This window comes from Carassius auratus, unplaced genomic scaffold (assembly GCF_003368295.1).
Source record: "Carassius auratus strain Wakin unplaced genomic scaffold, ASM336829v1 scaf_tig00017026, whole genome shotgun sequence".
In the NCBI taxonomy this organism is placed as follows: domain Eukaryota; kingdom Metazoa; phylum Chordata; class Actinopteri; order Cypriniformes; family Cyprinidae; genus Carassius; species Carassius auratus.
The window spans coordinates 806,035-1,094,392 of NW_020524730.1; the positions used below are offsets into that span (position 1 = coordinate 806,035).

The window sequence follows — 288,358 nt, forward strand, 5'->3', positions numbered from 1 at the left end:
TTCATTATTCAGTAAATATCCAGAACATTCCATTAATTCAGGTATGTTTTGGAATGTACCATATTTTACTGCATATTTAGATGGACAAAGATTATGATCTTTCCACAGTAAAAACAAATAAAAAAAAATAAAAAGGAAAAACTATCTTTATCTATTATCTTTAAAAGCCATGGGATAGAGATTATTTTTGTTTGAAATGAGTCACTGGTCTATGGCGCACTTGTACTACCAGATTTAATTTTCAATCTGAGATATGCGATGAAAGCAGAAGAAACAGAAGAAAGAGAAGAATAATAAAGAGAGAGGAGATGGAAAAAAAGGGTATTCTGATCTATCTGAAGTTCCCATTCCCTCATCCCTCTCTTGCTCTCTTTCCTCTCTTTTCTCCATCTCCAACTTGAGTGTAGTGCAGTCCTCAGAGTATTAAACAAACATTACCAGAGAATGGACTTCAGAAGTTGAGAGGCTGATAGCAGAGGTGATAGAGCAGATTGGGAGAGACCAGAATGACAAGAGGGCAGGAGTCAGACCAGGGAAAAGAACATAATTCTAAGCCAATTTTGGAAAGGGGAGGTTATAAATATAATTCTTACTTGTCTATTGAAGCCGTTCTCTGATTGGTGAAAAAAATGGGATCAGATATTTGAAAAAAAAACAATTTTTCTCAGAAAATTACTCATTGGCTGGATAACACATGATTGGAATGACACATGATTGCCCACCCACTCTCCTTTTATGCTGTATTCAGTACATATAGCAACAGTAGTGTGCAACACTTTGGTTGAAAAAACTAAACATTGATATCTTATGAGACTGATGCATATGATTGGTTTTCCTTCATCAAGACAGCTCAGTTATCGCATGTGCTTGCTAAATTCCACCACTACTGAACTAAATTTAATTTAATGAGATACTGATTACATGGACCAGGTGTGCTTGTGAAGAAATTTAGATTGAACTTTTAAACTGTAAAAAAAATACTTCAGTAAATATATTTATGCCTGTATGCAGACAAAATGAATAAATAAAAAATAAACTTGCGTACTCTATATGGTCAACATTGATGGATTAGTAAATGTTGTTCAATGAAAACAGATTTTGATTCATGACTGATGATTGTACACTTCTGCTTTTGTTCCTCTGCATGGTTACTTCTTTTTGGAAAACTGGTAAATAAAGAATTTGTATGCCAGTGTACATTATGAGAGGGGTTGTTTGTGCAATGCATGCTAGAATATACATCTTTCTTCTCTCACCTCCAAAGGAGTGTCTGTCATCAAAAGTGTCTTACAAGTTAAAACTGAATAAGGCAATAAAAAGAAGCATGCGCAACCTAAATTTCAGATTTCACAGTAAAAAATAAATATATATATATATATATATATATATATATATATATATATATATATATATATATATATATATATATATATATATATATGGACAGGGTTCTCTAATTAAATTAACTTGTAAAACGTCACAGAAAGTCTTTTGACATAAACCAAGGAATTAAAAGTACAGAAGGTTAAGGCAAGAGAAGAAATCACTATCAGAAGTACTAAAGTAGTATTAAAAGTACTGAAACCATAATATTTGACTTTGAGAAACATTTTATGCTCACTAAGTGAACAGGGCTGCAAGGATATGAGAAAGTACACATTTTGCATCTATTAATTGTTTGCTAATCATTGGCATGGTTCTTAAATGTTCTGGCAGAGAAATCTCTTAGCCTGCTTATTTACTGATGTGAGATGATGTGCCCTTTTGACTAACACTGTCAGCACCCACCCAATCCAATTGCAGTCAGGCAGGTGACATTTTAGCAACCCTATTTGACTCTCAGATGCTTACCTCTGGCAAATAATGAAAGGAGAGCAGCTCCTGAAAAATTCAGTTCCTGGAATGATCTGGCAGAAAGATCTGAATCTGGAGTGCTTCGAAGTGGAATACTAATTCTGGACTAACAGGTAAGAGGAATTCAAATGAGAAATTGCTTTTTTGAAGGCTCAAGCCACACCAATAATACTGTAACAGAGATAGAGGCTCTTCAAGAATCCATCAAGTTTGGAATGCTATCTACAATCTGATGTGAAGACCAATAGATAAAAAAAAAAAAAAAAACACACCATGACATACATTTCTCAGTGATAAAAGCATGCAGTTACAAAACTTTTATGAAGCTGAATGTTGCTACATATGCTCTCCACTAAAGTCAATTATCAGGGTCTAATCCTTCTATCTTTCCATTCTTACTTGGTCCAACTCCCTTATCATTCCTGAATTGCATATTTGACCTTCTTTTATGCACCTCCGCAGGTTACAGATACAATCACGGCAAGTTTTCATACTTTTGTTTGGAGTATTTTTTCTTCTCAAAATTGGTCTGGATTGTCTTTTATTTTGCCTCCAAAGTAATCACTGAAGGTCTTGCTTTACAGCATGCCTAACCTTACCCTAGAAGATTGAAATTGATGACTTTCTTATTTGCATTTAGTGATCTTTGGTGTTAATGAGGTTCAAGTATCTAAAGAAGAAAGGTGATGAGGCTTGTCTTTCACATGTTGGATACAACGAGGCCCGTAATACTTGGGGTGGGGGGAATAGCATATAATGAAATGCATATAAAAGCATATAAAATGTTTCAATGTGCAACAGAACGTAAGCCAATCATCTGAGCTAATCCCCTTTAAAAAAAAAAAAAAAAAAAACTCTTACAAATATAAGTTCCAATAAAGAGGTTTGCAATGGTGCCATAGAAGAACCATTCAGTTCTTAAATATTTTTTTTCTTTGAATGAAGAACATATGATCTAAAGAACCTTTCTCAAGAAAAAAGAAATAATATTTTGTGCATTGAAAAGGTTGTCTGGATGTTAATGGTTTTAGATTGAGCCACAGATGCCAATACATAACATTTATTTTTAAAAGTTTAAATAAAAATATAGGTAAATTGCCTATTAAAACATGATAAAATGGTGATGTCCTCATAGTTACTCTATATTCACCAGCACAAGCTAACTATGCTATGACCAAACCTTGACCTGCTGGTGGGGATATCCTTCAGGACTCAAATCATGTGACTTAATGGTCTATTAAATGTTTAATATTCTTTCTCCCACTCTTCCAAGATCAGACACCTGGCAAGGAGATCCTGCAATGCTGGCAGGTCTCCCTTCAGCTGCTGAAATTGTGAAAGCCCTCGACTCCATTTAGTTTTCTGGGTCACCACCAAAGCAAACAAAAAAAACACCTTTTAATCTGACCTGCAATCAATCTCTAATCAGTATACTGCTGAGAAGAGAAGCAACAGAGAATCAGCAGAAGAAGAAAAATAAACATATTAGTGGCAAGTTGTAATGAAAGCAATTTTCTGGAACAGGTGGTAGAATCCCATAATTGATTTCTGATGAAAATGGAATTGAAAGTTTAGAAAGCGATATAACGTTTAAAACTGATCACTTTTCTAAAGTCTAATTACCCTCACAAAAAAATTAGGCTTAGTAGCAGTGAAAACTAGCTTTGCAACTTTGTTACTTTGAGTTGAGCTGAAACCAGAGCTAGCTTCAGGACAGAGAAGCAGAAACCATCACTCTTAGTACTTCCAGGGCAGCAGCTAGCAGAAACTGGCAATACAATATACAATATCACCAGTTTCATTCCAGTATGTATATTTAAAATGTTTTTTTTTTTTTCTGAAGACGTTGTAGAAATATTTAAGTGACAGAGCCACTCACCGGAACCTGTTTTGGATCTCTAATGAGCAGCAGCAGTCAGCCATTGCTCTTTTAGTACAGTGCAAACAGCATGTGCTCTTATGCCTTTCATGCAACTCGTTCTGTATAAAGAATTTTTAAAAGGGATGTGGTATCAGACTGCCAAGCCTGTTAAAATATTGAAGGCGAGAAAAAGAACATATTTGAGAAGGTTAATAGAAAGTAAGACTAAACGGTGAATGCGTCTCAATAAACAAGCATTTATCATTCCTGTTATATCATGTTTACACTATACAGTACTTGGTTTAGCCTCACAGGTCAACTCCACAGGCAGCCCACATCAGTTCACTTATCATTTGATTCATACTGCACACAAAACCAGCAAGAGCTGCCATAAATCATACGATTTCATGTTCAGGGAACCAGGATGTAACAGTATTTTGAAAAAAAAATAAAAATAATAATTGTTGGATTAGCCAACGTTTGCAAGGTTAATGATACCAAATCTAATCAAAGGTATTTAGGAAACTGAATTGCGCCACTGACTGTGTCGTTTATTTGCACATGCTGTCTGTTTGCTTTAGCATCTGATTTACTAAAGGAATTATGCAAATCAGGTAACAGTGTTAACAAGACCCAAAATTAGTGCTGAGCACAGTTTGCATAGCACAATTCCTCACATTGTTTGATATATGTCCAATTACAATATTCTTCTGTATTTTTTGGTGATGCAAAAATAAGACAATTATACTACAATTATTATTATTATTATTATTATTATTATTATTATTATTATTATTAAATATAGGATACTGGCCAAGTATCCAATGTATCTAAGTACTTTTAGTTTTGACAGGTATTAGCTAGAGCAATGATAAATCACAAATACCAGGACATTAAAACACTCTTTTTTTTAAAATAAGCTCTTCCATTGTGTTGAATGATGATTATCATGTGAGAAGACCTGTTAATTAATTAAATTAAGAAATGGACAATTAACCTTCAGAATGGAACCTTTGAACCCCTTATGAAATCCAAAAAATCGTTTAGTTTCTGAATATTAATTTATGAATTTAAATACTTTTGGGATACATTAATTTGGTACACAAAACCATTATATCGTCTGTGATATCATTATCTCATTGCTCATATCATTGCTCATACAGTATATGTGTTCATGCATTATATATCCACTCTATGAGTCATGTAATGCAGCTCTTAAAAGTATAAGCAATGTGGCTAAAATCAACAAACTGTGTTTAAGAGCCAGTGGTACCATGAGGTTACACAGAAAACTTGTCAGAAGGTTTTACAGCACTACCAGTGGAAGCAATTAAAATATTGCCCATAGCACACGTTTTGTAAGTGAAAGCGCCCTTCAACACTTCAGTCACTTAAGATATGTTTTTCTTGAGATCCAAAATAAATAAATAAATAAACAAATTAGCATCACAATTACTGTAACCACTAAAATAACAGAATAAAAAGCAAAACACATACTTATGCAATATAATGCTCTTACTCTGTCTCTGAATATTGATGTTGGGATACTCTTTTTTTTTTTTTTTTTTTTGCATTCTGTTGCTATATCAGGAAATCATATGTATCAACTGAATGGTTCTGTAATTTTAAATAAGTGTGTGTTATGCATGCAACACAACTTTGCATGACGGGGTGAAATACTTATGCAGGAACATGGAGCATTTTCAGTGGACCATCATTCCTTTGCATTATTTCTTGTAGTTGTTGACTGCAAAAGACCAAGAATAACTGGAATTGTTATCTCAAAATCAGAAAATGATACTATAAGAGATTTTAAATAATAGCACACAAAGCTGCCAGTTATTATTATTATTTTTTTTTTTTTTTTAAGGTATCTGCTTTATTTCCCATTGATTGATCTTGGCCCCAATTTAAATAAAAAGTGTTCCACGCTATGATCTTTATACTTTCAAGCAAACTATAATGGTCTACAGGACAAGAAAAAGCTGGCTAAAAAAAGCCAATGCTATATAATGCTTTTACAAAATGCTTTTAGCTGCAAAGATCACAGTTTCTGTTTGGAAGAAATTGCCTAAATTTCTTCATGCTAATGTTTTTATGCCTGAGGCCATGTTAAAAGCATGGAGAAGGTTTCTCAACATTCTCAAAAATCATGAGATACTGTCTAAAGCCAACTTGTTAGTTATACAGCTTTTCTTCTAAACATTGTTAATATATCCTTTGTAACATGTCCCTCGTCCATGAGCAAAGATTTATTAAGGTTGAAATTAATACATAACAACTGAATGGGAAACCTCTGCATTAAGGAAACAAAATGCTTTTAAAAAGAATAACAAGTCAATCTGAAGTCAAACGATTTGGAAGGTTACAGAGAAGAACTCTTTGAGTTCGTGGAAACAAAACAAACAAAAAGTGATGCAATTTGGAATGTATTTGAGTATGAAATGAGGAGACAAATGACACAAGCACATGGATTAGTGCACGTAATAATTAATCAAGTACAAGTGTTCTCACTTCTGTTCTGTTTCCAATTACCCACACTTGAGGTCTTTGTCACTTGAGAGCATGTGTATGTGACAGTACATGCACAAGACTGTCACCGGTCTTAATAATGCCAAAGCGCAGCGTCCTTAACACACACTAAACCTCTCCAATACTGCTCCGGAGCGCTATACAACGCTTAGTGTATCCCATCATGCATCATGCTTTGGAATTAATCGTGAGACTTTTTGCAGAGATCTCACAAGAGGTCACGCAAACCTTTCCAATGTATCTGAAATATTAATAATAATAATTAGATATTGAGAATAATTTAGTAGTAAAACAAAGTGTTGCACGTTTTCTTGGTGCACAGAAAAGTATATTTATTTTGTACATCATTTGCAACTGCTTTTTATCACTTAATTAGAAGCACCACAAATTAAATTGTCATCTTTAATAGGGACTATTGAAAAGACATTTAGAAGTTTATTTTAAAATGCAAAGTTGAATCAAACTTTGTCATGTTAAGATCGACACACACTTGTGATCTTCATGCTCACTTGGGCCAAACAAAGAAAATGTGCCAAGATGGCAAGTGTGGGTATTTGGACTTTACAACAGTTTAAGAAACAACAAATGCTGTGCAAATGATAACAGCAGGAATGTTTGATAAAAGGGACAAACTATCACAGACCAACCTGCCTCTGCAGCTTTCTGTCTTCTCCATTTCTGAAGGAATACCTCTCCACAAACACGACTGGGGTGACTGCTTCCTTTACGTCTTTTCAGCTAAAAAATACATACAAGGGGAAAGAAAATAAAACAGAATTATTTACAGAATGTTAATAGTGATCTGTGAGCAAAATATTTAAGATATAAACTAATATGGATGAACTGCAAGATGGGATTTTTTTACATTACATTAAAAAGGTATTACAAGCATGGTGCAGTAAATGTGATAACTGTGAAATATGTCATATCAAAGCACATTAAAACACTACCATTACAGTGGTACAACTATAGTTAATTTGGTGATCATTGTGCTATTACTATACCATAGTAAAACTACAGTTACTGTGGTAAAAAACATGGTAAATGTCTTGTTTACTGGGTTTTACCTACTATTGTAGGTGTCATGGTTACCATTATTTTACTACAAATACAACTTACACCTTTGAACCTGAAATTAATATTGAAGGGATCCCAGGTCTATGGCATGTCACGTGACAGATAGAGTTTAATCACCCATGTTAGCAGCTGTGTTCATTTAGTTAAACACAATGAAACTCAAAGACAGCCTTGGATGACCGATATAATACAGAGAGTAAACATAAGGCGCTCATCTGATTAATAAAGAAGACAGAATACATTTTATAACAGGCATTAAACGAGAATATTTACTACTACTCACCCAACCTGCGGCTCTTGTAAACTGACGGCAAGTATCGCGATGTGTGCTGAATGAGACTTCTTGAACGTGATTTCATAGCGATAAACATCTCATGTCAGTGAGAGACTGCAGAGCAAAAGTGGGCGTTTATCAACATATGGGTGTTTTTAAACTGCTGGGTGTTTCTGAATCATGCAATCTAAATTATCCCCCTTACCCAACCCCACCCCTAAACCTAACGTCACTATTACATCAACTAATCAGGTATCATGGTGTAAAAACACCTTGATCTCGTAACTCCCATTACTATCCTGCAGAGACCTATACTTGGTCAGTGACGCTAGAGGCGCTTCACTGTGCTTCAGTTTTGGACACTTTGGGAGTGAGAATGGGTGGACGCACTGCGCGTGGTGGGAGCGGCTGTGCTGTATATTAATTATGTAGTATTATTATTATTTAGGTTATTATTTCGAAGCTGTTTATTGTATTTTTTTTAAACTATAACGCTACATCTATCAACATTTATTTAGATGTTATCATTGTATTAATTCATTTCTTTATTTTAATTAAGCCTATATTATTTCGGTCACAGAATCTGACAGCGATCAGCGGCTCATCAACGACAGTATGGCTATCCCATTTTTAAGGAGCCTCTACAATAACATTATTAAAAACTTTTAACTTTAGAGTCTTTCTAAAAAAAAAAAAAAAAAAAAAAAAAAGATCTGTTAGTTTATTTATTTACTTTTTGGGATCTTTTTATTTAAACTATATTGTTTCTAAATGTGAAAATGTGTTACAGTTATGTGTCAAGGACTTGATATTGAATTCTTTACAAAAAAAAAAAAAAATCTAGGCCTACATAAAAAAAAAGCAATAAAAAAAGTAAAAAAAAAAAAGAACCATTGCGCATTTTACAGCAAAACAAGTTTTAATATGTGTTTTTGTCACCAGCAATACAGTATGTTGCTCAGTTTTGTTACAGTAAGTTAAGCTCCGATTTTTTTTTTTTTTTTTTTTTTTTTTTTTTTTTTTTTTTGTTTCAGTGAATTTCTTCTGTTGTCCTGTGGAAAAAATAAATAATAATAATTAATGAATCAGAAAGTATTGTGCCGATGCACGAAAGATGCATCCAATTGAAATGCATTAGTTTAAAAAACGTGCTGCAATCACGAAAATAACGAAATAAACGTGTCCCTGCCATGAATAAATAGATTAAATTACGTGACCAAATCAGGAACTGCTGGGATAATGTGGGCGTGTGCCTTCAATCTTACTTCTTTCCTCCTTCTTCCTCTCATTCTGAGCAACAACAATGCAATCAATGGATTAAAAAGAGCTATGAACCTAAAGTTTTCAGGTTAAGTAAGTTTTAATTCCGGTGAAAAATACTACAGAAATTAAGGTAATCAGGTGTAAATTTTTATTAAAGGTAATTTCTGTAGTCTACATTGTAAAAATAATATAGATCAGGGGTGGTAAGCGCAAAACCTGCAGGAATTACTAAAATAATGAGCAATAGAAGCACTTTTAAACCAGAGTGAATGAGACGTGTGTGAGAGAGAAGGGGATGTAGGCGATCATGAGGAAAATCTTCCGATTCCGATTCCTGGCCGATCATTCAGTGCAGCTCTAATAATTCCCTCTCTTTCTTGTAGCAAACAAAAATAAAATGGCTGTTCTATAAATGTAAAAAATGTAGACCTTCAAAATAATAATAATATTTAAAAAAAGTTTTGTGAATATTACATTGCATAAAGTTTTGCAAATAAATTTTACTGATTTAAGTTTATTTTTTTATTTTTTTATTAATAATATTAATATTTATTGATTTTTATTCATACATTTTAGTGTATTAAATTATATTTTTGTGTGATTTTATAAATCTTTTCTTATTTAACAATTTTTATAATACAATAAACCTTCACGCCAAAGATTCACGCCATTGGTTAAGCCAGTGCTTCTATGAAAAAATCAATACTGAAGCCACCAGTGTATGAAACTCAGGGAAATCAAGTTATGGTCTCTGCTGGTATATAATTGTTTTAACATTGGAAAAATTACAAATAATGTGTTTAAAGTCACAACTTATTATTTACTGACATGATTTCAAACTACATTATGTACATACACATATGCACTACACATATACTGTGTGAAAGAAGAGCACAGTATTTCTTCCTTCAATATGGCTCGTGGTTCAAGGGTACAGTCATTATCACTGAAGCAGGGTGGTAACAGCATAGTTACAAACTGAAATCCCAGAGAAACTTGGGAGTGGTGGTTCCAGGGTTTTAATAGAAACCAGGGGAATATAAAAACACAGATATATTCCATGTGCATTAGTTTTTAACATATATTTTGACAGCAGCCAACTAACACTGCAACAAGGGAGAACAGTGCAATGATCAATGATTCCCTCTTGGGAAAACAGTCAGTGTGAGGCTTAGTTAGTTCTTAAGAGTGTCAAGAAGATTGTACGCTACTGTATAGCGGGGAACTCATTTATTTCGAAATTCCAGCCACAGTAGATCAATATAACATCATGCATCCCTCTGCTCTTGCATGAGTGTCTCTGGGCTTTCATTAATGCACAATAATCACAGCTGAGTATAATGGTTTCTTGGTTTCTCCCTCTCTCTGTCTCTCTCTCTTCCCACTCTCCCTCCAGGCAATGCATCTCATGCACGAGATGTGTCACGCTAAGCAGAATGAATGGCCATACTTTGAAAACACAAATTGCAAAGTAAACAGATTAGGTTTGTAAACTACTCCTCCATCTCCTTACCCGCCTCCTTCTTCCCGCTCATTTCTTCCACTCATCTCCCTCTGGACCAACAGGATGGGATTGATGAAAAAGGGACTCTCTCAAGCTGGTCGGTCAACTAGTCTGATCTCTACCAGTTTAACCTGACATCAATATTCATTTCCCCTCGTATGACTAAAATAACTCTGGGCTTGGAATCTGTCCCACTGGCTCAAAGTAGGAGCATCTAGGGCATGCACCACCACCACCAGCAGACACTAAATTGTGATAAAAGGATTCATATTGTGAGCACATTCTTCCACTATAAAGCAGAAACAGAGAGAGTGATAAAAAATGAGAGATTGTAAGGTTTCTATTTATGTTTGTTCACAGTATTTTATCTTGCTCTACTTGGAGCAAAACAAAAGGAGTTACCGTCCAATGAAATAACATTTGTTCATTCCTCTGAGGCAGAGAATATAGGAAATTACATTTGGAAGTCTATTCTTCTCCACAAGAAACATTACGACACTGCTGACCTTATTTTGCTCTCCTTGGCCCCAGTTCTGCAAGAACATCTCTGGTTATGCATGTAACCATGGTTCCTCGAAGGAACGAGACACTGCATCAAATGCTATTGGGAACACCTTTATCGTGAGTGACTCTAAATATCTTGTGCAATCTATCCAATGGAAAGGCGTGACACCATGGGTAGGGTTACGTAAGCGACCAGGAAGCTATAAAAGCACATGCCACACAGCTGGCATCAGCTTTGAGGAGAGAAGCAAGCGCTGGCAGGGCAGCTGGGAGTATGGCATCGAGATGCAGCATCTCATTTCTTCAAGAAACCATGGTTACATGCATAACCTGAGACGTTCCTCTTAGGGACGTCGAGATGCCTCGAACGCTATGGGGAATGAGGTGCCCAAGCCACCAGACTTCCACATCCCTACCTAGTGTGTATCCAAAGAGCACAGCTAAGGCAAGAGAGCAAAAAAAAAAAAAAAAAAGCACGAAGTGGCTCGCATATCAAGGTCATAGAACCTCACAAAGGTTGAGGGCGTGGACCATCCCGCAGTGTTGCAGATGTCCTGCATCAATACATCTTCTAAGAAGGCCTTATAGGGTGCCATACCCCATGTGGAGTGAGCCCTGACTCCCAATGGCGAGGGGAGATCAGAGGACTTATAGGCCAAGTTGATAGCCTCAACTATCCAATGGCTAAAGGGCTGCTTAGTTGCAGGAAGAACCCATTTTGGGAGGACCATAGTACACAAGCAGTTGGGACCGTCTTTCTACAGAGGGCAGCTCTGTGGATGTACTGTATGTGTCCATCGTTAGAACTGGACATATGCAGTTAAGCTTCTTCCCCAGAAGGGAGGAGGACAGAAGGCCTACAGCTCTATTGGTTATGGTGTGACAGAGGGACTGTGAATTTTCATACCCTGGACCTGTGAGAGTAGATCTTTCCGGTGAGGGACGCATCCGTCACTAGCACTACATGGTGACAAAGAGCTCCCAGCACCGGGCCCTGATTCAAGAACAAAGGTTTCTTCCACATGTCTAAGGCACGGAGACATCGTCACTTGAAGTGGATTCCCTAGTGAAATCCCTTGCCACCACTGTAGGGGTCTCATGTACAGCAGGCAAAAGGTATCATGTTGGACGCAGCTGCCATTAAACCTAGTAATCTCTGAAACTGTTTTATAGTGAGTGACTGGCCTTCTCTGACTCTCTTGACTGACATAAGGATCGACTTTGTTCCTTCTCAAACCCAGCTCCTCAATATTGGTGTGCTTTGTCCCCAAAAGCAAACCTCAGAAACTTCCTGTGTTGGAGAATACCCTAGGACCAGCAACCGATCTAACTGTTCCAGAGACCCCCGAAGTGGTAGTGAGCGGGAAGGGGTAGCAAGTCTCTTAGGCTCTCTATGCTCTGGGCAGAAGAAACCGAGAGCAGCTCGAAGCCACTGCACCCTGGAGTTTTGGCAGGTTCCTGGTGGCTTATGTCACACCGCCCATGTCATCACACCCTTACATTGGATAGATTGCCCACGATATTCAGAGTCGCTCACACTAAAGGCATTCCCCATAGCGTTCGACGCAGCTCGAGTTCCTGAAGAGGAACAAATCCTACAAGATTATTACAATATATTAGTTCAAACACTTTTTTAATTCCCAATGTAATACTATATGGAGCTTTTAAGAGTCCCCGTTTTATAGCACATCCAAAGCAGTGATTACTTTCACCAGTAGAGGGTGCTGCAAGCTATACTGATTACTAGTCATGCACGGTTAAAGTAACCACGAAGAATGTGTCAGATTTTGCATGTTAGCATGGTTCCCAGGAAAGGGCAACGAGATGCTGCATCCGTTAGAGGGGGCTATGGGGAATGGTTCCATCATGACCAGTGTCTGAAGTGACAAATAAAAGTGACTTGTCTGAAAGAGACATGCATGAATTACTGAAGCATACCCCAGAGGGCACTATGGGGAATGGTATATCCATGCTGCCATGCTAAAGGGATGAGTTACTTATTGGCTGAACTAAGTCAAAGACTCAAAGGAGTCCTCAGCCCTGCACCAGTCACTCGCCGATTACTGGAGCTTCTCAAGAACAGATGCCTCAACAGGAGATATCAAGCCTAACTACATTCTTATTGAGGCCAGCATCCAAGAAGGCCTAGCTCTAGGAGTGGATGTCTCAGCATGACAACTCTCTAAAACAAGAGGAGGCCTAATTATGCCCTAAACTCAAGACATCCTGTAAGTAGGCTCACAGAGACCCTACAACTCACAGATGCTGTCCTAGCAGAGCTTTGGGGAGCGGAGGCCTCAATAAAATAACTCTGTATAGCGAGAGGACACCTGATGATACTTGCAGTAGCCAAGGAGGCTCAAATAGACCCTTACAATTTAAGCTGCCTAGCTGAGGTCTAGTAGCAGATGTCTCAGCATAACAGTTCTCTAAATTGAGAAGATACCTAACTACCTAACTCTGGGACCCTAGACCGCTCAGAAAGATTACACTGGACCGATCACTGCAGCACTTTGTTTTGTAGCAAGTAGAGCTAAATCTGTGGAATGGCACAGCTCCTACACCACCTCCGGGGGGAGTCGCATAGAGTTCCCATTCAAAAGCAAACTTAAACGAGAGCAGAGCTTTATTATCATCAATTATCAGTCACCTTTATTTATATAGCACTTTAAACAAAATACATTGCATCAAAGCAACTGAACAATATTCATTAGGAAAACAGTATGTCAATAATGCAAAATGACAGTTAAAGGCAGTTCATCATTGAATTCAGTGATGTCATCTCTGTTCAGTTTAAATAGTGTCTTTGCATTTATTTTCAATCAAGTCAACGATATTGCTGTAGATGAAGTGACCACAACTAAGCAAGCCAGAGGCGACAGCGACAAGGAACCAAAACTCCATCGGTGACAGAATGGAGAAAAAAAAACCTTGGGAGAAACCAGGCTCAGTTGGGGGGCCAGTTCTCCTCTGACCAGATGAAACCAGTAGTTCAATTCCAGGCTGCAGCAAAGTCAGACTGTGCAGAAGAATCATCTGTTTCCTGTGGTCTTGTCCTGGTGGTCATCTGAGACAAGGTCTTTAATCAAAAGAGGTACAGTTCCTGGTTTTAGTATAGTCATACACTAAGTGTGTATGTTAAAACAAAGTAAAACTCTGTGCACATTATTACAAGGCATAATAAGTTTGTGGGATTGCTTTGCACACATGGTCTCCATTTGTCTCCTGAAACTCTACGAATAATATAAATATTTATATATATATATATATATATATATATATATATATATATATATATATATATATATATATATATATATATATATATTAAACTAAACAATTACACTTGCAGTAAGCGAGTGTAAAATCATAAGCCTGATTAGGGATAGCAAATATCCATTTCCAAAAGCATAAAAATAAAATAACTTGGAAAAATTCATCACAGATTTGAGGTTCTTCTCAATTTGAGAACTAGTCTCCCATCACGCAAGCTGAAAGCATCATGTAGCAGCTCCATCATAAATAAGGATTACAAAAATCATCTGTAATATGGCCAAAAGTGTCAACCAATCAGGTTTAGCAATTTTATTTATTTATTTAATTATTATTATTTGTATTAATTTTTTTGCGCTGTGAATGATTATGAGTCAACAATAAAATGTAGATACACACAAAGAATTCAAAGCTTAGCATGCCATTGTTTTAAGGCCTCGACCCTAACCATCCGCCCACCCTGACTCCAGTTAAGAGGCTTAAGTCTGAGGCAATACTTTAATGAATCCAATGTTGTGAATTTTCAATGTACGGTTCACACTCAACTAGTTATCCTGAACAGTTGGAGAGGCCCACTGCTGGCCACAGTACAGCAAGACTGGGCTGCCAAACATTTATAATAATGGCCATTCACTAGCACAATGTGGGATTAGCACCGCAATGAACTTGGAAAGTGTCCACCACAGTTCTCACTCCATCTCTCTTCCTCATCCATCCCTTGTGAAAAGGTATGTACAAAATAAGCTTTACAAAACCAAAACATTATGCAGTATATGAATATTGTCATGATCAGTTTTGCTTCTCAAATAGATTCATCATGCTTAAAGAACATTTTAACCAGAAAAAAAAAGAAAAGAAAAAAAAAAGGACATACTAATTAAGACTATTTTAGTCGTGTTTGAAATACATGCAGGTTTCGATGTTTATATTTGCATATCATTTTAAAATGACTTCATAAAGACCTCCGTTGACAAGTTGTCATTTTGTGCACATCTGATCATACTTCTGATGTGGATCTGTGTGTACGTTGTGCATCTGTGTTTTGTTGAGTCGTCTTTGAGGGTTGCTGCCATATTCTCTCAGTATTTTCTCATTTCAGAAGGTGATTGGTATTTGGATGGATTTGTCTATCAGACTCAGAGAGTGATGGCTAGAGCTTTTAACAGGTTAATTTTCTAGTCCAGAATCCCTGTGATTGCTGGGAGACAGCACAATCCTGGGAGAATTAAGTCTTGCTATCTCCAGTGCTGCATTGTATTGGAGCCCTGCAAACCGCTCTGCTCCAAAGAAAGAGATTTAGTTGTTGTGTCATTGAGTGATAAAGCCCTCTATCCATACACATTCGGAGAGAGAGAGAGAGAGAGAGAGAGAGAGAGAGAGAGATCAACATCCATTGGGAAATAAATACCTAAATGCATGTTAACTCTTTAAAGTTCACTGTATCATATTGAAACAGACATGTCTAAAGCCTCTAAATGATCAGTTTAATCAAAACCTTTGCTGAAAAAAACACTGTCATATATGATTGATGGTTTATACATTTTAGTAAAAGGCCTTTACGTATCATTGACACAGTACATGTGTCATTTTTGCTGTTAAATATTTAATTATTTTTATAAAGTAAATTTAAGAATAACTTTCATATTTAGTAATATTTTAAAGATGAGCATGCTGAAGTGAAGCAGCTCACTGTAGGTCTACTTGATTTTTTGGTCCCACTTTATATTAAGTGGCCTTAACAACTATGTACTTACATGGCAAATTAAGCATTTGATACAATGTACTTATGATGTACTTACCTGTATTTACATTGTACTTACATTTTAAGTACCTGCTTGATTTATTTGTAGTTACTGTAGTGTAGTTGCATTTGTAAGTACACTTTTGTAAGTACACACCATAATTGCATATTGTAACTACAATTGTAACTACGCTACAGTTTCTGTTAATTTTTGGGGGGGCGGTGTTTTTACACATATAAAGCTTATATGTTCATATATTGTTCATGCCTACTTGTGTGTGGATACTTATTATTCAAACCATTTAACAGTCATGTGTTTGCCAAGTGCAATGTGTAAAGGCTTCATAATAGCACGCACTTGCCCTGCTCACACTAAAGTCCCAACTTCAAGGGCTTCGTCCTTCCAAGGGAATAGGGCATAGGGATGATCACTTCCATTTGGAATTTGCCCATGACCCGTTCAGTACGAATAGACATACCGTTACACCCCTATTTGTACTGCATGTATTAATCTCAGTAGATGTTAGTTAAAATGTTCTCTTTCATGTTTATTCACAGAACATTAACCAAGGTTGTCAGATGCAACAATTGATCTTAAACATGTATTAATAAATGCTGAGATTAACATTAACTAAGCTTAATAAATGCTGTGGAATATTGTTAACGAATGAAAACTTATTGTAAAGTCTTACCAGAAAGGATCCGAAACCTGCGTTGGTACCCTGGAACTAATGTGTAGTTACACTGAAAATACACAAAAACTGACCACTTAAAATAAGTGTGGAACCTGCGTTGGTACCCGGGAACTAATGTGTAGTTACACTGAAAATACACAAAAACTGACCACTTAAAATAAAGTGTGGAACCTGCGTTGGTACCCGGGAACTAATGTGTAGTTACACTGAAAATACACAAAAACTGACCACTTAAAATAAAGTGTGGAACCTGCGTTGGTACCCGGGAACTAATGTGTAGTTACACTGAAAATACACAAAAACTGAACCACTTCAAATAAAGCGTAGAACCTTTGTTGGTACCCGGGAACTAATGTGTAGTTACACTGAAAATACACAAAAACTGACCACTTAAAATAAAGTGTGGAACCTTGTTGGTACCCGGGAAGTAATGTGTAGTTACACTGAAAATACACAAAAACTGACCACTTAAAATAAAGCGTAGAACCTTTGTTGGTACCCGGGAACTAATGTGTAGTTACACTGAAAATACACAAAAACTGACCACTTAAAATAAAGTGTGGAACCTGCGTTGGTACCCGGGAACTAATGTGTAGTTACACTGAAAATACACAAAAACTGACCACTTAAAATAAAGTGTGGAACCTGCGTTGGTACCCGGGAACTAATGTGTAGTTACACTGAAAATACACAAAAACTGAACCACTTCAAATAAAGCGTAGAACCTTTGTTGGTACCCGGGAACTAATGTGTAGTTACACTGAAAATACACAAAAACTGAACCACTTCAAATAAAGCGTAGAACCTTTGTTGGTACCCGGGAACTAATGTGTAGTTACACTGAAAATACACAAAAACTGACCACTTAAAATAAAGCGTAGAACCTTTGTTGGTACCCGGGAACTAATGTGTAGTTACACTGAAAATACACAAAAACTGACCACTTAAAATAAAGTGTGGAACCTGCGTTGGTACCCGGGAACTAATGTGTAGTTACACTGAAAATACACAAAAACTGACCACTTAAAATAAAGTGTGGAACCTGCGTTGGTACCCGGGAACTAATGTGTAGTTACATTGAAAATACACAAAAACTGTATACTTAAAATAAAGTGTAGAGCCCGTGTTGGTACCCCCGGAACTAATTTGTAGCTACACTGAAAATACACAAAAACTGACCACTTAAAATAAAGTGTGGAACCTATGTTGGTACCCAAGAACTAAAGTGTGGAACCTGCGTTGGTACCCGGGAACTAATGTGTAGTTACATTGAAAATACACAAAAACTGACCACTTAAAATAAAGTGTGGAACCTGCGTTGGTACCCGGGAACTAATGTGTAGTTACACTGAAAATACACAAAAACTGACCACTTAAAATAAAGTGTGGAACCTGCGTTGGTAGCCGGGAACTAATGTGTAGTTACACTGAAAATACACAAAAACTGACCACTTAAAATAAAGTGTGGAACCTATGTTGGTACCCCAAGAACTAAAGTGTGGAACCTGCGTTGGTACCCGGGAACTAATGTGTAGTTACACTGAAAATACACAAAAACTGACCACTTAAAATAAAGTGTGGAACCTGCGTTGGTACCCGGGAACTAATGTGTAGTTACACTGAAAATACACAAAAACTGACCACTTAAAATAAAGTGTGGAACCTGCGTTGGTACCCAGGAACTAATGTGTACTTACACTGAAAATACACAAAAACTGAACCACTTCAAATAAAGCGTAGAACCTTTGTTGGTACCCGGGAACTAATGTGTAGTTACACTGAAAATACACAAAAACTGACCACTTAAAATAAAGTGTGGAACCTGCGTTGGTACCCGGGAACTAATGTGTAGTTACACTGAAAATACACAAAAACTGAACCACTTAAAATAAAGTGTGGAACCTGCGTTGGTACCCGGGAACTAATGTGTAGTTACACTGAAAATACACAAAAACTGACCACTTAAAATAAAGTGTGGAACCTTGTTGGTACCCGGGAAGTAATGTGTAGTTACACTGAAAATACACAAAAACTGACCACTTAAAATAAAGTGTGGAACCTGCGTTGGTACCCCGGGAACTATTGTGTAGTTACACTGAAAATACACAAAAACTGAACCACTTAAAATAAAGTGTGGAACCTGCGTTGGTACCCGGGAACTAATGTGTAGTTACACTGAAAATACACAAAAACTTGCTATTTAAAACTTGCTTATAATGCAAGTAAATTAAAATAAAAATAGCACATGCAGTTGTTGTTTTTTGTTTGTTTTAGTGAACATCTTTAGATAAAGAGGAACAATGTATTTTTCAAACTTTTACAATACAAAAAAGTTTGCTTTTTAATTTCCAGAAAAATTACCAAAAAAATAAAATAACCTATTCTCAGGTCACAAAAGATTCCACTTATCTTGAATCTTGAAAACGTTTCTTTATATATATTTTAATACAGCAAACTTTTAAATAAAAGGCCTAAAATACCTCATCAAAAAAAAAAAAATCAAACTAAACTAGAAATGAACAATATTTTTAGCGAAACTTGTATTTAATTGGCAGGAGTTTTCCACTCTTTTTTCCTGAGGTAATAGAGGCTTTCATCTCAGTTGTCAAGGCCTCTGAGCACCTCAGGGCAAAATCAAAAAGCTTCTCTTGCTGAGGCTGGAACTGAGGGATGGAGCGAAAAAATTCTGGGCTGATGATTTGAATCTCAGCCACAACTGCAGTGAGGGCAAGGGTGTTTCTGTCCACTCCAACCTTTATGAATGCTCTTGTCATGCTTCCTTCCTTTTTAAATGCACGGAGAACTTTTTTGTATCTCTTGAGAACATCATCTGGACACTTGGCTGTTAAATAAAAAATAAAATAAAAAAATAAGTAAACCGTTTGTGGTGACACTACATTTTAAGGTCTTCTTGTTAGAGCATTATACATTTTAGTACTAAGTAATACTAAATAACAACAAGCACTTTCTTGTTAGAGGGTTAGACTTTGGTTTAGGTTCAGTTGCATGTAATTATCCATAATTCATAGTTATCACTAAAGGTGCTACATTTAATGTCTAACAAGGACACTGAAAGCGATACCCAGTTTGTCAATGCATTACAAATTTTTCAAAACATCCATAGGCAGAGGGTGAACCAACTTTAGGGTAAGGATAGATGTGATTCCTCCTTAAAAACACATTCAAATAGTAGGTCATAAAATGGTTCTGTGTCTCCTATAAACAACCTACACATCCTACATAAACACTCGTTATTAAAGTGGTTATTTTCACAAATCATTATAATTTGAAGCAAGCATATGCATGATTTGGGATGGCGCAAACCCCCCACCCCCCCACATTTTATATGAATCTCTTATCACTTCAGTTGTTTGTTCTTTTTAACCAGAAGTGCCTTGTGAAGAAAATTTTACCATTGTTCCATTTAAAATGCATTAAAGTACGCGAGACGTGAATGTACTTTTTTTTTTTTTTTGTATGAAGGTATTGTATGTTACACTTCACACTTCTCTAGTAATTTTTGTATGTGTGAAGACACTGAATACCATGAATGAAAGTTTTCTGAAATGAAATAAATTTTAATGGATGTCCCATGCTCGGAGAGTAGGGAAAAGTGAACACTAGGGATTACGCAGTTAATCAGAACACAGTTCATGCAAGTGGCTCTCTTCTAACGTGCTGATGATCTGAATAAGATGTGTTAAATAAGAAACATCCATTATGTGCAGAGCACGATGGCAGGGATTGAGAACCACTGGGCTACCCATTGCCTTACCTAATGCAGCAAAAAAAAACAAAAAAACATTTTGAGTGGATTATCATCTAGAAAGTGTACATAAAAGCACTCACTTTATTATCATAAATCTGTCACTCATCTTAATTAATTGCATTCTCACAAAATTATGTTAATCAATTAAGCTGACTGTACAATTCATATTTTATTTAGCCTTAAATTATAGTGGAGAAGGCACGCTCAACTCCCAAGTCGTTTAATGGGTGTGAGTACTAAAAAAGTTATCCAAAGGTAAAAGAGGAAAAACCACACTCTCAAGATATCGTTTCATAAATTTGTGACACACTGATGATGGCTTAGGCCGAAATGCATCTGTGTAAGACATGGTACTAATAAATTCATGGAAAGATATCTTTAGAGTGTGTTTTTTCCTCTTTTACCTTTGGATAACTTCTATATTTATGGTGAGGGTATTCTAACTTAAAGGAGTCAAATGATTTTCATTTTTCTTCAGTGTGTTATGTAACTGTTTCTGCATATATAAGACCTGCTGAGTTACAAAGCTCAAAATCTAAAACCCAAAGAGATTCTTTATATTCTTTATAAACGCTAACGCTCAGCCACGCCTCCTAAAATGAGTTTCATAAGAAAGAGTTTCATAACGCCGCCCAAATGTATACACGAAGAAAGAAGGCATAACTTTTATACTGGCTACAGTGTTGTTGCTGCCAGCATTTTTGCTGTGGTGGAACGAATAAGCCTTCCCCAGCCTTCCTACACACGCTCTGCCTATGAAAACATCAGGCGAAATCATCTTCATCAAGAATAAATTCAAATTAATAAGTGTCTTTTGAATTTACCTCTCACTGCAGAACTAGAGAATGCAGATCTTGACCTGTTCTTTTGGGTTCTCTTCTTTTTGGATTTTTTTTTGCTACATCTTTCATCTTCCAATGAAGATGAAGGGAGGGAGGAAGATGATGAAGAGGACGAAGAGTTTAACTCATCACTCTCACTACTAGTGTCCTTCTTCTTCTTCTTCTTTTTCTTTTCTTTGCCTATAAAAAAGTTTTTCCATTAAATTCATTTGTCTGAGAGGTAGCTGTCACCTTTAATGTTGGCATTGCTTTCGTGGTATACACACGCTCATGTGGTCAAACAGTCCGAACAGTTACAAAAGACCAACTACTCTTCGCTTACTGGTCGCAGATGTAAACATAATGTGCACTAGCCAGATGGTATTTAAACTTTGCCTGCTGAAGACTGGTTTGGTTTGAAAATGAAAAATGTACCAAACACTTTAAGTGTTCAGCTGGTTTTTACTGCTGTTAGAGCAAAAACGAAATCTAATACTCTCCATTTATTCTGTAGTCTCTGAATGCTTTATATGTAAATTGAGCTTATTTTGTCCATTAGAGCTAAAGATCAGAAAAAAAAACTGTACATTTACCACCCATAGAACCTCCCCTTGAAGAAATCAGGACCTAATTGGTTGAAAGTTGGCAAAAGAGGCAGATGCCTTACACTTAAAGGGTTATTTCACCCAAAAATGTAAATTATTCCATGATTTACACACCCTCAAGCCAACCTAGTTGTATATGACTTTCTTCTTTCAGCCAAATACAGAGTTATATTTAAAAATATTCTGGCTCTTCAAGCTTTATAATGTGAGTGAATGACACCTGGAATTTTGAAGCCTAAAAAATGTGCATCCATCCATCATAAAAGTAGTAATCCATATGGCTCTAGGGGTTAATAAAGGCCTTTAGAAGCAAAGTTATGTGTTTTTGTAAGAAAAAATATCTATAATTATAACTTTATAAACCATTATCACTGGTTTCCTGTAATGGCTGTACGCAAGTCTAGTTCCGGCGGGAGAGAGACCTCTCACTTGACGCATAATGTAGAAGTAGTATAAGCTTAGGTGAAAGCAGACTGAATATAGTTTCAGATAGAGTAAAATAGTAATACTGAATAAATGAAAACGATTAAGTATGACTAATTTACTAAACCAGATCGTATAGTACTCACAACAAATGTATTTTTAAAGCATTTTTCAGTAAATGTACTAATCATTACTCACCACAGACGGATGCAAGAGTGTGCCTAAGAAAGTCACGTTCTTGCTCTAATGCTTCTATCCGTTTCAAAAGGTTGTCCACTGGTGATTCATCAACAGATGCCTGGACTCCTTAACATAGGTATCATTGTTTTTTTTTCATCAAAGACTAGGTTTGATATAACAATCACATCAGGATTGTGTAGTGGTTACATAGATCATTAATCATCTCACCTTTTTCACTTTCACAGCTTGCAGCAGGTGCAGTGTCTGGGTATGAGGCATCTGTAAAACAAAATTAATGTAATTCTGGTAACCAATTTTATAGTAAAATTATTATGAGAAAACAAAAAAATCCTGCACACTATCAACTTACAAAACAATAATAAAAATGATGCCTGATGAAGATCATACAATTGAAACATTGCTATTAAAGTTTTTTTTTATTGTTTTGCAAGGTGATAGCGTGATTTTGTTTTCTCATATTTTTACTATATCAGTCTTTTTTCCTACACACCTATCTATGACCTACAGGTTTGCGACACTAATTGATTATAGTAAAATTATTAAAAAAGTGAATTAAATATATTATGTAGGTTACACCTCATAATTAATATAGGTTACATCTAGATAACATTATATTATATTAAGCTAACATCTGCATGTAACTGCATATTAGTGTGTACAAAATACATTTCAGAAGATTGATTTCTAACCTGGGTTACTTTCAGGACCCACAGACTGCTCGGGGACCTCATTCTCTTCATCTGTGAAAATAGTAGTTATGTAGCTAAATGTGTAGCAAAGCAAATAAATTGATAACGTAGTGAATGAAATGATTAATGAGCTAGTATCAAGTCAATACTAACCACAGGATGATCCATATCGTAGAGCACGGGTTTTTCTTGTCTTCCGCCTTCTGAACATTGGAATGTGGAGAATCAAAATCCTGTCTCTGGAATCAATCATGATAGAGGATAAAGATAGGCTTTCTAAATGTTCTTGCTTGTGTCTGGCATTGTATGGTTGATTCAACGCAATATGCCTTAGGGGTGGGTGATATAACCAAAATATTATATCACAATATGAGTATTTGTATCACAATAACAAGTTATTTTTTATTTTATTTTTTATATGGATATATATATATATATATATATTAAGCTTGATAACAAAGTGATGTAGTCAAGAGCAATGAAAGATTTTCTCTTACTGCTGTTTGATCTACATGAACGACAGAGAGGAGCAATACTAGGTAACTTCCCCTTTAAGACCGGAACCAATATACTGTTAACACATGCATTTTTTTTTTCTCAGCAATTGTTCACGTTCACTTAAGAACTAAAATATTGTGTTTATGAAGATACTTTCAAAGACGGGCATTATGACGCATGTAAAGTTAAGTGTGTATTTAATGCCAATAAAGCTGCAAAATTGCTCAGGAGCTCAAGGGGCAGTGGATATGCGGCCTTAAATACAAAAAAATCGAGATAGCGCGCACATATATATCAGTTGTTTTCAAACTACAATGCTTAAAAACTGAAAAAAAAAAAAAAAAAAAAAAAAAAAGTTACGTTTTTGATACCACCTGCACAAACGTGAGCTCGTTAACTGCGATGGAGAAAATAGTACAAAATCTCTATCGTTACTGGTTCACACCTTTTTACCCGTTTAATCTTATCTACCGCTATATCGTCCACCCCTGTCAGGCTCAATTTATTGACTCTTCATATTACAGAATTGTACATACCTTCAACCTGACGTCAGCTGTTGAAATTCAAAATGAAGGGGGAAAAAACCCGCCAGATCCGGCTACTGCACATGCGCGTGACGCGTCTCGGCTCTGTCTATGGCTATCGGGCGGGGCAAATGCAGACATCTGATTGGGTGTTTCGCTCCCGTGTTTCAACTTTGTTATAAAAAAATAATAATAAGAATTACAGAAGACAGAACAAGGGCACGAAAGGTAATTAAGTGATACGTTTGAAATGAATTTATCCGAGCAAATACATCATATTCTCCATCGATGTAGAAGAGGATCTCATCGAAAAATGTTAATAAAATGGTTAATCAAGAAGAGACTTCTTCATAGTGCACCGGTCTGCGGCGTTTGCAGAAAGAAAATGAAACTTACCAATCACAAGTGCAACGATGGCTATATATGGTAAGTAGAGCAATTCAAGTTACTGTATATGCATGCACTGGATACTGTAAGACTAACAAGTTAATGAATGTGTTTCCAAAATCAAGATTTTGATTAAAATTTATATGAATGCATATGGCAACGTCTATTCTGTGTATCTTTGTATAATATATTTCCATTATAATCTTTGTAATTTAACTGAATAAACAATTATCTTACTTATAAAATAAATTGTATAGTAAGAGACAAAGGTAAAATCCAGAATTCAAAGTATATTTCGATGTGAAACATTACAAATACAGATTAGCAAATGTATGTTTAGCAAATTAAGCATATTAAAAGAGACATATATATATATATATATATATATATATATATATATATATATATATATATATATATATATATATATATAGTACAGACCAAAAGTTTGGAAACATTACTATTTTTTATGTTTTGAAAGAAGTTTCTTCTGCTCATCAAGCCTGCATTTATTTGATCAAAAATACAGAGAAAAACTGTAATATTGTGAAATATTATTACAACTTAAAATAATAGTTTTTTATTTGAATATACTTAAAAAGAATAATTTATTCCTGTGATGCAAAGCTGAATTTTCAGCATCATTACTCCATTCTTCAGTGTCACATGTAACATCCAGTCTATCACATGATCATTTAGAAATCATACTAATATTCTGATTTATTATGAGTGTTGGAAACAGTTCTGCTGTCTAATATATTTGATCAATAAAAGGTTAAAAAGAACTGCATTTATAAAAAATAAAAAAATGTAATAATATATATTCTAACAATATATTTTCTTTACTATCACTTTTTATCAATTTAACACATCCTTAATGAATAAAAGTTTGATATTATTTTAAAAAAGAAAAAAAAAATACTGACCGCAAATTACTGTCCAGTAGTGTATATTGTTATTACAAAATATTTATATTTTAAAAACATAGCATCTTTTTTTTTTTTTTTTTTTTTTACTTTTTATTCATCAAAGTATCCTAAAAAAGTATCACATGTTCTAAAAAAATATTAAGCAGCAGAACTGTTTCCAACTTTGATAATGAATCATCATATTAGAATGATTTCTAAAGGATCATGTGATAATGATCCTAAAAATTCAGCTTTGCATCACTGAAATAAATTATAATTTAAAGTATAATAAATTTAAAAACAATTATTTTAAATTGTAATAATATATCACAATATTACTGTTTTTTCTGTATTTTTGATCAAATAAATGCAGGCTTGATGAGCAGAAGAAACTTCTTTCAAAAACATTAAAAATAGTAATGTTTCCAAACTTTTGGTATGTACTATATATATATATATATATATATATATATATATATATATATATATATATAAACTTAATTAGACTTTTGGTTTTCATAAATCTAAATTAATACGAAAGTGTATATGAAGAATTATTAAAGGGATAGTCCGAGTCCTTGATTGTGATTGGCTGAGCCTCTAAGCCATTGTAAAATGCTGTAGATAATCTGTGGTTTACAGTGAATTTATGGTATCTTAGTGGGTTTTAGTCACTAAGCTAAAAACACCCATTAGCTGTTCTAAATTCACTGTAAACCATAACTTCTTGCTTATTGCTTTGTAGCAAAACAGCATGTTAACTATCTATTTACAGTGTTATAATTAATGTTCCTTTATTTTTTTCTGGGTCACATGTAATATAAAATATTTTATTTGCAGTTAGAATGTTAATGCTTCACTTTATTTGTTTTATGTGCAGGATGTTCAGGAGAAAGAGTCATCGCAAAGTCTCATCATCAGTAAGAAAAGGTTCACTTTTCAGCCAAAGTAGAGTAAAACTTGTGAAATGGTTGGAATTTATTCACCGGTGAGTTATTATAAAAAAGATAAAGGCTTATTTATATCTGAACAATGCTTTACAATGATTTACTACAATAATGTTTGTGTAGCCTGTGGAGTAGACAGAGCCAGTACTAGTGGTCTGCTTATTGTCCACAGATTTGCACAAGGTCTCCAACTCAGGCAAATTGACCTGTTAGAGGATCAGATTGCCAGAAGTGCAAGAACTCTGTCGCGAATGACAAATGCACTTAGGAAGGTGAGGTACTTCTTCGTAATGACTACAAAAACAATGCAAATAAACATTGCATGCCATTCATTCATATTTCTATTATGTTATTTAGATATGCATAGATGCAATACAGAGACTGAGAAGAAGAACCGGTCTTACAGTTGGTGGAAACTCAAGACGCAAGTTTGTTTCTATTGATGAGTCAAAGTTTGCACACAAAAGGAAGGTAAACGGGCCATGAACAAATTTAAAAGAAAAAAAAAGACGAAAGTTTTAATCTAAATTTAATTTAAATATCCATATACAAAATTACTGAACCCCCCCAAAAAGTAACATTTTGTAAATATGCTTCCAAAATTTCAAAGGTCTATCCAAATTCCTTTTACCATATTCAAGTAAGCCATTTAGACTCTTTTGGACAAGAGTGGCATTCATCAATGTGTCCAGACATGAAGTCAGTGCTTGCATATACTGTATAGTCTGCACTGTACACTGAAAACCCTAATAAGTTGACTGAACTAAATTGATTGAGTAAACACGTTGCCTCAATTTAATTGAGTAATGAAGTCTCGCAAAACTTACATATTTAAGTTTATTTAACTTGACGGTTTTGTAGACTGTACCTAAATCACTCAGAGGTTTAAATGTTGATACTTGATTCATTTGAAGTCACCATTGTGGTGGAAAGTGTTTGGTTTAGTTGGGATCTTGGTCCAGTTACTTCTTGTGTTAATTTGTCTCTTGCTGCTGTAACAGTGTATTTTAAAACGCTGTTTTTGTGGTGAAAAAAGACAAATTTAAATGAGCTCAGATGTTTTTTGTTGATGAGAAAGTCATCACATAATACGTATTTGAGATCATAAAATAAGTTTTGTTTGATATTTTTAACAGGCACCCAGAGCAAAATACTTGTTTTGAAGATGAACAAAATGTATGTGTTCGAAATATTTCGATTAAAAGTATCAAGTACTCACACACACAGACTTGTAGATTTAGCATATGCATCACAACGACAGTGACAAACAAAAGCGCTTCATAGCACAAACTCATCCTTATTTTCCAGCCTTTTTTGTTCTGATTGTCACCATTGATGTGATGCATATCCAAAATCTTGATGTCTATTTGTGACGACGTGATCTGTTTTCTAAAAGTAAGTACATTATTTTATCTACAAGGTTTCTATCCATAAAAGTAAATCCACAGTTGCAGCAATACATTTAATTTTACTATAATTTGTCACCATTACAAGCAAAATGTGTATGTTTGATCTCAACTCTCTTTGCCACAACAATAGTGTTTTACAACACACAAGTTACAGCAGCAAGAGACAAGCCAACACCAACAAAGAGCTGATAACATCTGAGCTCTTTTAAGTTTTGTCTTTCTTCACCACAAAAACAGCGTTTTAAAATACACTTGTTACAGCAGCAAAAGACAAGCGCAGAAGAAGTATCTGGACCAAGATCCCAGCTAAACCAAACACTTTCCACCACAATGGTGACTTCAAATGAATCAAGTATCAACATTTAAACCTCTGTTAATTGTCAATAAGAGCTTCTCTAGATGTCTGACAGAAATAAAGTCACAGAACCTTGTAAGGAGGATATGTGAACATTAGGGGTGTAACGGTTCACAAAATTCACGGTTCGGTTCGATACGATACACTGATGTCACGGTTCGGTTCGGTTCGGTACGTTTTAGATACAGCAAAATGCAAAAACATCTCAACTTTTCAGAATGCCGCAAGCGCACCGCGGGTCATGTGACAAGAACTAACCAATCAGCTTCATCCTTTCCCGTAACAACGTTGAAAACTCAGCCAAGATGAAGGAACAGCTGATCATAGTTGTATATGGATTGCAATTATTGAAATAAATTTAGTAGCAGAGCTACTGCTAGTGATTTTTAGAGCTGCAAATCCATTTATCATTCGCTGAAATTTCCGCGTCTCATGGAGAGAGCACGTCATTGTTGCTTAGCAAAGACAGACGCCTCATGAGCGCTTCTGCCCGAGCGCTTTGGAAAGGAGAAGAAAGACGCGCCTAGCATTTTCCACGCGTTTTTAGGAGCGATATGTGAACGGCCCCTAAGGCGCTCGCTCACTCTCCACGGGCTGAAGGCTCATTGCAAAATGTCTAATGCATTTAACAGACCAGAAATATAAGATCCTAAAATAACCAACAGGTCTGGTGTTTGGGTGCACTTTGGATTCCCTGTAAGCTATAATACCGGTGTCTAAATGCTGCAGGGATAGTTTGTTGCGTGCATGTTTCTCCTTTTTTTCGTCTTTTCCCAGATACTGACACAATAAGGTGATGTCGGCGTAAATGAGTTGACATGTTTCAAGTATTCCCGCTGGTGTTTTTTTTATTTTTTTTTATTCCCGCTGGTGTACCCTGTCATGTTGCAGATGCGACATACCGTTGTTTTTTTATCCACCACTCTCTTGCCATCACCATTATAGCTTAAAGGGAATCCAAAGTGCACCCAAACACCAGACCTGTTGTTTACTGGAGGATCTTCTTTTTCTAGTCTGTTAAACGCATTGGCTATTTTGCAACGAGCCTTCAGCGCGTACTGAGTGAGCGAGCGCCTGCTGAGTAGCCTAACATAAACATATAAGTTGGTGTTTTTTTCTTCTTCGGGAGTGTCAGGGGCGTTGCCTGTTACGTCGTTTGGGTTATTGGGCTACCTTGTTGAACGCATATCATTATATTTCTCTTTTTTTTTTCAAATATAATTAATTAGTCCAACGAACCGTTCGGTATACATAATGCGTACCGCATACCGAACCGAAAGCATCGTACCGAACGGTTCAATACGAATACGCGTATCGTTACACCCCTAGTGAACATCTATATCGGATGTACAGAAGACATAAAAAAACATTTAAAAAAAGACATAAAAACACTCTGTCTCCTCACTGGACGTATTTTCAACGTATGCAAAGACATAAACTGGACGTAACTTTGCCCAATGGATTAGGTTGATGTTAAAATACGCCATATAGTACTTTTTTGTTAAGTTTACTCAAAAAAGCACTTGCGATAAGTTGCGTTATTTTTTTAAGTTGACACAACTTTTTTTTTTTTTTACAGTGCAGTATAGGGTTTACTGTATTTTCATAAATATTGTGACATTTTGTCAAAAGGTCAAAGATTAAATATGCTGTTATTTGTTTTACTTCAGTGTGCAAAAAGTGTGCGGTCAAAAATAAGAACATAATTTTCAGTTAAATTTACATGTTGAGTTAACTTAAATATATAAGTACACTTGAAATTAATACCAAGTTAAGTGAACATAACTGTTTAAGTACATTAAATAAGCGCCAAGTTTGGTGAACTGAGTGATTTAAGTACCGTCTACAAAACCGTCAAGTTAAATAAACTTAAATATGTAAGTTTTGGGAAACTCCATTACTCAATTAAATTGAGGCAACGAGTTTACTCAATCAATTTAGTTCAGTCAACTTATTAGGGTTTTCTACAAAACCGTCAAGTTAAATAACTTAAATATGTAAGTTTTGGGAAACTCCATTACTCAATTAAATTGAGGCAATGAGTTTACTCAATCAATTTAGTTCAGTCAACATATTAGGGTTTTCATATGGATCTAACGAGTTAAGCAGTAACTTTAGCTGCCATGTTCTTTCTCTCAAAGGAAAACGATTGGGCCACTTCATCAAATACTTAAGTTGTCGTTTCAATAATCATACCATCTCAAAATCACGTACTACAAGGATTTAAATTAGCATATTTCACTAGTAGAAATCATGCAAAACAACTTTATATCTACATAATTTAAATCACCTAACATAATACAATAAACATCCTCTTGAAATGTAGTTCAGCAACCAAACAGACCAAAAGGACGAATTTTGTAATCCACCAATCAGTGCTTTTGTTCTCTTGTTGCTAGGCAGAATTCCTCCCATGGCCAATCACATTAAAGGAAGAACAGAGTGAGTTTTTCTAAAGGATTACTCATGATTTTGAGCTCACGACACTTGAAATCTTAAGTTAATGCATTTTGAAGGTAAATTAGTTAAATTAACTCATATTTTTAAGTGACAGGGCCAAAATGCAAAATTTTAAGTAATGTTTAGTCAACAGTACAGTACTTGATTTTTTAAGTCAAGACAACATTAGGGTTTACAGTGTAATGTTTTCCCTGCTTTCTGTTCTGTTTAGTCTAGCAGGTTTCTTGTAGTAAATTGAGGGTTTTTCATCAGCTGCTCTGATAAAACATCTTATTTCTATTGAAGAAATTGTGCGAGAGCTATTTTGTCTTGGCCATATATCCGCACTATAAGGCGCACCGGATTATAAGGTGCACCTTCAATGAATTACATATTTTAGAACTGTTTTCATATATAGGGCGAACCGGATTATAAGGCGCATAGAATAGAAGATACTACAGTCAAACTTTTGACTGGGTTTGCGTTATGCATCTACTAGATAGAGCTGTGCTAAAGGGAATGTCAACTAAATCTTGATCCATATATAAGGGGCTCCGGATTATAAGGCGCATTGTCGTTTTTTTAAGAAAAATTAAAGGCTTTTAAGTGCGCCTTATAGTGCGGAAAATATGGTATATGTGGTCTCAATTTATGCAATTGGAGTAATAGGAGTAATTGTGATCTTTAGAAAAACTTTGCATTTGTAAATTTTTACAGTCTTTTAACAAGTGTGTGTGTGTGTGTGTGTGTGTGTGTGTGTGTGGGTGTGGGTGTGGGTGTGTGTGTGTACATACAGTACCTGTCAAAAGTTTGGAAACAATGTAAATCTTAACTTATCACTTTATATATATATATATTTATATATATATATATATATATATATTTTTTTTTTTTTTTTTTTTTTTAATTTGACCTACTTTTGTGCTACGGGAATTGAACCTAAGACCTTTTATGCTGCTAACGCAATGCTTTACCACTGAGCCATAATATTACTGTTTTTTTTTCTGTATTTTTAATCTAATAAATGGATGTAACTTTTAAATGGACTTTTTAAATGGACTGTTAAATGGTACTGATTTTATATATATATATATATATATATATATATATATATATATATATATATATACATATACACGCACAAACACAGGGTGAAATTATTTACAAAATGAAATATCTGGTGACATTTTGGGTATCTACAAATGTACCTAAAGTCTGATTATTTTTTTCTAGTATAACCGTGGTCGTTTCCGAACTACATGGAAAAGAAACAACTGGGTTTTTGGAATACTGGAAATTAAGGGACATAGACGTTCGCCCATTTTGAAGATTGTCAAAAACCGCTCAAGACAAACTCTACTACCCATTATCAGAAGGCACGTGAGAAGAGGATCCACTGTTTTCAGTGACTGTTGGAGAGCATATGTTCAGGCTCTTCCTAGACATGGTTACAGACATTTTACGGTCAACCATTCAAAAAACTTTGTTGATCCAGTCACTGGTTGCCATACACAGCACATTGAGCGTGCATGGCAAAGCATCAAGTCACAGGTTAACAAGCACAGAGGCAACAAAAGCACTCCACTCTTGAAAGAGCATTTAAAATGTATTCAGTGGTATCACTGGTTAGGCAAACGGAATGGACAAGGAGTAATTGCTCAACTCTTTCATGACATAAGAAAATATTTCAAAATCCATTAATCTGTAGACATGCAGAGCATATCAACTTATAAATATTATTTCTTTTAAGTTCACGTAGAACAAGAATTAAAATGTTTTATTTGTTCTAATATCAAATAGGGTAATTATATTTAGATACAGATTGCTTGATAATATAAATGAATGTGCTCACATAGTTTTTAAAAGGAAGTATAATTTACTTTCATAGATGCATGTATTTTGAAATAAACTTCTAGCTATTAAAACGTTTTCTTGTGTATTTTCAGTGTAACTACACATTAGTTCCCGGGTACCAACGCAGGTTCCACACTTTATTTTAAGTGGTCAGTTTTTGTGTATTTTCAGTGTAACTACACATTAGTTCCCGGGTACCAACGCAGGTTCCACACTTTATTTTAAGTGGTCAGTTTTTGTGTATTTTCAGTGTAACTACACATTAGTTCCCGGGTACCAACGCAGGTTCCACACTTTATTTTAAGTGGTCAGTTTTTGTGTATTTTCAGTGTAACTACACATTACTTCCCGGGTACCAACAAAGGTTCTACGCTTTATTTGAAGTGGTTCAGTTTTTGTGTATTTTCAGTGTAACTACACATTAGTTCCCGGGTACCAACGCAGGTTCCACACTTTATTTTAAGTGGTAATTTTTTGTGTATTTTCAGTGTAACTACACATTAGTTCCCGGGTACCAACGCAGGTTCCACACTTTATTTTAAGTGGTAATTTTTTGTGTATTTTCAGTGTAACTACACATTAGTTCCCGGGTACCAACGCAGGTTCCACACTTTATTTTAAGTGGTCAGTTTTTGTGTATTTTCAGTGTAACTACACATTAGTTCCCGGGTACCAACAAAGGTTCTACGCTTTATTTTAAGTGGTCAGTTTTTGTGTATTTTCAGTGTAACTACACATTAGTTCCCGGGTACCAACGCAGGTTCCACACTTTATTTTAAGTGGTCAGTTTTTGTGTATTTTCAGTGTAACTACACATTAGTTCCCGGGTACCAACGCAGGTTCCACACTTTATTTTAAGTGGTCAGTTTTTGTGTATTTTCAGTGTAACTACACATTAGTTCCCGGGTACCAACGCAGGTTCCACACTTTATTTTAAGTGGTCAGTTTTTGTGTATTTTCAGTGTAACTACACATTAGTTCCCGGGTACCAACAAAGGTTCTACGCTTTATTTTAAGTGGTCAGTTTTTGTGTATTTTCAGTGTAACTACACATTAGTTCCCGGGTACCAACGCAGGTTCCACACTTTATTTTAAGTGGTCAGTTTTTGTGTATTTTCAGTGTAACTACACATTAGTTCCCGGGTACCAACGCAGGTTCCACACTTTATTTTAAGTGGTAATTTTTTGTGTATTTTCAGTGTAACTACACATTAGTTCCCGGGTACCAACGCAGGTTCCACACTTTATTTTAAGTGGTCAGTTTTAGTGTATTTTCAGTGTAACTACACAATAGTTCCCGGGTACCAGCCCAGGTTCCACACTTTATTTTAAGTCGTCAGTTTTTGTGTATTTTCAGTGTAACTACACATTACTTCCCGGGTACCAACGCAGGTTCCACACTTTATTTTAAGTGGTCAGTTTTTGTGTATTTTCAGTGTAACTACACATTAGTTCCAGGGTACCAACGCAGGTTTCGGATCCTTTCTGGTAAGACTTTACAATAAGTTTTCATTCGTTAACAATATTCCACAGCATTTATTAAGCTTAGTTAATGTTAATCTCAGCATTTATTAATACATGTTTAAGATCAATTGTTGCATCTGACAACCTTGGTTAATGTTCTGTGAATTAACATGAAAGAGAACATTTTAACTAACATCTACTGAGATTAATACATGCAGTACAAATAGGGGTGTAACGGTATGTCTATTCGTACTGAACGGGTCATGGGCAAATTCCAAATGGAAGTGATCATCCCTATGCCCTATTCCCTTGGAAGGACGAAGCCCTTGAAGTTGGGACTTTAGTGTGAGCAGGGCAAGTGCGTGCTATTATGAAGCCTTTACACATTGCACTTGGCAAACACATGACTGTTAAATGGTTTGAATAATAAGTATCCACACACAAGTAGGCATGAACAATATATGAACATATAAGCTTTATATGTGTAAAAACACCGCCCCCCAAAAATTAACAGAAACTGTAGCGTAGTTACAATTGTAGTTACAATATGCAATTATGGTGTGTACTTACAAAAGTGTACTTACAAATGCAACTACACTACAGTAACTACAAATAAATCAAGCAGGTACTTAAAATGTAAGTACAATGTAAATAAAGGTAAGTACATCATAAGTACATTGTATCAAATGCTTAATTTGCCATGTAAGTACATAGTTGTTAAGGCCACTTAATATAAAGTGGGACCGATTTTTTTTTAAATAATTCATTTTATTTCTTTAAGTATTGAATATGATTCAACAGGTTTTTGAGGAATGCTTTTTTTTTATGAGGAATGCTTTGCCCCACAATTAAAACTACAGAGCTCTGATCATAAAGCTAACCATTTAAATAGCATCTTATATTTATATATAAGACATAGTATTGGGATTTTTTGCAAACTGTAAAATGTATTTAGGAGCAAGTCTGCAAATAAATCAAAATCCCTTCGGGTGAGTTTACTTAAATTGAATGTCATAAAATGACATTTCAATACATTAAATGGTAAAACAAACATCTTAATAATCATTTTAAGATGTCTAATTTTGGGGATGGAAAAATATAAATTGTGATATCCTACTGATTACTCGACTTCAAAAGGCTATGATTTCATAAAAAAAAGGAGCAGGGCAACACTGTTGCATGTTCTATGGGCTTGTGCAATAGTGCTTCAAAATGATTCTCAGTCAATGAATAGAGCACATTTATCCCAAGCGATTGAACTCAAGTTGATGATTTGTGAAAATAATGTCTACTTTATGTCCTTCATATATCATGTTCTACATAAAATGTAGATTGAAAGAATGTATAATTTATCTCACTTCTAAAGAATCAACCTGCAATAGTATAGATATTTTGAAATAAGAGTTATGATGCATTTCAGGCTTGTTTATTATTAAAAGTCACACGTTAGGTTATTTTTCTGGGCATCATTGGTATTTTGGTCACACGATAAATTGTATTTCATTTCATTTCATTTCCATTTAATTCATTGTAAACTATTGTAGTTTCTGGCTGGGATGCTTCCCCACATGAAGAAAAGTCAAAGAACATTATTTGACATATTCAATATATGAGGTTTAGTTAGTTCTTAAGAGTGTCAAGAAGATTGTACGCTACTGGTGGGGAACTCATTTATTTCAAAATCCCGGCCACAGTAGATCAATATAACATCAAGCATCCCTCTGCTCTTGCTTGAGTGTCTCTAGGCTTTCATTAATGCACAATAATCACAGCTGAGTATAATGGTTTCTCTCTCTCTCTCTGTACACTCATACATTTGACTAGTATCAGTAAATTATGTGTCCCATTCACTAATAGTGACACTATATGGCAAAGCAAAGATAACTCTACCATTTAAATGCTGTCATTTAGCATAATTAACAGTATATACGTAATTAAATGTAATATTAGCCTATGTTATTAAAATGACATAAATTTATTTTATTTATTGAAATCACACATTGCTTTATCACATGTTATTTGTCACACCTAGTAGACCATTTTTGTGCCTTGGGTAATGGGAGGATTTTCCACCCGGCTACTACCGCAAGTATATTTGAATATACATATAATACTATAAGGGTAATAAAAGCCTTATGCATTAAATATTATACCAAACAGAAGTTTTTAAATGATTAAAAGCATATATAAAGTTTCAATAAGCAGTTCAAAACTATTTTGTGTGTCAGGTTTTCTAGGTTAAAAATGTTGCATTTTAAAATAATTCTAATTTCATTATAGGAGGCAATACATTTACTGTATACCTGATTCTTTGTGAATTTAATGGCAAGCCACCATTTGATTAATTCCATACAGCCAAGTCATCCATAACCAAGACAGCAACGAATGAAGACTTTAACACCTGCTGATCCTGGTGTCCAACCTTGAGTTTGATAAATCAGGGGATGTTTGAAGAAATCCTCCTCAGGCGGGTTCTCTACCTTCCCGACAAGAGACAGGGGTCTTTAAGTGTGTTTTTTAATTAAATTGTTTATACCAGAATTAATCCATTCTAATTGGTCACTCAGTTCAGAGGCAAATATAAGTAAGGCAAGGGAACAGAGCAATAAATCTGCCTGCTAAACATACTAATCTGTCTGTTATTATTATTCTGGAAATAATTACCACAGCCCTGAGAGGCATAGAGGGAAAAATGAGGCGATCAGGAATGTCGGGGACGAGAGAGGGCCTCTAAGCTGAATTAAGCAGGGACGGGCCCCGCAGGATTGTTGCTTGACACCGGCTGAGAGAAGATGGGATGGCGTCCTCAGGCCTCTTCATACTGACGGAACTCTTGGGAAACAGAAAGAGACGAAGGCTGGGAGAGAGAAAAGGCTGCCGCATGTGGCCAACTGTCAAATGTAGTCCTGAAGAAAAAACAAAAAACAGGCATAGATGTATGTTAGGAAATCTTCTCCTGAAATGGAGACAAACACAATTTTAAATGATCTGAGAGGGGAAAAACAGGAGACACAGGTGTTGTGTATTTGTATATTTTGTGTACAGATATGTTTACTGAAGTTTATAGATAGACAGGCAAGCTAAATATAATGGGCTTTTCACACCTTAAATTGTAAACCCAGGGACTTAAACCATGGTATTTCCGGGTTATCCTATTGCGTTTTTCACATTGATTATCCTTTATCATGGGTTACTAATTAATCCTAGGTAATCAAGTTTTCACACTATTGAAGAGCAATTCCCAAAGAGGGCAGGACAGAGGGTGAGTGTGTGTGTTTATCCGTGCACTTTAGGTCTCAGGGCTAACAGAGGTCTTGGGCTGTCTCTAGGCCTGACATTGCCCTGAGCCCTCTGATGTCAATGTCCCAGTCACTTAGAAGCCAGCCATACATACACATGAGGACCTGTCGCTACCAGGGCAACCTGTCACCTAGCAACACCTGCAGGCCAGTGACACCTGTCCTCACTGTCTCTCCAATCTCACCCTGTCTATCCCCGTTTCACCCCGATGGCATGCTGTCACACCCCCGTGTATTTTTATGACAACCTTATGTCACGCTGTCATGGACTTTGTCAAGCAGTGGGAGGGCAATACAGCATGTCCTAATTTGTACGGGAGTAAAGAGGAGAATCCATGGCAGGAAATGAGCTAATATCTTAATGATGTCTCTTAAGCTCCTAAATGAGACGATTCACACTCCGCCAATGGCTGTGAAGTACTAAAACCCGTAAAAGTCAAAGTCACGATATAATATTAGCGAGTCTAGCGCTGAATATATTGCACCATAACTTTGTCACTCAACTTTCAATGATGGCTGCTACTGAATATACGGATGAATTTGTAACACCAGCAGTTCACAGTGTTTAGGTTTTGCAGTTAAGAAATAAGTGCTATACAGTGTCAAGAGTTTGAGTGTAAATGCAGCTCAGCCACAACTTCCAGAGCTTCATCCATCAGGTTAGAGGTTCAGTTCATTTGCCTAAGAATGTGGAGAATGATAGCCCATTTCACCCCAACAATGCAATAAATCTTTGTTAAAGGAGAAAGTGAAGCACAAGGGGACTTTGGCGCAATCACAGAGGCACACCGTCCCTCTTCCCCCATTGCCTCCATCACACAGCCTCTGCCAAGTGTTTCGTTTTGAAGTGCATCAAAGAAAGATTGCCCTGCCCCCACTTAAGATAGAGAGGCATCAGAGAGAGGAGTGGGGGTGTAAAAGTGTTTTGTGTAAGATGAATTTTAATTGTGTCATTTCCCAGGGTTGAGGATGTTTTCCATTTAAAAAAAGAAATGGAACCGGGGAGATGTAACTTATGAATTAGTCTTATGATACTAATGGTAGTGCCATAGCTTTATGAGACAAGAAAGAGACAGAGATAGAGAGACACACACACACACACACACACACACACACACATTACCATCAAAGATACAAAGCTAAGACTCAAAAATAAAAACTCAGTGACCACAATATAGCAGCCACAACCAAACACGGCTTCCAAATATATATATATATATATATATATATATATATATATATATATGTATATATATACATATTCTGTCACTGTCTTTGTGTTTTGACAATTTTTTTATGCAAAACATTTAATCACAGAAATTTTAAATTAAAAGTTTTTCACCAAGCACCCCCTGAAAGTAAAGAGACTTAAGCCTGGCTCACACTACAGGATTTTTAGCCCGATTTAGCCCCCGATTTCCCCTTCCTGAGAATCGGAGCAAACGTCTTGTCGAGCACCTCGATCTGTCCCGATGTTCGGCGCAGATTATCTAGTAATGTGAGGTGTTCACCGATCAAATCTCACAATCTCACTAGTGCGTTTAACAGTTTCTGTAACTTATTACACAAAGGGCAACGCTGTTTAGCTTTGTTAACTAGATGTTAGGGCTGTGCAAAAAAACGAATGCGATTTTCATGTGCATCTCGTCAGTAAAACGCTCCTGTGATTATAAGAACATCTCCAGCACGTGCGTTCTAGCCCAATAACGTTAGCAGGAGGGCAGAGCGCGCTCAGCTGCTGTCGAATCACAACACAGGAACCGCTGGCCCAATCAGAACTGGTTACATATTTCTGAAGGAGGGACTTCATAGAACAAGGAAGTCATCAGCCCGTTGTTATGACAGTGAACACAGCGGTATACAGATAGGTGAATTGTGTGAAAAATACTGTGTTTTTTTACACGTGAAACATGAACACATGTTATATTGTACACTGTAAACACCCTCAAAGCTTCAAAAAAGCGTGAATAACAAGACCTTTAAAATCATAAGGGAAAAACTTTTCCGTTTTTGACTACATTGAAAAAAAGAAAAATAGGCCGTCAAAAGCCAAACCCATCACAGTAGCAAGAAGGAGGCCAGAAAGGTTGCTCATTACTGCTCACAGCACTTAATGCCAGCACTTAACACATCATTCACCATTGTAGGCTCCTTTTATTTTGTATTGTTTTTTTTTTTTTTTTGTTATACCTGCCAAACTGCCAAACATAATGCTGAACAATTATAACCACACACAATATAAAAGCATAATGACTAATTAGGCTGCGCAAATATCAAAGATCCATAAATTTACAGAAAATCCATATGGTACACCGATGGTTTGAGCTTCAATTAGCAATTTAAGAATTGGCACCAGGCATGTGAGGATAAAGGAGGGTGTATAACCTACACCCACAGTTACCTGGAGCACAGCTATCAATCTGATCAATAAACCTTTGCTTGCTAAACTCAACTATATGTGACATTCTTACTCTTGGTTCTTTGCTTCCATTTGCATAGGCTATTGCTCGAAGGATTGCGGTTGGTAAGATTTTTTTAATGTTTCTGAAAGAAGTAAACCTTTCTTAATAAAAGTGTCTGGAAGCAGTGGAGGAGCTGCGAGTAGGTGTGTGAGCCCTCTAGAAAACTGCATACCAAATGTTTGTGCACTTTCATGCAAATAATGTGTATAATGTCCCTGTACAATCTATCCACCAGAAACCTCCACTGTAATTAAAGTCTTTTCATATAGAAAATTAGAGTGTGTGATCTTTATATAGCAACTAATTAACAGAAAACCACTCCTCACTAATGAGACCATGGGAAAGTAAGCACCCCACCAAAAAAATCACGAAGTTACACTGAATATATATGGTGTAGGATTTGCATATGCTCAAGCCAATGTGAATTAGGGTGATATTGTATAATATAGGGTGATAAATAATGTGATTTTTATCTGAAAGTCCTCAACAAATAAAGACGTTTGTTAGACCGCCGAATGTGATAGCACACAATTTCTACCTATTTATTTGGAAAGGGTCTCGAAACCTGCAAAGATAGCTTAGTTTAAGAAAGAATAGGTCCAAAGTTGGGAATGCGGTGCCCTTTTTTTCAGATTTACCGCATTATTGGATCAAACACGTCTATCTTTCCTGCACAGGAACAACAGAGTCCTCTATTCTCTGCTATCGAGAACGGACGGAGTGCGGCACCAGGGAAACAAGATTCCAGAGTGGCTAAACTGAGAGGCGGGTATTTTCTCCCTGATCAGGTTCCTTCTGAAGCGCGGACCCTTGTTTGCTGCTAACCGGGCGAAAGGGTAATTAGGCCTGGTTTCACAAAAGGCCCCACACTATGAGAGCAGACTGGATGACTCATTAGGAGATGAGAGATTAGATTAAGCTTAGGTATCCTCAGAACTCTGCTATACACCTGCCTGCTGGAGCACACAGTCAGGCAGGTGATCCTTTCCTCTATCTCTGTGGCCCCCTTGTTACCTGACCCACAAGAGAAGGTCAGATTCCCTTGGGGCAACTAATGGATGTTAAAGGAAGAGGAGGGCAGGCGGAGTTGAATTTCAATGCAGGGTGAATATTTCCAATGGTGAGAGCATTTAAAAGTTTTGCATTAAAAAAAAATAAAAATAAAATGCTGCTTTTGTCATCAAAACTGACATTGGTGGCTTGGATTATTTTGGGAAAGACTAGGGTTAGACAACGTGAGCTCAGTAAAATGTTGCATCTTCAGGTTTTGTTTCAAGCTAATTTGACAGACAGACCAACACAGGCAAGCAGAAAGTGTCAACGTCTATCATCGACAGGATTGCTAGAGAGTGAAAACACTTTTTTTTTGTCTCTTAGAGAACAAAGCAATTCTTTGTCAGAGACAGAAAAGTGTTCCCATCTAGACAATTAGCCACATTGTGTAAAGATGTCATTTACGACCACACGCATACCTGAATGAGCAGAAAATAGTTGTTTTGAAAGTTTTGAAAAGACCTCGACAGTTTGGTTCATTCTTGAAAGATAATACTTTTTGACAACATACCCAGTTTCTGTTATAAAGCATAGTGACATACTTCACAGTGGGGACCGAATGTGAAAGACCACTAGTGAAAATCATTTTTTTAAATAAATTAATTTAGGACAACAGTTCAAAAAAGCTGAAATTAATTTGCTTTAATTAACAGTGAACATAAATTGTATTTATTTTTATTTTATTTAAATGTTGTATGTTAGACTTAATGTTATTAATGTTCTGTTCTACAAACCAAACAATTCAACAGTTTAGGTCAGTAAGAAAAATAAAATAAAAATGGTTGTGAAAGAACTCTCTTAAACTCACCATGCCTGAAGTAATAAAATAATAATAAATACACTAAAAAAGTCAAATTGCTAAGTATTATTACAATTATTATTACAACACAAAAATTTTTACATTTTACATTTTACATCTTAAAAATAAGCTGAGAAATCCATTGTACCTAATGCATTAGTTTAATACTAACAAATTGTAAAGTGTCACCAAAGATTATTATTTAAAAAATTAACCAAAATCAAACTGAGTTAAAGAAACAAACACACAAACTGTTTATTTATTTATTTTCATTTAAAATAGGTAAAAAACAAAACAAACAAAGGCAAAGATACTTTATTATAAAAGGTTAAAAATATGAGAGTTACTTTCCACGTTTGTATTGGATTTTGAATCCTTAATTTTAAATGTGGTCTCTCTTTGAACCAATTATCCTTTATTATACATTCACTGATCTTGTGACTAAGCACTGCACTGAAATCTAATTTGCCCAGTGTTTGCCCAGCCATAACCCTTTTACACACAAAGCAAGCTTTGACATGTTAAAAGTCCTCTAAAAACCCGAGAACTCTTATCTCATGACACAACAGGCAATTGGTCACCACAGAAACGGAGCATGATTTACTCAGAGGATGAAGGAAGATCTTTAGTTTTCTTTCACTTTCCCCAAAAACCCTCTATCCCTTCCTATCTCTCTCTGTGGCCTGCAGTCAGCACACTGCCCAGATTTGCCTCATTTAAACTGACTTCTCATTGGCATATTTGACAAGCAAGCAAAATAGCAAGGTTCCTCTGTCTCACTCACTGCTTAGAGGAGACTATATGAACCGGCGGTCATCAAAAGCCAGTAAAACCAAATTGTCAGGCCAAGCACAGAGCCTTAGCTTGCCACATATGCTTGGAGTCCCCGTATGCAGTACCAAGTGGAAATAATGAAGGGAGAGGACTAATGAATACCCTGGATGAAAAGTACAAGGGGGGTTACGGTCAAATGCCGACATGTCCTTCAGTTTTAAGGGTCTGCAGGAGAAGGAAATTTTGAAGAAGTCTTTCACCATGTACTGTATGGAGAGCTCAAAAGGGAATGATGACACAGTGTTTTGCGCTTATTACAGACACGTTGCTTTATTTTGGCACTCCAAACTGTGTGCCTCACTGCCCGGAATTTCTGCTAATCAGAGCCGATGGATTTACCAGTGAATAAGCTTACATTTTTTTTCCTGTGTAGTCCTTCAGTGATCTGTGGATGGTGGGGGCTTGGTGGTCTTGAATCAAAGGTTGCCCGGTCCCATTCCCACTGTCTTCTGCCTCTCCGGGGTGATCCGGCTCCGCGGAATCAGCCAGGTTGTGTAGATGGTTCAGTGCTGTTTATTTTTCCTTTTTATTGTTTTAACAAACTGGCCTTTTATCAGGAAAATCCCACATGACTCGTTCACTCGTTTGTGCATCGGCACTAACAGGATGTATATTTATACTGCCTCGGAACTTTTAGGCCTGAATTCAGCCTTTTGTCTGTCTGCAGAAACTTACAAAATCTGTACCACTCTAGGAATTGCACGTCGTCCCCGATATATACATCAGGGGTTGTTCTGATATTCTGGACCAGGTAGCTCTACTCAAACCACTGAGATCTAGAAAAAAGACAGATATCCAGCCCTGGCTAAATGATCATACCCACTCTAATAGGCGGCAATGCAGGAAAGCAGAGTGTATGTGGAAGAAACATAAACTTAGGGTCTTATATGAAATGTTACAATGCTAAATTGAATAATTTCTCTGAAATAATTGCTAAGAATGCCTATACGCCTAAGATAATATTTAGAACAATCAATGCTGTCCTGAACCCTACCACAGTAGCATACTCTGGTGCAACATCTAAAATTTGCAAACAGTTCCTTGAATTTTTTTGTGTGTACAGAATTCAAGATATTAGACCAAAAATATATCACCACCAGTCGTGATTTGTTCTGAATCCCTGTTGTCTTCTAGTTCTTTTAGGCATTTTGATTCCGTCTTGCTCATTCAGCTGCAATAGAAAGTTTCTTAAATAAAATATACAAATTATCTTATGGATATCATTCTGTTAAGTTTTCTTAAATATATTTTTAATTCAGTTGCCCATCTTATTGGCCATTATTAACAGTTCTCTGGCCAGCGGAGTGGCCCCCACAAGTTTCAAACTTCTTGTGGTGCAGCGTCTCCTTAAAAAAATAAATAATAATAACTTATTTGGACACTGATATCCAAAATAATTACAGGCCCATTTAATGTTTGCCATATATATATATATATATATATATATATATATATATATATATATATATATATATATATATATATATATATATATATATATAAAAATCTGGAAAAGGTCATTTATTTAAAGCTTTCTTCTTATCTGACTGTAACGCTTGACAAATTTCAATCAGGATTTAGGGCTTTTCATAGTACCGAGACTGCCTTGCTAAAAGTGATTTTATTTCATTAAATCATCTAGAAAGAGTGGTCGGCATTCAGGGGGTTGCATTAAGTTGGTTCTCCTCCCGTCTTAAAGGTTGTACATTCTCAGTTAATATGGGTAAGCATAATTCATCCTTCATCATGGTGTCCAACAAGGTTCCATTTTGAGTCCTCTGCTTTTTTCTTTATACATGCTTCCTCCTGGCTCTGTTTTTTCAGAAATATGATGTCTCTTATCACTGTTATGCTGACGATACACAATTTTATCTTCCTGTCAAGTCTAGGAATGGAAACTCTATCTTAAATCTTATCTCCTGTCTGGAGGAAGTTGAAACATGGTTGTCAGAAAACTTCCTAAAGTTGAATGAAGACAAAATTGAGGCCATTGCTTTTGGATCTTCATTGCGTGTCTCAAATATTGGAAACCAACTAGGTTCCCTGTATTTAACACTGCACAACAGACTCAAGAACCTAGGCATTATCAAAGGACACTTCTTTCATCTCTGATCCTTCACCAAATTAAAACAGTTTCTCTCAAAGAAGGACCTAGAAGTAGTGATCCATTGCACTTATTACATCCCAACTTGATTAATGTAATTCAGTATATATGGGTTTATCTCATTCCTCCATATATCATTTGCAGTTGGTCCAGAACAGCGAAATGCACTTCTGTGAAGTTGCAGTGAGATCCTTGCCCACTTTGGACACTTTTAAATCTAGACTGAAGACTCATTTATTCTCTTTAGCCAACTTGAAGTGTTTTACAATGTATGGTGTTGCCTGAGAATATTGTTAAAACGTTGTTTATGGTTTATTTTACATGCTTTTATTTGTATCTAATTAGTTTTTTATTATTTGTTGTTGCTTTCAATATTATTTAATTAAGTTTATAAATTGTTCAGCACTTTGGCACAACACTGTTTATACACTGTTTGTGCTTTATAAATAATTTGGGAACGAACATTACTGATTTACTGTATTTTTAATCAAATAAATGCATAATTGATGAAAATAAGAGACTTTTGACTGTTATCTTTGACCGGTAGTGCAATTAAAGCAGAACATATTAGAAAAACTATGTATAATAGATTTGTATTATATGTGCTAATAGATAGTATAGCAGACGGCTGCATGTTCCATTTAAAGCAAACTGAAATAGGCCTTTTACTATGACAACCTGCTTCAGTAAGATTGTGATTGTGGTGACTTGAAATCTAGCTGGCAAGTTGGAAGGTACTTTGCTAAATGATCACACAGATGTCAACTATAGATAGATTCGACTTTAAGTGCTGTACGTTTGCTATACATTGTGACACGCAAATTTCCCCTTGAGGATCAATAGTTGTCAAAACATATTCTATTCTATTCTATTCTATTCTATTCTATTCTATTCTATTCTATTCTATGCAACTTGTGGCAATGCCATATGAAAAGGTTATTGCCTTGGCAATATTTTATGTCTACAAAAGCTGGGTTTTAGATAGAAATAGAACTATCAAATGAGACAGAATCGTGAGGGTATAAAAAATAATCACATCACTGCAAAAGAAAGTCATTGTACTCATAGTAACAGAGCATTTTCATTGCTTTGTGCACTAAAATGATCACACACATGATCAGAAGATGAGCTCCAAATCACCTTCTTATGATTTACCTTGATGAACATATCTAGTTCAGCCCTTGATGAACAAAAACTATACATTTTCAGATAACGCCCAACTGTCTTTGTTCAAAGGCTCCACCCATCTCCCTCTCTCCCTTCTGTCATTAACAGTCTCTAAATTGAGCAGTGCATTTGCTCTGCAGAACTCTTATGCTTGTAGGCAATAAAACACATTGTTAAAGTGACATGTAATTACCCAGGTTCTTAAAATAAAGTACTGATAAAGTCACGGCCTCTTATTATGTGCAAATGCATGAGGATGTCAGATGATCAATAATAAGAGAGGATATACATTACATACCAAGCAATTAGCATGAGTCCTGTTCGGATGTGTGTGTGTGTGTGTGTGTGTGTGTGTGTGTATATATATATATATATATATATATATATATATTTTTTTTTTTTTTTCTTTTTTTTTCACTTACCTTTTTTTTGTATTCCATAACTTCTTAATACCACAGGAATATGTTGACACAAGTTTAGTAATTGAATGTTTTTATCTTGAAGTTTCAACAACTAAAAGTTATTGATTTAAAGCACCTTTAGAAAAACTGTAAACCATGTTTGTCTCAGTTTATGATGTTTTTCATGTTAAACATTTAAAGAGAGAGAGAGAGGGAGAGAGAGAGAGAGAGAGAGAGAGAGAGAGAGAGAGAGAGAGAGAGAGACAAAGAGATAAGATCTTATCTTGTCACGGCAACCACTGACTTAAATGCCATGAATCAGGACATTTTAGGGACATTCTGTTTACGGTACAATCATATGGGTCTTGTATCCCAGAGGGCCTTTAGCTTTGTTGTACCATACCTTCCAATCAAAGTGAACAATACTTTTCCAATGGCAGGTATCATATGTCTTTTCAACCTTTTCACTGTTTGTTTTCATGCTACTCCTGACTTGTTGAACGACTGAATGGACTCATATAAAAAAGAAAGGAGCACCAGACATGGAAAGATGTAAGCAAAGGACAAAATGAGGCATGCTTAGAGAATGAGCACGAGAGACAGAGAGAAAAAAGCGAGGAACCATGTGTGATAGATGGAAATGTTGGCATAAACACAATGCGCCTGGCTCTTTTAAATGAAAATCCAATTTTGAAAAGGCTCACAGAGTTTATAGGGGGAAAAGCAAACAAAAAGGAGAGGCCAAAATTGGCCAGCGAGCTGAGAATACTCACACAGATGAGCTATATGGTGAAAAAGCATTGCAAATCCTGAGGGCCCAGAGAGAGACAATGATCTTCAATTACCAGCTGCTCTGTTCCCAATTTCAGACAAGAGAAAAAGGGTATGGGAGTAAAGAGAACAGGGTTGAGCTGGGGAAGGCATCAGGGGAAGAAAAAAAAAAGGAAGGAGATTGTTAAATAGGAAATGAGACAGATGGAGAGATTGGATGATGGTGATGTGCAGAAAAAAATTGTGGATGTGCAAATCAGAGTGGGAGAAAAGGGATGGATGGTATAATTTCAAATTCATTCTATTAGATGGTGAGGGCCAGAGTACCATCTCTCTCTTTTTCGCATCCCCATCGGTTTTGAGATGCTTTGCAGCCGACACTTCATTTGCAGATCATATCATCTGTAAACACCCTGTTACACTTGTCTGCATGCTGTTTTCTCCTCTCCCCTCATCTGTCCTTCATTTTAAAGAATGCAAATAAGTAAACAATCCGTACGAGCAAGGGTAAGCAAGGCCTCTACAACAATAAAGATGCATGCCTACATCCTACGCTCACAGGAGGAAGTGTCTGCAATCCCTTTAATTTAATGGAACCTCTAGAAAGAATGTCCTTTACTCTGAATGAATGATTGCACAAGTTCAAAATACCTGAGCGACCAGCTTTGTGAATGCTGCATGCATTTCTGGCATTGCTAGACACATTTGTCATGTTGCAAAAATGCTCAAGGGGAACCCAGTAAGAATGAATAGCTCCCGATGAAAGCAATGTTTAGTTTCTTGCACTGTCTGTGTTGTTTAAGCACCGGAATTAAAACAGGATTGTAGGTGGTTAGTTAATGAAATATAGTTATGTTTTACTGTATTTTTAATCAAACAAACAAACAATAAATAAATAAATTAAAAAAGTGCATGCAGCTATAGTGAGCATAAGGGACTTCTTTAAAAAATGTCAACTTCTGAATGGAATAGTAAATATAATATAAATACATTTTAAGGAAATCTTTATATTTAAATTTACATAAATGTATTTTAGAAAAGGTCCCCAGTGATATAGTGAAAATGTGTAATCAAAGGCAAACTATATTGTTATGTCAAAACTATAAATCACATTTAAACCACTTTAGCCAATGTTCCCCATAGTAAACCTGAGTGCATATGTGACTAGCTACTCACAGTTTGATTAAATGTTTAGAGCAGCATTTATATGGTCTAGAACTTATTTGCCAAGCATCCATGAAGTTTTAGCAATTTACTGTGTTGTATTATTGGAGCAAAGGTGATTCTTACCCAGCATTGCAGCTGTCACAACACTAATTGCAGTCTCCTCGCAGTTCACAAGGCATCGAACAAAGATATTTTTCCCTTTCTTTTACATAGCAGCTATATTTCCAAGCTTTTTTATATACATGTGAGTATTGTTGCCAGTGGATGGTCGGTTTTGCGTCAGAAGTCTACTGAACAAAGGCATCAAATCTGAAGCCAATTTAAACCCTTTTCCAAGTGCCTTGGGTCATTATTGCCCTAATTAAATCAGAATAAAAAGAAAAAAAGAAAAGAAAATTAGATTCTGCATTTGATTACATGTCAGATGAAGTGCAGCATTTATTTATTTCTTTGTCTCACCCACAAGGGAACAAACATTGCTTAAGATTCATCAGCAACTGTCATGTTCCAGGCATTCTCACTGTGCCGGTTTGAAAGAAGTGCCGGAGGGCTTCCTTAACACAAGAGCCCCACTAGTAAAGCACTTTAATTACACGCACACTCACCGCTGGTGTCTTTTTTCTCTCCTATTCTCATTCCCTCCCTCATTTTTCTCCTCTTTTTCCATAAAGCACAGCGGCCTCATGTTTACTAGAGGAAGAATGCTTATTTCCACTGCTTTTCACTTTCTCTTTCCTGTTAATTCTAATCTTGGCAGAGCTCCCAACATCTTACTCCTTATCTCTCTCTCTCTCTCTCTGTATGGAACAGGTGGGAATAGAGAATCATAGAAATCGATTCTTCTTCATCTGGGTAAATGAAATAGGAAACAATACCCTCTGTTTAGGCTTCAGATCCACTTCCCTTCTCCTACGCGTACATCTGGAGACTGGCAGCCCGCTCTGCTTGTTGGCAGCGCCTCACAGCTGATGCCATTCTCTGGCCAGGCACATCCTCAGAGAAGCCCACCAATAAGAGCTCGGCTCACTCCACTCTGACATCAGACAACCCTCGGCAGGAATAACAATGAGATTCTGCTCACTAAGTTGACTAATTGGCTGCTTATTCTAATGTTCATTATTATTAGGGTGTTTTTAAATTACATTTCCCAGCAGTACCTGGAACATCAATATGTCAGAACCTTTGACATGATCAACAAGGTTTGAAGAAAACCCATGAGAACTGCACAATATTTTGCCAATGTCACCTCTCTGACTTCTTTAGAGCAGATTTAGATAACCATATGGCATGATATAATCAATAAAACCATACATTTGCAAGCAGGAGGTGAATCATCAAAGCACTCTGTGTTCCCGTCGGTGTACCAAATGATACGAGTTACCGGGCTTCATAACTTACCGGAGTCATTTTGAGAGCGCTGTTCGACTGTAATGAAAAATAGAGACTACAAATAATCCATCTTGTAAATAAAATACACTCTGCTTGTTGTTCTAACATCAGGTCATACCTTAAGCTGTTCAACAATATTGATTCACACCACTTCTAAAATGTCTGTGCAGTGAAGCATTTAAGATGTAAGTTTAAAGTAATACTTACAGAATGTGTAGATCACTTTCATTATTTCCATGGCTGTAGACTGATGTATTGAAACTGTCAAAAGGCCAATTCTATCTCTCTTTCCTTCTACAGCTGGAATCAAAGTGATGGCATTTCTATTAGCCTGCATCTCCATGGTGATGCCTGAACAGGCACCCTAAACTGGCTGGCAGTGAAAGGGCGGCATGATGCGGTCTCTTTTATTACTGCTAAATGTCATTTTCTTAATCACTATTGGTTGTGGTTTTCCAGTAAAACAAAATATTTAAAAACGATCTTCAAACATTTATTTTTCTCATTTAATAACCACTACTACTGCTATTACTACTACTACAGAAACAATAAGGCAATTTTCCACTAGGTAAAAAAAAAAAAAAAACAGTAATAATAATAATAATAATAATAATAATAATAATAATAATAATAATAATAATAATTTATTATTATTTACAAAACTTTAAACTTGATTTATGTTTACTGATTTAAGCGCAAAGCAAACACATTAATATTATATTAAAACAAGAAAAAATATTTACCAATGGAGTATATATAAATTTTACCTTTTAAATTATGCTCAATGATAATGAAAACCTAAATTGTTTATATGGTTTAATTATTATTATTATTATTATTATTATTATTATTATTATTATTATTATTATTATTTTATTTATTTTTTTTATTTATTTTTTGCCTTATGGTCATAGAATCGCAGAGATTTCATATTTAATCATATTTAATGTTTGAGTAAAATATACCTATTCCTAATCCACTCATAAACTATAAATTGTAAGTCTTTCTGTCGATGACTTAAAGGAGATTTGTAAATGCATGCAGAGCCTTTAAAGTATCCGAGAATGTAAATAGATATCATTCTCTTTGCCTTTATTACCATTAAAGAATTCCAAGAAGAGAAGGAAATAGAGGCCTTGGGAGAACGACTCTAATGAAACAAGCAATAAGAGATAATCATATGATTGCAGACATTTATTATCCATGGCTATGATGCACAAAGATCTTATTTACACAGATCCTACTGAAAACAGATCTTTCCAGTTCACAAGAGGCCGAGAACTCACCACCTCTTCATCTGATACACAGAGATCAGTGCAGAAGGAAAAAGAAGAAAAGCTTCACTCGTATGTGACTCAGATCTACTAAGCAGTGAATAACTGAGAGAAAGTTCCTTGCTCTCCATCTGTTTGCTTAAAGTAATTGGTATGAATTTTTCTTTAAGTTGAAGTAACTAGAACTGCTTTTGAACTACCATGAACCATGTCGTTGCAAAGCAGGTTTAATTTAAATTGGCCAATACAGTCTGCAGTGGAAATATAGCACTGTTAGGTACAAATTGAATTTTGCCATGTTAAAATTGGATTTTGATATGCTAATTCACTTTGCACAAATTATCATTCTATCAAGCTTTCATTTAGGACATGGCAAATTTACTTTATACTATCACACAATCAAATTTATGAGACCAGAAGAAAAATGAATACATGGCTTAAGAGCTTCCTATACTCTCTTCTTCTCTCTCCACGCCTCTCTCCCAGATAGCGGACTGTGATACTGTGAAATTCCTGCATGAAACACATCTAGCTCTCTGTAAAAACATGAAGGCACACATAGGAGTGGGACCAACAGGCTTACCAACACCAAAAAGATGCCAACAGCTCACCGCTAGTGTAAGGGCAGCAGCATGCAATTGTTATTCCTTCACGGCCTTTTCGGTTAATGCAGTTATGCAGCTGAAACATGCTAACCCTCCACCACACACACACACACACTCCCATCTGAGAGATGAGTCCCCGTTGATAGAGACAGCCCTCATGATAACTGTGTGCTTCGACATCCAGCTTAATGAAACTCCTGAGATTTCCATCAATCTTCTTTCCTCCATTTTCTACTCCCCCTCTTTCTCTATTTCCCTTTCCTATGCTAACTCTACCCGCCCATCTCCCTGACTCCATCTTTTTCTCTCTCTCGCCACAAATCTCTCTCTCTTCAAATAAGTCCCTGTCTTCCACTCCCACCTCTTTCGCTTACTTTCCTGCTATTATTCTCTCTCTTTCCTTCTGTATAGTGTCTTTGGCTCATGGTATGTTGGCAGTCTTGAGCTCCAGCGTTGATCAGCTTCATTCTGTTCTCATGAAATGGTAGCGTGCCGGTACCCTTGAGCCTAGCCACAGTATTTGGATGCTTACAAAATGAAAGAAGTCAGCTCACATGGCGTGAAATGAAAGAAAAGAATAAGCTGATGCATGCGAAAGAAAGAAAAGAGAAAGGCTGAGCTGTTCTGCATGATGGAGAGAGATTGAGTGAGGAGGGGGAACAGGGCATTCTGCTAGAACCACAAAAATGGAAAATGATGCAATGATGATAAAATGCATAAATGAATGAATTAATATCTATATATCATTATTTATTTATTTATTTATTTATAAAAAAATATATCTAAATATCCTTGAAACAATCAACAAACACTCATCAGCACCAGGTGCTTAAAACCCTGTGTATCGGGCATAAAACATGGCTTTCCTGTATATTCAATTTGGTATTAAAAATAAAGTGCTGTCAAACTGTATTCATTCAGTATGACATAATTTCACTATTTCTGCACATGACAACTGACTGGAGTTAGTTCATCTAAATGTAGCTATTGCACTCTTTCTCCCAGCAGGCTGTAAATGGCACGTTCGGCTTCCTGCTAACTGCCAGATGTGTTTAGCCATGTGCTCGGTGTAGCTGATTTTCTCTTCCTACACTTATATTGGAAACAGACACGTGTCCATACATGAGGGATTGATATGTTATATCACGCCTCAATAAAAAAGTGCCCCTGGTGTCCTTTATAAACATGGTTTTATTTATGTATAGGTATAAATGTAAAGTGACACAATAATAAGGGGGCCTGACCCTACAGGGATGTCATGACATGCTTTGGACTTTTTCTTTACTGAATATAGCTTTCTACATTCAGAAGAATATCCATTCAGATGACAGTTTTACTATGTTTAAACTCACTTAGCAACTACATTTCCCTTCACTGATAACACCATTTATCATTCTACCATATTTTTCATTACTTTCTCATGCTTTTTGTTTATTTACAATTTTTTTTTTAAGAGTTAGGAGACGTCAACATGAAATTTAGTGCTTTATTTCCTTAATATCACAGCATAGTTGTGGTGATTTACAGCGTTAAGCTCATGATTGAGTTAAGAAGTTGGGAGCGCAGGGGCTTAGAACCGCTCTGCATTACTTTGCACAGGCTCATATATATCAGTGCAGACTGGCTTTTAATGCAAATGGCCCTATGGTCGATATTGCTGTGCTTGCTTTCCTTGACATCTTCCAATTTCCCCCCTCAGTAACAAAGTGTGTAGCATTTAAAATACAAATCACATAATACACACACAGGTGAAGGTGTTCTCTAAGCGCACAAGCTGCCTGCAGGAATTCTCCTTCTTTTTTGCCCATTTATACTATTGATTTTCTAAATCAAAGCACTCTGCCTTGAGCAATGTTGAGACAGTGAAAATCAGTGAAACTGGTTACATTTTTGTGAGCAAGCAAGTTTCTATACTGTATAAGTGAAGATCAAGGAGAGGGTTCGAAACTAGAAGTTACAATTAGGACATTGTTAAGCGCTTACTGCTAACTCCTTCATTTAGTGGTCAGGGGTTGTAAGCAGTGAATACAGGTGGTCTTACTGAGCCTTAAAATATACTGTATGTTGGAGAGCACTATATTGTGTGTAATGAAATGGATAAAATAGAATAAGGCTTTGCCTCCAAAGCAAACAAATGAAATTATATTAATCCATAAAGTGTGGGTGTAATTTCCCAAAGGGTAATAAGATAGTATTACATTCATCTTGAGTGTACAGATACACAATACATAATGATATAACATGACCACAACTAAGGTAAGACACAGCTGTATATTTCAAAAGATTCTCGCACCCTCGTTTTTCAATTTTATTTCCCATCTCTCTTACTTTATTCATATCTTTTTCACCTAAATTAACGATTATTAAATTACAAGTAAAGTGGGTTAAGTTATCAGATTACCCTTTTTTATGGATAAGTAGTGAACTAGGGCATTATTTGTTAAATATTGTTCTAATCATATAATTTTTGTTCTGTTGGCTGCAAAATAAATTATATAGGGAGGATTTGGGGAGGAATAAACAAAAAAACACACACACACACACAAATAATACACCACTAAACAAAGCACAAAAACACCTTCCCAAGCATGCATGACATTGTGGAGATTAATCAACTAATGGTTATTAGAGAGAGAGAGAGAGATTTTTTTAGATTTTTCAATCATCTTTATTTATCAAAAATATTCACATAAAAACAATTGTAAATCTTGTTACAAAATTAAGTTTTTTTTTTTTTTTTTTTTTTTTTTAGTGGAGTGCAAAATGAAGTTCTTTCTCAATGACAGAACACAATGCTCCTCTGTGACACCATATCCCGTCAAAAACATTTAAAGAATCCATTGCTTTGTAAAAACGGAAATCAATTACAATCCTTGATTTGATCATTGCTGCAAACACCTTTTCAACATTGTATTCACTTTTTTGCTCAATTTTATCTCTTCTACTGATATAAATCGCCATTTTGGCTTTACCCAAAATAAAATTCAACAAATGACACTCATGCTTTCGCCTTTGAACGTATTTAAAACCTAAAATAAAAGTTTGTACAGAAAACTCCTCATTAAAACAACTAAAAAGATTCTGTAAACAATCAAATAAAGGTTTTAGTCTTGAACAGTATAGAAAGGTGTGAAAAACAGTTTCTCTCTGGCAACAAAAAGGACATTCTTTGCCAACATCTGGATTTAAAACAGAAATAAAAGCATTAACGGCAATAATGCCGTGTAAAATTTGCCATTGTAAATCTCCATCTCTTTTAGCTAACGGTGGCTTGTACAATGCTCTCCACTCTGGTCTGACATCATCACTAATGGTTATTAGAGAGAGAGAGAGAGAGAGAGAGAGAGAATATATATATATATATATATTAGTGGTGGGCCGTTATCGCCGTTAACGTGCTGCGTTAACGCGAGACTCTTTTCGGGCGATAAAAAAAATATCGCCGTTAATCTATTCTGAAAGTTGGGTTGGGAGCTGGGTCTATACGAAGCAAGCTATGATGACATTCACCTTGATATTTTACATAACTGACTCGCTGAGGACAGCCTAAAAAGATGCTCAGGACAGTTGACAGGTCACTGCTGCGCATCGTCAAGAAAGCTTATCTTTCTCACGTGTTGTTAAGACGTACCGCTTGTCGATTTAAACATTAAAGCATCCAAACACAAGACACGGAAAAGCTGAACAGAGTAGCGCGTGCCGTTAGGTGCGCACGAGAGAGAGAGCCGCGTATCACGGACAGCGACACTGAACCGAGCTCTCTTCTGCGAAGTTCACCTCGAAGTTCCTCCTGCCCCCGAACGAACAAATGCAAATCGCAGTTTGAACAAACAAAAATATGTGGAAGAGCCCAATTCAACACCATGGTGTTCTGGTGTTCAGGGCTCGCGAAGAGAAAGGCGTCTAAAAACACTTGAACATCGAATTTGCTTCGTTTTTGCTCTTGTGCCGACAAATACATACAAAATATGTCAAAATATCCACCTTGGAAATTATGCTAGAAAAAACTGTCAGTTATTTATTAAGTGGAAGTAAACAGTTGAGGAAAAATGTGTATTATATTGGATGCGTTCATCGTCTCTTAAAGGGACCGCGCCTAATTTAGCAACTAGCTGCTGTAATGTTAATCCAAGAAAATTAAAATGTAAATCACTCACTGCTCTTCACTGAATTACTTTGTAGTTTTAACAGTCAAACCAAAAATTATTCAGACACCAGGTATAATTTTTGATATATATATATATAGCAAAACTGTAATAATGTGAGAAATGTTGAAGGTGTCTGAATAAATGTAGGTTTGAGTGTATATTTCATTTTTACATTGAAGACTATCCAGTGCTATTATTTGGTTTCTGTACCTTGACACCTACAAACTAAAAAAAAAAAAAAACTTAAACATTGGTGTGAAACAGGAGTAATGTTGTTTGCACCTTGTGCAATGTGGAATTAGTTTACAGCTTTTTCAAGCACTTTGTGATGCATTTTGGAAACAGGAGATGAGCCTCTTTTCTAATGCACCACCTAGCTTGATAAACCCCTTCTCAAAGACTTACTGTTTGTCAATTTTATTTGGGTAACAAACATATTCTGAATGCCGTCGGCAGAATTCGAATGAGCCATTTTAATCTAGATTAATCTAGATTAATCTAGATTAATTTCAAGATCACAGTGAGATTAATCTAGATTAAAAAAATAAATCTATGCCCACCTCTAATATATATACATATATATATATATATATATATACATATATATATATATATATATATATATATATATACATATATATATATATATATATATATATATACATATATATATATATACATATATATATATATATATACATATATATATATATATATATATATACATATATATATATATATATACATATATATATATATATATATATATATATATATATATATATATATATATATATATATATATATATATATATATATATATGTTTTATTATTTAATATACAGTTACAAATTTGTATACTTAATGTAACATGTTACGTTTAAAAGTAGCATTCCTGAACACTCATGCACACACAATGTAGTCTGTATGCGGCTTTTGTAGGAAGCTCCACAGTCTAAGGTTGTCTCAAGCAGGAATATGCCATGCCACTCCTGCCCATAATGAATCACTGCTGAATGGAACGAAGTGCCAGAAATTGCTGACATTAGGAAGCATGGCATGCTCCTGGCGAGTAAATCTCACAGAGCTTCAAAATAAATGACCAACCACAAATGACCAACCTCCAGGAACAAACTCACTCCCTCTCTCATCCTCACCCTCAATCAAACAGTCAGTCAATCATACGCACATTTAGAAACACATCTGTTTATGGATGAAACCATGCAGATGTTTTGCATCTCGCTGTTTAATTCTAGATGTTGCGCGCTGTGGCTGTGAAGGGCTACTGTTTACAAGCTTTGAGGGAGATTTTCATCATGACACAAACATGAATTATGGCACTCCCTCCTGAAAAGAAATCCATATACTAACAGACAGATGTACACTGATTTATAAACATATGTATATAAATTTGAACATGTGACTCTCCCTAGCTCAACTATATGACCAAGCAGGGGATTCAGACAAGATTTAAACCTCTGCAAAATAATAAGGCTTGTTTTCTTGAAGGGGAAAAGGCAACATGGGATATTATACACTAGAATTCCTTAAATGTTGTCTAATTAAACAAAAAATGTAGCTCCCATTAATAGTAACACTGTAATAAATTACACTTTATTTGATCTTTTTAAAATACACAAACCTTTATGTGGATGCCTGAATTCCTCTCAAGGTTTCCAACTCAATGCAATAGTGTTTTAATGAGCCTTTATTTTAAGATATGAGGTTATGAGACAACAACTTGTGTAAAGGATGGGTTTGAAAGGCAATGCCTAATCATGTAATCAAAAATTGCATATTACAGCAATTAAAGAAGCCTGTTTTTACCTTGGGTTCCATCATCATCATCACCATCATCGTTTGAGGTCCAAACTGACTGGAGGCAAAAACTTAAGTAACTGCTGACCTTAAAAATCAGAGTAATAGCATTGTAATTGATAATGTCAAGTGATCACATCATTTGCACTTTTTCCCTCCCTCCAAACAACCATTCTGTGCATTCATTAGTGTGGAATGCTTTCCAGACTTTCAGAAGAATATCAAAGGTCACACTACATAATGTCAGCCAGAGTACATGAGCTGTGCAGAGAGAAAGCCAGAGAGAGGGAGCGTTTCAGAAGTGTTGTGTGAAAGTCATTGGAGTGGAGTGAACTCAGGCTGGGCCAGTCTGGAACAGAATGGGGCTGATTGACTGTGATCTCCAGACAATCTTTCATGTGCTTTGAAGGCAGGTGGAGGGGTCTCTCTACCTAGGCCGGCTGAAATTGATATGATGGGTTTCCCCTTTCTAGACGAGCAGCTTTCTCTTTCCTTTTCTGTTTCTTTTCATGCTCTACCTTCGGCACGTACCCCCATTTATCTCTCATCACAGCTAGACCCTTTTTTAATCTATGGGCACTTGTGTTTATATACTTTACTTAATATGTGCAGATACAGAGACTTTGAATTGACAAAAAGGTCTGCTTCACTGCATGGGCTACTTCATACTCCACATAAAAAAAAAAAAATAAAAATAAAAATAGTAATAATAATGATTAAAAAGCCTTTAACTGTGCTGTGGATCACATACTAATATAACTTTTTATTCTATTCATACAGGTCCATTATGCTCACCAATGTTGCATTTATTTAATAATATTGTGAAATATATCGTGAAATATTGTTACAATTTAAAATAAATATCTTTTTATCTAAATACTTTTTTAAAATGAAACTAATTCATTTGATGGCAAAGCTGAATTTTTGACAGCCACTACTTCAGTCTTCAGTGTTACACGATTCCTTCAAAAATCATTCTTATATGCTGATTTGGAAGAAATATTTCTCCCAAAGAAACCAGGCTTTTGTTACGCATCATTGCTAATTTTTAGTGGCTTGGAAATGCCTTTGACAACAGGGCTGCATATAGACTATAGCTTGTCTTACACAACCTCATGTATTTTACCTCTTGTGTTTGATTAAATAAGAGGTAAGAATGAGGGAACAGGGCCCTGTGGAGAGGCAGGTGCACAATTATTAACCTCTCTGTCGGATAGATGTCTATTTCACCACAGGCCTGCTGTGAAGAGCCAGCCAAGGTGGACTTCCAGACCGAAGAATGGGCCAGAAAGAGAGAGAGGAACATTATCCTTGTGACTGTCTCACTCCTCTTTAGACACCCACACACACACCCACACACACACACACACAGAGACAGACACAAAGCACAAACACATGAGCAGCACCTGATAAAACGTCCTACATACTTTTACTGCCGTTCTTCCAAAGAGTCTGTCAGGGTTTGTCAAAGTAAGCAGAAAAGCTGGCATCAGGTAACATTTGATATGTGCCAAGTTTCAACTAATTTAAATAAAGGCATATAGCAACTAGTTATTAGATTAGATACTAGATTTTGCTTAATTATGCCGCAGATTTCATGAATGAGTTCGGAGAGGACTTTCACGTTTTGTCTTCTTGAGCTGAGGAGTCAAAAGGTTCTGTTTTCCCTCTTCTTCACACTCCTTATCAACTTCCTAACCCAACTCTTCAGACATTGCTATAATTACTCTTGTGGGCTACACATTGGAAGACCATGTCCCTTCACAAACGTCACTCAAACTAAACTTCTTGTCTCCTTTTAATTAGGCTATTAATATGCAGTTAGCTCATAAAGGCCACACCAAAATGTATAAATTGCATAATTGAGCGAGCCACATCCGTGAGTTCACTGGCAAGCTGGTAGCTGACAAGAAAATAAAATAAAGATCTAATGCCACCTTGAAAATGAAACGGGAGAGACCCTTAAGAAACACTGATTGTGATTGACACAGAAGGTGATTTAAACTGATTTTGTATAGAAGTGTTAAAAAAAAAAAAGAGGAATTGTGTTATTGTGAAACTGCTGAGCCACATTTAATGAGAAGCTTCAATCTTCATACTGAGGCTCCTTCTGGATCTTCAGTGTTGTGAGAAATAAATTTCACTGGAGATGTTTGCTGTTGAATCCTGCTCAGACACAGAGATTTAGTATGATCTCAGAGGTAACATATCAATAAAACATATGACTCTGTGACCCTAAAAGTTTTTAACCCTCATATTCCGTTTGGTTTTTAGAGACCCTAAGGCATTTTAACAGTTTAAAAACATACTAAACATTTCAGCACCACATTGATTCTTCATGACTTTTGCTGATCTTATGCCATCTGATTATACAAAAATTTCCACTTGATCAAACATTCTCCATGGAAATGCTGCATTATGCTTTAAAACATGAATAAATGCAATTAATTTTCACATGCAAACAGATGACTTGCATTTTATGTGTATATGTCTTCATCGTTCTTGTCAGAGCAAAACATTACTAAAATGAATACAGTCCTATTTTTTAAAAGTGCATGCATAGTTTAATATTTCCTTAATAGGTTTTGGATAAAACTTAAAAATAAGACTTTATATATTAACTTTATATAATGTCATGAACAGGTGCATCAGCAAAATCTTTTTTTTTTTTTTTTTGTGTATTTTGTGTTGTGTATCTGAGTGTGACTTATTAAAAAAAGAATTAAAAAATATATAAAAATAAAAAATGTTAAATGGAGATTAGTCATCAGTTATTGGTTGGATTTTGAGATTTGGTCCATGCACTTAAAAAGCATATATAACCTTGCAGTCAGTTGTGGAGAAGGTGGGTTTAAAGAAGACTAAATGATTGGAAAACATTGTCATGTGACAAAAAAATTGACTTTTTTTAATTAAAAATAAAATAAAATAAAAGTAGGAAGTAACCAAATTAATTAATTAATTAATTAATTAATTAATTAATTAAATTACACATGGATGACTTTTTTTGCAAAATAAATATGGTGAATTTTCATTTCACTTTAACGTAATATTGGACATGAAATTACAGTTAACAATACGTATACAATACGTAACAATATCGTTACAATTTCAAATTGTATAAATTAATGGAGATTAGTTCAATTTCAGGTTGTGTAAATTAATGGAGATTAATTTATTATCAAAATATGCTTAGAAAGAAGCTTTAACCTAGATTAACAAATGCTAGAGAAAAAAAAAATAAGAGAGAAGAAACAAACTCGAGTCATTGTCACCAGAACATTAGGGTTAAATCAGAGAAAACGTACTCGGTTACTAACGTAACCTCGGTTCCCTGAAATACGGGAACGAGTACTGCGTCGAAGACGCATATGGGAAAAACCCCCTTTTTCTCCTGAACTGAAGCCTTATTCAATCACGCAGTGAAACTGCACAGCCATTGGATCGTGCAGGGTTATTAAAATAAACCAATGGCTTGGCAGCGGTGCTGCACGAACCTATGGCAGCGAAGCCCGCCAAAGCCCGCCGAAATGGGCGGGGAATCTGGCTATATATTGCCCGCTTCGCCACAGGAATTCAGGTTACTTCGACTGAAGCGACGACTGAGTTGTGCAGCCTTTTTAGCATGGCAAGGAACGCAGTACTCGTTCCCGTATTTCAGGGAACCGAGGTTACGTTAGTAACCGAGTACGTTCCCTTTCAATACTTCACTCGTACTGCGTCGAAGACGCATATGGGAACCCAGTTCAATCACGCCATGCTAAGAAGGGAGGACGACCAACGCAATCACACTTGATTTGTTAAACCAAGATATGACAATAGCAACTAGGGGCAGAATAAGCTCAATGAGGTTACGTCTGACCTAGCCTGATCATCCCGTGTTCGTATCGCCTCAGTACCCAAGGGACCGAGTGCATACGAGTAGAGTTTGAGCCTTGGGCAAGAATGGCCAAGAGCATGCAAATGAGGAACAAGAAGGTGACCTTTACACAGAAAGTACCCTAGCATGAAGCGCCGGGACGTCTAGATTGTAAAATCTAGCAAATGTGGACGGCGAGCTCCAGCCAGCCGCCTCACAAATTTCTGCGATAGTCACACCACTAGACCATGCCCAAGACGAAGACACTGCTCTCGTCGAATGGGCTCTTACTCCAATTGGGCTTTGCAGGCCCAGAGAAGAGTAGGCTAGCTGGATTGCATCAACAATCCACCTTGAAAGTCTTTGCTTAGACACTGGTAACCCTCTGGTGCGGTTTCCAAAGCATATGAAGAGCTGTTCTGATCGTCTTATTGGCGCAGAACGCTCTATGTAGACTTTTAGAGCCCTCACTGGACAAAGTAGATTCAGCCCTGGATCCTCCTCTGTGTTTTGTAACGCAGAGAGGGTGACCACTTGTGCTCTAAAAGGTGTGGAGAGCACCTTTGGCACATAGCCATGCCTCGGTTTCAGGACGACCCTCGAGTCGTTAGGCCCGAATTCTAGGCAATTAGGGCTTATCGAAAGTGCTTGCAAATCACCCACACGCTTAACAGACGCTAGTGCCAATAGCAGAGCGGTCTTTAGCGACAGGGCTTTAAGGCCTATGGACTGTAGTGGTTCAAAGGGGGCCCCCTTCAGGGCTCTCAGCACCGTGGGCAGGTCCCAAGAAGGGACGGTGGGAGGGCAAGGCGGATGAAGCCGTCTGGCACCTCTCATAAATCGGACGACTAAGTCGTTTCTGCCCACCGACTGGCCTGCTATAAGGGCGTGTGACGCCGCTATAGTTGCTACATAGACCTTGAGCGTGGAGGGGGATCGTCCCTTCTCCAAGAGCTCTTGCAAAAATGACAGTATCACTGATACGTCACAAGAGGTCGGGTTTTCACCATGGTCTGAACACCATGTGGAGAACACAGACCATTTGGAGGCATAGAGGCGTCGTGTAGACGGAGCTCTAGCCTGTGAAATTGTGTCTAGCACACGCTCAGGGAGTCCCGCGGACTCCCGTCGAGCGACCAAAGGTGCAGAGACCACTTCTCTGGGTATGGATGCCAAATCGTCCCGTCCGCCTGAGAAAGGAGGTCCCGTCTCAGGGGAACGGGCCATGGGGCTGCAGTCAGCATCTGCGACAGGTCGGCTATCCAGTGCTGATTTTCCCAGAATGGGGCTACAAGCAGAACCCTGCATCTCTGGTCCCTGACCCGCCTGATTACTTGGGGAATCAGAGGGACAGGAGGAAAAGCATAAAGAAGACGGTTGGGCCAGTCCTGGGACAACGCGTCCTTGATCTTGGAAAAATATATTGGGCAATGAGAGTTGTCTTTTGAGGCAAAGAGGTCTATTTCCGCTCTGCCAAAGACCTCCCATATCTTCTGAACCGTCTGCGGGTGGAGTCTCCACTCTTCTGAGGAGACTCCGCTTCTTGACAGCATATCCGCGCCCTTGTTCAGCTTGCCCGGAAGATGTACTGCTCTCAGGGACCCCAAATTGCTTTGGGTCCATTCCAGCAGTCGCGACGTCAGTCTGAAGAGACGCGTCGATGACAGCCCACCTTGGTGATTTATATAAGAGACCACCGTCATGCTGTCCGATCTGACCAGCACGTGGTGGCTCTTTAGGTCTGACAGGAAGCTCTGGCAGGCTCGTTGAACTGCAATCATCTCGAGGCAGTTGATGTGAAGCCTGCTCTCCTCTTTCGACCATTGGCCGAAAGCGGGTTTCCCTTCGCACAGCGCGTCCCAACCCTTGTTGGACGCGTCTGTGGAGATCACTTTCCTTCTGCAAACCATACCAAGTGGAGCACCCCGTTCCATCCATTGCATGTCCCTCCAAGGGGTCAGGGCCGAAATACAGTCCTGACTCACCTTGATATTCAAGCGTCCGTGACGCCATGCATGAGGTGGAACACGTGGTTTCAGCCAATATTGGAGGGGGCGCATACGAAGCAGCCCGAGCTCCAGCACCGGCGATGCCGCCGCCATAAGACCCAGCAGCTTCTGGAATGTCTTTAGGGGTCGAGAAGCACCTATTTTGAAAGAGGCCGCAAGTCGCTGTAGAGCCGCAGAGCGCTCCTTCACCATTGTTGCCCTCATCGTCACGGAGTCTAACACTGTTCCCAGAAACGATATCTGTCGGCTGGGGGACAGTGAGCTCTTGACAAAGTTCACCCTGAGCCCCAGGCATTCCAGATGGCTGAGGAGCACAGTTCTGTAACCCAATGCCTCCCCCTCTGACTGAGCTAGAACTAGCCAGTCGTCGAGGTAATTGAGAATGCGGATGCCCTTCTGCCTGAGAGGGGAGAGAGCCGCATCCATGCACTTTGTGAACGTGCGAGGCGCCAGAGACAGCCCAAAGGGGAGGACCTTGTATTGGTAAGCCACGCCCTCGAAGGCAAATCTCAAAAACGGCCTGTGACGGGGGGCTATCTGGATGTGAAAGTAAGCGTCTTTCAGATCCAGCGAAAAGAACCAATCCCCCGAGCGTATTTGCGAGAGGATTTGTTTCAATGTGATCATTCTGAAGCGCCGTCTCATGAGGGCATGGTTCAGATGTCTTAAATCGAGGATGGGGCGCAGCCCACCATCCTTCTTGGGAACCAGGAAGTAACGGCTGTAAAACCCTGAGTCGCGGTGTGCTGGGGGAACGATTTCTATAGCTCCCTTCACCAGCAGATTTTTCACTTCGGCACGAAGAACGTGAGCGTTCTCGTTGTGCACTGAAGTGGTGACCGCCCCGTGAAAGCGTGGTGGCCGTCGTGCGAACTGAAGGGAATAGCCGTGTTTTATTACTCCCATGACCCAATCTGATATCCCGGGAATGGCTTGCCATTGTGAGGCCCGGATGGACAGAGGTTGTATTAACTCGAGTGATTGACCGCCGTGGGGGGACATAGCACTCGTGAGTGTTGTGTGAGGAAAACTGCTCTTTTTGTGAAGGAGTGTGTTTTTTATTTTTTGCACTATAACAGCGCTTTGCTGTCTGGGCGCTAACAAGGGCCCATTGTTTGCAGCAGGAACAACTTCGTCGACATCTGGAGATGGACGGCAGAAAACACGGGGCAGTTTGGGGGGTGGTCCGGCTGTGGCGAGACTTAGCCCCCTCCTCTTTCTTTCCTGTTGATCAGGATGACGGCGGCGGCGCAGGGTCCAGCACTATCTTGGGCCGGGGTCCCATGCGCTTGGGATACTGATACCGTCTGGTGGCCGAGCGAGAACGGTGTCGAGGCTCGGGTTTCACCGGCTGGGCTGCGGTGGTAGCAGCTGGCGCTTGCTTAGGAGGCTGACGAATCGGCACCTGTTTGGGGCGACTGGCAGCAGATGAAGCGCGCTTCGGCAGGAAGTGTCGCATTGCCTGGGACGACTTCTGCGCCTCTGTGAAACGCTCAGCGAATCCCTCTATCGCCGGGCCAAAGAGGCCGCTGGGGGAGATCGGTGCGTCTAGGAACTGGGCTCTGTCAGCATCCTTGATCTCCGTAAGGTTGAGCCATAAGTGGCGCTCCAAGACGACCAGGTTAGCCATCGAGCGCCCAATGGCCTGGGCGGTGCTCTTGGTAGCACGCAGCGCCAAGTCTGTTGCACTTCTCAGCTCCCTGAGCGTGGCGACATCTGGGCCAGACTCGTCGGTGGCGGCGAGAAGTTTGGCCTGGAAGACTTGAAGCACCGCCATAGAGTGGAGCGCCGCGGCTGCTTGCCCTGCCGATGAGTAGGCACGCCCGGCGAGCGCCGACGTCGTACGGCAGGGTTTGGACGGATGGTTGGCCTTGGCTTTCCATCCAATAGCTGCTGGCGGGCAGAGATGCACGGCCACAGACTCGTCCAGCGGCGGCAGCCGTTCGTATCCTCTTTCATCAGCGCCGTCAATTGAGGTGAGGGCGGATGAAGATGAAGTACGCAGGCGTGCTGAGTAGGGGGCGCGCCACGATTTAGTGAGCTCGTCGTGGACCTCCGGGAAGAACGGAGCAGTTCGCTGACGAGGGGCTTGCTGGCGCCCCGGCAGAAACCATTCATCCAGACGGCTACGGGCTGGTTCCTCTGGAGGAGACCAATCCAGACCCAGCTCATCCACTGCCCTGGAGAGAACGCGGATAAGCTCGGCGTCCATCCCGAGTTTCGAGCGGTTTGGTTCAGATGACATCGAGGGGGCGGGGTCCGGCGAGCCCGACAGCTCCTCAGCATCTGAAGCGGCTAGAGACATGCTGTCCTCTAGCAGTTCCTCCTCAGTCCCTCCAAACAAAACCAGATCACTCGCGGCAGCAGAGGGACACTGGTTTGGCTGTACAAAGAGGACTGGGGAATCCCCTCTGGGCGGAGAAAACGAGGCACGCGGGGGCTGAGCCGGCGTGAGCTCGCTTTCATCCTGCTGCTTTAATCCTCTGCCCCGCCTTTTCTTCCTCGCCGGCTCGCGGGAGGAAGAAAAAGGGAGGGCGCGAGGAGCGAGATCGCTCTCTGAAAAGAAAGCGATTCGCGAGCGCAGAGAGGCGATATTCATGTTCTCGCAATGAGAACATGAATTCCCCGCGAGTGCTGTGTCAGCGTGGGGTTTCCCCAAGCACGCGACACACTCGCTGTGCCCATCATCAGCGTGCAGAGGGGCTCTGCACGAGCTGCAATGACGAGACGGCATTTGCAACAACGCCGTAGGAAAAGGCTCTTTTAGAGAAATTTGCTCTTTCAATATATATATATCTCACCGGATGGCCGCAGGGAAGCGATGTATCTGCGATGGGGACCGGCAGTCGCGTTCCAGTGCGAGGCGTGTCAACGGCGAGCAGTTCAGCGGAGATCAGCGAAGCGATGTGATGTCGTCACTGAAGGAGAAATAATCTGAATTCCTGTGGCGAAGCGGCCAATATATAGCCAGATTCCCCGCCCATTTCGGCGGGCTTTGGCGGGCTTCGCTGCCATAGGTTCGTGCAGCACCGCTGCCAAGCCATTGGTTTATTTTAATAACACTGCACGATCCAATGGCTGTGCAGTTTCACTGCGTGATTGAATAAGGCTTCAGTTCAGGAGAAAAAGGGGGTTTTTCCCATATGCGTCTTCGACGCAGTACGAGTGAAGTATTGAAAGGGAACTAAAGTTTCAGATTGGGAAAGAACGTTTTTAACAGCTACCAGCTTTTGACCAATGAGAGCTAGCGTTTGCATTGCTGACTGTGCCTGTCACTGTTCGCAGGTGTGCTTGATGTCGGGGGTGTGGGCTGATGTATGGGCAGAGGCCTTGCTCAGGTGTGAGCTAATCGAGTGTCAAATGAGCCTGAGAGGAAGCTTGTGCTGAATGGTTCAACGATGCAGCTGTGGCCTCCTCCAAACTTGCACACACACAGACACACATGCACATTTACTTTTCTGCACACATGCACAATGGACAGAAAGAGTGGAGCTGAAAACATTCACCTGGATGCACACAGCAGTACCAGGCTGTCACCACACAAGTGTAAGCAGGACGGTCCATAAGCATGAGCACTAGGGAATCAAAACAAACGATAAATACGATTTTTAATGAAGTGAGGCAATTTTGACTTTTTTAATTCATTTGAGTGGCTTGTTACTTAGACTTGAAGGAAGCTGCATTGTTTAAGATCTCTTTTGCCAACTTGCGCTCTGTCTGTTTGGGCTGCTTATGTTGGGGAGGTCAGGGCAGGTGAAGGTTTCTTCACCGGTGTGGAAGAGCCATCTGTGTGCGACTGGTGATCCAACTGGCGACCGTCTCCTTGACCTGCCAAGGATGGTCGAGAAGGGACTTAGCAAAAACTTCCCTCCCGCCCTCCACCTTCATTCTCTACCTCTCCCTCTATTGTCAGTCTACTTCTTTCAGCTCTTTCTTCTTCATTTCACTCCCAGGAGACTGAGAGGCATGCCGCAGCTGTGCCCCAGCGAAAAGGGAATGATTTTAGAAAAGGACTGGGAAAAAAAAAAAAAAATGAAAAGAGAAGGCAGGGTGGGAGATCGACCGTGACCCAATAAGTGCAACAGCATTGAACGGTGCAGAGCAATTCTTATTCCACACCTTTTCGTGTGGTCATTCGAGCATCAGTTTAGATTTATATGTGAGGTGTATAGGAGTTTGACACATCTGTCACCCCCAGTTAATTGTGGCTCTTTCCTCCTTTAACTGTCTGCTATTCACAGATTCACTTTTAATTAGCTTCCACACTGGTGTATCAGTGCAACCAGGGAGATGTTCCCGACACACTCTCAGTCAAAGAGGACGATCTGCATCCTGTGACGAGAGGCAAATACAGGAAGTCTGAAATTACATGAGTCCTGCTTCTAAAAAAAATGATTCCAAATTCTGTTGTGTGGATTACATTCCCGTGGAAGACAAAACTATAATCAAGGAATCAAAAAAATAAATAAATACATCCACAAGTGCAAATATGCATGCCAGCATGGTTGTTTTCTTAGTGAGAACTGTCCTCTAGTCTAAGCATACACGTAAACAGCATTTTGGAGAAATTAGTCATTTACCACAACTTAGCAAGCTGCTTCACAGGAAAGGTAAAGACACACAGGAACTCATACAAATAATGCTTATGTCAAACACACATATTCAATACAAACAACAATTAATAATCTGATAAGGATAAATGTATTTTCTGTATTTAAAAATAAATAAATAAATAAATAATAATAATTGCAATTGAGTAAAAAATGCTTTGATAGATTAATGAAATGTTAACCCAATAAGTCACTTTTCACATTTGTTGGTACAGTCATTTTTAGCAGCATGAATAGATTGACTTGTGTAAATTGCCATATAACTATTTTGCCTTATCCTGCGCTAAACTGCTATTTATAGCCGTAACACACTCCTGTTAAAGAGACACTATTGAATTTGTATGTATCCGTTCAAGAAAATCAACATCAGATATTTTGTTTCTAACTTTATTTTAAATACAGACTGCAAAAGGTAAATATGCATACAGTAGGTGGCCAACCAGAATGGGCTTTTTGCCACTGTGAGTTCCGCTGCCGTCTTTATCAAACAAGCGCATCAAAGCACATTTTCGCAAATAGCTGTCAGCCTTGTCTTGCCGATGCGTTACATTTGACAGCTGCAGTCGGGGAAATTTATTTATTTATTTTTTTTTATTCACAGATAAAAGTTGTGAAGTTATGAATTTATGTACATTTCTTTGAACGAATTCAAGAAGGATAAATGTCAAGCCTATGAGCCTGTGCTTATATTTTCTCTAAGCTACACAGTATTACACCATATTTTAGATTTGAAACATTTAATAGGTGTGCAGTATTATTGATATAATATGAATTATGTGTTATCTTATGCTAAACCAATTGTGGTTTACTTAGCATCAGAGCATTAAAAGTGGTAGCCTATTTAAGTGAGCTACTTATATGCAAAATGTCAATATTCTCACATATTAGGCCTATATTTGTCACAAATACATTTTAATTTATATTTAAAAAATCTTTTAATAAAACAGCATGCATTTTTGTCACACACATACTTTGTTATTCATTACCTGTTCTTTATTTTGGCATATAACCTCTTGAGAAAAAAAAAAAAAAAAAATATATATATATATATCTGTACACTGATTAAGAAATTGTTGCATGTTTTATAAATTATTTCCTTTATTTTAGTAAAAATGAGGCACTCGCTTCCATTATTTAGGCCTAATTAAAACAAGAAAAAAATAAATAAATAAACTTGCATGATTTAGCTAAATCACTTGAAACTCCTCACGTTTAAACTCAGATTATCTCATTATAATCAACAAAATGCACACAATGTAAATAAAAGCTTAATTAATTAAGTGGATTAATGCGTATTGGATATGCGAACCATGGTTCAAAAAGATCCGGTTGCATCGAATGATTAGTTCACGAACCGGATATCACAAACTGCTTTGTTTTGAACTGTCTTACAACAGACACTGAAGAGAAGACAATGCTGAATAAAGTCGTAGTTTTTGCTATTTTTGGACCAAAATGTATTTTTGATGCTTCAAAAAATTCTAACTGACCCTCTAATGTCACATGGACTACTTTGAAGATGTTTTTCTTACCTTTCTGGACATGGACAGTATACCGTACACACAGTTTCAATGGAGGGACTGAGAGCTCTCGGACTAAATCTAAAATATCTTAAACTGTGTTCCGAAGATAAATGGAGGTCTTACTGGTTTGGAACGACATGAGGGTCGAGTTATTAATGACATAATTTTCATTTTTGTGTCAACTATCCCTTAAACATGCTGCCACCACATGCAGCTTACTAGGTTTTGGAACAAAGCAAAAGAAGCAGCTGAAGCACGTACAGGTCTTCACACCTGACCTTCAAATCTCTTTGGTGTCTTAAAACCTTGTTGCCATTGTGATTATGTACCCTGGGCTTTATGATAAGCTGTAGAAACAAGTTATGCATGGCTGCACCACAGGTGTCCCTGCACTGAAGGATGTAGTTTCCACCACACGTTCTCTGAAGAGGGCCCTCTCCGTTCCCCGCAGTCACTTCACACACAACCACTCTGAATACTAATGCACGATCTTCCGCTCCTGTTGATTCAAATCCACATGTAGTTTATGAAAATCAATGCGTGCAACTGACCCCTGTCTGGCACAGATGCCTCGTAAGAGGTCTATTGGAATTGTTATTGATGGCACCTTAGTAATTAAGCCGTTAGATGCACACCCAGGATTTTATATAGATGTCCTCACACACTATTGTCTCAGAGGGGTTGGTTTTAGAGCTCTGACATTGATACATCCACAGTTCAATCAATGTGTAACAAATTATAGTTTAGATACTGTAATTAGAAGTTTTCTCTGAGCTGCATCCTATTGAGTCTGTCTCGTTTTTTTTTTTTTTTTTTTTTTTTTATCTCTTTCTCCCATAATGCATTCCATACAGCTTCAATTAAGAGTTCCTCTACAGGCGATTAGACAAGACAGTCTGAAGTACAGGACAGAACATGTTTTAATAGAGTTTCCAATTAAGTGGTGCCAAACAACCATGTCACTGGTAAGCTCCAGTGATGGTGGTGCTGTGGGTATGAAAGTGAGAGAAAGAGTGAAGATAGAGGGACGACGAGAGAGGGGGAGGGAATATCAAAGGGCGTAGACTAGGTAATTGCATTAGTGGCCCATACACGTCTCATCTGCAGAGGGATTTAGGTTGTAATTTCAGCGGTGACAGTTTGCTAATGCTTTGACAGTTGCTCAGCCTTGCCACACCACAACCAAGCACTAAGGGGTAATCAAACTAAATAAATGATGATCTAACTGCCCAAAGACTTTCATGTATCCGTTGTTTCTGTGTGTTATACCAAAGGAGCAGAGCAGATATATTGAGACAACATAACCTCAAAACTGACCATCTATGTCAAAAGTTATCGCTATTCTAAAGAAGACTGTTAGATTGCATAATCTGTCATCAAAGGTTCTTTACTACTGACAACATAATCAATTCAGCATCCTAACTACAGTAACTCCCACCTTTCACACAAAAAAAAAAAAAAAAAAAAAAAATCTGGCTATATATTTTGCAAAGATAATTTTACTATTTAAAACATTTGCTGTAATAAAAAATAAACTGCAAAATACTCAATTATTCTTCTCTCATTTTAACACTCTTGAAAAATGTTAATGTTCAATAAGGGTTTCCATAAACTATGCCACAAAAGAACCATTTTGTGTTACACAAAGAACCTTTCAGTGAGCAAGCTCTTAAAATAACCACTTTGTCTTAGAGTGGATAACTTTTTAATAATCTAAAATGTAAAGAACCTTTTATTCATTGAAATGTTCCATGGATGTTGAAGGTTCTTTATGGACCCATTGATGCCAATAAAGAAACTTTACTTTTTAAAATAGTACTGGAAAACGGAAAGCTAAATGTTGATAAAATGGTGTACATTATAATAAAAATAATAATGCATATCAACAAGAGCTGCAGCTCAAAATCGTCATAAAAAAAAAAAAAAAAAAAGACATGTTGCATACTGGTTTTGTGCCATGCCCGATTTGAGTCCCACCTACAACAGACATTAACTGGGTGGGCTCAGTAACACCACACCCATTCTTTGAGAGGAAGTGTTGTTTTGCAATTTGAGCCCCGATTGCAATTGCAAACAGCATTTTTGTACCACAGCCTAGTGGATCTGTTTAATACACTTGGTTGACTTTGATAAAGCATTGCACAGAAAGCCTGGCTCACTACCCAGCTTTCTTCCCCCAGTTAAATTCATGATATGCCTATTCAGCTAAATTACAGCCAAAGAGAGACAGAAACATGGGCAGCAAGAGAGAGAGAAAGAGAGAGAGAGAGAGAGAGAGAGAGAGAGAGAGAGAGAGAGAGAAAAAGAGAGAGAGAGAGGGAGAAGATACAGCAAGAGAGCCTTCTGCATACGTAGTTCTCAGAACGTGACTTTAATAGTGTTGCAGCACGGTAAAATAAACCCTGGCCTCTTTTCCCTATGTTTTCCCATCAAGCATTGCTCTGTAGCTATGAATGGCAAACATTGAACAATGTAACAACATGCATAAATATAAACATAAATTCATATTTGATTTTTAGATCTAATACTAGGTCTTGTTAGCAGGGATTCTCAATAAAGAGTTAATGAATACTTTAGGAAATGAATACGAATGAACATCATATGCCTAATTGAAACTCAATGCATAATTTATGAATCTCAAGTTGTCCGTAGGCTAGATGGCCAACTTTGAAAAAATTATTAAAATAAATAAATAAAACAATCTGTATTAGCCATTTGCCAGGCCCCTTCTAAATCTATTTATCATAAAGTGAGTCAAGACACAATTTAATCTCATTAGTATTATAGGTATTAATACTGTGTGTATGGTACAATTCACATACATAACTTAATTTTAACTTTATTTATATATTTTCACAGTCACTGACAATGTGTGTGTGTGTGTATATATATATATATATATATATATATATATATATATATATATATATATATATATATATATATATATATATATATATATATATATAGTGTTAAGAGTTTCAGAAAACTCTTTCTAAAGGCTGGTCTGAGCCGGATTTGCCAGAACTTATTAAAGCATATTTAGAAATGAATTATTCCTTAATGGTTACATGATCTGTAAAATACGAGCTTCTGGTACATATATGGGACTGGACAATTATTCCAGAAATCAAAATGGATCAATTTCCATTAAATCTATGAGATGCTACAATTTACTATTTCTAAAACAAAAGCTGCATTAAGACAGAGTACGAAGATTATTGCACAACCTTTGAGAGCTGGCAGCACTAATGTCAAAGACTACCATTGCACTTTCCTTTTGCTTTGCACAATGCATTCATTTTAACTAATATATTCACCAAACAGCAAGATCTTTATTTGCGTCACTCTGAAACCCCTTGACATTTGTAATGGTTTCTCTCACTTTCTCTACTAACCTACATTTGAAAATTAAAAACCTATAATTATCTTCAATTAACGAGTTGAGAGTAATCAGTGATTAAGGGAATAAAGTGAAGGGGTGGGGGGACTTTTTTTATTATAATATCGCTCTCCTTTTCTTAACTTTCACCTTTATCTTAGCTGGTGTCGGTGTGCTACAACATTTTTAATTAACCTTGTAAGTGCGTGTTTGAGTGTTTCCTCTCTCTGGTGGCCAGAGCTGTCTGTAAACCTCATTACAAAATGGGTCCTCTTCTGTGGTATGATGGGACTGGTGACAGTTGTGTCCACTGAGCATTCATTACATAGCCGCTGGGTGACCAGGAATCGACTATGCCAGTTTCAAGTAGAACGAGCTGAGCAGCAGTGTAGGAAGCAGTTCTTCAGTTTATGGAAGAGGGTGTGCTGAGACACATGCAGGTTAAAAGCTTGTCAGGAAAAAAAAAAAGTATATTTTTAATAATATTCAATTAAATGTAATACTTTTTTAGTGCTACTTAAAGAAACTGAATGTATCTCTCTACTGACTTGCATTATTTGTGTTATTCCTAAAGCTGCAAGAACAGCTGATTAGTAATTATAATAACTAAGTAAATAGTTTGTTATTTTATTTAAGTTACATATTCAATTCACAATAATTGTTTACAACAAAGAAAAGAATAAGTACCGTAAAAATAAACTACACATCTAAACATAGACTCGTTTTTAGTCCAGAGCGGAGCATGTGATACAGGAGCCATTCTTCTGCAGGTGCTTCATGTGTGCTGAGGATTAGTGCATGGAGGCTGAAAAGGTCATGCACCCTTCTTGGCATTTCTGAATCAGCCCAGATCCAGGAAGCTCAGATGCAATAACCTCCAGTGTTAAATGATCGCCCCCATAGTCTTCTAAGAAAGAAGACCCCCATCATACACACACAAAGTGCTCACTGGAGTGCAATATTGTGACAATATCAGAATCCCGACCAACACTGCAACAAGATAACCGACTTCCATTTGAGTGCACAAACTTCTTACAGAATCCCTCCTTAGCAAGCTACCAGAGCCTTGTCAGATTTCGTTAGCGTTATTGACAAACAACATTTATATGGAGCAATGCCTTTCAGTGCTGGAGAAAACTATGCATTTATTATTAAGCATGCAACTGTTCAACTAATGAACATAAATGATCTTGCATGAATGTTACATTGACCAGAGGCCTTTCAAAATTGTATTTGGCTTGTGACAAAAAGACTTTAATCCCTTTATTTTTATTCATATTAATTTGCAAGCTCAGAGCAAAGAACAGAGCACAGAGTTTATGTGGTTCTGACATGAAATCACAAACAAGAGACTAAGAATTGGTTTTGCCTTTTTTTTTTTTTACAACTTACAAAGATAATCAACAAACAAAAAAATAAAATACAAACTACTGTATTAGACTGAATTCTAATTAATTAGGAAGACAGGGTCTGTACAACCTATGTTAGCAATGTAAAAAATACTTTTAATAGTATTTTAAAAAAAACTTTGGATTAAAGATTTGGATGTGACATGGTTTTATGAAATGTTTCAATGTATAGTAAAATATAAATGTTTTCCCCTTATTTATATATACTGTATATATATATATATATATATATATATATATATATATATATATATATATATATTTTTTTTTTTTTTTTTTTTTTTTTTAAATGCAGGAATTACATAAAATCAGACAGGCCTCATTTCACCACACACCAGTACAAAGATAAGTTTGAAATTCTAGCTGTGTGAACACTGCATGTTCAAAAACACCATGGTGTGTTTTGCGAATGCTGTTCCTCATAAGGGTTGCTGGAAAGAACAACTGAGTGAGTGAATCCTACTATATATGTCTAGTATTTGTGTAGCGAAACCAGTAATCAGATTCAGAATAATCAGAATTCTGGGTCACATAAACAGCTTATTTAGAATATTACTTAACGGAATAATCAATCATGTCTGTGAGTATCCAAATATATATATAAAACTAAAATATATATATACACTAAAAACATTCCCAGTATACTTCTATAAGTGTACATAATCAAAAGAAGGTGCATGTTTTGGTTTATTGCACATCCACTTGCTATTACATGTACACTATACTATTATTCTAATAGGTTATGAAAAGAGAAAATGTGTATTAGAGCATGGATCCTGAGAAGGATCTTTAGAAAGATAAAAATAGCCTTAATATGGCTGGATACCCTTTGGAAACATAGCTGTACAATTCACGTGACAACTGATACATCACAGGACAATTCTACTTATTATGGTATAATGCATAAAAGATTGTGAACGTGCTTACTTTAGTTCCGTAGCTCTCTCCTATGAAGTAGCTCTGAAGGGAAAGTTTATCCCACGTGTGCCTGGCACAAAGTCCCAGGTTATGCAAGAAAATGTGAATCATTCATGCTTTAAGCCCGAGAGCTACAGCTCTGAGGACAGGGCAAGTGACATCAGTAATGAACCCAGCCACAATGACACACGCCATTGCAATCTTAAAATTAACACCATTTTATGAGTTTACACTTTTGTTTGGGACTCTTGAAATGTATGATCAATTGTGATATTTTGCAAAATGATAATGCGGATGATTCAGGTTCATATGTGTGTAAATATGATTGCATTAGAAAAATAAATATTAAGCTGAGTGCAATAAAAAAAAGAGAGAATAGCACAAGTGCACACTAACTAGATAAATAAATATTCTTCTATATTTCAGGGTGTTGTGCACTAGCAGTGTTAATTTTGACACGAAATTTTAATTTAGTTTTAGTCTTAGTCTTTTGACTATAATTCTTTTTAGTTTTAGTCAAGTTTTAGTCATCTGATTTGTTTTAATTTTAGTCTTATTTTAGTCGACTAAAATTGCTTGGTATTTTAGTCGACTAAAATTGCTTGGTATTTTAGTCGACTAAAATAAGACTGAAATCAATAACAGATTTACTAGACAATTCTTTTACAGCTGGTATAGGAAACAAACTTAACCAAAATATATAAAACACAAATTCAACTTTATTTCAACACAACTGTGTCTTTATTTCGATTCAAAAGCTTTTATGCAGCAACAAACACTGTCATGATAATGTAAACAATAACTAGCTGCCAATTGACCATCAATAAAAGAAAAATAAAGTTAGGTCCAGGACCTTAAAGCTTACAGCTGAGCTGAACAATAAGTGCATACATTTAAAGTAAATATTTAATAAGTTGGGTGGATAAAAGTAACAAGATTTTATAAGGTATTCATTTGTCTAGCAATATTCTATGTTTTAAATACTACAATATTGCTAGATTAGTACGTATAATGATAGGATGTGAACATACACGTTTCACATGACTAATATAGAAATATTTGTGATATTGTCAACAAGTAGAACATTATAAAATATACTAAACATTAGTATTAATCAAATGTATGTATCACAATATTACGTATTAGTATTGTGCTCTCATCTAACTTGAAGAAGGGGCTATTTTACAGTACTTTTCAGTTCGTAATATTTAATGCTACAACATCTACGCACTGCAGTCTTCCAATTTTGCTTAGCTCAATAAACAAAAGAACATCGTTGTGAAATTACATTTGAGAAAATGTCCAGGTGGCTCGTCTGTAAATGTCTTTTCTAATTGGTTTTGTTCTTGCCACGAATGAGCGCTCCGCGTGCTTTACACTTTGTTTGGTTTTGTTCTGTTCGTCGTCAAACGTGAAGTGAGCTGTGGACATTTTGTCGCTCTTTTAGACATCACCTCTTCGAATGCCGTCTTCCCGGGAGCTCATTTAAAAACTGAAAACCTTCGCTTCACGTCTCAATAAGTCAGGCTCGGATTGGTTCTCTTCTCTCATGCAGTCTCGTTTGTTCCGTTTTGCCGGTTCTTTTGTTTATTCCTCGCATCTCTCCCGTCTGCTGATTTGATTTTCGTCACAGTCTATTTTCGTCTCGTCCTTTATTCGTTGACGATAATGTCAATCAATTTAGTCATAGTTTTAGTCTCCATCAGTGCCTTCTTTTTTAGTTTTCGTTTCGTTTTCGTCCGCAAAAATATATTCGTGACGAAAATAATGACGAAAATATTTAGTCAACGAAATTAACACTGTGCACTAGTAAAGTTATTTGGTAAACAAGCCTCTAGTCTCTCGATATTGCAGACAAACATATCACAAGAAAAAAAAATATATATAATTTTTGTGATGTATATATATATATATATATATATATATATATATATATATATATATATATATATATATATATATTATACTACTGATACAGTAACAATACAAAGCTAATTGAAATTCTGCAAACTTATGCTTTAATAATCATATCTATAGCTGCTTTGGACGGATCCAGAGACGTCCACACATAAACAAATTCCTTATCAGAACTATGAAACAGAGAGATAGTAGAAAAAAGACATGGAGCTTCTGGGAGCTAACGCTGCAGGCAATGCCTGCAGGGCAAAAGGTTTGAAGACTGCAAGTTAGTCTCCTAGAAACAAATGCATACAAACACATGCACACACACATACACAAAGGCACAGTGTATACACATGAATTTAATGTATTTAACAGTAATAATGCATACACACGCTCCAACTTTTTAAAGTCTCAAAACTCCATTTTGCTACGATGAATAATGAAGCGCACATCAAAAATGCAGCAATTAGCTCAGTCGATTTGCACCATACATCAGCGACAGACATGCTCTCCTCGGATATAAAACACAGCTTTTAGAGACTTTTAAACTTCATGAAAATCCAATGCTTCACTGTGAGCACACTAAGGGGCAAATACTCACAGTCAGCACAGCGCAATGAGCACTTCCTCTTTGGGGAGAGAAACTGCATATGAGTGTGCATTTAATCTTTATAGCGATTGGCCAAAGCTCCACCTCTGCCTGTTTTCTGATGAACACTCACTTATTGTTTGAAATTTGTCTACGAGCTGAAAAATATGCCATCTTGCATATTTTCCTGTATTTATTGCTTTATTTATGTTTGCTGTTTGAAATAGTTTTCCTGTTTAACAATGCTCAGCATAATTGTGCTGATAATGAACTTGTTTAGTGGACTGTTCTACTGAGTATTTGCAAAATACTGCATATGGAAAACCATAGCATTAATAGCAGCTACGGACTCTGTGCATGTGCCATGAATCCAGTTGCACTAAGTCAATGGACACAGCAGCTTGTGAGCATATAAAGATGTTTTTTAAACAAGAATCGCTCTATATCGGGTCAACTTGAATTTGAGTCCAACTTTTCTGTCCTCTCTACAAGAGTCCAAAACTAAAATAACCTCAAAACACTACTGCTGATACTGCACTCAGTATCAGCAACTCAAATATAATTTTATAAGTTGCATACTCAATTTGTGCTCTGCATTTAACTCATCCAAATGCACACACACAGCAGTGAGTAGTGAACACACACACACACACACATTTTAGCTGCAGGGCCCGGGGAGTAGTTGGGGGTTCTGTGCTTTGCTCAAGGGTCTCACCTCAGTCGTGGTATTGAGGGTGAAAGAGAGTGCTGTAAATTCACTTGCTGAGCAGGGTAAAGGTAAAACCAAAGCACCACTTAACCTTTCACCTAACGGTAGCCAGACATGCAGCAATCACACCTTAAAAAAACCTTGTGTGTTTATCTGAAACACATGATATTATTAGAAATGATATATACACAAAACTCTTACTTTAACAGTAAAATCAAACAAACTGTTAGTAAAACCAATTATCAGTTTATTGCAATAGGCTATGTGTAACACACCTATCAGTCACTGCCACAGAAACAGAGATCCTCAGGGTCATGATGAACACAAAACCAAGTGTCCTACAGCACTGTGGATATAATTCAAATTCTGTTTAATGCTAATCCCATCCCTTTAATCAAAGCCCTGTGTTTTATTGTGTGTGTGAGACAGAGAGACTGAGACAGATTGAAAGGAGGAGCCATGTTAAAAGAAGTGTTCATTTGTTTTTAGCAAGGACTCAGATCCACCTCTAATATTTTGCTATCCAACTGAATCTGCAGCTCTGAACTCTGGAGAGAGTACAATCATCATATTCCCTACTGTCCACATAGAGACAGACAGAAACAAATGCATAAGAATACAGTTCCCTTTTCTCTGACAGCATCTTTCATTGCTATGGAAGGTATTTTAATCATGTGTATTTGGGTCAATGATGTGACACTCATGCAAGAACAGACTGAAAATGCTATTTATACAGACACTGAATCTCATTTTGATCGACATGTTTTCAATTTCTGAATAAAATGTCAAGTCAAGAACAATTAGAGCATGCATGTTTGTTAGTTTTGTTTTAAACTGGTTACTCATTATTTGGCTATTCATTCATACAGTGTTAACTCCAAAAAGGACACGTCAGTGTTGTGTAACCAACATACAGGAAGCATTTATTTCCATGCGACAAGAAAATATATGGAAAAAGATAAAGACCATGTCAAATGGACTATGTCAATGTGATGATATTCATGATATATATGAATTCATATATCAAGGATGTCATAAAAAATAAATAAATAATAATAAAAAATAAAAATAAAAACTATGGGAAATGTTTGAAAAGCTATTTGAATTTTTTCAAAGTAACATGTTATGTTTTTCTTGATGGGTACAGAACTTGACATTTAAGGAGTCATTAAATCAGAACTTTTGATAAATGTTATAAAAGTTGTTGAAAGATATATGAAACCAATATGAATACAAATGACATTTCTAAGAGGCTGGCACTTTCTACATTTGAAAAGATTTCTCATGATCTTAGGCATCCTTATTTGCGATTTACCCACTTACCTATCCATCATCATGCAAATAAACATCATCAGTTTTTCTCAGGGCTGCTCACATGTTCTTGAAAATCAAAATTCGAATTGAAATTCTAATCCAAATCCTGTCTTGTGTAAGGTTCACTCATCAGGGTGCTATCGTAGCCAATGATAGTAACACTGATGGCCAGGTGAATTATAACCTTGGACTCAGTATCACCACCAAAAACACCTATATTTCAAAACACATCAGTTATAGCATGTTATATTTAGTAAGCTGTCAATGTATGCTATATTTCATGAAGGATCTCTTGATATTGATTTTACACAGCTTGATCATGGTTTAAGGATGTCAGACACATGCATTTTTCACCCGCTGGGTATGTCAGTGATCCATCAAGCGTGTATGAATAATTTTCGCAATCTCAATGTGTAAATATGGTCCCACTGTATCACAAACATCTTCGCTCTCTGTTAGTTACCATAACCGCATTGGTTACCTGATTTTTCTTAAAAAAATAAAATAAATACAATAAAAAAATGTATAAATACAATAATAATAATAATAATAATAATAATAATAATAATAATAATTATTATTATTATTATTATTATTATTATTATTATTATTATTATTATTATTATTATTATTATTATTATCTCTTCCTGGTTCACAGATTATTATTATTTTTTTTACAGTTCTGTCATCGTTACCAAAAACAGATGGTGGATGATTTTAGCTATTTATGAAATTTTGTTTACTGCTTTTTGTTTAGTCTACTAAAACTTTTCAACAGTTACTGCATGGCCCTGTTCTTTCTAAGAAACCATCAATAGGTCAATTGCTTCCCTGAAATACAATTTACTTTCCCTCTGTTCTCCAGTCAGCAATTGTTCCTGTTGTCAATTTGAGACTCTGTCTCCCCTCCTTGTGCAACAAAAAGCAAAGTGAAAGCAATACTGAAAAACTAGACTTTGACTGGCTGCCCTCTTCACATATATTCAGATAAGAAGACATGAGCTGGTCCACTTTGGAAATTGCTACATTGGCTGGAAATATGACAAGCCATTCAAAAAGCGTATCATGCTTTTACATAAAAGTGATACAACAGAGTTTAAGTCACATTTTTTAACATTTTTCACCAAAAAATAAAATAAAAAAAAGATGCTGATAGATGAAGTAGACCTATTTTATTCACTTGTTATGTCTAATGTTTGTTTTCCAACAGTGTCTGTCTGCTGAGTCTCATTTACTCACTTAATGTGTCACTTAACTGGTTATTACAGGCTGGTATTGAGCATATAAATGTAATGGAGATTGTAAATTACTTGTAAATTACTTGCATTCTGACATTATTATTAATGATAATTATTTTATAAACAAAATCTGAAATATGTCTGAGCTTGAACAGATTAAAATGCACATCGGAACACTCATTTGTTAATTAAGTATAATATATATTTCACTTTGTAAATAGGCCTCTGTGGCTATTAATAGGTTGAAAATAAAGGCCACATACACAAATGTGGCATAAACACACATGCACACACTTCGCTTCCAGGTTCAGTGAGATTAAACAGGAGAGAGGCACACTTCAGCAGAATCCTGGGAGGAAGCGATATATTACTTCTCTCTGCTTCCTCAATATGAGACAATAAAAGCCTGTTCTCTGAAGTTTCCAGAGCTTATTTCAACCCCGAGGAACTCTGGTTCCAGCCCCAGACTTTGGCTAGGATGAAGAACAGAACTTGCAGCACTCTCAAAGACATAGTGTTATACGAAGGAAAGTTTGAAACTATTGAAGCAGCTTATTACATAGATGCTCAGACAGGGAGAAATATATAACATTTATTACTATCAAAAATCATTCAATTGAAATTGTCACCTCTCTACTCTCTCTTATATAAGTGCCTTAACGTGTTGCTATAACTTTCCAGACTAGGGAAGGCAGACCTTGTATTTTCCTCTTTGCATTCATGTACTAAGACTTAACTATACAGATTTTTTCATGCACTTAATTGTACCATTTAATAAACACATAATCCTATGGGAATATTTCCCTTAAATAACACATGAATTACATTAAATAAGATATTTATTTTGGATTAAGAAAAGGCTACATTGCATAGTCTCCAATTGAATGGAATAATGCTGCGGTTCACTCACTGACCAACAGGGGTCAACACAAGACCCAAAGCACAGAACAACTTTTATGAACTGCCAAAACTGCTTCTGCTCCTCATTAGACAATAATACATATTTCAAACAGTAGTATGCTTCATTGTCACGTGACCCTGCATGTGAAGGGGCATCCAGTTATCATAGAAAATAAACTCTTATTTTCTGTTTGAAATTAAAAGGCTACTTTTGGCAGTCCAATTATAGTCAAATACACACACAAACACACACACTATACAGTTAATACATCATACAGGAAATGTAAGGTCAGCTTTGATCCCAGGTAAGACTGACTATTCAAACTTTAGTCTAGCTGTGATTAGCAAGGTTTATTTAATCCAAATGTATGATTCTGAAAATAACAAGACTGTTACAATTGTTCTCATTTCATAATCCTGAAACTTCATGATACTTCTGTGAGGTTATATTTTCAAAAAAAGTTCCGATCCATATCTTAAATGGGTCAAATGATGCAATTTCAAGTTTTCCTTTCTCTTTGGAGTGTTACAAGCTCTTGGTGCATAAACAAGATCTTTAGAATTGCAAAGACTAAAGTATCAAATCCAAAGACATATTCTTTATGAAAGTTAAGAGTCAACCACTCCTACCAAAAACTGCTCATTCAAACACTACGTCACAACATGGGTAGATTTGCATAACGCTGCCCTAGGGCTGGGCAAAAAATCGAATGCGATTTCCATTCGCATCTCGTCAGTAAAGCCACTCCTGTGATAAGTAGGTAATCTCCTGCATTCAGATCAGAGTATGTGAGCAAAGTGGAGCGACAACAATTTCCCCTCTGCGCTCTGAGCATTTAATAATCACTCCGCTCCCAGTATATGTAAATGCCTCTCTGGGATGCCGTGTTCAAAATCGCTGGTGATTCATTCAACAGTCAACTTTTATTCTAGCTGTTGTTGCTGCCATCATGTTGTGGAGATGCTGTGTGTTCCATTGTGAAATCGAAACTACTTTGGTTGGCCTTCCGAAAGAGGACACAACTAGAAATCAGTGGTTAAGTTGTATTTGCAACACTGTTCCAGAACTGTTCAACCCAAGTATTCAGATGTGTGCAGCACATTTTATACAGGATGAGGACTTTTTCCTGGAAGAGTAGCTTACAATGCCAGTGTCTGTTTCTATAAAGTGGGTCAATTCCAACTTTTCAAGGTCAGTCTGGCGCTTCTGACTCACAGTCTGGAAGTATGTTTTCAAATTTAAAGAATTTGCCAATTACAATTCGAACATGAATTTTGAGCAGTGTAGAGTAGTGCTTGTTGTTTTCGTTTTCTCTGATCACAAATGCAGACATGGTTTACGTAAAAAGACAGCATAAGTCAGTATAATCAGTAATAATGTCCCCAATAGATGCAACAAATGTTTAGTTTGTAATAGGTTTTATTGGTTTTGTCTCGTCATGCCAGGACACACAGCATCACAGATGGTAAGGGTCATAACATTTCCATCACACGCTTGAGGCATTCGCCCAATCACAAAGCACTAGCTGGCCAATCAGCTTACACCTCACTTTTCGTACCGATGAGCTTTGTAAAAATCTACGCTTTTCAGAAAGGCAGGTCATAGAGGAACAACAATAATGTACAGTATGTGGAAAATAATTTTTTTTTGTTTTTTTTTTTTTTTAACCTCAAACAGCATAAACACATTGCATTACACCAAATACACAAAATAATAATAATAATAATAATATTAATGTTCTTTTTAGCAACTTCATATGACCCCTTTAAACATCTAAAAAGTTCACTTTTAAGACTATGCTACATCTATGACCACATTAAAGGGGAAAACGTTTAATTGATATAATATATACTATATCATATAATCTTTAGAACAATGTACATGACACACATTCAAAATTATAATCAAAAAAAAAAAAAAACAACAACACAAAAACAATCATCATCTCTTGAAATCAAAGTTTATGTCCCTTTCTTTCTCTCCCGAAACTCTGCAGTCATTTTCAGCCCACACATGAAAACCACAGAGTCTGGTTTCATTGCCCCCAGAGCTCCAAACCTGAGACGCTTTGGACCCTGCAAAGCGCATTAAGTCTGTCACCATGCCAGCTTTAGTCAAACCGCAAAATTAAAGAGAGAGTCATATCTCCCTTACATCCGAGACGAGATGGAACTCTAAGAGACCATCTTTGTGCCAGTTCGTAAGGGTGGACCAAATGCAAGAACAGTGCCAATTGAAAGCAATACAGTGAATGTGATTTGGTCCATTCTACTGGCAGTGTGGCTAATATGACACTCATTTAGCTAATAGCAAGGCCATTTCACAAATGGAGTTATTATGTCAGCCTGTTTCTCTGTCCCTGATCACCCGGAGCTGCAAACTGATATACGTTGCGATCTCCAGGCAATATGCTGCCGCATGTTGGCCGTCAAATCCCCCTCTGCGTATGATTATTCACCAGCCTTGAACAGGTGCAGCCACGCTCTGGCAAATATCAAGTGAGAAAGAGAGAGACTTGCTTTCCGCTGCCCTACCCCACTGCCCCTCCCTCACTTTGCAGACAGCCTGTCCAATGTAATAGAATCTGCTGACAGCAAATTGCTCACCTGCACATTTGAGGGAAAAAAGCACAGTTTCAAAATGTCCCCCATATGGCACAGACAGGTGTCGGTAAGTGGTCGACACTTGCACGAATGTTGGTGCAGATGCCACACAGAAAAGTTTCTCTGGCTGAAGTTAAGGAGGGAAAAAGTTCTGAAAAATCTGAAATCTTTTTTACGACTACACACATTTAAAATGAATAAACATGTAATATTCTGCCATAGACTTTCTGTACAGAAATAAAAACCACATAGGCCTAACATTTCCACCATTACTAGCAAGGGAAAAAAAGATGATAGATCAGTTCATTGAACACATATCGCCTTTCTGTGACATGCCCCGATAGTGGAACAATCGGAACTTGCAGTTAACCAGCCTAAAATCTTTTCAGCCAAATTTAAAACAATTAAAAAATGCAAAACACGAAATGTAAAGCTAACTTTGTCCTTTAAATTTTTTGACACAACAACAGCATCCTAATGATAATAATTTGATTCATGTTCATGAACATGTTCATGAACAGATGTTGAGAACCAAAAAATAAGTATTTGTGAATTTGGACATCTGGGTTAAAAGTCAGAACTTAACAGTATTTGTTACTGAGTAATGGCTGCAACCTGCCCCAGCCTTAACTATGTGAAGGAAAGCAAAAAATCTAAAAAAAAAATAAATAAAAATGACACAACATAAACACAAAACAATGCCAATCTAGGCCTATCTGTTTTCTTTGTTTGCATTTTCGCAATTCACTACAAACTGTAAATGTAAGAACACATAGACTACCTGTCCCCTTAACTTCAGGGATCTGTTTGTAATGCAATTCTAAATTTACATAATCTGTGACCGCTCGTCCATATTTTATAATTAATTTTTATATATATATATATATATATATATATATATATATATATATATATATATATATATATATGAGACTGGCAACTTCAGTCCAATGAGTTCTCGGTGTGGGCGGGGCCACCTGGCATCACACACTGCATTAAATGCTGCAGGTGGAAGAGAAAGCATCCTTTGTTGCTTCATCACGTTTTCAATTTGCACTTTCCTACATCATTTTGAATTAAATTACTTTTTAAAATTTATTTTGGGATTTCATAAAATCACATTCAAATTGATGGAATCAATGATGCTATAGACATAATGCTGCATTTATTTATTTGTATAATATTGTGGTATTGATGTGTGATACTGTAACTAATACAGCATACATTAGAGGCAATATTGCCAAACATTTTTGATGGAACCTAAAACCTGCTCGCTAGATGCTGCTAAATAAGTCTTGGAAGTTGCAAAAAATTATATTTATCTAATTATTTATAAATTCTATAATTATATAAATTCACAAAAAGTTGACGTACAATTTTACTTCACTTTAGTTTCAACTCTAATCTAACACACCTGAACTGACTAATCAAGGTCTTATAGTTCACTTGAAAATTACAGGCAGGTGCCAGAGCAGAGATGGAACTGAACTCTGCAGAATGGTAGATTTCCAGGAGCATGATTGAGAAGTCCTGTTCCGGAGTATAGCATACAGCAAGAGTTATATTTGCTACAATGTTTTTTAATGATCAGTCCATTCTCTGCAATCCTCCTTAAACTTTACTCCAATTGATGGACTCTAGTGCCATTTTACATTAATTTCCATAGCAATTAAGATAGTGAGCACAAACAGTGCTTAACCGTAAGCTTTTTCATAAATAAAAACATCAGTCACTTGATAGTAGGACGGACTGACTTGGAGATAACTCTCTCAGGAAGCACATCAAGGGAATGTATGCATCTCCCGCATCTTCACTGGAGGATGCACTGCTACACTCCTAATTACATACTCCTCCATCCAACCTTAATTAGCTGTGTTTTGCACTGAACCCCAATCAATCAGTCACATTTTATTAAAGTTTGGCAGGAACAGGCCTCATCATGGAAATGATAATTAAACTGCACAGAGACAACTAAACTTCCAATAACAATGTTTGATGGCCAGTGGCCTCATTTTTTAATGAATAAATATTAATTAATAAAAATGGCCAATGTGCATAGGCTATATGAATTTGTAGTCTGGCAGTCTGCAGTTTGACCATTTATATAGTTTAACACTCTTGACATGGTGGAAAATGACTAATTGCATTTAATTGGCTCATATAAACTGACTCTAAATACTCATGTGAAATTGGACGACTCATAATGCAGATTTGCCTTCAAAAACCTTACTGCAAACACCTAGCACACCTGAAATGACTGATGCATCAGACCAAAATAGCAAAAAACGGTATATAACAAATGATTTTTCTTTCACCCAATGAAAAAAATAATTAATTAATTGCTCAATGCCCATTTTGCTGGCCTGATGAGAGGGCTTTTCTCAGGGTCCTTCTCGCAATTCTGTAATAAATCCCAGATCTCAGATGCTGCCAAAAATGTCCTGGCAATCTGCATATTGTTACTGTCACACTACTGCACAGCTATATCCCTTCTTCATTATTTCACTTAGCCAAATCCCTCCCCCCCACCAGTCAGCACCAAGTTATACGGACATTTTAATTAATTGTCAGCAGCTTATATTTGTAAGATATTGAGCTTGCAGATCGCACGTACAATAGGACCTAATTAAAAACAGGTCTAATCTCTCGTGCAAATCTGTTGTCACTTTCCGCAGCTTTCACCGAGTGCTTGTGTGTTTAGAATGATTGATGGGCCGTCAAGTGGTGGACTTGGGGATTATTTGACTTCTAAATTGAATAGCTGGTGTACTTAACACTGCAAGGCTTGACCCCGGCCTTCACAACACTAATGAGATCATATTACAATAATACATGATAATGGAACATCAGTTCTCACAGTATGTGAACTAATTTAATCTATATGTGCAGTCACCATTACAGTTCTAGTTTCTAATTGGACTTGTTTGAGTCCATTATGTCAGATGATGTCTGAATATAGGTAGATGAGTATAAAAGCTAGGCCAGGGTTGTAGGGGAAGGTCAGCCCATAAAATCACATCCCTCATTGTTGGCTGTCTTTTATCCGACATCCTTGGAGGTCATCATGCGAATGTGGATGGCTGTTTCATAACTAATGAATATCCATTCCACTGTCCTCTCCTCCGACGAAGCACCTCCTCACAACTGGCTCTTAATGGAAGGTCAAGCAGCATATCACTGAAGATAAGACTGTGTGATCACAGGTGGAAAACAGATAAAGAGAGTGGAGGATGGGATGGAAAAAGAGAAAATAAGTCTAGGTAAGGCTTTTATTTGATATGGGTCAGGGTCACGTTGGACTTCTTTTAAGATGAAATAAAGATGGCAGAATTATTCATTTAAAAGGAAAAGAGAGAAATAGTCTAATAGTCACCTGTGGACTATATATCCATTTAAGCATAAAATATGCTGAAGCATGCTGTAATTTTACCAACCTCCCTTATGTTGTACTGAGTGCAAGCTTGGTTACTAATTGTTTCCTATTAATGAACCTGCGGTTTAGAGTGGCAAGTCTGAGCATGTCGGCAAACAACTGGTAGCCTGATTAATTTTTCCAAGCGGCAAAATATAAACCCTTGGGAGAAGGACAAGAAAATACAAGTGACTGTGGAGAGATAAAACAAACAACGCGTTGTGTGGTGGAACAATAAATGCTCTTTTTATCTATGTTGCCTGTCTCTCTCTTCTCTTGATGGATTCATGTTTTTCTCATATCGTTCTATCCTTTCCCGGTCGTTCTACCATGCGTTTTATGGCTCTGGACCACAGCTAAAGTGTTAGAAAATGCGCAAAAACTAAATATGCCCATATGAAGTTTTTGTGCCTTTTGTCACATGCTTTTTCATTATGTAGCAACCACAGTTTCGTGATGTAATGCAATTTTGACTGTTGGGTTGAAGTTTGCTGTATATCGAGGGCACATCGCGACCGCAAAGGGGGCACTCACGAGCACCCTTCTGAAATCTTAAATGACGAATGGGATCTGACCCTAAAATGACAATCTGCATTGTGGGATTTTTCATGGAGCGAACGTTCCAGTGCACTGGGAGGATTTCACGATTGAGACAGACCTTAAAATGTCCGACTCCCTGATCAGAGCCCTGACTACTGAACTAGGGAGCTGATTGAGACGCACCTATGACTTCTGAGTTCTGTTCAGATTGTCGTCACTAACCATACTGGATCTGTGTTAGTTCAGTCTCGTCAGGGTTTAGGTTTGAATTCTCTTCAGTATGGATTATTAAAGACTTTTGGAACTTTATCTTCTTTGCATGCATTTAACAACCAAAGTGTTTCTGTATTTGACATCTATGAAATGTTTAATTTTAGGAGTCTTTTTTTTTTTTTTTTTTGCTTGTAACCCTGATTTTAAATAAAGTTCCCTTCTGAAGCCCACCACTCAAAACACTCTGCCTTTCATCCTCATGTCTGTAAACACATTCACAGTCTATTTCCCAATGCAAAACAACAGAGAGACAAATCACATTACTCACACTTTGCTTTGCCAGAGACTCCCACTGTCAGGTTGAGGCTAATGGAACTTGATTTGCAGGGGTCTGGCAGAAGCCACAGAATGACAGCCAACAGAGGGTCAAGATTGAGATGGAATGAGCATGTTTGTAAGAAAGAGATCAGAGGAGGATGTTGTTTGGGGAGGTGGATGGTAGGAGTTTTTTTTTTTTAATGCTCCAGTCCTGAGTGGATGATGGCAGGCAGCGAGTCTGTCTTTAGCTCTATGCCTGTGGAGTGATTGATATGAAAAGAACTACAGAAGTGCCATGGGGGTGACTCCCCCTGCCCTCGCCCACACGACATGCATCGTTTCCCCTCTGCAGTCAGCTGGGCTGCCCCCTCCGGCCGACAGTGATGGAGAGGAAAGGCTGATGTGGGGAGCGGGGGATGATGGTGGGGTATTACAACATTGCCCCTCAGGATAGACCTCCCTCCAACCTTCATCAAAGCAAGCTTTCTTTTCACCTCATCATTCTGTCTATACTCATCCGTCCATTTCTCTTTTCATCCAAGACTTTACAGAGTGATGTGCTTGTAATTATGAGGTTGAAGTGAGAGGTGGACACTCTCTCTGTCAAATCACAGTCATTACTGTCATCATATTTACCATCATTATAGTGTTCTTAAACAGTTACAATATTCTAATTTGATTCTAATTTTTTTTGTAGGCCTATAACAGAACTTTTTAGAATTTTTTTGTATCATTAAGATTTATTCAATTTAAACGGAATTAAGGACTACGACATCACTTAATTTAATGAAGAACTGACTTTAACTGAAAATGTAATGTTTTCTATCGTTCCTTTGCATTGACACACTATTTTCCTATTTGATACTGTAAAGTTGCTTTGACAAAAACTTTATTGTTAAAAGCATTATATAAATAAAGGTGACTTGACTGCAGGTTTTAAATCAGCCTGCCAGACTGAGCACTGCTTGAAAAACATTGATTTTGTAACAGTTGATGCTGCTTTGTTTTTTGCTTTTGTTCTTTGGCAGAGAAATACTAAACAATTTGTAGTAACATATAAAATAGTTCTTATTTATTTTCAAATAATTAGTAATACAAAGAAAAAAAAAAAGATGAAATCCAATTTTCTTCAAAGTGAAGAGTCAAAAAGATAAAAAGCCAATGATGGCACCAAAAGTCAAAATTATGAGAAAAATAAAAAAGTTAGAATATGAAATAGCAGTCTTCAACGAATACTGTCATAATTATGAAGTATCTCAACTTCAAATTTTTGTCATGATTTCTAATTTATTTTTTTTGTCATAAGTTTTACTTATCTTGTAATTATGTCTTAGTACCTCCTATTTTCTTTTTATATCATATAAACTCTATTAAAGTATAGTGGGCATAGAAAAATAAAATATTTCAAAGTCTAGATGTGCAAAGTTAGAGACAGATCCCAACAGACTAAGAGGTGTAATTAAATCAAAAGGTGGGTGTCAACTCATTGATTCTGTTTATATATATATATTTGTAAATACTTGTAACTTGTAAATACAAACAAAACCTGTGTCCCTCTTCATTTCAGGCTGCAAAGCAACATGTTAATATTTTAAAGGGGGGTGATTCTTTATCATACCCACTGTACATTTATACAATTGGCAAACTTGTGGCAATAACTGAAAAGTGTGCAACCGGCTTTAGAGAATAAATGTTTTTCATACATATCACCTAGACTAAGAATGCCCAAACACATCTTCAAATGTTCATGTTCCTCCACTGTATGTGGGATTCTTTCCATCAGCAAAGGGAACCTTGGAATAGCTTGAGACTGTAAGCGCTGTTCCTAATAATCATACAGAGATGTGCACCAGTAGGCTAATCTCATTTTAACATTACATACAGTGCCTGCAGTTATGTGCCTTCCTCGTTCTGCAAACGGCAAGTGAGAGAGGTGGAGTCAGTCATAATGGAGAGCTAGGGAAAGCAAGAGAGGGGGGAAATAATAAGATGGTTTAGTCCTATACTGTACACAAGCTTTGAGTGATTAGCATTAACATTTATGCGCATGCATCTCAAGTCAGCAACTGACCTTCTGTCATCCTACAGGTTGTCCTTTCAAAGAATATTCATAGCTTCACATTTTCTTAGTAGAAAAACAAGGTTTATCTGGAAATTCCACAGAAAAGTTCCCCAATGTCTAGGTCATGAATTAATCTTTTTACTTATTCCTATGTGACAGCAGATGTATAAATAGATCTACATATTTATCCTCTCTGTGACGCTCTCACTTATTCAGGGACTATGCTGTTTTTAATGTTTTTCTCTCCTTTATATTTTCTCAGTATTTCAGTTTTTCTCTCTATCATCACATTTTCGGCTATCTTCAGACTGTCTGGCTGGCAGCAGGTCAGAGCTTATTTCAAAACCCCGTCATTAGACACTTCATTTGCCTGCACGTAAGAGCCAATATTTACAGTTGGCGAGGGCGGCCACAGAGCTGTGGAGTAAAACCTCTGCTTTATCGGCCTAGAGGCTGATAACACTGACCCTCAGTCAAGCACTACCCTAAGGGAGCCACTCAGGGGCTCGGTAAATCCTCCTCATGCACACAGCAGCAGCTGAAGGAAATAAAGAACTCTTGAACTCCCTTGACAAAAAGTGCAGCAGATTTTGAACTGCTGCAATTTTTTTTTTACTTTTTTATATACTGAATGTATCTTAGTTATATAAAAACCAATGTTCAAAGGTTTGGGGTAAGTAAGATTATTAGTATTATTTTCCAAAAGTTTTCCCTTTTCTTCTTCTTTTATTTATTTTTTAAGTAATTATTATTATTTCAACAATAAGGAGCACTGGAGTAATGGCTAAAAATTCACCTTTGCAATCGCAGTAAATTGAATATTACTATACAATTTTATATAATCAAAATAACATTTCACAGTATTACAATTTTGACTGTATCAATCAAAAGAATGTAAACTTGGTGAGCATAAGACACTTCTTTCAAAAACAAATTGTATGATCCTCAAACTTTCGAACTGTAGCATCCACAAATGTAGATCTATAAAACTTATATATGTATGAAACAAATGTGGAGCTATAAAACATTGAATACAAAGGTATTGAATGAGTTTACTGATGATTTCCCACACATCTCTGGGGTCCCAAGCATTTTGCATGATGCCGCTGCAGAGTATGGCTGTGGCATATGAGGGACCGTTTGTTAGGGTGAGTGCCTGTGTGTGTGTTTGGACTCCAGGCCCCATTGTGTTTACAGTATGTCGATCGATGAGACCCACGCTTGGCAGTGCCACTGGCACATTAATTATTCTTCCAAGGAACAAATGCCACACATTATGAACAAGCCGAAGAACCTTAGGAGAAATTGAACTCTGCCAGGTTTGCTAAGACTGATGAAAGCAATGCTTTTTAGTGCCTGAGATGTGCTGAATCAGGAAGTGCACTGCTTGTTGTTTGCAAGATGGTACAATGTGGTACATGTGTTCCCAAAAGAATGGACTTGAAAGAGGGAACACATTTTCGAAGCACTATTCCTGATGAAATAAAAAAAGAAACTGTGCTAATTAAAGCTTTATATATAATTCACATACAAGGACACAGTGTTTTACAGAACGTATTTTATTGTAAAGCTATAAGGAAAGAGTACTTACAAGATAGTATTTCTTTGATTTGCTCAGCAAAAATAAAAGATGATTTTTTTTTTTCATCGTGTTTAACATGCGGATATTGATAAGAACATAATGGAACGAATAAAGGCTAAAACTCTTCAAAGCCACTGTTTTGCAAATGACACAGAACTCAGAAAAAAAAATAAGAGCCATAAAAAGAGACATTAAAACTTTAAAATAGACTAGAAGGCCAGTGATGATATTTTAGACACAGGCACACCAACTGAGTGCCCCCAACCATTCTCATCCTAACATATTCTACTTTTCAAAATATTTTACAATTTAACACAATTTCATCTTTCAACGTGTTTTTTTTTAATCTTTTTTTTTGTTTCGTTTTTTTAAAGCCACGTTATTATCATGTACATAAAACTGTACAAAAGAAAACAAGTCATCACAAGCGTTTCGATATAAATATAACCAGCACTTAAGACTACAAACTTGTATTTCCTGTAATTATCTATTTAAACGGTGGCTGTACTTCCGTTACTTATTGTAGAGTTTTTAATATTGAAATCATGTGTAAGCAGATGTCCACAAACTGCTAAAGCGCTACCGGTTCATTTCAGAGCCAAATTTATAGTAATGAAGCCGTTCAGCCACCGCGTCACAAAATAAATCACTGATTTGGTTTTTAATCTTTTTCGAGGGGTAGAATGATGCGGTTTACTCTCTAGTTTTATTATGCGCAGAGATGCATGGTGAGCCTCATTATGCACGGTGACATTACGACATGATGACATGTTCGTTCATAACTCCTAATACCTGGACAAATGCAGCGGGTGGCTCTGCTCCAAAATGAGTCCATGTGTCAGACAACAAACTGATTCTTAATTCACATTGGATTTGATTGATTTCCATGTAATCAAAAACACGATTCAGCACAAATGAAATAGAGCTTACAGTAGGATGAAATTAAACACCAGTCATTAACAGGCCCACACGGAAGCTGTGCCGGCAGAAAGCTCCATAGATTTCTACAGAACTGGAACGCCCATTATTTAGGAAGCCATGCACATCCTACACCCTTGCATGTTGGTTTATTAAATATTTGGCTAATTTGATAATGCTTCCAGCAACTGATTAAGCTCTATTTAACCCATTTTCATCATGTTCAAATCCATTACTCAGATTGTTTTTCCCGCAAAAATGAATGCAAGATGCAGATTCCATTTGGGCCTACTCACAAAGTAAAATTTTTTTAAGGAAAACAAAGATTATTTGCTTTTTTTTTTCTTTTTTTTTACATTTTTTTACTCATCACTGTTCTGCAATGGAAAACATCATAAAAACAAAAACAAAAAACATATGTATAGAACAAATAACCATTTTTAATTTTTCTTCAAGACTGTTAATCAAAGTATGAAGCAGGACAAATTTATATTGCGGATAATAAAACTAAAAGAGTTGTGTGGAAAGTGCAACTTAAATTAGAAGAAAAAAAAAAGAGAGAGAGATTGTGTTTGGTATGAAATAACAGTAGTCCAGAATAACAATGTCTCCAATTTTCTTAAACAATAAACAAAGTCATAAATACATTAAAAAAAGACTGGTTGAGAATACATTATTAGCCACAGATTCATTCAGACTTTATATAACACTGCTCTCTTTGAATTAAGAAACTACCTAAATTCCAGATCCCACATGAGAGTAAAATATATTGCTGTCTGACAAACAAACAGACAGCTACAATTGCAGGATACTGTTATATAATGTTTCTTTTGATTGTTTTTCACCCTACAACCAGTGTATAATATTTTATTATTATTACCGTATTTTTTTTTTAAGATTCTTTGCACCACTGTTTCACACAGCAAGAGCCATTTTATTAAATGAGATGCCACAATTTTGCCACTGAAAAAGCAAAAATAAAAAGCAAAAAAAAAAAAAAAAAAAAATCATTGCGTATAGATTTAAAATGTCTTGCTTTAAAGGGAATGATTGAATCCCTCTGTGTATCCACACAGGTGTGTGAAGACGCAGACGTTTACACACAACACTCCAAGTGATTTGACCTATCAGTATCTGTGACAGTTGCTCTCCGGGGATAAACTCCAGGTTTTCCCAGTGGGAGCGAGAGAGTGTCTACCTGTCATGCAGCATTTGGGGTACATGCAGCATGGGCAGCTTCTGTTAGTCACTGCAGAAAACACATTTAAGGTCAGTAGTCACTGGGATGATTAAAAGAACAGGAAGTTAAATGAAGCAAATGAATGAGTGAAAGTGTCAATGTTCTCAAATCAACACTTCGACCGAGTGAGTTCTTTTGGTATCTCTTCAGGTCTGCCCCAAAGCTGCAACAAGCTCAGCAATGCATGAATGCAGAGACCAAATACCCTGTCAAATTGGAATTACAACTTATTTACTTAGTAAAGTCCTTAGTCAGGTGTTCAGTATGCCAGTGTTCAAATGAAAGGTCTGTCATGAATTAATTACTTCACACAGACAAAAGGAAGTGTCACACCAAACGCCCATGACCTGACAAACCAGACGTTAGCACTGGTTCCTTTCTCTGTTCTTTAAAAAAAGACTTTATCAAATATCACACCCCAAGCACAGAGCTCTGTGAACATTGAATCAACACCTATAGAGTAAATGGCAAAATCATCCATGGTGAAGAGTTGGATTTAAGTTGTGATTTAGCCGTGTGATATGATGTAAATTAAAGAGCACTTATTGTGTGTAGCTCAGTCCTTGAATACTCATCATAGCTTTTGCTGACCTGCATCCCAACTGATGCAATCCCTGTTACCGTCAGTAACCGTCAATGAACTTCCTGTAAAGTCTTTCTGAAAGACTTCGCTTTCATTTTGGGACATTTCCATCAAAAGTGTCCTGGTTAGGTGAGCGCCAGTGTGACATGTGCGGTAATAGGTTAGTGAGATTTAGGCATTTCTAAGGTCGCTGCAGGAGTCCTATGTCATACGTTCAAAGCACACTTCAAACAGAATCTCAGATGTTTTAGAATATACTGAATTTGTTGAATACAACTTTAATGTAGTCAAACACGAGAAAATGACTGCTGTCACGATTTTTGAACCCGTCTACTTGTTATAAGCATTCAATTTGACCAGGTCAGACCCACCACAGAGCAGAGCCAAAATCTCTGACAAAACCACACATCTACACAACAGAGTTTGACATGTCCGGAAACAAATAGGCTATTGCAAAGCACATGGACAATAATATATTTATATATATCATTTTTTTTTTTTTTTTTTTTTTTTTTTGTACTGTGAAAGTTGTTTCTCCTCCTTACGGATGGGATGGGGGGTGAAAAAAGCTCTTCCAAAGGCAACTCACCTCAAGCCTCAGCTTCATTTGGATAGTCTTCTGAAGTAAGAGAGGATTACAGAGGAAAAGTCATTGAGAGAGCTTCCTGTGGGAACTGATGAAGCCCGTCAAATTTGTCCAAAATGACAAATGGCATCATGCAAACCTGCTTCAGTTCATTTGTTTCCCTTGGATTTTGCCCCAAATTCCGTGTTCGCTTAAGTCCCAAGTACTTAGATGGCAGAGGCTCATATCGTGGATTATCTTTAGCATTCCATGGTCCAAACAGTTGTCCTTCTTTTACTGACAGGGAGGCAAATCCTCTGAGCAATGTCCCTTCTACTATTATCAACAGAAGGAAGCCGTGACTTCAAGAGTCTGTTCAGCTAAATCATAAATCAAAACTAGTTCATCAGACATGAAGTATTTACATCACTGTACATTAAGAAAAGAGTTTCCTATGAAAAAAAACAAAGGTAAGAAACAGTTACCCTTCAGTGCTTAAAGAAAGGTGAATGTTTTCTCTTTAGTAAAGTATATATGTTGAGAATGTATGTCCTTCTTGGATTGCCAGGATTTGGTTCGCCAGTTCTTCTGGCTTAGTAGTTACACACAGAAGAAAAACTAAAGTATTATTTGGATGTATATAAGTTTTAGATAAGCATAACTACAGTCCGGTCATAAGTAATACATATATACAAAAAAAAAAAAAAAAATTCTGTGAGGAAATCGGATTAAAATAGGAATATAACCTTGACATTAAATTATTACAAAGTACACTTAAAAAGTTGTCCTTACATTCTTTCACTGGAAGTTTACATGGGGATTGTGTACTTCATTTCATATTCACTAAATGATTTTCTCTTTTTTTCTAATTATTCTCTTCATATCTATTCGGCTTCCAGAGCCTCTAAGAATGCACAGGGTTGTATAAAACCTAGAGGGTTTTAAAGAAGGTCTCTAGCTGCTTTGTGTCAACAATTAGGCTTATAGCTGAGGGGATTGGAGATGACTGAGTAAATCGGGATCTGGCGGTGTGGTAGAAGTAGCAGGTGTTTTGACAATGAGGCCTTTTATCCTCTCACAGGCATTACTGATCACAAGTAAATTGGATCGAATGTGGAATCAAACACAGGCGGACAACAGGTGAATCACAGGTAGATTTCTCTTTTGGAGCCTTGGCTGGAGGGTGTAGTGGCAGGGACGTAATCAGCTGTCTGACTCAGGGGGATCTCCTCCCGGGGGCAGTCCTTGCTGGAGTCGCTGCCAGTAGAATAGGCACTAGTGTAGGGAGGCAAAAAGCGAATGCTGGCCACTTTGTTGCTCCCGCCTCCACTCCGCTCCTCTCCGTGAGGCTTAGAGCTGCTGTCCGCCATCAGGCGCTCCTGACACTCCCTCTCCTGGTAAGGCACGAAGGTGGAGAGCTTGGACCCACTCTTGGCACTCTTGGTGCGGTTGGGTGAGGGCTGTCCAGGCATCCAGCAGGAATCCGAGTGGCCATATTCCGTACACTCGTGTGTGCATTTTCCAGTCATGGCCACGTCAGGTAGAGGCCTCAGATCTGGAAGAAAAGATAATAAAATAGAGCTGACTCGAGTAATTTGTTTAGGAACATTGGTTGCACCGTATGCTTTTAATTCACAAAAGAAACCAAGCCATAGAAGTCATTTGGGAACTGGAATACATTGGTTGTGCTGTATACTTTTGACTTGACTCACTAAAATGAATTGGCTCATAGTAATTCATCAATAAATCAAACTGCATTGGTCATGATGAGTCTCCGTGTTGTGACACCATTGAATAAGTATTGAATAAGTAACTCTGTCCCAATATTTTTTTACAGTGGTGCTGCTATATTCCATCATTCTGTATGATAAGAAAGTGTAGGTCAGTATTACTATTATATTTTGGATTATTATTTTTTTTCATTATTATTCTGTTTCATATAATCAACATTGAAGGAAATTCCTCGACAAAACCTGTTAAAATGATAAATTAGACAAATAACAGAGCACTTTAAATGTAGCCCTACTATTGAAAAGCATAAATGAGTATTGAGATCACAATTTTATTGTGAAGCTTTACTTCTGCAGTCAAGCTGGATAGCATCACAAGAAGCGAACATTATGGGTCTGATCTGCAAAGGTCAAACTCCCTGTCTGGAAAATATAAATGCAAAAGCGGAGCCTAACCTTTCCTCTGAAAGTGACATTAGATTACTTTAATAGTGTGCATGTGAAAGGGGGGAGGGCAGAATGGCAAGTTCTTGATGGTGAAACATTTATTTCCCTAAGTGTCTGAATTCTATAAAAGGCAGCGAACAACATTATTTTGTCTCTGGTATTTTACCATTTTTTTTTACATTTTAAATAGACCGATAGATAGACAGACAGATGAACTAAGAAACACTGAGAGCCAAACTATATTTGCTCCCTTTTAGCACTTATATTTCTCTTTCACTATCACTCAGGGCAGAATATTCAAAATTAAGGCTCTGACAGACCAACAGAGACCTTCATCTCTGGCACACGGCACCTTTTCTGATCTCCTTCCTTCGAGTTGAAGTTAACCTCAGGATTGTTTCCACTGAGCCTTGAGGCTGGAGAGACAGCCCTGCACCACTGCCCCATCACTCCCAATCCAGCTCTCTAGCACTTATATATTTTTTTAGCTAATTAGATTCTGCTGACCCCTTGTCACCATAATAGAATGGAAATTATTTCCAGATGAGTATCTGACATTTGGTACTGTCTAAAGTAAAGAGGAAAGATGTGTTAAGACTGGGCTCCTTGCATTTTTTGTCCTGCTCTTCTCTTCTGTGATGGAGGGCTGGCACAAGAGATTTGCTTTGTGTCATTGTCATTCAGCTGCCATGCCCCTGGGGTGATATGGATTGAAATATACATACAAGGTTCAAGCTGTTTTCTCATGAATTCTATATCCAATTGTGCAGCTGTCAAAATGTCCATCTGACCATTTCATTGTAGGTAATAATGCTGTTTGACATGCAGGGTGAGGATTTTCATATGAAAGAGTCATAATAATTTGATCAAAATGACAGTGATGAATAAGAATAAGCTTTTTGTGTGTATTAGGGGATGAAAAAAAAATCCAACTATTATTCAGTATCCACCTCACTAAGCCCCCTGATATGAATTGGAGTCAATTATCTCCGAATTATCTTATGTTTTATGCAGTTTTTGTATATTCAGAGTAGACTCAGGGTTACACACTAAATATAGATGTCTATGGAGGGAAAGAAAGGGCATTTACAAATGATTAGATATTATAAATATGCTTAAATAAGTTTATATATATATATATATATATATATATATATATATATATATATATATATATATATATATATATGTGTGTGTGTGTGTGTGTGTGTGTGTGTGTGTGTGTGTGTGTGTGTGTGTGTGTGTGTGTGTTGCATAAATTGGAATTCCAAAATAGACTTGACACCAATTATATGTAACATGAGAATTAAGTATACACATGTTTAAATGCAGATGTATTAGTATAATAATGATCTCAAGCCCATGTAATTGCAGTCATTGTAAGAGAGCAGTGTTGTAGTCAATAGCTCATTGTTCCTTTACCCCAGGGCCCTCCAAGCCAATCCCTAATATATGCAGGCTCTTCACTTCATTCTATAACAGTTTTAGCCAATTGATTTTCAGCTTTGGCTATGCCTTAAAGCCACCCAAGGGAGCCCAACCGCTCAGGCCACAACGCACAGGTTGCCCTGGGTGACAGGTGTGGAGGATAGGAATGGGGAAACCAGCCTTTATTTGACAGTTAACACCAACACTCCAACTATTCCACAATCCCTTGTGTGCGAGAGCAGTCTGATCTTGAGCACGGATGGAAGCAGACAGGCAGAGTTGATGGAAACCTCCACCACCTCGCCTCTGCCCTACCCTTCCCAACCCTTCTTTCCGTGGTCAATTGCTGGAATGTCCTGTCCTCCTGATTCCCCGTCTGCTTATATGCAAACCTTGTTGAGGCTAATTAAACTTTGGCAGATTAAGACTTTGCCTTGTCACTCTTTATTCATGCTTAAACAAGTTATTACTTTTAGGAAAATTAAATTAGCCAGCTATTAATTAACCGACATGCTGCTTTTGAGAGGATAGAAAAAGGGGGGAATAAAGTAAAACGTGAAGTAAGGGCTTGAAATGGAACAAAAATGTAAAAGGTAAAAAAAAAAAAAAGTAAAGAAAAAAAAATCCAAAAGGAAAAAGGTTTAATATGTTTTATCGTAATGGGTTATGCTTTTGTTCAATAATAACATTTATTTAAATGTATTTAAATTATATATTGCTAACATATTGCCATTATATTATTAGGTATATTATTAGGAATTATGCATTCAGCATATACTTTTTTCTTTGCTTTAAAAATAATCAAATTCCACATACCACAAATTCTGTACATCATGGCTATTAAGACAAGTCACTATTCAAACGATCTTACTGTAAATCAAACAAATAATCAAACAATCTTACAACTTTACCCTGTAAAATGAGAATTTAACATTTAACAGAACAAGACTGATCCAATAGATGTTCATTTGGGAATATAATGATTAGGTTAGACATGCAAGTCCTGCTCCACATTCTGACATTCCCACTTAACTGGTGGTTTGCTTGTGGCGTTAATGTATTGATGGAGGTTTAAATTTAGACTTGTTCAATTGCCAGTTTCAATACATGCTGTACTACAAAACTAAAAAGACACTGGGTAAATTGATGCAACAGAAAATCTATTTCCAGACTACATTTTTTTTTTAGAATGTAGAATACATTCTACAACTTATATTACAAAGTGACTTACTGTACGCAATGCAATTAACGCCAAGCATGCAAAATGTGCATAGAAGGTAGCTTTAGTTGCGCTTCATAAAAAATCAGTTTGATTTAGTGTTAATAACTGTTTAGAATTAATGCCACTATAATTTAAGTTTGTTATATATTTTTGTTTGACTGCAGGTGGATTTCAAACCTTAAATTCTACTCTTTTCATAGACACGGTCCCTTTTACATGAAACTGTGTACATTTTCACCTTTCTCACTGGCACAGAGGAGCGGTTTAAACCTCTGAAACATTTTTGTGTGCTTACAATCTGCATCTCTTTGCCAAATGTGTTCTGAGCAGAGTCAGAGAGTGCCATCGTTTGGACCGTGTCCCATTGGCCTACATCTGTTAAACATGGAACTTATCTGATCCACAAAAATCAATGTCCTCGCCCGCTGACCAAATTTGCTCTCATGACTCTGCCAGCCGAGGGAAGGGGGGAGCGGCTGGTGTCATTCTGCAAACCTCCACATGTTGGCACGCTGTGTTTCAGTATGCATCAGCTGCATAGAATCTCTTCCTGGCTTTGGAAGATAAGCACATGAAGAAAGGCTATAGCCTCCGGCTAAATCAACTAGGGTAAGCTGCATAATATCTTCCACTCATGAATGTTTTAAAGTTGAGTTTGTCTGTGCACAAGCTGAATCGTTGAAGATGAAGCAAGGGTGTAGTGTTTGATTGTGCTGAAGGTCTAAACAACTGCCTGGGAAGAAGAAAATGGAGCACAAAAGCCTTCTGTATTCTAGATACAGACAAATGGACAGATGAAAAAGAAGCAAACTCAGCTGATCAGTGTCCATAGGCCATCACAGCTCCCTAAGTCTTCATTAAAATTGCACTGAACTTACATCAGTGTTGATTCAAGAATGCTTTGGAATTGTTTTGGTACATAGTCCCTTCTTGTACTCGGCTCAACAATGAGAAGTGATTTGCCATTCAAAATCTTGTTTCGGCTAGAATAAGACTTAATCACTGTACAGGAATCCAGCTTGATTGGACAAACCTAATGAAATTAGCCAGTCCACTGACAAGACTTCAGTTTAATTTTGGAGGCGTAACAGGGCTTGGTCTGAGTAGTTGATTTTTGTAACAAGAGTATTTCAAATGAACCATGCTCTATTCCAAGTTTCTTTGTGCCAAATAAAATGAATGACTATAATTATAGCTTAGGCTATGTCTAAATGACTTTTGACAGAGGGGAAGAGGAACGCTGCTATAAAAGTCTGTCGCTAGCACAGCCTCCCACACGTTTCCTTCTTGCTCATGAATGTATAGTGCCAAACACTATCTACACTACCACTCAGGCATTTAGGATAAGATATTTGGAATTAAATTAATACTTTTAATTAGGAATGCATTAAGTTGATCAAAATACATCCATAATGTTACAAAGGATTTCTGCTTCAAATTGATGAGGTTCCAAACTTTCAATTTATTAAAGAATCCTGGAATAAATTATCACTGGTTCCACAGACATTTTAACTGTTTAAATCACTGGTTTCTCTTTGATAATAATAAGGAATGTTTCTTAAGCACCAAAATCTGCATATTGCTATGCTTTTTGAAGGATCATTTGACCCTTAAGACTAGAAATGTATACAGCTATTTCTCTGTACTGTTTTTTTTTATGTATTTTTATTAAATAAATAAAAATATTACTGACCTCACACTTTGGAGCAATAGTGTAGATGGACTTACTAAGTATGATAAGCTGAAATAATACTTAAAAAAAGTGGCTAAAAGTACAGCTGTTAGTCATGTAGAATTGAATTAGATGATATGCAGATAAATTAATCAATCATTATAGACTTGAAAAAAAAAATACATGAACTGCTCCAATAGCAGGAAAATTATATATGGTGCAATTAACATAGGGTTCAAAGCATTCATTTTTTAAGAGTGGTATAATTAATCGTCATAATTTATTACACTAAACTGGCAGGCCTACTAAAAAAAGAAGAAAAATCTTTCAGCGAGACCCCTATAAAATTAGAACAAAACATACTTACAGGCAAATGTCATGCTGCACAAAATCATTTTCATTATTAATGAAGAAGAACTGAGGAACACAGAAGAAAGAAGGGAAGGATGAGAGATATCATCTTCTTTTAAGTAGAGAATCTCTCTTCTCCCTCCAGAAATCAGTGGAGGGAAACTTCAATCATGCTACAAAAGTGAATAAATGTTTGGCTGGAGCGAGCTGCCCTCAGGCCTGCGCTCTCTCCAGTCAAAATAAGCTTTTAGGACCACAGTCTAGAGAGAACCACATAACTGAGATGAGCTGAATTTTTGAAGATTTCAACTGGCATTCACTTAGGAGAAACAAACGTGTACATGCACACGCTCACAAACTTGGGGGAGAGAGATTCTGCCTCATCTGCCATCATTAGAGACCTTTGATTTCTCTTTGAAAAGAACAGCGATATGGTTTGGGGTGATTCGTATTATAACATGGAGAAAAGCAAGGATAATAGAGAATGTGGAAAGAATATAGATAATCCTCTTTCCAGCATTTTCCTTCCAACCAAACAAAACGATTGAGCTTATTCCCAGTAAATATCCTTGTTTGATACTAAACCAAAGTGGGTGAGAGAGAGAAATAAAAAAGTCATAATATTACACCAAAAAAGGTCAATAGCCACCAAAAACGGGGGAAAACAAACAACAACAACGAAAGGTTACACTTTAAACACCAGACAGATGTGTTTCCACATTTCCTTCATCCTACAGCACCTCGCTGACATACTGTGAGTCTCAGGCCTCTGTCCATATCATACGGCATACACTTATTTCTGTGCCCATATTAACTGGTTACAGTATTCCAATTGCCTGCTTAAGCAGAGCGATGATGCGTAACAGAAGCACACATACGTGCAAGTAGAGATTTTTCACGGACGCTATTTTAACCACACGTAGTTTACTGACTAAAAATAAAATACCAAAGCCAACTACCTACCTAATGTTTTTAACAATTTTTTTTTTTTTTTTTTTTTTGGCCTTGATGCCAATATAAACAGTGGCAGGGAAAAAAAAAAAGTCCTACAGGTCCGGAAGACATGAAGGAGAGTAAATGATGACAGAATTTTCATTTTGAAGAGGAACTATCCCTTTAAGATGTAAATTAGACTATTTGTGTAACAGAAGTTATAACACCAGTCATAAATGTTGCATCCAAAATAAATTGCTCTTATTATGATAGATTGGACACTAAAGTCTTCATTGAGGAGCATTACAGTGCTACTTCTGTTAAATAACACCTTGTTGTTACTGTTGCCTTATTTATTCTTCAGAATATACATATAGTTTATAGTGTAAAGTATAGTCATTCACTAATTTTATCATGTCTAGCATCACACTTGCAGTGATGAATCTGTGTTAATAAAAATTCTCAGATTACGTGCAACTTTGACACTACCAGTGCAAACAGACTAATGGCGTTGTGGTACGATGCATCGCAACACATTACCGATAGCTTCTAGTGCCGCTACGGTGTTACACACCATGACAGATGAGAGAGGAAAAGAGAGGGGCGAGAGCTGACGAACGCATATTAAAATTTGCTTATTTTCACATACCAACACACACCCTGAATCGAGTAGCTACTGTTGAGTGTCATATTGCTGAGTGTATTTTTGCAACGCTGTCTTTCTTTCTGTCGGCCAAGAGCCTCGAAGGAAAAAGGGTCATGCATGAGGTCAGAGGAGGGGTCATTCAGAATGACAAAATGTCACAGCACTGCCTTCTCTGAGCCCCGGTGCCCTTGCTACCAAAAAAAAAAAAAAAAACCCTATGAGCGTGTGTGTTTAAAAGTGTGTGCAAAAGACTTGTGAAACCACAGGCAGCTTTGGGCACACTTTCATAGAGTGTCGGTGTGTGAATATGAGATTAGATCACCAGAAGGGTGACATGTTTGTGATGGTGTGTGTGTGTGTGTGTGTGTAACCTGCACGCAAACATATGGCTGTCGGACATCTTGTTTTGAGACAGACCATATGCTGGTTTTGGCCCTGATGAGCCTTTTTCCTCTCCCCTTTTTTTTTTTTTTTTTTTGCAGCACAGAACACATTATACACTCTTTCATGCACACACGCTCACAGGATTACTATTCTATAGTATCAAGGGAGCCAACATCTATCCCTCCTCCAGAAAGAGTAAGCTACTCTTATCTTAGCAGGTCATGGATGCACAAGCTGCGATATATCCCTAACATTCACCTTATGTTGATCTGCCAACCCAGCATCCTCCTCTTTCTTCACCTTTCCCATTGGAACAAAAGCTCCAGAATACAGATGAGGAATCCATACCGTGGTAACTTTAGTTTCTACTGAAAGCTGTAAACAGTAGCTGCTACAGCAAATATAACTATGTATTATAATACAAAGAGAAAAAGGCTTCAAATATTTTAGAAAATATTAGCCTATAGATACCATAGGTCAATTTATTGAATATTATTTAGATGTTTTTTTTTTTCAGGCTGCACATACAAACTCTGTTCTTTAGGACAGACTTTTTGTACTGTCATTCTGTAAGTGGTGAAACCGGATCCGTTTGCTTAGCATAGTCAACATGCAACATATCTACATTGGTTGCAATGCCAAGAGACTTTCTCGTGAAACAACAGAGTAGCTGTCGCTGACAGGCTGTCAGCATGGAAAGAGGACGGAAAACTGGAAGTTTTTCCAGTGCTCACATACATGATGACAACCTGCTGTGGTGGTGAACTCACAATGTGGACGAGAGAATCTAAACAACAGACGCATTTTACATCATTCATACATATACTGTGCCCCAAACTGCTGACTTGCTTGTTCATTCCTAGATAGTGAATATCACATATTTCACCATATGAGAAAAAGAGTGAGGGATAATGAGTGTATTTGAGCATATCTCCAAACAATAATTAGCATTTTACATAGGCAGCATGTTCTGAATGGCAAGAATGTTAATCCTTTCAGAATTATATAATAAACAAACAAAAATATGGATGTAGTTTTTGTAACATCAAACCACAATTTTAGCACCCCCTCCCCCCATACACACAATAAAATAAAGCTTATTTTACTTATTTACTTGCTTATTTTATTCCTGAATGAATCAGTTGTTTAAATGATTCAGTTGAAAGAATGATTAACTGAATCAGAATGAATCAGAATCAGTTGTTTTGAATGAATCGTTTAAAGTGTTAAAGTGTAATGAACAGAGGTAAAATGTGTCAGACAGGTAACTTTTTTTATGAAACGAAAAACAATAAGATAATGTTCTCACTAAATCTACATCCAGCACTGAGAGAAGAAGAGTAACAAGCTATTCTCTCATTAATTAAATTTTCAGGAAGCTGGGCTGGAATGCTTATTGTTGTTGTGGTAAAGGGGAACATATTAAAATAGCTGGCCTCCCATGCAGCCTATAAGAGTGCAGTCATGCGGATACGTTTGGACCTTTTTGAACCATTCTTCCACTCAATGGGACACGTTCAGCTTTCAGAACTGCAATATGATTGTTTTGTTTGCTGCACTGTTTGTGTGATGTCTCTGTTGTCGTCCTTCTCTTGTTCTTGTTCTTCTTATTCTCTCTCTCTCCCTCTCTCTGCCACTGTAGCATCATTTCATGCTCCAAATTCCAAATTTACCATCATTATCTGAGAAAATGGAAAGACAAAAAAGCAGCGTTGCTTTCATTTAGCATTTTCTCTCTCAACAGTGAAAACGAAAACAGAGCGGAGTTCTGCATTTGATCTGCGTGGTGATTAGCTCCTGAAGACACCAACTTCAGGAGATAAGTCAGATCTACCATCATTTCACATACTGTTCACGTAGTAAAATGGCTTGCTGTATTAAACAGAGTTAATGCGTGCTAAATCTAATAACGCCTCGGGCAAGTATCTCTCAAGTTAGACTGCTTGTGTTTCTTTTTCTGTCTTGTCAGAGGCTGAAACGAGATAAGATAACCGAAGAAAATACACTAAAATACTTCCAAAGGAAATCGTAACATTTATTTATTTTTTTGGGGAAAAAGATTAAAGTAAAAACTGAGCTAAATCAAAACTGAACTAGAAAGAACCACAGATTATCTTAAATGCCTGATTTATTGTTTTTCAATAAATAATGTGCTCTCTCTCGCTTACTCTTCTCATAGGGGCACATTAGTTATGAATCGATGTGCAGCATTGCTTACAATTCAATTTATCTTCCTTATTCTCATGCCTCTTGGGATGGTATGGAGGTGCTGGATGGATGGAGAGAGAGGAAATAGATTTGTGTCAGTATGTTATTGTTCTGGGTCAAACCCCACATAGTTCTAAATAAGTAGTTACTGCTTTAAGACCCAGATTTCCCAGATCGGGAATCAAGTGCTGACCCAACACAATTACAAAATAGCTTACTGTACAAAACAGCATTAACATTTTACATGTTTGAAATGTAATCAAGAACTCAATGGGGCCAAACATATGAATGATTACTAAAATAAAGCAGTCTAAATAGGAAAATACGTTTTTTTTTTTTAGGTTTATAAGCCCAATTATATATATAATTCCTCCATAGCAGTGCATGCTTGTTATTATTTTATTAGCATTTAGTATTTTCCCTCCTGTTTGTGACCCAGTTGGAACAGATATGCAACATATTCTTTCACTTGGTTGAGAGACAAATCACTTATAAAAACCAAAAAACACTCACTGCCTAGATTAAAACTTAATTTACAGCTAGTCTATCAATCAGCACTACCTTTTACAGTTTGGACGCCCACCTGAACTCACAGAATGAGGAAACCGATATCTCTTCAAAGGAAAACAACGAGAGGCAGTCAAGGCACTGGGCCCAAAGAATCCCCATATGCTCCGAATCTCTTCCTTTTTGTCTTCTTTTTTCTTCTCCTCCACCAAGAAAAGGTGCACACAGAAACAGGGCTTTCAATATTTAAGGTGAAATATAGCAAGTGTGCATAGCTTGTGTGCGTGCTGCCGAACTTGTTTGATTCATTATTAAACACAATCCATTTTTCTCTCTGCTACTGATAGTGGGCAAAGCTCCCAGCTTTAATTCCCTTGCATTGCAGATTAGAAGCTGAATAACAATAGAAACGAGTGAGAGAGGGCACAAGAAAGTGAGAGCACAATGTCATTATTACTTTTCTCCTTTTCTCTATTTCTCTTCAACTCTGTATCTCACCTGACAGGAAGTGGTTCTAATGTTTGCTGCTGAAAGATGGAGAACATCCTATCATCTTCTCTCGACACAACGTGTGATGAATTTTGGCTCTCCCTAGCAGACTGTCAAGGACAAGTCATTGTTATGATTCCCTCAATTTGGCTTTGGGGTCTTATGAGGGAACACAGTGTAGAGTAGTAATGAACTAGGTATAGGAACGGTAGGAAGAAAATACAAAAATAGTAGTGGATGTGATGAAACTACTTCCTCTCTGGACTTTCTGATTACAAAGTGATTTGGGGGAGAAAATAACTGAGATGGGCTCACAAAGCCACAGAAGCTCTAACAAGAAGATGTGCACAAGTCTCACACTCTATTTGCACCATTGCACCTTGCCAAGTGACAGTTTGTCTGCAAGTTGAAACAATAAGAAACACATAAAAAACAAGCTTTGTGTCTGACTGCTATCCCCACTCTTTAAAACTTAAGGAAAGAGATTTGATTTTAAATGAAAATGAATGCCATTTTCCTCTTGAGGGAACCCCTAAAGTCAAATACAGTGGCTCACTTCACTGCTAATAAAGGCCAGAATGAGCATAAATATGCATTTCATAATAATTATAATTTGTATTTTTTTACATTTTTTTTTTTAATCAAATAAATGTAACTTTGGTCTTTCAAAGACATGTAAAAAAATTCTATATAAATTCTGATGAAATATGATACGTTATTGTCACACACCTGGACTCATTTAGTGTTTAGTTTGATTAGTTCCCAGGTGTTTCTGTTATCTTCCTCATGTGTTCCATATCCCTGTTAATTTAATGATTCCATCCACCTGTGTTTTCCCCATTATCCTCTGTACATAAGCCTTTACCTTTCAGTTCTGTTTGGTCGGGTCTCCTCACTAGCTACTAACTTCACTTGCTACTTACGTGTGTCTACCTCTGTGCTCCATGTTGGAGATCCCCTGTGTTGTATATATTAAAAGCCTTATTCCGTTTATCCGCGACTCCGTATTACTTCAGGCAGCGTAAAACCGTGACAGAAGACCCGACCATCAAAAGAGAAAGTAGAAAACTGCGTCTTTCCCTCCGTTTTGCTTTCGTTTTTTCTCAGTCTTTTTGTTTTGTAGTGTTTCTATGGATCCCCTCTATCGTCCCGAATTCCTCATCCTCCTGCTGAAGCAGGAAGGACGTTCTCTCGAGGACCATACTAGACAGTTTCTTCTACTAGCTAATGCCACCAGCTACCCGGACGGCGCGCTCTGCACCTTCTACAACACCAGCCTGAACTCCAAATGCAGAGCGTTGTCGTCCGAAGATGGTCCTCGAGAGGATTTCGCCGCATACGTGGAGTGGACTCTGGCGAGAAATGGCTCATCTTTCACCGTCAGCCCCATAGAGGATCTCGCCAGTCCCACTCCCTACCCAGAGACCAGCCAGCCACCAACTCGCTACACGGAGCCAGAGCCCACCGCAGCCGCAGAGCCCGAGCAATCCATTGACAGGGAACAGGATCTCGAGAGCGCGACTGACCAGGTGTGTGAGCCGGCCACACCGTGCATCGTGGGAGTCCTAGTGGTGATCGAGGGCGTGGAGGAAAGCCCTGCCCACACTCCTGCGACTGAGGGTGAGCTGTTTGCAGTCTCTGAAGATCATATGGAGCAAGTTCTGGATCTGATGGACTGGTCTATGGAGGTAATCCCTAATTTTCCTGTTTCCCCGCTGGTTCCGTCCAGCCCTGAGTCCCCTGTATACCCTCTCAGTCTCCCACTCCTACCTCCTCCAGTCATTTCCTCTGCTCCATTTCCGCTGGTTCCGCCCAGCCCTGAGTTTTCTGTTTCTCCGCTGGTTCCGCCCAGCCCTGAGTTTTCTGTTTCTCCGCTGGTTCCGCCCAGCCCTGAGTTTTCTGTTTCTCCGCTGGTTCCGCCCAGCCCTGAGTTTTCTGTTTCTCCGCTGGTTCCGCCCAGCCCTGAGTTTCCTGTGTCTCCGCTGGTTCCGCCCAGCCCTGAATCTCCTGTGTCTCCGCTGGTTCCGCCCAGCTCTGAATCTTCTGTGTCTCCGCTGGTTCCGCCCAGCTCTGAATCTTCTGTGTCTCCGCTGGTTCCGCCCAGCTCTGAATCTTCTGTGTCTCCGCTGGTTCCGCCCAGCTCTGAATCTTCTGTGTCTCCGCTGGTTCCGCCCAGCTCTGAATCTTCTGTGTCTCCGCTGGTTCCGCCCAGCTCTGAATTTTCTGTGTTTCCGCTGGTTCCGCCCAGCTCTGAATTTTCTGTGTCTCCGCTGGTTCCGCCCAGCCATGATTTTTCTGTTTCACTGCTGGTTCCGCCCAGCCCTGAATCATCTGTGTCTCCGCTGGTTCCACCCAGCCCTGAATCTTCTGTGTCTCCTGTATTCCCTCCCAGCCTCCCTCTCCCGCCTCCTCCCAAACCTGCTAGTCCCTCTACACCTCTTTCGCTGGTTCCGTCCAGTCCTGATCCTCCTGTCCTTCCTCCCATCCTTCTCCTCTCTCCTCCTCCTAGACCAGCCAGTTCCTCGCCATCCCTGCTGGTGCCAGTCAGTCCCGCAGCTCACCCTCAGTCCGCGCCATCGGGGCGCGGTGGTTCGCCGCTGGACTGCCAGTCTCCAGCTCCGCCTTGGCGCGTTAAGGCCCTGTCTCCGCCTCCAGCCTCCGAGCCCTGGACTCCTCCTCGGTCCTTCGACCCAGCGGCTCCGCCTTGGCTCTTAGCTCCCTCGTCTCCACCGTGGCCTGTCATCCCACCTGCTCCACCGGGCTCCCTCGTCCCTCCGGCTCCACCTTGGTCAGTCGTCGACCATCCGCCGCCTCGGGACTCCTCTCCTCTGGTTCCACCTCGTCACTCCATCCCTCCGGCTCTGTCAGGCTCCTCCTTCCCTCCAGTTCCACCTCCATCCTCGGTCACTCCGGCTCCACAGCGGTCTGCCAGGACCCCGCCTCCGCCTTGGTCACCTGAGCCTTCTGCTTCACCTAGGCCCTCCGGATCCTCGACGTCCCCCTGGCTCTGCGGCTGTGCTGCTCCATCTTGGGCTCCTCACCCACCGGTGCAGTCTCCGCCTGTCGGCCCCCTGATGTCGTCGACCCCTCCTTCACCATGGCTCCTCCCGCCGTCGACCCCACCTTGGATCTCCGTCCTGGCTGGTCTCTGGTGGACCATCTGGCTCCTCCTGCTCCTGTCTCCTCCCTGGCTCCTCCCTCCGTCGTCTCCTCCCTGGCTCCTTCCTCCGTGGTCCCTGTCTGCTGGCCCCCTCCTGGGAGTCCGTCCTCCACCGGAACCTCCTCCCAAGTTCCCACCCACGCCTCCCCCTGTTGTTTCTACGGTGCGAGGACGCACCTACCGGGAGGGGGGAGTACTGTCACACACCTGGACTCATTTAGTGTTTAGTTTGATTAGTTCCCAGGTGTTTCTGTTATCTTCCTCATGTGTTCCATATCCCTGTTAATTTAATGATTCCATCCACCTGTGTTTTCCCCATTATCCTCTGTACATAAGCCTTTACCTTTCAGTTCTGTTTGGTCGGGTCTCCTCACTAGCTACTAACTTCACTTGCTACTTACGTGTGTCTACCTCTGTGCTCCATGTTGGAGATCCCCTGTGTTGTATATATTAAAAGCCTTATTCCGTTTATCCGCGACTCCGTATTACTTCAGGCAGCGTAAAACCGTGACAGTTATGTGTGAAAAAAAAATATAATAGAATTATACCACTTGCAGACAGAATATTTTCATTGTGCAGCAATATTTTTTTATTAAATATTTATTTGTGTGTAATTATGATAAATAAAATTCAAGAAATTAAGTTAGCCTGTAAGACAAACAAGATTTGTTTCTACAATGTTTAACAAGCAATTTTACTGAAAGACTGTTATCAAACACAATGCATGATTTAAAATGGGAAGGAAATGGGAATGCTCCTACAATGCATGGGTCCACTGTTGTTGGGTCATTGTTAGTCAGAAAAGTGAGCTTTGAAAAGTGTGTTTTAAGATAATATACAGGGCCACAAGTTGTAAATGGTTAAAAGAACAATTGAAAGCTGATGACTATAGAAAGAGTAGTTTCAGGTGGTGAAAGAGGACAGAGAAAATGCACAGACAATACATGAGAGTATTCTGAAGGACATGTCAGTATGACCGTGGTGTAAGTGTTTGAAACATCAACACAATGTAGTCATGGCTGTGTGTTTTGTGTAAGGCCGGTGTGTGCATCTGACCGCTGTGCTGCTAATTAACCAGGACAATACTTCTACTGGCGGCACACTGTGATCTCTCCACAGTACGCATATTTACACACGTAAAACACACACACACACTGCGGGAAATCGCCCACAGAGAGATCCAGCACAGAGGAGCAAAGTGTCCCCTGATAGCCCTGCTAGCACTCTCCCCCCCTTCAACACACACACACACACACACACACCTAAAAACCTTTCATAGTGTAACAGTCACACCTGTGAAGCCACTTGAAATAAATTTTAGCCTCTGAAATAGCTGATAACTTAATATAAGTCCATATCTGAAATACTGTACATGTCAAGATTTTAATGTTTGAATAAAATTATTTTAGTTTTTGGCTGTTAGCTTCGAACCTATCAATATGCTAGAGTACTGCGAAAAAAGCTTGGAGTGCAAAAAGCTTTAACAAAAAAAGTGGTGAAATCTGGAATACCTGTATTTTATGGTAAAATATGTTATTCTATCTCAGTTGTAAACTCAAAAATGTCTTTAAAAAAAAGCAAAACAATTAAGATCTGTGACCAGTACTTCTAAAATCGATACTATTAGAGATAAAATTGCAACCATTCAGCCGTCAGCTACAGTTTCGCATCAGACAGTGCACTATAGACCCCCTGAGGAACAGTTCCACTCATTCTCTACTATAGGAGAGGAAGAATTGTATAAACTTGTTAAATCATCTAAACTTACAACATGTATGTTAGACCCTATACCATCTAAGCTCTTAAAAGAGATGCTTCCAGAAGTCATAGGTCCTCTTCTGACTATTATTAATTCCTCATTGTCATTAGGATATGTCCCCAAAACCTTCAAACTGGCTGTTATTAAGCCTCTCATAAAAAAGCCACAACTTGACCCCAGAGAACTAGTTAATTATAGACCAATCTCGAATCTCCCTTTTCTGTCCAAGATACTAGAAAAGGTGGTATCCTCACAATTATATTCCTTCTTAGAGAAAAAATGGTATATGTGAGGATTTCCAGTCAGGATTTAGACCGTATCATAGTACTGAAACTGCTCTCCTTAGAGTTACAAATGATCTGCTCTTATCATCTGATCGTGGGTGTATCTCTCTATTAGTTTTATTGGATCTTAGTGCTGCTTTTGACACAATTGACCACAACATTCTTTTGCATAGACTTGAACACTTTGTTGGCATCAGTGGAAGTGCATTAGCATGGTTTAAATCGTACTTATATGACCGCCATCAGTTCGTAGCAGTGAATGAAGATGTATCATATCGATCACAAGTGCAGTATGGAGTACCTCAAGGCTCAGTTCTAGGGCCGCTACTCTTCACGCTTTATATGTTACCCTTGGGAGATATCATCAGGAAACATGGTGTTAGCTTTCACTGTTATGCTGATGATACGCAGCTCTATATTTCTTCGCGGCCCGGTGAAACACACCAATTTGAAAAACTAATGGAATGCATAGTCGATATAAAAAATTGGATGACGAGTAATTTCTTACTGCTAAATTCAGAAAAAACAGAGGTGTTAATCATAGGGCCTAAAAACTCTACTTGTAATAACCTAGAACACTGTCTAAGACTTGATGGTTGCTCTGTCAATTCTTCGTCATCAGTTAGGAACCTAGGTGTGCTACTTGATCGCAATCTTTCCTTAGAAAGCCACGTTTCTAGCATTTGTAAAACTGCATTTTTCCATCTCAAAAATATATCTAAATTACGGCCTATGCTCTCAATGTCAAATGCAGAAATGTTAATCCATGCATTTATGACTTCAAGGTTAGACTATTGTAATGCTTTATTGGGTGGTTGTTCTGCACGCTTGGTAAACAAACTACAGCTAGTCCAAAATGCAGCAGCAAGAGTTCTTACTATAACCAGGAAGTATGACCATATTAGCCCGGTCCTGTCCACACTGCACTGGCTCCCTATCAAACATCGTATAGATTTTAAAATATTGCTTATTACTTATAAAGCCCTGAATGGTTTAGCACCTCAGTATTTGAATGAGCTCCTTTTACATTATACTCCTCTACGTCCGCTACGTTCTCAAAACTCAGGCAATTTGATAATACCTAGAATATCAAAATCAACTGCGGGCGGCAGATCCTTTTCCTATTTGGCGCCTAAACTCTGGAATAACCTACCTAACATTGTTCGGGAGGCAGACACACTCTTGCAGTTTAAATCTAGATTAAAGACCCATCTCTTTAACCTGGCATACACATAACATACTAATATGCTTTTAATATCCAAATCCGTTAAAGGATTTTTAGGCTGCATTAATTAGGTAAACTGGAACCGGAACACTTCACATAACACCGTACTTTCTACATCATTAGAAGAATGGCATCTACGCTAATATTTGTCTGTTTCTCTCTTGTTCCGAGGTCACCGTGGCCACCAGATCCAGTCTGTATCCAGATCAGAGGGTCACTGCAGTCGCCCGGATCCAGTACGTATCCAGACCAGATGGTGGATCAGCACCTAGAAAGGACCTCTACTGCCCTGAAAGACAGCGGAGACCAGGACAACTAGAGCCCCAGATACAGATCCCCTGTAAAGACCTTGTCTCAGAGGAGCACCAGGACAAGACCACAGGAAACAGATGATTCTTCTGCACAATCTGACTTTGCTGCAGCCTGGAATTGAACTACTGGTTCCGTCTGGTCAGAGGAGAACTGACCCCCCAACTGAGCCTGGTTTCTCCCAAGGTTTTTTTTCTCCATTCTGTCACCGATGGAGTTTCGGTTCCTTGCCGCTGTCGCCTCTGGCTTGCTTAGTTGGGGTCACTTCATCTACAGCGATATCATTGACTTGATTGCAAATTAAAACAGACACTATTTCAACTGAACAGAGATGACATAACTGAATTCAATGATGAACTGCCTTTAACTATCATTTTGCATTATTGAGACACTGTTTTCCAAATGAATGTTGTTCAGTGCTTTGGCGCAATGTATTTTGTTTAAAGCACTATATAAATAAAGGTGATTGATTGATTGACCAGTCTGTGTGTGTGTGTGTATGTGTGTGTGTGTGTGTGTGTGTGTGTGTATACACATATACACCCACAAACACACATGCATATATACAGTATATGTTTAGGATAGGTTTATCTTTTAGACTAACCAGTGGTATTTGTCAAACCATTTCATGGGCTCTTCAATGTACATCCAGGTGGATGCTGCACACTGGTTGTGGTTGAGGAGAGACCCCCTCATGATTTAAAAGTGCTTTGGGTGTAGCCTACAGCAATACACAATAAATCACTATATAAATGCTTCATTCATTCATACAGTTTGACAGTATAGAAAATAAAAAAGGCCTTTGTTTCAACACGCTTCAGCTGAAAGCAGTACTATTTTCAGCTCAAATTAAATGAGTTCTTTTGACATTTAGGAATGAGCAAGACCTTGACACACAGAGGCTGGCCGGAGATCGGAACGTCGAGGTGTCCGATGACTGGTGTTTGGAGGGCTTTTCTTTAAAATCATGCACCCATGTCCTCTGTACTCAAGAATAACAAATGCCCACAGGTATCAAGCGGCACACTCATGCCAGTTCAGGCCAGGGCAGGGTGGCCTAACTAGGGCAGAAACACATTCGCCCTTTGGCTCACCAAAAACCCCATCCAAAGAAAACACGCCCACACACAAAATTCAATACCCTTTCCAAAAGCACTAGGGGTGTAAGAAATAAACTCGTTGTGAGTACATGCATGTGTTTGTGTCCCGGACTTCATTGTACATTCAGCTGTACAGCAACGCTAAGCACCAGCACCAAACGTGTCTGTGTTAACTGCTGCACTGCTATAACAGGGCAGCTCAGTAATAGTCTACCCTCTGACCCACACGAGGCTAGAACAACATAACACAGGATGAGAGACAAACAACAGCTAATCCTCTGCACACAACAGCACTGCAATGGAGCCCATTAATAAGGGAGGATTAGCCACCGCTAACGCTAACGAGTGTCCTCGCCACAGGAGCACAGATCTTCTTTCCTCTTCAGATATCTACTTATCTCTGCCTGTCCCTCACTCCCTCCTCTACTTGTCTGTCGTGAAAAAAAGGTTTGCTGAGACTGAAAACAGTTAAGGAGAGTGGTGGGAGGACAGAAGTGAAAGAAAACAGATGGAGATGAACTATGACAAAAGACTGGCATCCTATACAAAAACACTGGCTTCTTTTCTCCTAAATGTAACTTTATAACTACACATTATGACTTTGTAGCTTACATCTAATATTTTGTTTCTTATAATTTTTACAACTTAATATCTTACAAAGTTATTTTTTTTCTCGTAAATTGTGAATTTATATCTCACAATGTGACTTTTTTTTGCAACTTTAAACAGCACGTGAATATGCCTGAATATCCTAAAATTTGATTTTTTGCATAACTGAGACTTTATCATACACTTTATGTTAATGCTTGCAAATATTTATCTCACTACTGCATAATCACACCTCAAAATGTGACTTCTAATTTTAATCTAATAACCTAATAACATATTAATTAGTATAAATAAATAAATAAATAAATACATACATCAACATGGATGAATCATCCACAATAAGATCAAGAAGAAGCATTTAGAAAAGAAAAAAAAAATCCATAAAAAGGTTTCAAAAAAAAATCAAAAAAAAAAAAATCAAACAGTATTTACTTACTAATCAAACAGTAGCATATCATTATCACCTGATACAATACTACTGCAAAAATGACAAATTTGCATATGAAAAATGATGGTACAGGAGAAAAGAGGGATGGATGACAGTGTGTGAGAGATGGAAGGTAATTTGGAAAACAGTGAGGATGGAGGTGGAGAGAGTGGATTATGCTGTGAGCTGGCGCTGTCAGGCTTGGCTAGGCTGGCACAGAAGCGCAACACTATAATAAGCACCCTCTGTTTGCCCAGCGTTAGGCCAGCATTGTGCCAATTCGAATGGATGGGCCAAAACCGACCCACAAAACACTAAAGACCTCACTAATGGGATTCTCTTTACAGTCAGGCATGTCCTTAGCCAGCTCGAGCAGGGCACTGGGATGTACTTGTGTGAGGACCCCGGGGGATACAGAGATCTGAGAATAGTGTGGCCATGTCCGTACAGCTGAAACTAGAACACATCTGGCTTAGAGGTGTTGGAAATGTGCTGAGCGTGTAAGTTTGCCTGTACTGATTGATTGTGTGGTAACAGGTAAATGCCCTGTTTGGCCAAACACTGCCTCACACCATCTGTCTGAGCGCATACGCAGCCTGTTCACGTAGGTATTGCCCTTAAGACAAACATACGAATGCAGACACACATATGCACACATGCCGCAAAGACATGTGCACTCACATATTCAGACAAATAGATGTGTGTACTATATGTCTGCAGGTCTTTCACCACAGGGCAGCACCTGGCATGGCAAACAGCATTGTAGAGTCAAACAGGGAAATTCTGCTGCTGGTTTGCTGCTTATAGTGCAGGTTGATTTAATTGAAATATGATCTATTACTTTGACTTAATTCACACTCACACTTATGCTTTAAATAAAGTTAAACCTGATTAGGGCTGAAGGGAATCAAAAAACAAGGATTTTTATGGGGCAAGAAAAATGGCAGAGGGATGTCGTGTTATATTTGTAAATGTAATCAGATGTATGTAAATGTAACTTTAGCAACTATATAGTGTTATAGTGCTGTTTTACAGTTTTGAATCAGAATTTTGTAAATCTGAATCCTAGCCATAAAATGTCATGATATTGTTTAGAATTCAGTCATTGTGTCTAGAATTTATATGTACTCATAATAAATTCAAATTCAGAACTACTGTAAAGTAAATTCTATCAGTTTATTAGTTTCATAGATATTTAATGTTATTTTGGATCAGATCTATTTTAGCTTCTCTGGAGGAGCTATACCTCTGGCGGACAATGGTATTTATCATGGCGTTAATTAGGCCTGCAAGTTCCGTTTTAATTAAATTCAGTGGCGCCTTCCGTTTAAAATGTATTCAATTGCTTGCTGACATCACTGCTATCTCACACAGCCCACTCGTAAACACGCACGAGCACACATACGTGATGTGTTTGTTCAAGGTGTGAGTGGATAAACAAAAAAGCATGTCTTTCATCTTGTCACCGATCTCTGCCCAAATTAGAATGTGAAAATAGAGTTGCAGCTTCCTTGTCATGTGTTTTGTGATTACTGCTACCAGGCCCACTCAAGCAAAACACACACACACACACACACACACACTTGCACCATCACCCTCTAGTCCACCCCGATACATTCAACATTATTTTGGACCTTACATATTATTTAGATGGAAGGCAAGCTGTAACAATAAAATATTTTATTTTTATGCTGAATAAAAATTCTGCCGTCTCTCCTTGACCACCTTGGGTACTGATATGCAAATGTTGGAGTGTTTCTCTTTTCTCTCTGAGAAATGAAATAAGACAGTTGATTGCTGCAGACTGTGAAGGGAAAAAAAAAGAAAACATAAGAGCTACTTAAAAAAACAAATTTACAGTGCACCTAAATAACAATTGACGTGTTTTTGCATTATGCAGTGTCTTTTATCAGCTCTTTTGCAGTCTTCTGCAGTTGTCATTTTTGACATCCTCAGTTTTGTGAATGATAAAACATCGAAAAAAAAACCTTACTTTATGTGTGAGTGTCTGAAAGATATATACTTTATTTATGTGACTATATTTTTACAATTTAAAATAACGCAATTCTTTCTTTTTTATATCACTATACCATATATATATATATATATATATATATATATATATATATATATATATATATATATATATATCGTATCAGTATATAATTTCATCACATTTCTTTTCATGTAAGAGAAGTACTCAGATGTCAATTCAAAACAGCTAGCGTCAACACTACAGACACAGCAAGCAGATGTTGATAAGTCCATTTATTGTACTAAAAATGGCTGAATACAAAGTACATTCACAAGAACAGCACTTTCTGCTAGACTGTCTGCAGAGCTGACAGAATCTCTATTACTGGCTTCATGTAAGTAAATGACTCATGACATTAATCTAGCTTCCCCATCTACTGCTTTTGTAATCATTGTCTCAGACACACAGAGAAGTAAAATCCCATATGTGATAATAAAATAAGTTTTCACATTACGGACGTACTGTCAGGTGTACCATATATTTATATATTTGATAAATATCATTCAGAGCTAGTTACATATTTACACACATACCCCAAGTAGACACTCAGGAATGTCAATGTCTTCAATATTCACATTGATACGTGTTCTCAGTTTAAAGGCAAATGTGTATTTGGTGTTTTGTTACATTGTGGCACAGTCATTAGTGTGAGGCGAAGACGTCATTGCCTTCAGATCGAGAGAGAGAGAGAGAGAGAGAGAGAGAGAGACTAGAATGGAGTTTATGTTACAGTCAGCCAATCTAATTAACAAACACGACTGGTTGACACTTTATGGCACTTTAAGTGCACACGTGTAAAGAAGCCAAAACAGAGATAAAGTTCCCATCTAAGCATAATTTTTCCTCTCACTTCTTTTAACTTAGGGTCTTTTGGAGGGGAGACAAGAATAAGAAGAAAGTGCAAAGTCATTATTTGATTCAGCTGCAAAGCAGTCTTTTCCCTTTCTCATACCCTCGTTTGGAGCAAAGTGAGAAAGAGTTAACGGAGAAAAATACTGTTGCTGTATTTGATAAGGTCAGAGTGCATTATAGAGGAGCTATTAAGTCCTCTTAGGTGAATTTTCAATGAATGTGAGTGGGTCTGGCTGTGGCAGAAAAGAGGAGACAGAGAGGAGAAAATAGAGGAGAGGATATTGAAAATGAAAGAGAAGGACAGAGGTAAGATATACCTACCAAACCCCAGGTGATTGCAATGATAGTAAGACTCCAAATGGGGTTCAAAGGGAACAGGAGAAGTAAAGGAAGGGGGGCAAGTCCATACAAAAGAGTTCATAGCAAAGGGATGAAATGCACAGCGGAGGAGAGGCAAAAATGGAGATATAACAAATCCACTAGTCCGTATTTCCTGAAGTGTCCATAGATGAGAGATATCCGCTCCCAAAGGCTACGGAGAAAAAAAAAACATCAGGGTGGGGGTGACAAACATCCGCAGACAGATGCCCATTCTCAGTCTGCTTTTCCTTTCCGACTTTGTCCATTTGGTTTTTCCTTATTGTTTATGTGCGAAAAAAAAAAAGAAGTTTTATGCATTTCAGAGATGAAAAGACATGTTATGGCAATCTGTGACAAGAGGCAAGCTCTGTCCTACTCCCGCAGACCAAAAAGAAAAACATTTTGGAAAAAGAAGAATGTTTAAGGCAGTCTTTTTTGGCCGGCCCCCTTCTCTTGGTCAACGCCCGTTACAGCACCTACAAGAGGATAGATACGACTTACTACTCACGTACTGGAACGCAATACATTCCATGCAAAATATTTATAGAAAAATGAATATATAAATATTAATGGTGCAATTGAAACATATCTTTGGACGAATATGTATAAAATACATAAGGTGATGAGAAGAGCAAGGGGGCAAGACCAAAAACCTGCTCTATCAATTTAAAATGTGAAATTAGAGCTCCTTTACAGTTATTTTTCTGGCATTTCAACAGTTAACTATTACATTTATTTTGCCATTATGAAAAGTTTTACATTGCAACTGTAAATTCAAGCCATTCATGTCACACTGGGTATGTACAAAACTTTTTAGAGGGTATGTTGTCTTTGCAAAGTTCATTAGGAGACCGATTTGAACAAACCTGCCCCCCTTAGTCCAAACATGTACGGCAGGGCTGCACAGATGGCCATGCTCTCAGCTTGTTTGTTTTTTTTTTCTCTCTCTTTTCGATCTGTTGTCCATTACACTATATAGAATTCTAGCATGAATGTGTCCAGGAAAAACACAAACTGTAAAAGTAAAAAGTCGCCAAAAAGTTCGCACACAATCGGCATTACTCATCACTTAGATACAAGGTTGAAATAGACTCATTTCTTTCATGAAATATAGCAAGAGCAACCACAATATTTCCCATCTACAGTTCCTGCTGGCCCACGCTGCTTTTACAGCCAATGACTGATCCAGAGGTCTCGCACAATGTTAGGACACAGACTCCTCACGCAGTAGGCACAGCTTGCCTACCGGGTGCAGATCAGCAGGAGAAATGCAACTGACATTTCATCGCATCAGTAGGCAATGAGGCACTGCACAGTAACAGTTTCAGCCACTGCTTCACTGTACCCTGCTGACACAAACACCAGCTGCTGCAATCTGTCCAGAGACCAGTGTGCGCCTTACGAATCCCGCATGTCACTAATACAGACACAGACTTTTTATCACTGCATTAAAGGCGACACACTGGCTTTGTATATAGGGCTGCCTGCTGCTGACCCATCGTTTTGGATGCACAGGTGTAAGGTGTAGACGTTATGTAAGGCAAAGCCTTTTTCACTGATTTTGCGAGATTTATTTTGGATCATTTAAACTTTTCTTAAAGTGATAGTTTACCCAAAAATTTACTCACCCTTATGTTGTTCCAAACCTGTATGGATTTATTTCTTCTCTTGAACACAAAAATAAGATCATCTGAATAACGCTGGCAATCAGTTGACAGTGGTCAAACTTTTCTGTAGTATTGAAATAAATGGCTGCCGTCAACTGAGGTTACCCACATTATTATTATTATTGTAGTGGCTTTTCCAATGCCGTTGCCGTTGATAATAGGAGAAAGCAAGTTTGGTACACGTACAGAGTCCATGCAGACGGATATAGATGCATAAAAATTGCTAATTTATTCTAGAGCTCATTATACATGATCTAAACTTCATGTGGCCTCTCACTTGTTCCGATGTACACACAAAGTCATACCTAATGAAAAGCATACAAAAAAGAATCCACTTTCCAAGCTACTCTGTCCTGCGGTCAAAAACTGTTTGCCTCTCAAGTAGGATATTTACAAAAATTTTATTTTCATGGAACATGATCTTTTCTTAAAATCCTAATCATTTATGCCATAAAAGAGAAATTAATCAGTTTGACCCATTCACTGTATTTTTGGCTATTGCTACAAATATAAACCCCGGCGACTTAAGACTGTGGTCCATGGTCACATATATACACTGTCAGTGGCTTATGGCTTCAGATGCACCCAGCAGGGCTTTTAGTGGCCTTGTTCAAGCTGTTTTCTCAGATCTAATCACTGAGACAAGAGCCCTTCCCTAATCCTGGTCCTCACCTCTGCCACCTCGACATCTGTCGAAGTGTGTGTATGAAGGCCCGTGAGTGTGTCGGGCAGCATCTGGGCCTAATGAGGCTCACAACCTGCCACTGCACACGTTTAACACCTTCCAATGAGCACCTGCGTCAGAGGTAACCTCCTGACGAGATGTACCATTGTTGTTTTTGTCATGGGAGCCTTTCACCCCTCTCAACCCAGCCATTTTCACTGCTACAATGAGGTTTGATACTATACATGAAGTCACCCCAGAGTCATATGCACAGGGTTTACAATCCAGTTATTTTTTTTTTTTTTTTTTTTTGAAATTGCTAATTTTGCTAAGTTTAATTGATCAACGATACAATAGTAACATTTTTTTTTATTTTATTACAATGTAAATGATCTGCTGTGTATTTGAGTATATTGCATAATGTAATTTATTTTTGTGACAGTAAAGCTGAATTTCAGCAGCCATTACTCCACTATATAGTGTCACATGATGCTTCAGAAATCACTCCAATTTGAAATCACCAGTGTGATTTGGCGCTGAAACATTTCCTAATATCAATGTTGAAAACAGTAGTGCTGCTTCATGGACTGATATTGGAGTCAAAAATCATAAAAAGACACCAGTGCAACTGCATGCTTGAAATGCACCTTTAAAATCTAATTTGAAATAAGCACCACCCAGGGTGCAGAATTTACTTTTTAGCCACAGTAGCCATTAGTCTCTTTTGCCATCTTTACTGACAGAAGAGGAAATAGTGGGACAATCCAATCCCCACATCATCCATCACCTTGATTTCCTGTCTCACTGTACTGCTGCAATCAACATCAATTAAAAGAGGATGGATGGATAGATGGATGGATAGATATTTCGCCATCCACACATTTGCCACCACCTGGAGTTAAAAAAATAGGCATACTCGTTAAACTTCTGATAATATGTTTTCATCTGAGGTAAAGATAACCATTTTTATAATTGTGACAGATTGTTTGTTTTGTAGATGGTTCTAAAACAAATCTAAAACTGCTATTAACTATTAACACCAATTTCATCAATGGCGGTCAGATCATTCTTTCCATTCAGTGTTAACCATGTTAAATTGCAGTTCTTGATGTTAGCAGCTAAATACATGGTAAGGGTTATTGACTTGGCAGATGTTAAATTTAGACAATGGTAACATTGCGCATTAGGATAAATCAATTGGACAACATTACCACCTATTACTCTATTATTGGAAGTATTGCAGTGATATAATCAACAGATAACCATCTGCTAAAATAAAATAAAATGGCAACTCTTCAAAAGCCCCAAATCAAGGGAGATTAGAGGCCTCCAACCTCATTCTGATTATTAACAATGACGACTCTTTGGGATAATCAACACAGCCCCTCTTCTAAAATATACTGAGCAACCCTTAACAGCAAAAGAGAGTAAAAAGTGTGTTCCACCACGGGCAGATGGCCACAGTAAGTGGGAGTGTGACTGCTGTCAGCCTGAGCGAGATGCATTTCTCTGTTGTTAGCACTTTAAAAAATTGTGCTGAAGCTAGTGATTATTTGCATGAACACCATTTAAACACAGCTCAAGAGCTCTAATCCCACACCAAACAGCGTGAAAAGAAAGAGATAGGTAATACATTGAGACTCAGAGGGAGTGAAGAGAGATTGCAGTGTGATTTGCTCACTTTCAGGCATTCAAATAAGCATGCTGCAAAATAAAGAAAATAAAGGGGATAAATTCCCCCCTCTATATATATTTTTTATACATTTGTTTAAAGTTATTCATTTATTTATCTATTTATTTTTGTGTCCATTTTTTGATTGCCTAGCCAGCAAACCAATAACTCTGCACAAATACCATCGAATAAAACAACTAAGTCGTCTGTCAAAAATTTTAATAATGCCAATTTCGGATACTTGTCGTCTTTCATTCTCGCTCCTGCTATCTGTCTTTCAGGAGAATAAATGTTGCACTGGCGTCTGCCCGGGAAATGTGATCATACTCGCACTGACGCCTCATTGTTTGGTGATGTCTTTATTTATCTCTTCCTCCATTCGTCTACTTTCTTAAGGCCATTATTCATGCCGTCTAACAATCATAACTGAGCCGCTCATCAGACAGCTGTTAATAAAACTCTGTCTCTGTATAACTGGTGCAAGCAACGTGCGGGTGCCTCATAACATCTCCATATCCTCCATTTTGTATCAAAAAGCTGAATGATTAACTGTGATTTATAGCTGCGGAGGTGTCATAGCAGCAGATTTTATGAGACTACTATGAACTGATTCGAGTCTACAAACAATCTACCGTTCGAGAAACGTACGGTTTGACAGCAGCACAACTCTATTGATTTGCTTTATGACTGGAGTGCGTTTTAATAGCCTTGCAATGCTTCAGAAAGTCAGCGGCCACTGGTTTCAGAAAAGACTTCAGAAACTCTGAACTTCATAAAGAAGCTTAGAGACATTCAAGGTCCTTTATCTGTCCAGGCATACGGCACTTTTTTTCCCCATACTGTGAAACAGTATGACTGTGAGAGACATGTTACGGGTAGTGTTGGGGAGGTTTGAGGGTCGACCGCATGAGCACCATTTGTTATTATCTGGACACAGTGAGAAGACACAGCATGGATGCACGTTACACGCTTATGTGTGCCACAGGCCCAGTGTGGTACATTTAAGCGTAGTGAGGGTACCGTGTACCAGTGGGAGACAGTATGTGTGTGTCAAAGCTAATGTGTGTGTGTCTGGACTAGCCTGCCAGAGCCCAGTGAGGGTGTCTATGAAAGGGGATGCACCCTCGGCATCTCACAGGGCACAGCAGCTGTCGTAATGACCTATCCATCAGTCAGAAATAGCAGTCAGACATCTTTTTACTTTCCTTTTATAATAATATACAAATATGTACCTTTTGTTTTTCATACAAGGTAACCTCTAGAGAACGATTAAATTGTCTTTTTAAATTGGATGACAGCAATATTGGAACCCACAGCTAAAACTTTGCTAAGAAATTTACTTAGTGCTTTCAAGTGTACTCAAAAACAAATCAACATTTAAAAAAAAGAAGAGAAAACACACACAAACGCACTCATACCTGAAACTATACAACGCTATCTCACGACCAATTCGTACGTAGGAAGTGGCTTATTCGTACGAATTTGTACGACCTCACTCGTACGATTTTATACGACCCCAGTGATGGTTAGGTTTAGGGGCGGGGTTAGGTGTAGGTCATTCGTACAAATTCATACGAATTGTGCAAATCGTAAAATACATACGATTTGGCAACAATCGTATGAATTTGTACAAGTGTGGTCGTACTAATTCGTACGAATAAGCCACCTTGTGAAAAATGTACGAATTGCCGTGAGATCGGGTTGAACTATACTATAGTGAGGCTTTTTCTCTTCAATGAACATAATAACAAGCACAGAAGTCTGATTATTGAACTCATCCTGCATTAATATGACTTCAAACTTTAAAAGGTAAAATAAAATCACTCTGAAGCCTACTGCATTGTTTCTCAATCGCATCATAAAGTTGTGTGTGTACTGTATATGTGTGTGTGGGCCTGGTTGAGATGGCGCACAGCTAGTTCATCCATGAGCATTCAGCTGTAACCGCAATGATGTCAGAGGATCTATCCAGCCCAGAGACAAAAGTACTGTGAGTGACTGTTTAGAGATCCAGGCGGCACTGACAAAGACTCGGTGAAGGGAGGGGGAAAGATTCTGTAACTGTCGAAGCACCGGATCTGAAAGAGACGTGTCTGACTTCTTAGACTTTTCAGACCGCTGGAGTGTTTCATGTATTTCTCTTTCATTCCTTCTGCAATTCCTGCCTTGGATTTTCTCAGGCGGCAGCTCATTGATCAGACTCTGTAAAGAAGTGGCTGATATACTAAAGGCAAGGTTGTCTAATCGTGTGGCCAACTTCGTCTACATGCCAACATATGACTATTAATCTTCTTAGCCAGCACTGGGCCTCTTCATCTCTCATGTTTTTATGTCTACCTCCCTCTCATCCTTTCACCATCCTCCATTTTTCTTTCCTACGGATTAAGCATTTACAGTACGACACAGAGGCTGTTTAAGCTTTATGTTAAGCCTAATGTCAAAACTTTTTTTTACACTACTCTCTAGAAAACATGATTTTAAATGGCCAACTGTAGTGTTCTGCAGTAAAAAAAATTGCTAAACGTTTTCTGAGGAAACTGAATGTCGTACATATACCTCCACAGTCTCACCAATAAAAAATACCAATAATTAGTAAATACACTAATACATTTCTATTTTAGTATGGAATAATTAAGTCACAATTAACTCGGTGTGTTAGTTGCGTTTTTTTTTTCAGTTGTGAAATTTTCTAGAAATTTGGTTTACCACACAATATAGTATAATGTTTTAATGTTGCCGAGAGATGCAGCAACTTATTGCAGTAATATACAATGACTCTGAACAGTGTCACTGAATAATAATTAAGAATAAGAATTACATTTAATACACTTTTCACTATATTTTACGGTTAGTACAGTAATTATGACTGGCTGACTGTATATCTAGAATTCTTTGGAGCAGCTCTCTGGAATTCTGTCAACTGTCATTTCTGGCTTCTGTAAAAATACTAAACATACTTTTAAAACAGTTGAAAGCACATCAGCCCAGAGGGAAAAAGAAAAAAAAAGGATGAAAGAAAAAAAAGAACAATCAATATAAATTCATCAGTGGAATGGATGCTAAGTGACTGTTTCCTTCAACCCGTCAGATCACAGTCTTTAAAAATATTTTTTGATCACCAGTTACGAGAGAAAAGTGAGAGAGGCAGATAATTGCTTGTTGACGGAGATACAATCCATGTTTTTCACATGAACTGGCATTGGTCATTAAACTGACATGCTTCGTTAACAACTGTGCATTCTGTTGCTTCATGTTGCAACAAATGTTTACAGTTAAGACCGCTGTCAAATACACACTACACACCTGGTTAGACCTTAACTAGATCTTGAGAGCTCTGATCTGTTTATTTATTATGTTTACTACAATTTTAGCTAATTACTTGATGTAATGTGTGGTGATATTGTTGCGGTGTAGAATGGGTTAATATTATCAGGTATTTTTTTACAAAAAAAAAAAAAAAAAAAAAAATACAAATATTTGCAGAGGCATACTAATAGGGTTTTACTCAAAAACACTTATCACTAATAAATATATATGAGGATTTCGGTTCCAAAATGCAATAAATCCATTTTGATTAATTTCAGAAAAAAAAAAAAAAAAATGTTTTCTTTACCAAAAATAGTGGCAAGATGGAAACCACTATTTTCTGTTTCAAACTTTCACATATAATTATATTATATTAACATAAAATGGTATTATTTTCCACACAAAATGCAATAAATCCATGATACTTTTTTTTCTCAAAATGCAATAAATCCATTAAATTAATATGAAAGTTATTTTTCACAACATAAGTTGATTCACAAATGACAGCCTCTGAACTTGGTCAATACTAATCTTATACACAGGCACTGGACTAAAAATACATTCATCAGTCACCACTTTCAAAATGAATTCATTTGACCATCTTGTTAATGCTATAAATTAATTTAATTGTGATCATGAACAACATCACATTAGATCACAGAAATTCCAAAATGACATTCTCCTTACAGAGATACTTCAGTACCGAGTATCTCTCTCCCATCTCAGATTCGCTCTATTCCTCCAGATGAGTGGATGTGCTACAGTGATAGCAGGTGACCCGTGATGTGTATTTCTTCCACCTCAGGTGTGTTAGTGTGGCTATATACACATGCGTGCATGCACTGTGCAGCCTCTGAGCACTATGGGACCTCTCTACAATCACTGGCTCCTTTCCACAGAGTGAGCATGACTCCCTGTGCCCTGGGCAAGATCAGACCCCACTGTTCCTCTAAGTATGTGAGCGTGTGTATAAAGCGGGGCAAAGGGGGAGACAGATGATAGAGACACCCCTCCGCTTTTAAATCTTCTGTACGCTTACGGATACATGTTACTCAGTCATCCTTTGTGTGTGGTAACTGCTTTGTTTCTATAAAGCTTTGCTTGTTTTGCAAAAAAAGCCTATTATAACTGCAGATTTGTATTGGGTCAGAGGCATGTTCTCTGGGAAAACAAATGGAGATGAAAAGAAAGAACTGATCTTTTTTCTGACCTCTGAAAGAGAAAAGGTCACTGGTTATTTAGCAGGTCTGTGTCCAATAATTTATGCTGAATTCAACTGTGAAGTTCAAACTGTATGCAAGAGAGAGAGAGAGAAATATAGAACTAGAGGGAGAGGAAGAGAATAGTGTGAGACGGGCCCGGCATGCCAGTGGGAAATACTGTAGGTAGCCAGACGCCAAGCAGCATGGCCCCTACTGACCACTGAGAAGCAGCCAACACAATGCCTCATAGACGGATGTGAGTTCAGTCCTGGACCTGGTTAAAAAGAATTTAAGGGGGAGTTCATATCGCCTCCCTGTGGACTGTACACCAAAGGTTTTTTTTCCCCCCTCTCTCTCGCTCTTTCTTAATGCTAAGGTTCTTTCTTAAAAACTAAGCTTCATACAACTCATTCTTGTACACATTTGGTGCACTCAGTTAGCTCTTACTTGTCTCAGTAATCTTGGTATATACTGACACCTTTTGGCATGGATGAATTAAGTTTTGTTGCTTCAACAGCAAAATGAAAAACTATGCAGACAATACATCACTAAATTGTTGACAGTGCAGTGATGTAGAGCGGATGGAGACATTCCATGGCGGGAGGTACTAGTAGCCATTGTATGTCTTTATTAATGTTAATATTAATAATATTATTATTAGCATGATATTTGCTCATCTGCTAAAAATGGAATATGTTTGTGTAAATTGTGGTAAAACTTTGTTTTAATTGCCCACAAATGAGAGGCTAACTAAATTAATATGATTCATCTCATACGCATTACTCAACTAAATAATATATATATATATATATATATCTTTTCTCTTCTCTGTAGGTTTAAAAACAAAGGAAATGGGGGAACAAATTCTGAGTGCACCTTAAATACTGTATAAGGCAAAGTCACATCTTAATCTCTCTGAGAGGGTCTGAGGTTACGGTTTTGTCTGCATTTGAAACTACCTGTCATGTGAGCTCAACGCTGACAAAGACATCCAGTTATATGTGAAGTGTGAAAACAGACAATAGCTTCAACTGCTGCAGAGATGGACAGGAAGTGGTGAATTTATTAATCTGTCTGGAGACATTAAACATGAATGACTTCATAGCAGATTTGAAATTGTACTATTTTACTGTTAAGAGGTGACAGAACAGCAAAAAAAAAAAAAAAAAAAAAAAAAAGGAAAATAACAAAAGAAAGAAAGCAGAGAAGAAAGACCACCAGAAAATTCTATGAGAATGATGAGGTGATCAAAGACTAAAACTGTGTCATCATGAATCTACAGAGCAGACGGGCATTATTTCTAATAAGAGACATCTTGGTATTTGTGTTGCATCATGTTGCACCACTCATTCCCAGTGTTAACAGGGTGTAAAAGATAAATGCTCATTAAAATTTTGTGAAATATATATATATATATATATATATATATATATATATATATATATATATATATATATATATATATATATTTTTTTTTTTTTTTTTTTTTTTGCAGCAGCAGCAGCAGCAGCAGCAGCATGTCTGACATTATCTAAAGTTCTAGATGTTCTGTATTATTGTGATGTTGAAGAGGACTGTAGAAACTGCAGGGCTCTTGCCCATTCTGACTTGTCTGTATCATGCAGCCACAGGCAGTGCAGTAATGGTGAAGTATGAAGCCTTCCAGTGTGACCTCTCATGTGGCCTTCAGTGACAACTTTGAATGACAACACGAGTGACTGTTCGACATGCTGCCCTCGAGAGGGAATGTCTCCAGAGCATGATGTGCTGGTAAACATGCTTGCCGACCAAAATACAAATGCATGAGGGTCTCATGAAGTCAAACAAGGTAGAAGGACGGATATGGATGCTAAAAGAAAGGGAAAATGAATACAAAACAAACAACCTTACCTAACTAGACATTTAAAATATTTCTTCTCATCTTTCTCAGTCTGACCTCAGGATTTGAGTCCGAGTCAGACTCTAAGCCCCCACCCTGCATGCCTGCCAGGACTTTAGAAGTCTTATCCCCATGAATCCAAGCAGTTAGTCTTAGATCAGATGGTCTAAAACTCTAGTGGAAACCAAGTCTTGCATTTAGAATTAAAGCCAGAAATGAATCCAAATTTTATCAGGTCTCTAAACGCACCACTTCCACTTTCATGCTTCAATGCACCTTTTTATTTACTCATTCTTATTCGTTTATATGATTATTTATTTATGCGTTTGAAAGGGGTTAGAGTCTTGAAATCGGTCTCAGTCTGTTGCCTGCGTAATCCTAATCTTCCGTTCAATAATCAGTGGTCCTTCTGGTAGATACAAGGGTGGCTATGCTCTGCCTTTGATGGGATTATGTAGTGCTCGCAGCAGGATCTAGACACACAGGAGCGGACAAACAAAAGATGAGCCCAGTAAGTCCCCTTATCCGCTCATTCTGTAAGTGGATTTTATGGGCGGCCATCGCACCGTTGTGCCTTTTTCTCCATATGCTTCACTTCAATAAATGAGAATGAGGGCGACTTGCCACAGGTGCAATCAACCCTCTAAACATTGTTCCTTATCTGTGACTTCATCCAACCAGACTGACTGGTTTAGTGAGACAGTCTCTGTGAAAGAGTCATAGTCACATGAAAGAGCTCTTAAACGTTGCCAGTAGCTTGGGGCACGTAGATGATCTTTAAATCTGTTTATATTGTAGTCTGTTTATTTCTTACCTAAATCCACAAAGGTGTGCCAAGACATACACCCTAATTCCAAAGGCTAAACCTGTTTTGACTTCACTTTGAACAAAGGCGTTTGAATATGCAGTAATAAATTAATGTTAGCATTTACACTAAAGAGAATTACTCAAAAGGTGACATGTTTTACTTGTGATTTTGCACCTGTCTTGTGTGCAGACAGTGTTGAACAATGCACACTGCTGCTATGCTTTAGCTAAATGCTAACAAGTGAAAACATGCTGCATCCAACACATTCTCATGGAACTATTTTATGCTTTGATTAATCGCAGGCTAATTAAAAAAATCTCATTTGTACGTTTTCCACTAACAAATTTCTGACGGTTCTCCTCAATGTTGTTCTTTGACCACACACAAGCCAAATGTCATATCTGATTGGTTGTTCAGACTGAATTTGTAAAACCACTGAAAAAAAAAAAAAAACAAAAAAAAAAAAAGTGTTGTTCTTGCATACAGTAAGTAACAGGAAGTTACTCTGCCAAAAAGAATGTATATAAAAGTCACATGAATAACACATGATGTGTAAAGGTCACATGACTACTAAGATATACATATATAATGTTAGCCAGAACAGATGGTAGGCTACTGCATCCCTCATGTTTTCAGAAGTCCCTTTGTTGGTTATTTTAATTTGCTCAGTTGTTTTGTAAGAACATTTTATAACCTCTATGTTTTTGAAAATGAACTTATATAGACATTAGATTGGATAATATAACAATTTATGGTTGGCCAGTAACACACGACAGCTGTAAAAAAGTTTTATATAAAATATAAATATAAATTGTAGAAGACAAAATCTTACACAATGTAGTACACAAGCACCGCAAAACTAGAAACTCACAGACAACAGTGTAAGTATGCTGCAAATGGCCATAATAAATGTTAAGTTAAGATGAGCATTAGACAGTACAGTATTTGACAATGAGCTAAGAGTAAGCTTAAAGATACTGCTGGGAAGAACCAGATCTTCACCTTTTAGAGTGACATGGTAATTCAAGTGTAGTATTTTTCACTAATTACAGTTTGTTGATATTAGCTACCTAAAAATATTTAATTATTAATAAATATTGAACATTCCCTAGGCAGAGAACGACTACACCACACACTCTCTTTCTCCATTTCACTCACACACACATAGATACACACATTAGCAAACACTTACACACAAAAAAAAGCATTCAGAAGAAGGGACACAGTTAGCTAAATTACCCAAGGTGAAAAATAGTAAAAAAAATAAAATAATAAAATAAAAATACGGCACTCATCCTGAGGGGGGAAATAAATCAATAGCCATAGATGAAATAAATCAATAGCCATAGATGGTCTCACATCAGAATCAAATATTGCACTTCTTAAGATTCTGTCTCAACATTTCTCTCTCAACCCTTAAAATGCCCTAGAGCTGAGACAGAGGACGACACACGCACGCACTTACACAAATACTTAAAAACACGCTTTCTCTAAGGCTACTTCAGCAAAAAAATATGTTGGAATGCCAGACAAACGCAGAACTAGTTTAACTAGTTAGGTGAAGAACTTATGTTTTAATAAAAGACCCCAAAATGTTAGCAGTAGATTCAGAGCACAACATGCCCTTTTAAAAAATTACAATATTGAACAATATATAAAATATTGAAAGTAAAATTATGTATGTAAAAAAAATATGGCACTCATCCTGAGGGGGGAAATAAATCAATAGCCATAGATGTTCTCACATCAGAATCAAATATTGCACTTCTTAAGATTCTGTCTCAACATTTCTCTCTCAACACTTAAAATGCCCTAGAGCTGAGACAGAGGACGACACACGCACGCACTTACACAAATACTTAAAAACACGCTTTCTCTAAGGCTACTTCAGCAAAAAAAAAAAAAAAAATGTTGGAATGCCAGACAAACGCAGAACTAGTTTAACTAGTTAGGTGAAGAACTTATGTTTTAATAAAAGACCCCAAAATGTTAGCAGTAGATTCAGAGCATAACATGCCCTTTTAAAATATTACAATATTGAACAATATATAAAATATTGAAAGGAAAATTATGTATGGAAAAGCTAAATCGACCTTGCTTGATTCTGACTGGTCAGAGGCCTCGGGAAGGGCTGAGCAAGCCTTCAGTCTCATGATATGTTAGTATGATCTCTTTCATTTAACATCTAATTAATGCACTGAATACAGCAGGCACTAAATTGCAGCTCCCCCCAGCAAACACACACATATACTGTACATATAAAACCACTCACAGATATTACTGGGACATGAAATCTAACTTGGCAATTTATAATCTGTTACCTCTCAGTAAGCCTGTCTGTGTGTCTGGTTAAACCTTGAACTGCTGCTTCTGCTACTGTGAGTCAGTGACATACAAAACCCCACAACCTGCAAGTCAACTCTACCTCAGGAAATGCTAAAACCTCAGCGAAAAATACAGTCGGTGTGTAGCGTGGGTGTGCGTGGGAGTGTGTGTGAGCCTATCTCAGGGAATAAGTATTGGGAGTTATTCCAGGAAGTTTTTCTGCTCAGCTGGCACAGTTGCTCAATAAAAGCTCTTGTGTGTGTAAGCCGCTTGTACAGCTGAGCGTATTTTAATGAGCTCTATCCCACTCTCCCTGACTGCTGCTTGCTGGGATTACCTTTCGGGGTCACGTCCATCCTAATCCCATCAGCACAACATGGCTCAAAAACCAACAAGCCACTGCTGACCTCCACAGGTAGACCTTATGCCACAAACCCCCTGACAAAGATTCTCACCTATTTGTCACCTTCACTTACAATTTTTTAAGCATTCAGTAGGTAGATGTGAAAAGAGCCCAGAAGGACAGAAACCAAATCAATGTTCCTAACCTGAGAAGCCAAGTTCTGATTGTTTTGATGGAGATCGACCTTACTAAGAAGCTTGCAATCCTATAGTGCATTGCAGCAGGTGAAAGTAGCACACATGCATGCATTATAGATGTAAACTGGGATTGCCTGATACAAGACAGAGGAGAACGAGAGAGGGAAGGGGAGAACTATGATGGATTGCAGAGAGAAAGTACTGGTTCAAAAGTCTTTACCGTAACAGACTAGATGAAGATAACAGGAAGGTAAGAAATACACGAATATGTGATGTTCATATCTATTTCTTGTTTGTGCTTTTTAAGATGCATAGATTAAAGTGTGATTAAAATAATGTTTAAGAGTTTCCTGGTGAGGCAACCTGAAAACACAGTTCCATACAAACACGCACACACAGGCACACAGATACACACACACACACACACACACAAAAACACACACCATCGCTCTCAACTCCACATGCTTTGACAGACAGTTGGTCCAATGTGTACTGTCATACACTCACCTAACAGTACATTCCTCTCTTGCACCTTCAGTTTCACACACTGAAAAAACAAAGCTCATGATGATTCAGACCTATTGAAATGAACACACATCAATCCATGTGATACATGTCTCGGAAACAAATGGAGAATGCATATTTGAGCCATAAAGTGAGTGGTGTTTTTTTTTTTTTTTTTGAGAATGTTAATCTCAGTTTAAAATGAAGCACAATATCTCTATGACAATATCATATGAATCTATTGAAATTGCTTTCCATCTATCTATCCATTCAACTTCTGTCTGTAAGCCCATCCGTTTATTCAGTCTAATCCATTCATTCATTCAGTCTCTTCTCTAGGTGAAATGCATTTTTTAATGTATTTATAAAAAATAAAAAAAAATGATAATGTGAAACTCATTTACATTTCGAATCAAATTTGGACCCATCCATTCTGTCCATGATTCTAGTCTAAAAAATTTCAACAGAAGCTGAAAATAGAGCCGTACTTGCAATACTACTTACATTCAGTAGAATGTCTTGTGAGTAACCATCAAAATAAAGTATTATCAGATATTAAGCATACAGTCTAATAATAATCTAATGACTGCTAGTTGACTGTAGTGGCCAAGTTACTTACAGGCAGTACAATGTCTAAAGTGGACTATCAAAATAAAATGTTTTTTTTTTTTTTTTTTTTTTTTTAGCTGCCTGTTGATGCCATGTTTAGACTGGTTTTATCTGCCAGATACACTTATTATCAATGTGCAAACCTATTTCCTTTCATTACAGCAATGCATGCTCTCAAGGAAGTTCCTTGTTTTAGTTACTTTACTCACATACACACCAACAAGAACTAATCAATGCAGAAAAGGAGAAAAAGAGGAAAACAGCACAAAGTCAAGCTGAGTAGGCTAATAATGCTGCCAACTCCAATGTAAACTGTAAATCAACATTAAATCAATGCTTAATCAATGTGTCCCTCCCGCTTATTATCAACCTCTCAATGAATTACTAAACACTAGCTCCAGATAAATGCTGACCCATGAGTCTTCACTCTCTCTGAGCTCCCAGCAGCGGGTCTCTGGTTTCACATGAAAGGGATTTTTACTACTGAACCTGCTGAACCAGTGGATTATGAGTCGGTTGAACCCAGTTAATATACAACTAATAAATAAATAAATTACATTTAAAATATATATATGTAAAAAAAAGGAAAACATTTATTTTAATTGTAATTACATTTCACAATGTTACTATATATATATATATATTTTTTTTTTTTTTTTGTAACTAGCAACTACATAAAACAGCAAGTATTCTGAAACTATAGTTTTTTATACAAGCTACTAATCATTTAAAGTGACACTATAGTCAAGTTGCTCTTTTGAAAAAGTATTTACACTTCAAGCTACTAAAAAAGCAGCCAGCTACACTGAAGAAATGGATTAGATATATATTCATATTTATTTACAACAATGAGTCGAAAGAACAACAGCAGTATTTAATTAACTATAAAAATAAGATAATGAACATAATGAACCTATTGACTAGAATGAGTTGTTGGAAAAGAACACAGCTAAAAGAAAGCGCTAAACTATGTCACACTGCTGAGGGATGTAGTCAAAATAATTAGAAAATGTAGTTAATTACTTCCCAACACTGGTGTGTAAACTGTTGGCGTTCGTCTTACTCGCCCCTTTGTGAGTCATAAAAAGAAAAAGCTGTCACTGGTTCATTATTATCTGCAATGATCCAGGACAGGAGTAATATCCCTGCTAGAGAGAATTCATAGATCTTCATGTTGACTGAAAGATGAGAAACAGAAAAGCAGGGAAACTGAGGGTGTAGTGGTTGAGCACATTCTCAGTGCTATACAGGAAATTGATTCTGGCCCCCGGGGTCACAAGGACCTTGCGTGAGAAGAGTTTGCTTGCTGGTGTACTGGCAGTGGGCTGGTCAAACAGTCAAGCTTCAGACATGATAAAACCAGATCTCTGTGGCACGCAACAACAGCAGGCTCCGTCAAAAGGCAATAAGAGAGGATCACTTACAAATATAAATGCTAGAACAAAAGCGCATTCAAACACGTTCAGGGGTAGAGACACATGTACACAAACATGTCATTGAACACAAACAGCGCTTGGCGAATAAGCATTTGACATCAGCATTCTTCTTTCAGGTCAATTACACTATATGTGTGTCTTCGTCTTTCTATCCATCTAAATATCCGTCCATCCATCTGAGAATTCATCATCTAAAACATTTCCACCAAAATGTCATATGTATTATTTTAGTTAACAGTGTGAGGTGAAAATTACTTAAATCAATAAATATGAAAAAAAAATATATATAGTTTTTCTTTGCTTTTATTGATCTTATATACCAGATTTTCACATTTGAATCTAGTAGTTCAACATGCAAACCATAAGTTTGTTTGTCAAAAAATGCTTGTACTGATTTAATGAATATGACAAGAAAAGGGTTGAATCTCTTTTAATAAAAATCCATGACATATCCATGACAAATGTGGCTGCAGTTAAAAATGTCTGGTTTCCATTCCTGTCTCTAATCTCCAAATGCGGCTTTCATGACTAAAAAGCACAATGTGTTCAGACAAAACATCCTGAGAATATTCAAAGATTACACATGCAGAAAATGATCCATTCCAGCCTTACCCTACTATTTTGGCACTGTTTGCATTACAGCTTTTGTTTTTTCGATGACAATTAGCACTGGAAATTGGCCTCCCGTTTAGAGACTTACAAGCGTCATCCCATGTTTAATCGACTGCCTCATTCATTTCCGATTCTATAACACAGAAGTCCAGAAGCAAGCTAATTTAACTACTTATCAATTGATTAACATGGAGTTGTATTAACTGTATCGTAAATAATAGGGCAAGATGCAGCATAGAGGGGGAACACCTCAAGTCTGCTCTGAGATGAAGAGAGAGAGAGAGAGAGAGAGAGAGAGAGTAATTCAATTAAGGGAAACACACTTCTGCACGTGTTAAGTCTTTCTACTGGAGACTTAAAGCAGTATTCAATTACCTGCTCAATCAAGCCCAATTTACTGCTAGAGTGGAAGGAAAACATAGAAACTGTAGTGAGACTGAACCTCACTTTTCTCAAAGAGGGAAAAGAGACTGTGTGTGTGTGTGTGTGTGTGTGTGTGTGTGTGTGTGTGTGTGTTATAGAGAGACAGAGTCAGGCTTCACACCAAGAGTCGGTATTGATCTTGGGTGAGTTGAGGTGAGGTGACATTGGTTAAAAACATAAGAGCTCTTCATTTCTGGAAACAGCGTACCGCCTACTGAGATAATATGGCATTAAGTATAGACAGCATGAGGCATTTTATAGGTACACCTAACATTACTGGTGCATGTGTGAGACACTTGGTTAGGTAAGTGGGCAGCGAAGCTTCAGGCACACCCCTGCAGCTCACAACGCTAGCTGAGAGCCCCAGCAGGACAGGAGATAAACAAGAAGCCATATCCCTACCACTGGGATGGGAGGTGTGTGCGCTTGTGCGTGTCAGGCTAGCCCTCTGAGATGCACCTAGCTGGCTTCATCCTCTGAAGCTGATGGACAACAACAACAATATCCTTTAGATTAGAAGCAGCTGTCAGTCCCTTAGGAAACAGCAGGCCTGGCAACAGTAGCACGCGCAAGCAGGGGCTAACTCCCTAAGCTCCTCTCTGAACTGGCAGAGGCCGTGGTGGCTAATTCCCCGCGCTGACCACGGACCTGGCAACATCGGCTAACTCAGTGGACTAAACACAAAGGTGGCGATCGCAGTAGTTGCTAACTCTCCAAGCGGCGTGTAAAGCTGGCAAAGTGGCAGCTGCAACTCCCTCTGCACTAGTGGGCACTAGCATGGAGCCCAAAGGATTGCAAATATAAATTGTTACAAAGGCATCAAAATTTAAGCTGTGCAGACTAAGAGCTTGCTAAATGTCCATCCATCTATTTCCAAGTTTGTGAAATGTTAAAGTTCCTCAGCATTTGATTACAATGACAAGATCTAGATATAAATGTAAAGAAATATAAACATAAGACACAGTTGTGGGCTATGAAGTCACAATTCCACAACTGTTAGAAATGAAGTGGATGGTATAAGATATAAAGGCGAATTTGTGAGATATAACATATAAATTGTGATAAATGCAGTCAAACTGTTAAATATAAAACTGCACTGCGAGATACACTCATAATTGTGATAAATACAGTTAAAACTCTGAATTATACAGTTGTATTGTGAAATATAAAGTTATACTTGTGAGATATGAAGTCATACATTTGAGATATTAAGTTATATTGTGAAATATACAAATCTATTGTAAAATATAAAGTAAAAAAAAAAAAAAAAAAAATGAGACATGGAGTCATACTGCGAGATAATCTAAAGTGACAATTTGTGAGATATGAAACCAGCTTCCATAAATAACCTCAGCATGTGCGAGAGAGTGGAACAAATCCACAGTATTCTTTCACTGTGAGAATCTCTCGGATCCTGCGAAGCGAATAAATAATTCATACTTCATATTTGGTTAATCAAACAAATTAGATAAAAGGACTTCTCTTTCCAATTTAAACACCAAGAAAGAAATACATTTTAAATATAGTTTCTATGTGAGAGAGGACAGTGAATTTGCCATACCATCATAATCCATATACACTGCTTATCCAGTTACATCCAGAGACCTTCACAAGCTCATCTCAAATATCTTCATTCGCAAGGCCGGAACTCCAAATTGGAGAGCCTTTTAAAGGTCCAGTCCCATATAACAGAGACACAGTGCTTCTGGTTACTTAACCAGCTAGCCCACAGATATTTAATACTTAATATTTCCCTGATCAAATATGATTACGGAAGTTATTCTCTTGGTGGAGAAACCTGCCATCGGCTTCTAAACCGGAATGACACAGCGGCACGGAAGCAGAGAGGAAAGGAGGCAAATGTGGTTTCAGGTCTGCGGAAGAGAGAAAGAGTATATGGGGTTGGAAAGTGAGAAAGAAAGAGACAAAGACCACAGTAAAATCAATGCATGCAGAGAATGGAGAGATAATTAAGGTAGGAAAGAAGAGAACGAGAGAAAGAAAGAGTGAATTCAATCCGTACTTACATGACTCCACATCACATTTGCTAATTAGATAAGTTACATCTTAATATCAGTAGCCATTAAACACAATGGCAGTGTTCCCAGAATATTTCGCTCTTAACAAACCCCCCATCTAGTTATCTGTGATTGTGAATTGTACAGCCTCAGTGTTTTGTCGTTGTCGATAAAGGCATAGCATGGGATGTTAGTGATGTCCTGCTCACTGACTCAGAGGTGTGTGTGTGTGTGTGTGTGTTTGGCAGGCTCTTTGTAGGCTGTGTGCTCAATTACACGCTGACATAACAGGGATGTACAATTACAGCGTGACACTGCGTTCACTGTACTGCACCTGTCAGACAGCCTGCCAAGGGACGACCCAGGGATCCTTAGATGATGAAGAGGCAGGGGTGGCCGCACACACATTGGTTGTACATACTCCAGTGATTTTATACTTCCACATTCACGGTCCTATTTTCCACGGCCGCCTCTCTCTCTCTGTTTCCCTCTCGTTCTCTCGTTGCAGTAGAACTGCAGTGCTCAGCACTCTAGTCATTGTTGTGATTCAGTAGTGGAGCTCCTGTCTGCCAGATCTGCTCCAATTTACAACAGCGGCCCACAATGCACTACTCTGGGCGAAGCAAGAAAGCAACCACACCTCTCTCTTTCTCTCCTCTCAGGACTCAGTCTCTCGCTTTCTACTGTAGAACAGCAGACCATCGTCAAATAAGCACAAATAAACTAGCTGCACTCCTGAAATAAACCCCTCCATGAATCTTTTCTTGCTGTCTGCTTTCTCTCTCTCCTCTCTATATCTTTCCCAGCTATAAAGCGGGTTCCACCCAGCATTAAAATGTAGTGTAAGTGTGTTTGGTTTCTGCAGCATTAGTGGCTCCAAATGGTTTTGATAAAATAATGTATGTTACACAACTCACACAACTGATAATGCTAATACTGCTAAGATGTGCAGCGAAGACTTTTAAGTTTAAACTAAAAATAAAATAAAAATAAAATAAAATAAAAAGTTTAAAATCTAAACTCCGTAACCAAGAGGGCACTCAGTATTTTGGGAAGTTTGTGTGCATTGGGAAACATTTTTCAAATAAAGCAAGGGTAACACTCATTTTACATATAGCACACAATGAAAATTACATGAATATGACAGTGGTCAAATGCATAAAGCACAGCATAATTTGTAATCACAAGTTTAAAGCTTATTCAATTCATACAGACCGACCGTCACACAGAGAACACACGATCATGCTGAATACACACGCACACATCACAAGATCTCCCATCTAGACTCACCTTTTAAGTTTAAGTTTGCAAGGTTTGTGAAATTAAATGTTCATTATTCATTAAAAGATGTGTTTAAATTATATAAATGCGTATTTGCTTAATGCTGACCGCAAACAAGAAAATCTTATATTTGCCTTTCTATTACTAATAATATAAAAAACAAACATTATAATAGCTTTTGTATTAATTCCTTTGTTTAACCGTTCTATCTGATTATTAGACAGACTTCTATTCATAACAGAACTGTTAACAACAACAGTAAACAAGAGGGAGAATGTGAGCCCTGTGTGATCAGTGGCTGCCATTCTCAGCGATTTTTAAATTAAAGTCAGGTGTGCCGTCAAAATAAAAGTCCTCGAACACATCGGCCAAGCAGAAAAACTTATATCAGCTGATATATCGCCCTTTTTTATTATTTTGTCCAAATAAATTAAATATTTATAATAATAATAATAATAATAATAATAATAACAATAATAATAATAATAATAACAATTAACCAATTAACAAACTAACTAAATAGTTCTGTTTTGAGTATTTATGAGCAGTTATGGATCTATTTGAATTTCTCCCTCTTATCTCTCATCTAAAGATAGACCTAGTGTTCATAGTAGCCGACTGGTAATCGCACAGAAATTATACACTTCATCTTTAAAATAAACCTAAACTTACATAAATTCAAACACACTGCTGTGTAATGGACCAGCATTTAATGTTCATAATTGATAATATCCTGCCCTACTCCTGCAGTCTTGATGGGCTGTTTTTTAGTAGAAAGCTTTGAGAGTGTCTCTTGCGAACACACTAACAATCTTGTCTGCATGCATTGTTAGCAGTGAGAGCGGGCATTGCTACAGCGGCTGTAAGGAGAGAAAGAGAGCAAGGCTCTGTGGGGGAGATCACCCACTTTCCCTATGCACAAGCCTTTCATCTAGCAGCTATTGCAAAGCAGCACAGCTAATTAAGAAGAACTAAGGAATGTCCAAAACACACACACACACACACTTTTTCTTCCTCATGGGGGCTGGAGGATAAATTCAGTACGGAAACAAGTGCTCAGCATTACTTAAAAAAATCTAAGGATAGCTCTGTGTGTGTGTGTGTGACAGAGAGACCCAGCTGTGGTCCACTGCTACTCACTTTATTATATAATTTGTGGAGGCATTAGATCTACTTCCATAGTCCACTGGGCTTTCACAAGCTTTCCCACAATCCCAATTAAGTTGTGAGTGTGTACATTATGTATGTGCCAGTATATGTTTCTGCCTCCGAATACAGAAAATCAAAAGGTAACTGTGACTCCATTTCTCATAATTGCAACTTTATATTAACATGTGACTTCATATCTGGCAATTGTGATTCTTCTCTTATAATTGTGATTCTTCTTCTCTCTTCATCTCTCAAAATGAGACTCAAAATTATTGTCTCAAAATTACTTTATCTAACAAATGCATTTTTTTTTTTCTTCTGCTAATTGTAACTTCATATTAAAAAAAAGTGATTATCTTTCACAACTGCATTTTTAATGCAATTTTACTGTATATTTGCGACTTTATGTTAGAATTGCAATTTATTTCTCCTAATGTGACTTCATATCTCAAAATGGGACTTTATTTCTCATAATTGTGCCCTGATATCAAATAATTGTTATTCAGTACCTCCAAATGTGAGTTTTTTTTTCTGTTTCTATGTTTAAAATGCAGACAGAAAATAGTATTACCCTAGTATAAAACAACAGAAGTCAAAAGAAAGGGCCCATCATGACAGAAACAGCTGCACATGTATATGTGTGTTCTCCGCTGGCGTTTAGGAGGACGAGACGACCCAGTGCCTGGATGCATTGTGGTTGCTCATTTTAGTGAAGACTCCAAGCTGCCCCACAAGCGCCTGTCAGAGAGGAGTCATGCCTGATAATCACAGTCACACACATCACGATGAAGGGGAAACTCTACAGAGAGAGAGAAAGCACCGAGGACAGGGGTCAAGCGCAAAGAAAGAGAGTTTTAACAACAGATTTATGTCACTTTGTATTAAAGAAGAATGTCACGGTTGGAAAACTAGTGAGTGGGGACAGGAAGTAACAGAGACTGTGCGTGTGGGAAACACTTCCAGAACATCCAAGCGCATCTGCTTTTGATTAACACACACCAGATGAAGCTATTTCAGTTCTTCTTTACTCTGTTTTCCCATCGGTCTTAAGGTTCAACACTCAGGGGGCGGTCAGCGGGTAAAACCTCCGATGAGAAACGAGGAGACAGTGGTAACACTCAAGCATATTTTCTGACCAAACTGTGAATACTCTTCCTCCATGTCTATAACCTCCCCAGCCGCTCCCTTAACTCCAGCTCCAGACTTTTAATGAGGGTTGCTATGGCAGCCTCTGTGTATTAACAAAGGCTGTTTAAGTGCTTCAAGAGAAAGTGGCAAGGTGCATATTTCTGTCATCATTAAATGAACTGATCATGTTGTGAATCGAGGCGCAAGAGTACACTAGATTTCTGTGTTTAGTTATGCAGATTTTTTATGGTTTGATGGCTGGATTAAATAAATATGAGTGGAATTGTGGGCAGAGGGAGGAGTGATACAGAATATCTGATGTCTGCATGATCATTAAAGGAAAGCCGCATAAAGTCTGTAATTAAAGGATTTGCATGACAGACATACTCATAAATGCATTACCCCAGTCTACACAAATCAAGCTTTGCATTTAAAATAAATGTTCTACACATTACTGCACATTTCTTTTTAAAGACTCTTGTTGAGACGTTGGCTGGAGATAAAAATTCCTGTCTCTCGGATCTTTTAAAATGGTTGCATTGCTGTGTAATTAATGTTTGCTCTCTGGACAAATTGTCAGCGGGATAAATGCTGTCTGTGATTAGTTAGAAGCATTAAAATCAACTCAGATCTCTGCTTTTTATGTCTGTGCGTGTACATGTGGTTCAGTGCATTAGAACGTCAAAACAATTTTCCTGTTTTCCGGCTTAAAGTAGTAGCCTGATTGATACGGGACAGATTGGAGGCTGCCGTTATGGGGATGGCTTGTTTGCTCAGTTGAGACGAATGATTGCCTTCATTTCCCCTGATATGGGCGTGATGGCAGGAGAACGGCAGCCTATTTGCTCTCCTAAACGAGGGTGTAATGGACGCTCTGTGCGACGTTAGAGCGCTCTGCGGCTGCCTTTGAGAGGCTCTTGAGAAATGAACCCTGACAACTGCACAGATGTTCAAAAGGCCTTTCTTCTGTTTAGACGTGTAGACTGTTTGTTTGTTTTTTGTTTGCTTGTTTGAGGTTGTGATTACCAGTCGGCTACTATGAACACTAGGTCTATCTTTAGATAAAGAGATAAGAGGGAGAAATTCAAATAGATCCATAACTGCTCATAAATACTCATGCACCATCTCGCTCACACAGGTGACATCAAACCACACGTCTGCCGTTCCCGGCTTTTACAGCATAATCACTTTCTGCTTTGAGCTCGTGTCATCTTTTTCATCTCTGCTCATTCCGTCAAATTATTCTCTAAAACAGTTCACCTTCATCCCCTGTTCGCTCCATTGTCTCTCCAGCTTTCACCCACTTTTCCCAGAGAAGACCCACAGACCCATCCATTTCTATTAGGCAGGGAAAATGAGCACATTAGGAAAGAGAAGGGGGTGTCGGGCGGAAATGCCCCCCCTTGGGACGCTGAGCTAGGATAATGGAATTACACTCCATTATCAGACGGAGATGAATCCATTTAGCTGGAGAGCAGCAAGCTACAGCGGAGAGATTGAGTAAGAGAGGGATGGAGAGAGGAAGAGAGTGAGTTCAGTCCAATGCTTAGCTAAACAACAACCACTGTGTTGGCTCCCTCTCTTACTCAATCAGCATAGCGCCAATTTGGTAAATCTGAGCTGTACGCAAACAGCGTATGCTCTTCTGTATCAGCCACACTACAAGGATACGTTTTTTTTTTTTTTTTAGCGTGTATCTACGCTTTGGTTTGAAAGCAAACAATGCATTGGCGCAGCGCGGAGCATACGCCATCTGAGTACTGCTCAGATCTGGCACTGATGGCAGACTGTTCTGATGATGTTTTCATACTTTCCTGGACCTTAACACTGTTATTTATTTGGCTGGGACAGTCTCACGCATACTGGTTTTCATCCAAAATAACTTAAATTGTGTTCCGAAGATGAACAAAGCTTTTACAGGTTTGGAATGACATGGGGGTAAGTGATTAATGGCAGAATTTCCATTTTTGGGTGGAGTAACCCTTTAATAATAATAACAATGTTAAAATTAAACTAGCAAAAGCACAATCACAATCCAGTCAAGCACTCTACTTGTTAGTGTTTTAATGATGAAACTGTATATTAATGTAAATTTCCTCATGGGATATGAGCTATAATTGGAACTAAAGTGATGTTTTGCTGTTTCAGGAGTAAGTCCGAGCCCATCAGAGAGCTGGTTAAGAACTTCATACAAACAAGACAATATATCAGCACAAAGTCACAGCCTGGTTTATTGAATGGTTTATTTTTAGTTGTCTATGCACTATAAAGTGGAATTGCAGAAAACATTTCAACATGGAAAAAGTAATACACCGCTTCAAATTATTCATACTCACATCGTCGTGAAGTGACACACCGAACCTAATTAAATTTGATGTGCACAGTTTTTTCAATGTTAAAATGCTTTTTTAATTTGCAGAGACAACTATAAGTAAGCCATTCGTGGGTTGATTTCCCCAAAGAGTGTAAACACTGTGGTTTAATGGCATTTTCACAAACATTGCTCTTTATCTGAGAAGTGCAGCATGTGGTGACTCTCAACCAATGGTTTGAAATCAGGTCTACCCAGATAGAGGACGCATTTAGAAAATCTGATTGGGAAGAATTACTTCATTCACAAGGGCATTCTTCATGAAGCTTAGTATTATATTTTAATTCTTATTTTTTTATTTACTTGTTTATGTATTTATATATTAATGTAGTTCAAATAAATAAACACTTAAATAGAAAAAAAAATAATAATAAATAACATTAAAAATATATAATGTCTCTTTGGGGATATAATGCCATATTTAAAGTCACTAATTCTGAGAAATAAAGATGCATTTTTTAAATATAAAGTCATATGACATACAATGATTAATTGTGAGACACTGTGGCTGTTAAATATTGATAACATTCAAAAGTTTAGGGTCTGTCAGCTTAGTATTTATATTATTAATTTGTTTGCATAAAATTAACAATTATTCGGCAGTGACAGTAAAGACTTGTATAATATAACAAAAGTATCATCGTTTCCACAAAACATATTCTTGAGCACCAAATCAGCATATTAAAATGAGATCTGAAGGATCATGTGACACGGAAGACCAGAGTAATGGCAGCTTTTACATCAAAGGAATAAATTATATAATACAATATGATAAAGTTATTTTAAATCTTAACAACATTTCATAATTTCTGAGCCCAAACTTCTGTACAGTGATATAAAGTCACAAATTCGAGATAAGAAGAGCACTGCTGTCATGTTAACTACTACTTGAATGTTTCCAATACAGTACTTCCAATTTGAAGTAAATGCCAGTAATTTCTGTCTCTAGTGGCAGCAAATAGAACTGCAAACTGTTTGTTTGAGTCACTGTCTAGGGTGAATTTGGAACAGAACTACTTGACCAATGGCAGATGGGGTGTGTTTGAAACTAGTTCACAATTATTTTCGCAAGTCTGTTTGGTGCCACTATAGTAGCGCATAAATTACATGCTTCAACATTAAGGCAACAGCTTTATTCCATGTACCATAAATATCTGATAGACATTAGTCCTTGTTTTGCACGTCCCCTCATTTCTTAAGTTTTGACAGTGTTCTTAAAAAAGGTGCATGAGCCAAATTACAGGTTGCCATGCATAACGCATAATGGTGCATTCGTGCCAACTCAGTCGCCTCATTACCTTCATGCCTCACAGTATCATTCCACGCTCACCATGCCCTCTTTCACACATTACATCCATGCATTATCCATAGTGGCTATAGGAAGATCGGAGCTCATTTGAAGATCGGAGCTGTATTTATAGACTAGCACTGCTGCGTTTCTCAGCTGCTGAAGTCATTTCGCTGGGACTATTTATTTTAAGATCTCCACTCTTTTATTAGCTCTATTGTGTTTTTGCGACTCACGTACTGTAAAACTCTCCCCTAAGCTCCAGAGATGTCGACCCCAAGAAGCCGGAAGGAATTCATGAAGAAAACCACTATCGTCAGGGTCAACAGGCACAAGTGGAGTCTGTCTACAATGATAACATACGCAAACACACGCCCATTTATATATATACACATCCTAAGGAAGTACTGGCGGGCAAATATGTTGAAAATTCCGACAAACGCCCCATCGCACCTGACCTCATTTCTGCATACACAGAACGTCATACTGTACTTCTCAGCGAGTGTGTGCGATCTCGTGGTTGGTGGCACCTGTCACAGGGTTCAGGGTGCAGCTGTGTGTGTACAGATGCCATAAGTGTGACCTGTCTGGGTGATCCTCCCTGCAGACACGTACACACAGTCCTGGAGCTGCAGTAAAAGCACTGATGTGGGAAGACAGCCATGACATTTAGGCCTTAGTCCACTTCACTTCCTCAGTCAAACTTATTTTCTTTTTCACTCAGAGACCTTCCTTCAGCTGATACCTTGGCTATTTCTTGGTTTGTTTCTCTTTCCATGCATTTTCCATGCATTTTCTTTAACAATATATTCCAGGTTAAATACAAGCATTTGCGGCACACTATGGCATAATAAAATAAAATAAAATAAACATTGAGGTTTTAGCTTACAAAGGAAGTATTTTGGCACTATTTTAATTTACAGCAAAATGTAAAAACAATTTCTGTAAATACCTGTTTATTATTTGTGCTGTGATGATGTATTTTCATTTTAAGGTCATTTAAAGGTTTTATGTTTTCTGTGTCATGACAATGAATCTGTAAAATTGGATATGCATTATCAAAAGTTTGCAGTTGGTAAGATTGTTTAATGCTTTTGATATGCTCACCAAGGCTGCATTCATTTGATTAAAATTAAATGTATTTTAATATATTTTTAAAGGTGATGTATTCCTGGAATGGCAAAGCAAATTTTCAGCAGCCAGTACTTCAGTCTTCAGTGTCACATGATCCTTCAGAAATCATTCTAATGTGCTGATTCGGTGTGCAGAACACAGCTGTTTATTTATGCAAACCATTACATATTTTTGATGAATTAAAAGTAAAAAAAAATATATATATATATATTATTTGAAATAGAAGTCTTTTTTAACAATGTAAAAGTTACTGTCAATTTTGATTAATTCAATGCATCCTGATTTGTAAGAAAAATGAATCCTTTTAGTGTAGCAAGTCAGGGAACGACAAGTCGAAACTGAATTTTTCTGGTAAATAACATTATGCCACAAGTGCTGTTTACTGAGCTCAGCTTGAACTGAACCCAGAATATTATATTGTATTTGCACACACATACACAGCACTAATGAATTCCAAAGTAATTGAAATTCTAAATGCTTTCACTGCCAGCCGGCCTTTTGGCTATGACTTCCACCCCCTTTAGAGGCTGTTGCTGAGGGTTTCTGGCCTGTTCGGGAGCACCTTCACCCGGGCGGAAAGGAGAGGCGGCCTCCCTCGCTTCATGAGAAGTAGCTGCTCCCTACAGCTACAGCGGAGGAGGATTATATCAGGTCTTCTTGGTGTGCTTGTGCTAATATGACTAGGTCATTTCAATATCTTGCCAGGAATTAATGATGTTTTTGTGTATGTAGATGCATGTTGACAAAGCTCACAACGTTTTAATGGAAAACATATTCAAATCGGTAGTTAATTTGTTTAAATTCTGACATTTAGGTCACATAAAAAAATAAAAACTTTTGCAATGCTTAAGAATTCAGATTGACCTTATTTTAGAAAAAAAAAAAAAAACTTTTTTTGTTTAAAAGCAAAGTGAGTGTGTGATGAAGGGTGTACAAGTAAAATGCTAAGTGCAGCTCATTGCCAAACATTTGGTATATATATAAAAAAAGTCTTCAATATGTAGAAGGTCTAAACAGATTGCTCTGAAAGAGAGAAGAAGGAGGGACAATTAAGAGGGAGGGGGACACACCACATCTTCTTACCGTTCTCAGGATGTTCCATCTCCCCGATGCTGCCGTCTGGGGTGGTGCGTTCATAGTGGTCTTCAGGCAGGGCGAGGGGCCCGATACGGGGTCCTGAAGAACTCTTACTACTGGGTGTCTCTGACTCTTCCAGACCACTGTCATAGTAACTGTGCTGAGAGGCATCCTGCAGATCTTGCGCCTGATTGGCTGTGGAGAAGGTCACTCGGCGATGCGGGAGCTGCGATTGGACAGAGACAGAGAGAGAGGTCAAAGGTCAGTATGCATGACTAATATATTAGTTAACCTTAGGGTTAGGAGTTAAACTCTCTACCCACTAGGCCACGACTTCCCAAATTTACACAATAATTTACATTGTTACAAAAAATATATGTTTCATATAAATGCAGTCCTTTTTCTCAACATTTTTATTCAACTAGAAAAAAAAACAAAAAAAAACAAAAAAAAAAAAACATCATAGTTTCCTCAAAGATATTAAGCAGAACAAGTGTTTTTGACATTATAGAAATACAGACTTGGTGAGATTAAAATAATTCTTTCAAACTTTTCAACTGTAATATAGTATATTTTATATATCCCTAACTGAAATATTTCAAATTAATTAGCACTCAGCAGGCAGATGCTGCTTTCCATCCAAAGCAACATTCAATAATCACAGAGGCAACATTGATATATGTACTTATCATAACATAAGTCATTACCAAGATCCACAGTCATTCACACTTGCACATAGATCATTTCCTTTACATCTATGTATGTATGCATCACCTCACAAGAGCAAATCCCTCGACACATGCTGGCTGTACATCCCAGAGTAACACAACAGAGACCTAAACACTCTCTCTCTCTCTCTCTCTCTCTCTCTCTCACTCACACACACACACACACACACACACCTAAGGCTCAGCGAGGAGTGTATTAAGCAAGTGTTAGCTAAATCCAGTGTGACTGCAGAATCCAGGTTTGATAAGGATGATAGAAGCCACAGCTCTCCCAAAGGAGAAGCCCACTTCACACCCCACTCCTCCCTCCAGCAGCACAGACGAGAGAATAGAACATTTCGTCAAGATGGAATAAGACAGCTCGCAAATTGGCATTTGGAGCTCGACGGAGACCCCTGTCAGCCACCCAGCTCTCCGAAGCACTTCCACCTTCCACATACCAATCACAAACCACAAACCTGCAGAGAGCAAGAAAGAGGGAGTGAGAAAGTAAAAACAAGTAGAACTCTACTCATCCTCTCATGTTATCAGTAATACAGAGATGTTCCTAAACCACATTTCTTTTTATTTTTCTGACTTTCAATCTCTCTCGCTCTCCTTCCTCGCGCCATGCTGCGGAGTTGCCACAGGGAAACACAACTACTTCATTCCTGCCTCCCTTTCCACTTCTCAGCCTCCTCTTCACTTCCACACATTCGGTTTGAGAGCTAAGCTGCGATTTGTTTGTTTTGTTTACTTTTACAAGGTAAACATGTTTTTGTGCAGTACTCCGCTCTGAACACCCAAAGCTGCTCGTGCGGCATATAAATTGTTTAGAGCGAGAGGAGAAACTCCTAAAGTAACAAAGAAATAACTGACTGTACTTCTCTTATCCTCATGCTATCTGTTGGTGACAATGAAGTAAACCTGGAGAACACAAAGCATTTACCCAGACGGGTGAGATGACCTTGTGTCCAGCCTATAAGTGCCTCCTTTGTTTAACTCTTTGTTGTCAGATCTAATAAACCTTGTGCAGAGGATGGATAATGACTGTACTGCTGTGAATGTGATGCTTTTATGTTTGCTGAAAGAAATAACTATTGTTCGACAGGGGGTCATTACTCTAGGTCTGCTTTTCTGTAGTTGCAATTTTCTAAAGTGCTGTAAATTCTATGAATTTGTAATTGCTGCACAGAGTTCAGTACAATTTCGAGCCAAAGCAGCTACTCCCGAGATGATTTTATGACCGTTTTACCTTCAAACAAATAGAATGATTCTTTTTAAAACACAGCTGACTGATAATCTGACTGAATCAGCCACTTTTGTACGCACACCTGTGACTACACATGAAATTGAGTCTAAAAAAAAAAGCACAGTTAAGCTAATTAACTAGTTATGTTCCTCAGTGAATAACTGTTGTGCATAAATGTGACTGAGGTAAGCTATTATTATACACACTATCATATAATTGTTTTTGAAAAAGGTCTCTCATGCAAAAATAAAAACAGTAAAAACTGAAATATTATTGCAAAAAAAGTTTTCAATTTTAATATATTGTAAAATGTATTTTGTTCAGAATGGTAAAGCTGTGTTTTCATTTGCCATAACTCCATTAATCTTCAGTGTCACATGATCCTTCAGAAATCATTATACTATTTTCTGATTTCTGATTCACTAAAATAAATATTGCTAATTACTTTCAATGTTGAAAACAACTGTGCGGCTCAATATTTTTGATGAAACTTGATACTTTTTTCAGTATTCTTTGATAAATGGAAAACATATATACATTTGTATTATATATGTAACACTATTGAATGTGCCTTTGCTGAATAACATTATTAATTTATTATTAATTTACTTAAAAAAAATTACATACAGTATATAAATAATTATTATATCTGTAATGAAGTCAAAAATCAACAAAACAACAATTCAGCTGATTTTCAACTGAATATGTCTATGCTGCAACATATCACAGAGGATTTTAGTATAGCTGAATGGATATGTGCACCACACAAACAAGAAGTATTCTTCCGTAAAGTCCATTAATGAGGACACATCACCTTTATTGCATCTGTGTTGCAGTTGCTAAATTTAATGAATGGAAAAGGAAGAGCTGGAAATAATTAGCCAAGCCTTAAGTGCATCTGATGTAATGGTAGATGGGCGTTAGTGGAGCTTTCCACTATCTCCATGCACACAAAGGCTCAAGAGAGGATTCAACACCTTTAGCTGCTGCCCTTTAAAACTTTGGCCTGTCTTGTTTAACACATGGCTCATCTTCTCTGCTCCAGATAAAATAAAGATAAGCCACACAGTGCACGTTTGTGTAAAGCACAACACTTCTATTCAGAGAGGCGATTGGTTTTTGCTGAGGGATTCACTTTAGACCACTCGCCGTATCTGCTATGAGGCCGGCCATCCTCTAATGCTGATAAACAGAAGTGTGCAAAGTCTCCAGTGGGTGCGTGTGGATGGATACACACACTAGCAACGCTCTATTGTTCTCCCTGTTCAATAAGAGAGGACGTGAATAAAAGCAGACGGGCAGCTCAGAGCTTATTGGATCCGTGCATTTGTATCTATGCTTCTGTGTTTCATTGTATTCTGTTCCTCATTAGTTTTCTCTGTCCATTAGGGATGATAAGACACTGGAGGGCTACTTTATGAGACTATAATCCATCCTCTCGCACAAACACAGAGATGCAGAGATGATACAGTGAATGTGCTCCTATGATAATATGATTCCTGTATCTCATTCTCAATCTGAGGATAGAAAGAGAGAGTGGGACAGAATATAGAGAAGGTTTTGAGAGCAGAGAGAGAGAGAGAGAGAGAGAGAGAGAGTGTGTAGAGAATTTCTTTCTCTGTACTTTCTGTAAAAGCTGCTTTTGTTCCCCCTCTTGGTCTACTTCTTACTATTTTAGCCCCCAGCTAACACAGCATTCACTCACAAACAAAACAAACTCCCATTATTAACCTCCCTCCCTCCCTTATTCTGGCGGTCTCACTCTTTCTCCCTCTGTTCCAAGTTAGAGGGCAGATGCCAGGGTTGAGTTATGTAAGGAATGGCAGCTATGCCTAAGGACGGGATTGGTTAACTGGGAAAAAGCACCTGCGGGACTCAAGTACCTGCCTCAGTCCTCAGACTGCAGAAAAGCTTTGAATCCTGTTAACAGCATAGGCGCGATGTGTGGAGAGAGACGAGTGCAGGGAGACGAAAGTGGAAGTGATTTCGATAAATGAGGGATGGAGATGCCGAGGCGCCGGCAAGAAAAATAGGAGGGAAGGAGTGGGATGATCAGATAAGATGAAGAATTAAGTATGAAAAGAGTGATTCATGTGATCAGGTGGGAATGGCACTCAACTGTTTTTTTTTTTAAGTGAACGTGAAATCAAAACTCACCATATTTAATGTCTTAATACATGTTTTTATTTAAGAAATAATGGACTGTGTAATCTTTTTCTTGACTTAATAATTATATTATATTATATATAAATATATTACAAAATGTCAAATAGAATAGAATAGAATGTGCGACTAGTTTCTTTTCAGAAAGGCAGTATTGTGCTGTCAAAACTCGCTGATATTTATCCCTCCATCATTTCTAATCGAGTGAAGACTCATTTGCACTCTTGGAGGCTTTCAGCAGATACATCCTCCCCTGAGGAGCAGGAACACAACACTCTGCTCTCTATAGCTCCGCTGCACTCCATCTCTTCCTATTCACTGCCTCTTAATGCTACATTAGCATGTCGTATTCAGCTAGAAGCCAACGGCCCAGGTCTAAACTCTGCCTGTGGATTAGAGAGATGAGATGTGAGCAGACATCAGCTGCCCCATCACCTGATTTAAGACTAACAACCTCTAACAGGACCTCAAACAGACATGCTCGGCAAACACTTTGCAACGGAGCCAAGACACATTTCGGATGGTTCTGCTGTCTTAGTGATAAAGAGGCGGCCAGATTGTCATTTTTCCATGTCAAATTAGGTATCAAAATCTACACGAATTTGTAGAGAACTTCATTTTATCATGCCTTCAAATGCATGTTTTCTTCGCCGTCATGGATGGAGCCTATCTGTTTTGCAAAATAAATGAGCATTATGTAAATTTTCAATGGAAATGAAGTGTGACCTACTAAACATAACTCAAATGGAAATGAGCGGTCAGGCTAGAGGAGGAGATGACTAAAAATTAATATAAACTATAAATATCAAACTATGCCTTGTTTTGTCCACGAGTTTAAACACACACACAATATACACCAATATTCATTTGTGTTATCATTTGGATTCTTTTCACATGACCTGAGGAGCAGCTAAAAGCAACACAGAGTGACAGATCTGAAGGTTTGCCATGGCAACAAAGGTCTGTGATGGAAATACTACAGTACTGACTGAGGTAGAGTGCCGCTCGCATACACACACAGCCCCCCAAATCTCACTTCAACACAACAAATCAACTTTAAAAACCATCAAGAGTGTCTGTGAATATATTTTCAATTTACTGCCTCAGTGCACCAAACATATCAGCTCTCAAACTCTCAGATATCGCTGGAAACACAACGGCAGCATGCCAATCACACACTTATCACCTCAGTTTAGATTACTCTGGAAGTTACAGTGTCAAGGGTATTTCCGATCAGTTAGTGCATGTGCGCGGACACACACACAGGAATCTTGGGGACAATTGCGAACTGGTATTAAAACACCTGAGCTCTGCTACAATTGGTTCCTCCTAAAAATCAAACAGAATATGTTCATTCCAATATCTGTGCGAACTCAAATGAAAGATACAGTCACAGTTGGTGGTGGGCGAGAAGTCATGTGTAAATATTTTGGAAACATGCATTTCATTGTAGAATAGATACATGTTCCTGTGGTTCAGTGGTAGAGCATTGAGTTAGCATTGCAAAAGGTTGTGGGTTCAATTCCCAAGAAACACACATAGTGGTAAGAATAAAATAAAATAAAAGATGTATAGCCTGGATGCACTGCAAGTCACTTCGATTAAAAGTGTCTGATAAATGTAAATGTAGAAATGAGCTTATCAGTAACATTGTCCAATATATATATATATATATATATATATATATATATATATATATATATATATATATATATATATATATATATATATACATATTTTTATAATTAAATGGGGTCTGCACATGAATAAATAAATAAATATTATATAAATACAACATAAAATTACTGAATATTGATCTGAAACTGAAATTGATGTCTTTTACATCATTACAAAAAGCTTCTATTTCCAATAAATGGTGTTTTTTTCTTTCTTTCGAATTATCAAATAATTCTAAAAAAATATATATTTTTTTATATCTTTCTAGCTAAACTTTCGAGCGGTGGTGTAGACTAACCTGGTCTCATTGTTTTTGCGTAGGTATTAGTATGTAACTTTTAAAAAGAACAAAACAAATTTCTGTAAGTTTGGATTTATGCTGAAACCTACAATTAGGATTACAACATTCAAAATGTAAAATTGCTACCTATTTACAGCTAATATACATAAAATATTTACAAATATTTTATATCATTAAAAAAATTGTATAATTTTGTTATAATTTTTTTCATTTTAGCGATAAGCGAAAAAACATTAACCAGGTTATTATCTCAATCTACTTGTGAAGGCACACATTTCTTATTCAAATATAGATATTATACTTAGGCAAACACACCTCACCAGAAACACGGCACGTAACGCAATCTGTGATGAAGCAGACAAGAGCAAATGAACATTCAATTTTCCTGCCATAAAACCTGTCGTTAAGTTTTTTGAAGCGGCAACTTTTGAATTTGTAACAAGTGCGTCAGCGGCAACTACAGTCGCTGCTCACTCAGGATGGAGATTTTGGTGTATTTTTTATGTATTTTATTTAATGGTTCCATTGTCCATCACAGCATGTTAGAGAAAATGCTTTTTGTGTCCCGCGGCAAACAAAGTATATATTACATTATAAGTAATGATTAAACAATTGCAGAAATTGTATTTATTTTAAAGTGTATCTTGTTTACCGTATATTCTTCGAAAGGAGTTGGCAGCAGATTTACAAAAATTATAATAAAAAATTATAATTTAGACTACACACTAGGTTCAATTTGAGTTAATTAAAAGGCATGCACTTCCCAAGAAGGGTGAGTTCTTAAGATGTTCAGATATATGTTTTTCCCTCAGGTAAACTTCACAAAACAAACTCACAAAACCTAACACTTCCCTCTCTTTAAACAATACCACTGTGCAATGGCTCAAGAGTTCTTCTCTTTTGATGTTTTTCGTGGAAGGAATTGAGCAATTGCTACATTAGATGACTATTGGCCCTTTGAGGCTGTAATATAAACATTGAAATGACGAATGCGGAAGGCATATATAGATTTTTGTCAGATTTTGGTGATTCATCCCATGGAAACGATGCTTGTTGATGCATATTTATTGTTATATGTCACCTAAAATGGAAAAAAAAATGTGCCTTTAAACTTATTTCTCTTCCTCAGTCTAAAACCCCTGACTTAGACTGGTCTGTTGGCTAGTTTTAGAGCATTTTGGGCCAATTATTCAACCCAGGCTCATTGGAAAAACATGCTTGTGGTGACATTTCTGCAAAATGACATTACTTTGCTTCTTGCATATTTTGTGACACTTGTGTCAAAGTGAAATATTCAGTAAGTGGCATTAAAATCATGTTCAGTACTACGTGAAACAGATGAAAATAAATCTGGCAATGTTTCATTATGTAGGTTGTTTAGTGTATAGTGGCACTTTGAATATTACATCTCAAGTGAGGGGCACTAAAATGCTCTACCTCGTTTGAATATGATGCACCAACATACACTACACCCTCCCCTAAACCTAATCATTAGTGTTAACAAGCAAAGGTGAGATAAAAATGCATTTGCTGAAGCAGCCATAGGATTTGAAGTTTCTGAGCTATCAAGAGCTTCACAAGCAACCCTGCTTAGGCTGGTCAGAAATGTTTCTACCAACATGGTGACCCTTCAGTCTTCAGTAATTCATTCATTCTCTTTCTGAATCACTGTCATTCCTTAGCCCATCTCTTCATCTGATGAAAAGAGAGGAAAATAAGGATTGAAGAAGAGTGAAAAAGACAGAGACAAAGTGATGAGCAGCAGTCAGTCACTGCGTCTCTTTGAAGGACATCGATTGAGTCATCTATTCCCAGCGGTATATACAGCCCTCAGTATTTTCAGACAGGTTCGGTGTGGATATGTATGTGTGTGTGTTTGTACGTGTAAATGATTTTTATCACTGGAGGGGGAGGGACGATAGAGTCTTGATGGAAGGATATCAATCGCGGAGTCACAGAGAAAACGCAAATAAAAAAACACTCAACCAAACGAGATGACTAGCATCAGCGTGTTTAGCAACAAAATAGCCAAATTCGGCCAATATTACAAATTAATTTGGTCTGAAGTCTGGATAAACAGAAAAAAATTAAATAAAATGTGTGGAAACATTTTAGATAAAAATCTTGCAAAAAATAAATAAAGTTGCATCATGTGGGAGTACTTGTCAGTGCCCTCCAACAATGGCTACAGATGCTGCTGATAGCGCTCTACTTGTATTGAACACCAAAAATGACTGTAATTTATGGTTTCGCAATAGTAACACTGAGTAGAATCTGTTGTAACCATGGTAACATCTTACTAAATGAAGAACAATAGGTCTAAATCGTTCATTAATGCTTAAATGCTTTGTTCTAATCACAGTGACCTCATGTGCGAATCGTAAGCGATTTTCGCTTTAGCTAGTTAGACTCCGTGGCTTCACCTTCACAGTGGCCACTGCTGTGTTAATGTGTATGACTTTCACAGAAAGCGCCATAGACCTGGGAGGCAGGTCACTTCCTCTGGTGCTCCTGTCTTCATCTCCCCACGGTGCTCTCATTCCCTGATTCCCTCTCTGCTTCCATTTTTCCTTCCCTCTCTTCGAGCAGGACATTAATCAGGTGGAAGGTGGACACTCTTAGTATCTCTCTCTCTCTCTCTCTCTCTCTCTTGCTCTACACACTCAAACTACAATATAACCTCTTATTCCTCTAAAAGAAATCAGGAGGTCATTTTAGAGAGAGAGAGTGTGTGTGTGTGTCTGTGTGTTGGTAAGTGTTTGTAAAAGAGCTGAGTGGCGGTCTCTGTTAGCTAGACATCCTGCTATCAGATAGCTGCTGGCAATACACAGATAAAACCAGATTAACTCTCTCTCCTTTCTCTCCCTCTCCCTCTCTCACACACACACACACAGTGTGAGATCTAAAGCTAAATGACTGCTATTCGATATATGGTCTAATAGATGGAAGCATGAATGGATAATAGTTCAAATGGATATTCCCACCATTCACTAATCTTGAGGTTTGTCATATTCACATACTGAAATCGTGAGAATAAACCACTCTAAACATCATGTTACATCCAAGGGTAAGTTAAAGGCAAACTTAACCTAACACAGGTGTGCTTGAAGTTAATCTTAAAACTTCAGATTTTACTTTAGTTAGTTACTACACAGTGACAATCAAAGTCAAATTACTTTTGAATGAATGCCATTGGCAATTACGCTCAAGCAGACCAGAACACTGATGCTAGGATTTTCATGGTTTAATGGTTGAATTAGACTAAACACAGACCTCATGTCAGGAAATGAGCTACAGGATGGTTGAGCAGATGCAGGTGAACATCCATAATTGCTTCTGTGGCCTCTACTGCAATGAGGCAATAGGCTTCAGGCAGTTTTGTAAAGGGCCATGTGTGTGTGTTCTGCTGCTGATGCCTGTAAATCAGCGGAACGACTTTATGGGCATCGCAAAAGACATTGGCAGGTCTTCAGCATCCACTTGTTATGGGAACTATGCACTCGCTGGGACATTCATGGCATGTTGTGAAATTCAAAGCCGAAAAAAATATCAAGGAAAAAAACGGATGGGATATGAATTAAATGTACTGTAATTTTAATATATGGGTGGAATCAACTACCTACCCATAACCCTGTGCAATTTTTCTTATACCTTCAAAATTGCTGATATCAAACAAATGGAGAGGAAGATGAAAGGTCTTTGAAGGAAGGAGGAAGTGAAAGGCAGATGATGTGTAAAAAAGCGGGAGAAAAAGAGGAAGCGTGTGCCAGTATTGCGTTCCCCTCTTCACTTCTCATTATTTTATGCTTGCTGCGTCTTTTTAAAGGTGCTTTCCTTCTTAGTCACGTTCTTGCCAGTTACTAATTTTTTTTTCTCCTGTTCCCGCTCTTTGTGGCCTCAGCAGGAAGGATGATGTGCGACTACTCCGCTGCCTGCAGTGCTGGTCTTTATCACAGTGTACACGCTAAATATAGCCCACTCCCTGCGTGCGGGACGGAGGGGAGTGAGCACCTACAGATGATTTAGTGTGTGCATGTAAGTTTGCATCAAGATCGGTTATAGAACCTGGGGAAAGCAAACAGTTAGGATTAGCATTCATCTCAAAGGCAGTTGCTGAGTTAGCACAGGACGTCCCTTGGAAGTACGCAATTTAAAGTCTGCCAAATATAGAAGTTTTTTTGAGTTCACACTGGAGTATGCAGCTAGTTTGGAATCTGCATTCAGTGGAGAAAGATGGTAACCTTAACTAGCCAGTGCTGACCAGGCAGTGTGTATGACAAAGTTTTTTAGCATGTTTTTAGCATAGCACTTTTAATCATGTGCTTGTGTTTCTCTCTGATCTTCTTATACTGTACTCATATATGCTGTACTTATATGCTACTGTACTTATATATCTGATCTTCTTATACTGTACCTGCATATGCTGGTACAAGCAGAGCATGTGTAATGTGAACTGTGAAGGCAGATTTTCAGACTGTGTATACTCTCTTTGCACTAATTAATTTCTTCACAAGGTGGCAAAACTGCCCAGGATCGTTGTATCACAGTCACAAATGAAACAGAGGAGACATCAACAACAATCTAATGGAGATTGGAACAACAGTTTACATGCCTGTGTTTCAGTAAACACTGTGAGGGGCTTTAGATAAAGTTCAAACGAATACAAATACTTTGTTTTATTGCTCATAACTTTTGGAGAGAAATAGCACAGACGATGGATGTGGACGAAACTCTTTAGTGTAAATGTGTCCACCACATGTGCTTACACATTCCTTCAAATGGTATACTTTAGAAAGGCTATGTTTCGACTGTGCGTATATGCTACACTTTCATTCACAAGGTACAACACTGTCACTTGGGTGGTACACTAAAGTACAAAAGATAAACGTTACATAAAGAGGAGTGCTTATCTAAGTCATCTAAGCCAGTGGTTTTCAAACCAGTCCTGCAACCACCCTAACACCTCACATTTTGTATGTCTCCCTATATCTGACAAACCCATTTCAGGTCTTACAGTCTACTAATGAGCTGATGAGTTGAATCAGGTGTGATAGATAAGGGAGACACAGCAAATGTGCAGTGCTGGAGGTGCTTGCAGGACCGGTTTGAAAACCACTGATCTAAGCAATGCCAGGGGACAGAATGCTTAATATCTTCCTCTGTTAGTCAACTCGCTCATTCTTCCTCCACAAATGCAAAATATCTCAGTCTGTTTGCGAAACTCAGCAGAACAGGGCTGGGGATATCTTATCTTAAAGAACCAGTTACTTTGCATACATATCTGACGTAGGTTTCAGTGGAGACTCCGAGTCTGTATCTCTCTTTCTCTGTCTCTCACTGTGCACTTGCATGCAGAATGATGAATCTGTACACATGGTGCTGATGTCAGAGAGTGGGGAACAGATGGTGCTCTACACTCAGAGGAGAGGTTACGGACGCCAATAGGCAGGAAAACGCAGCCCAATACAATTATAGACATCCACTCTCTATTCTTCCAGTTGAAATATGAATATAGGACTGTGTTCTTCTGGATAGGCAAATGAGGAGATGGTGAGATCATGGCGAGCTAATGCTGTCATCTTTTTTTTGTATGATTACAAAACGCACGGTAGACGTCACCTTTCATTATGACTTTTTATGCATTTAAGTGGACAGAATGCAAACTGTGATGTTTTGCATTTCAAAATGGCCAGACAAAGATGCAAAGAAGCTATAGAGACCAAACAAATAAAGCTCAAAGAGTTCATAAGAAACTAACAAATCTAATAAACAATAATTTGTGTCTGTAGCCTAAGATGTGTTTATACTGAAACACAGATTGTGTGAGGAGCAAAAAAAAGTCCAGTTTTCTTAACGGTCAAATTGTACATAATGTTAAATGGTTCATTTTTGGCTTACTGTACCCATCATAACATGTCTAACAGAGCCAAGGCTTTGGTGATGAGAGCGAGGGCGACACTGGCAGGGATTGAGAGATGACATGCTACTGTCAAAAAGAAACCAAAGCCAAAACGTCACTTCCCATGCTCTTTTTTTTAATGCAAACTAGGGGATATTGCAGAAAAATCCTAGATGGAAACAAGATTAATAATAAATAAAATCATAAATAAATAAAAACTCACATTTCCAAAAAGGGCATAAAAAAAACATTCACAGCTGGAACAATTATATATATACAATTATAATATTGTAAAAAAAATAGTGAATAAAAATCTTTTGTAAGATTCTAAATGTCTTTATTGACTTTAATCAGTTTAATTAATCTTTTGTATATATATATATATATATATATATATATATATATATATATATATATATATATATATATATACAAATGATGAATTAAATATATATAATTCATATATAAACACTAACTTTTGAACAACTCTATAGCTAAAGGCACAAATAAAGAGAGAGCAACTAAATAAAGCAATGGGATGGGAAAGTGTCTGCACAATGACAGATGTAATGATCCCAAAAGGAATTCTGACAAACATAATCCCAAAAGAATGCTACATATACTGTACCTGGGATTCTGTTCGGAATGCCTGAACTCTGATGTTGGACAGCCATGGGATAGAAACAGTCTAGCAAAAACAAACTTCGGCATGCAACCCAGCTTCTTCACTAGCCTAACATACTGAAACTAAGAGACACTAGAGAATTCCACAGAAACAGGAGACGACAAACAAACACCCTGACAAACAAACATGCAAGCAATCTCACAAACACACACGGTATGAAAGCTGCTTATCAACTATATATTGTGTTTGTTCACCAGAACAACTGCTGTAACTTCCCAAACACACACTCATGGTTACTAATTCACAAAAATAAACATTCTCATGGGAGACATACAGTTCAAAACAATACCTGCACCAAAGCGCTTCATCAGCAGTGGCACTTACATTTCACTGTAATAAGGCCTTCTGTTGTGCCTTATCTCAGCCCTCTTTAAACCTAATGGCATGCATACACAAAACAGCATTTGTCATGCTTTTGGTGTCATTTTTGACCGCATCTCAGATCTAGTGCATCTAGATTGCTACAAAGTTTCAGCAGCATAATGCTTTCAGGTGAACATCATGTCAACAAATCTAAAACTCTAAATTTGATCTGCGACAAACTGTTTTTGGTCATAAAAGAAATGAAGTTTCTGTTTGTTTGCTTCACTTATTTCTTTCTCTCCCAGATGTCACCTTTGTGGCTTGTGAGCAAAGGTAAAAGCAGATCTTTGAGGCGGCAAAGAAATAAGAAATAAAAGGGAGAGAGAGAGAGAGATAGCGAGAGACTTCTTTGTGTTCTTAGACAAGCATCTGATCTGAACCCACAGTTCAGGACCTCTTTCTAGAATACAAAGCACTCTTTTATGCACCTCAGACAAAGCAGCGGTCTCTTCCATGGGCACACAAAACCTCCTCCACTCGCACTGTACACCTTTTGTTTGTTTTAAGTGCTATATTTTCCAATTTTAGCACATTGGTATGAGATACTTATGTTTGCTGTGTCCAGTCCTGCGTTCAGTGAGGCCCTTTATTGTTGTGTTTTGTTTCAAAAGAATTAAAAGACTGAATTGCATTAAGGTGGCATGGATATGACAGTGTGTGTCTATGAATAGTGTCTATCAATGTCACAGTAATGAAAAACACCCTTTTGAATACTTGTGTTGTGAGTGGAGAGAGAAAGTGGAATAAGATAAACACCCTGCTACTGCAAAACCAACAATCATAAGATATCCACCGCTCTTGCTAACCAAGTCAGACTGAGTTTCCACAGAAAAAAAAAAATAATATGAGTGTGTGGGTTCGGATGTGTATTTAGCTTCTACTTCCTGATTAGGCATATTTGCTCATTTCCTGGAATGCATTGAAATTAATGAACAAACCAAACCAAAGTGGCCAGCGAAACCTCAATGATAATTAGCACAATTATGAAGCGACTCCCTACAGCTCTCAGATGCCAGAGACTTACAGTCATGTTTATGTGCAAATTATGAGCTGTGTGATTTATTGGCTAGTGTCTCCAAAGCCTCCAGTGGGTTTACTGGAAGTGATGTTATTGGTTTCATATTTTGAAGAGGTTCTAATTTGTTAAAGGGAAATTATGGAATCTCAGCAGTGTTAATTTTGACACGCAATTTTAATTTAGTTTTAGTCTTAGTCTTTTGACTATAATTCTTTTTAGTTTTAGTCAAGTTTTAGTCATCTGATTTGTTTTAATTTTAGTCTTATTTTAGTCGACTAAAATTGCTTGGTATTTTAGTCGACTAAAATTGCTTGGTATTTTAGTCGATTAAAATAAGACTAAAATCAATAACAGATTTACTAGACAATTTTTTACAGCTGGTATAGGAAACAAACTTAACCAAAATATATAAAACACAAATTCAACTTTATTTCAACACAACTGTGTCTTTATTTCGATTCAAAAGCTTTTATGCAGCAACAAACACTGTCATGATAATGTAAACAATAACTAGCTGCCAACTGACCATCAATAAAAGAAAAATAAAGTTACAGCTGGGCTAAACAATAATTGCATACATTTAAAGTAAATATTTAATAAGTTGGGTGGATAAAAAAAGTAACAAGATTTTATAAGGTATTCATTTGTCTAGCAATATTGTATGTTTTAAATACTACAATATTGCTAGATTAGTATGTATAATGATAGGATGTGAACGTTCACGTTTCACATGACTAATATATAAATATTTGTGATATTGTCAACAAGTAGAACATTATAAAATATACTAAACATTATTATTAATCAAATGTATGTATCATAATATTACGTATTAGTATTGTGCTCTCATCTAACTTGAAGAAGGGGCTATTTTACAGTACTTTTCAGTTCGTAATATTTAATGCTACAACATCTACGCACTGCAGTCTTATAATTTTGCTTAGCTCAATAAACAAAAGAACATCGTTGTGAAATTACATTTGAGAAAATGTCCGTGTGGCTCGTCTGTAAATGTCTTTTCAAATTGGTTGTGTTCTTGCCACGAATGAGCGCTCTGCGTGCTTTACACTTTGTTTTGTTTTGTTCGTCTTCAAACGTGAAGTGAGCTGTGGACATTTTGTCGCTCTTTTAGACATCACCTCTTCGAATGCCGTCTTCCCGGGAGCTCATTTAAAAACTGAAAACCTTCGCTTCACGTCTCAATAAGTCAGGCTCGGATTGGTTCTCTTCTCTCATGCAGTCTCGCCTGTTCCGTTTTGCCGGTTCTTTCATTCCTCGCATCTCTCCCGTCTGCTGATTTGATTTTCGTCACACAGTCTATTTTCGTCTCGTCCTTTATTCGTTGACGATAATGTCAATCAATTTAGTCATAGTTTTAGTCTCCATCAGTGCCTTCTTTTTTAGTTTTCGTTTCGTTTTCGTCCGCAAAAATATATTCGTGACGAAAATAATGACGAAAATATTTAGTCAACGAAATTAACACTGAATCTCAGTCCTGTTTGTTTTAGAGCGTCTGGTTAAAAAAAAAAAACAAGACACTGTCATTTGAGGTACAGATGGTAAACCAACTTGCCAGCTTTCAAACTTCCTCCTAGAGTCTGGCAAGCCAAGAATTTCAAAGAGTTACAGGGTCACCTCATCAGGGAAGAGGGATATTTTTGATTACAGTGAATGACAGGCAGAGATAATGCACTGTCCCAGAATACAGAATGTAAGCCAAGAATTAAGAAGAGTCTTATTTGCAGATAAGGGGGAAATGCTGTGATAAACATCCAGCTGTTCGCTACCATTCAGAACTTTGGGGTTGGTAAGATTTTTTTAAAGGTATCTGAAGAAATCGCTTGTGATACATTTATTTTGATCAAAAATACAGTAAAAACAGTAATATTGTGAAATATTATAAAACATTTAAATAGCTGTTTTCTATTGTAACATAACATACAATTTTATTTATCCCTGTGATGGCAAAGCTAAATTTTCTGCAGCCATTACTTCAGCTTTTAGTATCACATGATCCTTCTGAAATGATACTGATAATGATGTTGATTTTTTTTTGCTTGAGAGACATCTTGAAAATAGCTGTGCTGCTTTTTTTTTGGGGGGGGGGGGGGGGGGGGGTTAATTATTTTTTAGTAACTATTTGACGAATACACATTTCTAAAGACCACACTTATTTGAATGGATCATCAGGACACACAAATCACCCCTAAGAAAAAAAAAGAACATATTTACGTAGATTAGAAGCATTTAAATGCATCAAAACACCATGCTCATCTAAACACATTTGCCTTCATTTATATTCACCCAAAGTGAGGTGAGGTAACGTTTCTGACCAACCTTTAGGAAAATAAAAAACTCACTGAATATTATTATTTCCCCCATCTCTGTCATCTTATGTCTGACGCATAAACTGGACAATAGCCACAGCTGGGCAGGACATTGGCCATTGTCTGGTCTGTTTGGACAATGACATTATTTTATAAATCAGTATGACTTAACAGGAAAAGCATGCACATACAAAGTAGACTGATCGAATTTTCCCTTCCTCACACGATGGCACAACCTTTTCATAACTATCATAATTAGAGATAAAAATCAGTTAAATGTAAAAAAACAATTGATATTATCTGCCAGCTCTTTGTGCAATCATTCATATTGATGTTGTCCATGTTCATTTAGATGCAACAGTGTAAACATGAAGAACATCAGATTTTTTTTTACTGCTATTTTATCATAATGTAATGTTTTCTTTTTCTCCCTATGATTTTATTTCTCATTCATTCGCTTGTTTAATTCACTCTTTATTTGTTTATAGCACTGCATGCCTTGTGTCCCTTTAGCAGTGAAGCTCACAAGAATCTTAATTGTTGCTACATCCCTTTTCTCTAGAAATGTAAGTTCCACGATACACAATGAAAATTGTTATGTTCAGAAATGCATTTTTGACCACTTCAACTAATGCTAATAGGTAACTACTTAAAAATACACTACATTTTGCCTACATTTTCACTACTACAGTTTGAGATTTTTTGGGTGTTCTCTTTCAACAGTCAAATTTCAGGGTTTCTGATATAATATTTCAGCTACGGATTAGCATTTATGAGTGTCTGCCCATTCCAAAAGCTTGTCTTGTTCTAACAAAGATGGTCAAGTTATTGGTACTGTTGGAAAGATCTTTGATCTTGAATATGCAAGTAAAAGTCTACACACCTCTGAGGTGCGGATCAATACCCCTCTCTTCCTATTCCGTCCTCCCTGCATCCCTCCTTCCCAGCCTCTCGTCGTTTTTCATTGAACAGCAAGCTCTTTCATACTGGTGCTGCCCATTAGGATTCAAGTGTGGTGTTCAGGCAAGCTCTCTGACTTAAACAAATGACAGAGTCACTCCATCATTTCCATGTCTTACTCTCAGATTCTATTTTTCTGCCAACCATGGAGGCTGTTACACATAAATGACTCCAGTCGGCCGAAGACAAGTTCACGATTGGTTGAACTTGTACAGGTGATGTCTGATGTTTGCTTATGGGTTTGTGCATGAATTGTTGTTACACACTCTGTGTGTACTGGCTTCCACATATACACACACGAACACGCAGAGTTCACAAAGCGAACTCCGGCATGCAAAGACAAAATAATGCAAATACACAGTGTCTATATGCAAATGAACACATCACATGAGCCTTTGATTCCAAATTACACTATAACACACGTAAACATACGATGAGTCAATGACAAAGAGTTAACAAAAAAGAAAAAGCTTAATATATATATATATATATATATATATATATATATATAGAGAGAGAGAGAGAGAGAGAGAGAGAGAGAGAGAGAGAGAGAGAGAATTTATAAAAGCTGCTTACTTTAAGATTTTATTTCCTTTAATGAAACACAAATGATTTTATTGTAAAAATGCTTTCATGTTATATTTTTATTCTAATTTATTAATTTCATTTCAAATTTTAAGTTTCAATTTTTCAATTTTATTTTAATAATTTAACTGACTGCAACAGCCAGGCAATGTTTACCAGAGGAACATCAACTTCAAAAAGAAAACCAGGAACTTGGCCCAAGTAACAATGCATGACTTCTGCCACTGAGCATCCTGGAAGGAAGAGTTCATGTGGTTGCATATGTTTTTTTTTTTTTTTTTTTTTTTTTTTTTTTTTTTATGTAAATGTATGCATGTTTTTATTGATAAGAGGAAGTTGAGTAAGGTCTGGTTTCTAACTGTGCTTGCAGCAATGGTTGACTGAAGATATGGAAAGACCATGTTGTAGTGCACTTCAAAGCCTGAGTTTTCATATCAGACTTGTGCATTAGTGCACGTTCCAACAGGGACTCGACTAGCTGTGCATATATATATATATATATATATATATATATATATCTGAAATTACCGTAACTATTACTAAACAGTAAAGTTTTAAAGTGGCCGTAGTTGCTTAGAGTCCAACATCACATATGGCATGGAACCAGAGTCTTCCTCTCTGGGCTCATCATTTGGCCTAGTTCTCTGTGGTCAGCGCAGATGGAAGGGTCTTTATTTTGGCTCTTTCAGTCGATCGCAGCACACAGTCGACTGGTCACTTTTCTTACATTCTGCTAAAATGTTTCTCCACAAATAAGCGACTCTGATCATCCTGCCAGAAACAATAGAGGACAAATAAGCAAGATCAGAGCGGCAATCCATTTCTGTCATATTTTATGTTTGTTTGTGAGCGTTTTATTGTTTGCATTAGGCCACTGGCCCATTTTGAGTGTAAGTGCTAAAACAGCAATGTTAATGGTCACAACACATGGCATGCAGAGTGGGATGGAGTTTAGGGGCCGAGGGCTGTGCCGTGTAAACAAAACTCATCCAAAGAGATAGAAATGGAGGGAGAGAGAGAGAAAGGACACAACAAGAGGGAGAGACAGAGTAAAACTGAGTGAATAATGACCACCAATCAAACCGGAGCACCGCAGCTGTATCTCTCCAAGCAAACGTTACGTTTCTGGCACGAAGGCCATAGGAGATGGAAACTTAAGAGGAATGGGGCAGGGGAAATTTGAGACTTTAGCACATTATCATGCTGTGGCAGGGCCAATTTTTTTATAAAAAAATAATAATATAATAAATAAAGACAAACAAATAAGAATGCTGGAAATTGAAAGCAAGCAGAACTGGCAGGGGCAATCTTGGCTTCTCTCTAGAACCCATCTGCATTTCTTAACTATCATAAAACAACTCTAGGGCAGCATTTATCAGCCTGATACAGCCTCTGGAAAGAGGGGAATTAAAGAGCCAAAATGAGATATGGAGAGATAAAGATGCTATGTGTGCAATGGCTGCCATTTGCTGCAAGATGTCCCCAAGGGAAGCAGGTTTTGATGGAAAGCCACACATTTACACTTCAAATGTTTTCTGAGTGAGTAAAACAACAGCCGTGTCTTGCGCGAGACAAGTTCAACCAGCCGTTCTTTTCATGATGCATGCTGAGAATGAAGTCGAATGGGAATGATGCCAGCTCTGATACATCGGCTGTTTCCTGCAGCGCTGGTTCTGGGTGACCCCTGTGGCGGGCATGTTACAACATGCATGGAGATGGTTTCAAACAGGTTAGTGTCGGAAAAGAATGATATTGTCAATACTGGTTGTCATGGCTTTTAAATGACAATAAGCTGAAAACACTGGGTTAATGGGTTAAACAGTGAGAGGGTGTGCCTATGTGTTTAGCACTAGTTTCTTACATGCCACGGTCCGTTACAAATGTCAATCAAATCAACTATTCAAACCAGGTTTGTGCACCATTCAGAATTCAATAGAAAATGCCAAATAAATTCCAAATAAATTTGAAATGAGGTAGCAAACAGAATGCAGAATTGCTATTTGTTTTTAAATTGTTGCCATCAATCGATAAAATAAAAATAAATGACACATTTTTCTGTGAAATTCATTGCGATAAATCCCACTTAACATTGAAGTCTTTAAATATAATTATATATTGCAGTAATTTCACATTCAATCTTCAAATTAATATGGAATCATTATAAAGACAATCTTAATATGTTAAGTATATTTTTTGTTTCGTATGACTGAAGGCATACAGTATATCACTGATACCAATACCAATTATGTCTCAAGGAAATTATATTCTTTTTCCTAATATATTTAACCAATAACTATAGCCATTCAGCAGATAAAGCCATATTGAGAACTATCAATTTGAACATTTATTAGACTTTAATAATTTAAGTGAACTTAAAACAATCTTCACATAAACCCATTATATTTACCTGTGCCCAGTAAGTAGAAAATATACAGAAATACAGAAAGTTATCAAACACTAAATTCTAAATTTAATACAGATGAATCTTTAAAGCTACAAACTACTTTTTTTAAGTAATTGGGTTATTTTGGCTGCTTTAAGACAAGTTTAATTGGGTGCTCCAGGACAGTTATGCAAACCACTGTGTTTCAGAGACATGTTCTTAAATGTGAGTCATATATAACAAATACTTACATGCAAAGTTTTAAGGCAGCTTCAGCCACCTTTTTTGGTAACTCCATGACTTACCTGACAACATAAATGACACTGCATGCTCGTAGTTTCTTTTGTCCTTTAATATGAAATTATATACAGCGTGTGCTATCTATCTTACTATCAGGCAGACAGACAGATGACATTTTTTTAAATTACAAATCAGGAAATTCCTTTTCCTGTAATTCCAATTTAACTTCCTGGGTTTGTGGGCAACTCAATTCAAATTCATTTTCATGAAAGGGAGCCAATTCAAATGGACCCAATTCAGAATTTTGCTCAACTCTGATTCAAACAAACAGCAAAAAGCCACGATGCAAAATCGACAGTGTGGGAGTGTCTTTCTTCCTCTCCCAGGCTCCTGTCAGCCTGTGGGACAGCAGCATGTTGACAAGCGCAAACCCTGTCTTTGTCCCTGTTTGTTTGTGTGTAAACAGCAGCAAGGGCAGAGACACCAAAACACCAGGAACTCCAAACAAATGAGCTAAATGAAGAGCTCACTTGCCAGCATTAAAGGGACAGAGTTCACTACACATATGTCTGCTAACAAGCACCCTAACAGAGAGCCTTTTGTGCTCCATTTGTGACCTCACTGGTATGAGAATGAAGAGAGGGGACCAACCCAGGGTCGCTTACAATTAAGCAAATGCCAGATCAGGAAACAACCTTTAGGACTGATGCAAGTATTTGCTTGTTTCAGACTTAATCAAACAGGATGGAGACCACAGTCTCTTTAAGATGCTTTCAGAAGCACTGAAAAACTTCGGCTACCACTACATTATGATACCCAGGGGCACCTCCATATCAAAGTAGCAATTTAAGAATACATTTATCCACACAAGTCCTTATCATTCTATTTCTCAATGCAGCTTCTCGGTCTGAGCAGAATGAATATGTCTGCTTAAAGTCTTTTCTATTGTATCTAGTGCAAATTTGAAAATTGATAATTCCACTGTGGCCACTCTTGCACATTCAACTGACAATATAGTCTGTATTTTCCATATCAGAGGAAAAAAAAAGGAAGAAGAAAAAAAAGAGATAAACATCAGTCTGTGTGGGTCAGTCATTTTCCTTGTCATTATTATTCAGTTTCCTTATCAAATGTGTTTAAGAATAAGAATAACAGACTTGTGGGAACAAACACAATTCCTTTGTCAACACGGATATTTTCTTGTTGAAGTCTGGCCTTCGCTAAACGGGCCGTTCAATCTCAATACATCTCCTAAATGTGGCGTGACAATTTTGGCATAATTACATGACTAATGTGTTATTAACAGAGACATGGTAATGTATTTGGACACCGTGAGGTGTTATCTCCAATTACCTTCAGCTGGGCTTTGTTAAAAAAAAAAAAAACAATCAAGTGTGAAATAAGAGAGTCAGATAAGAGGGAGGGTTTGCAGGTCTAAATGTAAAAATGCCTTCGATTGAGGTCGTAATGTCAAGGATATTTCATTAAACTCACCAACTGCCTGCTCTGATAGCTGGGGTTGGATGAGAAGAGAGGGAGGAGAAGCAGGGATTGGATGAGTGGAGCAGAGAGAATGAACAATATCATGAGAATTTCCTACAATTAATTTTATTAAAAATCATTTAAATCCTAATCAGGATGATTTAAATTTGAATTAAAATGGAAACACCCCACAGGAATAATAATAAACTTCAAGATTTATGCTTGTCTCGACAAATATGACAGTAATATGAAGTTCAGTTCATTTTAATTCTACTTCACATTCAGTTTTAAAATGCTATTGTACATTTGGTGTAAAAAAAAAAAAAAAAAAAAAAAAAAATATATATATATATATATATATATATATATATATATATATATATATATATATATATGACAAGCTGATTTATTTATTATTTATTTATTTTTAATACTATTATTTATTTATTTTTTACTCTGCTCTAACTTCTATGTCACATCTTTGTTTACCTTCTGCTTTCTGAGGGCATTATTAAGCAACAAAGCGCAACTGTTTAGTCAGTCTGCACTGTTGTGTTTTGACACATGTACAAACACACATACACTATTTGTACGATGGAAGAAAGTGACCAGCACTGCATTGTTAATGCGGATATCAGCTTGATTAAAACATGCCAGAGGCACTTTCACATTTGTCATGGATAGATTAAATTCACTTTGAGGGCTTTATATTTGTCTCCTTGATTTTCTCTCTTCCATACACACACACACAAACACACACACACACACACACTCTCTGTCAGGCACCAGTGGCCAGCACTCAGGGAGAGAGGATGCATTGCGGACATCATCTCGTTCATCATGAGTTGGACAGGGGGCAGTAGAGTTGACAGAGCTGTTCCATCAGTCACAGCAAAGATACGCTCACTCACACACACATACACTCACCAGAGATAGATCAGGTTGAGGTCCAGTGAACACAGATTATCCACTTTCAACATGCACGTACTTGCATCTTTTACAAGGAGATATTTATTTCACCATAAATTTTGTGTAATAAGTCACACATGCTAACAAACACACATCCTCAACATGGTCCCCGAGAACATTCACTGGAGACAACTACACACCCACAATTGTTTCAGGGGTCGTTGTATTATTGGCTCAAACAGGGCTTATTTCTGGAGGAGATGGTTACCTTGGCTTTGGCTGACAGTGGATCAATCCGTAATCTTTGTCTGCTATTGATGACGGAGTGTGAAAGAGGGATAGCGGAGCTCAATTCCACCGCCTTCTATCTCACTGTCGTTTCCAAGCCGATTATGCTTGATTCTCGACATAATTCTGCATTCTGCAGAGAATTCCACAGCACATTATATAGTTGAATGAGATATTAACCTGGTGGAAAGACCAGTAAAGGTGGTCAGATTTCTTTGCTCAGCCAGCTTTACCAGAACAACGATAGAAAAAGTGAAAGTGATGTGACATACAGCCAAGTATGGTGACCCATACTCAGAATTTGTGCTCTGCATTTAACCCATCCAAAGTACACACACACTCCGTGAACACACACCCGGAGCAGTGGGCAGCCATTACTCCTCACTTTAACTGAAATAAATTTCTGAGAAAAAAAAACATTTAAAGAGAACTGATCTCCCTCAATGTTCAGTAAGGCTCTCTGATGAACGCTGCCAGTAAATGTAGAACAAAGAATGAGGGTGGAGGCCTTGTACGTATAATAATATTACATAGAGACACAGCGGCTATAAGGCCAGCCAGTACTCTGTCTCTTGGATTCTGTTGTCTTTTATCATTTAAAGGAATATTCTAGTTTATATAAATATTATGGACCATATCTGAATGCACTTAGCTTAGCAATTTAGCAGGCTAGCACACAACACCTCAGTCCGTGTCACATTTCACCCTCAATAAAATAAATCAATTAAAATAAATAAATAAATCTAAATGAAGCCTATTGTAATAACAGTAAGCACATTTCTCCCAAATTGTCATTACCCATTATACATTCTGGATGTTTGTGAGTTTTTTTATTTTTTTATTATTATTTATAGTGATAACTGTCATTTAAAGGGGATGACCTACTGTATGTATCTCTCTCTCTCTCTCTCTCTCTCTCTCTCTCTCTCTGTGTGTGTGTGTGTGTATATTATTTTGAAAATAAATGTAACATTTCATTTCAGGATTCACCTTGCAGTAATCCCTTTCAAACGCTGTCTGTGAAAAGTGCTGCTGTTTCTCCATGCTTTTCTTCCTTCTATAATGCTCAATCTTTTTACTATGCTAAAGCGAGTTAAGACACCATGAGTATGTATATGTGTGTGCATAAGGATTTGTGCCTGCAGCGGTGATTGACAGCTCAGTGCCCTGATTAATGTGACTGGGCTCTGTGCTGGAGAGTAAAGGAGAGAGAGATCTCCCATTCCAGCTCTCAGCCACGTACAACTCTGAGAGCAAGATAGAGAGGAGATATCATGAAAGCTGCGATAAAGGGACTGAGGGACAGAGAGACTAGGGAATTCTCTCTCCTATTCATCAAAAACACTTTTAATTATACCATATTGCCTCCTCTAGATTACTCCCATTTACTCCCTAGATTTAGACGCAAGGCAGCACGGAGTGGCTTTGAATCTAAAATAGCAATCTGCTTCTCTCTTCCTCTCATTTTCATTTTATCTCTGTCTTTCTATCTCTCTCCCTCTCGATGACAATTCAGTATGTCTGTCTTTAGCATTCTGGTCTTAGAGTCGTCAGGAGCAGGTCGAAATCATTATTCAGGACAGAAATGCGATGTGGCCTCTCTCACTCTTTCTCGCTCTTTCATCTTGCTGTGTGCTGCGGTGGAACTGAAACAGCAGACAAAATACTCTAATCAAATGTCAGCATTAAACATACATGATGGCTACCTTTATATATATATATATATATATATATATATATATATAAAGGAGGAACTTATCTACAATCAGGATGGCAACAAGAGCAGACTGGAATATTGATCATATATATCATACGTGGGTCAAGTAGTTGAAGTTGAACTTGAATTAACTTTACATACCTGTGCATTGCATCATTACTAAGCGGGAATTTAGCTGAAGCACCCACAATTCCACACACATCCTAACACAGAAACAAAGGGATGTTTCCTCAAAAAGTTAAGCTCACGCAGCTGCCTTTATACTAGGAACAAAGACGAAGCAGCAAAATACAAAGCGGCAAAGAATTCTCCTTAATTAAAGTTTCCAATCTGTAAATCGATTAAATTAAATTCTGTAACAAAAGAGGGGAGAGACTGTGCCATGCACAAGCCCACACAAACAGCCAGCAGGTGTAGTGTGAGTGTTTACTGGCTCCTGGTTTAAAAAGATGCGTGTTTGGTTGAGATTAAACACTAGGTTTAGCAGAGAAGCATATTAACTTTGCTTTAGGCCTGCTTTCTGAATGCAGTGGGGGGTGGGGGGAGGGGGGTTTCCAGACACAAACAAAATGACAACATTTCACTGCTGGACCTTCATCACATTATTAACTATGGTGTTACATATTTACTTTGTTGTGGAAACTAGTCTCTGGGGAATACTAAAATAATAAAAACAAATTCCACAAAAAATGGAAAGTCATAGGCGGAAAGTGAAACAACTCCAGGCTAAGGCTAAAAGCAGCCAAATGTATTTAGGGTCCCGTTCTTCGTGATCCCATGTTTTAAACTTTAGTTAGTGTATAGTGTTGTTGTTAGAGTATAAATAATATCTGTAAAATTCTAAAGCTCAAAGTTCAATACCAAGCGAGATATTTTATTTAACAGAATTTGCCTACAACAAACGACCAGTTTGGACTACATCCCTCTGCTTCCTGCAGCAATGACATCACTAAAACAGTTTTTTGACTAATCTCCGCCCACAGGAATACACAGAAAAGGGGGCATGGTCTTGTTGCGCTCGCACGGAGGAGGAAGAGTTAAATATTTTAAATACACCTTATATTTAGACCTTTATTCAAAAAGATACTGCCTCATTAAATCAGAATCAGAATCAGAATCAGAATCAGAAAGAGCTTTATTGCCAAGTATGCTTACGCATACAAGGAATTTGTTTTAGTGACATAAGCTTCCAGTACACAGAGACAACAACACAGAGACAAAAAAAAAAAAAAAATTTAAAAAGAGATTTACACATTAGCAAATAAATACGTGTATAAACAATTGTGCTATAAATGATAATGGAATAGGATTGAGTGAGATGCGGGAATGTTCTAGGATGGAGGGTTAACAAATAAATATAAGGATATTGCACGTTTATAAGCATAAGTAGAGAACATTTAACTGTTCATGAGGTAGATAGCCTGGGGGAAGAAACTGTTCTTGTGCCTTGCTGTTCTGGTGTTTGCGGCCCTGAGGCGCCGGCCAGATGGCAAAAGTTCAAAGATGGGGTGACTTGGATGTGAGGGATCCAGAGTGATTTTCTGAGCCCTTTTCCTCACTCTGGATGTATACAGTTCTTGAAGGGTGGGCAGGGGAGCACCAATAATCCTTTCAGCAGTCCGAACAGTTCTCTGTAGTCTTCTGATGTCTGATTTTGTTGCTGAACCAAACCAGACAGTTATTGAAGAACAGAGGACAGACATCAATATAATTGGCTATTTAGTGAAGTAACCTGAAACACACCTAATAACCTTTTCAAAACATAGTTAATCTATTTAAATTATGATTAGCCTTTTAGCTTGACAAGCCTGAATTTCAAAACAGCTTTCCCAGCACTGGTGGGAATATATATTTGTGTGTTTTTATTCGCATTAGCATAGGCAAGGGTGGGGGGTGGTGAAGGAGGGGGGGGGGGGGGATCTGTGTGTTTATAATAGCATGCATAACTTGTCACATCTGTCTATATAGTTTGTAAATATCGATAAATAATGATGTGGTAAGTAAACATCCATTATCATGTGATACGCATACAAGTATTCTCACTCTCTGCTGAAGGTCCGGTTTATCTTTGAATCACGGACAAAGAGGAACTCTAGCCAAGACTGTGGCGTATTCCAGAATCAATAGTTCCAAGTATGAGGGCTGCCAGTGTGTTTCTGTTTGTTTAAGCAAACCTACTTTATCAATATTATTCATCAGTGACAGCACTGTGAGCTCAAGGGCCTGGCATGATGGAGCAGAGTAGACAAGCTAGTGAAAAGGGAAAGAGAGGAGGAAAGTAAAAAAAAAAAATAATAATAAGATAGTGTTTTGTGCAAGAGTGTCTGTTTGTCCAAGCAAAGTGCTGACACCTGGTACACATTTACAAACTCAAACACATACTCATTTTATTATCTTGGTTATACAGTCATGCCATGCGTGAATTGAGCTGGAATGGTTCACATATTTCACAAGAATAAAGTACTGTTTGCCTCTACTAAATATATACACACGCGCTTTCCCATAAACCCCGACTATGTGCACAAACTCTGAAACCATTAGAGCAACGTGTGCGAAATGTTTTTCTACTATTAATTTCCCCGTGTAGCTTCTCTCTCACACAATAAATGGTCAGATCATAAGACAATGTATTACTCTTAGACCAACTTGATGCCAAACATCTTCTCAGAAACTTAGATCTTATATCTGCCTTCACCTGGACACGGAAAGATATGGCATTTATAAATCAAACCCCTTTGGACTAGATCACCATTCTTTTAGTTTACTGAGCCTGTTCTGAGAACTTTGAGATAACAGCAAATCTCTGTACTAGTCCACAGTAAAAGACCAATAACACAATGTCAAAAGAACAAGCAAAGGTAGCTTTATTTATAACTCTAAATCCTGTCTTAAAAGAGTTTTACAAAAAGAAAAAGAAAAATATTAAAAGTTAAAAATGATCAAAGGTGACAGTAAAAACATACATATTATTCAAATAAATGCTGATCTTTTGAACTTTCTATTATTCAAAAAAAAACAAAAAAAAAAAACTATTAAGCAGCAGAAGAAAATGTTACGCATGATTTTTGAAGAATTATGTGACACTTATAAATGGAGTAATGGCTGTTAAAAATTCTAATAAATGCTGGACTGCACTTACGACGGGAAAATTCAGCTTTGACATCACAGGAATAAATTATATATATATATATATATATATATATATATATATATATATATATATATATATATATATATATATAATTTTTAGATATACAATAGATTAAAAGTAAAGGTGGTAAAGGGTGAAAAAAGAGTGTTAAAGCTACTATAACTATAACTATAATAGTATCATTAAAATAGGTATTTTTTGAAGTTTGAAAGCTTCAATCCCCATTCATTGTAATTCCATGGAAAATAGCAACCAAATACATTAATCAAAATATATTATCTTGTACTCCACAGATGAATGAATTTCAGACATGTTTGGAATGGCATGACAGTGCATAAATTATGACAGGATGTAGATTTTTGGGTGAACTATACCTTTAAAAAATATTTTTGATATAATCCATAAACACCAGGAAGCATTTAACTTAGCAGAGAGTGTATTTGCATGTGTCGGTGGTAATCCATGAGAGAGAGGTGAGAGGCCAGCGAATGAAACCAGCCAGTGTTCATCTGGTCCAGTGAGGTGTGAGTGAGTGTGATATTGTACAGCTGGGTAAGAAACAGGGAGTCTTTGTTTCAGGTGGTGTGCTGAATGCTCGTTAGCCTAATTAGCGCAGCCATGCTACTTTGCTTACAGGGCAGCCCTCAGTAATGAGGCCACAACCTCATTTCCTGTGGTGATGTCACACAAAGAAGGGACAACATCTTTGTGTTTCACCAGTCTTAGTTTTCAGACAAATCCAAGACAGACATGCACACACACACACACACACACACACACTCATAGCCACCATTCTGGTGCCAGTGGACAGGCTTTTGGCTATCAGAGTCATATTTGGTACTCTTTGGTTGTTTCTTCATGCAAACACACATATATACACACATAGACCAGAAAGGAATATATCTCAAGAATAGCATTAGATGACTTAACATTTGCTGTTCAAAGACCCACATAAAAAAAAAAAAAAAAAAAAAAAAAAAAAAAACGGATAGAGGATAGAGTCAAAGAGTCACCTTACCGGACAGGAAAGTAGACACTTCCACGAGATACTTCCCCACAGATTCAGTTACCAAACTTTAAATAACACAGGAGACACACATCCAGCCTTTGTGGGCCTATTTGCAGGATGATTACAAAACGGAAATGGTGTGCTCACATCCCCTGGGCATTTACATTTATTTTAGAGCTCAGTCTCGAATGAGAAACGCCAAGATTTTTTTTTGTGCTCAACTGAAAAGTCTGTCAACTTTGGCTAATTTCCATCTTTTAATTTTCAACCCATCTACTCTGATCATTTCTGCCTAAAAAAAAAAAGAAAAGCATACAATTTCTCCAGAGTGTGATGATGACACAGCCGGCAGAGCCTTTCAAGAACATCTGCAGACGGGATCAATAAATCAAAGTCTTATTTCGTGTCTGATTGCCTTTGAACCAATTTAAACCAGACCAATGGTCAGCGTCCTTTTTGAGAGACAAAAGCACAGAGGCCTTTGAGCAGCTCAAGAGTCTAGTAGCTGTGGTATCACTGCTTCTGTCAATCAGAGAAAGGCATCAGGGACATCACATGAATAATGCCTGTGCGGCCGTCTGTCCTGTATAAAACTTTTATGAGGTGGCTGGTCACTGACACTAGCAGCATGTAATTGACTCTTTACAGTCCTTTCTTTAAAAAAAAAAAAAAATGCATTAACTAACGGATTGTTGGGGGGGAGAGAGTTTTTCTGTTTTTAGAAGGTCATTGTATGTGGAGAGTTATAAATGAGCCTACAGTGTCAGGATAGGAGATCACATGGTAGAATGTTCCAGAAGCCCCCTCATGTAAGGCAGGTGGAAAAAACTCAACTTCTTTGTAATGGCACATGATAAATTAATGCTGTGTTTTTTTTTTTTTTTGTTTTTTTTTTTTGTTTTTTTTTTTTTGCCCTTTTTAATACACAAATCATTTATTGAAAGAGTTTTCACAAAACTGCAACAACTGTTTTCAACATTGATCATAAGAGCTGTTTCTTTAGCACAAGGTTCATGTGACGCTGAAGACTGGAAGTAATGGCTGCTGAATTTTTTTTTCAGAAATAAAATGTATAATATATAAAATATAATAAGTATGAAATATAATAAATATGCATTACATATATAAATCTAAAATTTGACCTAATCTTACCGATCCGCTTTCATAGTAGTTTAAGTCGACCGAATCTGTGATCGTTTTTGCATGAGACAAAGGCCAAAATGATATAATTTTTTTGTCACTTTTAGTTAGTTGTTAACCACTGCAACTGGATCACTGAATCAGAGGGGTAGAACCTGAGAAACAGATCGGTCAGATTCATGAAATGAATCATACAGACCAGTTCTGTGAACACTGACAAGAATCTGACTCCAAAGTTTAAATGATTCATTCAGGATACCACAAATCATGAACTCTGTGAAAGCATGCAAAAATATGTTCTTCACACAAAGCTACTGTTTGACTTCAAAAGATTTGGAATATGTGACAAAAATTAACCATGAAACCACTTTTACAATAGTTTTTTAGATGTTTTGCATCCTTTTTAAAGATTGAAAGCTTCACTCCAACAGAAAACTTTTTGGGTGAACTATTAATGTGGGTGTGTCAGATATAGGGAGACATACAAAATGGGCAGTGCTGGGGGTATTTCATGGAGAGGTTTGAGAACCACTGCCTTAGAGCATCTCATGTTCTTGACTGTCCTTCTCTGACAACAGGTCTGTGGAGCTTAAAACATATGGGATGAAAATATAAATCTTATTCAAAAAGTTCTGCGCCTCTGACTCCAGAGGTGATTTGAGGTTATTTAATAATCAGTGACTGAAATAGTCATTTTGCTCTTGCAGACACAGGGTATGACACCCTCACATCCTCCATGATGATCTACATGTCTAGCCTGATCTACATGTCTAGCCTGAGGGACTTGTAGCTACAAAAACTCTTCGAAGTGCAATGAAAGCTGTGAGTACACACATACTCTTGTCCCGCGAGGACCTCTCTACAGTACGTGTGTGTGTGTGTTTGAGAGGGAGAGGGGGGATTTTCCCTCTCATTTATTCTAAAAATGCACAGATGAAAGTTCGGAGAAGAGAGTGTATATACGGCTGCATTAGAACATTAGTGTGTGTATGTGCGTGCGTGCGTGCGTGCGTGCGTACAGGTTTGTGTTTTCGGAGTTTCAAACGGAGATAAATGTTAAAGTTGCTGTGTAAGTGTAAATGTGTGTGTTACAAGATGTTTTCTGTGTGCACTCATGTGTGAGTTGCGAGAAAGAACATTTTTGGGCTGAATGGACCTCGCCGTCCCCTGTGCCCCGACAGAGAGATGGATGTTTTGAGCGGGGTCCAGGCAAGAGATATTAAATCTCCTCACATACAATACAAGATGGATAGATGTTACAGAATCTTTGTGTTTGTAGGATTTGACGTAGGGGGTGTGTGCAAAAAAATAAAAATAAAAATAAGAAAAAAGAAAGGGAGGGAAAGCGGCTAAAGGAGCAAAAGGAAATAAGAGTGAATGGCCTTATGGAGAGTACAGTTAACTGTGGTAAGCTAGAAGTAGTGCAGAAAGAAAGTGAGGGAACTGTGAGCATAATACTCACTGGTTTATTTTGAATGTAGGGCACCTCATATCACAGGCCGTTATAGAAAATCCAAGAGTCAGCGAATCCTGCTATGAACAGAGATGGTGTTTTATGTGGGCTGTAAAGGCTCAATGAAACTTCTTCCATAACTGGAAGAGGTGAATGATAGATAAAAAAAAAAAAGCGTTGTTTAATGAGCATGTTTACTTTGTCCATGAAAAACAAGCAAATAGGCAAATAGGCAGCTTAATTTGCCAGCATCTTTAATGGTAATGTTCTCCACAACAGGAGTGAGAGAGAAAACAAGAAAACTGTTATATGGGCAAGAATAGACAATATCCATTCCAGAGTGCCAACAATCCCAACCTTCTTCCTAAAACATTCCAAAGGCTTCAAGTGGAAATGGAAAGTATGTCACTATGACAACCGGAGTAAGTCGTGCCCCCACAGACAAAAACCCTACCTAACAATAAGAGAGTGATTGAGAGCAAGCAATAAGAGTGAAATATGATCAAAAGGGTATTTGACATATGATCAATTATACATATTAGATGCAAAAAAACCTCTTCTAATCTTGAAGTTCAAGTATTCAAATTATGCAATATGATGTATCTGCACTGTGCAGACAGACTGGTGTATGATCAAAGTGCCGCAAGAGTGATTGACGAGCTGATGACTCTAAGCTTTTGAATAGCCTTTGCAGTACTTTGATGACATACGCCGATCGGTCTGCGCAGTGCCGATGCATCTCGAACAAGCCTAGTTACTCTACGATCCTTCCTAACAATAAGAGAGTGCTGTAATACACGAGCAGGGTCTGGATTATATATTAAAAACCATGCACTGTGGCAGCTTTCCTCCAGAGGACACCGCACTTTAAATGTCCTACTAGAGAACTGAAAGTGGAACAGCCCTCTACCTTGGCCTGTTCAAATATCCAACCACTCATGCCTGCACTATCCAATCAATGCTTTAATGCCAACAATAAATAGCTTTTTCATAGACCACCAATTTATATATTTATTTTATTTTCATTTAGAGATGCTACTATGGTAGAGGCACATGCACATTAATGTTGTTATGCATGACCCGGGTCGTCTTTCTTCCTCGGTTTACTGTTATGCAATGAGAGGGACCTGGTGTGATTTAATAGCAGAAGCCTTCTTCATCCTTTATTCAGAAGGGGGGTTACTACTCTCTCACTTTCTTTTCCCCTGTCTGTTGATTTATTCATTTATACTGTTCTTTTTTATTTTATTTTTTATTTCTCTTTTTTTCACATTTCATAATCCCAAGCGGAGAGAAATTTATAATTTGATGGCATTTTTATGGTTTGGCATGACATGTACCTAATTGTCTGATGATTGTCATCACACTAACCCCTTAGACTAAAAAAAAAAAAAAAAAAAAAAAAGCTGGTCTTTGCTGGTTTAGGCTGGTCTATAGGCCTGGCTTGATGAGTGCCCACACTTGCCACCAAAACACAGCAATTTAAACAAGCCAGATGGCCAGTATCTGGTCTCCCTGGCTGACAAGGATGACAACTGATTTAAGAACCTATAGCTGGTCTCACAGTTTGGCTTAGCTTATAAGTATCTACAACTTGACCAGTCTAATAAGGTGAGGAGACCAGATAATTCCGTATTGACTTAGGGCTGCTCGATTATGGCAAAAATCATAATCCCAATTATTTTGGTCAATATCGTAGTGCAAGTGCAAGTTCTTTTTCATGCTTTTAAAAACATGAACAAATATACTTCGATAAATCAAGCACTTTCCATTTCGCAAATGTCACATTACATTTTACTGATTTTACTGATTTGAACAGGAAATTGGGTTTTTATGGAGGAACTAAAGTGCAGTGCTGCAAAGGGGGGTGGGATGGGGCACAATAATCGTTTTATCTAGTTTACTGGACTTTCATAATCAGTTAATTGCACAGCCCTACTAAGACTCATCGTAAACCACCAAAAGCTAGTTTATAGTCAAGCTGGTCTTTAAGCCCAACAAGTTCTCATACCCTTTCTAAAACCTAAGCTGGTCCGTGGTGTTTTAAAATGTTCTCGCATAGTTTCCCAGCCTTGTCAAGTTTACAAATGCCCACAACCTCTTTAAAACCCTAGCAAACTACACAAACCTAGTGAGGTTTGGAGACTAGATAAGACCACAAACTGTGTTAGTCAATGTTTTTCTTTTCTTTTTTTTTTTTTCTTTTTTTAACAGCAAACAAGACCAAAAATAAAATATAAATAAATAAATTATATATATATATATATATATATATATATATATATATATATATATATACACACACTTTTCAGACTGGGGCAACAGCTTTCTTAAGATGTTTTTTAAAGGTTTAATTTTATTTTTTTTAACAGGGATGACCTTTAAAGATTCTCAAGACAGCCTAACTCTACTACCACAGTTCAGTGAGTCATTGCAGCTGGTCTATTCACCTTTAAATCGATCTTTATAGTGTTGTATACATACAGAGGAAAGAAGAGAGTAAAGCAGGAGGATAGACTCTTTTTGTATCCTGTTCGTCTTGCAGGTCTTCTGGAGAACCACTGAGGGGGCTAAAATACTTTTCTGCCCGAACAAACTAAAGATTCACAGCTGTTGAGCCAGAAGAAATAGGGCCTCTATATAGAGTTACTCTGTTCTGTTCTGTTCTAGAGAGACTTCAGGCCGGTACAGAGCCCGAACTTGTTAAAGAGAAAGAGAGAAGAAATATTGCACCTTTAAGGTGAAATAGCGTTGCTGATGACTGGCACAGTGGCAAAAAGAACAGGTATGGCACAAAAAATAGATAAATAAATTAATAATAACCTGCTGATGGTTTGCCTCCCTGTAAAGAGACAGAGCGTGCAAGCGTGAGAAAAAGCAAAACGGAGGCATTCAGCTACATGGAGAATAAAAAAAAAAAAAAAGAAAAGAAAAATGAGCAACAGTTGACATCCCTTTGACTCCTTTTTAAATGAAAACTGAGTACAGAAGTCATGCGCTGTGCTGAGATTTAGTACAGATCCTGACAGCTAAGCATTCACTAAAAGGTTTTCAGGCTTGCCGAGGAAGGTTTCCCTCACCTTCATTGTGCCACCTCAGGGACATACCCTCTTCAAACATAAAAAAGCCACCTGAACAATGCAGCTAAATAAATTGCTTGACATCACAGGGTCCTATTGATGGCATAAACTCTCTCTAGCGCTTTCCTTCACCTTCTGCTCTGTCACTTTTTATTCTGCAATTTATTCAACTTGTGCACATACTCCATGTGTCTAGTCATGCCTGAGTTATTCCTTACGACACGGAAACTTCCCAACAAGTACAACAAACAGCTTCTTGACACTTTACCTCATTAATCAGTGACAAATTTCATTCATTTAGTCCACAGGGGACCCTCGGTGTGCCGCCTTGGAATAGCGAGGATTCAATCGCCCAGGCAGCTGCACTAAATTTTGAGCTTCCCAGGTGGTGGTGTTGGGGGGTATGGACAGGAAGGTACAGGATACAAATAGCGGACAAGACAAGCCAGGATTAAATACATTTGTTTTCCTCCTAGAGAAATGAGTATTGACGCAGGCAAGGAGGCAGGTGGGCAAGTAGGCAGACAGACAGCAGCCCCTTTTCCTTCTCACACACACACACACACCGCTCGTCGACAGGCAGGGTGAAAATTAATTACTCAAGAGGGGGTGTGTGTTAGCAACTATCCAGGCAGCAGCAGGAGAGGATGTATGCCTGTGTGTGTGTGTGTGTGGAGAAGATAGATGTGTAATCTAGCACTCGCCTTCAAAGCAAACCACTTTACCTGACTTAAGATATCGCACATGAATATTTATCGGATTACAGTATTAGTATTTACGCCACATACTTCAGCTTGCACTGGGCTATGTGCCATTTTAAGGGTCTCACACACTTTTAATCAGATGTGTTTTCTATATTTTGCTGTGCTTACACTAATGTCACATGTGAAACGTGTTTAAAGCATATGTCCAATGGCCGCCCATTAGCCCAGAGCAACTGTGCAATTATCTGCTGTCAGGATATTTACACCAATCACTCGCATCCTGTTCAATTATGCATGATTTTAGCCTGGATGCTTTATCCTTGTCTTTTTGTTGTCGTAGACCTGCTCTAAAATGGATACTCTAACCTACATGGTCCTTGAATGTTGATGTTGAATCAAATTCCCATTCATTTGAATCAATACCAAGCAAGATAATATATATATATATATATATATATATATATATATATATACTGTATATTGTTTTAGAGGTGCTAAACTACGTTTACAAGTATCCATTGGCCAAAACGGACAATTATGCTTTTGTTGGCCACTTGCCGTGGAGTTTAATCCCCTTAGGATGGATGTCACAGGGTCAAGGGTGAAAGGAAGGGAACCCAATTCACATACAAGACTGCTGCTGTGCTGGAGATATGAGAATATCCATCACCCAATTTCAGCTCTACCCTTGTCATGACCCCAAACATCCCAAAGTACTTTTAATATACCGGCATAGTATCAACACCAGTGCTAATGAACGGAACTAAGCTTAGCACTAGCAGATGGCATGGCTGAGCTTAGGCATGATGATATGGCTTCAAATAAATAAGTACATGAATAAAATCTTAGTACTCGTAGTATTATTTTATGTATACTTTTTTACATTATAAATGTATCACATAGTATATTCTAATTTTACAAAACAAGCAATGTATTTATTTGTATTCTTTTACTTATTTTCTTTTAAACAAGCACTAGATTATTTTTTGCACCAGTGTAATAAAGCAGAATAAATTTAATTAGGTTATCTTTAGGATGGGTACCCAAAGGTAACACCTCTTCCTACCAACAAATCCAGCAGTAACCATAGGATCTCAAGGGATGGAAAGAAAGAGAGAGAGAGAGAGAGAGAGAGAGAGAGAGAGAGAGAGAGAGAAATGAGACTATACTTTTTATATATATTTTTTAATTATTTTATTTCTTTTTCTTTCTGTTAACACATATGTGCACTATTTGTATGCAGCTCATCTGGCAATACAGATGTACAGTTTTGTCATGCCAATAAAGCACAGCTAAACTGGAAATTTAAATGGAGGGAGCTACAGAGCAAGATGCTCTGTAATTTTTACCGGTTCTACATAGAGACCCATTCCCAATAGGCAGAGGAAAGCTGGGTCTGGCTTCCATTCTTTGCTAAATTGTAAATCTCAATGCCTTTTTGTGGCTTTACTGGAGTTAACCTCATTTATCTCCTGTTTATTTTTGCTTGTTTAGAATGAATGTGATGAATAGAATTACCGCTAACCATATCAGACCATCAAAGAAACCGCACAGTTGAGGCAGATACAGTGAGCATAGTATCTTTTTATCTGTGCCGACTGGTCTCTTCTTGTTTGTCCTTGCTGTTTTTTAAATGGCAGCCATTAAGTCAGGCCAAAAGCAGGTTTGGTTCTTCAGAGGAACCACAGGGGGCAGTTTGCAGTTCGCAGCCCACTGACGGAGCTGCAAGTCCCCCACAGATCGCTCACATTCAACCGGGCTTCCTGCTGGGGTGGGCCTTCTTAAGCTCTCTCAATCCCCTCCTTGCACATACAAGCAATGGTCTGGAGTCTTGACTATCAACAGCTGATTCCGCAGACGAGGCCCCCCGCATGTCTAGGCTTTACATTTTAAAAGCCTCAGACGTCTACTGAAATCTGAATAGCATTAACATTTCAACAGACTGGAATATTGAAACAAGCCAGCTCTGACGGAAGAACAATTTCTGTCTGAAAGATACACAGGCAACGAGATGTCAAAATGCTTGTTGCCAACTTCTCACGAAGAACATGCTGATGTGAACAAGGTCGAGGAGCCTGATCATGAAGAAATATGTTGCAGCATTTGAAAGGAGATGGGATACTGCTAATATGTAAATATATAGGTGACACACATCTTTGTGTGTGTGTGTGTAGTATCTCATTTAATATGAGTCCACAAAACTACATGTAAAATAACAAACAGATTAAAAAGGTGGAGAATAGCATGTAACAGCACATGACAAGTTAATATTACCAAATGTATTTTACATTAACTACCCAAATACTTTAAATATCTTGTGACCTGCTTGGTCCATGTTGCCTTAACGTGTGTTTCATTTAGGGTTCCACACAACAATAGGAAGATCTAAATATAACAAAAATGGAAAGACTACTGGGTGGTTCATGAGTACCGCAGATGGGCTTCCTGCTGAGGCTGAGTATGGAGTCCCATTGACTTAGCTTATATAATGTACTTACATTATTTAGTATGTAAAGACATTTGAACCTGGACAGGCTATGTGCCATTTACTCATGTAGGTGCTGCGAAATGTTTCAATGGATAAACAGGTAAGATGATAAATATAAATAAAATGTATATATATATATATATATATAAAACTGGTAACCAATGCCATTGCACTATTCACCATCAGCCATGACTGAGACTATTCCACAAACAAAAATGTCCGATAACTATGATAAAAGTAGTAGAACTGGGCTGGTTATGTGATCTAACCCACTTAATGTGAAAATAAATTAGCTTGTATTAAGATACTGGTATGAAAAGAGTCTTTATCTCATATGAGTGTACATCACTCTAAACATATTTGCCTAAAGTACAGTGCTTTATGCATATACCTTTTTAAGGAGAAAAAAATACTTAGTGTGCCTTTAAAAATGCATGAAAACATCTTGTGTGCACACATGCCTATTCAGACACACATTTGCATGAATCCACACACACACACTTATAGAAAATGGCGAGAACATCATCCATCACCCCCTAAATACGCAGTTCAGTCCCGTCAGTTAAATGCCTCATTAGTGCTGAATCCAGAAAACTGAACACACACACACACACACACACACACACAAACAGACTGGTAAAGGCATTATACATGAGTTTACTCATCCAAATGCCCATTTATTGGCTTTGATGAATAACATAAGGATAAATAAAGATGGGGAAACAGATCACCATGACTTCCTTTCGTCTGTTGTTACTCTGCCTCTTTTTTTTTCCCTGGCATAATGGCTAATGAGATGCAGATGATGGGCACTTCAGGAGCAGGCTGGAAAGAGAGGGCACGCCGACGGGAGCGAGGACGGAATGAAGCGGGGAGGAAAAGAGGGGGCGAGGGGGAGGGTGTGTTTACCTGGCCCCTGATCTCGATTTCAGAGGCCTTTCACAAGCAAATCAAGCCATCTACAATTGTCTGACCTTTTGAAGAGGGCTATGTGTGTGTGATGGGGGGCACTTCAGTCAAAGCACTGCCAAGCCCTTTAAACAAATATCCACAGCGAGAGCCCACCGACCAGAGTATGTGAGCGGAGTGGAGTGGCAACAATTTCCCCTCTGCGCTCAGAGCATTTAATAAACACTACGCTCCAGCTCCGCTCCGGGTTCACAATTTCCCGCTCCCGCTCCCCTCCGCGCTCAGTGATACCAGAAACACCGCTCCGCCTTCGCTCCGTGGCTAAAGGATTTTCCTACCACATGCCAAACTAATAACATGGATGTCAGCTTTAATATAACAACTGTATTCTGCTGTGCAAATTTTGTTTGTGATGAAAATAACAGTAAATTTTTATTTTATCTACAGATCAATGCATTTCTTACAGATTTCTACTCATTCAAAATCAGATACAGATGAAGTAACACTGTAAGATTACATTTGTTTGAATGCATTATTGCGAAAGCGATTGCGTGTGAATGTGCTGTAACTGTTTAAATCATGCTTCGACCCGAAAATGTTCAGTAAAAGGAACAGACAAACTTCTTGAGAACTAACCTATAACTTCCCGCTCGGCTATTGTCGTCATTGTAACCTTCTGATTTGAGAGATCCATCTGTATCAAGCTATAGTTAAATATGTTTAATGTGAATACTTGCTAAATATGCAGTTATATTACGGGCCGTTGGCATGAATTGTATTGCGGTGGTGGAGCGCTCTTGGAGCGAGTGAAAACCACAACGCTCCGACTTTTAAAAAATCCGCACTCCACGCTCCGCTCCCACTCCGCTCCGCTCACATACTCTGCCACCGACTTAACTGGGACAAAACTGTTCAAGTCCTCTTCAGCGAGAATTACTAATGTCTTGCGTCCATTACTTGTCATTTCAGATGTGTGTAAACCATTTTTGTGTTTTTAAATGATTGAATCCAGGTGTATGTGTGCAATTTTTCTTTTCTTTGTCATCTGTATGCATAAAAATACAGAGTGTAGGTGCAAGTACACACACACACAAACTAGCCCCATTCCACACTGCAGTGAGACATTAGTATGGGTGGAAGGGGAAGATGCATGTTCAGCTCTAACTACACTGAATACCAGAGCACTCTCTTCCTCTCTTTCTCTCAGCAGTTTTCCCAATCTTTTATCTGCCCTTTAAGATCTGAATTAAAACAAGAAACCCCTCATTTCTCGGTGGATCCTCAAGTGTTTGCTTGTCTCTGTGTGCGGTGAGGGAGGAGAAAACGCAATCAGTTGTCTCATGCCTCTCTCATCTCATTTGGGTTCTGATGCTCCAAAAGCCTATTATAGAAACAAGAGAATAATTAAACCGAAGCACAAGTCACTCTGATAGGAACAGATCCACCCTGTCATACGCTTTCCCAATAAAGCAACAGATCTGTCCTGTCATCCCTTCCCAGTGCTCGGTTTCCCCACAGGGGACCGACTTCAACAACGGTCTGTGTTGTAGAACTGACTCTCATGAGCATGGAAACGCAAGCTCAGCGTTTAATTAAGGAAAAACACGGTCTTACATGTTCTATAAATCAGTAAGTGAAAAAGAGAAAAGGGAAGAGAAAGTACAGGCCAGATTAATCAGGAGAGCCGAGAGGGGTTGGGAGGGAGAACCACAAAGGGATGGGTAGGAGAACAAGGAGAGAACAAGCGGCTGGAGGGGGAAGTGGAGAGGTAGAGGAGAATAGAGATGAGAAAGGAGTGAAAAATGGAGGGAATGCAGATTTATGGTATGATATTTTTCTCTCAGGCGCTAGGGATGTCAGCTCGCTATGCTCTCACCTCATATAAGTAAGTAGAGCTGAGCCAATCGCAAGGGATTAGCTGAAGTACTGTGCTGACATTACAACCTCAATTTGACCTTTGACCTCTCACTGTGTTCTCTCAACCTGTGCCATTGAACATGGAGGTATACTGCAGAAATATTATGGCACCATTAAGCATCCATATGTGCTTCTATGGCTGATGACTACACTTTTGGATCAATCGATCAAGCTGTGCGGGACAATCAAAGGACATTCTTGACAACCAAGCATGTCGGTTGTTACGAACGTCCTTTGACTGACATCAAGATTATGCGAGTTGTGAAAAATGAATGAACTGAAACATGAAATATTAATCAATTACATCTGATTCTAGGCCTTTCAACAAGGAAAACACTTGATGAGAAAAAAATGGTCACCTCGCTTATGCACTTCTCGCTTGCTTTCTGGGGACTCCACTGACTAATGAATTAATTTGTGGGGTTCAAGTTTCAATCTAATCAGGAGAGATGGGATAATTAAGACAAAGCAATGTGGGGGACCCTGGAACAACCCCTAACTTGTTTACGTGACTTGAGGTAATTAATATCACACAAGTGGGAATTAAAGGTAATTGAGTCCAGGGCCCACCCACAGCATTAGTGCAATCAGTCTCAAGTGATTGGCTTCGATATGAGTGACAGCTTATTTAGCCAAGCCTATGTTGTGTTCTCAACCCTACTGAAGGCTGTTTCATTCTGAGAGTGAACAAATTCCATTCATCTTGGAGTAGAAATATTTTAATTTAACACATTTTCTGAGTACTCTAACAATGAGAGACTTGATGAGCTAAACCCACCTGCTGTGATGGAGACACAATGGCCTATTTATATCTGCAATAGTGAATGGTGGGTCTTTATAACAAAGAGTGAGCTATGGGAAATGTGCTACTGAGCAAAGTCCAGACCTTAACCTACTGCACGGACACACAATTATTGCTAACAGTCATGGTTTAACAGTGTCCACAGTGTGTTCACTACTCACTGCTTTGTGTGTCCAGTCAGATGGGTGAAATGCAGAGCACAAATTTATATATGCATTGGTGACTGATGGTTCTTTATTACAAAGACCAAGCTGTGAGAAATACATGGACAAAGTCCAGATTTCTCCTTATTGCATGGACAAAAAATGCTCACACACATACTAAAAGCAGAAGGTTTTAAAGCATGATGAGGTCAAAGGCCAATGGTGGTCATTTCCTGTCAATTAAGAGCTGAGAGTCAGTCATCAATCAGAGCTTTCTCAATGAAACACACACATATGTTCAAAGAAACTCCACTAAAGGTTTCTTTTATGTTTAAATATTTTGTTGGTTTTCATTAATGTAACCATAACAAGATGTTATTACAATCAGGCACAGGCAACTTCATTTAGCGAAGACTGATAATATGCACTCATATTTTTAAAGTTCAAGTACATAAATACTTGAACTGAAATTCGCATGAGCAAAGCCATGTTGACATTCAGCATCTTCAGCATTCTCTCAGTTCCCAATGGGAAAATGGAGTCATGTCACAGATCAAGTTAAACAGTTCACCGTGTTAGCGTTTCCACTTCAGCGCCTCCTTGGGGTCAGGCTTGATACCTTACACCTCCGCCACAATCAACACATTCAGAAGCACAACTTCCAGACAACATCGCAGAGACTTTCAAACAAAGGCCCTGTCTATCTCTCACCAGCTAGCCTTCACTAAACAGTCACTGGAGTATGTAGACTGATGGATGAATAGGGAGACAGAGGGACGGACGGATGGATGAATAGTCAGATAGATGGAAACCCAGCGTTGTCAATATCCAAGGGATACACGTAGTAGCGGGAAAGAAGCTGTTTACATTTGCTCTGTGGCACTGTCAGTCCTAATCAATCAATCACTGTGCATGCAATAAATCACCATTCTCTTCAAAGTGCCAGTGTGGGAGCAGATTCACAGAGTTTGGTGATACACACGGTGGTCACAGGGACACATACTACCTTGCGAATGAGAAAGGTAATCTCAAACAGTTTTGCATTTCAATAATTTGTCTTTTGGTTTAATGATGCTTAAAATGAAAAGTACTGATTTGTTGCAGTGTAGCATGAGGCTGGCGGTGCAGAGGTTGCTCTTGAAGAACCTTAGAGACACTTTCGTTATCTCTAGGGCAGTGACTGCAACCTAGATATGTGGACAAGTTGAGCTCAGATATTACCCTAAAGACCTCCACACTGAATAAGGTTATCATGATGCAGTGCGTGTGTGAGAGAGAGAAGGAGAGATGGTCATGGCTGGGGAAAAATGTAGGATTACGCATTTGTCACTGTCAGCTATGCTTGCCTCTAGTACGTAAGTACAGTGCTTCCTTCTCCTCTTTCTCCTTTACAGTCCTTCCTCATGTCTGTTTATAGAAAAATATCGCCCATACCTTCAGCAAAAATATCTGAGACTTGCTTGTCAAGTCTCAAAGGCATGCACACAAATGCAATACAGGTTGTGGGTGGGAACAGCATCAATATTCAAAACACACACAGAAGCGTATTTATAAAGAACAAAAAATACCTGTTAACCAAGATCTGTGATCCTACAATGATAAAATATTTGTGTGTGAGTGTATGTATCCATTACAAATAATAGATTTCTCTCAAATTGCCCAGTGAGAATAAAAAAAAAAAAAAAAAAACACTCAAAATATACACAAGAACCTTTGTAAGTAATCTATACTGACCTGAAATACAATCATTCTGATTTGCTAAAAAAGGCATAAACCTGCATATGTGAATGTGAATGTCTTTGCCAACTGCATCATGCTTTTCTTTTGGTCTAGTTGAGTCTCTTCATCCATCCCCCCATGAATCTCTTCAACACAAACCACTTTTCCCTTCCAGGGCTCCAGACTAACATTTGAGAGCAGTGGCACCAGTGGCACTAAGTTCTACAGATGGTGGAGCCAGGAGCAGATTTGGTAGCACTGAGGGTGGTTTGTTGGTTATTCAAAAGTACGATCATTTAAAGTTTGTGACTTTTCTTACTTCATACACAAAATAAAGTGCCCAATGCTGATAAAATGTGATTTCTTGGTGAATTAATATTTTGTAATGTTGATCTTAAAATTCCAAAATATAGAGAAAAAGCATAAATGAATGGCTAATAAGCCAATAAGCGCTCCTCTGCTGCTGTCTACTACTGGTTTCAGATGCGCATTGCGGTTTGGTTTAGTTCCGCTTTCGTTTAGTTTGCTGTTTAATGTTTCTCAAATGCAACAGAAGTGGCAGCGCTTATTAGTTGGGCAATGCGGTGGTCGCGCCAGTGCGACCACTCACAGAAATTTGCACCGGCAGAAAAAATGGTTGCACAATGCAATCATCTGGTCGCAGTCTGGAGTCCTGCCTTCTTTCTCTTTTTCTCTCCTTCTTTTGATTATGAAATCAGAAAATGTGACAAGCTATATGCACATAACTGTGACTGTACAAAGAAGGAATTGCACCAGTTTTAATGGCATTGTTAAAATGCACGTTTTCTGTGCTGTTTTATCAGCAAATTCATTTATCCACCAAAAGTTAACCAAATACTCAAATACACAAAATCTACACTGAATGCACAACTAAAATTTGCAGATTATGCAATTTGGCATAATTTACTAGGATTGTGCAGCACTTCTCAACCCCAAAGCACCTAAATCACTCTTTAAACTGCAGAAAGTACACTAAACTAGGTTGTATACCTGGATATATTCTAAATATAGATTTTATTTATTTATTTATTTTTTTTTTTTTTCAAGAAAAGTCTGTTTACTAACTGATTTCTTGCAGGGGGTTATAGCGCAGCAAAAATTTGCTAATTATGTAACAAGCCTAATTTGCAAACAAACCAAATGTGTTTGCATTTAAAAATTGACATTAATTTAATTTAAGCACGGTACGATGTTATTTCAGCTCATTTAGTGCCTGGTTGTGAGAGATTTTGCACTGTGCTAAAGTGACATAACCCCTGTGCTGCAGTTTCCCCTTCTCATTCCTGAACCATCTTTCCATCACAGAAGCTTTATGCATTTCTGATACAATAACAAGCGATACAATTATTCCAAATGCTCGGTGACATAATTAATTTAAAAAAAATCATCTGTGAGCACACAAACTAAATTAGAGTTTGAGATCATGTGTTTAAAATAAATAAAAAGGGAAATTGAACATGGGCGTTTGTAGATCTCATCTCCTTAGACTTGATGATAGTGAGGTTCTTCACAGCAGTTAGCATGTGCGATAAAGCCCATCATTAAATAATACAAATGACAACACAAAGCAACGCTCTGTGTATACAAAACGGATGCTTTAATCTTTATTACTGTAATTCTATTATTATCAACATAATATTAATTCAAACACGGGGATTAATGAAGAAGCTATACTCTCTCTCTCTCTCTCTCTCTATTTTTTCTTGCTCGTTAAAGATGAAGAGAAGAGATGACTTGGCAGGCAGCCATGGCTCAATAAACTCCACTTGGTAACACAGCCGCATCTGTTCTGTTTGGTTGAGGAAAGTGTGCTAGGCTATTCAAATTAAATAGGACTGTCCTATTAGTTTTCATACACAGAATGAACATGACAAACTGCGAGTCAGATTTGTTTTCAGATAAAAATTCCAAGTTGATATGTGTACCAAGATTTTTGGGCAGACACCATATTGGGAAGGTAGAAGTCATACAGGTGGAATCTAGACGGGACAGCTACAGGTAGTTTTTGAAGGGCTGAGGTAGCCTACGGGTTACCCTCAGGAACTGAAAACATGAATCGACACACACCGAGACAAAAATAAGTACGTTAATAAAATAAACAAAATCAAAACAACTCCTCCAGTGCAAGGTGCAAGAAAGGCGCGAAAACCATATTGCAAGTCCCCTCTGAAAACACAGGGTATGTCATTTTTTGAGGTTGGGCACTGAAAAAACAATAGTTTGTATGCACAGATGGAGGGATTGGGTTTATTGATGCATACAAATATAATCTTAAGGACACTGACACAGCAAATTAAAGTACCTAAATGCGAATGAAACAACTTGCAAACCCCCAACGTGCACAGAAGACAACAAAAAAAAAAAACATATGTACATCACAATGTGACACAAGCGCAGATTTCGTTCTGCCTTCTTTCATGCAGCACTCATTTCCTTCATAACATTTATGATTTGACTCCCTCCCCTGCCGTCACAAATAGCTCTCTTCCACCCCGAGCGCTCCGACCTGCAGCCACGATACAGTCTTCCCGCCTTCCATCAGTTATTCTCTTTCTTTTTCTTTCTATTCTGCGTGGCCCAGCATATGAAGCGCAGCACCGTGTATCTCTCTTTGGGGAAAGGCAAAGTTATTGGGTTGTGAAATTACAAAATAATGAGGCAAAAATGAAAGTGCCACACTCTTTGTTTTCTTTCGCGTGCACACATCTGATAAGAAGAACGGTGGAGGGCTGGGGGGACACGAGACAGTGAGAAGGAAGAGGGAAAGGGCAAAAAAAAAAAAGGGAATGACAAACTGACAGGTGGGAGGAAAAGAGGAATGTTTGAAAAATAAGATTCTCTTTCCTCCGTATTTGCAGACATGGCATGGCTGTAAGAGAATAGAACAGGTTATCACACAAAAGGATCAATGCTCAGCTCTGTACACAGAACTATTCAGGTGGAAGCATATGTGTGTGTGCCTGAGGCATGTGAGCATGCATACCAATAACGCTACCCAAAGAGCACACAAACACACACGCCAACAACCCAACAGTGTAAACACTCTTGCTTCCCAACGCAAAAAGATCATAAGTAAATGCACTTCCAATGTCCAGTCATAACAGCTTTGCTCTGAAATCTAGTGAACTACCACGCTGTCTAATGTCTACTTTTGGAGTTTAAATGAATCAAAACTTCAGTAGAATTTCATAATTGATTTGATGCTCTACTAATAATGTCAGAAACAATATGAGTAGGTGGAGGAGATGGACCACTTGTATGTAAATGTATGAAACAATGCTTAATATGGCAGCCACAGGAATGGAAGTCCCACTGTTCACTTAAAACAAGATCACTGTAGTCTGTTTACTCCGGTTTCCTGTCTGAAATTGTAGTTGTAAATCGTTTAGTGTGTTTTTAATTGCTGATGGTTTTGAAATGTAATCAGAGCAAACCATTTTGGAGATTTTGGTAGATGATGGTAGAATTAATTAGTTGGCTGCAGAAAGAACTTGACTAAAAATACTTAGGCTAAGAAGTAAAAATACATTATAAAAAAAAAAAAAAAAGAATGTGTAAAGAGTAGTTTGTCCATTACATTACATTTATTAATTTAGCAGACAGTTTTATCCAAAGCCATTTACATTGCATTCAAGGTACATACATTTGCATTCTATTAGTTCTTGCTTTGGCTTGAGATCAAACCCATGCACTTTGAATTACTAGTGCCAAGCTAAACTGTTTAAGCTACAGGAATGCAGAATTGTCCAAATTCACAGTATTCATAGAACATTAGACATAAAGTACCTGGACAACCTATTCCTTGAGAGAGACTCCGACATGTGAATCTGAAAAAATGCTTTGCTATCCCATGTGGAGGAAAGCAAAGCAATTGATTCAATTATCACATGCCAGTATATAACATACTTTTTATAAAGTAAATACCTACTATAAATAATTATTTAGAATGGGATTTTGAACACAGCCTTAGACTGCACTACTCATGCAAAGTATACAGAATACGCAATACTAAAAAATACTTGTGCAATCATAAAACATGTAGGATATAGAAAGAAATGACATCTCAAAGCTGACAAACGTGATATCTCAGTAGGAAGAATAAGGTTAAAGCAAATTTCATGTCAGGATCACACCTTAAAATGCTGTCTAGGTAGGAAGCTCATTGGGTGTCAGAAGAGAGATATCATTTTACTAATAAATTATCATGTTCCCTTTCTTTCCATGCTTGTGACAAAGCCTGGTTGATACAGGTATGGTGCTGATCTCTTAGCAAAGCATGTTGGTCAACCATTTTAAGGTTGTGTTAGTAAAGTAGCCTGTTGTTCATTTCATCAGAGTGTGTTGTACCCTGGACTCCACTAGCTCTCTCTCAGGTCTGTCCACTCAGAGACACACTCATTCCTCTAACCCAAGTAGGCACTGATTGATAATTTTTGCATGCACAGCCATTGATCGTCTGTGGAGATGGTTGGCGTGTTACCCAAAGTGTTCTCCTCCATAAACATTGTCTAATCATGCGCAGCTACGTCCAAAAGAAAGTAATTACAGCCCAAGAACAAAGGGATCGATGAAGAATACAAGCACAGACACAGGAGATTATTGGGAAATGGATTGGCTTAGATCTTGGCTAAAGGAAACGTAATGAAGAGCAATCATACATTAAAACAGCTGAGTGTCCACATTATCCATCGTTTCATCCAGAAAGATGCTAGAGGAAGTCCAAAAACAGGAAGGTTTAGAGGACGGGTGTCTTTGCATTGTTCTTGCTAATGTTTTTCTTTTCTTTTTTTCTGAAATTTTCTAGTGTCTTTGTCTCGCTCGTGATTTTTTACAAATAAATCAGAGCTTGTGCCTAATACCTATACTAAATGTTCTTACTTGTCTGCCTGTTATAAAATAAATTATTGGGAAATCTATCCATAATGATTACAAGCCTTCTGGAAAACGTAACATTGACAATAGTCAAAACTGAAAAGGCTTAAAAATGATGTTCATGTTGCATTAACCCTAGCTGGACAGGCATTTGGAGATGACAGACAATAGCTTTCTGACATATGACTTCACTTAAGACTGGAAACTGGGAATCATTGATTTCATGGCCTCCTGACAGCTCTCCAAATGACCATAACATTACGGCCTGGGGGCATGCTCCAGCTAATTACTGCTCCAGCTGTGGCTTTAAGGGAAGTGTCTTTCTTGAGGTTTAGATGAGATTGAAAAATTAAATAAAAATAAATAAATAAAAATACATAAATAGTATTATTTTCTACATGTTATTGTGTAATTAGCACAACTTCTTGTTCAAACTTTACTGACAGTCTTGAGGGAAGTCACATAACTCTTTAAACACTGTGAATGATTCATTTCTTAATCTGAGGAAATGATCAGCTTTGGGGCCTGTAGGTCAAGCAGGGACTCAGATTCAGGCAAATCTAAATTGGGGACTTGTCTGTCAGTCATTGGAGAGCCTGGAGGGGCCTTGGGTCCCAGCCCTGGGCAGAGAATCTGGGGAGGCCCTTGGTGACAGACCAGTGTGCAGAAACCCTACTGTGACCACCAACAGCAAGAAAGTAGGTGAGCCAGGAAAACTATTACACTAGGAGACCTGAGAACAGTGAGTCACCATACGATATAGGGGAGGGGAGGTGTTCCTCCCCAATCTGAGGGCTGTCAATGTTAATTTATTCGCTTAAACATCGGATGAAGTGATTATTTTCTCTTTAATGCAGATGATGGCAATTAATTTTTGGATGTGTCCACTATGTTAGCAATAATTATGCTACCTGCTTGACGGATAGTAATGTCTACAACGGACAAGATGCCAGTCGCGGCGCGACCACAGCCGCTTCAAGTTGTCTACTTTGGCATGGTCTCCATGTTCCACTAATAGTAGCAAGGCTTTCTTCTGTGTAAACTTTTCCTTTTAATTACAATTTTAGCTGTATTATTTGTGTCCCTTCAAAAATTGCTTTTGAAAAAAAATTATGTTTATTGTCCCTCCCTACTGTTAGACGCAATGTACACCCCTGCCTGATTGCCTGGAAGAAAATATCTAAGCCCTAACAGATGGAGAGTTTGTTTGAAAATACAGAATGAAGAAAGATGTTCTCTTGGTCAGCAGGGAGATTGAGTGTGGTCGAACGGCCCAGGTTTAATAGCAAGAGCATTTCTTACTGAGGCAGCGGTGACACCTGTGCTTCCAGTGCACTAGGATTGTGTTTGAGAGGAAGCAGAGAGAGAGAGTGAGAGTGATGTATGACAGCAAATGGAGTGTGACCACAGAGGACGAAGACAACATTGAGAGAGTGAGCGAGAATGAGAGAGGGGGGAAAGAGAGGGAGTGGGAGAGTTGGGCGGTAAAGCAGTTTTCTCAAAACCCCTCCAGACTCTATCAGGACTCAATTACTGCACCTGCTGGGCTCTCAAAACCACAAGCCACAGAGATGGCCACACCACACCAGAGGCAGATGTCATCCACCGATGCACATTTGGACTTTTAAAAGATGCTTGGTGCCTCAAAAATGTGTACTTACAGCGTCTACCAACAGGGACTAACTGGATTAAATATACATAACAGTCAATATAAAATATAAAAAATATATAAAACATTACAACATATTTTATATTGTTATATTTTTATGATATTTATTATAAATATTTAGCAATGTTTATTTACTGGGTTAAAGGTAAGTCTGGATATGATTAGTTTGGCAAATAGTTAGCTAGTAATTAAACTGCCCAAGCAGTTTGCATAACAATGAGGTCTGATCGGCCAAGGCAGTGAAATTAGTTTGGCGCAGGGTTTGCAGATGACAAGAGAACAGCTATGCACAGGGATGATAGGGAATATTTGTCAGATATCTTTTGAAGTACATACAGCATTAAACTGCAAAAGACCGGGTTCAAAGCTAGCATTACCATATTCCCTGCCGATTAAAATTATCTCCGTCTCTAATTCGTTTTTGTATCCGTGCACAAAGCCACTGTGATGTCATTAAATGTCACCGGTAGGTAAAGCGTTTTTGCTGAAATAGATTGGCCCTCAGAATAAAATTACTTACTGATGTCAAGAGTTATATTTTCATAGAGCACCATCCCCTCTTACTGTCATAAATGGAGGGACGGGAGAATTAAATATCATTAAATATCACACTTCTCATTACACCATGCAATTACACTGGGATCTGGGTTTCAAAGTACTCACCAGCTGCCTAGCAGTCAAATTATGCCTCAGACAACAGTGTTGATCAAATAAAGAGACAGAGGTTTTAAAGGAGAGGAGACCTCTGGGTGAATGAAAATGGCTTATGACTTACCTCTATCTTTCTGTCTCTGTATCCCTTTCTCTTTCCATCGCTCTCTAAAGGAACTGCTTTTTTTTAATAAGAGGAAATGCCATTCGATCTAACCATTGATTTTATCAGTGTTTAAAGTTGACATATTTAATAAATATGTGTTATGGGATCCAAAAGGGAAGGTGGAATCAATTTAAAACATGGTTAATGCTTACACACATTTGCCAGACACGCACACCATTCTCTTTGTCAGGATGTGAATACAGCGACACAGAGTGATTGATCGTGGGCACGGTTAACGGAGATACGCATTAAACTGCTGATCACAGAGTGTGGATATTTGCAATACTACCATGGTTAATTCTCATATTTCATATTCATCTGGAGACTTGGAGTTTGTTCGAACTATTGAGCGTAATGAGCTATGGGGACAAGCGAGTTTACACAAGACAAGCAGTTGACTGCTGCACCATTCGATATTCACTATACTACTCCAGGTCTCAGCGTATGTGTGTGACTTCCAGTGGTTCAATAATAAAAAAATAAAAAAAAAAGAGCAAAGTGCATAATAACTTAAGATGTCAACTGAAGCCATCCAGCCACTAAGAGAGAAGGGTTACGCAATTCAGTCTTTCCCACTTTACATTAAAACTACAGACAATAAATGCCTCAAGCCCTATAAACAGAATGAAATGGGAATTCTTACAGGAAAGAAACCAAATTAAGAGACGGAATGAGGGAAGTAATTCAGCATCCCTAAAAATATGTCTGCTTTAAAGTCATCACATTGATTTGCTGCACAATAGCTAAATGTGCATTCTTTCTCATTGGTGCTCTCATGCTACCCTCAGGACTGAGTTGAGTGCTAATGCCATTGTGTGACAGAGACAAACGAGTAATGTGTTTTAAAAGACAGCAGGCAGAGGATATTGCCCAAGGCTTCGAGGTAAATAGCAGTGAGACCATTTGTTTGGCAAGGGAGTGAAGTCACTAGTTGACTCAGGTGAGTCAGGACACACATATTGTGTTAATGGTGTGAATAAGCAGGTGAAACCAGTATGTGACTCAAGGGAACTTGACTGGAAAGCATAACATTAGGGTCATCTGACCTGCGGAGGTGTGAGGGTGTGTGTAAAGTGGAGCTGGAGTTTCAGGGTAGAAAAAACATTTCCTGACAAGGACATCTGTCACTCAGTGTGTGTGTGTGTGTGTGTGTGTGTGTGTGTGTGTGTGTGTTGATGGTTGTTTGTATTCAAATGTGTGAGGGAAAAGTAAATATGTATGATGATGTGGTAACTGAAGTGACATGAAAAGCAACAGGAAAAACTTTACTTAAATTTAATGAATTTAAGAGGCCAGAACTAGTCGGTGACTGTAGTAGTAAAATATCTGTTAAAAAAAAAAAAAAAAAAATAATACAAAAAATAAAAACATAACAAATAAAAATAAAAAATAAACACAGATACTTTCCTGCCTAGAGAACACTAGCGGGAAACAGGAATCATTTTGCTTGTCAGTGTGTGTTACAGTATACGGCATAAAAGAGTGATGCAGAAACAGTAAAATTCAGCAATAAACTGTAAGAGATCTTGCAATAGATTAAAATCATTAGAAAAGAAAAGTTAAAAAACCAAACAACAGAATAAACATAAATGCACACATTGAAATGTACTGTCAGATACTTTACAGAAATAAATTAATTAATTAACTCCGCATCCTCTGCCAAATTGCATTACAGTTTTGGTCGTATCCTTATTTGTTAAAGCAGTTTCTTAGTCCCCTAGACAGTTGTCTCTCAGTTCTGCACAAATATAATACATATAACGACTACTTGGCTACAAATCAATTTAACAGTAATGAGTTGTACAACATGTGCTACAGTATTTACCGTACATAGAATAATGGAAGTGCTCTCATCTGAAGTACTGCTGCTATGTACTGTAATTATACTGTATGTGTATTGTGTAAGTAGTATTGAAAGTTTGTAGATGAGCCTGTAGGTTTGTTTTGAGAACTGTATAAAGGGTTTGTAAAACTGGGCCAAATGAATCAGTTATAGTGTGTCAGCAATCGAGAAAAACTGTGATAGCAATAACAATATATTATATAAATATAATTGTATAACTGATTTGTACTACTCCTCTGTTTTCTGCCTCTCTTTTGCAGTTTGTCCCTTCAGCGTACAGAAGTGTTGGCCATGTCCCCATAGCCACTCTTGGGCTGTCAGACTATAATCTGGAGTGATTGAATGTGATTGGATGTGGCTGACTTTAGCCAACACACATAAACTGACACACCCTCACACACACACACACACACACACACACACACACACACACATTTCCTGAAGCTACCCTTGATGTATTCTACGCCACACTTTCCAGAAACAGACAGCCAATCTGCCCCAGGGTGATCACACGTTAACCAACCAATTTACAGTGGCACCTCGTACACCGCGGCAAATGCAAACTCATTAGGATTCAAGTACACACAACACACTCACACACAAATAGAATCTCATTAAAAGCAATAAAATGATTTACAAAAAGTTCCACTCAAGTCACTCATGCATCTTACATGGCCGTTAATGCTCTGTTAGCGAAGTACAACAAGTTGTTTATTTTCCTTGTTAAGACGCATTATCATCAAATGTGAATGTAGCCACACACACTGCCACACACTGGGGTCTTTCACAACCTGCTCCCTCTTGTTCTCTCTCCAGACGTGACATAAAAGTGTGAAAGAAGGCTGAGTGAAAGGAAAGAGCGTGGACATGAATGAATTTCATGGTTATAACTCAGGAAAGAGCCGGTGTTGTGTGGCTTTGCTGTGGAACGTAGTGTGTCCCTGATGCCATGACTCCGCTGTGAATATAGCCTAGTCTTTTCACGTGCGTGAGGGACTATGTTGTGTTTTTGATCTAAAACACTGAGAATATTTCAGTGGCAGGTGGACAGCAGGGGACATGGAGCTTGACAGATCTGGCTCAAGCTGAATTTGAGGAGGATTTGTGCTTTGGGGCTAGTTCCTGGGGCGGTTTTGGTTTGTGGCATTTAATGAAAGGACACTAAGGGCAAATTTACTGAGCTGTATTGCTTTCGCAGGATTTTATTTGATACAAAAACACCACCATCTTATTCATTAATAACTGATAACTGGCTGACATCAAGTTGAAATGAATGAATGGTTGAATGATTGATCATATGATGTGATTTCTATTTTTCCTTTCTCTTTGGAGTGTTACAAGCTCTTGGTGCAGGAAGAATATCTGTAAAGATGCAAATCCAAAGAGATATTCTTTAACAAAGTTAAGACTCTGCCACGCCCCCTAAAACAGCTCATTCAAACACACCCCCACATGTCTACATCACTATGTGGAAATATTTGCATAATGCCGCCCAAATTTCTAAGCAAAAAAATAAGGCTGGTATCAGTAAATGCAGTTAGTGTTGAAATAGCCAGGTCAGGGAGATGCTGTCTGTATCTAGGCAAAAGCACTTTATTTGACCTTCTGAAAGTAGATGCATTTTTAGGGATTTTTAAGATTACGTACAACACAACAGTAAAAACATACTGTGCTTGTCGGAAGGAGGGACTTTGCAGAAAATTACGAGTTTGAGAGAGGCAGGGCATAGAGGACCTACAATAATGTACAGTATTTAAAATGTGTTTTTTGAACATTATTATTAATAATAATAATAATAATAATAATAATAATAATAATAATAATAATATATAGCAGGCACACACTGTTTTCTGTGTTTCATTAGCATTTGTCTTTTCTTCACTGTGTGCTCCTTGTTGCTCTGGCAATGGAAACGACTTGTGACCCCCCAATTAACATTCTACTGACTTGTGAATCATTCCATGTGTGTATGTGTAAAGTCTTAATGGCACTCGTACCTATTTGCAGAGCTGATGAGTAAAAGCACTTGTCTGATCAGGTCAGGCCCGGGTCAGTGTTTACTGTGCAATAGCCCATCAAGAGAATGGATCCTTCCCCCAGCCCTGTTCATTTAGACCCAGTTAACGGCTTCAGTGAACACCTGCTGACTTGTGTCCACATATAACAGGCATTTAGCACGAGGCAGTGATCGTGCATTAAATGCACCAAAAGGCGAGAAATTGACATCAAGGCCATTTGCCGGCAAAAAAGAAATGCACAAAACCTATTACCGTTCAGTTTGTTTATGTGCCTGACAAGGGGGAAAATAACTGTTATACAGGATAAAATCAGCTTCGAATGGGAAGTTTAATTTAACAAAAAAATCCTTGTCGTTGATGTGCACACCCTTAACCCAAGTATACACACACTCACAGATACACATACATCCACAGTGTAATCTTTGTCATCCTTGATTGCATGTGGAAACAACAACATCCTGTTTCCATGATTCTGACAGATTGTAAATCAAGCCTCAGCAAACAGAACCACCCCCACCCCCCAACACACACACACACACACACACACAGAGATTAGACTAACACCTGTCAATAAGGAGGTCTTTATATGACACCCCATGCAGTGCCAATCCTAGACTTCTGGGGGCCCTGGGTTTATGGAATAGGGTGTAAGTGGTTATTAACGAATGAATGAAATGCATTTGCCCGTGTTTCACTCCGCATTGAAGCACGCTCACGGAAAGCAGTTGACAAACAGTGTTTATTCTGCAGCTTGGTACGCTTTTAACTAATTTTTTTTTATTATTATTTTTTTTTTTACATTTCACGTTACGTGATTTGACAGATTGTTACGTAGAAAGGGCGACAGTGCACCACATTAAAATAAATGATCATTCTTGTTTTAATTACCGCTGGCCGAATTCAAAAATGAAACTTATAACACTTATTATAATAAAAATAAATGCACAGAATATTGGGGAAGTATATGGGATGCACAGCTCAAATCTATGATGGACAGGAAGATAGAGTACTAATTTCTATAGTGAGAACAAGTGCAGACACTTCTTTATACAAGTCGATGTCTTCCTTTCCTAAGTAGGCAAACACTTACTAAGACAATATCAGTTCTGCTAACAGTAGCTTATCCAAACACACATGAGCACAGCACACAAACAATTACCCTGGCTGCTGTAGATTGGTTTCGTCTGAAACTGCTGCTGCCTTTGTCCTAATATCCATCGTTCTGTTCAGCTCGCGTTTCCTTTTATTTACCTCACAATCCCCCTCCCCGAATCTCTTCAGTACGCTGTCATTGTCACCAAGCATCCTGCCACTGTAGAGTGTGTGTGTGTGTGTGTGTGTGTGTGTTTTAGTGTGATCGACAGAGGTTTACAGCTAAATGAGGGGTGTGAAAAAGACAAAAGATGGAGAGGAGAGTGGGAGGCTGACAGAGCAGCACCACAAAAGCACTTAACAACTTCACACACACCCTCTCTCCCTCTGTATCTCTCTCTCTCTTCCTCCCTCTCTTTAAGTGATGACAGACTGGCAGCTCCTCTCTCCTCTCTGAAATTAAATGTCAGATGCAGTACTCTGCTTTTCCCTGTGTCTTCTACCTGTTTTTATGTTCTGCAAAAAATGAGCCCAAACTCGCTGACTCACTCACAGCTTCCCTTCTGACCTCTGTCCACTCCTTCTCCACTTTATTGCATAATTTGCTCCAACCCAGTTTCACTCGCTGGATCTCGCTGGATTTTCCTTGTGTAGGATATTTCTGGTTTAAGCACTTTTCAAAACTTAGACCCACTATGCCCACATGTCAGCAATTATTTTGTATTATATATTATATATTAAGTATTGTTATACTATTAACTACTAAACATATAGTATTTAGTTTTAAGCATTCTTTGATTAAAGTTTAAAGGAACAGATTATATTTAAAATATAAAAAGTTGGGGTATTATACAGTAAATAGACACAATCCTGCTAGTCCTTGTGTTTTTTCTGTTTCCACATTTGCATAAATCCTTTATTGAACATATGCATGTGAGATTCATTCAGTCAATTCCCCTCTGACTGTAACGTATAAAGGTTTTACACACTTAAATGTACAGAACAAGAAAAAGTAAACTATGAATTGTGGAGCCTTAGCAACAGTCCAGTGGTGTCACATCTATACCTGGGATTAGTCCACGGGACGGTGAGATGAGGTGCACGCTCGGCTGGATTGTGCCACCTGGTATTAATCAGGAGGCAAAAGCCTGGCAAAGACCATAACAGCAGAACTAAGAGTTTAGAGCTAAAATATGCATTAGAAAAGAAGATCTAAATTTGCATTTCCGAAATACCAGTGCTTGAAAACCAGCAAACCGGTAAAATTTACATTTTAGAATAAGATATAAAACATATAACAGATTAAAAAAAAATTAAAAAAACTAAATTAATTGTAAAGAGATCGTTCACCCAAAGATGAAAATTATGTCATCAAAAAAAGTTATCCGTTGCAGCTATCACTTTTAAAACGCACAGAAGAAACATCTCTCCTTTGGGCTTATCTTCAGCTCTGAGCAGTGAATTAGGCACCGGTATGGGAGTGGTACTGGGGTGGATGTTGGTATAAATCACCTCAAGGTTCGATTCGGCACTTTAAGGAGAAAGAAAATCAAAACCTCAACCTCTCTCTTACTCCCTGTATGCTCTCATTTTAGCTTTCTTCCCCTGTATCTCTGCACAAATCACCTCTACTCTGTCCGTGTCTCCCTCAGGTTATATGAGGCTGAAGATGCAGCTGGGGAATGGAGGGATTAGGACCACACTCCTACATGAATATGTCACAGATTGCATGGCATTCAGGACCGAGAGAGAGAGAGAGTGTGTATCTCTCTGTGTGTGTGTGTGTGTGTGTGTGTCACAGTCAAAGCTGGGACTGACACACATCCATGCGCTCTGAAGATCCTGGATTAGAGAGTACTGATGTGTTTTGGGAGCAGGAGTGTGTGTCTGTGCATGTGTGTGAGAGAGTGCATCCCTGGCACTGCTAATGCTACATTTGTACTGAGATAGGCCTGTTGTGAATCTGCTCTCAAAGGCTTTATTTTGGTTCCATTAATGATGGCTTCACCCAGTAATCTCTCTAAATTGGAAATCTGATGAAAAGTATAAAAAAAGAAAAAAAAAATGCACTTTTGGTTGGGAGAGTGCATATGCTGTGGTTCCTCCCGTTTGGAGAATGAGGAGGGGATGTAGGGCGCGAGAGGAAGAGAGACTCGTAATTGTGTCTCCGATTTAGCCTGTTTTGCATTTATTGGAGTCAGGACCAGGACGCTCACTGCTCCTATGTCTCATTTAAGATGAAAAAGACGCAGCTCAGGAAAGTACACACAGTTCCACAGCTTTTCCTGAATCCTTTTTCAGCTTGCAGACTGCATCACAGTATAAGAATATCTCTGCAAATCTTTCATTTTGCCATCATGACGTACGGTGGGGATTAGCAACCTCTTTTTGGTCTGCTGAACCTCTATGACCTAAATTATTTACTGAAGCACCCAATGAGATTTTAAATAATGTTCTACATAATCAATTTATACCACCACTCTGTGGAATATTTGACTCTGACTGGTCAATCATGGCATTCTGTGGTCAAATCGTTTTATATAATGACTAATAAACTGTATATTAGTTTGTCATCACAGTTTCCTGTATCTCGTACTGCTTTTTTTCAATTTCAACTTTCAATTTCAAAATATATTTCTATTATTCCTCTTACATATACACACACACACAAACACACACACACTCACACATACATACACACACACACACATATATATATATATATATATATATATATATATATATATATATATATATATATATATATATATATATATATATATATATATATATATATATATTAATTAAAGTGTTATATTTCGACCAAATTATACGTAATTTATTTGAACCTTTTTATTTTCTCTATAGCAATCTCATGAACCTGCAACTCCAACATGAACCACTAGGGCTGGAAATGTAACTGAAGTATGATTGCTGACTTTAGAAAGGAGCATTTAACCTATACTTGGAACCTTAATTTAATTTATTTATTTTATTTTATTTTATTTTTTCAGGTTTTTCCCATGCCTGTGGGAACCTTGCAGCATACCAGTTCAAAGTCTGGAAATACACATTGTTAACTATTATTAATTATTTACTACACAGTTTTGCTTCCTGGTCTCATCTCTTTGTTCTTGTCAGATAATATTTAATAGCTTTCATGTACTGTCACACTGAAAACAAAATACATCAATATATACAAGTTTTTTTTTTTTTAAACATTGGAGATGTGTGTTGTCTTGTAGCAGACAAACATGTGCTGTAAGAAACAAGCATCATGGGAAACCCAGCCAGCAGGTCCATGGAGACAAACACATGACTTCCCAAAGTCTTTTTCCAGTTCATAAGCCACACCAAATTTATGGGATTTACAAAGGTAGCAGAGAGGCAGGCAGTGAAATGCGAAAAAAAGTGAGCTGGAATGACAAAGCAGAAGGGGAAGAGGGCAGCGAGAAATGAGGACCAGAGGAGGGCAAGCAGAGGACTGCAAATGGAGGCGTAAAGGAGACAGAGAAGAGTGAGAGTGACGATGAAGAGACAAAATGAAGAGAGAAGCAGATAAGAAATTAAGACATAAAATGAACACAGAAGAGAAAAGACAACACAAGATGAGAAGAAATGAGACATGACCAGAAGAGAAGAAAGAACGAGATAAGAGTCGAGATGAGCAAAAATAAATGATGAAAAGAGAACAAATGAAGAGACTAAACCAACAAATAAACAGATAAAAGAAAAACTAAGAGCAGAGAAAAATGACATGAGTAGAGAAGAGATGAATAAAAAAAATAAAGAGTAGAGAATAAAAGTAACGAGATGAACAGAGAAGAAAAGAGAAGTATAGATGAGACAAGAATAATATAGATGAGTAGTAAAGAAAATAAAAAGACAAGCAGAGAGAAAAAAATAATAAAAATAAACGATACACAAGTAGAAAATATAGCCCCTTTCACACTGCACGTTGGACCCCGAAAAATGAAGGATCATTGCCAGACCGCCTTCTGTGCTAACACAAACTCGTTCCGGGATTGATTCCATTTTCGACTCATACATTACACGTCACAAGAGAAGTGAAGAGAAGAGAAGAGAAGAGAAGAGAAGAGAAGAGAAGAGAAGAGAAGAGAAGAGAAGAGAAGAGAAGAGAAGAGAAGAGAAGAGAAGAGAAGAGAAGAGAAGAGAAATTAGACCAGCAGAAAAGAAATGAGACGAGACGAAAAGAGATTAGAAAACAGAAGTGACCCACCCGTTTTATCTTATCATGTGTGTAATATCCGCTCTTATCCCCTTATCACTGTGAAATGGACTTTGCCCAATGACATGGACATCATCATTTAGGGGCGAAACGGAGACTCTTCCACACATACCAACAAAGAATATGCAGCACATTTACATACGGTCACTCTCCTTCTCTCTTTCTCTCTCTCTCTCACGCACACACATACTGAGACTGAGTGAACAACAGAGGGCCCAGAGTTAACAGGCATAAAAAGCAGTGCTTCACCGAGAGTGCGGATAAATGTCACACACAGCGGCATTTCATTGTGCCTTTGGAGCGTTCTAAAGGTGCCTCTCACTAGATAAACCAAAAGAGACCTCGCCGTGTGTGTGTATGTGTGCACTCTTTCCGTAACACACATCTTTATCTACTTCAAAATCTACATCTCTTTCACCCAGAGACCCTGTGCTTTTTCCCGCAGCACGAGACTTTGGTGGAAGTCAATAGCTGTTTGTGAGAAAAGAGAGAGAACGAAGGGAGGAAAACAAAAGCTGGCCATGAATAACTCTGACTCCAGCAGTTTTGTAGGGTTTGAGAGAGTCGTTTGAATAATGAACTGCCTTTCCCCAACAGAGGCGACAAGCCTCAGACAAACTTATTTAGAAACATGAGAACAATGGACAGGCAAAGAAAAGAAACACTTCTAATGGAGGGAATATTCACGGGGCGACGTCGTACAGACAGATGTGGGTATTGACATCCCAGGCTCATTTCACAGCAAGGATGAGACAAATAATAAACACAAGGACACTACCTGTCAGCTTGAAGTGGAAGTAAATATGAATATGACACGAAAAAGAAACATATTTATGGCTAGAGGACTGAATTACCAATTTGCCTCATTCATTCCATTATGACAACCTCTTATGTAAGTCTCCAAAAAATCCCTTCCCTGCATGATGCATCAAACTTATAACCCCTTTACACAGCATTAGCTCCTGAAAAGTGGAATAGGTCGATCTGTCACAAATACAAATAGGTCGACCCTCTTTCAAGGAAAGATGTTCTTGTTCTTTCTCCTTGTCATCCTCCTATCCTTGCTCTTTTGCTCATATATATGCTGCTGATAAAGGCATGCTAGTTATTTCACATATTGACAGGACCTACATTTAGGCCCCATCAACACGGAGACACATTTTGCTGTATACGCTTACATTTTGTATCGTATAGGCATTTCGGCCACACAGATCTGGCGTTTTGGGGAGAATGAAACCGCTATTTTTTTTTTTTTTTTTTTTTTTTACCGGGTCCCAGAGTGAATAATTTTGAAAACGCCTCCCTTTCGTTTTCGTTTGGACAGCGAATCCATATATTTTCTAAAACGATGATGTAATCAGCCAAAAACTCTCCCCTAGTCAGACACCGCTACGTCACGTAACAGCAACAAAAACATGAACAAACACTGAACAATTGTGTTTTATTAACTAACATTAACACAGATTAATAAATGTATTGTTCCATGTTCGTTTGTATACCGCACACAAGGTTTATGCGCATTGCCCAAGTCATCTTCTCTGTTTTTAATGTATCGTTTTAGTGTAAGCAATGTAGCCAATCACAGACATGTTTGTTGATTTCTAAAACGCAAATGGCCAATCAGAGGTGTTTTGGTCGGAATCCACGCATTCACTGCTCCAGGCACTTGAACAACATTAACAGCCCATATCTCCCGCCGCAACCCCTATACCCCCCCCCCCCCCCCCCCGCACCCAAGTCGTGTGTTATGTTGCCAGGCCTGCATGTATACTACATCGTTTTGTAGTTTTGAGTGGATGTAGATATTTCTTGAGATAAGAAAAAAAAGATCTGATAGGAAAAGCTCTGGCTTCGTGTGGACATAGCCTTAATTAGCCTTAAGTCATTGAAGACATGCTGATCAAGGGTGATAAAGTGCATGAGAGAGAAATGCAAACAAGCTTGAGAACCTTATTCTGACCTCACACATTGCAGTGTAGCGTTCCTTTACCTCATCGTCTAAAGGGCCCTTCACACATTCATCGATCCGGAAGTCAAGTTTAATGACTGACAGCGGGAGCGAAGTCATTGACGCACACATGATCAATGACTGTGAGATATTGTGGAGTGTGGATAGGATGTTAATGTTCTTATCAGTGATTTTACTCTTTTATATGATGTGTATGCATATACATGACCATTCAAAATGTTGGAGCCATGTTGAGCTGAAGACTGGAGTAATGGCTGCTGAAAATCATCTTTGCCATCACAGGAATAAATTTTTAATTATAATAATTTCACAATATTAAAATTTTTCTGTCAAATAAATGCAGCATTTAGATACATATTCTAAATCAATAATAATAAAAAAAAAAAAAAACATTTAGTGACCCCAGACTTTTGAGCAATGCTAGATAGTAGTGCTATAATATCAGTTATCAGTAATCAGTTATAATTGTTTCATATGCATCTTTCATATGTTTATGAAATGTATAACTGAAATACCCAAAATTCTAACAAAAACTTTAGGAAATGCCCACCAGCAACCACCAATACTGCAAATTGGTGAACTCCAGCTATAAAAGCAGTGCATGTGTCAACAGGGCATAAACGACATTGCAACCAGGCCAAGACTCATTTCTTCATTTATTTCCTAGGTCATGCAATCAGACTGGCACACTTCTTGTTCCCAGACCTCTGCCCTTGCCCTCCAAAAAGAGAGAATGAGAAAGAACAAAAACAATAAATAAAAAGCTCCAGATTTTTTGGTGGAAATTAGATTTCCTGTTTTGAAGTCTGCATGACTCACACTTTGAAGTTGTTGGTGTATTTAAATTGTTTGTTGGTTCAATTTTCTTTAGGCTATGATTATTTCCCTTAGTGCTTTGGTGTCCCCCCCCCCCCCCCCCCCTCCTCGCTCTCTCTTCTGTTCTTGTCCTTTTTATTGCCTTCTCGTTTTTGTCGAGTGTTTACGAGTATCTCAGGGGAGACAGAGGCTGCCTGCTGAGGAGCGAGGACGAAGATGGAAAGAACGGTGAGCTTAGCCACAACGCATTCATCTGTCACACCAATCCCACGGCTGTGTGGACACACTCCTTTATGAAACGCAGACGGAAGAGCAAGGGATGGGGAGAAAGATGGACGAGGAGACGAATACGGCACTCTCTTAATTAAAGGATGCTGTCGAAGTGCCTTCTGAAGCAGGGAAAATAGCCATAAGCTCTCTGTCCTGTCTAATCTCCTGAGTTACTACATTAAAGACGGCTTTAATTAAGCCCCTTAGGACCCCTGTCGTAGAAACAGAAAATAGTCACTGTCCATTCGCCTCACAAAAAAATAAAAAAATAACAAATAAAACACACAATGAGGCCTAGCATGCAGCCTCCACCAACACGTGCATTAGAAGCCATGTAATCCTATATCTGTATCCCCCACCATGTGACGCCCCCTCGAACTCCCGTCCGGAGTGATCAAACCTAACAAGGGTGGGTGCCACACTAGGATGCTTCTCCCTCCCTCTGTTTTAATGCAACGATTAGACTGGCTAAATATTGAAAAGAGGATCTTGTATAACTTAATCTCCTGCTAAGCTCCATTTGTGAGATGGGTGTATACCGGTGGCTAAGACGATCAGGCAGTAAATAAGGGCTTTAGTACCTGGTTTGGTCTGATATCTGATTGTAATCCGGCAAACAGCAGCTGCCACCCATTCCGGCACATCTAGCTTGACTTCAAACCTAAATGTGACTCAACACTGCTTAGTTTCATCAGACAAGATATTACATTCCATGTTTGTGTAGGCTAGATCTACATATCTGGACATATCTGAACTGATTTCAGGAGAATTTTGTACATTGTATAGACTAGGGTGCAATTTGTATGACCAGTTGACAGCTGAGCTAAGGCTTCAGCCCTCCTTTAACTCCCTTTTTTCTGTTTCTCTCTGTCGTGCTCAAGCCCTTTGGCAGATATCTGGCAGAAAGGAATAGACAGACCAGTGATTAAGACCAAGGCACACATTTAGCCTTCAACCCTGCCTAATGCTGAGAGATTAAAGTCAAGGGATCGAGAAGAGAGGGAGAGAAAGATATGCCTCAGTGCCCTGCTTTCTGCATGGCTCTGATTAAAGGATGGCCAGGTCAGTGAGGCTATGAGTCGCCCACAAATGAGGCAAGGGTCAGCACAAACAGGCTGTTGTCACCAGTAGGCCCTCTCTCAGGGTGAAAAAAGATGCCCTTGTCACAGTTTGACTTCATAGGGTTCACAATAGAGCCAGGCCACAGCTGTAAATTGAGGATATTCTGTACACATTATAGTTTACATTATGAATGGAACTTTTTTTTTTTTTTTTTTTTGTCAGCTAAGGGCAGAAATTGGTTTTCCCGGCAAGAAAAAAAAAAAAAAAAAAACTATATAATTTTTAATTTAAAAAATAAATATTTAATTCCAGAATTTAATAAAAAAATAAAAATAAAATAATAATTAAAAAAAATATCTTAACCACTAGCAACCATTTATTTCCAGGCAAGATTCTTGTGAACAAGTCTAAAAAATAGTGACGTTGTCACCATTATGTTACCTGTCTCTCGATAAATACGAAACTACGAACAAGTAGTTGTTGTGTACCATAAAGTGGCCTTTAAGTAACCGTAAACTGAAAACAAATAATCTGTTTTTTTTTTTTTTTTTTTTTTTTTTTTTTTTTAAGCAACATGCGGGTGGTTTATACCTGGATCAGGCATGTACACACAGAGAGTGGACATCCCATGCTAATGCCTCACTGAAGAGCACCCCGACCTTGAGATGGAGGGTGTAGATTACTCAAAGCCAGGACGGGAGAAACACTAGTGTAAGACAGCCTGAGACACCCTGCGTTCTTCACTACACCTCTCACTATCACTCTCTTTCTTTATCCACAGAATAGATTACACTTCCCTACTAACGGCTGACTGACATATCACCACACATATGCAAGCAGTCAAGACAGAGGGAAAGGAGGAGAAAATTGAGGGAGAGAAGAAAGAGTAAAAAGGGTGGTAGAACAGGACTGTCAAAATGATTCAGCTTTACAGGAAGACACATCGTGCCCTCTTGAAAAAAAAAAAAAAAAGACTAATGTGCCTAATGATTACGTGTGATGAGACGCCATGAAGAAACCTTACTAAATAATGTCTCGTTCTCCCTCTCCTTTTCTTCCTCTCTCTCTCTCTCTCTCTCTCTTTTACTTTATTTATTTTTTATTTCCTGTAAGATTGTGTTATCTCAGGCAAACAGTTTGCAGCTGAGGGGAGAAAGCTCAAGGTGAGACTAGCGGTGGCAATATTAAATGAAGTGAGGAGTGCAAAGATAGATGGGATGTGTGTGTTTGGGGTGAGAACTGACCACAGTTCTGGGCCAAAGGAAGCACAAATGCAATGTGTGTCCCTGAAGACCGAACCGAACATAAAATCAAAACACAAATAACCATTACTAACATAACTAAACTGTAACCAGTACTCCAGTTATGCCTAATTCTGCAACAATATTCTACTGCCACTGTAAAAGTCAGTGTTCCCATAGTTCTACCGGTACACATGCATATAATAAAAAATAAATAAAAAATAAAAAATAAATAAAAAAACAGTTGGTGGGGTGTTCAAATGAGTTAAAGCTTGGATTTTTTTTTAAGTTTTACAATTTAAAATAACTGTTTTCTATTTTAATATGTTTTAAAATGTAATTTATTCCTGTGATGGCAAAGCTTAATTTTCTGCAGTAGCTGATCCAGTCTTCAGTGTCACACAATCCTTCAGAAAGCATTATAATTATTATAATTAGCTGATTTGCTCAAGAAACATTTCTCATTATTATCAATGTTTTTTTTTTTTTTTGGGGGGGGGGGGGGGGGGGGCGTGAAAAATTTATTTGAAAAGAAAATGTTTTATAACATTATATAAATGTATTTACTGAAAGACAATATATTATTGCTGAATATAGAAGTACTATTTAAAAACCATAATTAATAATAGAAAAAAAAAAATATTTGTGTTTAAAACTTATTTTGACTTTATGGATACTACAGTATGAATATTGGAGCTGATCTGACACACTCATAGCCTCTCTCTTACACACATACACACACACGAACACAGAAGGAGCTGAGAGGATCTGTTGTGGATAAACAGATGGACAGTGTCTTCATCCTCTTGCGGTTATGGTGGGGAGGTGTATGCTCAAATGATCTGCAAAGGCCCGGGGTAGACAAGACACACACATACACAGTGTAGCTCCGGGCGCACACACACACGCAAAAACAAATTTAAATACACTTGGTTATTCATTATACATGAAACTCAAAAAGGGGAATATTAATGAAGGGTAGCAGAGTGTTTATTATGGTAAAACATGTATATTCATTGTGCGCCTTATTTACACACTCACAACTTATTACCTCCTACTCGTCAGCCTAAAACCTCAAGCTAACCTGTCAGTGCCATGTGATTCATAACCACTGTAGTCTTACTCAGAACGGCCCAAGGCTATACTCTTCTGTCCTGTGTCTTTTCCTCTCCTGTGGCTGGCCGCATCTGGTGAAAAGTGGTCTGTTTTAGAATCAACAGTCCTAGAGTTGTGGGGGGGGGGGGGGGGGGGGGGGGTGTGGACAATAGCAGCTGGCCAAAAGCCAGGAATGGTGAAATGGCAGGAAAGAGGGATGAAACGGAGCCCACACAGAGCAAATTGAAAAGGTATGCTGCGAAAGTGACTTTTAGCAGTATACCAGTTCTAAGTACTTCAGAAGAGACTGAGAGACAGAGCAAACAGTGAGACAGCGAGTGACCTCATTGAGTGTAGTGTCCAGTCGAGCATAAGGACCTGCACAGACCCGCGCTGCTGCTGTCCCTCTATCCCTCACTTCACACACAAGCACAGCGACTCACGGCCAGGATAAGAGGGTATGACCCGGTGTTTATCTCCCCCTGAGGTATTCATTCACTCACAAAAAGTCACATCTGTAGAGGCTAGGGATGTTCATTTCGCTTATTTTCCTAATTGACAACCGACGCTAGTTAACCAATTATTAACCGTTAGAATTAAAATTAGAATTGAAATAAATTAGAAAGTATCATTGTCTGTGACCCGTTAAAAATTCGAGCATTTGTTTCCAGGGGATTCATTTAACGTGCAAAAAGCAGCAAACAGAACATGAGGATTCACATGGACTTCATATCACATCACGCACCTGCAGCGCTTTGAAAATAAATACATTTATTACTTTGTTTGAAATAAATGCTGTTCTTCTGAACATTCATCAAATAATCTAAAATAATAATAAAATAAAAAAATTCACATAATATTTCACATTTTTATGAATCTTGATCAAATAAATGTTTCCTTGATGAACATAAAAGAGTTCAAATAATAATAATTTTGGCTCTAGCAAAACAAGTCTGACTATGTGCGTGTATGGCGAGTATAGATTGAAGGTTGAGGTTCATGAGGCTGAAACAAAAACCCACAGCGACTGGTAAAGATTGACCGATAGATTGAGAGATTCATAGATGAGTGAGAGATACTTCCTCTTGTGTTCATTGAAACCCCAACTTAATTTTCCATTCCTTTACTCATCTCACCGTCTTTCTAACACCTCATGGAAAGTGTTCACCAAATATCACCAACTGTCTTCATTTGTATGACCTTGTTATATAGAACAAAAAATTTGATATCCGTTAAAAAAACATGCTGACCATCATCAATACAATACATATCAGTAATGGCTACATCATGGCCATACCAAGGAACTAATGACATAATTAGAACACAGTTGAAAAGAATGACATAATTAGAAATCATAAAATTTTGGTGACAATGGAGAGAACCAGATATACAAAGAAACAGCAAACAGAGAACAGCAGACACATTACCCATAAAAGTGATCCATAGGACTTATTCATTACATTCCAAGTCTTCTAAAGCAATACGATAGCTTTGTATAAGAAACCGAACAAAGTTTAATTTGCTTTTCAACTAAAAAATCAAAAGCATATTCTTTTGTGTAACAGTTGTAGGCTTGTTAGAGAGCCTGCCTCCCACGCTGGAGACTGCTGTTCGAATCCTGCTTCTACGAGACAAAGTAGAACTGATTACATTTGGTGCCGTGACCCAGTTTAGGGGGGTGAGTGTAACAGTCGTAGGCTAAAAAGTGCTGTGCATGTAAACCACACTCCCTGATCTCAAGAGGCGCTCTAGCGACTGACACTAGAGGCCGTGGGCTTTAGCCTCCATGTTAGAGCGCTCACCTCCCACACCAGAGACTGCAGTTCGAATCCTGCCTCAAAGCAAGGCGAACTACAACCGGTTACATTTGCATGTTCATAAGTTATAGCAATGTTTAACTTGGGGGAATAAAAAATAAATAAATAAAAAATTGGAAGAACAACTGACTGATCTGATTCTCAAGAGATTGATCATGTCCCAATACTAAGAATAATAGATTATCAATGAAATAAAGACTTACATTTCTAACATTCATTTTTATTTAATCGGGGTTGGTTGGGCATCTGAGATTAAGATACTGAAATAAATATCCACAGAGCTCTTCCAATTTTATAAACCCATTCTTTCTCTCACACACTTTTTTTTCCCATTCACTCACCAAATGCATTTTCTTGTGAAAAAAAAAAAAAAGAAGAATAATCAACCCTCCCATCAGGGTCCCACCTCTCTCTGATTCCCTTCCCGTTGCCTCATTCCTCTAACAAACCCCCCGTTGACTGCAATCACACACCAGTATGCAGTGATGCCTTCCTCTCACGGCAGCTGACCGCAAGACCAATTCTCACCCTGCCGATGAAGGCAGTAGTGCTGATGGCTGTTGAACACTCTACATCCTATCTATGAGACTTTCTATCTTCAATCTCTTTCTCCAATCTTTTCTCTTCCCTCTGCCAAGTTGGCACATGAGAGGTGGGCACCAGTACTGGACTAGGTTAAATATAGACATGACTAATGGCTTCTCTAAGGTAAGCCAAATAAATCACATGCCCGGATGCCCCACTCCAGCAGTTTGTCACTCAAAATTTGATCCGAGAAGAAGGGAGTTGAAGCGAGTGTCTACGGAGTCTGCAACATAATTTAAATAAGAGATGAGCTGTGCAGTTTTATCTAGAGGGGAAATGAGAAAGGAAGTGTTTGCATCTTTCTATTGCCAGTTTACGTTATCCTTTAAACCACATCCTGACTGGGCATAATGTGATATGTTTCCTGGTAACAGATCTAACCACAATCAAAAAAAAAAAAAGGAAATGAAATTAAATTAAGGCCAATATTCTGATTTTTTTTTTATTTATTTGAAAATGAATTTTGAAGCAACAAGGATTGAATGTATGTGGGGCTAAAATGGCAAATAATATATTATATATATATATATATATACATCCAATGGTAGAGCATTGCGTAAGCAGCACAAGGGTGCGGGTTCAATTCCCAGGGAACACATATTAGGTAAAAACTGTTAGCCTGAATGCAGTCGCTCTGGATACAAATCTTGTTATTTGCTAATTTTTAGCATGTTTTACGAATATTTTTTACCAAGAAACCAGATAAAAAATGTAGATTGAGAAAATATTTTTGATTTGCTCTGCAAAATGCTTACTGCCTTATAGGAATGAAAACAAAGACAGAAGGACAAAAAGGATATAATAGCTTATGGAAAATGCATGGAACCCACAAGTATCATGTGTCTAAGTAGTCACATCCTGTAAGCTTTACTATGCTTCCTGCTGTACAGTTTGCCTTATTGTATCCACATTCTTGACACAGTAGTATAATATCTCTCCGACATCCATCACATAGCTTCCTGTGATAAAGACCTGAAAAAAATCATTATGAGGAGCACATAAGGGCAGCGGATTCCTTGTGTATCAGTCTCGCATAAACACCCACACACAGACGGCGAGTGTTGGGGGTTATAGCACAGGTCAGTGAGTGCACGCCTTGGCAGATCCGTGCCACCTGCTAACAGCCTGGAACAGACACGAGAGATGTCTGCAACATGTACCGGAGACCATTGTGCAGGTCAAAGGTCATCAAGGCCCCTCCCTGTGCTCAGAGTACCAAGCAACAAAGCAATACACTTTACACACATTTACATCCACCACTGCGAAATCCATTAACCTGTCGGCAACATGTTTACGCCTTTCTATGCGGGTCCAGATTGTGAGAGTGTAGGTCTGTGAGTTTGTGTGCTGTTGTGCTAAAAAAACAACTGTTCTGTCACTGCCATTCAAGCCAAATCACCTACGGCCATTTAAGCTCTGTCTATGGCTTCTTGGTTAGTTCTAAACACTGAGCTTGCAGTTTTAAAAAAGATCAAAATTAGAATTGAGATACATGAGATCAAAATGGGAGTTTTGTGGCTTTATGTCCACGTGCGTTAACCTAATGCTAACAGATACTGGTGTATATCTAAAAGTTGACAATTACACAAGGTTCGGGGTCAGTAAAAAAAGAAAAGAAAGTAATACTTTTATCCAGCAAGGAAGAATCCAATTGATCAAAAGTGACATTAAAAACATTTATAATGTTACAAAACAGCTCGAACAGGCCTTTTGCAGTAGGTGACCAAGCAACAGCTTAGTACGGTATAGACAAATGTAGAGACATGTACACTGCACTGCTGCCTCTTTCTCTTTGTATCCTCATTTTGAAATTAAAAACAGATCTGTAGACACAGCGAACAGGAAGTGCCTTATGAGGCAGAAGAGCAGAGCAGTGAGGCAGAACGCTAAATGTACCATAAACATGCACCATGCAAAACTCTGTAACATCATTAGACTAAAATGCTCTTAATGGCTAAGCAAAGCCAAGCCAGTATTTTTTTTTTTTTTTTTTTTTGAGCTAGCAAATGCATAAATAAAGGGATTAAACTCTGTTGACTATACACATGAAGGGTTTGATTGGATTTCATGTTCATTTTTACGATTATGAGGCTAATTTTGGTCCATGCACCCGAGCACATCTGCGTGTGCGTATTTGTCTGAGTGAGTAGTTTAGCGTGCACAAGTGCGTTTATGCATCCTCTGTCAGGACCTATAAAGATGGACGCTGTCAGCGTCTGTGCGGAGAGTAAATATGTGTGTACGAGCAGGAGGGGGACAGCCAGGCGTAATTTCAGCAGATGTTGCCTGACAACGGCAGGGTGTGTGGATGGGCCTCTGGGGAGGAGAGAAGTTTAGTAGCAGTCGGAATCTGCAGTTGCACAGGCAAAGAGTGCAGTCACCACACAGCACATGACACCTCACCCAGAAACAACGACAGCCCACAAGAGTAAAGTGACAGGGGAGCGAACAAGAGAGAGGGAGATAAAGAGAAACATTTTATGCACTGCTTGGGCCTTTATCAACCTGAGCAAGACCCTAGAGAACAACTTTATAATGCTCAGTTCATAGCTTCAGGAGACCAAGCTATGAACTTGGTAATATATATATATATATATATATATATATATATATATATATATATATATATATATATAACATTTTGCATGCCAGACCAGCTAAAAAGTGCCCAAAACCCTTTTAAAACTGGCCATAAGACAAGATTAGGCTGGTTTAGGTATAGGGAAGTAAGAGTATCCACATTAAATATATAGATCTACAGAATAGCTTGAAAAAAATAATAATAAATACATAAATAATAATAATGACCTAGTTTTAAGTATATCACAAGAAGTTCAGATTGAGACTTGCCAAATCTGATGACAGTTTTAGACATTTAGAAGATATTTCCTAAAATACATGTGTGATCACAGTTTTTTTTTTTTTTTTTTTTTTTGCCTCCAAGTAAAATTGCAAATTGCAAAAAAGATACGTTTTTAACTTTCGGTAAGAAATCAGGCATCTCCATTGATCTCTATCTAGCTGCTCTGAAGGCTAACCAGAAATATTTCCCAATTAGCAAGTCCTAACATACTAATCATAGACCATTAAAATAATTGTACACATATGCCCCGAGAGAGCCATATGGCTGCATACAAGGCCTCACCTGAACCAAGCAACAATTGACAGTCAGCTAGTTCTTTAACAGTGACCACAGAGGTGAACTTTGCTAATACTTATCATTAGATTAGCTCAGATAATCTAGATAATAGAGCTAAATGAGAGCTAATGTGTTCGACCTTGATGTCGGGTTGTAGTGTGAGCCCAGAGACAGGCTCCTTAATGAGAGAGGCTCTGACAGGGAACGTCAGAGCTCCACATAGAGGAACCTTTGTGTTCCTGGCTGCTTACCTTTGTACATGCTTGTCCCCTTATCTTTCCAACGAGAACTGGAAGGACTTGCAAACGTGCCTTAACTGTGACTCACAAACACACTAGCAACTTAGCAAGGACATAGTCATTTTCCTTCCTTGAGTGACTTGTACTCTCAGGTATTCACTGATTACGGAGAGGTAAAAATACTCCTTTGTGTGTGCATCAAAATGGCCATCTACCTGTCTGCCACTGTTGTCCCAGATTTAAGCCCACAGGACGGGCGACTCATCCTGAGAAACAAATACTGCTGTAACATAGAGGCGCTAAGGGACCAGAATTTTAAGCAATGTAAAAATTGACGACATCATTGTATTACGCCATTTAAAATTTCGTAGTAGAGCACAACAACAACAACAACTTATTAAAGGGCCTGGCAGCTAATTAAAATATTACTGTGTCATGGGCAAACACAAACAAAAAGACAAGCTTAGTTAGGTGTCTCATTAAGTTCACAACTCAAACACTAATATTGAGAAGTGAAGAAATAGGGATATCCATTTCTCTATACTCATTCCTTTCTTTCATAAAAAAAAAAAAAAAAAACACTTTCAAACCTCAAATGACAAGAGATGTCAGTGTCCTTTCTTTCTTCCTTTCCTTCCTTCTTCCATTTCATTATTTTCCTGTCAGTAAACCTCAGGGAATGTCTTTGCCCTTTTTTAACGTGCACTTGTGTGAGAACTTAGTTTAGTACTCACATGCTGTGACAGCCGTTTTCTGTCCATGTGCTTCAGATGTGTGCACTAAGAAAAACGTATATCAGAAGTTTAAACTCATGTGGTTTAAAACTCATGATTTCAGTGCGATAAACATGAAAATCAGAACCAAAACAGATGTTTTTAGCAGGTCTAAGCTATAGCGCTGCTCTATTCTGAATCTGGAAATGAAGTGGAGAGCAGCAGCTCATTTGCATTTAAAGAGACATGCACTTGTTTCTGCTTCAACTCAAAATAGGCATTTTCAAAATGATGTAATAAATGATCTGTGGAGCACTTTGAGCTAAAACTTTACAGACACATTATGGGGACACCAGATAATTATATTACATATTGTAAAAAGGGACATTTTATGTATCCTCTAAAATCTATATAACTCCATGGCATATTTAAGTCCCACTTGAATGGTGGTCCCTATGTGTCCAAAATTTATCAAAAAGATATAGGGTCAAACAGGGCCATCCTTAGGGGGACCCTGAACATGATCACGAATGAACCCAGGAAAACAACCGCCAACAGTAACTAAGGGGGCAGGGATTATCGATAGGTAAATTACGACTTAGTATATAAATTCATTATTAGATTGTTAGAGACAGCAAAGCTAACGATTCTCCATCTTACCTATGTGTCAAAAAATTCAATCAGGGTGGGAGAAGGGAGGAAAAAGGACCATCATAACAATTAACAGCTCTTTACTTTAATTATCCTTGCATATTCGAAGACAACACCTGAATAATGCAAATGAAGCTGGTTGTTTAATATTTCTTCAGAGATCCTTTGAAATGTTTTTGTTTTCCTCTTTCTCCCCTCAGCTATATTCTCTCCTGTTGAATCACGATTATTACTGGCGAGTTTGTTGCAGCTGATTAACCACTAAGCAATCGTAGGCACTTATTTGCTTATTTAGAGGAGAGAAAGGTGGACATACTGCTGCGATAAAGATACTGCTGAAGCCATGGACTGCTAAAGGGTGACTTGCAGCTGCTGTACGGCAGCCTGGACCACAGAAGTGTTTTGCATAACTGACTTCACACTTTACAAAATAGATTCTCACTCCGTAATGGTTACAGTCACAAGACCACACCACACCACACGAGACAGAGAAAAAGGGACACAACTTAGAAATGGAAAGCTCTTTGTTTTATCTCCCAACTCTTGTTTTTTTCCAAAACCATGGAAACATAAAAGGACGGACATCAAACCGACATTAATTTATTCGCAAACACGCTAAGACTGAAGTTTCTACAGCCAGGAGAAATGAGTGGAGGCTAAACAAGCACACTAAGCTGAAACTCTTATGAAGGTATGCTGGAATTTAAAAATATAAATAACTTTGCTTCCTGGTTAATGGTGTGATGTCATATTTTGCATGATGTTCCATTTCAAACTATGCTATGCATACACATATAGGGACTGGTTTAATGCTGCATTATCCCCTTTTCTGGATTTCTATTGTTAAGAGAAAATCACAGGGACAATGACAAACCTAAGGTACAGTACAGTGTAATATTCAATACAAGTGGATTTTCATGAAAAGGATGATACAGTGGACAGTACTAACCAATGACAGGACCTGTGACCAAATGAACAGATAAATGACTGGATTCTTCCATCAACATGAAGCACCATGAACTGAGTACATGGAAGAATGGTGTAAAATGACATTTTTTTTTTTTCTTGACCACCTTTATCTTTTTTGCTCTCTTATCATGCCCTCTTTCTATTCATCCCTCTATGATCCCTCCCATCCTCTCTTTTTCTTTGCCCCCCATACCCCCCCCCCCCCCCACCTCCTCACCTGCACTCAGAACAGTCTGTGAGTCAGCATACAACACACACTGGTCAGTCAATTGCCATGGTGACGGTGGAAGCTGAGGGCAAAATCGACAGCTTTTAAGAAGCACGGACACTGCTAGAATTTTAATGGTCAGCAGTGGCAGGAAAGGCTGTGTGTGTGTTTGGGGCCCAGATTAGCTGCCGGCGTACAAGAAGCCAATCAAATAGTAGACAAATCCTAACAAGACCTCTGACAACCATACCTTGATCCTATTCCTCAAACCTTAATATGGGACCCCAAAAAATAGAGATTTGATTGATAATATATATATATATATATATATATATATATATATATATATATATGTGTGTGTGTGTGTGTGTGTGTGTGTGTGTGTGTGTGTGTGTGTGTGTGTGTGTGTGTGTGTGTATGTGACTTGTTTGGCTCAATCCCAGAAGAGCAATGTAGTAAATGTATCATATTAATTGTGTTAAGATGTGGATCACATAAGACTGACATTTTTGCATTTTGTGAATACTATAAACCTGGCTGAATAGTAAACCAAAATCAATCCATTTGTCTAGCTATCAACATACAGAGCTTAAAATAATAGCTGAGGTAATGCAAGCACACCAACCTGTGTTCACTGGTACCAAGATAATTTAAAATAGTTTTTGAAGAATACATTTTTATGGTGTCGGTTATTAAGTAAAAATAGTTTACTTAATAAATATTTACTTGTAAAATGTGATGTATAAAAATGGTAATGTCATACATAAAAATGGGAATATGGAAATTAAATACTGTACCTTAAGAATTCATGTCCCTGGGGAATAATTCCAATGCACTGTTTCTGTTTAACATTAAATCCACAATGCAACACCTTCACAAAAGTTTTATTAAAAGCCAACTTGCTTTACTTGTGAAACATACAAAATACAAATTGCAAATCAACAGAAACAAAATAACACATAACAGGAATTAAACAGAAATGGGGATGTTTGCAGCTTTAAATACAGTTCCACTCCTCACAGAATGCAAAGGGTCGTATTAAACTTGACTGTGTGCTGCATTATGTGTAAAGCTCTAGCTGCTCCTGCATTACATACTTTAAACATTGCATCTTTCCAGAATAACATCACAAGTGATTATTGTTTTAAATATGGAGACATATCACTTAGAACCAGACTTCAAATGTAAAAAAAAAAAAAAAGAAAAAGATTGAACCACTATGAAAGCAGCTGAGATCTGGTTGGTTCTATTTACAAATCTGGAAAAAAGAAAAGTTTGGTGTGTTAAAAATTAATTAAGCAATTGTTTCTATATAAAGCTATTAAATTTGTTCATCAACAATTTGAACAACAACAACAACCGCCTCCCCCAACCCCCGCAAAAAAAAAAAAAAAATCCATGATTATCTCCAATGATTTGCTAATACAGTCTAAGACAAATGGTATCCATTTTTGGTTTTCTTGTTCAGTAGTAGAGAAATGTACTTGAGAAAGGTGATTAAGTTTTAATGTCAAGTAGCTTTCTATTTACAGTTAAGGTAACATTATTCACAGCCTGGTTGAAAATTCCACAGTTAATTATTTCAACAATGTTCAGTGGCACACTCTGATGTCTATAGCTGATTATTAATCTGCATTAAGCCATCTCACTTAGTTGTGTACATAAAAAAGAAGGCACTCTTTGCATCTGCAATCAATGAAGCTTGAGCAAGAACAGGGGAATTATGTCCATTAATCTGTAAAAATAACCCACTACAACTCCAACTAAACAAAGTCTAAATAATTCAAAACATTTTTTTATGTCCGCCAAAATGTGCCACGGAAACGTTCAAATATGTTCAGCTTACATTTCCAATCTTCCTGTGTATTTTAACTTAATCAGTGCAGTTTTCTGTTTTTATACAAAAAATAAGGCAAAACTTTATGGTCAGAAAGTTATTATATCCAAAAATGTGCAGCAAAGGATGTTGAAAGCAGGTCTGTTCATCTATTGAGTGGCAGCAATAAACACTGTCCAAATGAGAATTACCATCTCAAAGAAAATAAAAAGGTAAATAAGACTTGTGCAGGATTGGCTCCTTCATTTAAATGAGTACTAATTAAATTAAGATTTTTTTTTTTTTAAGGGGTTGACAAATAAAGCAATTAGATATTTCAATGATGTGCAAGGTTTGTGATCAGTGCAGCTTTGGTTTGACATTCATTCAGTTCCAGCCCCTAATACATGCTATTAGTCCACACATTGTTGCTGCGATACCCGTTGCTGTGGTACCCTGTGCTTTGGTAACCTGTGCTTTGGTACCCTGTGCTGTGGTACCCTGCCATGCTTTCGAAGTCGTCTCCTACCTGTTTGGTGCTATATTTTGTAGAGTTGGCCTTGTAGCTGTAATCCGAATACTGGTCCGAGCCTGTTGAGTTGTTGTCACCGGTTCCTACAAAGGTGTTGGTTGCTGGCAAGTCCTGCACTGCTTGGTGTTTCTTTGAGGCAGAAGGTGACTGAGGTTGGAGCTGAATGGATGGCAGGGGAGAATTAGACCGATAGTGTCTCCCTAGGTCCGGGCTCCCAGGGGGGTAGTTGAGCGGCAGGTGAATCCTAGGGCTATCGATGATGCTTTCATTCATGTGGTTAAACTTTAGGCCTTTCTCAAGACTCCCCCCCTCATCCTCTTCAGATGGGTTGGCAGGCTTTGGAGCTTTGCTTTTCTTTGATTTCTTGTTCTTGTTGCTCTTAGGTCCTGGTTTGGGGGCATAGAGGTCTTTGGTCTCCTTCTTGCCTGCCTGGTAGCCACTTTTATTCTCCTTTAGCACGACATGCCTGATGATCATAGCCACTGCAATGATAAGAATGACCACACAAAAGCCACCTAAGACTGCAAAAATAATGTTACTATGCTGGTCTCGAGAATAATCAGGGTCTCCTGCTATGTCCATTTCAAGTGGCGTATAAAGACTGTGTCCAACAAGTCCTTCAACATGGGAAACATTGCCAATGGTCTCATTGACGTAGACATGAACCAGTGCAGTCGTATGGCGTGCCGGCGTGCCTTTGTCCTTAACTTTTACTACCAGACGGTGGAGACCAATGTGTTTCGATGTGAACTCTTTAGCCAATGTAATCTCACCTTCTGTAGAGATGCGGAACAATCCATGCGGGTTGCCCCCTACTATACTGAAATCCATCTCTGAATTTAAACCGATGTCCATGTCCTCTGCCTTAACACTTTCAACGTGTGTTTCTGGGCTTGTGCGGGGATCCAAGAACTTGTATGAAGAGTTTGAGGGCTTGGTGACGTATGGAGCATTGTCATTCTCATCAAGAACATTAATGGTAATGCCAACATAGGAAGAACGTGGTGGATCACCTCCGTCAACAGCTTTAAGTCGGAAACTGTAGGTGCTCTCCTTTTCCCTGTCAAAGGAAATAGTCGAAAGTATAGTGTACGTTCCATTTTGAATCATAAACTTGCCATTGTCTGGTTCTACAGAAAGTTGAACACGAGCATTCTCGCCCTTGTCGTAATCGTTGACTGTTACCATTCCTACAGGACTAAGGGGTGGCATGTTTTCTTGGACTGAAAAGCTATAACCATTAAGCATAAATTTAGGGTCATTGTCATTCCTGTCGAGCACCTTAATGACAACAGTGGCAGTTCCTCTCAAGCTTGGTACACCTTTATCAGCTGCTGCAACTAGAAATTGATAGTGATCTATTTTTTCACGGTCCAACTGGCTCATGACATGCACTTCTCCTGTGTTAGGGTTAATTTCAAAGAGCCCCTCGGGTACTGATCCACCAGTGATAGTGTAGGTCAGCTCCGCATTAGTCCCGCTGTCGGCATCTGTGGCTACCACATCCAGAACCTTGTCACCTGGCTGGTTCTCCTCAGCAAATTCTACCTCATACAAAGAAGGCGAGAACACTGGGGAGTTGTCATTCATGTCAGTCACTTGCACCTTCAGGGAATTTGTGCTGGATAGTGCAGGGTTGCCAGAGTCCACTGCTACAATTTCAATCCTGTAGTCTTTTATCCGTTCATAGTCCAGTAGCATGGTTGTCTGGAGGAAGTACTTCCTCTTGCGGTCACTGCCTGTTTCACTAGCTGAACGCAGTTGGAATGGCACATCCCCTGCGACCACACAGGTCACAACTGCATTTTCACCTTCATCATGATCTGATACCTCCACCAAAGCCACAGCTGTGCCTACAGGCATGTCCTCTGATATGTTAGCGACACCATCATCATGCGTCACAAGCCCAATGCCCCGGATCCTGATGGAGGGTTCATTGTCATTCTGGTCCTTTACTGTAATAGTCACAAGGGCTTTGGAGTTCTTTGATTGTGGACCATTGTCTTTAGCTTGGACGTAGAACTTGAGCATGCTAATTTCTTCACGATCCACAGTGCCTTTAACGAAAATGGTGCCTGTGTTGCGGTCAATGCCGAGGAGCCTCTGGACAGTTGGTGATGCCTGGTGGAGGCTGTAGGTCACCTCTCCATTGGGTCCCATGTCAGAGTCGTAGGCCTTCACCTAAATCAATACAACACAAAATGAAACTAAGCAAAGCACTGAATAATTAATTTACAAAAACAGATGATATATAGGTTCACATATCAGTGTCAATACAGGCAATACCAGCAATACATTTTACACACTTAAAAAAGACCCAAAGATCATTCAAGAACAAGAACTACATCAAACTAATTGATAAATTAACTTAATTTTCCTGGAATTTAAAATAAAGCACAACTCATTTGACTCCAGAAAACAGCTTGTTTAGTAATACCATAATGAATGGGAATTGGTTTTTATTCAGTTTTCAATATATAAGAAGAGAAATGAGAAATGCACTTACTCAGGGGGATAAACATGATTAGGTTGTGTTTTGTGTTAAGTTAAATTCTCCAAAATCAGCTGTAGTTTGCTAGATGAAGTTAACTTGAGAGATCACTTAAGTGACTCAGTCTTGGAACAGATTTCTACATATTTTTTTCTGGTCTATCATGAATTTGGGAATAATTTTAAACAGCTCTGAATCGAAGTGTGGCTTGATTAAAGCTTTGAAACAATCAAGATTCCCTTGTTCCTGCTACATCCACTCCTCGTTCTGTCCTTGGCTGTGTACGAAACATGCATGGAGTTTCAGTCCATGCAGTACAGAGAACAGCTCCTAATCTGAAAGATTATTCATGGTGCTTAAATCATAATTACTCTATATGATTCACTTCATTTCATGTGCCATACTAACTGGGAATTTGTTTCATTTAATGTATTTGAAGAACATTTCCCTGAACAAGCTGAAATACTAAAGTACAAAATTTACAACCCTCTGAAATCACAAAATTAAGCTGTTTTAATACCACCACTGCTTATTTACTTTGGCTTCAAAGGATGCTTATGAAGACTGAGAGGAAAATAGTCCTCTGACATGCTTTTTGAATACAACTTGGTTGCATGGATTAATTGGTGACTGAGAGATTAATGGTCATTAATAAAAATTTTGCCTGGAAACTGATCAGATTGATATTGGAAAGTTTCCAGCCTTCACAGCTATCCCAACCTTAGCAGCGCTTTGGTTTCCACAACAATTCAACATGTAATTCTCACTGCCAGTCAATACTTCTCTTCTGTTTTGTAAAGCTTGTGTTTAAAGGGACCGTGAGGGATCAATCGATTGCCTCTGAAATTATGATTTGGCTTTCTCATTTCTTCCGCTTTAACTCTGTTTGTGTGGGAACGGAGGCTAAAGCCCATCGGGATAACTGAGACTTCCATTTACAAGAGCTTGTCAGCCTCTGTATGTGGGGCTTGAGTGCACTTCTATTACCAAGCTGTCAAATCAGCTCCTCTATTACTTAGTGCTCAGTTTAAAGGTTTAGCATAATACTTGCTTACAGGTGAGTTCACTGAAACTCTTGTGTCATGTGCGGTCTAATAATATTTATTTGATGTATTGAATTTTAATTGAATTTACCTGTTACTCAGAGCTCATTCTTTATATTCACAAAAAAATTACATGTATACATCTTTTTACTTTACTTTATATTTTATATAATAAACATTAAATATACATACACAGTCACCTTAAAAAAGTATTAAATTAAAATACAATACTAAGAAAAATTTGCGATGGATCCAACAGGCATTTTCATGCAATATGACTTACCATGCATTTCAAAGTATAATATAACTTTTCTGTATATGCCATAACCTTAGCATTGCTAGCATCATGTTATTACATTAGTTTTAGATAGAAAGCATGACTAAACAAATCGATTACTTACTTGTAGAACAGAATAACCCACTGGGCTGTTTTCTGGGAGCTCACCCTCGTAATGTGACTTCTCAAATTTGGGCACGTTGTCATTGACATCTGTAATGGTGATCCTGAGCAAGGCGCTACTCTGGCGGGGTGGAGAGCCACCATCGATCACTTTTATGTTGAGGTCATATGAATCTCGCTGCTCTCTATCCAGGTTTCCCAATACAATGAGTTGGGGCAATTTCTCATCTGAGTCCTGCGCCACCTGCAGGCTGAAAAGGTTGGCAGCTTCAGGGCCAGTCGTTAGCGCGTAATCGGCGATGCCATTGCTTCCAGAATCCCTGTCGGTGGCCACAGGGATTTGGAAAAGCGCACCCACGTGTGTGTTCTCCGGGATCGACAATGTCAAGACAGGTGAAGAGAACTGTGGAGTGTTGTCGTTCTCATCCAAGATCTCGATGCGGCCTTCGATGAGCCGAGGTCCTGTGCCTTTCATCAGGTCTGTAATAGACACCTCAAATTCTAGGAAACAAGGATCGCCCTCAAAAAGGTTGCGACAGTCCTTGAGAGTCTCCCGATCGATCGGGATCTCCGTAGTATAGATATCCCCTGTTTTCCCATCCACACGCAGGAAAGGGGCGCCGACCTCAAGCTTGTAAAGGTGACCGGTGTCTGGCAAGCCCTGGTCAGATGCCAAGCTGCCAATCAGTGTGTTGGGCGGTTGCTCCTCTGTCACCTGGTAGATGATGGTGCTGACTACATCTGCAGAGCAACAGAGAAGGAGGAAAATCCACACTAGCATGGCACTCCACCGTGACCACATCGCATTGGCACTCTGGCACATCATTAGTCTGTTACTGCAAAAGATCAAGCAAACAAATAAATAAAATTAGAGAAACATTCATTCTTCAGACACAATCCTTCAAAGTCTCTGACAATGCCAAGAAGCCTGTAAAGCGATGGCAGCCACAGTTTTATGGTACTGATTCCCAGGGATTTATGATTGATTGTCCCTTTGTGTGTTGTAAACCTATCCATTTTAGAGGCAGTAAATGTGTCACAAACAGTTACTTGTGTTTGACCTTCATTCTGCAAACTTTATGTCATGTCTAATTCATAAAGACAACATATGTCCTTATTCCTGAGAGATGCACTGGATGACTGACCCTGTGAGAGGAGGAAGCTAGCAGATTATTTTACTCTGCTTGATCTACCTTTCCTATTGATGAACTGTCTCAGCTCTCATCACCGAAACGGTGAACCCCCCCCCCCCCCCCCCCCACCAATAATCAAGCATGATTCTTAAATAATAATAATAATAATAATAATAATAATAATAATAATAATAATAATAATAATAATAAATAAATAAATACAAATAAAAGGCCATACAATTTAAATTATTTTTTGGTCCATGTTACTCTAAGCTTATAGAAATCAATATGTTCTTTATTTTACTAAAGTTTGTGTGAACTGGAAGTTGCCACTGACTTTACTTCCACATTCTGATGTGTTTTCGAAAGAAACTGAATATTATAACAATCAATATATAACCATATAAAACAATGTTACAAATGTTACAAAAAGTGGGAAAGAAACCAAAATAATGAATATTCTATGTCCTGATTGAGTCTTAAGTTGCTGAACACATGTTAAAAGAGTGTGGCTTTCTAATCTTCCAGTGCCACTATAGTTATCACAGCAAATGGCTCCAAATTTATGGCAACATCACACAACCATGGGGAGGTAAAAGACGGGTCTATAGAGGGTGTCTTGACAACAGCCCCCCTCCTGCCACTTCACCAAACATTAACAAACACAGCGTGACATACTGCAAAAGAACAAAAAAAGAAGAAAATCAAATAAATAAATCAGATTCTGATTAATCCATCACGTTTAAGGTCATGTTTCCTGCTGTGGTAATCACAGACCCCTGTAACATATGTGGAATGTTATCCCACCATGCTAACCATTGCTAATGAGGCAGGGCTGCTAGATTACAGCCCAGAGCAGACAGACACCTCAACTCGACCCAGCAGTGAACCAATGGGGGATGTGAAAGTGCTGCCACCAGTACCATTCTGCCTTTGAATACCAAGCCTAAAGAATCAAAACCAGTCTTTCAATTTCACCTTCCATGAGGTAAAAAAAAAAAAAAAAACCTTTATTAAAGACCACAAATATACAAAGAAAAATGACTGTCAGCATATTGGAGCAGCCATTTGGGGACTAAAAGGAAGTGACTTCTTCCATGCACTCATCAGTATTGATTGGTTGTAGTAGTTTAGTGCATGTACCATACAATATTTTAGCATTAAACAGATTTCAAAGAAGGAAAAGAAAACGTGTGGTTAGAGCAATGAAAAATGGCTAGATAACTGCAACAAGCAACACCACCTCACACACTCCGCTATATATGGGAAAGGCAGTTTTAATATACACAAATTAGACACCAGTGATTACAAACACACTCACACAACTGCAGTTATAAGGCAAAGACACTGTAGGGAGAACAATGCACTAATGATGCTGAAATGAACGGTGGGATGTGTGACCCTGATCACACATATGATGAGAGCTTGACTCGTTTCTTACTAATTTCACAGTATAATTCTAAAATCTGTCGAGACAGAAGACTCTGACACACTTTCATGTGGCTAATTAAACAGCACAGACCACAAAAGGGGCTAGAGAGGTGAAAAATTCCTCATCTTTAAAGCAATGTATCTCTCATTGTGGTTTTGAAAGACCATCTTATGGAGTTGGCATTTCACAGTGATGCGTCATAGTCTCTGCTTAAGGTGTGTGTTGAATTTGTTACCTTGTGTTGATGAAAAAAGGTCAACCTTAAAAAGACGGCTGGGTCAAGGATTAACCAGGCTGAAAAAATGACACTAAAATGCTATTTGTTAAAACAAAAAGGACAAGATCTATATATAAACGAAAACCAAAACATCACATCTTCAACGTGCACTGGAAAAGTTAACAAAAACAACAAAGCTCAAAAACATTCTCGCAACATGAAAAGCGTGTAAATATGTTTTGCTCTCAAGGGCCCGACATAAAGAGTCTGTGTTAAGGGTCACTGTACTCTGGGAATCCTAATGTAGGCTGTAGACATCCTTTCCCACACTCTTGTATGAATATGAATGCACGTGTGTGCACATACATCTTTGGGTGTGTTAAACTTACACACAAGATCTAAAACAACCACAGCAAAGTAATGTCAGTGAGTGTTTTTGACCAGATGCTTGGGCAAATGGAAAATTTTACAGAAAAACATGAAAGTCATAAAAAAAGAAAGCCAGCTGAACCTGTTTGAGGATAGGGTGGCAACAACTTGGGATTTGGCTAAACACTCTCCTGTGTAAGAGGCAAGAGGCATTTATTTGTCATTTGGATAGTTAACACTGGGGAAAACTGGGCATTGAAATGCTTGTGACGAGGCTCAGACATACAGTGACAATAACAAGACATAAGACATAGACGTACGTGGAGAGCACTGAGGTTCTTGAGGGACTACAGTGTCCATAGACAGAAAGACATGGACAGAGCATCACATGCCCATAAGTGTAATGGAAATCCATAAGTACATATGAGTGGCCTGCCTTAATGGCAGCCATTTTTACATGATAGAAAAGGCCCTTACAGAGTCAAATCAAGCACCGCTACCTTGCAGACAGCTTACCTTTCAGTTGCAGAGAGTAGCACTTAGCCTTCATACAGGTAAACAAAAACCCTAGCCATTACAATGACAATAGGCTGTCGGTGGGGCTTTTCTTCACCTATCAGCTGTGGTCGTCATCATTACATGGTCAGAGAGGCAATTTATGACAGGCCCTAAATCAACACACACCGTCCACCTCTCTAATAACGTCTTCAAATGCACCATCGTCGAGCCACAGCTAAAGTCTCCTTGCAGGGAGACAGGCGTCGCCAGAGTGCGGTATTTATGACTACTGTCATAATCCTGTGAGAATTTATTCTCAGCTCTCAGGCAGTGCAGCCTAATTCATCTTGTACTGCTGTGTATAAGCTGGATGTCATTAATATAATCAATAGCTGTGAGAGCATAGGAAGAAGTGAATTGGCGTTCCCCCCATGGAATCTCACCATTGGCTCTTTACAGATTATTCACAGTACATTTGGCCAGAATTTTCGCATCAGCCTTTTGGGGAATGCGGTTCCTTTCTCATTTCCTGTGAGCAAAAACTGCTCATTTCACAACTGTCTCTTGTAACAAAACCGCACACCATATGCACACCATCCTTTTATGCCCTCCCATGCCCTTTCAGAGATGCGTTCATATATATATACTGTCGAGAAGACCATTGTGTTGTTGCACAGGGGGAGGTTAACAGATTTAAAGGGCTAATTACTATTCTAAAGCCTCCCCCGTTGACATGCTTTAAAATTGCTGTATGATTTTCTCTCTCCCTCACTCTCCCTCTTTCCTCTTTAGAGACTTGTAATGAGGAATTCATCATTGTACCAACACTCACCCTTCCTTTGCCAGCAAAAAAAAATCCATGAGGATGGCAAACCTGTGCCAAGACACCCCCCCCCCCCCCCCCACCACCACCAGGTGGAATCCAGCTCAGCATGAAACAGCAAGGTGATTCTTGGGAAAATAGAGCAATAAAAGCATTTATGTAACCGCCGTGGCAGGAGTTGGATTCCTGGACGAGGCACAGCGGTGGCACTGCGTCATGGTAACACACTCAGTCAATGATTGTGCTAACCCCTCCTCATTCTGGTTTCAATGCAATAATTAAAGAATTAAATTAAAGCGGTGACATTTATGAGGGTTCAGGAGTCAGCTCTTGTCTGAACTCAGGAGAATGATTGACTCAGAAGGAAGTGTGAGTGCAGCATCTGTCCTAGGTTAATGGTTAACTCATCCGGCTATGCTGACATTTTAGTGTGCACCTGAAGTGCGTATTCGAGAAATATAGCATAAAAGCTGAATATTTATTTGCTTACTGTTACACGAGGTAAGCCAATAGACTCACCAATTGAATAATGTTGCTGATAAATCAGCAAGGGGATCGAAAAGTGTGAATAAAATGCATTCATATTCACTCATTCTCCTGGAGAACACGTAATTTAATCCCCCTGAAAGCACATAAATGAGCTAAAAAGTAGTTCAGTAGGCAATAAACACTAACCAACCACATCCTAAATACTGAGTGCGTCAATACTTTGATGCCAGTGACCACAGCCAATGAGTTGAGCTCATGCGAGCTTTTGTCCTCGGCTGCAGCCATCTAGCCTCTAAAGGCCACCAGCTCCACGGCGTTCAGTGACCCGTTTTAGATGGGTGGTCCCAAGGCCCCCCTCCCCAGCCAAGTGCCAGGCACAGAGGATTACTTTAATTATTTCATTCAGCCATTGTGGGGCCAGATTAGTCTGCACCCGCTTTCAGATGAGATGAACTGCTGCCCTGCTGCTGTCTACCAGGCTGTTGCACATAGAGAGCTGGCCAGTTACAAGGCTGGCATGCAAACTCTCACACACCATTACACAAGGCTTAACACAAAAACACACACACAATGATAGCACAGACAAAGACAGGAGGAGTGCTGCTAATATTATGGGTTAAACAGACCAAGAGGTTATAACAAAATTTGTGAAATTGGTTTTGTTTTACTTAATGTCTATGTATTAAATTTAAAATGCTGTCAAAATGGGAAGGATGGGCAGTAAAGCTAATTTTGACCAATAGTTGATTGTTTTTCATGAATAGTATAATTGCACATTATATTTACTGTCTTTATATATGACGAGTGTGATTTAACCAAGTACTTGAATCAACATCCTTTTCGATCCTGAAACAACTTTCTAATCAACCAAACAGAAATGAGATTCAACTTTTTAGAAAATATCTGTTTTAGGCTTACAATCAGGGTTAGGTGCTTCTAAACCTTGTTAATCAGCTATCATTCTCTACTGATTTTAGGAATAAATTATGGTTAGGGTTAGAATAAGGGGTAGGGATTAGGTTAAATCTATATTTTTGAATAGGAACATGTCTTCCTTTGCAAAGTCGCGTCAACCCCTTTATATACAGTTGAAGGATCCTATATGTTGCCTAACAAGAAATTAAACCATACATTTTTTTTAACATCATTTCCTACAATAAAACATACCCCATAAAGAGAGAAATGCTGAAATGTGTCATTTTAGGTTGGTTTTGTCAGCTGGAAATTGTCATTACACAGTAAGTGGAAAAATAAGCTAATTAAACAAATAATTTATACATGGACATATTAATTAATTAATTAAAAGAAGAAGAAGAAGAAGAAGAAGAAGAAGAAGAAGAAGAAGAAGAAGAAGAAGAAAGCGTGTTACAGTAAAGACTAGAAACAATTCAAGGAAGCAACTCATAACCTTTGAATCTGCTCAGTTGGGCACTGTACTGGGTATTTCATTTACAGTCAAAACTGCATGTGATTTCTAACAAGAGCCCTTTTAAAAACATTTACTCGCGGTTACTTGGAATAATTGAGGTATAATCGATAAACGAGCATTTTAACCTTAAAAAAGGCCTCTCTGTTGTCTACTTTCTACACTGAACGTTGAAGTCTCGGTCCATTCAAACGGTCAGCTTTAACTGGGCTCTCCGTGTGTCTGAGAGGAGTCTCATCCATCCCGTTTCGCTGGACTCTCATACTCGGTGAGGAGCGTTTATGCCCGTCAGGTTACCAAGAGATGAAGTTATAATGAGGAGACACGTTGTATGATGATCAGCTGCCCGAAATGTGCTGATTATTCAGTGCTTTTTAACTTTTAAAAGGAATCTCCATAGAAGACGTCTATATATGATAGGCTATGGTCGATATAGATGACAGAGAACAACTATAACAAAAGTAAAGTTGTTATATAGCTCATTTGTTTAAACGTAAATCTATAACAAACTGATAAAACACGATATCATTTATGTTTGTCGACGTATCGTCCGACAGGCTGAGCGGTCTGCTGTTGCTATGGTTTCATCCTCAGACAACTCGATTTATGTTCGTGAGCGCCTTACTAGGTGACAATAAGAGCCATGGCCAACTTGTAACTTTTGTGGTTAATATCTCACTGAAAGGAGTTACACGTAAAATATGCTTTAAGAGCACACGACTTCGGATTTTACTTCCTTAGATAGTAGATAGTAAGGGGGTCAGTATTGAAGAAATTGAGGAAGGGATAAAATAACGTATTTATAAGATCCACAGATCAATAATCTACTGGAACGGCACGAGAATCTCGCTCAAGTGCCGCTGTGTGCATATGTGCTGATGCCTACAGAACACGATCTCGATGAGAGCAGAAGGGAAAATGACTTTTACCTGCGGATGAATGCGCTCCGAGTTAGACCAGGTCATTTGCAAGCCATTGCGGGCTGCTGTACAATTTTGCATCCGGCTGAACGCTTTTGCCTACAAATAAACCAGAAAAAGAATCGAGATGTCCGATCACAGCTCCGCGGAATGAAGCCTAAGCATTCCCGTGATTTCACACTGTTTCTCCCAGCCTGGACCAGACGAACAGGTTTAAAAGCAACCCGACGACGGGAGCGACCAGAAAGACCGGATTCCGCTGTTATGACAGGCAATGCTTTGTTCCTTGACGATTACTGGTGACTGAGTACCAAGGAAAGAAAGCCTAATTAATAGTGCGTCTCGTGAAATGTTGACTAGACGACATTCTGCGGGTAAAGTTAACCGCAAAAATGTTACACGCACTGAGATAGAAAAGTAGAGGTATATGAGAAATGCGCCAAACGAGAGCAACAGGTGTTGCGAGAGCGAGGAATAACCAAGTAAGAGAGCAAACTTAAGGGTCTATCCATAAAAGCTCACAAAATACAGATTCATTATTCTGTATACTTTGAACAGTGCTTATACAAGTGTACATGCTATAAGCGCATTTCCTGTGAGGGTTTCCTGCCAGATGTGGGTAGAAAAAAAAAAAGTTATATATATATATAATCATCTTATAATTAAATTATTATTATTATTATTTATTTTTTTTTTCAATCTAGATAATGCGCTCGTTTCGGGCGCACTGTAAAGAGATGAATATTTCATATCAGAGCGAGGAATCGATTAAAATCTACGCGAAGATGCACTGACCGGCACTTGAGCTAGATGAAGATGTTTTGCTATATGTGTGGATCCATGGCGTCAAAGGCTTCTATGTGTGGAAATGTAATGGCAAGCGTTGATTGGCGATCCACTCGAGCGCTCGGTTTCATGAAGAAACATCGATAGCAGTAGTGCAGGGAAAACATGTCACATGTGAGCTAATCAGCTCTGAGGACAATCGAGGGCGATGTTAACTTAAAATATCGATACATTCCTGATATTTAAATTGAGATGAGCAGCCATTCACAATCTCTGTTTATAATGAGAACTTCATTAATCACTAATCCTTGTGACAGCACTATGTCGAGCTAATATTATATGTCTGTCGTAATTATGATTCATATAAACGCACAGAAACACACACATAGGGTACCTCTCTATAAAGAAAAGTATATCTACATGGTTAACCTCACTTACTGACAACACTAGAGCGCATTGGTAAGACGAACAAATATGCAAATGTATAAATATCAATAACTAAATAAAATCTCATATACCTTAATGGATAGTTACTCCTCTTAGTTGTATGTGCTCTTGAAAGCTTTGCACGCTACAAATCAAGCGCTTTTGGATATCCAAAATTCAGCACCACCGCAATCCTTTCGATACAAAAGACAGCACCCTTTTCTGGTCCTGTAGAACTGTAGCAAAAAGTGTCACGTCAAAAAATAAGAGCGCGCAACTTGGCTGATGGTGGTTACGCACATCAGAGAGAAGTGTCCTCTCTTTGCGCACGAAAGGAAACCCCGAACCAGCGGTACTCCGGACCGGGCTCAAAGCATCCCGACACCTCCAATTTCACACGACAACATCCTTCAAAACGTAGACCTTCAGTCAACAACTGTCTGTGCATAAAAGTGAAAACAGAAAAAATCGTCCAAGGCTATGTCCGGTAGCGTCCAGTGCGCGTGCTCTCATCATCAGTGCCGCAGCTCACCGCGCGCCTGTATACTGTGGATAGCCTATGTGAGAGTGAAGTGATTTCCGACCGAATGCGCTCTCGCTCCCCCCCCACACCTCTCGCTCACTCTCTCCCTCGCTCAGTGCCTCATACAAGAACATCATTTCGAATAGTTGAGGGCGGAGCTTTGCGATACGTGCTTCTGTGGACTCCACAACAAAACCTCATTCGTATTTACCCAGCCATTACCAAGTGCCAGTGTTGCCGTATCCGCTTATTATAAGCGAATATGCTTGTTATGTCAGTCGCAAGTCCGGGCTCCAGAACAGTGGCGTTTTGGCTAAGTGTGACCAACTACTAATTGAAGCTGTCAAGTATCCATATTTACAGTTGAGCCATGCTCTTCATAGATTCCATGTCCAAATATGGATAGCGGTGGCAAATCATTACAGTACTTCCCCTTTAGTATGAAAACGAGCATGATGTCGAAAAAGCAGTAGCCTATTAATGAAATAGTGAATAATATTCAATTGACAGCTGTGAACAAACTATCAAACATGCTAACTTTACTAAGAAAGTTGTTCCACAGGCTTAAATTGTACTTGTCCAACAACACCGAAAGTAAATTGTGTTTGTGACTTTGTTTGTGTTGTGTTTTTAGTACACACTAGGTCAAAGAACAAACAGGTCAAAGTACAATGTCAGCATAGTGAATGTATTATGGCAATGTATTTATACTACAAACAGAAAGCGTTTAACAACCAAAAAGTATTGACCACTGACGAAGCATTTATTTAAATTGTATATGCAAAATACTTGCTATATATATATATATATATATATATATATATATATATATATATATATATATATATATATATATATTTATTTATTTATTTATTTGATTTCTCTTCTGTGATTGCATGCAGAAAAACTTCGAGATGCATCTTACAACCACACATACAAATACACACACAAACACACACAGAGAGAGTGGGAGAGAGAGAGAGAGAGAGAGAGAGAGAGAGACGATTGTTTCCCTCGTGCAGGTGTATGTAGGCTATGAAATACATTTTTATGAAGAATAAAAATGATATTAACATAACGTCTAACTTTAAAATATGCTTCTTATTAATAAACATGGAGACGTCAATGTACTGTCAGTGTGCTGAAGGACATTATATGCTTTCACCCGAAACTCAAATACAATCGTCACGCATAAGAGTTGCGAAAGCAAACACAACGAGTCGTTTACGGCGAAATGTTTCGACTCAGCGCGGTTTTCAGTCATTATCTACTTTATTCAAAAGGGATCTGCATCAACACACCATGTAAACTTATATTTTACAATCTATCACGCTGTCATGAGGGCACTATGTAGGATGGAGAGAGGGGAAAAAATCCCAGATATGTTCATTGTGCTCTTAGCGGCATCTAGAGGTCACATGAGGAATAATCAGTACACACACTGTGAGCCAAACTCATAAATACACGTAACTGTATGCACGGTGGAAAGGAGATAAAATGAACCAATTAAGCAGACGATGAAATGCAGGAACCAGAAATAGACTGTTCAGAATTGTTTAGTGGGTTAATATGCTTTAAAGGGGACAAAAATAATGATCACATTCAATATTCATCAAACTTAGCAGAGAAGCAAATTTGACTTCAATGTCTGTAACTCATATTCATTGATATGCTTCAAATATTAGTTTAGAGATATAGTCTGTAATCTGTTTAAATTAACTTTCAAAGTGATGTTTCCTTTATCAAATTTCTAATGGGTTAAACTGTTGGTGTAATGAAAAAGACCAAGTGTTGCAACACGCCCTAGTCTTACGTAATGTAGAATTTGTATTCTTAAAAAGTATATTAAATGCATACACGCTGTCAGACCTGTGCCCCAATACCCACTAGCTGCAGTATAGCTTATACAGACTCAAAGCAGTATAGAGACATTTGACATTTTGTTCAGTGTATTCAGTACTAGACATTCTGCTTACCCACAGTCAGAGGTTAGCAATTAGTGAGTCAAAATTGCCATTGCCATTCTAAGAAGAAAAGTAATTTGCAAAAAAAATAAATAAAAAAAATAATATATATATATATATATATATATATATATATATATATATATATATATGAGAAAAAAATAAGATAGAATTGCGAGAATCATATATTTTTTTTTCTGAGTCGTAATTGTGAGATAAAAAGTTGCAATTACCTTTTTATTCTTTGCAAACAGGCTTCCATATTTTTCTCTAGGCATGTAGCACACACACACACACACACATACACACACACACACACACACACATACATTTACAGACAACGTTTATTAAAACTATATATTGCCATGGGTAAAGTATCGCTTTAACTCAGACTAGGGGTTCTGAATCTGTTTTCAAAGCCACATGATTCAGTCCCCCTTCAATGCAAACTGGCTGATGCATTGTTCATTTGAAAAGTAAGGATTGGTCCTTTTGTCTCAAAATGTAGATTATTTAAATTCAGAGTCTCAGCTTTCCTCATTTCTTCAGAAGAATTGCAGCTACAGACCTCTCAAATTAGTTCACCTGCACAGCTGAGCTCAGAGAATGGAGCTTTCTGTATAACCAGAAACAAGACCCATTTATTTGCACACAATTAATAGCATAAAAATGAGCCATTTGTCATTCAATGAGATTGTTTCACAATGAAGTTCAACATTTCCTTGTCCGGACAGTGATTTTAGAGGAAGGTAAGGTCTATCCTTTTTTTCTTTCAGGTGTTAAGACATCTTTAATTAATCCATGTGACTTAGAAGCACAGCAGACTGGAATTAAGGGTCTTGCCTTGTGGTCTGACAGTGGCAGGACAAACAAACACACATGCATTGAAAAAGAAAAAAAGCAGACGTACAGATGCCACACTTGTGGATGAAGCCACAGGGAGCAGGGAGTGCTAGGAGTAATCCATACTAATGAGAAGGTGTACCTGCTTACTGTCAGAAAAATTGAGACAGGCACACACTTCTGCGCACATACACACACCTCTGCGCTTAAGTTTTCAGCTACACACATTGCTGACTCATTTTGATGTACCACACAGCCACCCGCATACATTTTTGCCCTTTGACTTCAATTTCAGTCTAATTTCGATTCTGGTCCACAGTGAGCTTTGACTCGTTGGTATGGGGAGAAGGCAAAACAGGCATTAGAGATTTGAATCAGAAAAAAAAAAAAAAAAACAGCTTAATTTAGCACTGGCCCATGAGATAAGAGCTCCGTCAGCTTATCATAGAACAAACAACCATCAGACCCGATCCCCCGATCCGTCATTGTTATTAACTCCAACAAGGGGATGAATAATTCAACATGTTGATCCCTCTCTCAACACACACACACACACACACACACACACACACACACACACACACACACATATTAGCATTTCATTTGCAAACACACGTGAATGCATGGACACAGGAAGGCGCATCTAATGATAATGCTTATCTCTGTGTACCTTTGTGTAGTTTATACACATATGTTCATGTGGTGTCAAAGAAGTGGACACTTCACTTTTGTGCATTCTATTTTGCCAGCAAGAAGGAATATAATTATTAAAGTGAAAGTGATGTGTAGCCAAGTATGGTATCACATCCTCTGAATTTTTACTCTGTATTTAACCCATCCAAGTGCAAACACACACACTCCTCCTTCCTAAAAGCCCTGCCAGTACCAAGACTCGAACACAACCTTTGGGCCACACATCCGACTCTAACCATTAGGCCATGACTGCCCCATAATTATGAGTTCTGGAAAGATCTTACTGAAGGTGAAGTGTTTCTGGTGCCGCTAAAGGCACTGAAATAACATGCTTTGTCTCCTTTCAAGCAAACTAGACAAAAATAATTACTGTTTCCAAATACATTTCAAACACTCCACCCCTCTTTCGTTGTTTGGACAATGCAAATGTCCACACCCAGAATGGTCAATCAAACAACATGAGATTACTGAGATGCAATGAGGTACATTCAGTCCAATTACTGCAGAAGTGGAAGTATGTGTTCACAAACTAGTAGGAGATGATTTAAAGTCTGGTGAAATAAAGCCTACAGTTTGCCACTTAAAGTTTGAACTACAAAGACATATTGATATCCGATAACAGTTTAGAAAACTGTTTCTTACTGCATAACTAATGAGGAATTATTGAATAACTAACAGGTAATTTTTCATTAACACTTAACTCACTACTGTTAATTACTAAGGAAGATGTGTTAACTAATCAATATGTAATGCAATTTTATGATTGTGTTAAGAAACAATTAAATAATAAATAATTAATGTATTCTGTCATACCTACTGAAGAACTACCATTAATTATCTACTGGTTAAGGTTCAAGGAAGTTAACTATGAAATAACTACTAATGAACAGAATTACATTCTATTCCATTACAATATTAATAAATGCAATACATTTTTGAGGTTTTGCCTGTGTAGTAAACTGTTTTGTGAGTGTGTTTTGTAAGAAATCAGCTTCCGATTGGAACCCCACCAGCAGCTTTACCGTTTTTTATATACAATACTGTATGTGTGACTCCTCAGCATATACCACATTTGCCATTAATTCAATTCCTGTATGTAAAATAAGGACTGAGGGAAAGTGAAAATACAGGTAACCAATTAGTATTTAATAAAGAATTATCAAACAATTCTGCAAGACTTATTTCAAACCTGAAACACTTTAGGCCTATTCTAAAATGAATAGTCTTTTGTTTGTTTGTTTTACTTTTTATTCCTTTTTATTTTTTGAATGAAACCCAGCTCGCTCATCAACAAAACTCCTTTAGAGAATTTGTGTGAACCAACCACCCGTATCCTCCACCTCAGCACGGTCGCCCTCTTCTCCGCTGATTCCTGACTGACATTTAGATAAAGGTGAGAAAGAAAGGCACAGCTGAGCTGATGCCTGTCGCCAGGGTAAATTCTCTGTGCCCTTTCAGCGACTCGGAAGTCAAATTATAGCTTGTGGTCTGACATTTCCATTGTATTGGTAGAGTGCTGTTTTATTCTCCTAATTAGACCATTAGGTACATCACTGATCTTGCGCCTAGAGATGGCCGGCACTAATAAAGAACAGAGAAACCCTGGGATAAAAGAGAAGCGACAGAGAGAAACTGAGGGGAGAGATGAAGGAAGAAAGCCAGATAGATGAGAAACTAGAAAGGAGAGGGAGGAAGCCCTTGTGACAATGGCCCTGGCAAACCAAAGTAGAGACAGAGCTGTGAACTGAAAGAGATAAATAGATAAAAGACATATACAGAGAGAGAAATAGATGAACAAATATGCAAGAGAAAATCATGGAGGTGGAAGGATTTAAAGATGAATATGATGGACGTTACTCAATGTTTCTTATAGATTGAATCAGAGAGAAAGCAAAATCCAGTTTCGAGTTCACAGTGGCACAGGTGACAGAAGAGAGTGTGCTGTCCTCTACTGTATATCCACAATGGGATATTTATACATACTCACTCAAATATCACTCTCTCTGGATAATTGGACACAGCTTGTGATGAAATATCAAACCAGCTCCTGAGGTTGGACTTTTTAGGCCTTCCTGTCCAGTCAGAAATCAAGTTGAGAACGACCATTTACCCCTACAATCTCATATGCCCCTAGGTTTTGACAGATTTAAGCATATGTGACCCTGTACCACAAAACCAATCTTAAGTCACTGGGATATATCTGTAGCAACAGCTAAAAAGACATTTTATGGGCAACTTTTATTTTTTATCGTATACCAAAAATCATTAGGATATTAAGTAAAGATCATGTTCCATCAAGATATTTAGTAAATTTCCTACTGTAATTATATTAAAACTTAATTTGTATTCATTTTCATTTCTAAGAACATCATCTGGACAACTTTAAAGACAATTTTTCTCAATATTTAGATTGTTCTGCACCCTCAGATTCCAGATTTTCAAATAATTGTATTCCGGCCAAATATTGTCCTGTCATATCAAAAAATACGACAATGGAAAGCTTATTTATTTAGCTATCAGATCAAAATAAATAAATAAATAACCTTATGACAACGACTATGCTCTGTGGTCCAGGGTCACATATGGAAGTGAAGTCGTGACATTTGTCAAGTATGGTAACCCATACTCGGAATTGGTGCTCTGCCTTTAACCCTTCCAAGCGCACACACAGCAGTGAGAAGTGAACACACACCCAGAGCAAACTGGGGGTTCAGTGCCTTGCTCAAGGGCACTTCAGCCATGGGTACTGAGGATGGAAAAGAGCGCTGAACATTCACCCACCCCCACCTACATGTCCTGCCAGCACCGAGACTCGAACCTGTGACCTTCTGGTTACAAGTCCAACTCTATAAACATCAGGTCATAGCTGCCATCTTTTTGTTAAAAATGGCTCAGAAAATGTAATGTTATATGAGGTTAAAAAATTACTTGCAACATGTTTGCAGAAACCACATTTGCTGAGATTTTGTTGTCCAGTGCAATTAGATATGTATGTTTTTAGATGTCTCTATACATTTGGGTTCCTAGTGAACAGACATGTTTGTTTCTTAAGGGTAAGTGGCATTATATTTCCTCTTTATCAGGGTGCCCGAACTCGGTCCTGGAGGGCCGATGTCCTGCAGAGGTTAGCTCCAGCCTGCCTCAAAACACCTGCCTGGAGGTTTCTAGTATGCCAAGTAAGAGCTTGATTAACTGGTTCAGGTCTATCTATTTGGGGATGGATCTAAACTCTGCACCCCTGCTTTATATTCTTGGTTTCAGTCATCAGTTTCCCAACTATAAAGTTCAAAGCTTGCAGTGAATGTTTTATATTATATTAAAACAGTGTCTGTGTATGGCAGCGAAACTGATTTATGAAACACTATGATCATTCTCGGCTATGGTAGAGTTTTTGTTATGTCAGGGGGTGTCTTTAATGTCTTAAATAAGGATTTAAATATGGCTTTACTTGTCTAACCAAGTCATTAGAAGTTTGCCCATGTAAGCATTATTAATGGGGAAAAGGCGATGTCTAATTAAGAAGTATTTGAAAGGCCTTGACCTTTCTACAGACAGTCTGTAAATCATAACTGCAGGGTTAAATATGACATTAATTTTCCGTTGTACCTACTAATAAACTGATAAAAGTGTGATGTTGGCAGGTAAGGTGGAAAACCAAGATATGCATTTAATTAGTGAATGTTCAAGACACCATCCCTGTTTTTACTTTGAGTGAAGCGATGAAGATGAATTTCATATTACTTTTAATCAACCTGCAATGGAATTAAAATAAAATCTGCATTTCATTTTGAAAGTAGCCACTGAAAATGGCCTTACTCCAATAAAATAATTGCATTTGCACAAGCAAAACAAATATTAACAAATGATATGTACCTTACATCAGGTTAGTCTCCATGGCAACTACTGACTTTCACACAATGTTGAAAGGATAGGATGCAAAAAAGGTGCAATTAAGTATGCAAATGAGCATTAATTGTCATGCGAAATTGTCAGAGTGTTTTAATTATGTTGAGCCTGGCCAGGGAAGCAGACAGAATGGTGTGCAAAAAGTAGTGAGCAGAGTGAAACGTGGATCGGTGACCGTCGCTCTTCACTCTGTTTGTTTGACACATGCCCTTATTCTGTTTGATTTATATGTGCTGCCTGTCAGCCCATTATCCTTGTAAACTGCAACAAACAAACGCCTTTTATCTATGATCGATTCCGTTCATATGTGCCAGTCTAATTTTCAAGCTCTGACTTTCATTCCTGCTCTCCAGATAACATTCATTCATAGCTGAAACACACACAAGCGTACTGAAAATGCATTTCTGTTGTGATCCATCCAGATTGAGGTCCATAGTTAAATCACTCTCCATGTATAAAGCATCTTTCATCCCTTCATGTAGGCAGTAATTCGTTCCCTGGTGTTGCTGCCAAAGAGCTTCACATAAATGTCTCTGTGCAATCCTAAGTGTATGATCTCATTCCAGATATACTATCAACATTTCCATGATTCGTATTTGCATATAAGTGACCTGTAGATAATTCAGTTCCAGTAGTTGGCATGCTTATGCACTGGCTAATGACTCAACATACATATGTGAACAGCAGTGATGGTAGTGATGAACAAGAAGGAGAATATAAACTAATGTTTAGGGTCAATACAATTTTGTTTATAAATAAAGCAATGAAGACATTAATTCAGCAAGGAGAAGTTAAATTGATCAAAACTTGCAGTAAAGACACAAAATATTCCTCTTTTAAATAAATGTTATTTTTTACTTTCTATTTAAAAAGAAACAGAACAACTGTTTTCAACATCATTAATAATAATAATAATAATAATAATAATGTTTCTTGAGCATCAAATCAATATATGACGTGACACTGAAGTAATGGATCCTGAATATTCAGCTTTGTCGTCACAGGAATACATTTAATTTTTAAGTATATTAAAATTAAGAAGGTATTTTATAATGTAATGATATTTTACATTATTACAGTTTTACTCTAGTTTTAATCAAATAAAATGCAGCCCATTGAGTATGACTTATTTTTTTTGATAATTTAATAATGGCCCCAAAGTATATTTAGACAATTAAAAGTATACATATTTTATTTAAAACGACATGCAACAGTGATATCTGCAAACAAATGATGCAAAACTTTTCCTCCCTCATAACTAATTTAGCCCTTCTGAGCAATTTTTGCAATTATTTGAACAAAAAGATGACTTTTAGTGGATTGTAATAGTTTCCATAATGTTCAGGTTTTAAAAAGAAAGTGTTCAGACTTCTTTTTTGACAATATATGTTTTATAATATATTATATTCTTTTAAGTATTAAGTCTTTATACCTTTTGGCCAGTGTATTTGTTTTTTGTATGAGCGTTCCCAGATGACCCCCTCCTTGTTAGAAATGGCCAGTGGCCCAGCTGGGCTAGCATAGATGCTTTGAGGGTGTGCAGAGAAGTGATAGACACACACCAGTGTCTCCAACTTAGTGTTGCAGAACTCAACAGGAATGAGAAAACAGGATAAAAAGGTAACTCTTCACACCAAATACCACCCTGAAAATACTCATAACATCATGCATTTTCATCATTCATCATACCTAAGCAAACGTTGTAAAAACATCTCTGAAAACTACACTTACTCCAAGCGGCGTCCAGCTACTGTGGTTTGGGATGATAAATTGAACATATGTATTGCAATAAATCTGTTCAAATAACTTTTTCTGGTCTGATTTTCTGTCTAATGTAGATAGAAATGGAAAGTGAATGAATTGTGCTTAGTTTCCTGAATATGACTGGTTGTCTTTTAGTTTGTATAACATTTGGTTATCTAGCTAGTTTTTAAACTGACAGTTCACCCCAAAACAACAAAAACAACAACGAAAATCTGTTAACGTTTATTCACCCTCATGTCATTTCAAACTTTTTGACTTATATTCTTCTAAGGAACACAATAAATATTTGTGGGTGCTTTCACACTTGGTTAAATTGCCTAGTCTGAACCAGAGTCCAACTGTTCTGGCTTGTTCTTACTAGAATGTTTTCACACAGTTGTTTGGTTCTGAACATGGTACGTTTGCATCATTAGAATGGCAGTGGTTTATCAACTGCAGGAGTAGATGGCAAAATGGATGGATAACATTGCTTGCTCACCTTATTTTTGACAACCACAGCATGGCACACAAGTCTATTTGTCCCAAATGTAATGCAAAGAAAAAAGAGATACAAATTCTCTGGCTTGCAGTTCATCAGTCATACTTGTCAGGACGATGAGTGAGAAAACACAAATAGTTTTGATCAATTGATATGTCAACAACAGCATTACACTTCCATAGTTTTTTAAGGTTGTGTTCACATTAGAATCGAGCCATACCCTAATTTGCATAAACTGTACCCCAGGCCGTCTTTTTCAACCAGATTCCAATACAGTTTGTGGATGTTCACCCAAGTTCAGAAAACATTATCCAAACAAATTCAAGCAAAACCAATCCAGGTGCACAACAAATGTGGGTTCCAACAAGACTGGACCCCATTTTCATTGTATATATATATATATATATATATATATATATATATATATATATATATATATTAAAGAACCTTCTTTTCCGCAGAAGAAATTAAGTCATACAGTATGTATATATGTAACTATACCTTTAAAGGTACCTATATGAATAAATAATGGCAAAATCTTCCACATACACACTTTGTGGGCAAACAAATGTTGTGTAATGAAGCACGGCTCATCTGCTTATTCCTTGCAATGCCACATTGGATTAGGCAAAAAAGCTTGTTCCGGTGCCTTGGTGGTAGTTACAGTAAAAATATTTGATATATCTTTTCCCCCAGCATTCTATTCCACTGTAATGTGACTGATGACATTGGCAAAAACAGCAGGCTCAAGATAGAGAGTGCACAGAATGTAGATGAATGTGAACGGGAAATGTGTGCAGTGTATGTGTGTGGGGGAAAGAGCGAGAGAGAGAGAGAGAGAGAGAGGCATGGAGTCGCTGCATGGATTTAATGCTAGTATCCATCACCCTCTACACAAAGTATGTGGGGGAGTGTATAGGGCTTTAAGAGGTTATTACACACGCTCTTTCCCACTGTAGGGACCAAACACACTTGGAGTCTAACCTCCAGCAAAGATGGATCACACCGACTTATCTCGTCTGAAATAAAAAAACAAACAAGCACTTCATCTTCCAACATAAAACCAAAACCATGCTGCGCGCAGTAAAACCTAATGCCGGTCACCATGTGGTGCAGAAAGCAATACATCTGCTCTGCTGTAAATACAGTAGCTGTATCTAAACTCAGTGTGTGACAGAGCTATAGAGGGATGTATGAAATGTGTGGGCTAATGTATCTTAATGTTTTTTATGCAAATAGCCATCTTCATTGTTGAGATGCACAACATATTATTACCAAATAAGCTATCAGCCAACTGTTTTTTTAGTACTGGCTGAGACTAGATATTTAATTGTGCGTGATGATTACCCTATTAAAATAATAATAATAATAATAATAATAATAATAATAATATTTTTAAAAAATAATTTTTCATATTGCACGTTATGTTCTGATGACTATATATATATATTATATATATATATAGTCATCAGAACATAACGTGCAATATGAAAAATGGGTATTCATTCAATACATTATTATTATTATTATTATTATTATTATTATTATTAATATTATTAATTTTTAGCTTTTTAGCCTTTATAATCAACAGTACGGTTGGTTATACATCAAGTCAGCCCCTGAACATTTATTTCATTTCAAATCATTTAACTAACCAGCTAATATTCATTAAGAATATAGACAAAACATGTATTAATGTAATTGTCTATTGGCAATATGTTTAATCTGTTCTATATTTATTTATATTTATTAAAAATAACATCATTATCAATTTGCCACTTCTATAAATCAATTACTTAAAAAAAAAAAAATCACAGATCCCTTTAGCCTACTCTTACTCTAATATATGTATCATGATACACTAATGATTAATTATTACTTAATACAAAATTATGTTTAATAATAGAAAACAAAATAACTCCACATGATGTTTCTCTCTCTGTGCCATTTAGTACTTTCAGACAATGATGTGTGTCATTAATAATTTATTTTGCATGGCTGCATAATGTAATGCCGAAATACACAATAATATGTTTTCAATTTCAAAAAGTAAATTAAAATAAATCATGATCGTTTTCTAAAGTATGTTTTCATGGGTGTTAATCGATTCATTTTTGTTGGAAGAAAAAAAAAATCTGTCACACTGTGATAAAGGCTGAAAGTGAACGCAGCGAAGACGTACTGGTATTGGATGCGAGAACACACACACCATACGCACCATAGGGCCTAGCGACGCCCCTGTATATATATATATATATATATATATATATATATATATATATATATATATATATATATATAGCAGTGGCAGCTCCTGACAATTATCTCTGGGGGGGGGGGGGGGGGGGTGTTTGCTCAATTAATGAGGATAGGTCACCCATTCAATTGATAAATTAATGAGTAGTTAAAGATGTAAAAGGAATTGAACTACTATAGAATTAATTAAAAATAAACTGACTTTAGGAGTCAATCTCTTGCTCTCCTTATGTTTCTATATGCGTGTTAACACAATTCAGCAACAAATGAAGCCTGACGCCGTTTTTTCCAAAAAAACCTTTGCTTTCAGTTTAATAAGGAATCAATGAAGTCACATAAATCAATGTTTACACAACACACTTTTATTACACTGCTTATTTATATCATATTCCTCACTTATATTACACTGCTTACTTAAACTACTCACTTATATTACACTTCTCCATACTATCCATATGCACCTTTGCTCTTTCGTGTTTTTTTCACCATCTCCGAGAGATGATGCATTTTGGTGACATCTGTAGTTGTCCGTGCGGTGTCCGTCATGCTGATCATCACGATGGAACAAAATGCAGCGGTAAATTCCTCATTTATACGACATCCCGCCCTTTGTAGATACTTGTTTGATGTTTAAATGATGCTGGATTAAATTGGGTCTTGGTTGTCCTAATTCTTTAATTGCCAATTTATCCTTATTGGTACGGCGAATGAATGGTATTTCTTTCAATGACATGATATAATTAATTTGTGCTGAGGTAACGTTCACCATTATGTTGATCAAGTTCAGCTGACAAAGGCATAGCTGTCCCCATGTCTCCTTTTTTTCACATTTGATAAATATATTAAAGTACTTTTTCATTTTTTTTCTTGTTGTTAAAATGCTAAATAGTTTATAAATATTATTGGATGTTATTGTTCCCACCAGTCGTTGCACAAGTTAAGGTTACGCATGATGACGAAAGCACGTTAGTGGGACTGCGAGCCCTCCCGGAACTCATGAGATTGCATTGCAGTGCCTGCAGTTCGAAAATGTTTTTCTTTGAATTGAAGTCAATGAGAGCACTCGGGGGGATTCTCAGTTTGACAGAAATCGCCCAAAAATATGCAGTACTACACAAAACGCAACTCGACGCTGATATACATATATATTTGAAGGTTTTTGTTGTCATTTTTGTATGCATTTTTGTTAGCTAAAATAATTTATTTATTTATTTTTGTTAATGTTTATTTATTTATTACAAATATTTCTTAATGGTTTTCATTGTGGTGTCAGTTTAACTGAACTAGAATATTCCTGATTCCTACATTCACTTGTTGCATGTAAAACTATTAATTTATGAAGAGTTTATTTATAATTAACATTCCATACCAACATTTTCTGCCATAAAGTTTGTCGACTTATCGTCATAGGCCATAATCTAAAAATAAAAGGTTTCCTTCATTGTAATAGCACTTAATGAATTGTGTAGTGTGATATTTATTTAATAAGATCTGCAATTTGTGTAGGCTTAATATGTTAGTGTTTGACATGAGCACCAGCAAAGTAGCATGAAACCACATATATGCACCTGGAGAGCAATAGTGAGTGAGTGAGTGAGTGAGTGAGTGAGTGTTAAAGTTGGTCTGAGAGAGAAGCTTTCCTCTTTCCTCTGGCCAGTTCTCTCCCATGTGCAAAACAAGTCAACAGATCTGTTGCTATGGCAGCAAAGGTGAAACACAGTGGTGCTCGTTGTTGATGATGGTGTGTGTGTGTGTGTGTATGTGAGAGAGAGAGATTGATGGCTCACTGCTCTCTGCCTCTCAGATTCTCCTTTGGCTGATCTCTCAGCCTGTAAATCCCATGCGTGTGGGCTGGCCTCACCCTTATCCACACATACCCCAAGATGAGTGCCAGTTGGAAGACCAGATTATAGAGATTTATCGGCCATTTGTAACATTTATTTATTTTATCGTCTTAGATTCCTTGCGTGCAAATTTACTAGCAATTTGCCTTTATAAATGTAAATACATTTAACATAAATGCAGCAGTCATAAATTAACATGTGGTATACATATATTTTTTTTTCTATGCACATTTATCTACAAAGATTTAGTGTTTCTGGTGTTTTTGAATTCTGATGAAAAATTCACTGATAATATAACTAAGTATAAACAATAATATTCATTTTGAGATTTCCTAAATACAACATTTAACAATGTTATTAAATTGTTAAAGTTTTAAAAATATTTCTCTGCTGAAATAATACAGTTGTTCCCTAAAATCATAGCAAGCAATATGTTGTCCTTTTCTTTTCTGAGAAAAATTATATATTTTTTTATTTTATTTTAACTACTGGGCATATGATATTGCCATCCATTGGTTCATGTACCTCAAAGCAAAGGATAATTAAATGCAATTAACTACTTCCTGTCATGGCTTTACTCTAAGAAAAACAATCAGTGCTGCTTCCATTCCTCAACCTATTCTTCATCAGAGGAGACAGCTTGCAAAACCAGCCAGAAATCACAAAATCTAATGACGGTAAACGCTCAAATAATATGCCACACTTTTAAAACGCTTTCCTGCACTCTTGAGATAAAGAGCCTAAGGAACCTGTGATTTTGTTCTCTGTCTCCCCTTCCGTATGTGAGTTGGCTTGTAAAAGAAAAAAAAAAAAAAAAGAAAAAAAAATACAGAAAAAATGACTAGCTATATAGATGGATACATGAATGAATAAGTGTTACAGTTATTAAAAGAAAAGATCTGAACTGATACTGAATATTTTGATTGGAGGCAACAATGAACAATAACTGATGACAATCTTCTATTTGCTGGATCTGTCTTCTCTCTATTTCTCTGCACAAACACAAGTGAAGCGAATAATAATGAAATCTAAATGGCCTCTCAATGTGCAGCCAATAATCAAACTCAATCACTTTAGCAAGCGTTTTCTAAGTGTGTGTCGTATATAATAACTACCAGCATTTCAAACTAACCAAGCACAAAATGCAATAAAAATATGTACTGCAACTGTATTTAAATTAACCCACTACAAATGGTATATTATATTACATTACATTGTATTATATTATACTTAGGGCTGTGGAAAAGGAAAAATTAATATCTGAGGTATTTGCTGTTTAATGTGTTGAAATAATTAATGCAGTAATTCCTGAAGTAGCTTTCACAAGTCATTAATACCTGTGATACGGATATTGTATTCAGATGATTAAAATAATTGCAGAAAACACATTTTACAGTGCGTTGGGAGGAGGGGGGGGGGGGGGTATTTTAAGTATAACAACATCATAAATTATACAGTATTATAACTTAGAATCATTTTTGAACTAATAAATTTAATAATATACTAAAAATGCTGGGTTGTTTCAGTTTTACACACAATTTTAACCCGAAAGTTGGGTTAATCCATATTTGACCCAAAGTTGGGTTGAAACAACCCAACACTTTTTAGAGTGTACCAATTAATTTTAATTTATAACTTATAACAAGTTTAACTCTTTAACACTTTAATTAAAAGTTGTTATTTATTGTAATGTTAAATGGCTATAATTACTCATTTATCCTCAGAAATGGAGGGGGGGAATATGATTATGGGAATAATTGCAGAAATACATAAATCTGTGTTATTTGTTATTTTTAAATTGATCGACACCCCTTAGACAAACTTCACTATTGTTACATATTAAAAAAAAAGTGTCAAAAATTTGACTTTCCCCTCTAATTTTCTTGCAAATTGAGTCTGAGTTGCCCCAGGCACCAATAATCAATTGCAAGGGTTTAAGGCTCTTCCTTATTCCCAGCTTATGTATTTTTAAAGCAATGCCCTCCACAGTAGCCATTGTCTTTTTTTCGCTTCCCTTGGCTCTTTGCCATTCAATGCATGTGTCCTTCCGGTCCCTTGGACCTTTCTTACTCCACACTTAAGAGGAAATTCCCACTAGTGCAACACTCACAATAGAGAGCCATCCATTTGATGAAAGAGACCCATCCAGACAATGATACCCAGCTGTGTCTGAATCTCTAACCCTACTGTGTGTGCTCCCTCCTGGGCGCTCGGGAACTCCCTTACCTTTCCATTCTTGGTGTATCCCGTGCCACATAAGAGGAATCTGTCAAATGACAAACAGAATTTCTTTTTTTTTTTACATACTCAGGTGTGAAGACCATGGAGCACAGTAGAAGCAACAAAACAGAAATAAAATGTGAGACTGAACAAGTGAGCGATGCAGGGTTGATTTAAGATCTGCTCCCTGCTTCTGTTGAATTATTTATTTATTTACATCCTGTGGCACTGATCTGCATTCTTCACTGAGGGCTGAGACACTTTTCAGACAGCTCTGCCATGTATTCTGCTGTGGCTGAAAGACGAAATGCATGCTGTTTCCTAAGTTATCCATAGTCATTTTCTTCAAGAAAACTACACTGGACCTGAACCCATTCTATCATGTTATGCACCTAAACTGATTTCGAATTTTCAGATCTACATGAGGCTTTGGAGACATGTTTAAGGGGTCATTGAAACACCATGCATTTGTTTATCCTATTGCCAAGTGCACCAGCAAGAACACTGACCTTGGCCAGAAATAATAACTACAAAGCAATACGTATCAGTCTCGCGTGTGCTCACAGGTACTGAGCTGAATAATTGAAACCGATCATAACAATAAGTGCAGCTTGCAGCATGGAGATTGTTAACTTGCCTGCTTCGCTTTTAGCTCTCTCGCACTTGATTCGGGTCTTTCCTAACCTTCTGGAGACCTGATATTTTCCTCGCTTGCTTGTTTTGTGTGCGACTGAATTCATATCTTCTCTGGAGATTTTCACAGTGACCTGTAACGCTGTAACTGAGTGCCGATTGTCTCCTTGACTCTTGTTATGGATCCACTGCACACTATTTAAGCAGATGGTGTGCCTCTTCATTCACCCATTACAGTGACTGCCCACACACACATGCAAACATTCACAAACCTCATGAACCTTCGAATGGCAGGCTGGGAAATGCTCCTGGGTTTGCATTTGAGCTCTGCCCACTGCCGAGCGCAACCCAACCTCATGAAGCAGCGGAGCATTAGTATCTTGATATTCCTCCCAATGTTTCTTCCTGCCAGGCATCGGCTGTGGGTCAGCCTGGCCCTCACTTCTGTTCTTTTCCACTGTCCATCAGAAAAGTACAAAAGCTTCTAAGGGATGCCATGGGGAAAGAGTAATGAAAGAGTGAAGGAAAAGGAGGAATAAAGCCTGCTGAGCTAATAGTGTGAGGGTAAATACGAGTAAAAGAGTACAGTTTGAAAGTGCAATTAAAAGGAGATCTATACCTAGTGAACAATTCTTAAATAGACATTTAGTAATGCCCATAACATCAGTTATGTTTCATTAATTAGATGTTTTCTTCTGGTATCGATTGGCAGCTATTATGCTTGTATGTACAATAACTGTAATAGCTTCTTCCTGGGATTATGTTACTGAAATCTATTGCACATTAAAGCTTCGTGGGGAAAATCAATACTCAAGCATATGATTTGAAAGCTGCTTTTTAGTCTGATAAAAGTGCTAGTTAACCTGATACTGATTGAGGCCAAGGAAATGTTTTATAAGATCTAGCACAGTAACAGTACTGACTGAGAATCTTTTTTTTTTTTTTTTTTTTTTTTTTTTATTATTATTATTATTCAAGCTAATATGGAACACAAGGAAGTTTGATCTCAATCCTGAAAGCTGCTTTGAGCAAACAGGAGGCAGACCATCTGCAAGTATATATTACCTAAATAAAGAAGCTCCCCTGACACACGCACACACACCAAAGCACTGATTCTAAATGAATAAAGTTGCTATTCAGCCAAAGCTTTTTATGCAACATTCAGTAAAATGGACAGTCAAGCGAACCTTCTTCTCCATCAAGGTTCACCTTGCCTTCAAAAGTCTGCACTTGCAGGTTTGATTATTAAAATAAAGCAGCAGAAACAGAAATAAGTTATTTCTCAAATTATTTCTCAAATCTTTAAATGTGTCTCTATTTATTTAAAGTATTTAAAGTAATTAAAAATAAGTTATTTTTTTTTATTTATTTTTTTTTTTTTTTAAGTAATTACGTAAGTGTTAAATGGTGGAAAGATGATCTAAGTATAAATAAAAATCGGAATTGAGCCTGCACAATTAAATATTCAATATCAACTCAAAGACATATAAACGAAATCAATATCAGCTGATAACCAATATGGTTTTATAAAATGCAATTTAATGTTAGCATGTTAGCAAAAATACTTGAATATTTGAAATAAATACATAATATTTTACACAAACTTAAACTTAAATATATTTAGAATTAACTATTAATTTAAATATATTTATAATCTATGTATCTGTCTGCCTATCTATCTGTCCATCATCCATACATCTTCAAAATGTGTAGTATAAAATATCTAGGGAAGAGGGTGTGGAAAGTAGAGTGATGTGTCTAGGAAAAACGGAGCAAAAAAAAAAAAACACAGGGAAGACATGAGCCCAAGAGGACAAAAGGGACGCCAAAAGAGATGAAATGTAGCAATTGAGAGTAAGACTCTGTTTGAAAGACACCGAGATAGCGACTAACAGACATAGAGAGAAAGAAAGGGAGATAGAGAAAGTGATGGGGAGAGAGGTGGCTTTTATCCAGGCAAACCTGGCCAGACAGGAAGTGGAGTGGTAAGCGCTAGGAGCTCCAGCAACCTGGCCCTTTTCATCTCTTCATCAGGAGGGTTCAAAGCCACAGGCGAGGCTTTGATTCCATCACTGCCACAGCTCCCTTGATGTGGAAATCTAAATTTCAGTGAATTGAAAAAAGAGGGGGAAAGGGGGTGACACATTACACCATATGAAGAAATAAATGTGCTCTTCGCCGCCCCAGAGCTGGTGCTAATGACACGGCACAGAAAAGAGGAAGGTGGGGACAAAAAAGAGCCAGAGGAACAATCTATAAATGATACAGTATGTCTTCAAATGTTAAATATGAATCACTACTATGGCAAAGGCTGTACTGTACATGTCCACAAAGCATTACAATGTGGTTTCCTGAGTCATGTTTCCTGCTAAATGTATCTCATACACAGTTTAGCTTTAAAAGAAAATGAAGACTGAATCTATAACCAAAATGACTCCCTTAAATTTACAATAGTCGAAATATGTTTGGATGACACACACACACACACACACACACACACACACACACACACACACACACACTAACAAGTAACACAACTAATCAAACATGAAATTTTAGGTTTTAAAGAATCAAATAATATTTTCTTGTAAAACATAAAAAAGTTATTGGCCAAATTTCTGAAAGGATGCAAACGGCAGGAACACCTGCCAAAAAGTGTTTTGATATACTTCTGTTTTATGAACCACAATCTGATATACAAATGCAGCATATACTGTTTTGACTATCACCATATTTTAATTAATATTATCAATCAGTATTGCTTTTGCTTTTTGTTTAGTTTCAGCCTGCGTTTCTCTCTCATACAATGCTCTGTCGCTATAAAAATAGATTGATTTTAGAAGCTCTTTATAACATGCCCCTCTCCGGATCTGATAAGAGATGAAGGTTTTATTGGCAAAAGATAGATCCCATCTGTCTTCAACTGCTTAATCATACTCCCTCTAGCCTCTGAAATGTCTATAAATGAAAGTGTCATTTTACAGTGACCTTAGACTCCATTCTGGCTTTTCTGAAGGTCAGCAATATTTCTCCAACTCTTAAAGTCAAATATTTCCAGTTATATCCTCAGCCTTTAAAATGGTTACATAAATGCATGCTGCTTTTGAAGTCTAAACATTTAAAAATGAGCAGGAGGCTGGTGTATTCATACGCCATTCAGTCTCTTACCTGCATTTTACTCTTAAACCAGAGTCGATTAACATTAATGACCACCATTGCTCAAAGCAGACAGTTTGAAATGGTTAGAATAAACCTGAGAAAACTCAACAAATGCCCAGAGGAACCTGACAGTAGGCGATCTTCCCACAAGTGCAGTTACTTTGCAAAGATCAATGAAACAGAATCACTTGAAAACCACAGCAAAGTGCTTAGAAACTATTGGAAAATCTCTAACGCCTTTCAACAAGCGGATGCATCTTGTAGTCAGGTCATGGGACTATAGCTGTGAACTCCAAACAATGCAATAATGAAGAGATCTATAAAGTACAATAACAAAGTTTTGAAACTTCATCCTGTGCAAGAGCATTACAATAATCAAGAAGGCAATTACTGAAACTGGCTTGGAAAAACAAAACAAATTGGAACAGGTGCGTGTGCTTTTTCTCAAGGCCAGGACAGTGACTGAAAAGAGGATTTGTGTGGTAAACTAATTAACGACGAATATTCCACCCACCTTCAAGCGACGCTTACTTTTTAATGCATTGTTTGTGATTTCTTTTTTTCACCCTTGTCGCATTTACTGGAAAAAGAGCCTCTGTTCTATATGTGGGGGAAAAAAAAGAAACAGATAGTTATGTTAATTACTGAGGGATAGTGACAAATTTCATAATGCTGCCATGCCTGCCTACTTAAAACCATAAAATGAAAATAGTCAAATAGTCATATGGCGGTAAATATAGATAGCCTAGATATAACATAGATCTAAATACTTTAGGTTTCAGTGCTTTATATTCCAAAATATAAATTTTCAAAATAGTTATGGTCTTATTGGTGTCAGTAAGAATCTGTGCACCTCTAAAGGAGTTTAATAAAAGCAAGAGAGTAAAAGACCAATGTACCCTCAGCAGCAGACACGAAGATACAGTCAGACCAACTCAGAAAACTGCCCATTGCAGCAAAGTACCAGAACAAAAGAAATACAATCCCCAGGATCACCGTAACTGTAGAGCGCGTCACGCTTTGGTTTACTGCAACCTAACCAAATTTCTGAGCCAGCTGTGATACTGGATCTCATCACTGACACTTCTTAATGTGACTTGTCCTCTGCTGCACTAGAGGTAATATATCACCAGGATTGTCTATGTCTACAGATAGCAAGAAGATACATTAGTTTCTGCTTTAAACTACAACACCCAATTTCCTCTTTAAATGGCTGTGCTGTAAGGTGAACCCTCATGTGCTCCCCACGGGGAATAAAATGCTCAGAGAGAAAGTAACACCTATTTATGTCACAACAAAGAATTGAACCTCACATATGGTGGAATCAATAACTCTTCATTAAGTTCCACTTATAGAATGCATTTTAAGTCATTCTGTTGTAGTACAAGTGGATATTTAGTGTAATGTTCAATGAATGGCTGACATATGTTAAGAGTAGTCAGACTCAGACCTGTCGGTAACAGCATGAGGCAGCATGAAATATAGACGGAATAAGTTTTACTGTGAATGGGCTCATGCTTCACTAACTTTATGTGGACCTAGATGAAATCGCAGTGCTGCCTATTTCAAGTCACTCTTATCATTATTCTCAAGAGAGGTTCCAATCTCCTTGAAATCTGCTTTGGGAAATGAATGCATAGCTCCTGATTGAAAAAGCTAATTAACTGACCTTTAAAAAAAAAGAAAAAAAAAAAAGAAAAAAAAAAAAAAACTCACAAGTACTGAATCATACCAGCATTTTGACTTTGAGGGTAAAAGTCAGCTTTCTCACTGTCAAAGCAGACCATCAGTAGACCTGAAGCAGATAATGTGCAATCTCTGACTGTTAAACACCATTTGTCACAATATCAGTAACTATAATGTTTTGAAACAAAAGTGCAATTACACAAATGTGTATTGCTTTTATCAGTGGTTTTGTATGTTGGTTTCAAACATATAGTTCTACCAGAAAGACTCGGGAGATAGAAGGATGTACGAAGCATACATTTATTGACAGCTCAGGGAGCACACTTAGAAATTTCTTTGGCGGAAGGCCCCATCCATGGTTCGTAATCCGAGGGTAGCGAATCTGCATTTCCTGCCTGAAGACGAAGACAGGGGCGCAGCCGACCCCCCTGGAAGGTAAGGACAGGACCATCCTGGTTGTGGTGGGGAGGGTGGAGGTTGTTGTCGCGTCGGCATCTGCGAACTCAAACATGTGTAAGTACGATCTTTTATACAGGAGTATAAAGACGCGATTGGATAATGATGAAGGTAATTAGTGACGAAGTGATTGAGTCTTCCTGGCAGAACATAGGCTAAAGCTTCCATTTCAAGATGTCTTATTTTTTTGCATTAAACAAAATGATCCCTAATGTCATCATATTTTTGCTGCAGCTGTTGGGTAAATAAGTGAATACAATACAACCACACTTGCATAGATTAAGAATAGGGTCAACTATAATAATGTAGGTACACGTTTGAACACGTTAAACAGTTCTCCGGACATTTTTGTTTTTCTTCATTAATTGATGCAAGTTGTCACGTGTTCGAAATGTACAGTACACATTTGTTGCTGCACATACCATTTTGTATGTGAACTTTTCAAACTCTTCTGAAAAAAAAAAGAAAGTTAAGTGCAACCTATCCAGAAAACTGTGGAAATGTCCAATATATTTTTATCAGCCAAGACTTTAAGGAACAGTATGTACCTATACAGAATTATATATCTGATTTACCTTGACATAAAATCACTGGAGTAAAGACAGTGTGAAAATTTGTGTGAAGTCTTCATTTTCACAGTCTGTATGTTCTTAAGTTTTTAAATGCTCTATATAATATAGAAAACTTTTCACATTTTCAGTGAGCACATTTGTGTCATTTATTTTAATTGTTCTAAATTCACAACATCCGCTTACAGCAATAACATTTTTTTTTTTTTTTTTTTTTTCAAAAAGCTTGATAATACTGTGGAAAAAACATTAGTCCAGATTGCTTGTTACTCCTCTCTTGGCTTCAACTGTGAACTCTGCTGGTGGCGAAGCTTTGTTCCAACAAGCAATCCCAAATGTGTTTCAATTACAGCTCAGGAAATCTCTTTAGCATAATTGAAAACTATAGGTGTTGATAAACAGTTTCAGAGGGACCACAAGGCTCTTCTTACTGCTCAGAAGTGCCAATCATAGCAGTGTGACTAATCATGCTGTGAATTAAAACAATGGGAGGCGAAAATTCATGCTGACCTCCTACCTGAAAAGAATGAATTACCTGCCTAAGTAATTTCCTTACCTGAACACACACACACACGCACAAAGCAATTTGTTGTTATGTGTGAAGACAGATTTTAAACAACAAGCACAGCTTAACAGTATAAAGCACCAACTGGAAACACAAGGCCTTGTCAAAATCAATCAAATAGACACTTGTCTAGAGATTCTTGAACATATATATATATATGTATATATATATATATATATATATATATATATATATATATATATATATATATATATATATATATATATATATATATATATATATATATATATTTTAACTCATCAAACAATCACAAAAGTTAAGAGTTTTCAACTCTGATAATAATAATACATGTTTTTAAACTTTGGAATCACATGCATAACTAAACTAATAATAATAAGACTGAGATATTTGCTCAAAGTAAACAGGGTCCATTTTGATTCCATGTTGACTTTAAAGGAATCAGGATTGGAATTTGACATGGACAAGCACACAGCTGGCTTCAACAGTGAATAAGTGAACCAACACTTTGTTGTAGCAAATGATGTGGAATTGTTCTGTACACACAGCATATGGTCTCTAGCCTTTACAGCGGTGAACACTTGCCACAGTGGACTAATTTGACATACAACACTAAATCCACAATGCATGTTCTGTTTGTACAGAAGCAGTCGAGATATATAGAACATAAATGCTGTTATGTATTTTTAGATGGGCACTTTTGTTGACGGCTGTAGCTGTCTCTAATGAGACTGTAGGGTCCTGTGTACTGAGGTTGATGGAAAGGGAGCACAGCCCAAGCCACACAGGGTGTGGGCGAATAATGCAGCCACACATTAGTCCTGATAATGGAGGCTTGTGGGCTGCTGCTAGCACATTACTGCAATTGACTTCTGACCTTCAGAGAGGAGCAACAAGCCCGGCATGCTCATCTGAGAGAGGGCAGGCCAATGCACTCTCTTCGTTTTATCCAAACTGCAGTTTTCTTACATCATTTCCATCTGTTTTACTAAATGTGCTGAATACATAGTAGCAAAATACTAACATTTATAGAAGAACTCATAAATACTGTATAACTAATTTCTCAAATGGCATCTGGTCATCTATAATTTTGAAAGTGTTCTTCCAATCTCACAATTACAAATTAGACATTTTATTTATTAATACATCTATATCATTATTTGATATCTTTATGTCAGCTGTATTCAATTAGACAGGATACAAAGATAATATCTCTTTCAGACAGATATTGGGCAATTCATCATAATTTATTATCAATTTTGTCTTTCAACAATTATGGAGGCAAAATGATACAGATAAAATAAATACGATTAAAAATAAGGCTTGTTTTGTTTTAAATCCAGAACACATTTTCCTTTACAAAACATGGTTAGATAGACAGACAACAGAAAGAAAGACGAAATGATAGAAACAAGAATATAGATACAGAATGATAGATAGGTGGATAACTAGATGGCTATATAGATACATTTTGTGAAGCATGCCATATTAATTTATGAGCTCTCACAAGTCATGAAATCATGGTGTTAGTTTAAAGAGCAGCCATTAGTTTATCTAAAATTAGTGCAAATCAAAAGCTCAACTGAAGCTCCAGATGTGTGCATCTGGAAACTAGCTATGTCTGGAGCAGTAAAGGCATAGAACATTAAAGATTCAATACCATGTCTATGAAACACATCACAACTCATATATATTGCTTTCCCTCCTCTTTCACCCTCTCTGTGCAGTATGCCCATGTGAATGCCACATATTGATGGAGAATGTAAGGCAACCCTCTCTCTCTCTCTCTCTCTCTCTCCCTCTCTCACACACACAAACACACACACACACATTGTGTAAGTACAGAGATGGCCCATTCTGAAGCCCTCTGCTACATTTAAATGAATCACACTGGGGTGAGTTAGTGTCAGACTTACACAGGCAGAGAGCCTAAACAGATGTTTTCAGAACTCCGCTTCTGCTGCCAGGCCTACACAACACCTCTCTCTCAGCTTCTTTTGAACTGTATCCTTTGTGAGCAGATCTGTAACTTATTTAGTTGTATAATGTAAATGTTTTTAGAACAAACCTATCAAACAATATTGTGCAAGTTAAATATCAGTGAATAAATTCATTAGGTGCAAGTATTGCTGCAGTGCACTCCTAAAAATAATGATTATTTATTGGAATCAACGGCTCTGTGGAGAACCTTTAACCCCTTAAAGGGATAGTTCACCCAAAAATGAAAATTATGTCATTAATAACTCACCCTCATGTTGTTCTAAATCCGTAAGACCTCCGTTTATTTTTGGAACACTGTTTAAGATATTTTAGATTTAGTCTGAGAGCTCTCAGTCCCTCCATTGAAGCTTTGTGAACGGTATACTGTCTATGTCCAGAAAGGTAAGAAAAACATCATCAAAGTAGTCCATGTGACATCCAGAGGGTCAGTTAGAACATTTTGAAGCATCGAAAATACATTTTGGTCCAAAAAATAGCAAAAACTACGACTTTATTCAGCAGTGTCTTCTTTTGTAAGACAGATTGTAAGCAGTTTGTCAGACAACAGTTCGCGAACGAATCATTCGATGTAACCTGATCTTTTTTAAACAGTTCACCAAATCGAACTGACTCGTTTTAAACGGTTCGCGTCTCCAATATGCATTTATCCACAAATGACTTAAGCTGTTAACTTGTTTAATGTGGCTGACACTCCCTCTGAGTTAAAACAAACCAATATCCCGGAGTAATTCATTTACTCAAACAGTACACCCGTGAACACCCGGAGCAGTGGGCAGCCATTTATGCTGCGGTGCCCGGGGAGCAGTTCGGGGCTCCGTGCCTTGCTCAAAGTCATGGTATTGCTGGCCCGAGACTCGAACCCACAATTCTAGGGTTAGGAGTCAAACTCTCTAACTACTAGGCCACGGCTTCCCCAATATGTATGAAATAACACAAGATAAACTGCAATTTAAATGCGACAGACTGTACTGGACAGTAAAACAATCTGGTGATTTGGCAGAATACCTTTTAATTCCAGGCCACCACAGTAAATTCATACTGATGTACGGCTAAACAAAAGCAAAGCACCATAACTCAATTTGAGCGTTCCAAAACAAAGTCAAAGATCGGTAACTGGTGTTATACGTTGTTCTGCTTTGGTTTCTCCTGGGCTTTTTGAAGTAACTGTGATAACCTATTATTTCCTCAATACATAAATAAATAAATAGAGTTAAGATACTTATCCACATGATAAAGCAGGTCTTGAATGTCAAAAAAAAAAATATCTATAACAAATTTTTTAACCAAATATGTAGTTTCAATTATTTGCTTTTGTACGGCAGTATAGATGTGGGAGAAAATTAATTTTTCCAAGCCTTCTCAGTCTCCACATGGAGATTGGGAAGGAATGGAAGGCTCATTTAAGCTGGAGGGTTATGGCCAGAGAAGAAACACTTGTCCAGACAGCCCCGAGCAGTGTCCTTCCTGACCTGCTTCTTCGGCAAGTCAAGCTTCGCCGTGGTGCATTCCACAACATCCAATAGATCAGCGTACGAAGGGCAAAGGACTGAGAGTACTCAGTCTCAACTTCTTTTTCCTCATCAGTCATCTCTTGCTCTTCCTGGCCAGAAGCCAGCAGAGCACTAGTCTGTGGATAAGAGGATGTGTGGTAGATCGTATCCTCATCCAGCAGCTCACTCTCATCTGCGGCTGACAAGCGTAAAAAAGAGATAACCTTTATAAGCTCAGCAGCAAGGACCATCTGAAAACCTCATGAAATAATTTTCCTCCATGCCTTTGCAAACCTTGGGTACTGAGCCACTGGGAACCAATGGCTGTCTTTCTCCCCTTGAGAAGAGAGACAAACGAGAACAGAGCTTTTTCATAGAAAAACACTTAAAATGAATGCAGATTGCCCCCTCGAGGACATTGTGTGCATGGTCTTCATCCAAACACAAGATGCAAAGATTGTCTGTGTCATCAGGTGTCAGAAAACTACAGTAGGACATGGATCTACACACTGCTTATAAGTTTTACTTGTGCTTGCTATTATGTGAAAGAAACAAAATGCACGCTTCAAACAAAACAGCCCCTGAAAACAAAGAAGAGGATGACATGTTCTATCAGTGTCCTTTTATACCGTGGTCACACCAGTGGTGACATCATAGGCTGTCACCGACCACTGTTATTTTCGTGTTTAGACATTTTCTTCAGACACCGGTCACGCTGAAGTACTGCCCATAGCGACCGCTAGAGGACTCAGTCCAAGTTCCCTTAGAAGGGAAGATCTGTTTTTGATGATTTTAATTGTTGATATCAGACAACTGCACGCATGAGACAAACTCACGTAGTAGAGCCATGTACAGCAGTCCACAATAATATTGTGTCTCCCCTTTTCAATGAAAATACTAAAAGTTTTTGGTATTGTTTTATTTATTTTTTTTTTTTTAATACATTTTAGTCTCATCTTTTATTCTCAAAAATATTGCATGTTGATATAGTCACAGTTATTGTTTATCGACCTTGTTTTCTCATAAGTCTCATTTTAGTCATGGGAAGAACATGACAAACATTTTTTGTCATAGTTTTTGTTAAAAAATAACACTAAATCAAATATGTAAGTAATTCCAGATAAATGCTTACAAAATTCATACACTTATTTACTTCCATTGTAAATGATTTAAAGAGCCAGTAAGATGAAAATTCTAAGCTTCATATCACCGTTTATAAGTCCTGTACACTAGGTTTAAATCCATCCAAGGTTAAAAAAAAACATTGTCATTTTGTCAAAATATAATTTTAAAATTACCTAAATTTTCATAGATCCCCAAACGGTTCGCGCGAAGCTGTTCAAAAGATTCAGTTTCCTTAAACCCCACCTTTCGGTAGCATACTGTGTTCTGATTGGTCAACTGACATAGTTTTGATTGGTTGTTCCGCACACAACTTCATGGTAAACAATGGGTTAGCATCTTTTTGGGGTGAATTATGTCTTATTCCTCTCATCGCGAAGCAAACAGTAAAATAAAAAACTTGAACAGTCTCGCTGCTTTTTCTTCTGTGTGGGTGTATTCAAGCCGCTCACTTCAGTTTGAATCTGAATAGCGCGTTCAGCGCGGGGGCATGGTCACATTAGATATAATGAAGGGAGACGTGAAAAACGGACATCGCATTGTTTTCATATGGATTACTTATCACAGAACATCTGTTAGCAGCACTTGTTAAACTTCATTTTAATGATGTGTTGGTAAATGAAGATCAGCGCAGAGAAAGGCTGCAGACAGCACACATACTGATAAGACGTTCGGTAGAAAACAAACACATAACTTCATAATCATACTTTGCGTTGTGATTCGGAGATGCTTATTGGTCTAAATAAAGTTGGTAATGAACCCTCTTTTATGGCCAAACACTTTGAAAATCCTGCCTTGAACTCGCCGAGGTTAGAAAAGCAGTCATCAGTGAAATGTTGTGAACACAACAAAAGGGATTTGTTGCACTGCTCTGTTATTGTGGTAAAAATGAATTTAAGCCATTGGTTCTTCTGATCTTCATTCTTTGGCAGTGAAAATAAAACAAACTTGCCTTTACAATTAAAAACACACTGTCTCCTCGACATGATGCTATCACACCAACCAGAGCGTCTGTGTGGGGGGTGGGGCAGGTTAGAGCTTTGTTTCTGCCAAGACGTTAGGCGGAGATTATTATGCAAAGTGTTTCTAGTGACGTACATAGAGAAAGGCAAAAGATTTGAAATCTATAACGACTCGTTTCAGCGATTTAGAGTTGACTCCTTACTTTAGAAGCCAATGACTTTATAAATCGTGCACTTTTTGGTTTAATTACTTTGCACATTGTTTACACTGATGGACAGCTACATTGTACACTGTAATACAGGTAATTTTTGATTTCCCATCTGTGTGGCTCTTTAACTCTACTAAAATAATGTTCAATCAAGCTCAGGAGTAAATAAAAGTAAAAGCCTCAAAAATCACTGAAAGAAAAAGGGACATCATTCAAATTCATGATCTAAATTTACTCAAAAACAGTGACAATATATATATATATATATATATATATATATATATATATTGCTCTTCAACACAATGTTGATTGATGTGCCAAAAATAATAAATGCAGAGATTAATATGCCACAGAAGAGAGAGAGAGAGAGAGAGAGAGAGAGAGAAAATAATCTATACAAAGAAAATAGAATAAGTGAAAAAGATGTCAAAGATGTCAAAGAGTACAGCTTTCCACCGTTTTGCTGATTAAAACTAATTGGCAGTTAATGGTGATGTGATTCACTAGATGAGTGCTTAATCTAATCTTCAATTTGTTTTTGAAGAACAGAATACCGGCAGCTTACATCAGTCTATTTTTATAACATTCTGTCAGAATTTGCAGTATGTTAACTATATGACATTAGCACCCACCTTAAACTTAAGGTAAAGCCTTTTAACATTTAACATCATGGATAAATTCACATGTTATCACTGTGAGTCATTCTGTAGGCAAACAGATTTGGCAGAAAGAATCCATGAGGGCTCAAGCTTCTTAGAATCACAGAATACTTTCTCACAAAACTTTGGGTGCAGACCCAAATCACTCATTCATTTTGTTTGGTTGGTGTACATATTTTGATTGTAAATCCAACGTGACAAAAACATAACTGAAACTCTGCCATCTTGTATTGAGCTATGGTTACAGAGGAATCGAATTCCTGTTTGGACCCAGTATAAAATCACCCACATTTCCTAAACCTAATTAATTAATTTCATTAATAATTAATAATTTAAATAAATAAGTAAACAATTAAGTACAGACAGTAGGTGGAGTTAAGGATCTAGTAGAACTTAGCTTATGAGTTATGAGCTGATGTACTTAAAATATCAACCTCCTGTGCTTGCATGTAAAACTCCTTTGGGACATAGTGGGTCCAGACAAGTCTATCCAAATATAATATCTCATTATTATCTGCCAAAGTTAATGTACAAGCACCTGTACTTGGATTTAAATCTGAAAACATTTATCCACTTATCCAAGATTTGTAGTTATCTGACAGTGAAAAGTCTCTGACATTAAACATCGAGTGAGTGCTATGGGAGTCACAAATGTAACAGTGTTCAGGTGTCATTATGACAGTGGTGAAGGTAGCAGGAGATTTTTCCAGATGTCTGCACTGGTTTAGCACCCAATAATTTACTAAAGGAGTTATGCAAATGTGGTAATGGAGCAGCATGCTGGCAAAAATTGGGGCTGTTGCTGTCTCAATCAAAATGCATTTTACATGTGCAAGGCAATTGTATAGATGGATGCAAGGCCACATTAACATGCAAACATGAAGAAAAAAAAAAAGACTAAATGAAAAAAAAAAAAAAAATCCATCAGGTTCAGTTTTTTTTTTTTTTTTTTTTTTTTTATACAATCCCCACTGAGCAAACTGTTTTACACATAAGGTATATTTATTTTTATTATTAAACTTTTATTTGATTTTTGTCGTTCTAGTAAATGAAAAAAGTAATGAATCATGTAATAAACATCTGAATATCTGTCAAGCATCTAACAAATTTGCACATCGCCCACACTACACACACATTCAGTCGGGGTACAAATTTTGCTTAAATGATCAAAAATGTCTCCTTTCTAATAAACTTTTATGTATCTCCTTCTTCTGAGCTCAGTAATACTTCCACATTCCAGAATGAGGCTTAATTAAATGGAAAAGAGGTTTGTTTGCATTGAAGACTGTTAGTGACTATGTTTACGCGCCAATGGGATTTTAATTCTTGACTATATGTCAGGAATAAAATGCTGTTTTTATCATAAACTCTTAGAACTTATCCCACTATATATTATTTCTTAATCCGTTTTTTATTTTAATTATTTTGTTTGTACACAAGCAAAAACTTTAGAAAGCACCTGTAAGACATATGGCAGCTAACATGAGATATTAAACACTACTACGCCAATCATTAAGTATTCATGTTTCTATTTCAGAGAAATAATGCAGAATTACTCTCACTTAATTAGAACTGTTTCCTCGTTAAGAGGACATGCATTTTTAATTCCTGACATCTTGAGTGCTGTAAGTGAAATCGACGCCCCGCAGTACCTCATTATGCTGCATTTAGAGAACATGTGCATCTGTGCTTCTCACCGTACTTCCGCTCAAGATGCTTTCTTTTGCTGCTTTTTCTGGAGTCAATTTGCAGTTTGTGTGTGTGCATGTTTGTGTTAGCACTCCTCTCTTCATTTGGCAAGATAGTGATTCACTTAGTTCAGCATCCAAAAACACAGGTTTAACAATTAACATAGCTTTTAAAAAAAAAAAAAAAAAAAAAAAAAAAAAAAAAAAAAAAGGTGCAAAATAGCATTAGCCTCATCAGTCTTTAAAAGGCTTTAAATCACACAGCTTCTCATCTGCACTTTCTTTACCTGATTTGTACCAACAGTATATATGGCATATCTTATCTCTTTCATGACATTTGTATGGTGCCCTTTTATAATATTTACATGTATTCAACAGACAAAATGCCATCTGCTCATGCCACGGTGACAAATGACATATATCAATACGACGGAAGAGAGGACTCACAGCCCAGATTGTGTTATTAAAACCAGGAGAGCCTCTAATTGATGGTTATCAGGCTTTTCAAAAATACACACTGATTTGAAACACTAAGTCAACATGTGCGTTGGCCTATTAGACTGCTCTAAACATAATGCTGATAAATTAACAAACAGGCTATCAAGCTGGATCTCAGACAAGTTATAGAAATGCATCTTGCCATAAATTTGTTTGGAACGGGGTACAGTAAGTCCCCCAATGGTAAAACAAACACAAGTTAAAATTAAAGAGGTTCTCTCTATCTCAAGATACTACTTAATAGTATAATGGCGCAAATAGAGATGCATGCATTTGTGATTGGCAGAAGCAGTACTGCCAAAAAAAAATAAATAAAATAAAAAAAAATAAAAAAAAGGAAAAAACCTGATAACTGAGTCACTCACATATCTGCACTAAATTACATCATAAATGAACATCAGACTGAAAATAACCATACACTCATCTGTGTAATATCACTCTATAAGACATATGTGATATCACAACATGCCCAATATCAAGCAAATTCTAGTGTTCTGCAATGTTCTCTTAATCATGCAAAGTAAAATAAACACTCAAATACCATCACTATGCAAAAATAAACAACCAAACTTCTTAAACTGTCTCTGTAAGTTTAACACTCAGAGACCCAAATATTGCTATTTATCATTTATTATTTAGCTATCTATTGGTTATTAATTAATTGCTTCAAACTAACCTTATTCTGTTATACTGGGTCTCTGAGGGATAAAAAAAAAAAAAAAAAAAAAAAACATTCATTACTTTCTTATAAATGTTCTCTCTTTCGATCATACAAACGAACATATGCAGTCTTTTTCTCTTTCCATCCTCCTCAGTAATCTTCCACCACTACAAAAGAAACCAGAAAGAATAGGTTAAGAGAGCTACATCTATCAGCCAAGTTATCTATAATCATTGGCAAGTGGTGTCGCACTACACACACGCACACACAATAGCCATCAAGGATTTTAATTTCAGGTCATTTGACTAATAAGAAAAGACAGGCATAGCTAAAGCAAGGTGTGCATGCTTATTTAAGAAAGACCTTCATGACCAAGGTCAACAAAGGCCCTTTTATTTGCATGATGCTGACTTTAAACTTTAATCTAGATGCAAAATGTTAAGAGCGGCCCTCTGCGGGTAGCTGATTGAGAAAGAATGCAAGAAAGAAAAGTCGAAAGAAAAGCGTTTTGCATTTGAATAAGAGCTGAGGTCTGGTATTTAGCCATTGGTTGTAACTTAACTCAAGGTCAGATTCATGTAATTGGTTGCATGGAGGATTTCACAGCACCTGCTATTCAAAGGAATGAAAATGAAGCAAGACTGACTGTAGCCTATAGCTGGATAGTAAAGAGCTCTTGCAGATGCAACTGATGTAAGGCTCAAACTTTACACAAACGTATGTTGGATTATTGGCTAGTCAGATCAATATTGCAGGCCTGACCATTTCGTTCCTGAGCAGAATAAGCCATGATGTGTCATATCTCGCTAGTCCTCAGCTAAACTTAATTATTGATAGCTTCCTCTCCCATCCAAGTCAATCAAAGCACAGTGGACTAGTAGTGACGTTGTGCTATGGAGGAAATAGTGGGTGTCACGCCAAAGGAAATTGTGTAATTGTACACACATGGCCACCTCAATATCGCACCTGACATATTCTGTTTGATATTCTACTGATCACATCACTCGTGGAGCCGAGCTCCGTGATGGCTTCTATTAAGTGTTCTGAATCCAATTTACACTCTGCCGGAGCCCCTCACGTAGTAGTAGCACAGCGCCCAGAAGCGTGGCTATGCTTGCACAGATTTTAAGATTACATGAACACACCTGTGAATGCTAAACATGATGTCACACAATAGAAAGCAAAACCATCATAAAGAAAATCGCCTGTGAAATACAGCTGCCATAAATAAAAGCGGAGCAGGTCGAATGGCTCTTTGACGTGGTGATGTGGTTTTGTTTGGAGTATCACTTTTTCATAAAATAATGACATTTTATCATACATTTTTTCACTTTGTGATTGGATTAGGCCTCAAACTGGTTATGTGTAATTTTTCTGGTTTTCTTTCCTTTTTGCCCTTTTCTTTATTTTACTTTACTTTTCATTTCCTTGTCCTTTCTATCTCTTTCATCCTACCCCATTCTTTCTTCTACCAAATTACAAGATTAAAAACCTGAGGGACGCCAGATAATAATTATCAGATCTAATCACATTGCCAGTAGCATGTTGGCACATAATGATTACTATATGAGCAGACTGACCGGATCATTTCTTCACGTTCATGAAACTAGCACAACTGAAACTATGACCAGAAAATGCTTAAAGGTGATAGATAACCCAAAAATAAAAAGTCAAATTTTTTGGTCAAATTCAGTCATACCTGTTTGGAATGAAATGGGGATGCGTGAATCATAACAGAATTTTCATTCTTGGCTAACTACCCTGCTGTATGGTGTATTAGAGGAGGGCTGTACAAAAATACTCATGGGCCAGATTTGGCCAGTTAAAGAGTATAGAGAGCAACCTGGGGCAAAGTACCTTGAGGGCACATTGGTAAAAGGGCAGTAGACACATGTAAGATCATGGGTCACCCCACCCCTGCATTGGAACCAAAAATGTTTACATTTACGGCCCAGACTTTCAGAAACCAAATGTGCATAGGTCCGAAAGTACACCGAGAAAAATGCAAAAGCTCACCTTCTTTTGAAGAAGGTCCAAGAGGAACACTCATGCACACACAAGCCTATACAACACCTGTCCTGTATTTTCATATATTAGTCCTGCATGTATGAAAAAGCATCTACTTCTATGCCTCATGAGAGCAGTAAAGTGAGACAGCAGGAAACACAGGGGAGTGCACTGAACAGAAGCCAGGCATGAGAAATGAGAAACTCTGACTACAGTAGGGAGGAGGGGCTCAGAAAGGAGGCTTCAGATGTATGAGAGAGATTGATGTGAGTGGGCCCATGTAATATCTTTAAAGTGGCAGGCGGGGGCCATTCTTCATTTGTCTTCCTGAGAAATGCTCTGTCAGGGCAGCCAAAAGGAATTGGAAATGAATGTCAGTTCCTTTCCCTTTCAGACATGCTCGTGTTATGACATCCCGTCATACCGTATTTTATTATTATTATTTAGGATTTAGACTGCTTTGGTTTACCGAGAGTAGTCAGGGCTGCCGAGAAGGGGCATTCCCTTAGTTTGCAACTAAGTGGTAGGGTGAACGATAAAAAGGGAGGAGAAAAAAAAAACAAACAAAAAAAAAACAGGATGTAGTAGGGCCATTGAGCGATATTGCAGAGCAGCTCCCTGATTTGTACTTGAATGAGGTTGAAGATATTGTAGGCGGTGCTGAGAGAATAAAAGGTAAAAGAGCAGATATTATACTTCATTCATTGCCCCAGACTTCATCTTGACACATCATGAAAGTGTGATGTTTATCTTCTCTGCATAAATTCACATTTCTCTACACCTTTTGGTTTATTGTCTGAACACAGGTGTTTGAAATGTGCGTTTAGGGCTCCCGCTAAGCATGGGATTATGGTTTCTTGAAGAGGCAGGCAGTTTGACACTACTAGAGATTAAAGGTACGCGTCGTATTCCTCCCTCTCCCCAGGGGCCGACTCTGTCATTCAGAACCGTTTGAGATGTCTGTGTTTAAAATACAGGGACAAGAGCATCGCTCAGTCGCAGCGACGCCGTCACTCACACTTTACAACCAAATAAATCTCCACCGTGCGGCCCGGGGTTGCTCCTCCGAACCTATTATACAAAGTACCTCCAGAATGCTGTAGTTGGTGCCATTGTTTGATTGATTTTCTAATCAAAAGCTGATTATGATGAAGCCCTCCCACAGAGAGCCATTAAATGAATGAAGAAAAGCACCTATGATGAGAATCAATAAAACCGAGCTGAACATAATGCACTGTTATGATGTTAGATAACGCTTTCCTTTCCTTCAGCTACGATCAGGTAAAATCTGGGTTTGAAGGTAATAAATATGGATTCGTTCTTAATAATCTGTGTCTATCTCGTGGACTTGGGATAGGCTTGAAGAGCGCCACATCTTGTAGGCTCTATAGTGATGGTTTGCATCAGGATGACTTGTACTTTTGTTGTTGTGCTGTGTGTGGCGGCAGCACTGGGGTTACCCAAATTAAAGGCAGAAGTGGAGGCGATTTGATGATATATCCAAAACCCATTATCACCATACCATGACCATGTGTGAATGTTATCATCTGCTGGCTGCTTCTAACAAGTGTTTGCAGTTGCCTTTCTGGTTGTTGATTCATTAGCAGCGGTCAGATGGATGCTGGTCAGATGGATGCTGATGGCAGCAGTTCTGTCACTGTCTGTCGTCTCTGGGCAGTCTCCGTCTGCTCGGAGTAGGGAATTGGGAGGAATGAGCTGGGTATAGCAGGTGAGATGCGGCCCTGCGGTTTTGGCATTTTGTCTATGTTTATCGTGTTCCCACGCTGTTCCTCCTCATTGCCTCTCTGTAAGGCTCTCCCTGGTGGCCTTGTCACTCTAATTAGGTGACAGACGGCAGCAAAAAATATCCCTCATTACTGCCGACATGGGCGACGCTCATAGTCACACACACAATTGTTTTCCCTTTTTATATATACACACACAGAAACACATACACAGAAGAGGCTAAAGCAAAGATATGCACTATGACAAGCATCAATCGTGTATAATGTCTCACTTGTTGTCATCCTCAAACAATTGCTCCAGAAGCTGAGACCTGTCCTTAGTAAGGGTTGAGCAAATGTTGGAAAAGCTGCCTATTATTTTGGTACGCACCTCAAGAAAATTTGATAGTAATGCCGGTTGTTCTTCTATCATTATGGTGACTGGCAGTATTGCAGGTATTGTGGCGTCTTTGGTATTTCAGGAAGCATTTTTTTTTTTCATCACACACATTAAAGGAATAGGTCAACCAAAAATAAAAACTTGAACTAAACCTGTAGGATTCGTTTTTATCAGGTGTGATGCAATATAAGATTGTCCAGGCTGCTCTTGTACATGCAATGAAATAAATATCAGCCATTAAGTGGTAAAAACTCACCCTTCGCTATAGCTATCAAATCTTATTCATACTTGCATTTAGTTAAATAAATTCAAGCTTCATACGTCACGTCACAAGATATGCATCACAATGGTGTTTAGTGTTGAACATGGCACATTTTAAGGCATCGTGCTTAAATGACCAATGCAAACAAGGTGTTTATTTATTTATTTTACAATCGCATGCAGTGACTGTTCCTTTTTTTGTCCGTCACACTTGTGTATTGAGGTGTAATATGCTTTGACAGGCAATGCTTTTCCAGTCAGTCCGTCTCCAGTAAACACACACACACATCAAACATGATAATGATCACCATTCTCTGCTTCCATGCAATTTGCAACTAGTAGTGACAGAGAAGTGTAATTATAACCTATGCAAACGATCCTTTCCCGTTGTTGCTGCCAAGACTGACAGACCCTCCAGAAAAACTTAACATGGTATATAGGATATCCGGCTTCGATGGATATTTTGTCATTTTGATGTTTCCCATTTTTATTTTGTGACAGACTGTATTATGTCAAATTAGTTTTGCTGTTTTACATGCGACATACATACATTTTTCAGTTTATTAAAATAAATTGACAATTGCTTCATGACACCTGGGTCCACATTCAATTTGAGAGAAAAAAGAAAAAAAAAAAGAAAAAAAAAGTAAATTTGTCAGTTTTATTTATTATTATTATTTTTTTTTTTTTTAAATCTTTTAAAAGTATAGTATAATATTTATTTCTCAAATCGATATATATATATATATATATATATATATATATATATATATATATATATATATATATATATATATATATATATATATATATATTTATATAGATTTGAGAAAAAATTTTAACAAAATACATATAAAAATAGACAAAATCATATACATACTCCAGAACTAAGCATGGTAATGTACACTTTAAGTAATGTTTTGGTACTACTTGATGTAAGATGATGCACATTATACACAAGCTAACAAAAAACTTCCAGGCTGCTTCCTAGTCATGCTCCAAAGCTACTTATTCAATTGCCAGACCACACAAAACATAATCTCGAAACTCTTATCCACCGGCATTATGAGTAAACCTAGTCCTGTTAGTCAAAACAAGGACTTATGATCAGAAAATATAATTCTTTTTGATCTTTTCTTCCTTCATAATACTTTCCCTCAGCAGTAGGATGTAAATCAAGGAGTGTAATGCTTTTCTTATTGACTGAACATGCTCAAGCAGATGGGAGGATGTGTGCTCTCTTGTGTGTGTGTGTCTGTGTGCATGTGCATGCACTTGTTCTCCAGACGGCTGTTCTGGTGGCATACGGGCCCTCAGGCCATGTGTGTGACCTTAATGGCTGCAGCATATGTCATCAGTAATCTGATTTGGAGATTGTGAAAGAAGAAATGGAAGGAAAAGCTGAAAGAGAGAGGAAGGGATAGAATGAGAGCTATTACTCTGAATACATCTATCAAGGGACTTCCACATGTAATATTCAGATCTAGGTCATCCTGAAGTATAAAGTAAACAAGATGGTATGCAGAAAGGCCTTTTTTGATATCAATACTAGTTAAAATAAATGGCAACCATCCTTATATATGCGTTAGCTCAATAATTGAGGACTTCTCAATCATTTTGATCCATCTTTGATCAAATCCCACATTTTGAATTCTAAAAGCGTGCTGCAAAATGTTAAATACATTTTTTATAAATAATAAATACCACGAAGAAATCTGAGTGCTGAATGCAGTGTTTGAATCAAAGCATCATGCCTTCACAGAAATGACTATGTAGATGCTTTGAAGGCAAACGTGACAATTTTTCACTTTTATTATCCGTCATCCGGTTTTGTCACTCTCTTTTTAAAACTTGCTATAAAAATGTAGTATGTGGATTCTGATCAGCATGGTTCTGCCATCACGCCGCTTTGAATCCCACAGTGAAGAAAAAATGTAGACTTTGCATATAAGCCTTAGATGCTGTGTTGTGTAATCTATTATTGCAAATATCCAGAGTTATATTATGTGCAAAAGTATTTATTTTTTTATAATGAAACAAATTGGAAGGTATGGTAGGATACATTTTGTTATTTGGTTATTAAACCTAGTTCAGTCATTGGATGTGTTTAACCACAAGAAACAGTTATCATCAACTGCTTGTTTTTCAAAACCAAAGCAGAAGGTCTACAAGCACTTATGATAGATACACATGCATCACTGTATCACTAGCTCACACCACCTGTTACCCCAGCATAAGCAAGATTAAGCTCTCATATGTACAAACAGTTAATCTAAAGAAAATCCTGCATATTAGATAGCATTCGCCACCCCTTTCCCTTCAGATGGCTTTCAGCCAAAATACATAATGGCATCCTGTGGATTAAGTAGGCTAGCATTAAGCCATTGCTTTCTTTAAGACCATGTTACTGAAAAAAAAAAAAACAGCAAGTAAAGCCCTATAAAAACACATATGCAAGTTTAATCCAACTGAACAAAAATACAGATATAAACAGGGAATAAACAAGAAACTGGAACACACCAATGCTATTGGCGTTATCTTTTAAAAACACAACGTGAAAAGGAAGAAAATAGCTTAGCTATACAACGTTTTAAAACTACTTTTATCAAAGCACATATACTACAATATCAAAGCAACTGTTCACACATCAAACTGACCTTCACAATCACAGAGGTCATGAAGACAGGCACCTCAATACCGTAGTATTGCCCTATGCATGTCTTCCGACACAAATACAGCTGAGGCTGCTGGCACTGGAGTCAGGGTCAAGGCCAACTGCAAACAATCGGCAGATGCCTTAAGTCTACTCCAGGCAATTTCCATCTGGGTACTGTAGTCTTAACGACTTGACCTCTGTAGTCCCTGGGTAGGAAGATAAGTAAATGCATCTCATTAGTCGATCTGAATCGCTGGATTTCAATCCTGTTTCTTAAGGTGCGCCTAACAGAATGTTTTTGTTCCTATATCCTGGACTTCCATGCCTCACTCAATTAATCAAGTGCTGACTGAAGACTACAGATTGAACCAATTGATTTAGCTCTGTTAGGTTAACATCGGAGCTGAAAACGATCTGTCGGGGTGGGCTTTCAATTTAAAAACCACAAAAAGCCCTTCCTTCAAACGCATACAACTGGGGGCCCTATCATACACCCGGTGAATGTGGCGCAAATGTTTTTGCTAGTTTCAGCCCGACACAGTTCTCATTTTGCATTTGCATACGTTTGTGCACCCATGCCTGGTGCACCCTGGTCTAAAAAAAAGAGGTGTGTTCAGGCGCATTGTTAGCGTGTTACTATTTTGAGGGACTGAAAAAAGACTGAGACATAGACCAGCTCAAACATGGTGTAAGTTAATGTCGCATTATATATAAAGTTATTTAAATAGCGCGTTAGTAGAAAATGCACCTCTGGGTGGGTGGACAACATTTATTCACTTTGCTTCATAAATATAAAAAATGTCATACATGTCATAATGGGTAGTCGTTGCGTGCATCAGAATGAGTCTACCTTTTTGCTCATGCATGACCAAATCCGTTTGCTCTCTGGAGACGTGTTCAATCTGTGCACCTTAAAATTCCACTGTTTAAATAGCTAATCCACAATGGTGCGAGCACAATTCGCTCTTAAAGCAAAGACTCTGATTGGTTTATTGCACATTATGCCCAAAACACACCCATTACTCATTAAAAAAAATAGGGACAAAGCTTTTAGACCAAATGTTTGGAGAGCAGAGCATTTTTCCTGTTGTTATACTAGCAAAAGTGGATTCAGAAACGCCCCAAGTGCACCTGCGCTGTGTGCTTTAGATCATGTGCTTAGATCGTTAAAATAGGGCCCAGGGTATGTAAGAGTATTCTTAGGTTGATGTGAATTATAAGTTTATCCAATTGACTTGTTTAATGTGAGTTCCTGTATCTCAGGCAGTAAAGAATGGTGCTAGCCATTTTTTTTTTTTCCTGTGATGGCACAGTTGAATTTTCGGCACCTTAATAGGTGTCCAGTCTTCAGTGTCACATGATAAAAATTTTGGAGGTCAATATCTAACACACGTTTCCAATCCACTCAATTGCAGATGAATGAAACCAACCCCTGCTCTATATTCTCATCAAACAACCCATGTTGTTCCACAGGGAAATTACATAAATATTATAAAATATCAAAAGCAATTTACCTTGACTTTAAAAAGGGAGTTTTCATCATGATGGCCTTGATTTTAAATGTGACTACGCATTCATGGTGCAACAGCTTTGTCTGCTTTCAGAACATGAGTTGGCAACCCACAGTGCAACTCTCTGACACTGTAAACACTTGCGGCAACTCATTTAAATCTCTGAGAAGTTTGTTCATGTCATGCCTTGTGCTCAACTTGTCTAGAATGTAACATGCACTGAAAGCAGATCGTCGAGGTCAGACATTGATGCTTTAAGGACATCTCCATTTCCTCTCTTTCGCTTTCTCTCAATTTATCTGTCTCTCCAACTCACTCGATCTTGTTCTTTCTCCCTTTCTGTCTTCGTATGTCTTGGACCCAAATATATATTGACAGCCTACAAATTGCTTCAGGACTAGGAAGTGAGGTGTTTTAAGAGAAAGTCCTTTATAAAAGGACCTATGAAATTACTGCTGTGTGCAGATGACTGGTTTAGACAGCATTAAGACTTTTAGGAAAAAAAAAAAAAAAAGAAGAAAAAGTGAAGAAGAAGTAGTATAAAACATATTGTCCCTGAGACAAGCAGGATTAAGTGTATGAGTGTGTGTATGTTGGGGTGGTGGGGGGTGTTTTTTATTGTCATAATTGGCTTATTTCCATGCTGTTTTATTATTGAATTGGTTGGTGAGAAACAGACATTCTATACCAGTGGCTTTCACCAGCTTTATTTGGAATTCAGCATTTGGGAGTTTAAAATAAGCTTACTCAAGGCTACAGTTCAATAGGCACCACTGATTTGATTTTATTGAAATCACAGATGTATCTGCTGCTCATTTATGACAACGCGGCATAGTTGGACCATATTTTTTATTAGTATGTTTTTTTTTTTTGTATCATTTTATGAAGGCAAAATTTGATACCTATACGAAAGCATTTTCCCCCCACATCATTCAAACAATTAAAACATGAACCTAACCTGAATACAAAATAATGAACAGATCACAACAATACAGTTGCATTGTTTAGTTTTAATAACCTGCTATGCATTATTTTTAAGCTGGAAATTCAGACATTGTGTGTGAACAAATATCTATCCTGTGAATATGTGGGCAATTTTGTGTTGCTGATTGTTCTACATTCAATTCAAGTTAAACTCAACTGACAGGGTTTGTAAAATAATGTTAATTTGCAGAGTATACACATTTTATTATTAATTATTATTATTATTATTATTATTATTATTATTATTATTATTATTATTATTATTATTATACAATTCTACATAAGTGCATATATATATATATATATATATATATATATATATATATATATATATATATATATATATATATATATATATATATATATATATATATATATATAAACATAATAGATTCACATTAGGCAGCCACTGTTAACCTCTATATTAGGTGCTTTATTGTAGTTAAGTCTTGATACTCCAGATTATGAGAAGAAAATATTGAAACAATGGAAATATTTAGATGATAGATAATTTATGATTTAATTTAGATAATCAAGTCTTCTGTCAGTACTACTTTTAAAAATTAGGTTTAGAATATATAAGATTAGTTTATCTGAGAATGTGCACTAATCATGTACATTAATTCAGAGTATGCTTACTCTGTGCCCTCAGTAGTGTAAAGCAGATATGTCTCGCTCTCCTTTGTCTTTAATCTTTACAACATGCCAGTTAATGGAACTGAGTCGGGGATCAAATTAGTCACTGAAAATCCTTTTGAAGTAGCTCTATCAAATATGAGGAGATTAAAGAAAACAATGTTTTTTTTTTCCTTTTCTTTTTTTTTTCTCTATTTTATGACATTGCACACTGCCATGAGCCATTTATAGGAAAATGTACACGAGAGCCAACAGAGATAGTCAATGTAATATCACAAAAGCATGTACTGAATAGACAGAATAATGTAAAAAAACTAAGAGGTAGAGAGAGAAGGGGTGAAATGGAAGGGCAGAATGCCCAAATTACAATAAATGGGAATAACTAATATCCTGTGTTAAGCTGAATTAGTTTGCCTGAAGGGGGACACATTGCCAGACCACGTATTTATGTATAGTGTTTCACAAAGCTTGTTTACTCTTGACAACTATTAGATAAACACATATTTTGATAAGGCTGCGATGAGGATGCTATCTTTGTGTGTAATTAGTTAATTGGGATTAATTCTTGCCACACTGTTCATAGAGCTTACAGCGATTTAGAGCATACTGTAGGTTTTCAGACTTGACAGACTCTTAGTCAATCCAAAATAGCAAAACTTGTCATCTAAGAATAACCAACACACATATACAGTATATATATACAGAATTGTTCAAAATAATAGCAGTACAATGTGACTAACCAGAATAATCAAGGTTTTTTGTATATTTTTTTATTGCTACGTGGCAAACAAGTTACCAGTAGGTTCAGTAGATTCTCAGAAAACAAATGAGACCCAGCATTCATGATATGCACGCTCTTAAGGCTGTGCAATTGGGCAATTAGTTGAATTAGTTGAAAGGGGTGTGTTCAAAAAAATAGCAGTGTGGCATTCAATCACTGAGGTCATCAATTTTGTGAAGAAACAGGTGTGAATCAGGTGGCCCCTATTTAAGGATGAAGCCAACACTTGTTGAACATGCATTTGAAAGCTGAGGAAAATGGGTCGTTCAAGACATTGTTCAGAAGAACAGCGGACTTTGATTAAAAAGTTGATTAGAGAGGGGAAAACCTATAAAGAGGTGCAAAAAATGATAGGCTGTTCAGCTAAAATGATCTCCAATGCCTTAAAATGGAGAGCAAAACCAGAGAGACGTGGAAGAAAACGGAAGACAACCATCAAAATGGATAGAAGAATAACCAGAATGGCAAAGGCTCAGCCAATGATCACCTCCAGGATGATCAAAGACAGTCTGGAGTTACCTGTAAGTACTGTGACAGTTAGAAGACGTCTGTGTGAAGCTAATCTATTTTCAAGAATCCCCCGCAAAGTCCCTCTGTTAAAAAAAAGGCATGTGCAGAAGAGGTTACAATTTGCCAAAGAACACATCAACTGGCCTAAAGAGAAATGGAGCAACATTTTGTGGACTGATGAGAGTAAAATTGTTCTTTTTGGGTCCAAGGGCCACAGGCAGTTTGTGAGACGACCCCCAAACTCTGAATTCAAGCCACAGTACACAGTGAAGACAGTGAAGCATGGAGGTGCAAGCATCATGATATGGGCATGTTTCTCCTACTATGGTGTTGGGCCTATTTATCGCATACCAGGGATCATGGATCAGTTTGCATATGTTAAAATACTTGAAGAGGTCATGTTGCCCTATGCTGAAGAGGACATGCCCTTGAAATGGTTGTTTCAACAAGACAATGACCCAAAACACACTAGTAAACGGGCAAAGTCTTGGTTCCAAACCAACAAAATTAATGTTATGGAGTGGCCAGCCCAATCTCCAGACCTTAATCCAATTGAGAACTTGTGGGGTGATATCAAAAATGCTGTTTCTGAAGCAAAACCAAGAAATGTGAATGAATTGTGGAATGTTGTTAAAGAATCATGGAGTGGAATAACAGCTGAGAGGTGCCACAAGTTGGTTGACTCCATGCCACACAGAAGTCAAGCAGTTTTAAAAAACTGTGGTCATACAACTAAATATTAGTTTAGTGATTCACAGGATTGCTAAATCCCAGAAAAAAAAAAATGCTTGTACAAAATAGTTTTGAGTTTGTACAGTCAAAGGTAGACACTGCTATTTTTTTGAACACACCCCTTTCAACTAATTGCCCAATTGCACAGCCTTAAGAGCGTGCATATCATGAATGCTGGGTCTTGTTTGTTTTCTGACAATCTACTGAACCTACTGGTAACTTGTTTGCCACGTAGCAATAAAAAATATACTAAAAACCTTGATTATTCTGGTTAGTCACATTGTACTGCTATTATTTTGAACAATACTGTATATACTCTTCTAATCAGTCAAAAATCACGCTGCTCCCACTCCGCTCCACTAACATACTCTGGTTTGGACACATTGATTTGTTAAATGCTTTTGAGAGAAGTCTCTTATGCTCACTGCATTTATTTCAGGGATGCAAACGCATTATGGGTGAATAAAGGTGATAAAGATGGCAGTATGTTTGGTACAATTAGTCTGCTGTTGCTTTAAGACCGCTATGCATATACAGACAGGCACGCATCCTTTTTTTCTCTCAACTGTTCACTTTCCCTTTAACATAAGCAACTGTGTTTATATGTAAACCTTGTGTGTTTGTGACAGTATTAGCGCAATCAGACTGTTTGACAGGCTTGTTGTGCGTGTGATTCGGGTGTACTGAAAAGCACATGAATGAAATATATAAATGACAAGGCATTAAATAACCTATAATTAATGTTCTTTTGTGATTCTGAATAAAGAGTATTACTCAACCATGCATGTTAATGTATGTGGTGTTGTACATGTTGAGATGGAGGCGCCAGAACTGCAACAGATAGAATGTGCTCTGTAGCACGATACTACAATATTTCTTCAAAAGAAGATTGTGGAGACATTTTAATCATCCACAATCAAAAACATGATATTGCACACTACACCCTTTCCCAGACTTGTAAGTCATCTTATAATTCATATACTTGACTGTTGTCAATCACGATGCAGGGCCACAACCCACTGTATGAAGCAGACTATACAAGTACAATTATATGACCTTAACATTTAAGATATTGAAGCAAAAAGGCCCCTGTATTAGTTTTTGTCTCATATTTATATCATATGATACTGTAAGAGGTCTAACACGAGCAGTGAGAGTAATATCACTCATGTACTGTTTTTGTCCCAGACACCATGACTGCAAATGTTATTGTAAACAACAGTTCAGTAGATAGGAAATTAATATTGTGTTATATTTCAGATAGGCTCCATTATTGTAATTTTTTGCTCAATTTTGTCAATGAAATTATTACACTCTTAAAAATAAAGGCACTTCACGATGCCATAGAAGGACCTTTTTGTCTAAATGGAACATTTAAAGAACATTTAACATATAAACATATAAAAAGGGTTCTTCAGATGATAAAAAGTTTAGAAAGAGATTGTTCTTTGTGGAACCAAAAATGGTTCTTCTTGTGACATCGCTGGGAATAACCTTTTAAGCACCTTTATTTTTAAGAGTGTACCTATAAAACCACTGCAGAACTGTCCATCTTACCCTCTATTTTCCTTCCTGATCATCTTCATGAAACTCAAAAACTAAAAAAATATATAAATAATTAAAGCATTTTCTTTCATTTCAGCAAGACAGAAAAGCCTAGCATGCACATCTTACAAAAACTGAATCGAGTAGCACAGTATTCCCCTTTCTCTCTGACTCAGATGTCTGTCTCGGTTCATAGTTTACACTCATTAGCCCTGACAACCTTGACATGGCTTCAAGACATATTAAACTCTGACATCTCACTGTATTCTTAATAACATTTTTTTTTTCTCTCTTCCCTCGTCTGGTGAGTAAAAACAGGGGGTCTCTCAACAGCTGAACAAGTTAATATCCCTTGAGGCTGCAAAAGCTAGTTCTTCAGGTGGGGCAGCACAAAGATGAAAACATAAACTCTTTCCTTTTATTGATGAAAGCAAAGGGGGTCATTCTAGTTTACCTCGGGGCCCTCTATTGGGTTTAGTTTTTGTGGATGAGATGAAAACACTTATGGGACTCAGATATCCACAAAACAGCCTTCTTATCCATTATTGAATTGCAGTGTTGGTGCAGCTACTGTAGGTATTTGAGAGAGAATGAGAATTTTGTTTAAGGCTTTGACACCTGAAAGAATAATCAAGCATGTCTTTCTAAAAGCAAGAAAATTGCATAGCACATCACACATCAAATGTCATCATTTACTGAAATCAGTTTCCCTTTCAGTTACAAATATAAACTTCTATATCAATCATCTTGTAACCTAGACCCTCCTGTGGACAATAAACAGTCCCTGTCTGTAACTATCTATAACTTCTCAAAATGTTATTCCACATTATGCAAATCCCCACTGTCCTCTTTAAAGTCTCCAGAGCCTGATATAACAAAATATTCAGTCAGTACCTTTCAGAGGATAACAAAAAGATTCATGCTACTCAGACCCCCATTCTCTCTTGTTTACTTCCCTTAGTCCTGTTTGAGAACACATCAACTGTGTCCTTAAAAGCCATCAACCATTATCATCTTCCTTCATCATATCCAAGCCCTTTGCCCCTGATTTGATTTTATGAGGTACCAGACCTCAAGAATAGATCAATGCCATAACATCATAATTCCTGCATATTCATACCCACCTGAGGGCAGCTCCCAAAGGGCAACGGAAACCTAGTATTGACCTTTCTCTTGTAAGATCTGGTTTCCAGCATTCATTGAGCAAGGCGAATCACAACTCTCTCTCTCTATAAATAAATAAATAAAAATCCCTTAAGAGCACAGCATTTCATCCATCACACATTGCTGATTATCTTCTCTGGGCAGATATGTCATCTCAAAAACCCTTTAGAGAGCTAAACATACCACCTTCCCATCTGTTATGCATCATAACTGTTATCATATAACAGTGTATCCCAGCCCAAATGGCTTAAATTGGAAATTGTATATAAGGACTTGATAAATCCCAGACCATGTGCATTAGATACAATATTGAAATAAAATGCATAATTACTGTAAATTATATATTGTTTTGGTAGAAAAAAAAAAAAATCTCTCTCTATGCAAACAATAATATATATGTTTAAAAAAAAAAAAAAAAAAAAAAAAAAATTCCTCTGTGAGCAACCATGAATTATGAGGGCATTAAAATGTTTTCCTGTGATCCATTTTTACATTTTTCACTATAATTATTAGCATGCTGCTAACAGTCAATTAGTCACAGTGCGTCTCACACCCGTGGTCAGTCAGATGGAGGTAGATTGGAGGGGGGTCAAAAAGCAGTCTGGTGTCCAGTCCTGGCTCTTCATCAAACGCTAACCGTGGCCAGAGCAGTTTGACACCAAGCAGCTGCAGCATGTCATCTATTCCTCTCTCTCTCTTCCCATCTCCGCTTATGCACATAGAAGGCTCCACTAAGATTACAATTACTTTGGCAAACCTTCATCCATCCAGAGCTGTTTAATCTTTTCCAGTAGTGAGTCTCCTGCAGCAGATGCCTGTCCTGCACTACTTTGATCACTTCCTTGCAGTGTGTGTCTCTCTCTTCCTTTGCCTGATCACAGCTGTCTCTGCTGGAGCTTAAAGACTGTCAAGTATACAAGACTTCATTCCAAATTCACACGACTTGGTTGTGGTCCATTGTGTGCTGAACTTCATAAGGTGTGGACCACACAGCTGAATTTTAAACCTTGTCAAGTTTGAGCTTCAGTACTGCAAAATTAGTCTAGTTTTCAAGGAAACAATATCTAATAATGCTTAAAACAATTACATTTCTTTGAGAAGTACACTTTTGAATGATATAAACTGTTCTCAGTGATTGGTTTTCAACCAATAGTTATTTTCCTGTTAAAGACAACAACTACTGAATGGCTGATATTACATTTTATATTACATCATTTTAAATAGCATTCCAAATTTTTTATGTTTATGATGTAATGATGTATGCATAGTAAAAAAAAAAAAAAAAAAAAAAAAAAAAAAATCTCTATTACCAATAATAATCATTATGGTGTAAAATATTGTGCATTTCTAGTTTTCAGAAAACTTAAGACTTCAGCAAGGATGCATGGTTTCCTCAGAATCATGGTTTCCTAAATAATAATAATAATAATAATAATAATAATAATAATAATAAGAAGAAGAAGAAGAAGAAGAAGAAGAAGAAGAAGAAGAAGAAGAAGAAGAAAAAAAAAATAATAATAATAATAATAATAATTTAAATAAATAAATGCATTGAAGACTGGAAAATCTTGAGCAATAAATCAGTATATCAGAACGATTTCTGCAGGATCATGTGACACTGGAATCACAGCTGCTGAAAATTCAGCTTTGCCGTCATTTTTAGTTTTTGGAAATATACCTTGGAAATACAGTAAGAAAAAAAAATATTAAAGTTTCAATGATTTAATATATTTACAAAAAGAAAAATACTGCTAAGGAAAAGGGATTTTTGCACTGAAACAAGTTGTTGGAGATTCTTTCCTAGAAGTAATATATCCACTCCTCAGCCTTCAAAGCCTTGGCTCAAAAGGGACGGACTTAGAAAGGAAAGCTATCGTTTGAGAATAGTCTGTTCAAAAGTATTACCTCCATCTGCTAAAAGCACTCTTTATGTCTCCCAAAAGAATTTTCCTCTTTCCCTGCACTGACTGTTGTGTCCAAACTAATCAGGCTACCTGTCGTCAGCGTGGCCAGACTCAGTCTGTTCATTTGGCAGATCCAGAGAATCCTCTGTCAGCCAAGTGACAGAAAAAAATAAATAAATAAATAAAAAACTCCAAACGCTCTTTCTCGCTGACATCTGGCTCCATGGTCCATTACAGAGACAGAGCACCATGTTTGGTTCTCTTAACAAGGAAAGAAAGCAGAGAGTCTATAGTAAAT

At 37.8% G+C, this 288,358-nt stretch overlaps 2 protein-coding genes and 1 long non-coding RNA gene across 4 annotated transcripts; 1 reads left to right on the forward strand and 2 right to left on the reverse strand.

Annotated features, from left to right (window-relative positions):
- Nucleotides 1–19,057: 19,057 nt before the first annotated feature.
- On the reverse strand, nucleotides 19,058–23,339 carry LOC113075406 (coiled-coil domain-containing protein 106-like). The gene is made up of 6 exons (XM_026248125.1): nucleotides 23,296–23,339; nucleotides 23,087–23,217; nucleotides 22,605–22,655; nucleotides 22,395–22,502; nucleotides 21,172–21,369; nucleotides 19,058–19,420 (listed from the first exon to the last, which is right to left on the reverse strand). The coding sequence occupies exons 1-6, from the start codon at nucleotides 23,337–23,339 to the stop codon at nucleotides 19,107–19,109; spliced, it is 846 nt and encodes a 281-aa protein (XP_026103910.1). The 3' UTR covers nucleotides 19,058–19,106.
- Nucleotides 23,340–25,914: 2,575 nt separating this feature from the next.
- On the forward strand, nucleotides 25,915–26,815 carry LOC113075407 (uncharacterized). The gene is made up of 3 exons (XR_003280928.1): nucleotides 25,915–26,391; nucleotides 26,523–26,622; nucleotides 26,708–26,815. It is a non-coding gene; the product is annotated as an uncharacterized LOC113075407 (long non-coding RNA).
- Nucleotides 26,816–96,315: 69,500 nt separating this feature from the next.
- LOC113075403 (protocadherin-1-like) lies at nucleotides 96,316–239,254 on the reverse strand. Of its 2 annotated transcripts, none has more exons than XM_026248121.1 (5): nucleotides 238,510–239,254; nucleotides 229,900–230,734; nucleotides 225,962–228,145; nucleotides 148,797–149,016; nucleotides 96,316–97,115 (listed from the first exon to the last, which is right to left on the reverse strand). In XM_026248121.1, the coding sequence occupies exons 2-5, from the start codon at nucleotides 230,722–230,724 to the stop codon at nucleotides 96,706–96,708; spliced, it is 3,639 nt and encodes a 1,212-aa protein (XP_026103906.1). In that variant the 5' UTR covers nucleotides 230,725–230,734; nucleotides 238,510–239,254; the 3' UTR covers nucleotides 96,316–96,705. The 2 variants fall into 2 exon arrangements, with proteins under 2 accessions (XP_026103906.1, XP_026103907.1); XM_026248122.1 differs by lacking the exon at nucleotides 96,316–97,115 and adding an exon at nucleotides 120,014–120,173 and having other exon boundaries at nucleotides 238,510–239,253.
- Between the last annotated feature and the right edge of the window lie 49,104 nt (nucleotides 239,255–288,358).

What these genes read in the sequence shown, in the direction of transcription:
- LOC113075406 (XM_026248125.1), bottom strand. Translation starts at nt 23,339, where the DNA reads ATGATTGATTCCAGAGACAGGATTTTGATTCTCCACATTCCAAT. An exon ending in CACTCTTGCATCCGTCTGTG is followed by an intron (nt 21,370 to 22,394) that starts GTGAGTAATGAT and finishes ACTTTTTTATAG; the next exon opens with GCAAAGAAAAGAAAAAGAAG. An exon ending in CTCTAGTTCTGCAGTGAGAG is followed by an intron (nt 19,421 to 21,171) that starts GTAAATTCAAAA and finishes TTTATTTAACAG; the next exon opens with CCAAGTGTCCAGATGATGTT.
- LOC113075403 (XM_026248121.1), bottom strand. Translation starts at nt 230,724, where the DNA reads ATGATGTGCCAGAGTGCCAATGCGATGTGGTCACGGTGGAGTGCCATG. An exon ending in TGGGTTATTCTGTTCTACAA is followed by an intron (nt 228,146 to 229,899) that starts GTAAGTAATCGA and finishes GTATTGATTTAG; the next exon opens with GTGAAGGCCTACGACTCTGA. An exon ending in CAAAATATAGCACCAAACAG is followed by an intron (nt 149,017 to 225,961) that starts GTAGGAGACGAC and finishes GTCCAATCGCAG; the next exon opens with CTCCCGCATCGCCGAGTGAC.